The sequence below is a fragment of the Myxine glutinosa genome, chromosome 11 (genome assembly GCF_964187855.1).
Source record: "Myxine glutinosa chromosome 11, kmMyxGlut1.1, whole genome shotgun sequence".
NCBI lineage: Eukaryota > Metazoa > Chordata > Myxini > Myxiniformes > Myxinidae > Myxine > Myxine glutinosa.
This window is the reverse complement of record NC_136271.1, coordinates 3058771-3347128: the sequence shown is the minus strand read 5'-3', so window position 1 is coordinate 3347128 and position 288358 is coordinate 3058771. Positions and strand designations below refer to the sequence as shown.

General features: G+C 45.2%; 5 protein-coding genes across 19 annotated transcripts in view; 2 read left to right on the top strand and 3 right to left on the bottom strand.

Moving 5' to 3' along the window:
* The window catches only part of LOC137418169 (BTB/POZ domain-containing protein KCTD3-like), a 94087-nt gene extending 27984 nt beyond the window's left edge, over positions 1-66103 (top strand). For all 9 annotated transcript variants that reach the window (XM_078786345.1, XM_078786343.1, XM_078786344.1 and 6 more), the window contains 15 exons: positions 4056-4129; positions 9409-9467; positions 12976-13056; positions 15628-15795; positions 19380-19470; positions 20030-20220; positions 31243-31358; positions 31475-31562; positions 31781-31897; positions 32435-32605; positions 48214-48369; positions 48562-48658; positions 48823-49007; positions 52690-52828; positions 63364-66103. In XM_078786345.1, the coding sequence (XP_078642471.1) occupies positions 4056-4129; positions 9409-9467; positions 12976-13056; positions 15628-15795; positions 19380-19470; positions 20030-20220; positions 31243-31358; positions 31475-31562; positions 31781-31897; positions 32435-32605; positions 48214-48369; positions 48562-48658; positions 48823-49007; positions 52690-52828; positions 63364-64225 (2595 nt within the window). In that variant the 3' untranslated portion in view covers positions 64226-66103. The remainder of the gene's footprint in view (positions 1-4055; positions 4130-9408; positions 9468-12975; positions 13057-15627; positions 15796-19379; positions 19471-20029; positions 20221-31242; positions 31359-31474; positions 31563-31780; positions 31898-32434; positions 32606-48213; positions 48370-48561; positions 48659-48822; positions 49008-52689; positions 52829-63363) is intronic.
* Positions 66104-87873: 21770 nt separating this feature from the next.
* On the bottom strand, positions 87874-95286 carry LOC137418172 (protein c-Fos). Its single transcript, XM_068104185.2, has 5 exons — positions 95048-95286; positions 92901-93131; positions 91753-91860; positions 91386-91524; positions 87874-91120 (listed from the first exon to the last, which is right to left on the bottom strand). Exons 1-5 carry the CDS (start codon positions 95168-95170, stop codon positions 90930-90932), a joined length of 792 nt encoding a protein of 263 aa, XP_067960286.2. The 5' UTR covers positions 95171-95286; the 3' UTR covers positions 87874-90929.
* A 19285-nt stretch (positions 95287-114571) lies between these two features.
* On the bottom strand, positions 114572-237312 carry MRPL33 (mitochondrial ribosomal protein L33). 2 transcript variants are annotated; one of them, XM_068104184.2, is made up of 5 exons: positions 237189-237312; positions 135775-135859; positions 131512-131530; positions 128222-128328; positions 114572-114869 (listed from the first exon to the last, which is right to left on the bottom strand). In XM_068104184.2, exons 1-5 carry the CDS (start codon positions 237237-237239, stop codon positions 114820-114822), a joined length of 312 nt encoding a protein of 103 aa, XP_067960285.2. In that variant the 5' UTR covers positions 237240-237312; the 3' UTR covers positions 114572-114819. The 2 variants fall into 2 exon arrangements, with proteins under 2 accessions (XP_067960285.2, XP_078642461.1); XM_078786335.1 differs by lacking the exon at positions 237189-237312 and adding an exon at positions 135964-135990.
* Positions 237313-238032: 720 nt separating this feature from the next.
* On the top strand, positions 238033-265687 carry SLC51B (SLC51 subunit beta). The gene is made up of 4 exons (XM_068104183.2): positions 238033-238314; positions 253226-253363; positions 253485-253575; positions 265112-265687. The coding sequence occupies exons 1-4, from the start codon at positions 238248-238250 to the stop codon at positions 265461-265463; spliced, it is 648 nt and encodes a 215-aa protein (XP_067960284.2). The 5' UTR covers positions 238033-238247; the 3' UTR covers positions 265464-265687.
* Positions 265688-274686: 8999 nt separating this feature from the next.
* The window catches only part of TAF5 (TATA-box binding protein associated factor 5), a 543784-nt gene continuing 530112 nt past the window's right edge, over positions 274687-288358 (bottom strand). For all 6 annotated transcript variants that reach the window (XM_078786342.1, XM_078786341.1, XM_078786339.1 and 3 more), the window contains exons 7-14: positions 285229-285364; positions 284963-285083; positions 284729-284858; positions 283119-283283; positions 282424-282601; positions 275820-275936; positions 275641-275701; positions 274687-275547 (exon numbers count right to left, since the gene is read on the bottom strand). In XM_078786342.1, coding sequence (XP_078642468.1) covers positions 275336-275547; positions 275641-275701; positions 275820-275936; positions 282424-282601; positions 283119-283283; positions 284729-284858; positions 284963-285083; positions 285229-285364 — 1120 coding nt within the window. In that variant the 3' untranslated portion in view covers positions 274687-275335. The remainder of the gene's footprint in view (positions 275548-275640; positions 275702-275819; positions 275937-282423; positions 282602-283118; positions 283284-284728; positions 284859-284962; positions 285084-285228; positions 285365-288358) is intronic.

Below are 288358 nucleotides of genomic sequence, written 5' to 3'. Positions count from 1 at the left end.
CGCATTTCTTCTTCCACCATCTTTAGCCAAGTCTTTCTCGGTCTTCCCCATCCTCTACTTCCTTCAACATTCATTTCCATCACTCTTCTCAACCAGTCACTTTCATCCTTCCTCAACACATGACCAAACCATCTCAACCTGTTCCTCTTCACAACATCAATCACAGGCTCTATTCCCATCATCTTTCGCAATTCATCATTTGTCTTCCTCTCTCTCAACGATACTCTGCACATCCATCGAACCATTCGCATTTCCACCCTTTCCAGCCTTCGTTGCTGCTCTACATTCATGACCCATGTCTCGCTCCCATAAATCATAACACTTCTCACACATGCAGCATACACCTTTCCCTTCAGCTTCAATGACACTCTCCTCCTCATCAGCACGCCACTCAGTTCCCGAAACTTCTTCCATGCACATCTCACTCTAGCAACCGTTTCCGAATCTGATCCACCTTCTCCCTTCAGCATGTCTCCGAGGTAGCAAAATGTTTTCACACCTTCTAGCTTCACGCCGTCTCCAAGATCCAAGTCAACATTTCCTCCATCTGCAGCTCCCTCTGTGCACACCTTACATTTGAATGTAGCTGCCACACTGGTTAATGACCCTCTCAGACCACTACATTTTTGATGAACCCACTCAGCGCACATTGTACATTGAATGGAGTTCACTCCGACACCCTTCCTGCACACAGCACAGGGCCACTTCCCAGTTCTTTCCACCTCACCACATGCTTTACCACTTGCCATCACCTTCGTCTTTCCTATATTCACCTTCAGTCCATCCATACATTCCGCAATCAACACCAGATCATCTGCATACAACAACTCCCACGGTAAACCCTCCTTTACGTACTGAGCCAGCACCTCCATCACAGCTACAAATAGTAGTGGACTTAGTACCGACCCCTGATACACTCCCACCTTCACCTCAAACTCACCACTGTCCCCGTCCTTCGTCCTTACAGCTGTGCGCGCTCTTTTGTACATTGCCATCACTACTCTGATCAACCATTCCTCCACTCCTAACTTCCTCATTGCCCATGTCAATACTTCGCGTGGAACCCAATCGAATGCTTTCTCCAGATCAACAAACCCAAGAAACAACTTCTTCCTCTTCTCCATGTACTTCTCCTGCAACTGCCTCACAATAAAGAGCGCGTCTGTCGTTCCTCTTCCTGGCGTAAATCCAAACTGCATTTCATCGATATTCACTTTCTTCCTTATCCTCCTCTCCAACACCCTTTGCAATACCTTCATTCCATGCTCCAATAACTTTATCGCTCGGTACGAGCCACACTCCGGTGGGTCACCTTTCCCCTTGTATAGAGGGACGAGGGTACTCAGTTCCCAAGCCACCGGAATGCGGCCTTCTTTCACCACCAGATTACAGATCTCTGTCATTCTCTTCACACCCCAACTTCCTGCTGCCTTCAACATATCTCCCACAACTCCCGTCGGCCCTCCCGCTTTTCTACTCTTCATTGCTTCATCCAAATGACAGAGGACCCAAAAGCCCCCAAGGACTCTGAAGATCCAAAATACCCCGAAGACCGAAAAGACCCTGAAGACCCAATGGACCCCAAACACCCAAAATATCCCAAAGACCCAAAGACTCAGAAGACCCCCCCAAGGACTCTGAAGATCCAAAATACCCCAAAGACCGAAAAGACCCTGAAGACCCAATGGACCCCAAATACCCAAAATAACCATAAGACCCAAAACACCTTAAAGACTGTTAAAGACTCAAAAGACCATGAAGACCCAAAATATCCCAAGGACCCAAAAGACTGAAAACACCCTGAAGACCCAATGGGCCCCAAACACCCAAAAGATCTGGAAGACCCAAAATACCCCAAGGATCCAAAAGACCCAAACAATCCCAAGGACCCAAAATACCCCAAGGACCCCGAACACCAAAAATACCCCAAAGACACAAAAGACCCAATGGGCCCCAAACACCCAAAATACCCTGAAGACCCCAAAGATACTGAAGACTGTTAAAGACCCAAAATACTCCAAAAAAACCCAAAAGACCCAAAATGCCCTAAAAGACCATGAAGACTCCAAAGACCCAGAAGAGCCTTAAATACCCTGAAAACCCATGAACACCCCGAAGTCCCAAAATACCCCAAAGACCCAAAAATCCCAAAGACCCTTAAAGACCCTAAAGACCCCAAGGACCCAAATGACCCAGAGGACTTAAAACCGACAAGTCCTTGAAAACCTAAAATACCCCAAAGAGACCAAGACCCTTAAAGATCCAAAAGACCACAAAAACCCAAAAGACCCTGAAGAACCAAAATTCCCCAAAGACTCCAAATACTCAAAATACCCCAAGACCCATAAAGACCACAAAGACCCTGATGACCCAAAAGACTGAAGACTGTTAAAGACCCAAACGGCCACGAAGACCAAAAATACCCCAAAGACCTTTAAATACCCCGAAGACAGAAAAGATCAAAAATACCCTGAAGACCGAAAAGACCCCGAAGACCCAAAGGACCCAAAGAACCTTAAAGACGGAAAAAAGCCCGAAGACCCAAAATGTCCCGGTTACTGAAAGGATCGAAAAGACCCCAAAATACCCCAAGACCCAACATATCCAAAATACCCTTAAAGAGCAAGAAGACCCAAAAAACCCGAAGACCAAAAAGATCGAAAAGACCCCGATGACCAAAAATACCCCGTAGACCCTGAAAGACTCCAAAGACCCAAACAATCCAAAAGACACAAAATACCCTGAAGACCCTTAAATACCCCAAAGATCCAGATCGAGGATCCAAAATACTTGAATGACTCAAAAGACCTAGAGGACCCAAAATACTCAAATTACCCAAAAGACACCGATGAACCAGAAGACCCAAAAGACCCCAAGGACCCAAATTACCCCAAGGACCCAAATTACCCCAAGGAGCCAAATTACCCCAAGGACCAAAAAGACCCCAAGGACCAAAAAGACCCCAAGGACCAAAAAGACCCCAAGGACCAAAAAGACCCCAAGGACACAAAAGACCCCAAGGACACAAAAGACCCCAAGGACACAAAAGACCCCAAGGACACAAAAGACCCCAAGGACTCCAAAGACCCAAAAGAAGAGTAATTATGCCTCTTACATTGGAATTGTAGACGGTGGCTTGCAAACTGAGCCTCAAGGTCGGTGTACAGAAGCCGTATTTTTTTTAAAATCACAATAAATACAAGGCACAGGGAGGTAAAATTTGCTGCACGTGATGTGCAATGCATGCAGAGTAAAAGGAGTGTTCATTTACGTCTGTAGGATGTCTAACAAAAAAAACATGATATAAGCATTCCCGACACTAGGCCCAGACTTCAGACTTTGGCATGCTCACGTGGTTGTACCTTCAAAAACTGTTCCAGCCCGTCATTTTTGACGGGCTTTATACCAGTTACCCAATATTGGGAGAGGAGTAATGACAACGTTGAGGAAGGATTTGTCCGATGCAAGGAAGAGGTGTGTGAGGGTGACATGAGTAGAGGTGGAGAGCAGTAGGCCATCACATTGAGTAAAATTAGGTTACTTGTTGTCAAATGTGAGGCAATTTTGCTGATTCACTCAAATAGCCCATTAATTCATATGAAAAAACATTCCAACTTGAATTTGATTTTAGTGTATTATTACCTTGAGTACAGGGCAAGCACTTGAACGCACCATAGACTAGAAGAAGAGGTCATAGGTTAGTTTCAGTGTGATTTAAAGTAGAGATCTGATCATTTAGAAACCTAATTGCCCCAACCCTTTTTTATTTTCCTTTTTAAAATTCCTACATTTAGTTTTACTCTGTGTACACAATTGACCATTTGTATTTTGCTAAATGTAAACCAAGAACGGTGGTTTTGTAAGGTGAGGCGGTGATCATTATGATTGGCTGGACGAGTTGAGTTAGGGGCTAAAGAGGTTAAACTTTTTAGTCCCTGATTATGAATATGTCTGCCAATGAAATATTCTTTGTGTTTTAATAAAGGTTTGTTAATTTTGTTGATTTCACATTGGAATACGTTCTAATTTATTGGCTCGTCTTTCTGCATGAGCAGATTTTCATTGACAGAGACCCAACTGCATTTGTTCCCATCTTGAATTTTCTGCGAACAAAGGAGCTCGACTTGCGGTACGTGTTGAACGCATGAACAATTTAGGTTTCCCTGACCTTTCCTTCATATTTTTTATGGCCTTTGCACTCCAGCCCTTGTTTGAACACAAAAAACTTTACATCACAATGTCCTGGTCCCTTAACAAAGACGTGTACTGTATTTTCCCTACGATAATCACACCTTTTCACAATGATGTATTTGCAAGGATAAGCACAAATTCTAGTCAAGAGAGTCTAGGATTCTCGAGTCACTGTCTGTCCAATGTCGTCGCTTCACTGTTGAGCCACTCGACAGACTTACATCTATCTATTTGCGTAAGTGGAATTTTCATTGCATTTGTGATGAACAAGAGTATAATGGTAAATATCCTTCTGGCACACCTGACGCTTATCATACGGCCATGAAAACACAAGGAGATGAAAATGCATTTGGGACATCTATCTATCTATTTATTATGTATCCAAAAATGTTCGACTTTGCCATGCTTCCACACCCTCCCAAATTCCCTATATGTTCTCCTTCCCCCACCCTCATGCCTCGCATCTCCTCTCTCCTCCTAACATCGTTGCCTTTGTCTTCCCACAGACCCTTTCCCTGTTCTCTTTTCTCCATTGTCTCGCAATTTTTACCTCCCCTCCCTACCCCCTCCCAACGCATACATACATACTGTCCTGTCCGTAGCTAGTTAAGACCCGCCTTGGACGAATAGCCGAACCAGCTTTATTCCCGAGGCGACCTCCCAAATTTTTGGCGGTTATTGTGCGCGCGAGGTGGAGGCTGCGAGACTTTTATCTCATGAAACGAAAAGAAACACGGGTTTATTCCCGAACCCACAAAACATGCAAACACAGTAAATTCAACAAATAATTTAATGAAAGTAAAGCAAGGGGGTGAAAATGTCGAAATATATGTTGAGGTAAATTAAATTCCTCACTTAGGTAACTCCACACACGGACTCAAATACGATCACAGAGGGGAAAATGAAATAAAATAAAACCCATTCAGCTGGCACTTAGCTTTGGCCTCAATGAGTTATTTTGATGAGGTCAGCAGTGGCCGTTTAAGCTTGAAGCTCAAAGCCTCCCTCTGACGGGAAACTCAAAATGGCGGCAGCTCCTCACGTCGAAGGTCGCTCTGATGGCGAGCTCGTGAGGACCGCCTGCTTCTTTTCTCCACCGCTCTTTTATTGTTGCCACTGTGAGAAGGAAAGCGTGGCCCTCAGCGCCCCTGCAGAGCACCACCGCTAAAACCTCCTCACGCTGGTCCCCAAAGAAAAACCGCTCTCCTTTTCACATACAAAAACTGGCCAGCATCTTGTTTGATCAGAGAGAAAAAGTGCACTCCTCTTCTTTACTCCTCGGAGCCAATCGTATTGTTCGCCTCTTAGTTTGCCCCGCCCACATCCCACGGTCGAATCACGTCCCTCGGGGTGTGGCCTCACGGCTTTTCTTGACCGCCCATTTCTCCGCCTCTAGTGGGCGGGCTTTCGCTTATTAGGTCCGGGCGGGGCTTAGTCTGGGACCTTGCTTGCTTGCAGTTGGTGGTAAATGTTGTTTAAAGGTGGCTTTGCATGGCCGGCCTTGTCAGCAAAAACGTAATGGGAAAATTACAGAGGGAAAGTACGCACTGGAGAAAACTAGCCTTAGACCCGAGCGATAATTAGCACAATACTCCCCCCACACCCCTGTGTGGTGAACACATAAACTACCTTGAGCTACAGTTTCCCTACTTGTTGTACATCGAGATTTCTCCTACATGTCCACGGTCCATGCTACTTCCTATACAGTGCTACCTTTCCTATGGTATTCTTTCACCTACCCCCCATAAACGTAACAATACATGCATACATACACATATGACGCATATTAGACATGCATGTTCTCAACACTTCAGCTGAGTGTGCAAGACTTTATGAAAATCCCGTAGTGACATTAAAAGGATAAAGGGAGTCCTCACTGTTTCAAATGTTAACACTCATAGCAGTTTTCAAACTATCCAAGTTAAAACACGACTAGACTGACATCAAATGGCTTTTGTGTTCAAGCTTGCTTACAGGCAGAAGTACTATGACGTTGGTTATACAAGCGAAAGCGTTGATCATGAAGCACACAAGCGAAATTCTTTAGCATTTATTTTTAAACTCTAATCCCCATTGTTGCACCTGCTGGTACTCAAAACAGATCACCGAGTAACGAAATTTACGAGCTTTTGCACTCAGAGCATTTTATTTATTCGTATGCAGCCGATGCTTGCTTGGCTGCATCATTTTCTGGGGTCGTGGCTGTGCTGCTGGTGCAGTACCCCCTTACCAGGTAGCTGGTACTCATTTTGCCGACCTCGGAAGGATGACAGGCTGAGTTGACCTGTGTGGTGTTAATTCAACGGCATTGCAGGGGCTTGAACTCAAGACCCTAGGATCTTAAGCCAGCACTCAGAGCTTAGGCAGGCTGAATATTTCTTAGTGTGGATATAACTACAAGTGAATACTAAAAATGGTGTTAGGATCTGACGAGCTGTTCCAAATTTGTGGCCAAAACGAATCTTTTATTTTAACCTTTTGTACTTTTACGAGTTGGAAAACATAAAGTTTGATCAGAAAGGGACCTTGGACATTGCATTTTGTTTATTGAACATGTTTGCAGAGACTATATGTTCACACACTGAGTTTGTCAATTCAAATACCCCAATTGTCAGTCTGTTTTACCACAAGGCATGTGGGTTTCGTTACAAGCCTACCACTTTGGGCTGCATTACAATTCTACTGAGATATAAGGGGGGGGGGGGGGGGGGGGGTTATAGTTATGCTAAGCTAATGCCTAATAGGCAGAACCGATGCAACTGCTTAGCCAGAAGAGCCTTTTTAAAATTTAAATTGTTCTTGGCTACCCCCAGAACTGTTTTGGGCCCCACAGGTGGGTTAATGTGTGGCAGTCATTTGTGCGTGTGTTTGTGTTGTAACGGTCGACCATAGGGTGAACTTTCCCACTTTTGAAAGAATGAACCAGCTATGGCCATTCCATTTCTCATCATCAGCTCCACCAGCTCTTGAACCTCTCTATTCCTCATTCCCCAACCAAATTTACTAACACATTCCTCTTCACCTGGCTCCACTACTCCGTCATGTGCGTTAAAGTCTCCCACAATGCACAGCATCGCCTCCATCTCAACCATTCCCATCATCCTCTCCAATGCGTCCTTGAATTCCTGCTTCGGGACCTTCCTGTTTGTAGCCCATATACCGACATAGCACACACCATTTGCCTCTGTATCACCACCCATGCCATAACTATCCGTCCCTCTCACCTTTCCACTCTGAAATGACCACCTGCTTGCTGATGTCTTCCGATACCATTATTTTCCCACACTATTACTCCTTCCATCCCCACCTGCGTGCAACAGCTTTTATCCTCTTCCCAACCTCCTCACCCTATCTTCTTTCCACCTGGTCTTCTACACAGACAACACTTCCAACCTTCTTCTCTGCATCATGCCACCACCTAACCCCCCCCCCCCCCCCCCCCCCACAATAACAATTGATCCCACATTCAAACCACCTAGCCGAACTTCACTTCTGAGCCGCTGCCCGCCTGGCAGAACTAGTACCACCTTGATTAGTTTGGGACACTCAGGCCATCTATCAGCAGCGCTGGCCTGGCTGACCTGCTGGACCTCCTACACCAGACTTATCATAATCGTGTGTGCAAGCACACAAAGGCTCCCTTCCTCCCTCCCCACCCTCAAGGCACTCAAGGCACCCAAAGGAAAGGTAGAAAAGTTCAGCGAGATAGAGCAGGGTGAGGCTGGTCCGACCTCTTGCTCACCACACGAGGGATGACTAGGCCGGCACTTCCTTGCGCTGGGGGAAAGGTAATTGGAAAGAATACTGGTCGTGCTCTTTTGGTTATTGAATGGGGGTCGTTGGTGCTGATTGTCTGGCCTGCTCCGATGCTCCTTTCTTGCTCCCCCTAATTCCGTCTGCAGGTTGGTGCGTCAGTTCTGTCTGGTGTTGATACTCTTGTTCCTGTCTGATGCCAGGAACCATAACATAACATACCATACTGTAGTCTAGACCGATTTCTAATCCTACCTCTTATGCATCTGGAGGGGGGTGGAGTTCGGCGGGGGTCAAAGGTAACACCCCACCCTTTCCAGACGTGGTTGCCGGGAGCAAAGGTTACTCACCATCTTCTCTGGTTCTGGTGCAGTGCGTCCATTGGCCCAGAGCCTCTTTCTGATGTTATCCTCTCAGAGTCTCTTGATCCCGAATTGTCCCCATTGATCTCTAGGGTCGGGTCACGGTACTGAGCTCTCTATTTAACATTGGGCAGACTTTTATTACTCCGCATTTGTGAGCGAACGTCCAATCAGGATCTCAGATAGTTGACGATTTGAAATAATGGAAGATTTACCACACATTTGCGCCAGCAGGCAGCGAGGCCCATTGGTCGCTATGCAGTGAGCGCAAACGCCATGGTGTCATCTCACCGCGGAGAGGTTGGTTGCAGCAGCAAAGTTCAGGCAGGTGTTTGAAGTGTTGTGGTGATCGAGTGGTGGGAGGACTGTGGTTGAGGCGTAAGCGTGAGTGAATGTCGACCTAGTAAAGTGCGATGTTGGTCATTGGTCCTGTGGTGGAGGAAGGTGATTTTGGCGTTGTAGCATGGAGGTGGTTGTAGTCTGTTGGTGGGTAAATTGTGGTTGAGGTAGCCTGGTTGAGGTGGTGACAGATGATTTATGACGTGCAGACTTGAATGAGGTTTTGTCGCCATATGCTACTGAGGGTGCTTGTGCTGCATGCATGCTTGCAGCTGTTCCTCCAAGATAAGGGAGAGATCATTTAAATAAGATGGGGAAAACCATCGCTAATCCCACACAACACATATTCCCTTTGAAATGGACTCGGCATAACGTAGGGCTATCTGGAACATTTAATAAAGAAATAACTAACTCGGGAGCGTGTATGTTGTCTATTGCTGGGATGGTTATGGTTTCACAGAACCATTGAATGAATGATCGTTTTTAAGGCCATTTTCCCCCCTAGAGCAGGGGTTAGCCTTGCGGGCCCCATGACAATCATGGTTCCCTGTTTGAGGCAATGTTTTTATGGCCGGATGCCCTTCCTGGCGCCAACCCTTAGTCGCCTCTTACGATGCGCAGGGATACGGTGTACCTATTCTAAACCGGGGTACACACCGTGATCATTCATCCCAGCAAGCTGGTTCACAGAACCATTACAGTATATTATATAATGTGTACTATGAGAAGTTTTCTATTTCATCCCCATTTTGCTGCTCTGCAGGGGTGTGGGAATTGGAGTTCTGCGACATGAAGCCGAATTCTATGGCATCACACCACTTGGTACGTGTTGGGAGCATCTGAAGAACTGACCATGCAATCTTTTGCAGAATTGCCAGAGTTCAGCCATTTGATGAATTGGTTCCTTTCTTCTTCTTCTTTGCCTCGATTGTTCATTATTTTCACTGAAAAATAAATCATTCATACCCACTGGCACCACAACAATAGCAGCCTGTGTTATGTAGAGGTAGTTTTCAACTGTCTCGTGAGGTTTGAGCGAGATGAGGATGTATTTTCACTTGTGCGTAAAGTATTTGAGGTGGAAAATGGTGATTTGAAAGTAGTTGGTATTGTTTTTGTTTTTTTACTATGAATCAGCAATTCACATTTTAAGGCAAGATGGAGACACTTCCATCACTTCACCACTTTATGACCACAAAACCATGCTCTTTGGCATCGTACGTCAAGATTTGAAAATACCATGTGACGATATTTCCTTTAGACACCATGATGGCCGAGTTGTTGTCTCACCTCCTCGGAATGTACAAATAGGAAGCCATCACAAAGCACAACATAGCTCCTGCCAAGTCTTCTTACCTCTATCTTACCCCTTCTGTTTTCTTTTTCTAATCCCAGAAAAATCCTTATCTTCAGCCTGGCAGTCTTTTTCTTTTTTAGGCACTTATTCAGAACTTTGCATGTTTAAGCAAAGACAAATGAGCAAGGAACCGTAAGAAAAAAATAAAAACAAATGTTCGGAAATATTGTACATTAAATGTTGGGGAAGTATTTATTTTAGGAACTTGATACAGTCAAATAAAAAGCGTGTAAAACATCTTGGCCATCCACAAATTTCTCTGTAAGCACATTGACATCTCATTATATAATGGAGGAAAAGTTTGTTGTATGTATCTGGTATGTTTCAACTACTCCTTCCTTAGGATTTCACCTAGCAAGCTGAAACTTTCGGGGATTAAGGAGTGCAACCTGAAGTTGTCCATGTGCAAGTTTCGTTTGATTACATGAAGTTTTGAAAGAAAAAAAAAAATTTCACCCATCTTGGCATTTTTCCCTTTGGGTTGGGGGTTGGGGGGAGAAGTGCAATTGGAATTATCCGAGCTATGTAACCATGATGCGTTATACATGCACATACTCAGAATGCATGTTTTTGCTTCATATATGCAACCCGAGTTATTAGCCTTATGGGGGCTTATGGATTTGGTTTCACGCGTCTGCTTCTGCAACCATAGCTCGGAGATGTATGGATTGATTTTGTTCATACTTAGCACAAAGACTACACATGACGGTATACATAATATATGCACATCATTTTGTTTCGCGATGCGATCAAAGATGGCCGACTGGGGGCCATTTTAGTTGTAAAAAAAACAACCGGATGTTGAGCATGTCCATAACCATTTCTCGGACTTGCATTTGCCGATATTGTTCAAACTTTACACACAGATTATGGCTTACACGTGCACATCATTTTGTTTCAAGATCAGATCGAAGATGGCTGACTGGCGGTCATTTTGTTACTTAAACGTGTCTCCAACCATTTATTGAACGCACATAGTCCGATTTTGTTCAAACATGGCACAAGCACAGCACATGACGGCATATAGGTGCACTTCACTTCATTTTGCGATTGATCAAAGATGGTTGACTGGTAGTCTGGCGGCCATTTTAGTTGTAAACGATAACGGCACTCTTCGATGTCACGACGTCGACTGATATACCTCCACCCACATTATTACATCATTATAATACTTGTATCAAGTTTGATTTAAAGCCATTCAGCTGTGCCCAAGTTAGCACATTTTCACCTGACATGACCTCTGACCTTTGACCTCTTGACCCCAAAATTTAATCAGTTCATGTCTATATCATTATACATACCTGTACCAAGTTTTAATTTAAATCCCTTCAGCTGTTCACAAGTTCTCACATTTTTACATTACATGACCTCTGACCTTTGACCTCTTGACCCCACAATTTAATCAGTTCATGTTTACATCATTATACATACCTGTACCAAGTTTTAATTTGAATCCCTTCAGCTGTTCACGAGTTCTTACATTTTTACCTGCCATGACCTTTGGCCTTTGACCTCGGGACCCCCAAAATTTGATCAGTTCATCTTTACATCATTATGCATACCTGTACCAAGTTTGACTAAGATCCCTTTAGCCGTTCTCAAGTTATCGCGGTAACGAAAACCTATCACTGATGGGTGGACGGACGGACAGCCGGACGGACAACCTGAAAACATAATGCCTCCGGCGACTTCATCGGCGGAGGCATGAAATCCTGATATTGACCACGTCCTCAACCATTTCTCGAACATGCATTTCCTGATCTTGTTCAAATTTGGCACGAAGATTAATGAATGATGGGTTACATATGCACGTCATTTTTTTCGAGGTCAGATCCAAGATGGTCAACTGGTGGCCATTTTGTTACTTAAATATGTCCCCGTCCATTTCTCGGGCATGCCTTGTCCGATTTTGTTCAAACTAGGCTTAAAGACAATATATGAGTATACATATGCAGATTTTGTTTTGTCTTCCGACTAAAGATGGTCGACTGACAGCCTTCTTATTTTATTTTTTTATGTACAAGATCGAGGCTCGTGTAAGAGCTAACATTAATCACATAAAAACAAACTGACACACAAAACGTAAGATAAAGGAAGCGGGTGAAAAGATGGGGAGAGAGAGGGAAGCACACAGGTACAACAGCAGAAAACAGGGACATCGTGAGATCTGTGGGAAGGAGAGGGCTTGGGGGGAAGTGGCATGGGAAGGGGGGGAGAGGTAGAAAACACATGGACACTGCTATGATTTCCAGGAAAGAAGTCGGTATTTCAAAAAAGTGGATCTGGGGTGAATTATCAGGGGTAGAAAAGATCAAGGTTTTGGATGGGGGAAGATAAGAGATGGTGGTGAACAGCTGTTTCAAAGACCTGGAGGGAGGAGTGGGATTGAAGAGAGTGAGGGAGTTTGTTCCAGAGGTGGGAGTATAGAGGAATGAAAGAGTGAAGGTGAGCAGAGAGTCTTGATTTTGGCAATTTCACCAAAGAGGGTTGCTGGTATATCATGTGCGACCTGTAGGAATATTTGGGGGACAGAGCACAGATAGAGCTGGAGGAGCAAGGCCGGAGAGGAGTCGGTATAAGACAGAAAGACCACCAGCCTGCCTGCGGTGAATGAGTGAAAGACCTTCAGAGTTAGCTTCATCGCGGGAGATTCCAATAGCACATTTAACTCAGCACAGCAGAATTACTACAACCATGGTGGGGGTTATGACATTTTATGTCTTTTTCTTCTTGTAATTTTCGTGAGCGATCAAGGCAGCTGTCTGTTGCCTATACACTCACCAAATAAAAAGATGTGTCAGAAGAAGATGTTGCGCGCTTAGAACAAGATCACCCATGGGGCGGGTACTCTGCTCGTTTACATAATAATGTAGAATGGGATTCATGAAGCTGTCGGGTCAGATGAGCTCCATTACTCTAATACGAGTGTTCTCTCTTGATACCCAAATCTGCCATGGTATCTGTACTGTGCAGTGCGGCGTTTGCAGTTGTGCGAAGAGTTGGAGAGGTCATCTTGTGGAAATGTTCTCTTCCATGGCTACCTACCTCCTCCAGGTGAGACACTTGTTTTCTACCTGTTGATCCCATGCTTCTCTCTATCGTAGGAACATTTTTAATGAAGTCTCTGTGTCTCTCTCTGTGTCTCTCTGTCTATCTCTCTCTCTCTCTCTCTCTCTCTCTCTCTCTCTCTCTCTCTCTCTCTCTCTCTCTCTCGCTCTCGCTCTCTCGCTCTCTCGCTCTCCATATGTACATTGCCTTCAGAAAGTATTCACCCCCCTTGACTTTTTTCACATTTTGTTGTTACAGCCTGAATTAAAAATGGATTAAATTGAGATTTGTTGTCGCTGATCTACACATAATACCTCACAATGACAGTGCATTTTTGTCAAAATATTTGTACAAAATTATTAAAAATGAAAACCTGAACTGTGTTGAGTCAATAAGTATTGAACCCGAAAATGGAATGTTACGGAATGGAGGATGATCTTGGTGGTGTATTGCTCGGTGGTGAGGTGGTGTATTGCTTATTTGGAGTGTTGGAGGGCAGAGTGTTATTCAATAGACTAAGAAAGGGCATTCTACAACAGATAAAACAACACAACAATTGTGGGAGATAAAATACATCGATTGCAACAAGAAAGCATGGCAATCTTGAGGATCGTACATTCGTAGTCCAGTCTTATTGCTAATGGCAAACAATTTAACTTCCTTCTAATCTTTTATGATGCCTTCAGATCAAGTAAGCACATCATCATGGAGCGCAGAGAGCATGTCGTCTTCTTTCTCCTGTTATGTTCTATCCGTGTTTGCTCCATGTTCCAACATTTAATGTGCATGCACGATGTGTGAATTACTCCAACAATCTAGAATTCACGAGCAAACTTACCTGGCGTTGCCCGAGTACAAAAATCATTGAAAATAAGGATTAAGAATTTGTCTTGAAATAGCATATGGGAAAGTGAAATGTTTATTCAAATGAAAGTGTTGAGGATATTTTACAGTTTACAGTATTGTAGCTCTGTCTTCTTGATGTGATATTGTACAGTGGACTAGTTTACAGTATTGTAGCTCTGTCTTCTTGATGTGATATTGTACAGTGGACTAGTTTACAGTATTGTTGCACCTCTGTCTTCTTGATGTGATATTGTACAGTGGACTAGTTTACAGTATTGTAGCAGCTCTGTTTTCTTGATTTGATATTGTACAGTGGACTAGTTTACAGTGTTGTTGCAGCTCTGTTTTCTTGATTTGATATTGTACAGTGGACTAGTTTACAGTGTTGTTGCAGCTCTGTTTTCTTGATGTGATATTGTACAGTGGACTAGTTTACAGTGTTGTTGCAGCTCTGTTTTCTTGATGTGATATTGTACAGTGGACTAGTTTACAGTGTTGTTGCAGCTCTGTTTTCTTGATTTGATATTGTACAGTGGACTAGTTTACAGTGTTGTTGCAGCTCTGTTTTCTTGATGTGATATTGTACAGTGGACTAGTTTACAGTATTGTTGCAGCTCTGTTTTCTTGATGTGATATTGTACAGTGGACTAGTTTACAGTATTGTTGCAGCTCCGTCTTCTTGATGTGATATTGTACAGTGGACTAGTTTACAGTGTTGTTGCAGCTCTGTTTTCTTGATGTGATATTGTACAGTGGACTAGTTTACAGTGTTGTTGCAGCTCTGTTTTCTTGATGTGATATTGTACAGTGGAGTAGTTTACAGTGTTGTTGCAGCTCCGTCTTCTTGATGTGATATTGTACAGTGGACTAGTTTACAGTGTTGTTGCAGCTCTGTTTTCTTGATGTGATATTGTACAGTGGACTAGTTTACAGTGTTGTTGCAGCTCTGTTTTCTTGATGTGATATTGTACAGTGGACTAGTTTACAGTGTTGTTGCAGCTCTGTTTTCTTGATGTGATATTGTACAGTGGAGTAGTTTACAGTGTTGTTGCAGCTCCGTCTTCTTGATGTGATGTTCATTATTGCAGTGCCTCTGGATTTTCTACATTTTTAGGGTTTTTTTTACCACTTGCGGCTATTTGAATGTATTTGATTATTATGGAGCCTGTCCTTTAGGACGGTGGGAAGAGGAAGCAGGACTTGGAACTCGGCTGTAAAACACACGTGTAAACAAACACAAATAGACACTTTGATTTATGTATACAATGATTAATGCAGAAATATAAAATATATATAAAGCTATAATTTGCTGAACGGTCAAGATTTCACAGGAGGGACCGACACGGCACTGGGGGATGTTCAACACGTGATGTTGTTTATGACGAGATCACAAACTAACGGTTGCAATCATCCCCATTATTTTCTATCACTCTGTTTCTTTTACTTATCCCTGAACCCGATTTATCCCCAATCTTGCTTTATCTTTTACCCCTAGCTAATTACTTCACACTATCCCTGAGGGAAGACCTTGTTTGTTTGTGTGTTGCACAGCGGCGCTATAGTATAAACATACTCCAAGTCCTTCCTGCTGTTCGTCCCCTCGTTACGGACAGTCTTTTTGCTCGTTTGAATAAGGACACCACCCTATTTTGCTTGTTGCGTAGTGATTTTTATGGTAGTGTCTAAAGGAGACCAACGTTGCCCTTTCTTCCTTTTGAACTGTTCGTACAGCATTTCCCAGTCAAAGAATGGCGAGTCCTGTACGTCCATCTCAACCTCCGGCGGTTGTTATTCCGAGATCTTCAGGCTCCGGAGAGCGGATCAGCCGGGCTAGTCAAGGAGCTTCGACAACAGAAGATGGCGTTGCTGCAGAGCATGACATTGGAGACCAGGCTGCAGGTGGGATAAACTAGACAAGGTGGGAATATCATACAAATCTAATCTTGCACAACAAATGCGATGTTCATTCATACGGACTGCAATAATTACTCAATTTAGGCGGATGACAGCAATCGCTCGATGTGAAAAAGGTGCTCCGTAATCTCTGCACTCTGTGCAAGGCACAATTATTATTCAGGCACGAAAGACTTATGAAGGGCACACGAGACGTCTGACCTGAGGATATAGGACGGATTGGAAGTGTATGGTAAAATATAATGATGGATTCAATGGTGGAAAATCTATTTTGTGCAAGTGAAACCTTTTCTTTGAGCATGATGCTTATGGTGTTGCATTTCTCAAAGATAACGTATTAAATGTACAGGAAGGTCGCAGAGTTTCTGTACTGGACTTATTTACTAGCAATTTTAGTGCTTTGTTTTATTTGAAAATTTCACTCTTGAAAAGGCTCTCATTTGGATGTTGGTGTCTGCCCGAAGCACGCACACACACACACACACACACACACACACGAACCGGCGTATAAAGATACAAACAAAATGCTGACGGTTACAACAGATCATTTCTCCATTTAATCTTATTTCCCCGCACACACAAAGTGAAAAGTGGGGTTAAGCAATTGGTTCACTGCCTGTCTGTCTATCTGCCTGTCCACATACATGCAGTTTAGCAGTATTTTGGCTCTGAATTTGGCCCGATCCTGTATCGTGCACAGAGAGAAGTGATATATTTTTTTTCCTCTGTCTGTCTGTCTGGCAGTCAAACCAAACCAAACAGGAAACTTGCTCTTTTTAAGGACATCATAAAGGGCACAAACAACAGGCATGAAGAACTAATGCAACGTGTTAAATAAGGTTGTGTAAAAAACGGTGCATCAACGGCGGTAAACTTCCAGAAATGTATTTTCCACAACCTTAAAAAATCCCCCTTTTACTTCAGTTGAATATCATACAGTCACGTGAAAAAGTAAGTACACCCCATGTAAAGTTTTGACTTTTTCAACATATTTAAACATACAGCTATTTGATCTTCGTTTCAACAATATTGATAGATAAAGGTGATATAATATTACAAATATCATGAAACATTTACATTTTGTAGTCCATTGTATAATTTAAATAAACATAAATGCAAATTTCGCATGTGGAAAAAGTAAGTACACCCTTGGCTCTAATAGGTGGTATTGCCCCCTTTGGCCGAAACAACCTCAAGTAGGCGTTTCTTATAACTGTCTACCAGTCTCTGACATCGACTGGGAGAAATTTTTTCCCACTCCTCCATGCAGAATTTTTTCAGCTGTGCGATGTTTGAGGGGTTTCTTGCATGCACAGCTCGTTTAAAATCCCCCCACAACATCTCGATGGGATTTAGATCCGGGCTTTGACTTGGCCATTCCAGAACCCTCCATTTCTTTCTTTTCAGCCATTCCTTGGTGGATTTACTGGTATGTTTAGGGTCATTGTCATGTTGCAAAATCCACCTTCGGTTGAGCTTCAACTTTCCGACAGATGGCCTCACATTATCCTCAAGCACCCTCTGGTACAATGAAGAATTCATAGTGGATTCTATGATGGTGAGCTGCCCAGGCCCTGATGCAGCATAGCTGCCCCAAACCATAATATTTCCACCACCATGCTTTACAGTTGGTATCAGGTTCTTGTGGTCAAATGCTGTCTTTGGTTTTCGCCAAACATGTCTTCTGGTACTGTGGCCAAGTAGCGCTACCTTTGACTCATCTGTCCAGGGCACATTGTTCCAGAAGTGCTGGTCTTTGCCTAGGTGTTCATTGGCAAACTTTAGTCTTGCCCTGATGTTCTTTCTGGACAGCAAATGTTTCCTCCTGGCACACCTCCCATGTAGATCAAATTTGTGCAGCCTCTTTCTAATGGTAGACTCGTGCACTTTGACATCAACAGTGGCAAGAGCTACCTGTAGGTCCCGTGATGACGTTCTGGGGTTCTTAGAGACTTCTTTCAGCATCTTGCAGTCTGCTCTCGGCCTGAACTTGCTGGGGTGGCCTGGCCTGAACAAGTTGGCAGTTGTTTGGAATCTTCTCCACTTGTAGATGATCTTTCGGACAGTCGAATGATTGATTTCAAATTGTTTGGAGATCTTTTTAAATCGCTTTCCAGACTCGTAGGCATCTATAACCTTCTTTCTGAAGGCCTCAGAGAGCTCTTTTAATCTGGGCATGGTGACGCCGCAGACTTCAACAACAAAGAGCAAACCAAACTAAATGTCTGAGGTTTAAATAAGACAGGTTCCTCCAAGATCCTCTCCAACGATGTTCTAATCATTTGCACCCGAGCTGGTGCACCTGATTCTAATTTGAAGCATTTGAAGTAGTGATAAATGTAGGGGTGTACTTACTTTTTCCACATGTGAAATTTGCATTTATGTTTATGTACATTATACAATGTACTACAAAATGTAAATGTTTCATGATATTTGTTATACTAGGGCGTGCCCGTACATGGGTGCAAAAAAACATGCGTGCAAACAACAACAACAAAAAAAAACTTTGAAACCACGTGGCAGTAACGACCACAGAACCCCCCCCCCTCTATTTACATGAAATGGTTTGGTCCATTCGCAAAGCCAAAGCGAACGGCTTGCGAGTACGGTAGAACCCCCCCCCCCCCCCTCTATTTACATGAAATGGTTTGGTCCATTCGCAAAGCCAAAGCGAACGGCTTGCGAGTACGGTGACCATACCTTGGGAACCACTTGTCCGATTAATTTCAAACCTTGAAAAGGCACATCCTCAGGTCCCCAGCAATATATCTGGCAAGTTTCAATTAGATCGGACCCGTGGTTGTCGAGAAACAGCGGTCACAGACAAACACACACACACACACACACAGACACACACACACACACACACACACACACACAGACACACACACATACACACAGAGATTACTGGAATTATAGATAGATTATATCACCTTTATCAATATTGTTGAAATGAAGATCAAATAGCTGTATGTTCAAATATGTTGAAAAAGTCAAAACTTTACATGGGGTGTACTTACCTTTTCACGTGACTGTATACTTGTGCACTGTAGAACACAAATCACCTTGTTGACAATTTCAAAAACCTTCTGTTTAGCAGTACTTAAATAAAATATTATGCCATTTTACGTCATCTCGACCAATCAGATTTGCCGCTCGCTGACCCTGCCCCTGTACTTGTTTCTCAAGATAGTGTCGGGTTAATGTGTTCTGTGTGGGGAACTCTATTTTTTATTTTTTTTACTGTTTTATCATTATTTGAACATGTCGCCATCATGATACTAAACTGCTAAATAGATTGGGTATTATTTGTATGGGGGGTTTTTTTTTTTTTAAGTCGGAAAAAAATGCGAAGCATTGATATGGTCTCTCTCTCTCTCTCTCTCTCTCTCTCTCTCTCTCTGTCTCTCTGTCTCTCTGTCTCTCTGTCTCTCAACCTCTGATGCACTTCCTGCATTCGTTTGTAAATTTAGATAATCGTAGCACTGTTCCTAAAGATAGCCCTAGCCTTGACTGTTCTATCCATCCTTAAGTTTTATTCCGACCCTAACTCAGAACTTCTCGCACAGGTTGTGTGGTGGACCCTCGGAGGGTGTTGATTGTCACTGGTCACCACAACTGGATAGTCACTGCCTACGCACACTTTGTTGTTTGCTACAGGCAAGGAAACCTTGAGATTGCTTTTCAAGTTGAGAATTTATTTGAACTTCCTTGGATTTTCTGGGGTTTAAAAAAAATTCAACACATGCAGCATTAACAAACGATGTGTGTACAAAGACAAAGAAAAGGCAAAGAGATCGGCATGTGCGTTTCTATGGGCGCAGACCCTCAAAAAGCCAGCTTGATGGTTCTGCCACCACCATTCTTTGGCACATTGTATTATTTCCCAATTTTCTTCTGTGCTGTAAATACTTTCCCAATTTTTCCCAGTTGAAGCTAATTTTTGTACGTTTTCCTCCTCATAAACCCCTTGTGTTTGTCAAGAAAAATGTATGAGAAAACAATGCCCACGTTTAAATTTCACACCCCTACCCCTTCCCAAAAGCCACCATTGTGATGTGAAGACAGGATGAGCAGAAAGATTAACTTTCTCTCTGGCCAACTGTAGTCACACAAACCTCAAATTGCAGAATTGTTGACTTTGAGAGTTGGCTTGAAGTTCACCATCAGGAAACACAGTCAGGACTTTAATAATCTCATTGAAGTTTTACTTCCACAGAGTGAAAGAGTCAACTGGTTGGCAACAGGTGTTCACAAGCCCATATCTGGACTGGGACATAGAGCGTGTGGCTCTTAATGCAAAAGTGGTGGGTGCTGCTCTCGGTGACAAGGACAAGATGGTTGCTGTTGCCGGTGGAAGCCGTATCATACTATGGAGTATCCAGGACGGTGGCAGTGGCAACGAAATTGGTAAATCACATCTCCCCCTTGCACTATGTTTACATAGTCGTTGTTCATCTATTTCAACTTTTTCATCCTCATCACCTTTTGTTCAACCCTTACCTCTTTTGTTGGGCTCACAGGATGGCTTTGAGGTATGCACACTCGCTCTCATTTAATCTGACTCGCCTGGGTTTGTATCCCAACCTAGCTATAAAATGTCATCCCGGTGTTTCATAGGCAGGGTGATTCATTAGTGTGTGTGCTGTCCCTCGGATGGACGTTAAACGGGCGTTGCATCCAACAGAATTCGTTGGTGGATGTTAAAATCCCATGGTGTCCTTTGTGAAGAGTAGGCGAGCTATCGCCATCACCATAAACAAACAAGAAAGAGCAATCGGAGATTGCAGACCCCTGCCAGGACGTGTTTTTTAAGGCTTTTGTGTTAAAACAAATATGGCGGCCGAACCACGTGACCGATGACGTCATCTGTTTTTTATTTCTCCACCAATTTATCCATAGATGACGTTCAAGAAATTTCATCTTGATCGGATGAAGTTTGTACTTGTCAAATTATGACGTCATAATGGAGGCACTGATGGCATCATCATCAACATATGTTATTCCCCATGGAGAGTTCTTTACAATGAACCATGTCTCAATTTTTTCTATGCAGCACTTTCAGAGTTAGAGGTGCAAAGTTTTTCTGTTTTTACAAGATGGAGTCCGTACCACGTGACCTATGACGTCATAGTTGTCATTTAAAAATTCTACATGAGGAGGTGCACCTATGGTGAAAATTTCCTATCAATTGGCCCAACGGTTGCAGAGAAAATCATATTTATTTTGTGCGGACAGAGACAGACAGACAAATGAAACATCACTCATAGAACGACACTTGGCAAAACGCAACAAAGTATAATGGCACTCAGTAGAGCATCCTTTTTACCTCAAAGAGAATTAGTGGTTGAATTCAGTGACCTGATATGCAAATCGTCTTCAAAGTTTAAGTTAATCGGATGAAAATTGACAATTTTAGAAATTTGGTCTATGTTGACCTTTTGGCCTATGTTGACCTCAAAAATAGTTGATAGTTGGTTTCAGTAAGCTGATATGCAAATCATAATTCAGATTTCAAGACAATTGGATAAAAAGAGGATTTTAGAAATTTGGAAAAAAGTGGTTGACATTTGGCCTATGTTGACCTTGTGATCTATGTTGATAAAAAAAAGCAGTTGGTGGTTGAATTCAGTTAACCAATATGTAAATCCCATTCAAATTTCAAGTGGAGCAGATGAAAATTGAGGATTTTAGAAATATGAAATTGTTGACCTTTGGCCTATGCTGATCTCAAAAATAGTTGGTGCTTGAATTCAGTTAGCTGATATGAACATCCTCTTCAAATTTCAAGTCGATCGGATAAAAATTGAGGATTTTAGAAATTCGAAAAAAAAGTGGTTGACCTTTGGCCTGTGTTTACCTTTTGACCTAAAAAATATAGAAGATTTTGTCGGACCACGAACTCTACTATTTGGTGAAGTTTCGTGAAGATCGTTTTAAAATTGTGACCTGTAGGCAAGTATAAGTGAGTGGACAGACAAACACACACACACACACATAAACAAACGCACACAAATAAACCGGAGTGATCAACATGCTTTTTGCCAAGTAATAAACGGACTCAAATGCAATACCCTCTCTTCTGGCGAGGGTAATTACAAATTCCTGCCCGAACCAACAGAGAGGGCATTGCATCAGTGGCACAGCCCTGCCCTCAGCCAATGATGCTGCTCTGCAAGCTTGTACTGCATGCAAACGAGGAAGACCTGTTTTATATTGAAGGTTTTTTTTCTACCTTGCTGATTCCCTTTCTTTCTATTTTTATACAACTAGTGGGCCCGTTGGTCTGTTGTACCAAATTTCGTTAGTCTTCACTGCCTTGTAGCATACCTGCCCACTAGACTCAGGGGTATTTTTGGTCCTCGGAGTCTTTTGAATCTTCAGCGACGTTTGGGTCCTCGGGGACTTTTGGGTGCTCTGGATCTTTTTGGATCTTCTGAATCTTTTGGGTCTTCAGAGTATTTTTGCTCTTTGCAGTCTTTGTGTTTTCATGGTCTTGATGGATCTTTGCAGTATTTTGGGGTCTTGGTGGTCTTTTTGGGTCTTGGCAGTCTTTTTGGGTCTTTGCGGTCTTTTTGGGTCTTTTTTTTTTTTTTTTTTTTGTATACTGAATCGAGGCTCGTGAAAGAGCTAACATTTATTTCACAAACAAATCAACCAGACAAACAAGATATATAATTAAAGAGGGAGCGGAAGACAAGATGGGGAGAGAAGGGGAAGCACACAAACACAACATTTGAGAGCAGGGAGAAGTGTGGGAGGGAGAGGGCTTGGGGGGAGGAGGCGTGGGAAGGGGGTGGGGGGGTGGGGGAGAGGTATAAAACACAAGAAGACCAAGGACTTCCAGGACAGAAGTTGGTATTTCAAAAAAGTGTAGGATTTGGGGTGAAATTAGCGGAGGTAGAAAAGATCAAGGTTTTGGATGGGGGAAGATAAGAGATGGTGGTGAACAGCTGTTTTAAAGACCTGGAGGGTGGAGTGGGATTGAAGAGAGTGAGGGAGTTTGTTCCAGAGGCGGGAGAAAAGAGGAATGAAGGAGTGAAGGTGAGCAGAGAGTCTTGATTTTGGCAGTTTAACCATAAGAGGGTTGCAGGCAGATCTTGTGCGACCTGTAGGAATATTTGGGGGACAGAGCCCAGAGAGAGCTGGGGGGGCAAGGCCAGAGAGGAGTCGGTAGAAGACGGAAAGACCACCAACCTGCCTGCGGTGAGTGAGTGAAAGGCCCTTGGAGTTAGCTTCATCGCGGGAGATTCCAATGATTCTGAACGCTTTGGTTTCAACAGCGTGAAGACGAGCTAGGTGTGAGGCAGGAGCACCAGACCAGAGGGGAGAGCAGTATTCCATAGAGCTGCGGATGAAAGCCTTGTATGTGGTGAGGAGCTCAGGTGTGCCAAGGAAGGACTTCGCACGACGGAGGATGCCCAGTCGGCGACTGGCTTTGGAGGCCAGATTTTAAATGTGGTTTGGGTCTTTTGGGGGTCTTTGCGATCTTTTTTGGGGTCTTTGCGGTCTTTTCTCGGTCTTTGCGGTCTTTTTTGGGGGTCTTCGCGGTCTTTTTGGGTCTTCACGGTCTTTTTGGGTGTTTTCGGTCCTCTGGGACTTTTGGGTCCTCTGGGTCTTTTGGGTCATATACATCCATATATATATATATACTGTCGTGGCCAGAAATATTGGCACCATTGCACTTTTTTCAAATAATGCACCATTTCTTCCAGAGAATTGTTGAAATTAAAAAATATTTTGTTATCCACATATGTATTTCCTTGGTTTGCAGTGGAACAAAACAAAAAATCTGAAGCAATTACTAAATCTTAGCTTATTCCACACAGAAATCTGAAAATTGCCCGGACAATATTATTGGCATCTTTTAGAAGTTGTAAGAAATAATTAGATTTCAGGCAGGTATATCTCCTTTACTTTGGAATTTAACTCACCTATGGTGAGTTGCAGGTGCCTGCAATATGAAAATCACTCATTCAACCAGTTTGAATGGTGAAAAGGAGTCATTCTGCTGTTTTGTGTCACTGTGTGGAGCGCAATGAGTATGGAGAAAATAAAGAAAACCAGAGAATTGGCTGAGGAGGTCAGACACAGGATTGTAGCCAAGCATGGACAATCAAGGCCAGAAATCTATCTCCAGAGACCTTGATGTTCCTGTGTCCACCGTACGCAATATTATCAGGAAGTTTAAAGCCCAGGGCACTGTGGCCAACCTCCCTGGACGTGGCTGCAAGATAAAACTTGGTTGTAGGTTGCAGTGAAGGATTGTTTGAATGGTGGAGAAAGCACCTCGATAAACTGCGAAACAGATTCCAGCTGATCTTCAGACACAATGAGAGAGACATAAGAAAGCCCACCTGAACCTGGAACCTGGAGTTTGCCAAAACACACCTGAACAAGCCAAAATGCTTCTGGGAAAATGTCCTGTGGACAGATGAAACAAAATTAGAGCTTTTTGTAAAGCACATAATCTCTGTTTACAGAAAGCAAAATGAAGCCTTCAAAGTAAAGAACACCTTCCCTACAGTCAAACATGCGGGAGGCTCAGTGATGTTTTGGGGTTTCTGTGCTGCCTCTGGTACTGGGTGCCTTGAATGTGTGCATGGCATCATGAAATCAGGAGATTACCAAGGCATTTTGGAGCGCAATGTTCAACCCAGTGTCAGAAAACTGGGTCTCCGTCGAAGGTCATGGGTCTTGCAGCAGGAGAATGACCCCAAACACACTTCAAAAAGCACCCAGGAATGGTTCAAGACAAAACGCTGGACTGTTCTGAAGTGGCCAGCAACGAGTCCAGATCTAAATCCCATTGAACACCTGTGGGGAGATCTGAAAACAGTAGTTGGGAGAAGGCATCCTTCAAATCTGGGAGAACTGGAGCAGTTTGTACAAGAAGAGTGGGTCAAACTGCCAATCGAGAGGTGGAGGAAGCTCATTCATGGATATAGGAAGCGCTTCACTGCAGTTATTTTGTCCAAAGTCTGTGCTACCAAATATTAAGTCTGGGGTGTCAATAATTTTGTCAATGCCATTTATTTTTATTTTCTGATTTAAAGGAATATATTTAGTTCTGAATCAAAAACAAAGGTTTTGTAATATTAACAGTGAAATAAAGAATTGTGGAGACCAAATACTTTTGTCAATTATTACAACTTATTTTTAGAGAAGATTGTGAGTTATTTGAAAAGAGTGGAAGGGTGCCAATATTTTTGGCCATGACTATATATATATATATATATATATATATATATGATATATGTACACACACACACACACACACACACACACACACACACACACACACACACACACACACACAGTCGGACCCTGCTATTCGCGGTTGATAAATTGCGACCTACTTCTCTATTCGCGGTCATGTGTCCCACGAAATTGCGTTTTTTTGCGGGCGGAAAAAACAAACGTTTTTCACAAGCCGCAAGGATGGCACAGTTAAAAAAAAAAACCCATATTTTACCAGCCATGAAAAAGGCAGGTGGTCGTACGCAAAAAAACATGCTCTACGAGCCGCGAGCATGACCTGCTTCAATATCCGCGGTGCTGTGCTTCACATTATCACGGCTTTCGTGGCCGTATTGAAATACAGTACGTATTTTAACTGCAATATAAGCAAGCTTCGCTGGATGTCCCACCAGCTGTGTAACACATAATCAATCCCCTGCGAGTTACTATACAGAATGAAAACACTTCATCGTATCTACCACATGACCTGCGTTGACATTCACGGCTGTGTGCTTCGCGTTTTCATGGCTTTCGCGGCCGCAGATTTTAGCGACACTAAAAGCGAGCTTTGCGCGATATCCCACCAGCTGCCTAAGCAAGTCAACCCCGTGAATAATGGAATGAAAACGCTTCATTAAATCTATTATTGTAATTAGTAACTGCTCAATACAGCATCATCCGATAACATCACCCACAAACAATGTGCAGACTACTCACTCCTCCCACAGCTTCCCACAATGCCCGCATGCGTACATATACCGACTGTGTCTTGGGTCTCAATCATTCTCGTCCCGTTACTTTGACCTACGTTCTTGCCTCTCGCTCTGCTCATCGTTCAATCATGGCTCCCAAGCACAAGTCCAGTGCCGGAGATGCATCGACTACCAAGAGGCAGAAAAAAGTAATGACCCTGAGCAACAAATTGGAGCTGCTCGACCGGCTTTCTAAAGGAGAGAGTGCGGCCCCTGTCGGCAGGAAGTACTGCGTCAACGAATCCACCGTTCGCTACATCAAATCAAAATCAAGTTTATTTGTCACATGCAACAGATACAACAGGTGTGCCTCTTATATTGAAATGCTTACTTACAAGCCCAACCTACAGTGCAAAACGTTTAGAATTAAAAAGCAACAAAATTAAAAAAGAGCAATAATACACACTACTAATACACAGTAAAATAAAAAAATATATAGTGCATAAAGTACATGATGAATGTGCAAGAGTGGGTGTGAGTAGAGTCCATAAGATACGTAGAGTCAGTGCAGGGTAAGGATAGTGTAGACTATAGACAGTGTGGACTGCCATCTAGTTAGCTGTTTAACAATCTTATGGCTTGAAGGTAAAAGCTATCTAAAATAAAATAAAAGCTAGCCTGTTAGTCCGAGAGCCAATACTCCGGTACCGTTTACTTGATGGTAGCAGAGCAAACAGTCTGTGGGCTGGGTGACTGGGATCCTTGGTGATTTTCCGGGCCTTCCTCTGACTCCGCCTGGTATAGAGGTCCTGTATGGCAGGGAGCTCGGCCCCAGTGATGTGCTCGGCCGTCCGCACCACCCTCTGTAGCTCTTTGCGGTCGAACACTGTGCTGTTAGCATTACCAGGCGGTGCTGCACCCAGTCCAGATGCTCTCGGTGGTGCCGCTGTATAGTTCGTGGAGGATCTTGGGGCCCATACGAAATCGTTTGTCTCCTCAGTGGGAAGAGGCGCTTTCGTGCCCTCTTCATGACAGAGTCGGTGTGTGTGCTCCAAGTTAGGTTTTTGTTGAGGTGGACACAGAGGAACGTGAAGCTCTCGCCACGCTCCACTTCAGCCCCATCGATATAGATGGGGGTGTGCTTGCCCCCCTGCTTCCTGTAATCCACAATCAGCTCCTTGGTCTTGCTGATGTTGAGAGAAAGGTTATTGTCCTGGCACCATACTGCCAGGCCACTGACCTCCTCTCTGTAGGCTGCCTCCTCGTCGTCAGTGATTAGACCTACCACCGTTGTCCTCCGCAAACCTGATGATGGTATTGGTGCTGTGCGTGGCCACACAGGCATGTGAGAACAGGGAGTACAGGAGTGGGCTAATCACACATCCCCTGGGGTGCTCCCGTATTGAGGGTCATCGTATCGGAAACTTTGTTGCCTACCCTCACCACCTGGGGGTGGCCCGTCAAGAAGTCCAAGATCCAGTTACAGAGGGAGGTGTTCAATCCCAGTGACCCGAGCTTGGGTGGGTTTATTGTGTTGCATGCTGAGCGATAACACTGGTCAACAGCCAAATTGCTTCTGACTTATTTTCAACTGTTTCTAACTAATTTGGTGCCCACGAATCCGAATCTGACCTTAAAATTTCGCTATCATGTAACCTTGACGTAGTAAGTGTGGAAAAAAATATTTAGAGCATGCGAATTTCTTGATTAAGTCTCAATAAGTCTATTTATTGTCACAAAAAATAATATGAACTTAGAGTTTTTATTTACATCACATAAGAAAATGTAAATCTCCAAAAATAATATGAACTTTAAGTTTTTATTTACATCACATTAAAAGTGCTTCTGAACTTTACTTTTGCATTTGTAGGACCAATCACTTTCACGCTGTAAAGTCCAACAGTAGTCGCCCATCATGTTTGGATTGAATCGGCCTTGATATCGAGTCTCCATGATGGCAATTTCCTGGTGAAACCTTCCTCAATGTTCATCACTGACATCGCCAAGATTTTGTGGAAAGAGGTCCAGATGAGAATGGAAGAAATGTATCTTGAGTGACATTCGAGCACCGAGCACCTGGTAACTCTAACATCTTGCCCACAAGCTCTTCATAATTTGGTGCTCAAAAATTTCCAAGGTAATTGTTAGCAAGAGCCACAAAGCTATCCCAAGCAACGCTTTCCAGCTCAGATAGTCTCGTTACAAAGTCCTGATTAGTGAGTACAAGACAAATTTCGGCTGTGGCTGATATTCCTATGGTATACTGGTTCTCAAAAACTGGATGTGCTAGTGAAAATTGGATATCATAATCGAAATCTACAGGTTCATGTTGGTTAGAATCACCTCAAAATATACTAGAACCATAAAACTTTTAAAATTTTGTTGACCAGTGTAATCGATGAGCAGCATTCTCACATAGGTGTTTCCACTCTCGTCCAAGTGGGATAGAGCAGTGTGAAGCGCCATTGTGATGGCGTCAGTTGATCTATTGGGGCAGTATGCAAATTGGAGTGGTTCAAAAGTGTCCGGAATGATGGAGCAGATGTGGTGCATGACCAGCCTCTCGAAGCACTTCATGAGTATGGGTGTGAATGCAACGGGGTGATAGTCATTCAGGCAGGTTACCTTCTGGTTCTTAGGAACGGGGACAATGGTCATACAGAAGAACGAGAAGGCGATTCGTGAGTGTTTCAGCGAGCGCTGCATCGAGTACGAAGGTGGTCACTGATGTCTGGGACGTCCACATAGAAAGGATGGAGAAGACTCTCAGCATTTGGATCGAGGACAACACGTAGAAGAGTATGCCTTGAGTGGACCTCTCATTCACCCAAAGGGGGAAATGCATTTATGATCATCTATCTGTCGTTGGCGCGGGTGGTGCCAGCACGAGTGATGTGCCGAGCGATGATGGTACAAATCGCGTGAGTTCATTCACAGCAAGCAGGGGATGGTTCCATTGTTTCAAGGAGCGGTACTGCCTGGAAAATGTGAAGGTCATAAGGGAGGGTGCCTCCGCAGACCATGCCCAGCAAACGTTCCCTGCTCAACATGCGAGGCTGATCGAAGAGAAGGAATACGTCCCAGAACAGGTGGTCAATGCTGATGAAACCGGCCTCTTCTGGAAAAAGATGCCCACGAGAACTTACATCTCGAAGCATGAGGAGACAACATCGGGGATTCACGACTGCCAAGGACCTATAAAGCCAAGGAACTGCCAAGGACCAGGTATCTCTTCTCCTCTGTGCAAACGCAAAAGGGGACTTCATGCTGAAACCCATGATGCTGTACCGTTCCCTGAACCTGCTCACCGAGGAGTGGAGGCCATTACAAAGGTTTACGAGGACGAAGAGGTAGGCAGTGATGAGGAAGAGGTGCCGAGGTCCAACCTCAGTCCAGTTTCTGGGGTAGGTGCTGCAGGACATGCGGGCGATTGCAATCAGGGTGCAAGATGCTGATGCAGTCATAGAGCGGTACCTCAAGTTCCAGAGGGGCTTGGATGATGTGCTGCCCCCATACAAGGAGGTACATCAAAACCTGCAGCAATCTGCCAGGCAGCTCTCCATTACCCATTTATTCCTCACTGCTCCCTCCACCTCAAGACTGCATCAGCACCTTTTCCTACCTCTCCTGCCTCTCCTGCTTCTCCCTTGGTGCACTATTTTGCAGCACCATCATTTGGGTCGTCCGCAGAATTGGAGGAATTCATCTAATTTTTATTGATCACCATCATCATCATCATTTGAAAAGTTGCGTGTGTTTGTAAAATAATAATTTTAAACGGTACCTGATGGTGTTTTTTTTTAGTGATGACGCTTCGCATTCCAAACCCTTGATCGATCACTTTTCTATTGGACACCACAGGTGTTCAATGAGATTTAGATCTGGACTCATTACTGTCCACTTCAGAACAGTCCAGCCTTTTGTCTTGAACCATTCCTGGGTGCTTTTTGAAGTGTTTGGGGTCATTGTCCTGCTGCAAGACCCTTGACCTTCGACGGGCACCCAGCTTTCTGACACTGGGTTGAATATTGTGCTCTAAAATTCCTTGGTAATCTCCTGATTTCATAATGCCATGCACACATTCAAGGTACCCAGTGCCAGAGGCAGCACAGCAACCCCAAAATATTGCTTGACCTCCATGTTTGACTGTAGGGAAGGTGTTATTTTCTCTGAAGGCTTCATTTTGTTTTCTGTAAACATAGAAATGATGTACTTTTCCAAAAAGCTCTAATTTGGTCTCATCTGTCCACAGGACATTCTCACAGAGGATTTTGGCTTGTTCAGGTGTGTTTTGTTCAAACTCCAGTCGGACGTTCTTATGTCTCTTTCTCAACAGTGGGATCCTCCTGGGTCTCCTACCATAAAAAAAACCCCCTTTCATTGAGTTGGAGACGGATGGTCTGAGTTGCAACTGTCGTACCTTGTGTCTGAAGGTCAGTTTGAATCTGTTTGGCAGTTGATCGAGGTGCTTTCTTCACCATTCGAACAATCCTTCCTCGCAATCTTCGATCAAGTTTTCTCTTGCGGCCACGTCCAGGGAGGTTGGCTACAGTGCCATGGGTCTTAAACTTCCTGATAACATTGCGTACGGTGGACACAGGAACATCAAAGTCTCTGGCGATGGACTTGTAGCCTTGAGATTGTCCATGCTTGGCTCCAATCCTGTGTCTGACCTCCTCGGACAATTCTCTGGTTTTCTTTATTTTCTCCATGTTCATTGCGGTACACACAGCGACACAAAGCAGCAGAATGACTCCTTTTCTGTATTCAAACTGGTTGAATGAGTGATTTTTATATTGCAGACACCTGCAACTCACCATAGGTGAGTTCAATTCCAAAGTAAAGGAGATATACCTACCTGAAATCTAATTATTTCTAACAACTTCTAAAAGGTGCCAATAATATTATCCGGGCCATTTTAGGATTTATTTGTGGAATAAGCTAAGATTTAGTAATTTTTTCAGCGTTTTTGTTTTGTTCCACTGCAAATAAAGGAAATACAAATGTGGATACCAAAAGATTTTTTAATTTCAACAATTTTCTGGAAGAAATGGTGCATTATTTGAAAAATGTGCAAAGGTGTCAATATTTTTGGCCACGACAGTGTGTGTGTGTGTGTGTGTGTGTGTGTGTGTGTGTGTGTGTGTGTGTGTGTGTGTGTGTGTGTGTGTGTGTGTGTGTGTGTGTGTGTGTGTGTGTGTGTGTGTGTGTAAATATATGTGTGTGTGTGTATATATATATATGTATGTACTGTATATGCATACCCGACACTGCTTTGAAGAGGGTGGAGGCGCAAGTTACCAATTAATTTGCGAGCTAATAATCCTGCCATGACGTCTCTCGCTTCCTATCCCCTCGCTTCCTGGTTTGATGCCCTCAATGTCCAGCAACATGGCTTGTGCTTCCACTGTTTACCCTTCATTGCATTCTCAATCTCATTGCATCCTCCTCCTTTCATCTTCACTATTTTTTGCATCCCCACTCTCATTTGTTTCTTCAGGTGTGTTTGGTCTTGGAGTTTCTGTTGACTCCTTGTTTTTTATTGGAAATCAACTTGTGGCAACGAGTCACACAGGCAAAGTTGGAGTGTGGAATGCTGTGACTCAGCATTGGCAGGTATCGCCTTTTCCCTTTAGAATTCCTGGCTTTCTTTCAACACGTGGTTCTGCTATGGTGTTATTTTTGTTGTTTTGATTTTTTTTGACTCGATCCACCATGTTCCACTTTTGCAGGTTCAAGATGTGGTGCCGATTACAAGCTATGATACTGCCGGATCATTTTTGCTCCTTGGGTGCAACAATGGTTCCATCTACTATATCGGTTGGTAATTGATCTTGCTACCATTTAACAGCTTTCCCATTTGCTAGCTTCCGCCTTTTCACAAGTTTCCTTGATTTTTTTTTTTCTTCTCCCAACCAACTTTTTGTCTCTTCCACTCATTTTCAATCCTTGATTTGCTGTAAATGTCAAAGGTAGAAAAAGGACATTGAATCTTACCACCAGAGAACCAGATTCTGACTCGATCTCTTATTGCTTAGATATGCAGAAGTTTCCACTAAGGATGAAGGACAACGACCTACTTGTGACGGAGCTCTACCATGATCCCTCGAACGATGCGATTACAGCTTTGAGTGTTTACCTAACACCGAAAACGAGTATGTCAAATGATCTAATTGTTGGTTTCGTTCAGGTGTGATGCTTTTAGTATTTTGTGATGCGCTGTGAAGTCACTTGTGTCAACGGCAGAAAACTTATAACTTCAGATGAAAAGTTGTTTATTTATGCTTTCAAAAATTCAGTGCAGCATTTTGTAGAAACATTTAAATGTGATTTGGGGAAATAGGAGAAAAGATGTTCATCGATGAGGATGTTCTGCACACACACACACACACACACACACACACACACACACACACACACACACACACACACACACACACACACACACACACACACACACACACACACACACACACACACACACACACACACACACACACACCTACACACACACACACACCTACACACACACACACACCTACACACACACACACCTACACCTACACACACCTACACCTACACGCACACACCTACACGCACACACCTACACGCACACACCTACACACACACACACACACACACGCACACACACCTACACACACACACCTACACCTACCTACATGTCTGGACAGGTGTAAGCGGAAATTGGATTGAAATTGCGTATGGAACGAGTTCCGGAGCAGTGCGTGTGATTGTACAGCACCCAGAGACCGTGGGATCGGGCCCGCAGCTTTTCCAGACATTTACTGTACACCGGAGTCCCGTGATCAAGACTATGCTTTCTGAAAAGCATCTTGTATCAGGTGCGTCCTGTTCTACAATTTCTGATTATTATTCAACTCCCATTGCTGGAAAAATAAAAATGGGATGAACAACCGTGCCTTGAAGAATACTAGTATTTTTCACTAATACTGTATATCCAAAGTGCATTTGGTGCGAATAAGTTGTTCAAATTTATTAATGGTTTATGCCATGGGTATGGTCACTACTGTGGCCCGCAGGAATGATCAGAGGTGTCTGTCTCCACATTTAGTACTGCCTATTCTTAATCTGATGACAAACCATCACCTTGGTGCTTCACAAGCATGGTGTGGCATCAATCAATGGGCCATCCTTTGAAGGGACTTTAAGCTGGATGTCTTGTCTACCATTATCTGATGGATAATAAATATGCCACAATGTCTTGTGGAAGAGTTGTTGGTGTTGTTTTTGTTGTATAGCCCTGGACAGTTCTCTCAAATAAGCCCACGGCATGGAGACAGGCAGCCGATCGATTTCGCAGGAGTGACAGAGATCCCCACACCCAGGATGGTTTACCCCTGCCTTCACGAGAGACAGAGAGACAGAGACAGAGAGAGAGAGAGAGACAGACAGACAGACAGACAGACACACACAGAGAGAGAGAGAGAGAACGAGAGAGAGAGAACGAGAACGAGAACGGACATATATATCTATATAATATGTCTTTAATATTTTTTGCTTACTATTAGTCCCCTACCGGTGTACACCGGAGGGGACTATAGGTTTGCACGCCGTCCATCAGTCCGTCACGCAAAGAACATTTTCCGGACTTTTTTTTCTAAACGCTTAATGCTAATGATTTCAAACTTGGCACATGGTTTCCTTATGATAAGTTACAGGTCAAGTTCGAACTTCACGACGTTTCGATCATTTTTGACAAAGTTATGGCACTTTGAACTTTGGGAATTCTGAAAATTCTGATGATCCTTAACTCAGTGCCATTTTAAGTTTTAATTTCCTTTAAAAAAAGATTTTCTCTGCAATAATTGGACCGATTGAAATCAAATTTTCACCATAGGGGGGACTCGGTCTGTAGAATATTTTAATGATAATTATGACGTCACAGGTCACGTGATTCGGCCGCCATATTCTTTTTCGTGAAAACACGAAAACCCCTTTTTCTGTGCAACGGCTGAACAGATCGAGGCCAAACTTTGCAGGCAGAATCGCATACCCATGACGAACAAAAAAGTCAGTAAGCATGACGTCATGCGTCACATGGTTTCAGAGTTATGACGTTTTTAAGCATGAACCTTTAAAACGGAGCCCCTCCCTCATTTTTGATCCAATCGAGGGGAAACTTCACAGATCTGTTCAGCATGTCAATCTACTAAAATGTCCTTTTGGAATTTGCGATAGGGCGTGTGGTTTGGCAGATATCGTTAATTAAACGAAAATATTTTAAAAATGGACATCTCTTGTTTATTCTAGAGTTCTCCTCAAGCCGCACCGCGCGCCCTCAGCCTCGTCTCGCGAACGTCAACAGCACGACACAGCGCGCGCTTTCGGGAGGGGTGGAGCCAAGCCGAGCAACATATATATACACATCGATCATTGATCGTGAACCGGAAAATATAATAAATTACTGATATTTAGCGACTCGAAAGATTCTTTATCAACAACTTATTTTCTCGTGCTTCTGCTGACCTGTCTGCAAGGTGTATAAATCGAAGTCCCGAGTGCGAATCACAGGTAAGCCCGTCCTGAGGTAATTAGCGATTGGGAACGATTCAGAACCTGTGGATAAATAAGCCTTGGTAATTTCCCCAACAGTTTTCCGGATGACAATCTGCCGGTAGGGGACATGTATTGCAGCGCAATACTCAGAATGCTTGTTTTATTACATTCTTGGTCCTTGTTCCATTCTATCAGCTAAAATTTCCAATTCATGCTCGTTGTACCACCGAATTACTGCTCGGGATTGAAGGTGATATTATGAAAGCTCAACAGGGAAATGGGTTTAGGCATGTTTTGGGCCTACCGCCTGATGGAAGATCACCAATGTTTTTTTCCCATACTAACTGACCACCTCCAGGCACCTATCCCTCTCCACATTGTTTCTTCAGCTCCTGACCTTCCCCCTCTCTCTATATTCCCCACAGCTTTGCTTTCAGCAATTTACCACAGCATTTCATTCTGGTTTCCCATTGGATGATCCATAGATCAGTAGTTTGTTTCACTTTTCAACATCAGTTTAGTTTTGTCATTGCAACATGTGATGCGACGCAAATATTGTACAGAGAAGTTCATCAAAACCGATTTTGGGAGTAAATGTTTTTGAATTTTCTTAGGGGTCTAAAGTGTTATTAGGGTCATAAAGGGGATTAAAGTATTTAAATATTCAAGGCTCTTAAAAGGGCCAAATGGGGTCTGAAGGTGTCTATGGATGAAAGAGCAAAAGGGGACAAAAGTGTCCAAATGGTCTTACGTTGTCCAAGGTGTCTTAAAAAGTCAATCGGTCTTAAACGTGTCGAAGGTGTATATGTCTCAAAAAGGTCAAAATGGGTATGAAAGGGTCTAAAGGGTGTAATGATTCAAGAGGTGTAGAGGGTTTAAGGGGTCTAAGGGGTGTAAAGGATCAAAAGGGATCTAAGAGGTGTAAAGGGTCCACATGGATCAGAGGATTATAAAGGGTCAAAGGGATGTAAAGGGGCATATGGGGTCTAAGGGGTGTAAAGGGTCAAAAGGGGGTGTAAAGGATGTAAAGGAGTCAAGCTGTAGTAAAGAAATTACCTCGGGTTAGTAATTGAATTAACTCGTGAGTGCAACGCTGCAATAATGGGCCAAATGACCTCCTCATTACGGTATAAACCCCTATTAAGGTATATCGTGGTTAAAGTTTCGTTGTGATTAACCTTGGGAGCTCAAAGCATTATGATCACAAACAAACAGCAAAACAACAACTCACCTTGTCGTGATGTGATTGTTGGAGTTTACCTGTTGGCATGTGGCGGTTTGTAGATGGTGTCATGTGGGTCATTTTTTGTACAAACTATTTTTTCACCCCTGAGAGTTATGTTGTTAGATGAGCAGTAAAATTCCCTTTAAATCTCTGTATAGGTTGTCTTTGTACTATTTTCGGTTTTTGAATAATTGGTGAATTTCAGAGGTCACGTGACTCCTTCTTTGCCGAATTTACCGATCATGGTAACGTCTTAATTAAGAGTTGTTTTTTCACATCTGATAACATATTTGACGATCGGAGGTCACAATCTCATTAATTATATTGGTATCCATGGTGAAATCCGATAAAATTGGGCTTTTTATAAAGCTTTCTATATGTGGATCACCCCTTGGAGATCATGGTGACAGGTGGCGGCTCGGATGTCTATAAATTATGAACTGTGAGAAAATAACTGTTTTAAACCCCTATTTAGGTGCAGGGTGGTAAAAGATGTCATCCTATAAAGTTTTGTGGCGATTAACCTTGGGAGCTCAGAGGAGTAGGTTCACAAACAAACAAACGGACATTTCGCTTTTATATATACTAGTACACCCGCTCACAACGGGAGCAGCAGGAAGGGTCATTCCTCTTTGGGGTATATAGATTACAGTCCATCTCTGGTCAGGTTTCAAGAACATTGGGTGTGTGTTCATTTACCAAGTTTCTTGTGGAGATATCACCAAGTGGTTTAAGCATTCGGGCAAGCACTCCATTCAAAACTGTTAAGGAACCGCTGTCTTGGCAAGCGCTAGCTAGCTGCTTGGTAAATGAGCACACCTCGGGCTTCCTCCCTTTCAGTCATGTTAAAGAGCAGGAGCGAGTTTCAAAAGTTCGCTATGAAAAACGCCACGGTAGCAGCAGGAAGCGGCATGTTATTAGTCCCCTACCGGTGTACACCGGAGGGGACTATAGGTTTGCACTCCATCCCTCCGTCTGTCCGTCACGCAAAGAAAGGTTTTCTGGACTTTTTTTCTAAACTCTTAATGCTAATGATTTCAAACTTGGTACATGGTTTCCTCATGATAAGTGACAGATCAAGTTCGAACTTCACGACGTTTCGATCATTTTTGACAAAGTTGTGGCACTTGGAACTTTGGTAATTTCCCCAACAGTTTTCCGGACTATAATTTGGAGTGTGGTAAGTCAAAGCTGTTAATATTCCTTGTTTTAACTCCAATTTACATTCTGTTTCCCCTTTTAGTCGGAAGTAGGGGGTCTGTGCAACCATTCATGAACTTTATTTGGTGCAAATCGGATAATTTTTAGCCGAGTTACCTCAGACCGTGAGTTGGTAATTATATAATTCACACAGTGCAATACGTGCAGGCTGCTCCACGGAGCGTCCTTGTGAGCTTATTTTAACTCCAATTTACATTCTTTTTCCCCTTTTAGTGAGAAGTAGGGGTCTGTGCAACCATTCATCAACTTCATTTGGTGCAAATCGGATAATTCTTAGTCGAGTTACCTCTGACCGTGAGTTGGTAATTATATAATTCACACAGTGCCATACGTGCAGGCTGCTCCATGGAGCGACCATGCGGTTTTCCTGACGACAGACTGCCGGTAGGGGACATGTATTGCAGCGCAATACTCAGAATGCTTGTTAACCTAACCCTTGTGGGGTATATAGATTACAGTAGATCTTCGCTCAGTTCTGAAGTAAAACTTACCTCACAGATGTCGGGATTCCTCCAAATTCATTTAGTGTTATAAACAGAATTAGCGACTGTATAAAGCTAATCATACGTGTTTGTGGTTTATAATATTTTTTACTTCCGGTAGAGGCCTTGGAGTTGTTGCTCCCACGAAAACGCCATGATAAGCTATTTATAAACGTTTACTCGACGTTTGTTCAAGGAGGAAAAACACCTTGGCGAGGTGGGATATTAGTGACATCACTGTGGGACATCACTGCCTCCAGACTATTGTCTTGGGCTAGGCCGAGCTAAAACGATTAGAAGCTCCTATATTTCATTTCTGCATAAGAAACTCCTATATAATTTCAGGGACTTCTTGCAACTTCAGTTGTCTTTCCTACTTTTCGTTTTTATGAACTTAGAGTAACCAATCACAAATGGAGATAATTATAGAATGCTCTTATTAGAGATGTGCATGCAGTTTGTAAGAAGTTGATGATCATGTACTGATATTATAACATTGTACTCGGGCTGCTAATTTGTACAGTCTCATTATGTGGCTACACTACAGGAGTAATCAAGTACTGGTGTAACCAGTGGAGTGTTTGTAGAAGCTTGGAGCAATAACTGATGACGTGTAAATGAGGCAGTGATGTAGGGATTGTTATGTGAGGGCAATACTGTCAGCTACTCTCTAAACCAACATCATCCCTATCTTGTTTAGGACCTTTTTTAGACTGTAGTTTGTCATCCCTACATTTCCTTTTTAATTTAGCATAATTTTTAACTCAACCGTCCAGTTGAGTTCATCACATACTGAACCCTCCGGCGTCCGTTGTCTTGTCGTCGTCTGTCGTCTGTTAACTTTTTGACGTTAACACTCCAGCGTCCACAAATATCTACCGATTCTGATCAAACTTTACATGCAGCATCCTTACCCCAAGGACCAGGTTGGTATTACATTTCAGCCCGATCCGTTGAAAAATGGCGGACTTAGGCGACCATTTTGTTTTTGGTCATGAAAACGACGTTAACACTCTAGCGTCCACAAATATTAACAGATTTTGATCAAACTTAGAATGTTTAACCCTTACCACACAAGGTAGGTTGCTATTGCATTCCAACCCGATCCGTCACAAAATGGCCGCCATAGGCCGCCATATTGTTTTCAGCTCCAAAACGACGTTAAGACTTTAACGTCCACAAATGTTTATGGATTTTGATCAAACTTGGTGTGTGAGACTCTTACCACACAAGGTAGGTTGCTATCTTAAGTCAAATCTAGTACAGACAACTGACCTACTTTAAAGTTGTCCGGTCAGTTCAGTTGAGTTCTGCTTCCCTGGAAGCTCTAGTTTATTCACTTGTGGTCATGGCATTTTATAATGAAATTTGTTTGTATTCCTTGTCATTCCTCAGTGTGTGTAGACGTCCCTTATGGTCATGTTCTTTCATCATGAAATTTGTTTGTATTCCTTGTCATTCCTCGGTGTGTGTAGATGTCCCTTATGGTCATGTTCTTTCATCATGAAATTTGTTTGCATTCCTTGTCATTCCTCAGTGTGTGTAGACGTCCCTTATGGTCATGTTCTTTCATCATGAAATTTGTTTGCATTCCTTGTCATTCCTCAGTGTGTGTAGACGTCCCTTATGGTCATGTTCTTTCATCATGAAATTTGTTTGCATTCCTTGAAATTCCTCAGGATGTGTAGACATCAAACTGTTCAATGCTTCTTTTTTTAAATTGTTTACACTGTCACACATGTATATGGAGATGGTTTAGCCTTTTTGACTTGTAGTTTATCAAATCTGTTTGTGACTATGTCCGTCTTTTGTTATAATGTCCATTTTCAGCATGTTAACTAGTACGCAATTTATTTCTGTCTTCTTCTCTGTCTGAATGTTTATGATTGGTTGAATAGAACCATTTACCTATATATATATATATATGTGATATATATATATATATATATGTGATATATATATATATATATGTGATATATATATATATATGTGATATATATATATATATATATATATATATATATATATATATATATATATATATATATATATATATATATGTGATATATATATATATATATATATATATATATGTGATATATATATATATATATATATATATATGTGATATATATATATATATATATATATGTGATATATATAGATATATATATATATATATATATATGTGATATATATATATATATGTGATATATATATATATATATGTGATATATATATATATATATATATATGTGATATATATATATATATATATATATATATATATATATATATATATATATATATATATATGTGATATATATATATATGTGATATATATATATATATATATATATATATATATATATATATATATATATATATATATATATATATATATATATATATATATATATACAGTGGTACCTCGGCTTACGAGTTTAATCCGTTCCGTGACGGAGCTCGTAAGCCAAATCGCTCGTAAGTCAAAGCAAATTTTCCCATTCAAATGCATTGAAATGCTATTAATCCGTTCCAGCCTCAAAAAAAAAACACCAATTTTTTTTTGTTAGGTGCTTTTAAATAACAAAAATGTACTTTATAAATAACAAATAATGTATAAACAAGCACGACCTCGTATATACTGTACATAATACAAGAGAATGTAAAGAAATAAACTGGTTTTATTAAGCAGAGGAGAAGAGCATGCCAGGTGAGGTGTGCGTGTTGTCGACTTGGCGAGGCAGTACGATCGTACTCCTTCTACAATATGTACGATTTTGAAGCAGAAGGAGTCCATAAAGGCTATAACGCCAGCCAAGGGCGTTACGATTATTTCAAAGCTCCGGACCTCTATCCATGAAGATATGGAGAAGTTGTTGTTTGTGTGGTTGAAGGAGAAGCAGCTCGCAGGAGATACCGTGACCGAGAGCATCATGTGTTTGAAAAGATTGAAACTCGGATATCGAGCACGGACCACGAGGTGTTTTTTCTTTTTTCTTAATCTCGGTTTCAGTGAACTTTTGCTCTGTGCTCACGTGTACTGTACCTGTACCTGTAATGGTACGTCAGAGGATGGCACCTGTTGTCATCATATTAAGTGCAAGATGTTCTGCATCGTAAGTTGGTACACCGTGGTCTTTCGGCGGTGTTTAAGCCGGCCGTCTTGGCTTCTGTCACCATTGGCATTGAGTCTTTCGATGTAGGTAGGTCGTTGTGTGCCGGTGCCTTGGCCGAATTCCTTCATTGCTGCATTGTTAGCTCACCTGGTTTTTTATACCACATCTTTGGTTATCGGACCAGCGAATGACGTCATCTCCTCCAAAGTATGGCTTATTCTCACTTGTCTTGGACGATCTTCTACTTCTAGCCTTCCACCGTGCATTTGGTGTCCACTGTACTTACTGTACAGTGCCTGGTAAAATTGATGTAATGGGTTTTTGACCGTCAACGCCATGAACCGTCATGAACCGTCATGAACCGTCAACCGTCATGAACCGTCAACCGCCATGAACCGCCATGAACCGTCAACGCCATGAACCGCTAACACTCAAAAGCCCATTTATCGCGCCTTATAAAGCAAAACGCAAACCGAAAGCCATGCCTCTCAAGCGAGGCGTGCTTCCGTGGTCACGTGATCCACAGGTGTAGCTCATTATACCCGCACGCGCGACACGCTTTGGCGGTCACGTGACCAGCCACTCTGGAGGCGGGGATCCCCGCCGATGACGTCACCGGCTGGAGCAAGGAGATTCCTCGCTCATGTATTTCGACGATTGCGTGTTTTATATCCAAGCAGAGATGCTTTCACGGCAAGATAACCGCGTGACCGGAACCGGAAGCCACAACCGGAAAATTCAAAAAAATAAATTTTTTGAGCTCGTACATCGGATCTCGGCTCGTATCCCAAAGCAACAAACCGCCCGAGCGACGGCTCGTATCCCGAAAAACTCGTACGTTGGGGCACTCGTAAGCCGAGGTACCACTGTATATATATATATATATATATATATATATATATATATATATATATATATATATATATATATATATATATATATATATATATATATATATATATATATATATATATATGTGAAGTCACGAAAAATGGAACACTTGTATAAAAATCAGCAGTGGACAATTTTTCTACCTTTAAACAGTTTGTCTGTTGCTTTATTTTAGAGTATGAGGGTCCACGTGTACAAAAATAATGATTAGAAGATAACGGCTTGCCTTGCTTTTAAAATGGAGGCTTGTGAATTAGACAATTCAATATCTTATGTCACGTCCGTCACACTGATAAGATCATGTGCCTAGCAATGTTTACCTCTAATTAATATTATTTTCTTGGCATTTGAAGATGCAGAGGGGTGAAAACTATCAGAAAAAAATACTAAGTGTAAGTCTGTGATGGAAAAATGTAACATTGGTTTGCTGGTGTTGCCATATTGTGTCCCTCCACCACAATCTACCATGAAAAGTTTTCCTCTGGCAAATTTTAGGGGTCATGAGTACAAAATACTCTCAAAATCTATTGTATGCCTCATGTCTTTATACGATATACCCCTCTTAGTTCACCAAGTACAGTGTATTTTAACATTAAAGGCAATATCACCTCAGTGTGACGGACGTGACGTAAGCGACAATGTATGGAAATCATAAGATACTTGTTACTTTTCCATAATAAATGATAGTTTGCCATGACAGAAATTCTTTACACTAGGGCATGCCCGTACTATATATATATCTAAAATTATATCCCCCCCCCCTATTTACATGAAATGGTTTGGTCCAAAGCGAACGGCTTGCGAGTGGTGACAATCCCCCCCCCTCTATTTACATGCAATGGTTCGGTCCAAAGCGAACGGCTTCCGGAGTTTGGTAAAGAAATCGCCATCGCGTACACAAACGCGCAGGAAAGCGAATGAATCGCAAATTCGTTTTTATTAGTTGTAAAACATAATGCCCAATTATTCAATTAGCGCCAACGTATTTTGGCTGTTTGCAATTTAATCGCAAGGCAAAGTAGAAAGAGAAGAGGGAAAAAAAGAAAAGCCTTGCCTTGCTGCAAACAGCTGCTGCAAACAACAACAACAGGGAAGGCTGCACTGTCCGGAAGTTGGCATATCGCAGTTACGATTATTTTAGTGTTAATGGCCAATTATTCAATTAGCGCCAACGTATTTTGGCTGTTTGCAATTTAATCGCAAGGAAAAGTAGAAAGAGAAGAGGGAAAAAAAGAAAAGCCTTGCATTAACGCATTAACGCTTGCATTGCATTAACGGTTCGGCACACGTGATAGCTCGCTGCTCTCTGATTGGTTGAAGCGTTTTTTGGACATAGCTCGGTAGGTACTTGTCCGATTAATTTCAAACCTTGAAAAGGCACATCCTCGGGTCCCCAGCAATATACCTGGCAAGTTTCAAGTATATCGGACCCGTGGTTGTCGAGAAACAGCGGTCACAGACAAACACACAGACACACAGACACACAGACACACAGACACACAGACAGACACACAGAGATTACTGGAATTATAGATAGATGATACCAGTCTTTCTAAAATCTATGAAAGCTGAGAACAAATAACAGAAACACATCAAACATGTCAGTTGTAAACTGTAACAACCTGACAACATGAAATTACATCAAGGTAAGTGAAAATCTAATTTTGACACTCAACAAGGATAGTGTATCAACAATAAATGGCTATTTTCCACATTACTTGCATTATGCACCACCATGTCAAGCCAATTACAGGCCTATGTATCAGACATGAAAGATAAGTGAGCATGACCAGGAGGAATAATTTGCAACTTTGTGCTGAAAACTCAACAGACAGTGTGATCAACTCCTGATTTGGAGCAAGTCTGTTAGATGGTAGGCACAATCCTGTAGCAGTTCATTTCCTCTTTCCAAATTCAGTTTTGATCCTGTTGAGGGCTGGGACTTCCAGTGGGTCAACTCCAGTGAGGTCTAGCGGGTGACAGAAAATTGCAAGTGGGTGGACACAATCTATGTCATCATTTCTTGGCCACTGGAAGACTGTATTCTCATTTCTGGTGTTTTGCGAACAAGACCGTTTGTCATTTCTGGTACTTATGTCACATCCGTCACAGTGTGACGGATGTGACACTTCAGGGGATGGATTCATTATTTTCCCCTTCTACAAATTAACATGAAGGCACAAATTAATCATTTGATGTTTGAGAATAGCTAATGGTTGAAGCTGTCTCAGGCATATTTTTTCATATTTTTGTAACTCTTACTTTTTGAATAAATTAGGGTGTGACGGACGTGACATAAGGGGATGGAAATTTTTGGATGATTTTCTCATACAAAAATTTTTTATGATGTGATATGTTTATTGAATTTTACTTATAGACTTCAACAGAGAATGGTATCTACAACAGAAAAATGCAAAAGATATAGTTATTCTGTTACCATTTGTAAAGGAGTAAAGTAATAATTAGTACCACTCAAATTGAGCTCACTTTGAAAATAGCGCCATCTTCCCATCTCAATTACTCCGCAATGAAGAGGGGTAGAACGATAATTTTTTCACTGAAATAAACCTTAGCATTTAGATTTTACATAAAAAAATAAGGAGACACCTCAAAACCTTCCTGCTAATAATAGTTGATCAAAGAAATGTCATAGTCTAACTACTTTACATTTTAATGCCAAAAATACCCCCTTTTTTGGCCTTTAACCTGTCACGCAAGAACCAAAAATTGTTATATTGCACTGAAGTTGTCTCTGCAGGTAGAGGAGACCCCATTACACATCATACAAGTGTAAAATAGTGGATATTTTATTTGTAATAAGAAAATATCAAGCCCTGTATTGAGAAAAATGAAAGTGTTCCATTTTTCGTGACTTCACTTATTTATATATATATATATATATATATATATATATATATATATATATATATATGTATGTATGTATATGTATGTATGTATATGTATGTATGTATGTATATGTATGTATGTATGTATATGTATGTATGTATATATATATATATATATATATATATATATATATATATATATATATATATACACAGACTTGGCATTTAATATGGAATATATATTTTTTCTTGACTTGGGTTTCCTTTCTTAACTCAGTATATCAATCTGGTGAGTTTCTTTTACACTTTGGTGATTTATTTGTTAAAGAACCATGTCACTGATTGTCTGTCGCAGAAAGAGGTCAACAACAGGATTATATCACAGGTGGCGTGGCAAAATGTAAGGACAGGTGCATTTGATGATTGGCTTCACAGTCGGGTATACAAGGGTTGTTGCGTTCTGTATTAGTGGAAAACAACTGCTGCACGTCTACAAAAGTTATTGCCGCTTCCTCTGGAGATGGTCCGTCAACTCGACAATGCTGTTTGTCATGGAGTTGTGGCTTTACGAAATTACGGCATGAAACAGCGTGCTATTGCTCGGCAGTATGGCATCACTCAAGGTCAGGTGTCAAAGATCCTGAAACGAAATGCTCAGAGGGGTGTCCCTACACCAATTCCGAGGCCAGGACGTCCCGCAGAACCACAAGGAGGGATGATCGCCAGCTGCACCGGTTAGTCCGCAATGGCCGTACCAAGTCAGCTAATCGGCTTAGGGCTGAGTGGCAGCAACTGACAAGTGTGCCTGTATCCAGAAGGCTAGTCAACCAACGACTGGTTCAAGCAGCCTATCGTGCCAGGCGTCCCCTGAGAAAGCCACGCCTGACCAGACAACACCACCAGCGCCGATTGCAGTGGGCCAGAGAGCACCGTCAATGGCATCCAGGACACTGGAATCACGTGATCTTCAGTGACGAGTCTAGATTTCTGGTATATCGTCAAGATGGCCGTGTCCGAGTGCGCAGACAAGTGCATGAAGCCTACAACAAAGATTGTATAGTGCCAAGAGTCTAAGCTGGAGGTGGTGGGGTGACCGTTTGGGCTGCTTTTCATGCAGGGGGCAAAACTGACCTGGTTGTTCTGAATGGAAACCTGAACCAGTTCAAGTAAAGGGCCATTCTGGAAGAAACATTGCTTCCATTTGCTCGTGCAGCCTTTCGAGGAAACTTTGTCTTCCAAGATGACAATGCACGGCCTCATCGTGCTCGCATGATCCAACACTTTCTTGCTGACCGTGGTGTAGAGCATATGGAGTGGCCTGCCATGTCCCCGGATATGAATCCGATAGAGAACTTGTGGGCAGAATTGACGCGTCAAATCGACAACTTGGACCAGCAGCCTGCCTCTGTGTGTGAATTGCAGCAGGCTATTGTCACTGCATGGCAAGCGATTCCTGTCCAAACCTTGGCAAATCTCGTGAACAGCATGCCTCAACGTGTACGTGCTCTCCTGAATGCTCGTGGGGGTTACACGAAGTACTGAACTGTAATTTTACTGTCCGTAATCCCAGTCGTAATTTAACTTTTGTTTAAAAATTTTTTGGCGAATGTGCAAAATAAAGAGATACTTCTGGAAAACGTACAGAAGTTTAACACAGTACTGTCCATGAATTGAGTTCGATATCAGTTTACATCACTTTCAAGGATCAATTTATTTGTTTCGAAATGTCAAATGTGGTTTTTGTTTCTTTTAAAGGTCACATTAACAAAATCTAGAATAATTTCAACATAATTCCAATGAACTTTTGGTTCTAAGACATCTTGAAAAGTAAGTTCACCCCCACAAAAAAAATATTCCATATTAAATGCGAAGTCTGTATATGTGTGTATATATATATATATATATATATATATATATATATATATATATATATATATATATATATATATATATATATATATATATATATATATATATATGGCTAACCCCCACTCTAGCAGGGAAAATGGCCTTTAAAATGCATGTTGTTGTTGTTGTTGTGTATATACATACATACATACATACGTACATACACACACACACATAACATACATATAAATGTAACACAAATGCCAAATAGAACGGCACTCTTCGATGTCACGACGTCGACTGATATGCCTCCGCCCACATTATTACATCATTATAATACTTGTATCAAGTTCGATTTAAATCTATTCAGCTGTGCCCAAGTTCACATTTTCACCTGGCATGACCTTTGACCTATTGACCCCAAAATTTAATCGGTTGTGTGGTTTACATACCTGTACCAAGTTTTACATGTGTGTGTGGTTCATGTTTACATCATTATACATACCTGTACCAAGTTTTAATTTAAATCCCTTCAGCTGTTCACAAGTTCTCACATTTTTACCTGACATGACCTCTGCCCTTTGGCCATTGACCTCGGGACCCCCAAAATCTAATCGGTTAATATTTACATCATTATACATATCTGTACCAAGTTTGAATTAGAACCCTTTAGCCATTCTCAAGTTATCGATCTATTACAGACTTTGACCTTTAACATTTTACGTTTTGAACCCAAAATCGAATCAATTAATTTTTACTTCATTATACATACCTGTACCAAGTTTGAATTAGATCACTTCAGCCATTCTCGAGTTATAGACCTATTACGGACTTTGACCTTTGACCCCAAAATCTAATCACTTAATCCTTACAACATTATGCAAACCTGTACCTAGTTTGAATTGGATCACTTCAGCTGTTCTCAAGTTATAGACCTATTGCAGACATTGACCTTTGACCTATTGACCCCAAAATCTAATCAGTTCACCTTTACATCATTCTACATAAGTTTACCAAATTTGGTCAGAATCCCATTACTGGTTCACAAGTTATCGTGGTAAAAACAATTTTTTTTACCTAACATGACATTTGACCTTTGGCCTCATGACCATCATTTTACATACCTGCACCAAATTTGATTAAGATCCCTTTGGCCGTTCTCAAGTTATCACGGTAACGAAAACCTATCATGGACGGACAGACAGACAGACAGACAGATAGCCGGACGGACAACCTGAAAACGTAATGCCTCCGGCGACTTCGTTGGCGGAGGCATAAAAATCCACAATATATTTACAATTCACCATAATTAAGGAAGCATCCTTACTTACTAAAAATGCAATGTTTCTTTCTTGCCGAATATTTATCTGCAGGAGGTGATGTGAATATTATTCTTGTTCTCCACCATTATATCACTTTCCTAAAAAAAGGTTGTGCAGTTTCTAAGGCTCATTAAAGAGCAGTCACACACAAATCGTGCACTCACATAGACAGACAGCAAAGAACACAGTGGAACAAAGAACACAGAACACATCAGACAACACATCTGTTGACATTTGGGGAATTGACTTCCTGGAACACACTGGGTACCCGGCAATGCCATCCAATGGCGGCGCTTTTCTCTCCGCTGTGAGCAGAGTAATTTTAGAGAGAAATCTCCGTCCCCAAGGGATTGCAACTCGTCCTGCTGAAGGTGAACCAAGGAAGCAGTCCATACCAATTTATTTTTGATACCTTTGTTACGACTCGGCCAGGGATGGAATCAAACCGCTGACCTCCCAGACTCAGAGCAGATGCTCTAACCACAATACCACAGCCTGGTGAATTGTTCCTCCAGAGGAACACATTTTTATTTGGTGTCCTTGGTTTCTTCATGGATTATGTTTTGTCATGCCAGCAACTCGTACAGGTTTTTTCAATTTCAGGAATATAATAAAAGCTGTATAAATGTAAATTTTAATTGGTACTCTCCGTGACATTCTCTGCACCATCCAGATAGTCTTGAAAAAGATGGCTGGCTGACGTGTGTGTGTGTGTGTGTGTGTGTGTGTGTGTGTGTGTGTGTGTGTGTGTGTGTGTGTGTGTGTGTGTGTGTGTGTGTGTGTGTGTGTGTGTGTGTGTGTGTGTGTGTGTGTGTGTGTGTGTGTGTGTGTGTGTGTGTGTGTGTGTGTGCATATGCATATGCGCACGTTCGTTCCTGTTTTCTAATTGATGTTATTTCTGTCTTCTCTCTGTCCACCTGTGTTACCATGATCTCCACCTTGCGTGGACTACATGATCAATATATGGGGCATTTAGTCTGCGCTGACAACAACCACGTCCGTACTTGGACGGTGACCCGTTTTCGTGGCATGATCTCCACCCAGCCAGGGTCCACTCCACTTGCCTCGTTTAAGATCCTTGCATTGGAAGAGGGTGGCAGTACGGGAAGCTATTCTGCTGGCAATGACATTGGTGAGTAAATAACCCCTTAATTGCTCATTTTCCTATTGTGATGTTCGATTCTTCTGAATGTATCATGAACGTGTGGTCGTGGAATTGCCCCAATACTGGAAAGGATGGTCTTAAGAATTCTCAGTTTTTCAATGTCAAATACTAGCACAGGTACTCGCATGTAAGGTTAAGAAGACATCTTGCACTGTGTAGGCCCATTTGGTGAACGTGACGACCAGCAGGTGTTCATTCAAAAAGTGGTTCCTGTTACAGAGCAGCTCTTAGTGCGTCTCTCCTCCACAGGCCGTCGGTGAGCAAAGTCAAACATATCAACAGCATATCTTATTATGTCAAAGGGCTTTTGTATTGAAGTATTTTGATGAATTACAACTCATTTGGCCTTCTAATATACATTTTTCTACTTATTTTTGTATAACCACTCCATCTCTAAAACCTCACTCCTTACTGTTGCAGCATTTGTGAGATCCGCTCGGTGGACGGGACAACTATCAGCAGCTTTACAGTGCACGAGTGTGAGGGTTCGAGTCGCATGGGCTCACGGCCCCGTCGCTGCCTCTTTACAGGCCACGCCAATGGTTCGGTGCAGATGTGGGACCTCACCACAGCCATGGAACATGCGGGTCGTACTGAGGAAACAGGTGGGCCGTAGTTTTGGTGCTGCTGTGCAGCCTGGCATCAATTTATATTTGAGTCAAATAGAATGGTACTGTAGGTTAGGCCTAATGAGACTTTCACATCCCAATAACAAGATACGATTTATTAATGCCACAGTTTTGTAATTGTTAACATTTGCTCTTGGATTAAAACATTAGTCCATCCAAATGATACAGCCTGTATTTGATAGGTTGGTGGGTGGAGGTGGATTTCAATATTTAGTACAGACGACCTTTCGAAAATACTTTACCAATATATATTAAGGGTGGACCGTGAGGTGGACACGTGGTCAAATCATCCACTCAAACGATCACCATTCTCGCTATGGATTGTCCTCAGAGACTGGACGCTGTCTGCCGGAAAACCCAAACAGATCTTTGTTTCATTTTCAGACATACAGAACCTCCAACGAGATCTGCCACATGCGATGATTTCCCCATTTAGAAAAGAATTTGGGGCCAAGCAATTTACCGAGTGATGGGAAGCATACTGCAATTTTGACCCTGCTAACGAGGTTTACGCCAAATTTCCAATGGACGTGAGTGTACCTCACGCTGTGGTTAATTGCCAAATTGCAATCCATGCACCAGGCTGATACTCCAGCTGTAAGAAACAAGGTGGATAAATTATCAAAAGCAAGCTATGGACAACAAGAAGAGCTGGCACACATATCAATAATTATTTAACATTTTATATATGCCACGATATCTCGACAGCTTACTTGTTGACTTACATATTCACTCCACGAGGATTCAAACAGAACAAGATCATAAGACAAGGAATGAGAGAACCTGATATCCACACAATGCCTATGTGGGGTTGGCAGTGCTGGGACGAGGGGAGGGACGGTAAGTCCTTGGTGGGAAAGACTTGTCTGACCACGTGGCATCTGGGCTTCGTAGCCTCTCGGCGCACGAGCTTATCTGGCGTCGTTGAGTCCTGTATTCTCCCGGGTCTACCTCGTCCACTCGCTGAGCTTCATGGGACGTCTCTTGTTCAACTTTCCCACCTCTGAGTTGCTCTATGCTCACTCGGTGCCATTTCTGCCGAACTCTCCCAACAAACACGACTAACTACTTGGTGCCGACTGCTCGTTCTGTCCCCACCCCTCAACTTTTCTTACCTTGTGACTATGCGTTGATTGGTTCGCCGGCCAGCCTCTCGGAGCCTTTCGCCACGGCTGCAGTTGTGAGTGGTTCCGCGTGGGTCTGGTGGTTAGCAGTGTGGAAGCGAAACTTGTCCTCTGCTCAAGTTAGACGAAAAACAGCGTTTAGTGAAAACATTCATTTATTTATAAATTCACATTTGCAAACAGGTTGTTCACATTAGCTACGGAGGAATGCGTCACAGATTACAAACACATTCACTGTCGACTCTCCACTCTCCAGGCGGTCTGGTTTAATACTAATTCCAAGATGGGTGGGGGGAAGTACATGGGGATAGTTTCGCAAATCTCAAAAATAATCGACAGAAAACACATTTCAGATAAAGGAGTTCTGCAACCAATAGGGAGTCTGTTTCTTCAAACAGGGAGGCACCCGTGTGTAGTATTCACATCTTCTTTTGCTGGATTGGCATTCTTCCAGCTTGTAGAGAATACAAAACGACCTCTTTTGAAGATGAGGACCCAGATGTGGAGAGAGGGAGGGGGTGATCTATGGCGGTGCAATGCGACCTGCCTTTTATCTTCAATTCTTTCTTCACATGTGCTGTAGAACTCCAGATACTGGTGAGATGAGGTGTTGAGTAGGTCTCCAGAGTAGAGGTGCTTGTTTAAGCAATGTTCATAAACACCGTCGGGTTGGATAGAAATGTATTACTTATTGGAGAAGAAAACTAGGCTTGATAAGCACATAGACATACAAAGTTTAGCAGAGTTCCATAGAACAGTTCACTTTGGTTACAGGACAGAATTACACAGCATAACACAGAGCAGGCAAGTCTTCTTCTAAAGTTTCTCTTCCAGATCTCTCTCTTTTATAAGGGCAAAGTCCTTTGAAATTTTCTCAGGAGAGCAAGTGGGTTTTCCAGGCATTCTGGTCCCACATCTGGTTCTGCTTATGCACGCTATGAGAACCCATAAGTATGCCTTGAAATGTAAAGATAACAGATGTGTTTCAGAAAAGTCATCCCCTGAGCAACATTATTTCTTTAGAATATTTGGCAGTGATTTCACCGTCAAAGTTTGGATGAATGTACTTCTGATTTCACTTATAAAGGAAGATACATACATTGGATACATCTGATAAGTATTTGCTGAGAGCACAGTTTTTTTCATTGGCACAATCCAAGAGTGCATTCCCACATGTGTCTATTCAAACCGTGGTTCACAGTACAATCATTATTTCTGTGATTTAACTGAAGAAGAGAATACAACAGAATTGTAATTAACTAATTTGATTTAATTAAGTAGAAGCTATACTTCCACACATGCTTCAACTATCTTTCTTCACATGCAGCTTGCAAAAAAAACATTTTAAGACAAGTCCTTGGTGGGAAAGTTCCATGTAAATCCACTATGAAAACGTTAATTTGAACATTTTACCCTAGATGCTTTGCAACTAACATGGCTCAGCACATTGGATGGTAAATTTTCCCTCCATAGCAGCACAGCTGCAGTTCTTAGCTTCGCTCACTATCGCAAATCGTTTCTTTTGCCATCCTCGGAGGAGGGAGGGATTCGCTGGGTCTTACGCTACCGAGGAGACAAACATTTTGAATAGACATAAACATAAACAAACATAAACATTTTGTTACCTAGGAGGCATGCTGAATGGAGAAGGTGGATCAGACTCGGCAACGGTTGCTCGAGTGAGATGTGCATGGAAGACGTTTCTGGAACTGAGTGGCGTGCTGACGAGGAGGGGAGTGTCGTTGAAGCTGAAGGGAAAGGTGTATGCTGCATGTGTGAGAAGTGTTATGATTTATGGGAGCGAGACATGGGTAATGAACGTAGAGCAGCAACGAAGGTTGGAAAGGGTGGAAATGCGAATGGTTCGGTGGATGTGCGGAGTGTCGTTGAGAGAGAGGAAGACAAATGATGAATTGCGAAAGATGATGGGAATAGAGCCTGTGATTGATGCTGTGAAGAGGAACAGGTTGAGATGGTTTGGTCATGTGTTGAGGAAGGATGAAAGTGACTGGTTGAGAAGAGTGATGGAAATGAATGTAGAAGGATGGAGAGGACAGGGAAGACCGAGAAAGACTTAGCTATATATGGTCGAAGAAGAAATGCAGGCAAGGGGGTTAACAAGGGGAGATGCAGAAAATAGGGCAAAATGGAGAAGATTGTCATGGGGCCCACAAGGCTAACCCCCGCTCTTGCAGGGAAAATGGCCTTTAAATGCCTGTTGTGTCTGTTGTTACGGAGCTGGGTAAATGCAGTTCCCTTTAAACAAGCGTACAGGCAGATTACATCGGGAACAATTTCTAAGATTAATGAGAGGGAACGGTGGGGCGGCCTGGAGACACATTACCGTGGGTTAGGGTTAGAAACCACACACTTGTGCTAAACATGTATTAATGTGATAACTAGTCTAGTTTACACCTGTTACTCCCTATACACATTCCTGCAACAATATTTTGGTGTAACCTGGTTTGTCTAATGTAGCAATTTCAGAGATGTATATTTGGATGTGAGTATAGTTCAAGTTTTGTAATGTGCAGAGACCGGAAGCCCTACTGAGGTGGAGCTTTTGAGGCTGTTGGATCAGTGTGACCTGAGTGCATCTCGTTGTGTGACACCAAACATGAGTCCTGCATCATCACTGTTGCAAGCTGCACGGCTGCGTGCCTCAACAAACAGGTCCTTCACCCCCTCTTCTCATCAATTGTACTGTCTCTTCATGATCTTCACCTCTTCGCTTTATCTCGTACAATATGTTCATTTGAATAATCAGCTACTCAGTGGAGGACTTTGCGTGCATATCGATATGGAATGGCAGATTTCTATTCAAATATTGTACCAGGAAAATCACCCAACACTGGGGAAAAGTGAGAACCAAACTGACACAAGACCATTCCTTGATGGTTGAATGGAACATTTTGACTCTCCTTAGTTCTGTCATAGTGTAAATTTAATATACTTTTCTATGTAGACATCTTCAAGTAACATACCAAAGATAGCTGGTTCTTTTTTCCCAACAAAAACCAAAGATCCCTTTTCCCAACAATGCTTTTTTTACGAGTTACCTTCCATCTCTTCTCTTGCAAAAAAAGTCCCCCTTGCTCTTTTGATCAGAGCACCTACAATCACCCTAACATCTAACAGCTCGGTTAGAGAGAGAGAGAGAGAGGGTGTGTGTGTGTGTGTGTGTGTGTGTGTGTGTGTGTGTGTGTGTGTGTGTGTGTGTGTGTGTGTGTGTGTGTGTGTGTGTGTGTGTGTGTGTGTGTGTGTGTCCATTTTTCTCAGATGGCTGAATGAATCTTCATCAAACTTTGAGGTTCATCAGTGCTAGGGAGTGTTTTAGAAAAAAATATATATATTTAAAAGTTGCATTTTTGGGATATATTTTTCTTTTAAGTTTGTGGAAGTGTGTATGGACCTCATTCCTTTGTGGGTGTAAGAAAGTGTTTTAGGCCCCCTCAAAAAAATTAGACCAGGCCAACGCCGGGTACCCTTGCTTGTACCTGTAATGTCAGGTACAAGCAAGCAAGGGTTAAGGGGGGAGGGGGAAGAGGGGGGGATGGGGAGGGTGAGGGATGGGAGGGGGGAGGGAGGGAGGGGGAGGGGAAGGGGGGGGACCCGGCAGAAGTACCCGGCATTGCTGGGCGGGGGAGGGGAGGGGAAGGGGGAGGGGAGGGGAATGGGGGGGGGAGGGGAGGGGGAAAAGGGAGGGGGAGGGGGTAGGGCAGAGGGGGTGTGGGGGAGGGGAAAGGGAGGGGGAGGGGGGAGGGGGAAAGGGAGGGGGAGGGGGGAGGGGGAAAATTGAGGGGGAGGGGGGAAAAGGGAGGGGGAGGGGAAAAATGGGGGGGAGGGGGAGGGGGGAGGGGTAGGGTGGAGGGGGAAGGGAAGGGGGGATGGAGGGGGGAAGGGGGAGGGAAGGGGATGGCCAGTCAACAATGACGTTGCAGTTCTCATGGTCGGAGAGCAGCACAACAATCGGACATAGTCCTGCATATTCGCAACAGCACGAAGCGGATTTTGGAGACTCACCGATCCTGTGACGTCCTCCAGTACCGGCGTTGCCGGGCGGGGGAAGGGAGACCCGTACATTCCCAACCCGTACATTCGCCCTCTCGACTCAAGCTCACTCGGACAAAAGCCTCGCACAAATTACACCGTGAAGGCCCAATGGTCATGTCTATGCCACAAATCACGGGCGCACTGAATTGAAAATATATAGAACGCTCATACTCCGTGAAAAGTGAAGCCACCGTGTCGCCATCTTGGTCAGCACGACTCGACCAACTCGCTTCGCGGATCTCGTTTTGTGCGGCAATAAACTGCTCCAATCGGTTACGGAAGGGTTGTGGAAAGACATTTCACAGCTGTTTCAAAGACATTTAATTCATATCGCACAAAATCGATACAAAACACGATCGCATAAAAGGTGAAAAAACGTGTGGCGTGTGACGGGATGTAACATCACGTGATCGCTCTGAGCGAATCAGTCTGGCGGCGGGAATGGAACATCACGTGATCGCTCTGAGCGAATCAGCGAGCTGCTCTGGAACCGGCTGAGATTAGCGGGTACTTCGCTGAAATGCGCTGAGGTAAATATGAATAAAAAATATGGATCGTCAAATATTTTGAGTTCGGCCATGTTCGTCCCAGGCTCAATGGCCATGTCTATGTCAAATATCAAGCACGTAAGCCTCTCCGTTTAGGAGTCTATCGGTAACATTACACACACACACACACACACACACACACACACACACACACACACACAAACTGTGTTTTATATATATATATTTTACTATGTGTATTTAATTAATTCGAACACGTTACTGTTTACCAAGGAACTTCATTTGGGCCAAATTAATGGCGGCAAATGGACACGGGAGCAGATAGTTGAAATGCGTTTCTTACCTTTTAAGGGTTTATTTACAAAGTAAACAGGGAAGAGGGTAATAAGATGCTATAATAAGTAATAAGATGTAATAAGATGCTAAACAAAAACAGAACAAACCATGCGAGTCAAATGGGCTATTCAAACGATGGAGTATTCAAACTTATCTATATATTATGGAGCAAGTGTTTGTATGTATGTCTGCTCTTCACCCATTGGTTGGACTGCTGACCTGACTCCACGCACAAATGTAACCTGAAATACTTAATCTAAAGTACCCAGAGGACCCAAAAGACCACCCCCCTACTCAACACCCAGAGGACCTACAAGACAGCGAAGACCCAGAGGACCCAAAAGACCCCGAGGACCCTAAATAACCCATGGACCCTAAATACCCCCAAAAGACCCAAAGGACCCAGGGGAACTAAAATACCCCAAAGATTAAAAATACAGAAAAGACCCAATGGAACCCAAAGACCCCGAAGACCCTAAAGACCAAAAAGTCCCCGAAGACCTAAAATACCCCAAAGACTGAAAATATTCCGAAGACCCTAAAGACCCTGAATACCCAAAATACCCCAAAGACTGAAAAGACCCAATGGACCCCAAAGACCCAAAATACCATGAAGACCTAAAAGACCCCAAGACTGAAAATATTCCAAAGACCCTTCAACCCCTAAAGACCCTGAAGACACAAAATACCCCAAATACCTAAAAGACTGAAATAACCCAATGGACCCCAAAGACCCAAAATACCATGAAGACCTAAAAGACCCCGAAGACCTAAAAGACCCCAAGACTGAAAAAATCCCAAAGACCCTTAATACCCCAAAGACCTAAGAGAACCTGAAGACCAATGAGAACCAAAAGACCCTGAAGACCCCGAAGACCCTTAAAAACCCAAAAGGTCGAAAAGACCCAAAATACTCTGAAGACCCAAAATATCGCAAAGACTGAAAAGACCCAAAGATCCTTAGTCCCAAAACACTCCAAAGAATGAAAAGACCCCAAAGACTGAAAAGACTCTGAAGACCCAAAATACCATCAAGACCCAAAAGACCCTTAAAAGGGAACCCAAACACAATTTCTTTGTCTGAAAAACCATTGGCAATCATTTATCATGGTCTAATTTGAAGGGAATATTTTTTTATTTGCCAATCACAAAGTACCGAAAAAACCCGAGACTGTCGATTTTTGAGATTGCCAGTGACGTCACACTCACCATGATCCTGCCAGCGACGGTATATAGAGAAATGGTGCATTGCGAGCTTGGATTCTGATACTGATTGGGGATGATGGAAGAGGCGGGGGTGGGGGAGGGGCGTGTGGGGTTGTCATGGGGTGGGGTATTGTTAGCTCGGGTGACGGTTGACGGGGGGTTGTGAGGGGATGGTGGAGTGGGTAAGCGGTGTGGGGTGGTCATGGGTATTGTTAAGACCCTGAATGATGGTTGATGATGGTTGATGGGGGATTTTGAGGGGTGGTGGTGTGGGGTTATTATGGGTATTGTTAGGTAGGGTAACCTGAAATGAAATGAAATGAGGTAGGGTGATGCTTGATGGGGGATTGTGAGGGGAGGGGAAAGAGGGGGGTGTGGGTTGGTTGTGGGTATTGTTAGCTCGGGTGACATTTGATGGGTTTTTTTCTGGAAAATTGAGATGCCTCAAAAATCAAGGATACCGAATTTGAACAGAAATCATCAAGAGCAATATTACCAAAGGAAATCGGCAGGAAATCCAAGTCAAAGTAGTTGTGTCAGCAGAAAATATTCGATGGCAGAAAAATGTGTTTCACGCTTGGAACAAGATCGCCATAGGGCGGGTACTCTGCTATTACTTCCAATGAATAAATGAATATGAATGATCGTTTCAAGGCCATTTTCCCCGCTAGAGCAGGGGTTAGCCTTGCGGGTCCCATGACAATAATGGTTCCCTGTGTGAGGCAGTTTTTATGGCCGGATGCCCTGCCTGGCGCCAACCCTTAGTCGCCTCTTACGATGCGCAGGGATATGGTGTACCTATTCTAAACTGGGGCACACACCGGGATCATTCATCCCAGCAAGCTGGTACTCAATTTGCCGACCTCGGAAGGATGACAGGCTCAGTCAACCCCCCTGGTGTTAATTTAGCGATCGACCGGGATTCGAACCCAGGATCCTAGGATCCCAAGCCGGCACCTTGAACTATAATATAAATATAATAGGAAGAACTCTGCGCATGCGCAAGATTGGAGGTCTCGTCTCTTCAAAGCTGTCCATGCACGCTCTCTTTCGAAGTTAAGTAACTTTTCACAATTGTGTTTTTGTCGAAACTGGTCTTGTATGTACCTATTGGGGTGTCTTTAATAGTATTCTTGGCGTTGGTTTTTTGTACCTGTGTACAGAATCGTCGGTCTTTCTCATCGTGTATTCTGAGGCCTAAGTGTAGTACTAGGCTACTGTGTCCAACCTTGGCTTTAGGCTTTGTTTTTGTCTCAGCGGTTCTCCGATCACGCTGAAATTTTTTTCCGGTCTCTGTTTTCACGGTCTTTTCATCCCATACTTCCTTGTTTTAAAATCTCAAAAAAAAAAAAAAAAACCCAAAAACATTTCCTTCCGTTTTTATTCGTTTATTCGTTCTTAGTTGTTCGTTCGTTCATTCTTCGACCACGCTGTTTGTGATCACGTTGTTAAAAAATGTCTCATCTGAACCCTGAAGACCTGTATTCTGTCATTTTCTATAACACCTTTTTCTTCTTCTTCTATAAAAGGATGCCTTCGACTTGCTCACCAAATCCATTCATTCCAAAAAAAAATTCCATCTCTTATAGTGCATCTTTCATTCATTCCCTAAACTCTCCAGCACTCCATCCTCCCTCCAGCGTCCTCAAACGTATTTTTGACTCGAATGTCTCAAGAAACTCATTTTGCAATAAATGTTCGTTTCCCATTAATCGTACATTTTTCAAAATCCCATCACCCCAAAATCCCATTTCCCATCACCCCTCCCCTCTAAATCTACCCCCTTGCCCATCCCCTCCAAACCATCCCCATCACCCATCTCTTTCAAATCTTCCCCCTTGCCCCTCCCCTCCAAATCTTCCCAATCACCCATTCCTTTCAAATCTCCCCCCACACCCCTCCCCTCCGAGACTCTCCCTCGCTCCTCCCCTCCTAGACTCCCCTCTCACCCCTCCCCCTCAAAGCGTCCTCCCCGCTTCTTCCCCCTTCCAACTTTCACCTTCATCTCCCTCAACCTTCTGCCTCGCTCTTCCCCCTCGTCAAATAACACCTCACTGCGCCTCTCCCAATCACCATCAAACCTTTCGTCTGCCCCATCCTTCCCTTTCTCCGAGCTATTCTGTAATCTCTGACACACCTTCAACAGCTCTCCCTACTTCTTCCTCCTCTTCCACATCTTACCCTACCGCTCCCCCCCCCTGTTCTGTATCCGATGCTCCCCCTTCCTCTTCCTTAACAGTATGGACCTCAAACATCCGGGGCCTTCGCTCAAACATGTCTGATCTCTCCATACAGGTTGCTTCTGACAAACCAGACGTGATCTGCTTAACAGAAACTTTCCTCCTTCATGATGTCTCTGATTCCTTGGTATCTCTCCCAGGTTACTCCCTACTCCGGTATGATAGACCTGAGCCTCGTCCTGGAGGTGGGGTTGCTATCTTTATAAAAAACTCTCTTCCTCACTCGCCCTGCACTGCCCTCTCTCCACCTCACCCCCAGGAATACCTTTGGCTACGGCTTCCCCTTCGCTCCCACCTTTTGTTCATATGTGTGTTGTACCGTCCACCAAACAGTGATGACTCCATCTACATCTCGCTGTCTGAGAATATGGACCAACTTCTATCTACCCATCCCAACTCTCTCTTCCTCATATGTGGTGATTTCAACTGTCACCATGCCAGTTGGCTGGGTGTGGGTACCTCTCTCACCAGCCATGGCTCTTCAGCAAAGGACTTCTGTGACTCACTGGGACTGACACAAACTGTCAATTTCCCGACCCGGATTTCAGTCAACGGAGCATCTTCTCTTCTGGACTTGGTTATGACTAACTTCCCTGAAAATGTCTGCTGCTCTTCTTCTGCTCCAATCGGCTCTTCTGATCATGTGCTTGTTAAAGTGGACATCTCTCTGACCATTCTCAGAGAGCCTCCTCAGCGTCGACGAGTCTGGCATTTCACTAAGGCCAACTGGCACGGTCTTCAAGCAGCCATCAATCATCTGGACTGGTCTCCCATCTCTACTGCCTCTGACATAAATTCTTCCTGGGAATTCTTCCAAAGCAAACTGCTCTCTCTCATGCACAGATTTATCCCATCTCGTCTTCTGTTGTCATACCCTTCCTCCCGTCCATGGTACACGGAATCTTGTGGTGAGGCTATTGCCCAGAAACAACTTGCTTTCGTCTCCTGGAAAGCAAATCCAACGGAAGGAAATCTCATTTCCTTTCACAAAGCCCGAAACAAGTGTGTGTCCACCCTCAGGAGAGCCAGGAAACAATATCTCTCCGTTCTCAGGACCGAACTCTCTTATCTGTCTCCCTCTTCCAAATCCTGGTGGCGTCTGGTCAAATCTGTTTCTGGTGTTTGTTCCCCCACCATCCCCTCCCTCACCTCAAATGGCCACACGGCTGACTCCGCATGTGAAAAAGCTGAATGCCTCAACTCTGTGTTTGCCTCTAAATCTTGTGTCCCAAACCCATCCCTCTCTGTACCCACCATACCCAGTCGTACCCAGCTGCTCCTGGACTCTGTGTCCTTTCCTCCTGACAAGGTGGAAAAGTTTCTGTCAACCCTCGACTCGGATTCTGCAACTGGACCCGACGGCATCAGCCCACGGGTCCTAAAATCCTGTTCTTCCGCTCTTTCACTCCCTCTCTCTGTTCTCTTCACCCTCTCTTTTGCTCAAGGTCATCTTCCATCTGCTTGGAAATCTGCCAACATCACCGCTTTGCACAAACAAGGTGCAAAAACAGATCCCAGCAACTACAGACCAATCAGCCTTCTCCCAATTATCAGCAAAGTCATGGAATCCATCATTGCTTCAGATATGAAATCTTTCCTCTTCTCCAATGGCTTGATCTCTGATCATCAATTTGGTTTCAGACCTGGACGCTCTACTCTGGACATGCTGCTTCTGCTTTCTCAACAATGGATGGAGGTCCTCAATGCCAAACAGGAAATTAGAGCAGTCTCCCTTGACATATCACGTGCCTTCGATACGGTCTGGCACCCCGCTCTGCTCACCAAACTCTCCTCTTTTGGTATCCATGGAAATCTCCACGCATGGCTGGCGGACTTCCTCTCTAGTCGTAGTCAACGTGTGGCCCTGAATGGGTTTCTCTCATCTCCTCTTCCTGTTCAGGCTGGAGTTCCACAAGGCAGTGTTCTAGGCCCTGTCCTTTTTCTGGTCTTCATCAATGATCTCTCTGACTCTCTTGAAAATCCTCTGTATCTCTTTGCTGATGACTCTACTCTCTGTCGCTCCATTCTTCATCCCTCAGATCGGCAGTCTGCTGCCTCCTCACTCTCTGCAGACCTGGACAAAATCACAGACTGGGCAAACAAGTGGAACATGTCTTTCAATCCTGACAAATCTCACACTCTTACGATGTCTCTCCGAAAAGACCGACTGGACAACCCTCCCATCCACTTTCTGAATAATCCTCTCCAAGAAGTTCTGTCACTCAAGCTTTTGGGTCTCACTATCTGCCATGATCTTTCCTGGGAAAACCACATTTCAAATCTGGCCTCCAAAGCCAGTCGCCGACTGGGCATCCTCCGTCGTGCGAAGTCCTTCCTTGGCACACCTGAGCTCCTCACCACATACAAGGCTTTCATCCGCAGCTCAATGGAATACTGCTCTCCCCTCTGGGCTGGTGCTCCTGCCTCACACCTAGCTCGTCTTCACGCTGTTGAAACCAAAGCATTCAGAATCATTGGAATCTCCCGCGATGAAGCGAACTCCAAGGGCCTCTCACTCACTCACCGCAGGCAGGTTGGTGGTCTTTCCATCTTCTACCGACTCCTCTCTGGCCTTGCCCCCCCAGCTCTCTCTGGGCTCTGTCCCGCAAATATTCCTACAGGTCGCACAAGATCTGCCTGCAACCCTCTTATGGTCAAACTGCCAAAATCAAGACTCTCTGCTCACCTTCACTCCTTCATTCCTCTTTTCTCCCGCCTCTGGAACAAACTTCCTCACTCTCTTCAATCCCACTCCACCCTCCAGGTCTTTAAAACAGCTGTTCACCACCATCTCTTATCTTCCCCCATCCAAAACCTTGATCTTTTCTACCCCCGCTAATTTCACCCCAATTCCACTTTTTTGAAATACCAACTTCTGTCCTGGAAGTCATTGGTGTCCTTGTGTTTTATACTTCTCCCTCCACCCCCCACCCCCTTCCCATGCCTCCTCCCCCCAAGCCCTCTCCCTTCCACACATCTCCCTGCTCTCAAATGTTGTGTTTGTGTGCTTCACCTTCTCTCCCCATCTTGTTTTCCGCTCCCGCTTTTTATATATTTTGTTTGTCTGGTTGATTTGTTTGTGAAGTAAATGTTAGCTCTTTCACGAGCCTCGATTCAGTATACAAAAAAAACAAACAAAAAAAAAAAAACCCTAACCGCTAAGCCAACACCAGGCTAAGCCAACTTCCAATGATTGGTAATAAAACAATTCCTAACCCACTAGAAGCCACAGATCACACACATGCAACAAAACAATTATAGGCAAGACGTCTCTTATCTGGTGCGTAGGGTTAAACGCAAGGCTCAAAATAGATCACTTCAGGGACCAGGTGTGGGACGATTCCGAAGCCAACACGATCACAATGCAGATGGTGCTTGGTGTAGAATGCCAGCGATGATCCACCTCCTCCACCAGGCCACCTGACCTCTTTTTATTTTAAACGAGGCCTCCTGGGGGTGCCTTTGGTCCTTTTCCTCCACCAACACGAGGTGAACCCAGCTGGGGTCAATCAAAGCCAAAGCCAGACCTGGTCCACTCCAACAGTTTTTGCCTGTCCTTTCACACGAGTCTTTCTGCGATCAACCTCAACAACGAGGCCTCTTCTTCTTTGTCACTCGGTCTTTCCAGATACCCGCCCTTCCTCAAGCGAGGTCTCTCTCAATCTCCTTGTGTTGGGTGAAGTTCTCTGCTCCGGCCATCCCGCCCGCGGGGGCGGTGCCTATAAAAAATAACTTGAAGACTTGAGGATGGCACTTCTGTCTCCACGGCACATTATGCCACCATGCCTGACACACACTGGCCAGACAGATTGTGATGGCCAGACAGATGTGTGTGTCTCTCATGAGAGGTTCTCACCCATTAGTCCCACTTACCGCATGAGGTGTTCATGCCTACATACAGTATAATAAGGTCTACCCTGTCTAAAAATTACATACACTGCCTCCTTACCGTCACGTGTCACAAACGACTTAACCTGACAGTTCCCTGTTACATGTCAATCTTACAGCTACTCGAAACACACAGACCATACTACACTTACCACGGTCTAACTGGATTCCCCCTTCCATGTAACAGTATCTTTGGTGTACTGACTAGTCAACTAATCGATTAATTGTCTAATTTTTCGATTCATCACTCAATTAATTTTCAAAAAGTTACAGATTCGGATGAAACGGTGGTGGTTTAGGTATGTTCTTTGCCGATTGATTGAGAAATTAATTATTTTACAAAATCACTATTTATTTATTTTAATTACACAATTAATTGTACACCGCTCACTCCCAATTCCATCTCCATGTGCTTCACGGCGGCATCGCCAGGTGCAGAAGGCACCCCGGCAATGTCGCGCACTGGAGGATGTTATTTATTTATTTGGCAAGGCGGCGGTGTACTTTGAATGTAGTTCTACTTGTATTTTAATTAATTTACTCTGAAAATTATCCACTAAATTTTTTTTTGTCATGAACGTATTCTCCCCTTAATACATCGTCACTGGCATTTTGCGACGTGTGGTGAGGCACTCCCCCACGCTCCTCCTCTCTAACCCCTCCCCCTTCCTTGCTCCCACCCTCTTGCTCGCTCGCCCCCTCCTTCCTCACTTTTCCCCCTTCTCGCTCGCCCCTTCCTCGCTCCTCCATTCCCCCTCCCTCCTCCTCTCTCTCTTCTGCCATCTCTCTCCCTCCTCTTTCTTTCTCTCCCCCTCCCCCTCCTTCTCATCGTATTCCTTGCAGGGAAGCAGCGGGTGTTATTTGCTCGTATCTAAAATGTAGTACATGGTTCGTAATCGCATGATAAATTATTTTTCATTTAAAAGCATAATCATAAAGTACAGGTGTCTAAGCCTTGATTTCTGTCTCTTACTTACAGCCTGCAATTCCAGGTGACTGATGGTTCGCGTGAGCCTTGCTTTGCGGTTGTTGGTAATGGCAGTCCATCTTCTTCCGGGCTACGTGCGTATCGTGACAGTCCTCTGTCATCACGTGCACGCCGAGCTGAAAGCTTCCATGGCATACGTGACACAGAGCTTCCGCCACCATTGCCCCCTCCCATACAAATGGGCAGCACTGGTTCAGGTCAGAGCTGCCTTGGCCCTTGTGCACGGCAGAATCCTTGTTGTACTCTGATGCGGGATGGATCGACTCGGCACAGCTATGGTGAGCCCGGCTGCAGTAGTATCGGGGTTGGTAGCAGGGTGACGGCAGAAGCAGGAGTTGGTCCTGACTCTTCCTCATGGTCGATGCGATGTCCGGATGGTGGTGAAGCACCTCGTAGTAAAAGAGGAAAGTCCGCCAATGCTATTTCACAAGATGTACAGAGCCACTTGTCCAAGCAAGATGGACCACAAGGACATCGGCACGTGCATGGGGAAGTGGTGGACATTGGACCACGAGGAGCAGCAACTTGTGAGGAAAGCTTAGGGCGTGGTGTGGGTGAAGGACTTCGCCGGCGAGCAGATGTCGAGGATGCAGAATATAGATGTGAACATGGTGCACGACGAAAAGGCCCCTTTGACAGTGTGTTGTTGCGAAGGAAGATGGCGCCTCCCACCGCTGTGTCACCCCCACCTCCAACCTCCCCATCTATGCCAAGCACCTCATCTATTCCTCCACCGCTCCTGCCCATTGGTGTCATGTCAAGCCGTGCTATTGACTTAGGAACATTGCAAGGGTCTCTGCAGCAATCATTGCCACGTTCAAAAGAGCCAGCGTGTCATGAATACACCGTGTGACATGCTTTTTGCGGTCCATGAAGAGGGCTTCCTACTAGAGCGGATGCAGTAGTTTGGTTTCATATAATCTGATTGAGGGCTGCGGAATTGATGTAGCACAGAAGCAGTTTCATTTTCACTGCATTCCAGTTGCAAATGTCCCATGGGAGAATGAATGATTCAAAGGGTTTATATTCTGTCTTTGAAATCTATTTGAGTTTTTTTTTTTAAACGTCAAGTTTTGCATCATAGTCACCGTGGGTCTTTTTAACATTGAGGCAAGGAATGTATTTGCTGATTATTTTGTATGGTCAAGAAATGAAGAGCTTGGCTTTAAGCATAGTGAATTTATATTGATAAGTAATGTTGGCTATGAAAGGAAAGTTGGAAATATGGGGAAAAGGACATCCTTGTTTACACCCTTGCATATAGGTGTGCAATTATTGATATGAGTTGTCCATTTCCTGACTATTTTACCAGGTTCATCGGATAACATCCGAAGTTTTGGGTCCACAGATTGGGTACCTGCGTGTATGTTGATTATTTATGGATGATGACGTAAAATTGGAAGTGAATCGGTGTAGCTTGGCACTGGTCTCCAATACCATATTTGATTTTCCTTTTGTGAACTACTGCTCCAAGCTGTCTGCGCCGAGTGCTGCCTCGTATCGTGTGCATGTCGGTGTCAGCTCTGCAGCGATGATTTTAAAGCTTGTTGCGGTGAGATCTTAGTTTTTTGCTTTTGCTAGGTTTCCCTTGCAGCAAACTGTGCTTTGTAGCAATGCAGTATGTGTGCTGACTACTGTGTATCAGTTGGTGCTGTGCTCTTCTGAAGCCTGACCTCAAAAAGTGAAAATGCTTAGGAAAAAATAAATAAAATAACTGCTCAAGTTCTCTCAAAGGAAATACATGTTATCTACTGGGCAGCATTCCGTAAAGCAGTGTTTTATTACAAAGCAACGTGGATAAGGCACTATCAGTGGTAAGGCTACGTCATCCTTTGTCGATGCAACCGTCGAATTGCTATTTCATCAAGGTATCAAGTCTAAAATTAAAACATTACAACGCTGCAAATGTGCGGTACTCTAACCCACAAGATCTCAAAGCTTGTGCTTGGACGTCGATAAACATACAATTTTGCCCGATTAATTTTTTGGGCACAGCCACGCTTACTGATACTTGGAAATCCATCTGCTGTGGCTTTGACTTTGTAGAGCAGGCCATGTGTGGCCACGAGCAGACTGATGCAGACCATCCCAACCAACTTATTAGGACGGCATAACATCAATTATTGTTTGTGCATTGTAAAAATGGGAACCCTCAAATTTCCTACAAAGGGGGATGTTTGTGACTCGCTATCAACGGAGAGTTTAGGTAATTAATACAGGTCTGATGCTAGTTTATCACATAATGCTGCTCAATAAGTAAACTTTGCTACAGGTCTAAATTTTGGCCGAGTGACATAAATCTCGAATGTACTCGTATATTTCCAGCATTGCACTGTTATTTAAACTTCCCACTCCCTTGCCCCCACTCCCAAAAGCACCATTTCGAGCAACATCAATCGATGCATTGCTGCGTGCATTTCTCTGTCATTCTTTATCGTCACATCAGGTTCACATTTTTAAGCTGTATTATTTAGCAAGTTTCTCAACTCCAGTGAGCTTTTGCAATCGTGTTGGACCTACGGCACTATGGTGTGATCAAGGCATGCATACATCGTGGTCGTGCGGTTTTTGGGTTGGTGTAACTACATTCCACAAGCACTTTTTTCATAAAGCAATTTCACCATTTTATCGTGACGTTTTTGGTGTAATATAGCTGCCTCAAAATAATAAACAGTACGGACAGTCTGTTCATTTGTTAGCCATGGGCCGATAATAAAAAGAGTTGATGTTGTGTGTGTTCTCCATTTTATATATATATATATATATATATATATATATATATATATATATATATATATATATATATATTGTTACAGACGCGGTTTTGGATGTTAGTTTACCGAGCGGTTTGGTATGACCGCGTCTGCACAGTTTACCCGATTCCACTCGAACGTTGGCCAAATCGCGCTATGCTAAATCAATTAAGGAAAGGACACAACAGCTGGGTTAAATGACACGACACCAGGGGTACAGTTCTCAAGACCTCCGGAGGAGGTTATAATATGGGATATGCGGAACGTTTAGATTACAAGGACAAGAGGGACAGCATAGGAAGGTGGGCACTTAATCACGGTCTTATAGTAGCCCCGACAGACCACAGATAAACAGGACAAAACTGACTCACACAGGGATTGATGGCAAGGAAGGGCAGGTAGTCGATGGTCAGCACAAGGTGCACCTTGGCTCAGGGACAGGATAGCGCGGTCCAAAAGATGCAGGGAGGTCTCTCAGCGCTCGGAGGTGGCGACTTCTCTTTCCAAGCTGGGGGCGCATCTGACGTCACGTCGGGTAAGTGGCTGCGTATATCCAGCGGGGAGTGACACGCCCTCGGCTCGTTAGCTCCGCCCCAGATGGAATCGGCCCGTTGCTTCTTATTGGGTGCGGGGGGTTACCGGGCTCCGCCCTTGACGAGGGGCCGACAGTCAGCCCCTTCGTGGTAACCCCGTCGGCGCACATGGGCAATGGCGGCTAACCAAGCCGGAGTGAGGACGCACACTCCCCGCGCGCTGTTGTTGTAGTTGTTGTTGTTGTAGTTTCATGAGGGGATGGGAGGATGCGGAGATGAGGTTGTGGGGAGGTAATTGGGAGGTCCTAAACTCACTACTGGTGCCATACAATCATATTCTGGTGCAACGAAGAGTCAGAATTAATGGAAACGAGTCCTTAACTGACATAGACTAAGAATAACTAGCAAGATGTCCTATAGTTGTCTACGTGAGATGCGGTGAACCTGGGCACGACATTTAATGGGGGAAAAAGGGGAAGGTCGGTTCTACAGAGTGTTGTTTACAGACAATGGGACTAGGGAATGGGGGATTGGGGATAGTTGGGGAGTATTGGGGAAATAGGGGAATATTTACAAGCGGATATGGATGGAGGCCAAATCCCATATCCGCAACATTGCACCCTTCTCTACCCTCGGGGCGTCCCGACCCGATAAATTTTTACCTACGTTAGTGTGGCACTCAGATGTAGTTCCCTCTACTATTAACTCTACCCTGAGTGCGACAGTTTTACAGATGTTCACAAATGAGTAAATATGTCCCCCTGCGACGTTGCACCCTTCTCCTCACAGAAACACACCCACAGGATAACCGAATCGCGGAAAGAATTCTCAAACTAAATATACAGCCGGTAGGGAGCATTATTTACACAAGACTACGCTGATATTTACACTACGATCCAGGACCTGTTTTTGGAGGAACACATGCAGATGTTATGCATAGAGAGAGCACGCATGCCAGCATCGATACACCAACCCACGAGTGCTCTGTGGCCTTACGGCCTTTAATAATGTGCAGAGCACCCCTTCCAAGCACCAAAAGCACCACCCCATCATGTACAGTCAGCACCATCCGGTGCACCAATAAAGTGTTCAACAATCACCGGTGGTGTCGCAGCCGGCCGATGTTCTGCCGCTGGTATTGCCTTCGTGTGGTGCACTTGGCCTTCTGGCTTCTTTCAAAAATAAAGAAAGGCGCCAACCGCGTCCATTTCTTTATTGTGGCCGTCAGGGGGCCAACTAAAAGTGGTTCACCTGGATGGCATAGGTGCCACGTTGACCCAGAGGTCCATCCATGGGTGGTGCTTGCCCGCAAAAGAACTGCGGTCCATTGTGGGTGGCCACCAAAATTGCGGTCCATATGGTGTATCGATCCCGGCAGCAAGCAGCGAAAGTGCAGGCCCACAACTGCAGAGCCAGCACCTCTCTCTCCTCTCTCTCTGCCCCAAAGCCAGATCCTCGGAGGTGGGAGACAAAAGAAAAGACAAGTGAGTAAGGTGGTAAGGGCGCAAAAGTGCACGCAATGTAAGGTAATGCACACTGGGGGCACATGGGAACCAGGTGAGACAGGTACGTTCCTACCGTACGCCCCCCACCCCCCACCAGGTAACCTACATGGCCCCTCCCTTACCCCTTACTGTATCCACAAAACACAACACTACCCATAAACATCTACTTTACAAATCAACAAACGTCCCTACTGTCTTCCCCGTTCCTCCCATATACCAAATTCGTCTTCTCTCCCTCCTAACCAATCAAATTTGCCATTTTCAACTCTCATCAAAATTTGCCATCTCCAACTCAACATCATAATTTGCCATCACCAATTCATCATCAGTCCCTCCTATGGAGGGAGAGATGGAATCACCCCAATGTCTCATCCACGTCGTGATGCGTCTCACCAATCCACACAGCAATTCTCATTTCCTGCACACAGAACAAAGAAAACACAGGTGTGGAGTCATCATCATCACCTCAGGTAAGTGGCTGCGTATGGTGCGACAGGTTCATCAATCCTAACTATTTCCTAAATGACTTTAACAACTTTACATTACCCGGGGTCTTTCTCCTGCCAAACCATTGGCCCTCTTACACTATGGGTTCTAAAAACCAATTCCCATTGACCAAACTGTGGTGCTTTTCAATTTGGGGTCTCACTCCCCCGATTCTTCTCTCGGTGCCCTCGCACAATTTCTGGGCTGCGACGTGTAGCTCTCCCAGCAAGTCTACCCACCTGCACACCTCCACCACTGCAGTTGCCTCCGAGCTTACCTGCTCCTTACCCTAACCTATCTACCTGGGGAAGGCCCTCTGGCGCTCTCCCCACTCGGTGCCCTCTCTGGCACTGGGCTACCCGGGTCCATCCTCCGGATCCTCGGGCCCCACTGACACTAACGGCTCCCAGAGCCCACCTGCGGCCTCACCTGGCCGACATCCTCACAGTGGTGGAGTGCCCAACCAACTACACACACTAACAGGCTACACGCCCAGCCATTTCCACAACACTAATGCACCCATCCACTATACCATTCTGCAACCGCACCACAAATGCCAATATCCAACCACAATTTACCTATACCCTCTACCTAACACTTACACTACCCGCCCCGGGTACTCGTGAAAGGGGTCCACTCTTCCCCCATCCACACCTTCGCACCATGCACACCACTCCGTACCACTTACTCCAACTCTCTCCACACCACTCATTCTCTGCTCCATATATTCCACACACCTGTACTTGCACACCTGTGCTCTCACACCTGGTGCCACCTGCACCCTTCTCTCCCCAAGCGCATTCGCGCTGATCCACAACACTCACTACTCATACACTGCCCCACACACCTGTCCAGTTGCACACCTGTGTAATCACACCTGTTCAATTCTCAACCACACGGCATCATCTCAGCTAACTACCCCCCTCTGAAACTTGCGCTTCCCAGTCGTCCCTTTAAACTATTGCGCTCCCTCGTCATTATAATCCACACTAATCTACCTGCGTCCCCACTACAGGTATCAGTCACTAACTAACCTTAACGTTACCTAATGTCATCTTTGCTAGATCCCTACAATATAACCTAACCCACCCGGGCTAGTTTTCACTGCCATACACCCCATAAGCTATAGCTCCTTTGCCCCCCCATGGGAAGGGTGGCAGGGATGCCACCCTTACCCACTGGGCCCATCGCTCATCAATCCCCCAGTCCTCTGGCACTAATAAGCCCCCCTTATTCAGAGGTACTGGGTCCCGCCTCGGCATCTAAAGCCGAGGCAATCCACGGGGGCGCCTGCTCGCCGGTGTAAGGCCTTATCCGGTCGGCGTGGACGATCCGAGGGAGGGCTCGTGGCCCCATTTTGATCTTAATGACCACGTCACAGATTTGCGACAGGACGACTCCTGGGCCTTGCCAGGGGGAGGTGAGTTTTGGGCACCTTCCCTTCCGCCTCCGGGGATTAAAGAACCAAATCTTCATCCCCGGAGCGTATTGACTCCCCTGGCTCCGGTCGTCGTACCTGCGCTTCATCTTTTCCCCCGCCAGATGGAGTTGGCGGCGGGCGAAGGCATGGACTAGCTCCATGCCTTCCTCTAGGTGACGTGCGTACCCCTCCCTCGGCGGGTTAACCACTGTGTCTGGCACGGGACCGCATAGCAAGTCGGCGGGAGCCCGTAACTCCCGCCCATACATAAGCAACGCTGGACTGCATGCGGTGGCCCCGTGCTGGCTGGTTCGGTAGGCCATGAGCAAATAAGGGAGATGTTCGTCCCAGTCATCCTGACGGGTGGCGGTGAACAGTGCCAGTTGTTGGATTAAAGTTCGGTTGAATCTTTCCACCATCCCGTCAGATTGAGGTCTTAAAGGCGTTGTTCTGGTTTTCCGAATTGACAGGAGACTGCACACATCTTTTAGCAATTTGCTCTCAAAATTTCGTCCCTGGTCGGTGTGCAACTCCTGTGGAATCCCATGCCGGCACACAAATCCTTCCACGAAGGCCTGCGCTACCACCCCTGCTTCTTGGTTGGGGAGGGCGTAGGCCTCCGGCCACTTGGTGAAGTAGTCCATCACAACGAGGATGTACTTATTACCTAGGCGGGTGCGGGGTAGTGGGCCTAGGATATCCATGGCCACCCGCTCTAGGGGGGCCCCCACCTGGTGTAATTGAAGGGGGGCCCTCATCCTCCGTGCTGGTCCCTTTTTGGCAGTACAGGCGTCGCATCTCCGACACCAGTCCTGTATGTCGCGCCCCATATTCACCCAATAAAACCTCCGGCGTACCTGCGATGTCGTCTTTGTCCTGCCCAAATGGCCGCCGGGGCGGGTACCATGCACCTGTTGCAATATATCAGTCTTAAATTTATTTGGGACTACCACCAGCCAGGAAGTTTTATCAGAGGGAACCTCCACCCACTTGCGATACAAGATGTTATCCTTCAATTCCAGGGTCTGCCACTGAGCCCAATACGCCTTGGTCTGTGCCCCGAGGGGGGTGACCTCTTCCCCCTTAGGTCTTTGCCCCAATTTGACCCAATTGAACACTGGCCCCAGGACAGGATCCTCCTGCTGGGCCGTGCTCCATGCCAAAGTTCCGAATTCCTCATCTGCGGTTAGTGGCAAAATTGGCCCCGGGTTGCCCGGACAACGAGGGTCGGGTCCGAATCGCCCAATTGTTCCCTCTCCTCGTGTCTCGCACAAAATTTGCAGTTTTCCCCCAGACAAGGACGCCGAGAGAGTGCGTCCGCATTACCATGGGCCTTCCCGGCCCTATGGGCCACATCAAAATCGTACTGCTGCAACTTTTCCAACCACCTTGCAATTTGGCCCTCCGGTTCCTTGAACCGAAGGAGCCATTGCAAGGAGGAATGGTCAGTTCTAACCAAAAATTTCCGCCCGTACAAGTACGGGTGGAAATGGTTCATGGCAGCCAGCATAGCCAATAACTCTTTGCGAGTGACGCAATAATTTCTCTCGGGCCTACTTAAGGCCCGACTATAATAACCAATCACTCTCTCCACACCCTCCTGTGTCTGAGACAAAACTGCGCCCAATCCTTCCTGGCTCGCATCCGTGTCCAGGGTAAATGCCCCGTTGCTAGTGGGGTAAGCTAGAAGGGGTGCGGATGTTAGACACCCCTTCAATTTTTGGAAGGCCTCGTGGCACTCCCGTGTCCAATTAAATCGCGTCCCCTTCTCCGTAAGCCGGTGGAGGGGACGGGCCAACTCCGCAACTTTCGCCACAAAGCGCCGGTAGTAGGAGCAGAGTCCCAAAAATCCCCGCACCTCTTTGAGGGTACGTGGTGCGGGCCACTCCTCTACCGCTTTAATTTTGTCTGGGTCCGTTTTTACCCCCTCGCAACCGATGACGTGGCCTAAATAGGCCACCTCCTTGGCAAACAAGGTGCACTTACTCGGGTTCAGCTTCAACCCTGCCTGTCTGAGGCACCCGAACACCTGGTCCAAATTAGCTACTGCCTGGGGAACGTTTGGGCATGTACTAGGACGTCATCCAGGTACACCAGGCATGATTGCCATGGCATGCCGCCTAGTACATGCTCCATCAATCTTTCAAAGGTGGCGGGGGCGTTACACAAACCAAACGGCATCACAGTAAACTGATACAGTCCCTTACCTGTGGAAAATGCCGTTTTCTCCTTCCCTGCCCTATCCATCTCCACCTGCCAATACCCACTCTTGAGGTCCAAGGTCGAGAACCAATTTGAGCCCGCAACGGCATCGAGGGTGTCATCAATTCTTGGCAGGGGATATGAGTCCTTGAGTGTCACGTTGTTTAGCTGGCGATAGTCCACGCAGAACCGCGTGGTCCCATCCTTCTTTTTGACCAGCACAACAGGTGACATCCAAGGACTTCCCGAGGGCTCGATCACACCTGCGTCGAGCATTTTTTCAACCTGCTCGTCAGCTTCCGCCCTCTTGCTCCAAGGGAGCCGTCCGGCGGCCTGACGAATAGGCCGGGCCTCACCGGTGTGGATCTGATGTTTCACCAGGCCCGTACGTCCAATATCCTCGGTGGACAGGGAGAAGAGGTCCAAATGGGACCCAACCAGTTTGTGTAAGGCCTCCCTCTGGGTACCTCCCAACTCTACGCTACTACGATTTACCATCTCGCAAATGGGATCGGGCCAATTCCTACTTCCTATTGAAGGCTCCCCCCGGGGTCGGCTCGGCTGGACGTTCTCGCCCCTCACTGTCGCGACTTCCTCAACTGGGGTGCAGCCAGCTACCCTCGTGCCCCTTACTATAGTGCGTGGTTCTGTACTCATATTTATTACTCGGACGGCCACTACCGGTCCGTCCGTTTTTACAAGGGTGCGGCCCACGATTAAACCCGGTATGGACTGCGCTGCCACCGGTTCGACCAGGCCGCAGGACTCCTGCCACGTTGGGCGAACTGCCCACCGGGCCGGCACTATCGCCTCGGCCCTTGGGGGGATGGTCACGGCCTCGGAAGCCTCCAGCTCCGCTCTCTCGGCCGTGCTCACTCCCCCTAACGGCAGCTCTTCTACTCCCACCTGCAGGATCCCCCGGCACAAGTCGATTTTACAACCGCTGGCAGTCAACAAATCCAACCCTGTTAAACATGGGTCGCACACCTCCGCCACCCAAACATCTATCTCCCTCCTTACCGACCCTAACTTGAGGGCCACAGAACCACGCCCTATGATCGGGGCCGTTACCCCGGTAGCAAGTTGCAAACTATAATTTTGCAGGCGCTGGATCTTATCCCAGCCACCTGCGCTCGAATCAAGGACCACAGGGCTGATGATCGTGGCGCTAGCTCCTGTGTCCACTACGGCGTCTACCCCCACGCCGGCAATTTTGCATCTAATTGTCAGGCTACCGGTTCCAATTTGGCCACAATAAATGACCTGTCGCGTCAATGAGGGCTCTCCTCCATCCTCTTCTGCTGAACACCGCCCTACGTGCCCAACACCTTCTAGTTTCCCGGGGTCTGGCGGGGGGGTGTCTGGGGTCGGCTAACCCGCTCCCCCCTGGGCGGAGTTGAGGACCTCAACCGCCGGGGATCATCCCGGCGCGTGGCTCGACAGTGCCGCGCCAGGTGACCCAGACGGTTGCAAGTATAGCACCTCACCTGATAAGGTGCTTGCCTCCGGAATTCCAAATTTCCCCCCCTGTAGGTCCGAATTGGATTACCCGCTCGTGGTCCACCGCGGGCCACCTCCGGGGCCGCCTGCCATGGTCCAGGTCCCGCCAGGCGCTGGTCCACCAGCCTCCGGACCATGCCCGCCAGGTCAGGACTCACGTCGGGGGCGGGCCCCCTAAGGGGTCCGCCCTCCATCGGGGGTCCCACCTGGCGGACCGCCATTGCGAGACGCTCGCCCCCCCCGGGCCAGGGGCCTCGCTGCTTCCCAACGGGCCGCAGCATCAGCCGCCTGGCTCAGAGTCTGCGGGCGCCACATGGCGAGCTGTTGCCAGAGCTCAATATCCGGGAGGGCCTGGATAAAATGGTCCAGCGCCAGGCTTTCCCGGGAATCCGCTGCCATGCTAGCATGTGCGATCCCCACTGCGCGGCGAATGTCGTGGGCAAGTTCCCCGATGGCTTCCTGGGGCTTGCGTTTTCGCAGCGCGAGCTGAGCTTTAACAAGCTCGCTCTGCTGTTCAATGCCGAATCGATTAATTAGGGCGTCGCGGAGGGCTGGCAGGGTGAGAGCACCCGCTGGTAATGCCGTCAGCACCTCCGCCGCCGCGCCGCGCAATGCGGCCACCAGGTGTACTCCACCTTCGTCCTCACCCCAACCGTTGCCCTTACACACACAGTCAAACTGCGCCAGGTACACGCGTAGATCACTCTTGCCGTCATACGGCGCGAGTGGGACCTTGTGGGACCACCTCGTATGCGAGTCGTTGCCCGCCTGCCGGACCCCGTGCGTCGCCCCTTGTGGGGTCAGCGCGGGGCCGAACCGGCCGGGCCCCCACAGTACATTACCCCCAAGGGGCTCTCGTGCCTCCCCGGTCCCTCCAACAACTACCCCTGTTGGTGTCGATGCATGGGTCACACCTCCGCAACCCGCTACCCATTCCATACCACCACAACCTTGCTCACCCACACCTCGCACCTCTCGTTCCATACCCTCCGGACCAGCCATACACCTCACTCTTGGCCTCTCACGAACATCCGGGTCTATCTCGACCCCCAAGCTTATTAAATCACCTGGCGCATCATACGCACGACCATATTGGTCACCACTTACACCTGGTCCTCTTTCTCTTCGCTTCTCCTCCATCACCTGCGAATCCCTCATCCGGTTAATGAGCACATCATCACGATCCGAACACAGACTTTGGACCAAATCTTTTACCTCCTCTTTTATCTCTTTCTTATCCTCTCTCCGTCGCTTCTTAATTTCGCTCACCCCTTCTTCCACTTCTTCTAATTTCTGTTTCACCTCCTTCATCTCCTCGTGCGCCCCTTTAAGTTCTTCCTCTAACTCCACTTTATTTTTTTCTATGTGCTCCCGCACCTCCCGCTCTTTAACCTCCATCACCTCTACCACTTTGTTCATTTTCCTCGTCAGGTCCTCATGTACCGTCTGACACTCTTTTTTAATTACCCCTACGTCCTTTTTCATCTCCTTCTGTGTCGATTTTAAACCCTCTATTACCGCTGTGTTCTTCTTTACCTGGTCCCCCAACTCCTTTTGTCCCACTGTCAGTTGTTCTACTCCCAGCGTCAACTCCTCTATACCCCCTTGCAATTTTACAGTCCCCTTTCTCACCTCCTTCTCCATGCGCTCCTTACAGTGCCTCACCTCCTCGCGCACTCCTCCGACCTCCTCACTCACACCTCTTCTGATCTCTTCTCCCATCACTTGCATCTCCTGCCCAGATGCCACCCTCAACTGCTCCATTTCCTCCCTGTGAGCATCCAGTTTGGTTTCTACCCCCATTCTGACCCCCTCTATCTGCTGCCCCATTTGTTTAACTTCCCTTTCCGCTTGGTCCCTCATGTCCCTCAATTTGCCTTCCATCCTGTTTTCTAACCCCTCTAACCCCTTTTGCATCCCTTCCATTTGATTCTCTTGAGCGGCCATTCTGTTTTCTACCCCCATTAACCCCTCCTGTATTTCCCCTAATCTATTGTCTAATTTCCCAAATTTCTTGTCTAATCCCTTAAAATTATTGTCTAACCCCTCACTGGTACCCCTCGCTTCGTCCCTCATTACCCCCATTTGGCTTCCCATTACCCCCATTTGGTTTCCCATTACCCCCATTTGGCCCTCCAATCACTCACTCTGAGCATCCATCCAGTTCCCCATTACCCCCATCATTCTGCTTTCCATTTCTTCGCTATTCTTGTCCATAAGGGCCTTCATTTGTATAAAAAAAAGGTTCAAATCTACCACCGGCGCTACTACGGTCGCAGGCGTGGACGCCGTGGCCATGTGCGAGGCGCCGTTTTGCGCGCCCGTAACCTCGTGCGCGACGACGCTATTTTGCGACCCTGCTACCCTCACTGCTTCGCTCTCCTTATGTCCCTCATTTTGGTCCTGGATCGACCCTGCCTCACTCTCTTCTACCGGAACCCAGCCGTCTTGGTCTGCCATAGCGCGACTTTCAAAATTCGGGTTTTTATTTTTTTTTGTAAAACACAATTAAATTTCGCTGTTATAATTTCCAGCGCGTGAAACGCGCTCCGGATCGAATCCCACTTCCCGACACCAAATGTTACAGACGCGGTTTTGGATGTTAGTTTACCGAGCGGTTTGGTATGACCGCGTCTGCACAGTTTACCCGATTCCACTCGAACGTTGGCCAAATCGCGCTATGCTAAATCAATTAAGGAAAGGACACAACAGCTGGGTTAAATGACACGACACCAGGGGTACAGTTCTCAAGACCTCCGGAGGAGGTTATAATATGGGATATGCGGAACGTTTAGATTACAAGGACAAGAGGGACAGCATAGGAAGGTGGGCACTTAATCACGGTCTTATAGTAGCCCCGACAGACCACAGATAAACAGGACAAAACTGGCTCACACAGGGATTGATGGCAAGGAAGGGCAGGTAGTCGATGGTCAGCACAAGGTGCACCTTGGCTCAGGGACAGGATAGCGCGGTCCAAAAGATGCAGGGAGGTCTCTCAGCGCTCGGAGGTGGCGACTTCTCTTTCCAAGCTGGGGGCGCATCTGACGTCACGTCCGGTAAGTGGCTACGTATATCCAGCGGGGAGTGACACGCCCTCGGCTCGTTAGCTCCGCCCCAGATGGAATCGGCCCGTTGCTTCTTATTGGGTGCGGGGGGTTACCGGGCTCCGCCCTTGACGAGGGGCCGACAGTCAGCCCCTTCGTGGTAACCCCGTCGGCGCACATGGGCAATGGCGGCTAACCAAGCCGGAGTGAGGACGCACACTCCCCGCGCGCTGTTGTTGTAGTTGTTGTTGTTGTAGTTTCATGAGGAAGATGGGAGGATGCGGAGATGAGGTTGTGGGGAGGTAATTGGGAGGTCCTAAACTCACTACTGGTGCCATACAATCACATTCTGGTGCAACGAAGAGTCAGAATTAATGGAAACGAGTCCTTAACTGACATAGACTAAGAATAACTAGCAAGATGTCCTATAGTTGTCTACGTGAGATGCGGTGAACCTGGGCACGACATTTAATGGGGGAAAAAGGGGAAGGTCGGTTCTACAGAGTGTTGTTTACAGACAATGGGACTAGGGAATGGGGGATTGGGGATAGTTGGGGAGTATTGGGGAAATAGGGGAATATTTACAAGCGGATATGGATGGAGGCCAAATCCCATATCCGCAACAATATATACATATATACATATATATATATATATATATATATATATATATATATATATATATATATATATATATAATAGGTTTGGTATACAGAAATTTAGGCTGATGGAGGAGCTGAATGACAATGGGCAGCATGTTCACAGATGGGATAAAAGCAGAGCAATGACATTGACATTGCACATGAGTGGCAGAAACGAAAGGACTGGGTCAGCGAAAGAAGAGATCAGGGGTGGTCAGTATGGCAGAAAGCATGACATGATGGGCTACAGTGGAAGCAGGGCCATGCTCAACAGACACAGGAAGTCTGTTCCCAGAGATGAAGGGATGTCGCTGAACATTCTGCTTTGAATTGAGGAGGATAATCAATTGTGGGATTCTGAAACAAAATGTGTATGACCTGCACAGACTGGAGGAGGATGGAATTACGAGAGGGCTCCAGAAGAGGGGCCTCCTCCCTTTGTGAAATGGGTCAGAAGCAGACCTTGCTACATAGCCTATTGCCTAGATATATGAATAACATAGAGCATCAATGTAATTTGATGGTCCCCAAGGGAGCAGGGTGGGAATAGCAGGTATACCAGCCGGGAGTGGGGGACCCACACTCCATGATGCTTCAGATGAAAACCTTATACATTGTAATGATCTCTGAGTGGCTTAGAATGAGCACAGCAATAGAGATGTCGGTCCGTTTTAGAAATCAGATTGGTGATGTAGTCCAGCCAAGATGGACTGTGAGGCCTAACGAGTAGGGGGAAAATGGGGGTTCTGGGACACTCCTGCTACAACTCCCCCATCTCCCATCCCCGAGCCTCCCCCACAGGCCCTCCCCCATCACCCCTAGCCACGCTGACACATTATATTCTTCCCCTCTACAATCTTAGCATATTCGCACCTCCCATTATTGCTTTTAATATCGTGATACTGACATACTAAACTCATATAAAGCAAAACAATGAATATCTGTTTATGTTCTATTTTAGGGAATAACGTAATTTTGTTAAAACACTCATCATCATCGAGTATATTAACAAATAATATGTTGTAATTTGGTTCTTGGTTTAAATATTGTTGTTGAGCAGAGATGAAATTAAAAACCTCTCAATGTTCTGCTCTGGGAACCTCCTGACCCACATACCATTTTGAGATTGTAATAAATTATTTTTCCATTGATTTCTTGACATCCATTAAATCTTTTTAAACCCCTCAGTCTGTATGCTTTATTTAACCTCGTCTTGGTTATCTCTTTGATAAGACTCTTTTGATATTGATCACATTCTTTGTTTTTCCATTTAAATACCAAGGCTGTGATTTTCTCCACTCTTTGGTTTGGTTATTGCTTGGTTTTATCATTAGCAAAAAAAAGGTGGCGGTAGCCCATTAAACCCCTCCCTACCCCCCCCCCCCCTCCCTCCACGAACCCATTTTTAAAATTAATTCTTATGTATGTCATCTTTAAGTTCTATATAATCTTAACTCTTAAATATTGTTATGTCAGTGGGGTAGAGCAATATCTAGAGTCAGGTAGATCTGAATAGATAACATGCTTCGTCTGTCGCGATAAGGAATCTGCCCTGTAATAAGTTCTGTGTGTTTAGTCTGGTTTGTCGGTTAAGGAGTATACCTGTGAACATACCAGGATGTTCGTGTGCTAGGTAGTTGTAGGGATTAAAGATAACAGCCCTTGTGTGTCACACCTGGTAATCAAACCTTTGTCCCTCATGGCAATGCATACCCATATAAACACTTAGATAGGCCCTTTAGCGCACACAGTAATTAAATCCCCTTCCCTGACAACGACTTTGGAAGAAGCCAGTTCGGGGCACTGCCGGGTGGCCGCCGTCAGCTACACCACGAGCTTATGACCACGCCACAGAGAACGTGTGATTGGAGGGAAGGAGCTGGAAGGTTCGGTGGAAGGCACTGGTTGGTGGTGTGCCAGGGCTGACGTCACCGCCCAGGTTATAAAAGTGGGCTGCTCGACATTTCAGCAGCTCTGGCAGCTCTAGCCCTTGCATTCTCTGCCTCTTGCGCTGCATGTCTCTGGCTGTCTTGCGCTGCACGATATCTCTCTGTGCTTGAAGCTCTTGCGCTTCTTCTTGGTCTTGAGAGGTCCTGGTGGTCGTTGGTTCACCATATGCGTGGTGCAGGAGCGAGGCTCAGTGCTGTGAATGGGCGGGACCGTGTGCAAATGGCGAGGGCGTTGGCTCAGGCCTAGTGAAGCGTGCGAGGCGGACGGAGGATTTCTCTGCACCGGAGTTTGGAGCCATGTTACAATGCGACCGACGGACAGATAAAACCGCACACCACATCACCATTACACGACGATTAATTTTGTTCATTCATTCCTGTGTCCTGTTGTTGAGTCAGGTGTGTGGGATCCCAAATTTAGGACCTGTAGTTATCATCGCGTTTCCCTGTCCCGACCTTTATTTAAAATAAACCCTTATATTATTTCTGTATATATATCTGAACGCAGTTTCCGTGTGGTTGATTTAATAGGTAAGACTGCAGGGCTCTTGCGCCGACCCCCCTCCATCCCGCACACTTTGGTGTCGTTTTTTGTTTCCGGAGTCCGCCATTGAGTTTTCACCTCGAGGGCTAAGGCCTTCGCAATCGGCTTCCGTGACTGTCTGATTTTAATCAAAGGCGGCCACACGACAATATCTTGTATGTATGAATATTTTCGTTCTTATGTATTGTAGTAGGTCTTATATCTCTGCTCATAAGATGACTGAGACAGAGAATATACCACGTTCTTGAGGGCAATTTATTTAATACTTGCTAAAAACAGAACACCCCACATACACTTCATGAACACAACACACTGTGGACGTCCACAGGTTCTCTCTTCACTCCGAGAGTTCTGTCTCTATTATAGTCGTGTGGTTTCTTTGAAGACAGTGAAGAGAAGCAGATGGGTCTTAAAAGGTCATCATAGTTCATTTTATCCCAGACAAGTAGGCGCCGCCGTCCAGACCTTTCATAAGTTGTTGACTGGAAAAATGTGCAGTCCGAGATAAGAGGACGAGTTTGCACTTTAGCCAGGAAACTGCTCAGAGCAGGTCAAAAAATGTCACCACACGAGCTTCTTTCTGCTCTAAGCTCCAGCACCGTTTTATATAATCGTTAAAAATATGAAATGATTTTCCCAAAGCTCATCTTCATTATTATTAGAATCAGCACATTAATAATTGTAATATCTTGCTATTGTCAGAGTTTTAGACCCAAGCAATTTGGATGTAAGTGAAAACTCACTTAGATGGACATATTCAGATAGTCAATCATACTGAAGTCTTGAAAGACTTCTACAATCCCTCATTTTTCTCTCTTCTTCTAGGACAACTAAAAGGGTCTTCAATTTACCAATTTGGATGTCCACTCTCCCATTACCTACCTAAGGCATACACCGTCCTCCCGTGAAAAAAAACATTCCCTCGTTCATCAAATCTCTCCGTTATTGATAGTTCAATTCATTGCAATTGCATCTTAAGTATTTCTGCAAACAAACCACCTTTTGCAAAATGCAGTTTTCGTGCAGTTTGCAGTGCAGTTTTCTATTACCCAAGGCAGTGTTCTGGGCCCTGTGCTTTTTCTGGTCTTCATCAATGATCTCTCTGACTCTCTTGAAAATCCTCTCTATCTCTTTGCTGATGACTCCACTCTCTGCCGCTCCATTCCTCATCCCTCAGATCGGCAGTCTGCAGCCTCCTCACTCTCTGCAGACCTGGACAAAATCACAGACTGGGCAAACAAGTGGAACATGTCTTTCAATCCTGACAAATCTCACACTCTTACGATGTCTCTCCGAAAAGACCGACTGGACAACCCTCACATCTACTTTCTGAATAATCCTCTCCTAGAAGTTCTGTCACTCAAGCTTTTGGGTCTCACTATCTGCCATGATCTTTCCTGGGAAAACCACATTTCCAAGCTGGCCTCCAAAGCCAGTCGCCGACTGGGCATCCTCCGTCGTGCGAAGTCCTTCCTTGGCACACCTGAGCTCCTCACCACATACAAGGCTTTCATCCACAGCTCAATGGAATACTGCTCTCCCCTCTGAGCTGGTGCTCCTGCCTCACACCTAGCTCGTCTTCACGCTGTTGAAACCAAAGCGTTCAGAATCATTGGAATCTCCCGCGATGACACTATCTCCGAGGGCCTTTCACTTACTCACCGCAGGCAGGTTGGTGGTCTTTCCGTCTTCTACCGACTCCTCTCCAGCCTTGCTCCCCCAGCTCTCTCTGGGCTCTGTCCCCCAAATATTCCTACAGGTCGCACAAGATCTGCCTGCAACCCTCTTATGGTTAAACTGCCAAAATCAAGACTCTCTGCTCACCTTCACTCCTTCGTTCCTCTTTTCTCCCGCCTCTGGAACAAACTCCCTCACTCTCTTCAATCCCACTTCTCCCTCCAGGTCTTTAAAACGGCTGTTCACCACCATCTCTTATCTTCCCCAATCCAAAACCTTGATCTTTTCTACCCCCGCTAATTTCACCCCAATTCCACTTTTTTGAGGTGACTTTTGTCTTCTTTCCTGGAAGTCCTTGGTGTCCTTGCGTTTTATACCTATCCTGCCTCCCCCCAGGCCCTCTCCCTCCCACATCTCCCGATGTCCCTGCTCTCAAATGTTGTGTTTGTGTGCACTTCCTCCCCTTCTCTCCCCATCTTGTCGACCGCTCCCCTTTTTATATACTTTGTTTGCTTGATTTGTTTCTTTGATAAATGTTAGCTCTTTCACGAGCCTCGACTCTGTATACAAAAAAAAAAAAAATCAGAGGGAACTTAAACTCAAGGAGCTGGAATTACTGGGAGAACGGAGAGAAGTAGTATCCATGCCGGCTAGTTCGACAACGAGTCAGAACACTTGGGATGTTGGTAGGCATGTGAGGCTGGTTCCAACCTTCAATGAAAAGGAGGTAGCCAAGTTTTTTTTTTTACACTTTTAGAAGGTGGCTCAAATGCTAAAATGGCCTGTGGGGTCCTGGACTATGTTAGTGCAAAGTGTTCTGGTGGGTAAAGCTCAAGATATCTATTCAGCTTTACCGATTGACCAATATGCAGATTATGAGATAGTGAAGAAAGCCATTCTCAAAGCCTATGAATTGGTCCCTGAAGCTTACCGACAAAAATTCAGGAATGCCAGGAAGAGGGAGAGTGAGACCTATGTAGAGTTTGCCAGAATGAAGGAAACCATGTTTGATCGGTGGTGTGACTCGAAAGGGATTGGGAAAGACTTCAACCTTTTGCGACAATTGATCTTGGTGGAGGAATTCAAACAGTGTGTCCACGTGGACATTAAAGTACATCTGGATGAAAAAAAAGTAACGGTGTTTTATGAGGCAGCAAACGTGGCAGATGACTATGCCTTGACACACAGGATGGGGTTCCACAAACCTAAATTCCCGCCTAGAGTTAGCCAGGGGAGTTATGGTAAATCAGGTTCGGAGAACAGATTTTCATGGAGGCGGCCTAGAGAGGACTATGGGGACAAATCTGATACCGCGACTTTTAGGGATCAGAAGACTGCAGTTCCAAGACATACCTATCTTCCGGGGGTCCGAGGCAGACCAAGAGTTTTGCCTCCGGACCGACTTGCGCTTTTTGCAAGAAACCTGGGCATTTGATGTCCTAATGTTATGCCCTGACAAAGGAAAAATCAGGAGCGGAGTCAGACTAGTGCAACTCCGAATGCGTTGGCCAATGCGAGAAATCGTCCTTGGAGGACAGTGCCTTGTGAAGGTTCCCGTGCCAAAGTTACGGCATCACAGAACGACCTTGTCCAGGAGGGTTACAAACCTTTTATTTCCGAGGGGTTTGTGTCACTTGATGGTGACTTAACTAACAAGAGACCTGTTAGGGTATTGAGGGACACAGGAGCACATCAATCTTTGATGCTTGAGGGCATTTTGCCATTGTCGGAGAAGATGGCAACGGGGGTTAGTGTCCTTTTACAGGGGGTTGGTGGCTATGTTAAAGCTCCTCTTCATGTCATCCATTTAAAGTCTGATTTGGTGTCAGGACCGGTCACTGTGGGGTTACAAGCCACTCTTCCTGTAGAGGGAATCTCTTTTATTATCGCGAATGATTTGGCCGGGGGGGTCGAGTTTCTGGTAATCCGATGTTGGTTGAAAACCCAGTAGGGAAAATAACACAGCACAGTTAGAGCAGGAGATTCTGGGTATCTTTCCATCCTGTGCCGTGACTCGTGCTATGGGTAGGAAGTGCTCTGAAGAGAAGGAGAAGGAAGGCGATGTGGATTTGGGTTCCATAGAGATATTAGAGGAAAAGTCTGGAAGAGGTAATAGGAAAGGGAGTGACATCAAGGAACCTAAGGAAAAGGTGGCATCTGGACCAAAAGAGGAAATGGAGTGTCTGTTGGAGACATCTGGGGACGAGGCTGAACAAACGGTGCTGGTCCGAAAGAGACTTGTTGAAGAACAACACAGAGATTCGAAGCTCCGGAGTTTGATTGATAAAGCCATTACAGAGGAAGAGGCTATGAAGATACCTGTTGGTTACTTCATAAAAGGGGAAATACTCCTGAGAAAATGGAGACCACCGGAGGTGCCAGCAAACGATGAGTGGAAAGTTCATCACCAAATTGTGGTGCCACCGACGTACCGGAAGGAGATATTGAGTTTGGCACATGAGACACCTTTGGCCGGGCACCTTGAAGTGAACAAGACATGTGACAGAATATTGGTACATTTTTTCTGGCCAGGATTGCAACGTGATGTAGTGGATTTCTGTAAATCTTGCCATTCTTGCCAGCTGGTGGGAAATCCTAATCAGAAAGTCCCATCCGCACCTTTAAAACCAATTCCAGCTTTTGAAGAGCCATTCAGCCGAGTCATTATTGACTGTGTAGGCCCTTTACCTAAAACTAAGGCTGGACATCAGTATTTGCTGACCATCATGTGCACTTCCACAAGGTTCCCAGAGGCAGTGCCTCTTAGAAAAATTACTGCGGCAGTTATTGCGAAGGCCTTGATTAAATTTTTCACTTTGGTTGGCCAACCTAAGGTCATCCAGTCTGATCAGGGTTCCAATTTCATGTCAACGCTTTTTCAGCAAGTGGTACACCTGTTGGGAGTGGAGCAAGTAAGATCAAGTACTTACCATCCTGAGAGCCAAGGGGCCTTGGAAAGGTTTCATCAGACATTGAAGAATATGATCAGAACGTATTGTTTTGAATGTGACAAGGATTGGGATGAAGGAATACCCTTATTGTTGTTTGCTACGAGGGAATCTGTTCAGGAGTCATTGGGATTCAGTCCTTTTGAACTTGTGTTTGGACACGCAGTGCGAGGACCGTTGAAATTGGTGAAAGAACAGTGGCTACAGTAGGAGTCACAGTCAACAGTGGTGGAGTATGTGTCAACGGTTAGGCACAGATTGGCAAAGGCTTGTGAAGTTGCGAGAAGATACTTGAAAGTGACACAGGATAAAATGAAAGTGAGACATGACAAGAAATCTCAGATAAGAAATTTCAGTCCTGAGGACCGAGTGTTCGTGTTGCTTCCTGTTCCAGGTCAGCCACTACAGGCTAGGTATTTTGGTCCCTATGCAATCGAAAGGAGGGTTAATGAAACAGATTACGTGGTGACAACTCCCGACCGACGGAAAAAGCAGCAGCTGTGTCATGTCAACCGACTGAAGAAATATCATGAGAGGAAGCCTGTGGAAAAAATGGTTCCTGTCTCACCTGTCGTGCCTGTAGTCGGGGTGCAAGAGAATCCAGAGGTTGAGGCCGGTGTGAAGTTTGATAACATTGATGACCAGGTTTGTCCCAGATTGACGAACACAGAAGTGTTGAGCAATTTAGATGAAAAATTAGGTCATTTGACGAGGGAACAACAAGGACAACTGAGGAAAGAGACCAAGTTTGTTTGGAATGACAAATGCCAGGCTGCCTTTGCCCACGTCAAAGCGATATTAATGAGCTCTCCTGTCCTAGCAGCCCTGGATTTTCAAGCACCTTTCAAGTTGGCCATTGATGCAAGTGATGTGGGGGCTGGGGCAGTTCTATTACAGGAAGATGAGGATGGAGTGGATCAGTGTGCTATTATTCCAAAAAGTTTAACAAACATCAGGCAAATTATGCCACTGTGGAAAAAGAGACCCTTGCTCTCCTGCTTGCGCTTCAGCATTATGAGGTGTATCTGGGAACTACTGCCTTTCCTATAAAAGTCTTCACTGATCACAACCCCTTAACCTTCATTCAAAAAATGAAAAATAAAAACCAGAGGTTGATGAGATGGAGTTTGGCTTTGCAGGAGTTCAACTTGGAAATTGAGCATGTAAAGGGCAGGGACAATGTCGTTGCTGATGCTTTATCCAGAGTGAACTAACTTTGGAAATTCCTGTAGGTTGTTTGGAAGTTTCGTTGCTTTCTTCTGGGGAATATTAATTATTGTTGCTCACGCGAATTGATCATTTGGGGGTGAGTTTTACTTGTTTGTTAAAAAGGGTTTTTGCATGCAAAGTTTTCACTATGTTCCAACTTTCTTTCTTGAGGGTGGGGAGTGTTATGGATTCGTCACTTCCGTCGTTGTGGTTTTCATCCACTGTAAGCATTTTTGGTTCCATGTGCTATTATTGTTATCGTTGAAGTGAAATGGAGATAAATGTTTTCAAAAGGTAAAAAATTAGTGTTTTAAAAGAAACCGGAAACCGGATTGGGAGGAACTGGAAGAAGAAGAAGAGCAAGAAAAAAGCGGAGCAAGTGAGGTCGGGAAGAAAAGCCGAGCTGCTTTGAGGTCTCGAGGAGACACTGGCGAACGGGGGTCATGAGCGAAGTTTGGGTTTCCTGGGAAAGGGATTCCTGCGACAGAGTTGTGATCGTTGTGACAGATAAACCTGCGTGACAGGTTTTGCTGTTGATTCCGAAGAGAATCGTTGTTGGAGTGCAGGTACGCCTCCAGTATGGGCCCGTCAGCGATTTTGCCTCGCTCCCGCCATTTTGCATCGCCCCAGCCTTTTCACCTCGCTCCAGCCATTTCACCGCACCCAGCCGTTAGCCTGGTTTGCGTGTGTAACGTGGATTTCGATTGAGAATTTGTGGTTCTCCATTTGGGAGCAGTTGAACGTTCATACCCGAAGGTGTGATTTCCCAGTCGCCTTTTGAGGGCACCTTTGTGCGTCTTTGGCAGCGTGACTGTCAGCCGAACTGGATTCTGGTCTCGATACGACATTTTTCTTCTGATCACCGGAGCGTGGATCGACTTTGGCTTGGTGCCGGGACAGACTTTGGGAATGTTATTTTTGCTCACTTGGAGCACAGTGAGTTATATTGTAAGAAACTGATGGTACCATCATAGGAATGATATAATATTGGTTGTACAATTGATTAATATTGTTATTGTGCTGTTATTCTTGTGTGACATTAATACAATACTTGTTTTTTGGTAACAATTGGTGTGGTTTCACCATTGGTCATTGACACACAGAATAACACATCTTTCTGCCGTGACTCCTTTCGGGGCTCAGAGGTACACCGTGACCGGGGTTTGGGGAGGAGCATGTAATACTTGTAAATAAAAGCCTGTACATTTTGTTATTTTCAAACCTGTTTCTATCATCCTTTTCTCCATTGGCCTAGCATAGCCCGAACCGAATTTGACTTGAATCAGGCCCATAAATCATGCAATGTAATGCCGCGACCCACACCGGGTGATACGCTCAGCACACCATAAGGTGCGGGAACGCGAGGGTTCAATACCCGGTCTTTCTGGCTGCATGTCTCGAAGGTATTTGGGTTTAGTGACCAGCAACCCTTCGGCACGTGGCTGGGAGACCGGCGATTGAAGTTGCTTTGCAACCCACCGGGCACGAGCTTCATTGCCGCCGACGGCCCAGTGGACTCAAGTCTGAGGGGAAACGGGGTCATAACCCCTCCCCCCCCCTTAGTACGTTGACAGACCCGGGATCCGCAACAATATCAAGCATGGAATTCTGGGCTGGGAGGATAGGCGAGAATCACCTTTAAGCTGTCTAGGCCAGGTTCAAATGTTGACCCAGCTATAAACTGTCATCCTGGCGTTTCACATGTGCCATGATGTATCAAGCTAACGATGGGGGAATTGGCATGTTAAACATCCCAGTCTTTCATGGAACGTAGGTGAGTTATCTCCGGCAGCCCAGACTAATTCCAAAATTATGCCACCAGTCGAACACCAGGTCTCAGCAGACCTGGGTCAAAAAAAAGGCACGGTTTAACGTCCATCCGAGGGGCCGCGCATTCATCTATGCGTCACCCTGCCTGTGAAACACCAGTATGGCAGTTTGTAGCTGGATTGGGATTTAACCCCAGATTAGACATTGCAGAGAGAGGTGAGTGCACATACAGTTGTGGCCAAAAATATTGGCACCCTTGCACTTTTTTCAAATAACTCACAATTTTCTCTGAAAATAAGTTGAAATTGACAAAAGTATTTGGTCTCCACAATTCATTATTTCACTGTTAATATTACAAAACCTTTGTTTTTTATTCAGAACTTAATATATCCTTTTAAATCAGAAAATAAAAATAAATCACTGACAAAATTAAACTAAGTGATAACATTGCGTATGGTGGACACAGGAGCATCAAGGTCCCTGGAGATTAACTTGTAGCCTTGAGATTGTCCATGCTTGGCTACAATCTTGTGTCTGACCTCCTCAGACAATTCTCTGGATTTCTTTCTTTTCTTCATGCTCATTGTTGTACACACAGTGACACAAAACAGCAGAATGACTTCTTTTCTCTGTTCAAACTGGTTGAATGAGTGATTTTTATATTGCAGGCACCTGCAACTCACAACAGGTGAGTTCAATTCCAAAGTAAAGTAGAATCACCTGCTTGAAATGTAATTATTCCTAACAACTTCTGAAAGGTGCCAATAATAATGTCCGGCCCATTTTAGGATTTCTGTGTGGAATAAGCTAAGATTTAGTAATTTCTTCACCTTTTTTTGTTTTGTTCCACTGCAAACCAAAGAAATACAAATGTGGAAACCAAAAGAGTTTTTAATTTCAACAATTTTCTGGAAGAAATGGTGCATTATTTGAAAAAAGTGCAAGGGTGCCAATATTTTTGGCCACGACTGTACCTTGGAGTCTCGGTTATCCTGAAAGCCCACACTTAAACTTTGAAATAAATAAATATCACTACTGTGGTAGAGTTCACTTTGCATGAAGCAAATGGCAGTTTCTTCCCTACATTTTTTCAAATACGTATAAAAAAAAACAAATTGCACAGTTTACACTTTTACTTTGGAAATATAGGAAGGCCAATTCACAAACATTGCACGGCATCATAATATCGGCACAAAAGTACGAGGGTCAAAGGCAAACGGTAGAAGGCAAAGCGTACACATCGTCACCATCAGCAGATCGAAGCACGTGTGCAGGCCAACCGACATACTAACGTCATGTGGAACCCAACCGACATACTAACGTCATGGAGAGCCAAGTAACAATAGATTAATCGATGAAGAAGGAAATCTTCATTTTGCACGTTCTAACGTGTAAGGCGTGAAAGGAAGCTTCGTTATCACAAGAGTAGCAACAGCAACGACGTAGTCTGAAGAATATTTTTCTAGTATCAATCAGGCTTCTGCGATCAGCACCAATAATGAATGATTTATACTCTTATCTAGAAACTAAAAGGACATAAAAATTGTCATAAGATTGACAAAAATAAAATCCCATCCCAAACAACCAAACCACAATCATCCTCCGAGTGCTACAGAAAACAAAGCTACGGAGGTCAAGCGTACACCTGTTTTGAAAAATGAAGAACGCGGTGCCACACACAGCATCCAATCATGAAGAACGCGGTGCCACGCAAAGCATCCAATCATGAAGAACGCGGTGCCACGCAAAGCATCCAATCATGAAGAACGCGGTGCCATGCACATCATCCAATCATGAAGAACGCGGTGCCACACAAAGCATCCAATCATGAAGAATGCGGTGCCACATACATCATCCAATCATGAAGAATGCGGTGCCACGTACATCATCCAATCATGAAGAACGCGGTGCCACATACATCATCCAATCATGAAGAATGCGGTGCCACGTACATCATCCAATCATGAAGAACGCGGTGCCACACAGCATCCAATCATGAAGAACGCGGTGCCACGCAAAGCATCCAATCATGAAGAATGCGGTGCCACATACATCATCCAATCATGAAGAATGCGGTGCCACGTACATCATCCAATCATGAAGAATGCGGTGCCACGTACATCATCCAATCATGAAGAACGCGGTGCCACATACATCATCCAATCATGAAGAACGCGGTGCCACGCAAAGCATCCAATCATGAAGAACGCGGTGCCACACACAGCATCCAATCATGAAGAACGCGGTGCCACATACATCATCCAATCATGAAGAACGCGGTGCCACATACATCATCCAATCATGAAGAACGCGGTGCCACACACAGCATCCAATCATGAAGAACGCGGTGCCACATACATCATCCAATCATGAAGAACGCGGTGCCACGGAAAGCATCCAATCATGAAGAACGCGGTGCCACACACAGCATCCAATCATGAAGAACGCGGTGCCACGCAAAGCATCCAATCATGAAGAACGCGGTGCCACACACAGCATCCAATCATGAAGAACGCGGTGCCACATACATCATCCAATCATGAAGAACGCGGTGCCACATACATCATCCAATCATGAAGAACGCGGTGCCACGCAAAGCATCCAATCATGAAGAACGCGGTGCCACACACAGCATCCAATCATGAAGAACGCGGTGCCACATACATCATCCAATCATGAAGAACGCGGTGCCACGCAAAGCATCCAATCATGAAGAACGCGGTGCCACATACATCATCCAATCATGAAGAACGCGGTGCCACATACATCATCCAATCATGAAGAACGCGGTGCCACGTACATCATCCAATCATGAAGAACGCGGTGCCACACACAGCATCCAATCAGAGATATTCATGGTCCACCAAGAGGGCGGTTGGCTCTGATATTTTGGTCCGGTTGCTGCGTTCAGCCGTCATGCCACCAACAAACTTGTGGTCTGACTCGGATGAAATGGCGGCTCATCTACCTACGAGACGTTCTTACCACTGCAAGTCACACATGAAATGATGGAACTAGAGTCCAACTATCACGCATCAAATGGCTGTGAGGTCAGGCAACAATGCCAGAGGAGGGCAAACATTCGACGAGCATGCGCCACCACGATTACCTGTCGAATCGACTAGCCAGGACATCGTGCTCCTCTCCTGCACGAGAGATTGAAGTAAATTTGCACAACTGCTGAATGTTAGAAAGTCAGAGGGCGAGGAGGGAAGGTGATGCGAGCCTTGCTGCAGTCGATACCTCCATAATATTCCTGCTCCGCGGAACTTCGTCCATAAGCAATGAACCTTCGAACATGTCCGCGCTCATAAAGTAAGAGCTGCGCGTAGCAGCCTCGATCTCATCTGCTGCTTCGTGCCATGGAGTGTCGTCAGGAGGTCCTTCGGCCGAGACACAAAATTCCGACGGCGGCTCCTCCGATCCGGGCATCAGCGACTCTGGAAAGGCTTCGCAAACGGCTTGATGTGTGGCGAGGATGAACTGGAAGCGTTCCTTCTCGGCTTTTATTTGGTCCAACTCCACCCGAAGTCCTGCACCCGCTTCTTCCAACCGCTCTGCCTCCTGTTGGTACATTCCAAGCAAACCATGCATGCGAGTAGGTTCGGGTTCCCTTCGACATCGTTATCACAAGACACTCTTGGCCCTTCCGGTGCAAGCGCTGCACGTGCAATATCGTTTGATGCATCTTATTCAACTCAAGCATCTCTGTGCAGATCATATGGGATCACTCCATCTGCACAAAATTAAGTGCCAGGTTGTATCGACTTAAATGAGCATTTAAGAAAATTAAACGAGTGCAGCAGCCCTACGGTATACTTGCATATACCTGGCAGCTGCCGGCGCGTCCCGGGCGATGCGGACATCATTCGGACGGCCTTCTGCAGGCTGCCAGCACACAGCAGGGTCTCACCCGGAGTGGCCAAAGAGAACAAAGAACAAAATAAGCCATTGACTCGTACATTGCTCTGGTGAGCAAACGACGTTCGGCGCATGCGTGGCTCATTGTGGCGAGATGTTGACGATGCAGGAAGGGACGAGGACAATGTGAGTGGGCCCATGGAGGATAACAAATGAAGGATTGCAAGAATGGATAACCATGTATGAAGGAAACAGTGAATGAGCACAGTCATTTAATGGATTGCAGATGGTGATGTTCGTAATGTTTCATGAATCAAATAAGGAGCAGAACATACGCCTTGAAGGTGTTCCATGAGCTGCTGCCTCCGGTTCCGACAACGTGCTGCTGCCTGCTTGTTGCGCTCCCGGCGCATGCACCGTTTCTCTGCTTCGTCCGGGGAGAGCTGTTGGGATACACAGGATGGCAATGAGTTAACACATGGTATTGCCCGAGTGGGTAGGGGATCGCGGGGGTGGGGACGGAGAAGCGAGAAGGCGCGATTTATCAGGGAGGGGCATAAACGTAGCAGATTGGACAAGACGGGGCAGAGCAGGGAGGGATGGAGGTACGAGGCCCGATGAGGCAAATTGCCTTCTCCTGTACTAACCAAGTTACTTGGGTAACAACGTGGGGTGGGGGGGACTTCAATGCAGGAGGAGGCTATTTGACGCAGCAAAGTCTGCGCTATTATTGCCAACTTATGGTTGTTTGTCCGTGTTCTACCTTTTAAATGCCGAGCAGCGAGCAAGTACCGTTGTTACCCTGCGCATGCGAAAGCGGTGTTAACCAATTGGTTCATGTCCGTTTGTTAATTAGTCTTATCTGGCCATCCATTAAGGACGTTGACAAAGGACACAAACACCAGGCACAAATAACTAATGTAAAGCGTTAAATAAGGTGGTGTAAAAGCGACTGCGTCAACGTCGAATTAAATTATTTATACGGCTTTAAACGTCTTTTTAAATTGAATTATATAGTTGAAGACGAGAACACAAATCACCTTCATCATACTTCCAAGAAGCATGCTGCATGTCGACGTATAGCATGAGAGGCCATGCCATATGAGAGGGTGCGGTTTTGAGGTGAAGAAGACTCCGCCAGTGTGGCTACGAAAGTACGAGGAGGCCGCTCAACGCAACGTTCAATCAAAGAAAGCCTCAATCTCCTAAACTGCAGCTGAATGTGGTCTTATTATAGTCTAAATGTGTGATCTATAAGACTGCTTCAGGAGTTCTAAACTTCTGAATGCTTTTTAACGACCTTTAAAACCATTCGATTATTAGAATTGGAGTATATACTTGAACACTGTGCGGGGTGTCGTGCTCTATGAACTCTCTAGTTAAAGTCTTGGTTTGACTCGGCCGGGATTTGAACCACCGACGTCCCACACTTAGAGTACATCCTCTAACCATTACGTCACAGAGTCTGCCAAGTAAGACTCACCTTTAGGTCGTCGTTCCGACGCCTCCTTCCCCCAGCGGGCCGAGGTGTACGAATCCCGTGCAGGACCCCTGGAGGAGATACGGTCATGACTCGTCCAGGTTCCGCGGGTGGTTCCGCGGACGCCACCGAGCAGGCTTCGACGATCCATTGGAGTTCGTCATTCGAAGCGATGTCCGTGATGGTAGGTGCGGATTCCAAGCCCTGCGAGATGCGACCGTCCGACCCGAAACTCTGCAACAGACACGCGATCTCATTGAGTCATCGGACGTTCTTCGTTAACGGTTTCATTCAATGTTTACACTCTTTAATAGTCGTCACAGGACGATTGCACACTTGCCATTTGGGTTGTTGTTCCTCCAGTGACATCTGATGCACAAGAGATAAACGAGGAATTCCAAACGAGGGAGTTTCTTCATTTGTAACTGCAGAGGCAATTGATTCATTGGTACCTCCGCCACAGAACGTGGGCAGAGGTTATGTTTTCACCCCGTCTGTCTGTTTGTCTGTTTCTGGTTGTTTGTTTCTGTTTGTCTTTCTGTTTCTGTTTGTTTGTTTGTTTGTCTGTTTCTGTTTGTTTGTTTGTCTGTCTGTTTCTATTTGTTTGTTTCTGTTTGATTGTTTGTTTCTGTTTGATTGTCTGTTTGTTTCTGTTTGTCTGTTTATGTGTCTGTTTGTTTTGTTTCTGTTTGTTTGTCTGTCTGTTTGTTTGTCTGTCTGTTTCTGTTTGTTTGTTTCTGTTTGTCTGTCTGTGAACACTGAACAGAATATCTCAAAACGTTGTGGACGGCTTCGGACGAAATTTGGCAGACAGATTAGATGTGTGACAAAGACGAAATGATTCGATTTTGGTGAAGATCCGGATCCAATAATTTTAAGTGATTTTTCACCACTGGGAGACAGGTAGGGCCAACAACGATATATTAATATCACGATATCTCAAAACGTTGTGGACGGATTTGGACGAAACCTGGTGGATGAGATGGTTAATCGACAAGAACAAGCCGAATCCATTCTGGTTCAGGTCCGAATCCAGATCCGGCCTCTCAATGGATACAAAACGTAAAGTGTTCACCTGGCGGAGGTATGCGCTCCACCGAATCCCGTTCTAGTTTTGCTTCGGTTTCTCATTCACCAGGAATGCCATCCTGGGATTGTAGGACGCGTACGTTAGTCGTTCGTTTATTCATTCATTAACCCGACTCCAGTCACAAATGTCACGTGACATAGTGACGCGCGAAAGGGACGTAACGGGACACAAGGGACAGCATGGTACAAAGGTAGCGCACTCACCTTCAAGATGGAGACGTCAACGTCTAATGGATGCAATGGACAGGACGTTCATCAAGGTATGCTATGCGCTATGCTCGCTGTCGGAGGAGGTAAGGACAAGGTTACGTTTCAGACGTTAAACCAACTAATTAGCTAAAGATCCTCCTTGTCACCTGCGCACGTGCTTCGTGACCCCTGGCCCTGCCGTGACGTACTCTCAGGTGCACCCACGTCCCACCGGATCATCCCATCTCACGATTTTGCTCCGATCACAGGTTTAAACCCGGAACGTCACCTGCTGCTTGCTTCTAACAACGGTTAGCACACCTGGATCAACGGCCACCTGTTCATTCCATTCATCGCTCATACTCTGGCTGCCTAAATTACCTGTTCCTGCAGGTATCGGCTACTAGAAAGTGGTCCGCTCTTCTGGAAGGTTCCTTGGTGACACCAGGTTTATAATAGACCGTTTGCAATCTGTGCTTGGTCTGCGCAGCATCTCCACAACTACAAACAAGTTCACCTGTCCAGGTGACACCAGGTTTGTAATAGACCGTTTGCAATCTGTGCTTGGTCTGCGCAGCATCTCCACAACTACAATCAAATTCACCTGTCCAGGTGTTTGCATGCCATACGTGTACGCCACCTTCATCACCTCCGTAAAGAACAACCATTACCTGCCATAACGCAGACGTGTAATGACGGTTCAGTTTGTGACGAAACGTTTCATCCAATCACTGGCTCTCGGTAATAACACCTTTTATAGGTAACACCGGCACGTCGGACGTCATCGTGGCCACATCGCTCACACAGGTAACGTTTAGACGTCGAAGTATGAAAAGACCCGCGGGTCCGACGTCACCTCCAAAATCACTCACTCGGCATGACGTCATCGCTCCCAGCGGGGTCCGCGGCTCCAAGAATCCCCCCTCGGGACACGACGTCTGGAAGGGCGCGAGGTCGCTCGTAAAATCGTGGAACATGGCGGACACGAGATCCATCGCCCGTTAAGTCCCGCACAAGGTGCGCGTCGCCGGAGACGTTTCCACAAGGGAAGCGAAAGGGAAACTCGAACGAAGCGACGATCATGGCTGCACATTTATAGAGCAGAGCGGGGGAAGAGGAGACCCGGAATACGATTGACGTCACACGCTCTGACGCTCCGGACCGAACCAAGTCGTGAGTGAGGAGGAGGAGGGGGGGGGGGGTTTAATACGTACAAGTCTGATAATTAACATTACATACAATCACCGATTAAATAAATGTATTAATTATAATATAATAATAATACATAGTTTATTTATAATGGATGTTTATTAAATGTTACACGTTGTTTCCTTTTATTGCGAAGCGATTCTTCCACAACACCCACTTGACTTAGTCCAGCTCGGCCATTGACGTCATATCGCTTGACCATATATGGTGTTGTTCACTTCCACCTGCTGTGTTCGGGGATATCCCGTTTTTTTTGTCGAGCAGTTCATGTAACATTTGAATAATTAAGGTAATTTATTTATTTCTTTATCAATATAATGTTTTTATTTCTCTTCCCAAACGTAACTATCGTTTCTCTCTGTTTCGTACACCTGGACAAATGCGGTGAACGGTTACCTTTGGAATATATTTGCATTCCCACTCAAGGAATTCCCTCATTTAATATGAATATAAAATAAGCCATGACTAATGCATGAACCCTGAGTTATTTGGCTCCAGAGATCAAACTCCATGTTTTATCGGTTTCCTGTGATATTCCATTATTTTATTGATCAAACTCCATGTTTTATCGGTTTCCTGTAATATTCCATTATCTTATTGATCAAACTCCATGCTTTATGGGTTTCCTGTAATATTCCATTATCTTATTGATCAAACTCCATGTTTTATTCCATGTTTTATCGGTTTCCTGTAATATTCCATTATCTTATTTATCAAACTCCATGTTTTATCGGTTTCCTGTAATATTCCATTATCTTATTGATCAAACTCCATGTTTTACCGGTTTCCTGTAATATTCCATTATTTCATTGATCAAACTCCATGTTTTATCAGTTTCCTGTAATATTCCATTATCTTATTGATCAAACTCCATGTTTTATCGGTTTCCTGTGATATTCCATTATCTTATTGATCAAACTCCATGTTTTATTCCATGTTTTATCGGTTTCCTGTAATATTCCATTATCTTATTTATCAAACTCCATGTTTTATCGGTTTCCTGTAATATTCCATTATCTTATTGATCAAACTCCATGTTTTATCGGTTTCCTGTAATATTCCATTATTTCATTGATCAAACTCCATGTTTTATCAGTTTCCTGTAATATTCCATTATCTTATTGATCAAACTCCATGTTTTATCGGTTTCCTGTGATATTCCATTATCTTATTGATCAAACTCCATGTTTTATCGGTTTCCTGTAATATTCCATTATCTTATTGATCAAACTCCATGTTTTATCGGTTTCCTGTAATATGCCATTATTTCGTTGATCAAACTCCATGTTTTATCGGTTTCCTGTGATATTCCATTATCTTATTGATCAAACTCCATGTTTTATCGGTTTCCTGTAATATTCCATTATCTTAATGATCAAACTCCATGTTTTATCGGTTTCCTGTAATATTCCATTATCTTATTGATCAAACTCCATGTTTTATCGGTTTCCTGTAATATTCCATTATTTCTTTGATCAAACTCCATGTTTTATCAGTTTCCTGTGATATTCCATTATTTTATTGATCAAGCTCCATGTTTTATCGGTTTCCTGTGATACTCCATTATTTTATTGATCAAACTCCATGTTTTATCGGTTTCCTGTGATATTCCATTATTTTATTGATCAAACTCCATGTTTTATCGGTTTCCTATAATATTCCATTACCTTATTGATCAAACTCCATGTTTTATCGGTTTCCGATAATTTTCCATTATCTTATTGATCAAACTCCATGTTTTATCGGTTTCCTGTGATATTCCATTATCTTATTGATCAAACTCCATGTTTTATCGGTTTCCTGAGATATTCCATTATTTTATTGATCAAACTCCATGTTTTATCGGTTTCCTGTGATATTCCATTATTTTATTGATCAAACCCCATGTTTTATCGGTTTCCTATAATATTCCATTATTGTATCGATCAAACTCCATGTTTTATTGGTTTCCTGTGATATTCCATTATCTTATTGATCAAACTCCATGTTTTATCGGTTTCCTGTGATATTCCATTACTGTATTGATCAAACTCCATGTTTTATCGGTTTCCTGTGATATTCCATTATTTTATTGATCAAACTCCATGTTTTATCGATGTCCTGTGATATTACATTATTGTATTGATCAAACTCCATGTTTTATCGGTTTCCTGTGATACTCCATTATTTTATTGATCAAACTCCATGTTTTATCGGTTTCCTGTGATATTCCATTATTTTATTGATCACTCCATGTTTTATTGGTTTCCTGTGATATTCCATTATTTTATTGATCAAACTCCATGTTTTATCAGTGTCCTGTGATATTCCATTATTTCATTGATCAAACTCCATGTTTTATCGGTTTCCTGTGATATTCCATTATTGTATTGATCAAACTCCATGTTTTATCGGTTTCCTGTGATATTCCATTATTGTATTGATCAAACTCCACGTTTTATCGGTTTCCTGTGATACTCCATTATTTTATTGATCAAACTCCATGTTTTATCGGTTTCCTGTGATATTCCATTATTTTATTGATCACTCCATGTTTTATTGGTTTCCTGTGATATTCCATTATTGTATTGATCAAACTTCATGTTTTATCGGTTTCCTGTAATATTCCATTATTTCATTGATCAAACCCCATGTTTTATCGGTTTCTTGTGATATTCCATTATTTTATTGATCAAACTCCATGTTTTAACGGTTTCCTGTGATATTCCATTATTTTATTGATCAAACTCCATGTTTTATCGGTGTCCTGTGATATTCCATTATTTCATTGATCAAACTCCATGTTTTAACGGTTTCCAGTGATATTCCATTATTTCATTGATCAAACTCCATGTTTTATCGGTTTCCTGTGATATTCCATTATTGTATTAATAAACTTCATGTTTTATCGGTTTCCTGTAATATTCCATTATTTCATTGATCAAACTCCATGTTTTATCGGTTTCCTGTGATATTCCATTATTGTATTGATCAAACTCCATGTTTTATCAGTTTCCTGTAATATTCCATTATTTCATTGATCAAACTCCATGTTTTATCGGTTTCCTGTGATATTCCATTATTTTATTGATCAAACTCCATGTTTTATCGGTTTCCTGTAATATTCCATTATTTCATTGATCAAACTCCATGTTTTATCGGTTTCCTGTGATATTCCATTGTTGTATTGATCAAACTCCATGTTTTATCGGTTTCCTGTAATATTCCATTATTTCATGGATCAAACTCCATGTTTTATCGGTTTCCTGTGATATTCCATTATTTCATTGATCAAACTCCATGTTTTATCGGTTTCCTGTAATATTCCATTATTTTATTGATCAAACTCCATGTTTTATCGGTTTCCTGTAATATTCCATTATTTCATTGATCAAACTCCATGTTTTATCGGTTTCCTGTAATATTCCATTATTTCATTGACCAAACTCCATGTTTTATCGGTTTCCTGTGATATTCCATTATTTTATTGATCAAACTCCATGTTTTATCGGTTTCCTGTAATATTCCATTATTTCATTGATGAAACTCCATGTTTTATCGGTTTCCTGTGATATTCCATTATTGTATTGATCAAACTCCATGTTTTATCGGTTTCCTGTAATATTCCATTATTTCATTGATCAAACTCCATGTTTTATCGGTTTCCTGTGATATTCCATTATTTTATTGATCAAACTCCATGTTTTATCAGTGTCCTGTGATATTCCATTATTTTATTGATCAAACTCCATGTTTTATCGGTGTCCTGTGATATTCCATTATTTCATTGATCAAACTCCATGTTTTATCGGTTTCCTGTGATATTCCATTATTTTATTGATCAAACTCCATGTTTTATCGGTTTCCTGTAATATTCCATTATTTCATTGATCAAACTCCATGTTTTATCGGTTTCCTGTAATATTCCATTATTTCATTGATCAAACTCCATGTTTTATCGGTTTCCTGTGATATTCCATTATTTTATTGATCAAACTCCATGTTTTATCGGTTTCCTGTAATATTCCATTATTTCATTGATCAAACTCCATGTTTTATCGGTTTCCTGTGATATTCCATTATTGTATTGATCAAACTCCATGTTTTATCGGTTTCCTGTAATATTCCATTATTACATTGATCAAACTCCATGTTTTATCGGTTTCCTGTGATATTCCATTATTTTATTGATCAAACTCCATGTTTTATCGGTGTCCTGTGATATTCCATTATTTTATTGATCAAACTCCATGTTTTATCAGTGTCCTGTGATATTCCATTATTTCATTGATCAAACTCCATGTTTTATCGGTTTCCTGTGATATTCCATTATTGTATTGATCAAACTCCATGTTTTATCGGTTTCCTGTGATATTCCATTGTTGTATTGATCAAACTCCATGTTTTATCGGTTTCCTGTAATATTCCATTATTTTATTGATCAAACTCCATGTTTTATCGGTTTCCTGTAATATTCCATTATTTCATTGATCAAACTCCATGTTTTATCCGTTTCCTGTAATATTCCATTATTTCATTGATCAAACTCCATGTTTTATCGGTTTCCTGTGATATTCCATTATTTTATTGATCAAACCATGTTTTATCGGTTTCCTGTAATATTCCATTATTTCATTGATCAAACTCCATGTTTTATCGGTTTCCTGTGATATTCCATTATTTCATTGATCAAACTCCATGTTTTATCGGTTTCCTGTGATATTCCATTATTTTATTGATCAAACTCCATGTTTTATCGGTGTCCTGTGATATTCCATTATTTCATTGATCAAACTCCATGTTTTATCGGTTTCCTGTGATATTCCATTATTGTATTGATCAAACTCCATGTTTTATCGGTTTCCTGTGATATTCCATTATTTTATTGATCAAACTCCATGTTTTATCGGTGTCCTGTGATATTCCATTATTTTATTGATCAAACTCCATGTTTTATCGGTTTCCTGTAATATTCCATTATTTAATTGATCAAACTCCATGTTTTATCGGTTTCCTGTGATATTCCATTATTGTATTGATCAAACTCCATGTTTTATCGGTTTCCTGTAATATTCCATTATTTCATTGATCAAACTCCATGTCTTATCGGTTTCCTGTGATATTCCATTATTTTATTGATCAAACTCCATGTTTTATCGGTGTCCTGTGATATTCCATTATTTTATTGATCAAACTCCATGTTTTATCGGTTTCCTGTAATATTCCATTATTTCATTGATCAAACTCCATGTTTTATCGGTTTCCTGTGATATTCCATTATTGTATTGATCAAACTCCATGTTTTATCGGTTTCCTGTAATATTCCATTATTTTATTGATCAAACTCCATGTTTTATCGGTGTCCTGTGATATTCCATTATTTCATTGATCAAACTCCATGTTTTATCGGTTTCCTGTGATATTCCATTATTTTATTGATCAAACTCCATGTTTTATCGGTTTCCTGTAATATTCCATTATTTCATTGATCAAACACCATGTTTTATCGGTTTCCTGTGATATTCCATTATTTCATTGATCAAACTGCATGTTTTATCGGTTTCCTGTGATATTCCATTATTGTATTGATCAAACTCCATGTTTTATCGGTTTCCTGTGATATCCCATTATTTTATTGATCAAACTCCATGTTTTATCGGTGTCCTGTGATATTCCATTATTTCATTGATCAAACCATGTTTTATCGGTTTCCTGTGATATTCCATTATTTCATTGATCAAACTCCATGTTTTATCGGTTTCCTGTGATATTCCATTATTTTATTGATCAAACTCCATGTTTTATCGGTGTCCTGTGATATTCCATTATTTTATTGATCAAACTGCATGTTTTATCGGTGTCCTGTGATATTCCATTATTTCATTGATCAAACCATGTTTTATCGGTTTCCTGTGATATTCCATTATTTAATTGATCAAACTCCATGTTTTATCGGTTTCCAGTGATATTCCATTATTTTATTGATCAAACTCCATGTTTTATCGGTGTCCTGTGATATTCCATTATTTCATTGATCAAACTCCATGTTTTATCGGTTTCCTGTGATATTCCATTATTTTATTGATCAAACTCCATGTTTTATCGGTTTCCTGTAATATTCCATTATTTTATTGATCAAACTCCATGTTTTATCAGTGTCCTGTGATATTCCATTATTTCATTGATCAAACTCCATGTTTTATCGGTTTCCTGTGATATTCCATTATTGTATTGATCAAACTCCATGTTTTATCGGTTTCCTGTGATATTCCATTGTTGTATTGATCAAACTCCATGTTTTATCGGTTTCCTGTAATATTCCATTATTTTATTGATCAAACTCCATGTTTTATCGGTTTCCTGTAATATTCCATTATTTCATTGATCAAACTCCATGTTTTATCCGTTTCCTGTAATATTCCATTATTTCATTGATCAAACTCCATGTTTTATCGGTTTCCTGTGATATTCCATTATTTTATTGATCAAACCATGTTTTATCGGTTTCCTGTAATATTCCATTATTTCATTGATCAAACTCCATGTTTTATCGGTTTCCTGTGATATTCCATTATTTCATTGATCAAACTCCATGTTTTATCGGTTTCCTGTGATATTCCATTATTTTATTGATCAAACTCCATGTTTTATCGGTGTCCTGTGATATTCCATTATTTCATTGATCAAACTCCATGTTTTATCGGTTTCCTGTGATATTCCATTATTGTATTGATCAAACTCCATGTTTTATCGGTTTCCTGTGATATTCCATTATTTTATTGATCAAACTCCATGTTTTATCGGTGTCCTGTGATATTCCATTATTTTATTGATCAAACTCCATGTTTTATCGGTTTCCTGTAATATTCCATTATTTAATTGATCAAACTCCATGTTTTATCGGTTTCCTGTGATATTCCATTATTGTATTGATCAAACTCCATGTTTTATCGGTTTCCTGTAATATTCCATTATTTCATTGATCAAACTCCATGTCTTATCGGTTTCCTGTGATATTCCATTATTTTATTGATCAAACTCCATGTTTTATCGGTGTCCTGTGATATTCCATTATTTTATTGATCAAACTCCATGTTTTATCGGTTTCCTGTAATATTCCATTATTTCATTGATCAAACTCCATGTTTTATCGGTTTCCTGTGATATTCCATTATTGTATTGATCAAACTCCATGTTTTATCGGTTTCCTGTAATATTCCATTATTTTATTGATCAAACTCCATGTTTTATCGGTGTCCTGTGATATTCCATTATTTCATTGATCAAACTCCATGTTTTATCGGTTTCCTGTGATATTCCATTATTTTATTGATCAAACTCCATGTTTTATCGGTTTCCTGTAATATTCCATTATTTCATTGATCAAACACCATGTTTTATCGGTTTCCTGTGATATTCCATTATTTCATTGATCAAACTGCATGTTTTATCGGTTTCCTGTGATATTCCATTATTGTATTGATCAAACTCCATGTTTTATCGGTTTCCTGTGATATCCCATTATTTTATTGATCAAACTCCATGTTTTATCGGTGTCCTGTGATATTCCATTATTTCATTGATCAAACCATGTTTTATCGGTTTCCTGTGATATTCCATTATTTCATTGATCAAACTCCATGTTTTATCGGTTTCCTGTGATATTCCATTATTTTATTGATCAAACTCCATGTTTTATCGGTGTCCTGTGATATTCCATTATTTTATTGATCAAACTGCATGTTTTATCGGTGTCCTGTGATATTCCATTATTTCATTGATCAAACCATGTTTTATCGGTTTCCTGTGATATTCCATTATTTAATTGATCAAACTCCATGTTTTATCGGTTTCCAGTGATATTCCATTATTTTATTGATCAAACTCCATGTTTTATCGGTGTCCTGTGATATTCCATTATTTCATTGATCAAACTCCATGTTTTATCGGTTTCCTGTGATATTCCATTATTTTATTGATCAAACTCCATGTTTTATCGGTTTCCTGTAATATTCCATTATTTCATTGATCAAACTCCATGTTTTATCGGTTTCCTGTAATATTCCATTATTTCATTGATCAAACTCCATGTTTTATCGGTTTCCTGTGATATTCCATTATTTTATTGATCAAACTCCATGTTTTATCGGTTTCCTGTAATATTCCATTATTTCATTGATCAAACTCCATGTTTTATCGGTTTCCTGTGATATTCCATTATTGTATTGATCAAACTCCATGTTTTATCGGTTTCCTGTAATATTCCATTATTACATTGATCAAACTCCATGTTTTATCGGTTTCCTGTGATATTCCATTATTTTATTGATCAAACTCCATGTTTTATCGGTTTCCTGTAATATTCCATTATTACATTGATCAAACTCCATGTTTTATCGGTGTCCTGTGATATTCCATTATTACATTGATCAAACTCCATGTTTTATCAGTGTCCTGTGATATTCCATTATTTCATTGATCAAACTCCATGTTTTATCGGTTTCCTGTGATATTCCATTATTGTATTGATCAAACTCCATGTTTTATCGGTTTCCTGTGATATTCCATTATTTTATTGATCAAACTCCATGTTTTATCGGTGTCCTGTGATATTCCATTATTTTATTGATCAAACTCCATGTTTTATCGGTTTCCTGTAATATTCCATTATTTCATTGATCAAACTCCATGTTTTATCGGTTTCCTGTGATATTCCATTATTGTATTGATCAAACTCCATGTTTTATCGGTTTCCTGTAATATTCCATTATTTCATTGATCAAACTCCATGTCTTATCGGTTTCCTGTAATATTCCATTATTTCATTGATCAAACTCCATGTCTTATCGGTTTCCTGTGATATTCCATTATTTTATTGATCAAACTCCATGTTTTATCGGTTTCCTGTAATATTCCATTATTTCATTGATCAAACTCCATGTTTTATCGGTTTCCTGTGATATTCCATTATTTCATTGATCAAACTCCATGTTTTATCGGTTTCCTGTAATATTCCATTATTTCATTGATCAAACTCCATGTTTTATCGGTGTCCTGTGATATTCCATTATTTTATTGATCAAACTCCATGTTTTATCGGTGTCCTGTGATATTCCATTATTTCATTGATCAAACTCCATGTTTTATCGGTTTCCTGTGATATTCCATTATTTTATTGATCAAACTCCATGTTTTATCGGTTTCCTGTAATATTCCATTATTTCATTGATCAAACACCATGTTTTATCGGTTTCCTGTGATATTCCATTATTTCATTGATCAAACTGCATGTTTTATCGGTTTCCTGTGATATTCCATTATTTCATTGATCAAACTCCATGTTTTATCGGTTTCCTGTGATATCCCATTATTTTATTGATCAAACTCCATGTTTTATCGGTGTCCTTTGATATTCCATTATTTCATTGATCAAACCATGTTTTATCGGTTTCCTGTGATATTCCATTATTTTATTGATCAAACTCCATGTTTTATCGGTGTCCTGTGATATTCCATTATTTTATTGATCAAACTGCATGTTTTATCGGTGTCCTGTGATATTCCATTATTTCATTGATCAAACCATGTTTTATCGGTTTCCTGTGATATTCCATTATTTAATTGATCAAACTCCATGTTTTATCGGTTTCCTGTGATATTCCATTATTTAATTGATCAAACTCCATGTTTTATCAGTTTCCTGTGATATTCCATTCTTTTATTGATCAAACTCCATGTTTTATCGGTTTCCTGTGATATTCCATTATTTTATTGATCAAACTCCATGTTTTATCGGTTTCCTGTGATATTCCATTATTTTATTGATCAAACTCCATGTTTTATCGGTTTCCTGTGATATTCCATTATTTTATTGATCAAACTCCATGTTTTATCAGTTTCCTGTGATATTCCATTATTTTATTGATCAAACTCCATGTTTTATCGGTGGCCTGTGATATTCCATTATTTTATTGATCATACTCCATGTTTTATCGGTTTCCTGTGATATTCGATTTTTTTTATTGATAAAGTCGAGAAATCTTTGTATAAATAATTGGAAAGATGCAAACAGGCGGTTTATTTATTTATTTATTCAATGTTACCATGATGAGTGAAATGACGTTGAGTGTGTGGGTGTGACGTCGAGTGTGTGAGTGTGACCTGGAGTGTGTGAGTGTGACGTCGTCTGTGTGAGTGTGACGTCGCGTGTGTGTGACGTCGTGTGTGAGTGTGACGTCGTGTGTGTGTGTGACGTCGTGTGTGAGTGTGACGTCGTGTGTGTGATTGTGACCTCGAGTGTGAGTGTGACGTCGAGTGTGTGTGTGACGTCGAGTGTGTGTGTGACGTCGTGTGTGTGAGTGTGACGTCGAGTGTGACGTCGTGTGTGTGGGTGTGACGTCGAGTGTGAGTGTGACGTCGTGTGTGTGATTGTGACCTCGAGTGTGTGTGACGTCGAGTGTGTGTGTGACGTCGTGTGTGTGTGTGTGACGTCGATTGTCAGTGTGACGTCGTGTGTGTGATTGTGACCTCGTGTGTGAGTGTGACCTCGTGTGTGAGTGTGACGTCGAGTGTGTGTGTGACGTCGTGTTTGTGTTTGAAGTCGTAATTACGAAGTGATAGTTTGACCTATTAATTATGCGTAATCCAAAAAGAGAATGATCGGGATATTTGTGCCATGGCCGGGTGTTTCTGGAGCAATGGAAGAGCGAGAGCTGCACGTGTCTGCACGTCTGCGGTCCGCTATCCATGTTGTGTTTGTGAGGGACAAGGTAGATGCTCGAACAAGGAATAAGATCCATGTTGTGTTTGTGAGGGAAACGATAAAGTGGATCACGTGGTTCCAGGGGACGTCCAAAGCCAAAGGATGACGCCTCTCTGGCGCGATGACGTCAAGCGGCGCGCGATCGCTCTGCCTGTGCCTGGAGTCCCTGTATAGAGAGAGTTAGAAGCCATTTTGTTTCCATTGTTTGCGCCCCGCCCGCTCGTGTGTACACATTGTGCGTAACCCAGTACAACATGTGAGTGCCTACATTGTGTAATTTGTGATTTGCACCGTGCCCCTCGCTTTTGATATGATTTTCTCTTTGTCCAAGATAAAAATCGGATTTTGTTTATTACAATAATCTTTGTTCAGAAATGTAGTTTTATGTGGGGAGGAGAGGGAGGAGAAGGAGGAGAGGGGGGAGAGGGAGGAGAGGGGGGAGAGGGGGGAGAGGGAGGAGAGGAGGAAAAGGATTAAAAGGGAAAGAGGGGACAGGAGGTGCCCATCATTTTCTGGACTACCTTGCTCTCCTGCGTCTTACTCTCTTGACTTGACTCGCATGCACACAAAGCCCACAATGTGAACATTGTCAAATCTCTGTTAAAGACTCGTTTATTTGAAAATGCCGACATCTGATTACATCTTAGGTTTTCTTGTATAATTTGTATATTCATCTCGTTGGCTTTCTTCTCTTTTCTAAGCGCTTAGAGGCTCCTGCAACTTACGCCATATAAAATCCTATTATTATAACAAGATTGCCTTAAAACCATCTTGACAAATGACACAAATGTTGATTTTAAATATGAAAATCAAAAAGTAATTTAACTTTTCATGTCGGCGCACCGGGAGAAATACACATGCACAATTAAATTGTAATTATATAAAAGGCCCAGAAATTGTAATCCAGACTCGCAATGGAAGAGTAGGCCCTATGCATGTAAAACATACCCGTGTTTCATAGCAATGTACAATTAGTTGTATGGTGTACATCTAAACTATTCCAAATTACATACATGTACATAATAATAATAACAATAATAACAGTATTTATACAGCGCCTTAGCATGAAATGAACGAAGCGCTTCACCACATATCCTGAAGACTACAACTTACATTACACAATCTTAGAGAATACGACTTTAGGCTACTTTTCGAAAAATACAATTAAGTTACTTTGGAAATAAATGTGTTTTGAGTTTTGATTTGAACGTTTTTATGTTGTGTGAGGTCCGAGTAGTTATAGGTACTTTGTTCCAGAGCGCAGGTACTGAGTTGCAAAAGGCCTTGTCCCCGCATGGCAATGAGTTCCATTACAGACAAGGAGAGTCTTACCAGCGTGTGATCTTAAGTATTTGGCGTCGTTAGAATGAGTGCGAGTATTAAAGACAATACTCACATTATTAAGTGTTATTAAAGACAACAAACAAAGCCAGACAATAAAATAGAGCGTTCCTCCTATGTATTCAACGCAAGGCCGGAAACACGCTAAGATCGGACAGGAAACAACATGGCGTCCACAGACCACGTGACCAATTTTTTTCGGACTCTTCATGTCGCAACTCTCTCTATACAGGGACTCTACCTGTGCCTGCCCCCCCGCCCCCCCCCCCCCCACACGTGGACATACGCGTAAGACGCCCCCGCCGTGAACATGTTAACGCGTCGCTCCCCATTGATATCAGGTGGGCAAAGAACCCCTGGATAGCGAGTGTCACGTGGGTCCGTTTGTTGGTCACCTGTTCATCGTTTGTCCGTTCGTTCGTCTTGTACCTTTTGGAGACATCGCTGCTTTCGTGTTTTTTGCTGTAATATTCCAAGTGTTTGTAACAAAACAAAATTCATCTTTATCAACCTGGGACCAAGTTGTGAAAATGTTCGATAAACGGGATGATCATAATGACGATAATCATGATGATGTTGATGATCATAATAATGATAATCATGCTGATGTTGATGATCATAATGACGATAATCATAATAATGATCATGATGACGATAAGCATGCTGATGTTGATGATCGTAATGACGATGATGACAATAATCATGATGTTGATGAGCATGATGATGATGATGATAATCATGATCATAATAATGATCATGATGGCGATAATCATGCTCATGTTCATGATAATCATAATGACGATGACCATGCTGATGTTGATGATCATGATGATTATGACAATAATCATGCTGATGTTGATCATCATCATGGCGATGATGACGATAATCATAATAATTATGACAATAATCATGCCGATGTTGATGATCACCATAATGACGATGATGATAATCATGATGTTGATCATAATAATGATGACGATAATCATGCTGATGATGAGCAATAAGATGTTGATGATCAATATAATACAACAGCAACAACATGCATTTTAAGGCCATTTTCCCTGCTATGCTAGAGCGGGAAAACTTGCCAAAGCCAAACTTGCCAAAATATCTTCAACTTGCCCGCATGCCTTGCGGTCCCCATGACAATCTTCTCCATTTTGCCCTATTTTCTGCATCTCTCCTTGTTAACCCCCTTGCCCGCATGTCTTCTTCCACCGTCTTTAGCCAAGTCTTCCCCGTCCTCCACTTCATTCTACATTAATTTCCATCACTCTTCTCAACCAGTTACTTTCATCCTTCCTCAACACATGACCAAACCATCTCAACCTGTTCCTCTTCACAGCATCAATCACAGGCTCTATTCCCATCATCTTTCGCAATTCATCATTTGTCTTCCTCTCTCTCAACGATACTCCGCACATCCATCGAAGCATTCGCATTTCCACCCTTTCCAGCCTTCGTTGCTGCTCTACGTTCATTACCCATGTCTCGCTCCCATAAATCATAACACTTCTCACACATGCAGCATACACCTTTCCCTTCAGCTTCAGCGACACACTCATCAGCACGCCACTCAGTTCCCGAAACGTCTTCCATGCACATCTCACTCGAGCAACCGTTGCCGAGTCTGATCCACCTTCTCCATTCAGCATGTCTCCGAGGTAGCAAAATGTTTTCACACCTTCCAGCTTCACGCCGTCTCCAAGATCCAACTCAACATTTCCCCCATCTGCAGCTCCCTCTGTGCACACCTTACATTTGAATGTAGCTGCCACACTGGTTAATGACCCTCTCAGACCACTACATTTTTGATGAACCCACTCAGCGCACATTGTACACTGAATGGAGTTCACTCCGACACCCTTCCTGCACACAGCACACGGCCACTTCCCAGTTCTTTCCACCTCACCACATGCTTTACCACTTGCCATCACCTTCGTCTTTCCGATATTCACCTTCAGACCTTTTGTCTCCATACATTCCTTCCACTTGTTCATCTTTTCCTTCAGTCCATCCATACTTTCTGCAATCAACACCAGATCATAATAATGATGACGATAATCATGCTGATGTTGATGATCTTGATCATAATGATGTTGATGATGATGATGATGATGACGTTGTTGTTGTGACTACTACGACCACCGCCCTTGCTAGAGAAGAGGGTCTTGCATTTAGGTCTGTGTGTTTGTCCACACAGAACGTGAGTATTGTTACGTTTGTGGGAGTAGGGATGATATACCGTAGTGGAGATAGGAATGTATAGCCTAAGTCACACATAGGCGGATTTGTCGGCGACTACTGGCGACTGGAAAAATCGCCACCACCCGCCGACAATCGTAATGAAACCGTAATGGACGGTCTTCTGTAGTCGTGGTTATCCTCCCCAGGTCGGCTGCAGTCGGCAAGAGCCGCAAAGGGGCCAAATATATTTTTAAATGTTTAAAAACGGCGCGCTCAGTCGTCCTCAAAAAAGATCCACCATGCTGTCGTGATGGAACCACCATTCTGTCGTCGGTATCCGTAATAAGACCGTAAAGCGGCCGCAACCCAGTCGCTCATAGTCTTCCGCAATCGCCCCACCAGCTAGCACGGCAGAGATGCGAATGCCATACGGCCTTCCTGCGGCATCTTCCCGACTACGGGCCGACACTGTTGCGGCTGCATATCGACTACAGAAGAACTGCCACGTCTCCCCTGCGGCTATGGGAGACTGACGACCAGAGCAGTAGGACTAGTGGCGGCCGAGTTACAGCCATTGGCGACAGAGATACGACTGCCTGGCGACTGCATTACGACATACCACGATTCCATGGCAAGACGGGATGGTGTGAGGGTCTCCGTGGAGTGAGGTCCTGTGGTGCCGACAAGTATATGGCTTTATTGTTTGGACTTGGGACTTTTGGGAACTTTATTTATGGGACTTGGGACCAGTGGAAATTATTTGTTGGACTTTATTTCCATTCTCTCTCCCTGCAGAAAAGTTTGATTATTACATTACAATGACATCTTTATTAACTTTCTTATTGTACATCAAACATCTTTATGCTTCATGTCATACATCATTGAAATGAATAAAGTGAAATGTAAAATAGAGAAATAAAGATTTAAAAAGTTGTGTGAATCGTCTCCAATCGCCGGCGGTCTTATTGCAGTCTTGCGGACGTCGGAGTAAACCGCCACCCGGCCCCAATGCAGTGGCCGTAATCCGCCATCGGTCGTAATCGAGCCGCCAGACTGTCGCCACGCTGCCGCCGTGCATCCGCAATGCAGTCGTCGTCGATCTTCAACAGTCGCCATCCCACTCGGGGCGTCGTCGCAATGCAGTCACAATGTGGCCGCCTGCAGTCGCCATACTGCCGCCTGACCATATTTGACCGCCCGAAATCGCCAGTAGTCGCCGAAAAATCTTGATCGCCGGCAGTCGCCAAAATATCCGCCTATGTGTGACTTAGGCTTATAGTTTAGCATGGACCGTGTGACGTGAAGCAGAAGACCCTCGATGTACTAAGTAGGGAATCTGTTGAGCATAAGATCGTATATGCGTCTCCATTTGAGGGGTGGAGCTATGCTAATTAGGTAGGGCCTATGGATAATCCCCAGTGTGTAATTGCCCCCTGTTATTTTCCCAATGTTTTTATTTAATCTAAAACGGGCTGCCATTACAACAACAACCATAATCGCCAAGCAGGGTGTCAAACAGGCCATGAGGCAACGCCCCGAAGGGGATGGTTGTAGAGATGGGATGATGCAATGGGATATCAGGATTGGTCGAGTGTGACATCAGCGAGGGAAAAAGGAGGATGCGTCCCTCCCTCTCGCCCTCTCTGGTTCTGGTGATCGGATCGGACGGTTGCAGAATTTATCGCTCTCTTGTTCTGGCCTGGGTGGAGGACGCCTGCGCTTTGTGCCGTGTTTGCCTGAGAGACTTATCGGAGCTTTGTGGAGTGTGGAACGACCGGAGGAGGATGGTGTTCCCGAGCAGTGGTGCTCTCCAGACACGCTGTGGCTGTGCGGTGCGGAATTAGGAGGAGGAGGATGTTTTGCCGCTGCTTTGTGGCTCAGTGTGCCATGTGGTAATTCGTGCCATCTTGTGCGCTCCCGCGCAGAGACTCAAGGACCGTTCACGCTCGTCCTCGTCGGAGTTTGGTTTGGGGCAGCTTTGCTGCAAAAGGGCCTGGGCAGCTCACCATCATATAATCCACAATGAATTCTTCATTGTACCAGAGGGTGCTTGAGGATAATGTGAGGCCATCTGTCAGAGAGTTGAAGCTCAACCGAGGGTGGACCTTGCAACATGACAATGACCCTAAACATACCAGTAAATCCATCAAGGAATGGCTGAAAAGAAAGAAATGGAGGGTTCTGGAATGGCCAAGTCAAAGCCTGGATCTAAATCCCATCGAGATGTTGTGGGGGGATTTTAAACGAGCTGTGCATGCAAGAAACCCCTCAAACATTGCACAGCTGAAAGAATTCTGCATGGAGGAGTGGGCACGAATTTCTCCCAGTCGATGTCAGAGACTGGTAGACAGTTACAAGAAACGCCTACTTGAGGTTGTTTCTGCCAAAGGGGGCAATACCACGTATTAGAGCCAAGGGTGTACTTACTTTTTCCACATGCAAAATTTGCATTTATGTTTATTTAAATTATACAATGGACTACAAAATGTAAATGTTTCATGATATTTGTTATATTATATCACCTTTATCTATCAAGTCTTTATCTTTATAAAAGTAAGTACACCCAATGTAAAGTTTTGACTTTTTTTTTTTTGTATACAAGATCGAGGCTCGTGAAAGAGCGAACATTAATCACACAGAAAGACAAACCGACACATAAAACATATAACATCGGGAGCGGTAGACAAGATGGGGAGAGAGGGGGAAGGACACAAACACAACATTTGAGAGCAGGGACCGAGAGACATGGAGACATCGAGAGATCTGAGAGAGGGCGAGGGCTTTGGGGGCGGGGGGGGGGGCATGGGAAGGGGGCGGTGGGAGAGGTATAAAACATATGGACACTGCCAGGACTTCCAGGAAAGAAGTTGGAATTTCAAACAAGGTGGATCTGGGGTGAATTAGCGGGGGTAGAAAAGATCAAGGTTTTGGATGAGGGAAGATAAGAGATGGTGGTGAACAGCTGTTTTAAAGACCTGGAGGGAGGAGTGGGATTGAAGGGAGTGAGGGAGTTTGTTCCAGAGGCGGGAGAAAAGAGGAATGAAAGAGTGAAGGTGAGCAGAGAGCCGAGATTTCGGCAGTTTAACCATCAGAGGGTTGCTGGCAGATTCTGTGCGACCTGCAGGAATATTTGGGGGACAGAGCACAGAGAGAGCTGGGGGTGCAAGGCCGGAGAGGAGTCGGTAGAAGACAGAAAGACCACCTACCTGCCTGCGGTGAGTGAGTGAAAGGCCCTCAGAGATAGCTTCATCGCGGGAGATTCCAATAATTCTGAAAGCTTTGGTTTCAACAGCGTGAAGCCGAGCTAGGTGTGAGGCAGGAGCACCGGCCCATAGGGGAGAACAGTATTCCATTGAGCTGCGGATGAAAGCCTTGTATGTGGTGAGGAGCTCAGGTGTGCCGAGGAAGGACTTCGCACGACGGAGGATGCCCAGTCGGCGACTGGCTTTGGAGGCCAGCTTGGAAATGTGGTTTTCCCAAGAAAGATCATGGCAGATAGTGAGACCCAAAAGCTTGCGCGACAGAACTTCTTGGAGAGGATTGTTGAGAAAGTAGATGGGAGGGTTGTCCAGTCGATCTTTTCGGAGAGACATAGTAAGATGTGTGAGATTTGTCAGGATTGAAAGACATGTTCCACTTGTTTGACCAGTCTGTGATTTTGTCCAAGTCTTCAGAGAGTGAGGAGGCTGCAGACTGCCGATCTGAGGGAAGAGGAATGGAGCGGCAGAGAGTGGAGTCATCAGCAAAGAGATAGAGAGGATTTTCAAGAGAGTCAGAGAGATCATTGATGAAGACCAGAAAAAGCACGGGGCCCAGAACACTGCCTTGGGGAACTCCAGCCTGAACAGGAAGAGGAGATGAGCGAAACCCATTCAGGGCCACACGTTGACGACGACTAGAGAGGAAGTCCGCCAGCCATGCGTGGAGATTTCCATGGATACCAAAGGAGGGGAGTTTGGTGAGCAGAGCGGGGTGCCAGACCGTGTCGAAGGCACGTGATATGTCGAGGGAGACAGCTCTAATTTCCTGTTTGGCATTGAGGACCTCCATCCATTGTTGAGACAGCAGAAGCAGCATGTCCAGAGTAGAGTGACCTGGTCTGAAACCAAATTGATGATCAGAGATCAAGCCATTGGAGAAGAGGAAAGATTTCATATCCGAAGCAATGATGGATTCCATGACTTTGCTGATAATTGGGAGAAGGCTGATTGGTCTGTAGTTGCTAGGATCTGTTTTTGCACCTTTTTTGTGCAAAGCGGTGATGTTGGCTGATTTCCAAGCAGATGGCAGTTGACCTTGAGCAAAAGAGAGGGTGAAGAGAACAGAGAGAGGGTGAGATAGAGCGGCAGAGCAGGATTTTAGGACCCGTGGGCTGATGCCGTAGGGTCCAGTTGCAGAATCAGAGTCGAGGGTTGACAGAAACTTTTCCACCTTGTCAGGAGGAAAGGACACGGAGTCCAGGAGCAGCAGGGTACGACTGGGTATGGTGGGTACAGAGAGGGATGGATATATACATATTTATATATATCACCTTTATCTATCAATATTGCTGAAATGAAGATCAAATAGCTGTATGTTGAAATATGTTGAAAAAGTCAAAACTTTACATTGGGTGAACTTACTTTTTCACGTGGCTGTATATATATAGAAGATATGTCCTATTTACTCCAAGTTTCAAGCCCTGATAATAAACAAGAATTATTTTTCCTCCAAGTTTAATGTCCTGATAAAAAAAAAACCAGAATTATATTTACTTCAAGTCCTGATTAAAAGCGAGAATTAAAAACAATCAGTTAATTCCACTCAAATAAAGACTTGTTAGCATGCGTTTTGAAATGCCTTCAAATTAAACCCAACACCAGCATAATGTGGAATGGTTTTTGGAGATCACGTTCACAAAAAACGAAACCACATCAACTTCAGATAGAGAACATCTTTATTCAAACAATAATTTTGAATAAAACCATGGCAAAATAATTATCAGAAAATACCAAAATCATCCTCCAAATGCCAAAGTGAAAATGTGGTTTGCAGTTGCGGATATCACTGTGGTTCTACGGGAAGAAACTTCAAGGTGAGAGAAACCAAATAAATTGTCAGCATCGAGGTGACGTCGGTCCAAATTCTTCCCTCAGAGGATTGTGAAGAAGTGGTGAAAAACGAAGCTTATATTGAACGAACCTTCTTCTTTTCATGAAACAGAACATGCCTGTTCACTGCATGGCAGAGAGGGAGGTGATCAGACAGGAACTGAAGATTGAGACAGGTACACGTTGCCTTATTATACCATAAAATAATGCGAAGACTGGTAAAAAATGGTAAAAGTACATTTACCGTATGTCAAAATGTTTAGTGTGTTGCAACTTCTTTACAACAAAATGTATGTTATTTTAATGAAACGTTTAAAAAAAAAAACACACACACACACACACACACACACACACACACACACACACACACACACACACACACACACACACACACACACACACACACACACACACACACACACACACACACACACACACACACACACACACACACACACACACACACACACACACACACACACACACACACACACACACACACACGAGTATCCGGCGCCCGGTGCAACCCGGGGCGGGGGGGGGGGGTGAGGTAGGGTGAGGGAGGGGAAAGATATACTACATATACATCTTGAGGGGGGATAAGCTTTGACAGGCCCCTCCGTTTTGTGGGAGGGGAAAGGAAGGAGGTAAAAAAGGAAATTGTAATACCCTCTGCCACCAGCACCAGGTGGTGCCACACGGGTACACATTTACAAAGATAATTTACGCCCCTCTTCCGGTCCCCCACACCTCCGCATAAGGCCGCGGCCACATAGCCTACGTTATCCCCGAGACAAAGTTGTATTTGTATTTGTACCCCGAGTAAAATATAAAAGCGTTTATAGCTGGAGTACCCGGCGTTGCTCAAGCAAAAAAGAAATATTAACATATTTGAAATGAGGGCAAATATAATGGAAAAACAATTACATCTAAATCAGAATCAATCACAAGTCAAATCATCTTTTACCTTTTAGTTGAATATATGCTGCTGAATGTGCCATTTATCACGTTTCTGAGTTGAGTATGATGACGTTTAGGAAGAAGAAGAAGCTTTACCACCAACTTCGACCGCTTCCAGAAGTTTTTTTATTTTTGTTCAAATGTCTGGTGGTTGTTTTGTATTTATTTATGTGAATGTGTACTTGTATATAACTGTCATGAATGAAAAAGGCTTAGGCACTATGGAGCGATTTTTTTTTAAATCCCCAAAAAACACTTCTTTTTTTTCCAAAAAGGGTTCCCCCCCCCTAAAACACACCCAGGCACTCACTGATGAACCTCAGAAAGCTTATATATATACTAGCTTGGCTCGGCTCGCGTACTGAGGAACGGGCTTATTTTAGCTGAGGCTAATGACTGTACCTGAGTTGCTGTGTTGTCATGATTTTCACCAATCATAATACAAACAAATACTTTGCACAAATGTATTTGTTGTGTTTGTGATATTACATTTTTATAGGCAATTTAGGTTGAATGTTTAGGTTGAATGTTTTTTTTTCAAGAAAGAACCCCTCAGCACATACATAGGGGAGGGGTAGGTGCAGACTGGAAGTTTGGGACGATTACACCTCACCACCAAGTAATTCAAAACACCTCACCACCACGTAATTCAAAACACCTCACCACCACGAAATTAAAAACACCTCAGCCATAAAACACGTAATAAAAACACCACACAGCCATAAAACACGTAATAAAAACACCTCACCACCACGAAATTAAAAACACCTCACCACCACGTCATTTAAAAACACCTCACCACCACATAATTCAAAATACCTCACCACCACGTGATTCAAAACCACAACGTTATTAAAAACACTTCACAACCACGGAAACAAAAGTTTGAGGGAGTCGTTAAGTGACAACACAGACATTGCCCAGATGTGTCGATATATAGATAAATGACTGGACCCGAGTTGCCGTTTTGTCATGGTTTAAACAAATCATAATTCAAACAATTATTTTGCACAAATGTATTTGTAATATACGTGATATCACATTTTATAAACAATTGAAGTTGAAAAAAAAAAAATTCCCCAAAAGAACAAAAAACAAATTGGAAATTTAAAAAAAACAAATACCCTTAGGACATACCGACAGGAGAGATATGTGCATTCCAGAAGTTTGGTACGATTTCACAAAAGTTTGAAAAAGTAGTTCAGTGACAACACAGGACAACACAACACAACACAGGACAGATGCTGCACAGATATATATATATAGATATATACATACATATACATCAGAGAGTACGGTAGTACTCTCTATGTAGGGATGGCGCGGAAAAAAACGTCGCTCCCATCTGCTACATGCAAAACTAAACGGATCATCTTTAAAAACTCGCTTTGGCTACATATGAGAGCCCACCTGGTCTGTTCACCTCATTGTCGAGGTAGGGATCCCTTTTCAGTTCTCCAGACAAAGGCAAAAGCAAAATAAGCGCAAAAACTGGATCGCTCAAACCCGGGATTTCATCTTCTTGTTAATAATAATAATAATAATAATCTTCAGACGGCATATTTCCGAGCTGCCTCTATCAATGGCAATGATTCTGCTACCATTCGATAGAGTTTTACTTCCTGCAACATCCTTTGGTATTATAATTCTCGTAGCTTGAAAGGATTCCATGAAAAGTCCGCAAAACGACATTCCTATGTAAAAGATAGGACTGGGCTAGGCGTCGCTATGACCGTCAATCAGCTTGATGGGGGCGGAGCCGCTAGACACATTTGCCTCCGTGTCGGCGTTATGGGTGATAATGTGAATGTGGAATCAAATAATATCAGCAGAAACTGAAGGCTACTTTATCTAAAGATAAAGAAACTAAAGAAAATAAACTAAAGAAACTTTATCCAACTGAAGGCAATCTCAGTTCCTTCCACCAAGCTCGGAACAAGTGTGTGTCTACCCTCAGGAGTGCCAGGAAGCACTATCTCTCCACACTCAAGAATGAACTCTCAAACCTGTCTCCTTCCTCTAAATCCTGGTGCCATCTGGTCAAATCCGTTTCTGGTGTTTGTTCCCCCTCCATCCCCTCCCTTACCTCAAATGGCTACACAGTTGACACTGCAAGTGACAAAGCCGAATGCCTCAACTCTGTGTTTGCCTCAAAATCTTGTGTCCCAAACCCATCTCTCTCTGTTCCCACCTTACCCAGTCGAACCCAACTGCTCCTGGACTCTGTGTCCTTCTCTCCTGACAAGGTGGATAAGTTTTTGTCAAACCTCAACTCTCATTCTGCAACTGGACCAGACGGCATCAGCCCACGGGTCCAAAAATCCTGCTCTGCCGCTCTATTTATTTTTTTAAATATTTTTTTATATACTGAATCGAGGCTCGTGAAAGAGCTAACATATACTTCACAAACAAATCAACCAGACAAACAAAATATATAAAAAGAGGGAGCGGAGAGACAAGATGGGGAGAGAAGGGGAAGCACACAAACACAACATTTGAGAGCAGGGAGATGTGTGGAAGGGAGAGGGCTTGGGGGGAGGAGGCGTGGGAAGGGGGGGGGGGGGGTGGGAGGGAGAAGTATAAAACACAAGGACACCAAGGACTTCCAGGACAGAAGTTGGTATTTCCAAAAAGTGGAATTGGGGTGAAATTAGCGGGGGTAGAAAAGATCAAGGTTTTGGATGGGGGAAGATAAGAGATGGTGGTGAACAGCTGTTTTAAAGACCTGGAGGGTGGAGTGGGATTGAAGAGTGAGGGAGTTTGTACCAGAGGCGGGAGAAAAGAGGAATGAAGGAGTGAAGGTGAGCAGAGAGTCTTGATTTTGGCAGTTTAACCACAAGAGGGTTGCAGGCAGATCTTGTGCGACCTGTAGGAATATTTGCGGGACAGAGCCCAGAGAGAGCTGGGGGGGCAAGGCCAGAGAGGAGTCGGTAGAAGACGGAAAGACCACCAACCTGCCTGCGGTGAGTGAGTGAGAGGCCCTTGGAGTTAGCTTCATCGCGGGAGATTCCAAATGGTGGTATCTCACCCTCTCTGTTCTTTTCACCCTCTTTTGCTCAAGGTCATCTGCCAGCATCTTGGAAATCAGCAAACATTACCGCTTTACACAAAAAAGGTGCAAAAACAGATCCTTGCAACTACAGACCAATCAGCCTGCTCCCAATTATCAGCAAAGTCATGGATTCCATCATTACTTCGGATATCAAATCCTTCCTCTTCTCCAATGGCTTGATCTCCAATCAGCAATTTGGACTCAGACCAGGTCATTCTACTCTGGACATGTTGCTTCTGCTGTCTCAACAATGGATGGTGGTCCTCAATGCCAAACAGGAAATCAGAGCTGTCTCCCTTGACATATCACGTGCCTTCGATACGGTCTGGCACCCAGCTCTGCTCACCAAACTCTCCTCCTTTGGTATCCATGGAAATCTCCACGCATGGCTGGCGGACTTCCTCTCTAGTCGTAGTCAACGTGTGGCCCTGAATGGATTTCTCTCATCTCCCCTTCCTGTTCTGGCTGGAGTTCCCCCAAGGTAGTGTTCTGGGCCCTGTGCTTTTTCTGGTCTTCATAAATGAACTCTCCGACTCTCTGGAAAATCCTCTCTATCTCTTTGCTGATGACTCCACTCTCTGCCGCTCCATTCCTCATTCCTCAGATCGGCAGTCTGCAGCCTCCTCACTCTCTGTAGAACCACCTTTAGAGGCCATTTTTCCCTGCAAAGCAGGGGTTGGCCTTTTTCGGGTACCATGGTCCCCTTTTTGAAGCAATGTTTTACGGCCGGATGCCCTTCCTGCCACCAACCCTGTTAGTCGACTCTTGCGACACACAGGGAATTACCAGTGAACTGGTACTCAATTTGCCGACCTCGGAAGGATGACAGGCTGAGTCAACCCCGCTGGCGTTAATTCAGTGATCGACTAGGATTCGAACCCAGGATCCTAGGACTCTGTAGACCTGGACAAAATCACAGACTGGTCAAACAAGTGGAACATGTCTTTCAATCCTGACAAATGTCACACTCTTACTAGATGTCTCTCCGAAAAGACCGACTGGAAAACCCTCCCATCTACTTTCTCAACAATCCTTTCCAAGAAGTTCTGTCGCTCAAGTTTTTGGGTCTCACTATCTGCTATGATCTTTCTTGGGAAAACCACATTTCCAAGCTGGCCTCCAAAGCCAGTAGCCGACTAGGCATCCTCCGTCGTGCTAAGTCCTTCCTTGGCACACCTGAGCTCCTCACCACATACAAGGCTTTCATCCGCAGCTCAATGGAATACTGTTTCCCCCCTCTGGGCCGGTGCTCCTGCCTCGCACCCAGCTCAGCTTCATGCTGTTGAAACCAAAGCTTTCAGAATCATTGGAATCTCCTGCGATGAAGCTAACTCCGAGGGCCTTTCACTCACTCACCGCAGGCAGGTTGGTGGTCTTTCTGTCTTCTACCGACTCCTCTCCGGCCTTGCTCCCCTAGCTCTCTCTGTGCTCTGTCCCCCAAATATTCCTACAGGTCGCACAAGATCTGCCAGCAACCCTCTTATGGATAAACTGCCAAAATCTTGGCTCTCTGCTCACCTTCACTCTTTCTTTCCCCTTTTCTCCCACCTCTGGAACAAACTCCCCCACTCCCTTCAATCCCACTCCTCCCTCCAGGTCTTTAAAACAGCTGTTCACCTCCATCTCTTATCTTCCCCCATCCAAAACCTTGATCTTTTCTACCCCCGCGAATTCACTCCAGATCCACTTTTTTGAAATTCCAACTTCTTTCCTTGAAGTCCTTGCAGTGTCCATATGTTTTATACCTTTCCCACCTCTCCCCAAGCCCTCTCCCTCCCACAGTTCTCTCGATGTCCCTGCTCTCAAATGTTGTGTTTGTGTCCTTCCCCATCTCTCCCCATCTTGTCTGCCGCTCCCCTTATTTTGTGTTTTATGTGTCGGTTTGACTTTTTGTGCGATTAATGTTAGCTCTTTCACGAGCCTCGATCTTGTATGCAAAAAACAAACAAACAAAAAAAAATCCGTAACCCTTTCCCATTGTAATGTAACTTCAAGATTCCCAACTGTCCTGCCTCATTAACCCTCTGGTTCCCAACCGTTCCCTCCTCATTAATCCTTCAGTTTCCAGACTGTCCCCCCTCATTAATCCTCTCAATTGTTACCCTCGCCAGAGGGTACTTCATCCGATCAAGATGAAATTTATTGAGCATAATCTAGGGATAAATTGGTGGAGAAAGAACAATAATGATGGTGTCATCGGTCATGTGGTTCGGACGCCATATTTATTTTAACACAAAAGCCTTAAAAGTCACCGAAAACACATTCTGGCGATTGTCTCCAATCTCTGATTGCTCTTTCTTGTTCTTTATGTAATTTGTCTGTGTTTCTTTAAAGCGAACAGCATATAACCAGCTCCGCAAGCTCCAGCAAATCCGACCCCCTTCCCACCTCCTCCTCCAAACCCCTCCCCCGAGGACGGCAAAATGAACGCCTTGTGACTGTGTGAAGGAAAGAATTGCAGCCATGTTGATAACTGCCGGACCAATCTGCGCACGGTTGAGAGGTAAGAAAATCCAAGCAGCTGGAACAGAACAGGCAGTCTGCACCAACAATGATTTGGGACAGGGCAGTTGAGTGGGGAGGAGATCAAGAGATAGAGAGCCACTCAGATTGCAAGACAGTGATGAGACGTCCTGTGGGGTCCAGCGAGCGGACGCGGCAGACCCTGACAGAGGCGGGACTCAACAACCGAGAGGCTGTGGATGGCAACTGTGGAAGATGCAGCTGTGGAAGATGCAGCTGTGGAAGGCTGCAACCGACAGACTCAAAAACCGAGACGTCTCTCCCACCGAGGATTCGCCATCTCGCCCTCCCACACTCTGGCCACCATCGACCTCTCATGGGCATCGCTTGAGGGTCAGGTTACCTCTTTCCTAGTCTCCTACCCCACCCTGTCCCCGCCTCAATCTTCGTGGTGATGTTAATGGTTTATGTTAACGTGTAAGCCATCAAGTGGATTGGGAACTGAGTACCCTCGTCCCTCTATACAAGGGGAAAGGTGACCCTCTGGAGTGTGGCTCGTACCGAGCGATAAAGTTATTGGAGCATGGAATGAAGGTATTGGAAAGGGTGTTGGAGAGGAGGATAAGGAAGAAAGTGAAGATCGACGAAATGCAGTTTGGATTCATGCCAGGAAGAGGAACGACAGACGTGCTTTTCATTGTGAGGCAGTTGCAGGAGAAGTACATGGAGAAGAGGAAGAAGTTGTTTCTTGGGTTTGTTGATCTGGAGAAAGCATTCGATTGGGTTCCACGCAAAGTATTGACATGGGCATTGAGGAAGTTAGGAGTGGAGGAATGGTTGATCAGAGTAGTGATGGCAATGTACAAAAGAGCGCGCACAGCTGTAAGGACGAAGGACGGGAACAGTGGTAAGTTTGAGGTGAAGGTGGGAGTGCATCAGGGGTCGGTACTAAGTCCACTACTATTTGTAGCTGTGATGGAGGTGCTGGCTCAGAACGTAAAGGAGGGTTTACCGTGGGAGTTGTTGTATGCAGATGATCTGGTGTTGATTGCGGAAAGTATGGATGGACTGAAGGAAAAGGTGAACACGTGGAAGGAATGTATGGAGACAAAAGGTCTGAAGGTGAATATAGGAAAGACGAAGGTGATGGCAAGTGGTAAAGCATGTGGTGAGGTGGAAAGAACTGGGAAGTGGCCCTGTGCTGTGTGTAGGAAGGGTGTCGGAGTGAACTCCATTCAGTGTACAATGTGCGCTGAGTGGGTTCATCAAAAATGTAGTGGTCTGAGAGGGTCATTAACCAGTGTGGCAGCTACATTCAAATGCAAGGTGTGCACAGAGGGAGCTGCAGATGGAGGAAATGTTGAGTTGGATCTTGGAGACGGCGTGAAGCTGGAAGGTGTGAAAACATTTTGCTACCTCGGAGACATGCTGAATGGAGAAGGTGGATCAGACTCGGCAACGGTTGCTCGAGTGAGATGTGCATGGAAGAAGTTTCGGGAACTGAGTGGCGTGCTGATGATGAGGGGAGTGTCGTTGAGGCTGAAGGGAAAGGTGTATGCTGCATGTGTGAGAAGTGTTATGATTTATGGGAGCGAGACATGGGTAATGAACGTAGAGCAGCAACGAAGGTTGGAAAGGGTGGAAATGCGAATGGTTCGACGGATGTGCGGAGTATCGTTGAGAGAGAGGAAGACAAATGATGAATTGCGAAAGATGATGGGAATAGAGCCTGTGATTGATGCTGTGAAGAGGAACAGGTTGAGATGGTTTGGTCATGTGTTGAGGAAGGATGAAAGTGACTGGTTGAGAAGAGTGATGGAAATGAATGTAGAAGGAAGTAGAAGACGGGGAAGACCGAGAAAGACTTGGCTAAAGATGGTGGAAGAAGAAATGCGGGCAAGGGGGTTAACAAGGAGAGATGCAGAAAATAGGGCAAAATGGAGAAGATTGTCATGGGGACCGCAAGGCTAACCCCCACTCTAGCAGGGAAAATGGCCTTTAAAATGCATGTTGTTGTTGTTGTTGTTGTTGTAAGCCATCAGGGTATTGTGGGCATATGGGATTTCTCACCACCAGTGTGTTGCTTGGCACAGAGGGAGGTGATCAGACAGGAATTACACAATGAGACAGGTAGATGTTGCCCTTTTCTGCTATAAAACAATGCGTAGAATGTGGTAAAAATAAATTTATCCGAGCGCGTAGTTTGCATTTGGCAATTATAACTGTGGCGCGAGTTAAACTTTTGGTAGGGTGTTGTAAATTTGCAGTGCGTTTCGCCAGAGTATCTCACTCAGCTCCCAATTCCTTTTCTAAACTGGAAAACTACCGTGAGTGACAGATCTCGTTAGAGGTTCTCACACCAGAAATCAAATCAAATACCTGTTCAGCTTTAAAGGCGTTTGTTCTCCGACGACAATTCGTCATCAAATTGGTGATCATCCGGGTGGAAGATTTGACTACTACCTGCCTACCCCATGGTCCACCTTCACAATATATATATATATATATATTGGTTGGAAGTGGGGATCCCGATGGGATGTACCATCTCCCCTATTTTGTTTGTGCTGGTTATGGAGTTGTTGATGCATGCGGTGAGTGGACATGGGAAAGAAGTGGAGCTAGCCCCTGGTCAGAGGTTGCCAGCAATGTTTGCTTTCATGGATGACCTGACAGTTGTCCAACAGTCCGCTGATGCAGCAGTAGAGGTACTGGGACGACTGGAAAGGTTGATGCGGTGGGCAAGAATGGGATTTAAAGCAAGAAAGTCGAGGAGTGTGGTAGTGAGACGAGGAGTGGTGGATAACATGCACAGGTTTGAGCTGGGAGGGGAGGTGGTTCCATCATTGGTGGAGGCCCCTGTGAAGAGTTTGGGAAGATGGTATACAGTGGAGTTGAATGATGTGGGAAGAGTGGAGGAGGTTAGAAACAAGCTCTTGAGAGGTTTGAAGAGGATTGATGGATGTGGTTTGCCAGGTAAGTGGTAGGTATGGTGTTTGAAGTTTGGATTGATGCCATGAGTATTGTGGCCATTGATGATGTATGATATTGCGATTGGGCATGCAGAGAGGATGGAGGTTGTGGTGAGCAGGTTTGTGAGGTGGTTGGGAGTGCCACGCTGTTTGACGAACATTGCCTTTCATGGTCAGGGTGGAAAACTCCAGTTTCCCTTGACATCATTAACCGAGGAGTTTAAGGTGGTGAGGATGCGGGAGTTCATGATGTTGCGGGATTCAAGTGATGCAGTGGTAAAGAATGCTCTCCCAGAGAAGAAGGGAAATCGGAAGTGGAATGCAAGAGCAGAGGTGGACGAGATGGAGGCGCGGTTGCAACAGGAGGAGGTCATGGGGATGGTACAGCACGGGAAGCATGGCTTGGGGTGGATGAAGCATGAGCGATGGGGAAAGGCATGTGTGAAAGAGAGGAGGAAGATGGTTGAGAGGGAGGTGAGAAGAAAGGAAGAGGAGGGGAGATATGTGAAAGCAGTCGGTCAGGCACAGCAAGGTGCTTGGACTAGGTTGGAAGGTGTGCGGGTGAGGATATTGAAGTGGCAAGAGATTTGGATGATGGAGCCAATATTGTTGAATTTCCTGTTGCAGGCAACGTATGATGTGCTTCCGTCACCAGTAAACTTGAGATTGTGGGAGTTGTTGCAGGAGATGTTATTTGTGTGGAGGTGTGGGAACGGTGCAGCATGCACTGAGTGCATGTTCAGTAGCATTGGCAGCAGGACAATACAGGTGGTGCCATGATCAGGTGCTGGTGGTGGTGGTGCAGATGGTGCAACAAGAGGTGCTGAGGTCGAGAGAGAGAGATGAGTGGAGAAGGAGACTGATGGGGGAGAGGTGTGGTTTGTCAAAGAGGGCCAAGTGGTAAGAGGTGGAAAGAGGAGGAGGTGGAAAGCAAAAGGGCTGTCAGATGCTTGTGATTGGCAGGTGGTGGCAGACCTAAAGCCACAATTGGTATTCCCAGAGGAGATCTGTGTGACAAGGTTGCGGCCTGACATTGTCATTTGGTCAGGTGCAACAAGACAGGTCATCTTAGGGGAATTGTCTGTACCGTGGGAAGAGAACATGGAGGAGGTGCACGAGAGGAAGAGAGGAAAGTACAGTGAGCTGGAGACAGAGTGCCGGGAGAAGGGTTGGCGAGTTTCGTGTCAGCCATTTGAGGTGGGGTGTAGAGGGTATTTTGGCAGTCCCTTTTCTGCATTTCTTGCTCGGCTTGGAGTGTGTGGGACAGAAAGAAGGAGGATGTGTGACAAGGTGGCCCAGTTTGCCTTGAAAGGCTCATTTTGGATATGGAGGAAGTTTATGGAGGCACGTCGAACGGTGTAGGTTGGTTGTGTGTGTGTGTTTTTTTTTTGTTAGTATTATTAGTCCCCTACCGGTGTACACCGGAGGGGACTATAGGTTTGCACGCCGTCCCTCCGTCCGTCCGTCAGTCCGTCCGTCCGTCACGCAAAGAACAGTTTTCTGGACTTTGTTTTCTAAACTCTTCATGCTATTGATTTCAAACTTGGCACATGGTTTCCTCATGATAAGTTACAGATCGAGTTCGAACTTCACGACGTTTCGATCATTTTTGACAAAGTTATGGCACTTTGAACTTTGGGAATTCTGATAATTCTGATGATCCTTAACTCAGTGCGATTTTAAGTTTTAATTTCCTTTAAAAAAGATTTTCTCTGCAATAATTGGACCGATTGAGATCAAATTTTCACCGTAGGGGGGAATCGGTCTGTACAATATTTTATGGGTAATTATGACATCACAGGTCACGTGGTTCGGCCGCCATATTGTTTTTCGTGAAAACACGAAAACCCCTTTTTCTCTGCAACGGCTGAACATAGAGGCCAAACTTTGCAGGTAGAATTGCATACCCATGACGAACAAAAAAGTCAGCGAGCATGACATCATGCGTCACATGGTTTCAGAATTATGACGTTTTTAAGCATGAACCTTTAAAACCGAGCTCCTCCCTCATTTTCGATCCAATCGAGGGGAAACTTCACAGATCTGTTCAGCATGGCAGTCTACTAAAATGTCCTTTTGGAATTTGCGATCAGGCGCGTGGTTTCACAGATATCGTTAATTAAACGAAAATATTTTAAAAATGGATATCTCGTTTATTCTAGAGTTCTCCTCAAGCCGCACCGCGCGCCCTCAGCCTCGTCTGCGAACATCAAAAGCGCGACACAGCTGCTGCTTCGGGAGGGGCGGAGCCAAGCCGAGCAACATATATATATACACACATCGATCATTGATCGTGAACCGGAAAATATAATAAATTACTGATATTTAGCGACTCTAAAGGTTTTTTATCAACAACTTATTTTGTCGTGCTTCTGCTGACCTGTCTGCAAGGTGTATAAATCGAAGTCCCGAGGGCGAATCACAGGTGAGCCCGTCCTGAGGTAATTAGCGATTGGGAACGATTCAGAACCTGTGGGTAAATAACCCTTGGTAATTTCCTCAACAGTTTTCCGGACGACAAACTGCCGTTAGGGGACATGTATTGCAGCGCAATACTCAGAATGCTTGTTTTTTCTTATTTTGTGTATGTGAGTGAGTGAATGAGTGGGTGAGGGTGTGTGTTTTTGTATGTCAAGTAGTGTATGTTGTAAGGGTAGGTGGTTGGTTGGTTTTGTGTGTGTATGTGTGTGTATGAATGATCTGGTGTGTTTTGGTGGTGAGTGGTGAAGGGTATAAAGGTGGGTGTTTGAGTGTTCCACCATGTTTGTTTCATGTTGTGGATTCTGGATGTGGAGGTGTTGTTGTTGTAGTCTGCGTTCGCACTGGCTGGGGGTATGTACGCATCCAGGTGTAGTTGCTGCATGTGGATGTGTATGTGCCCCTGCTGGCCCACCTTAGCTGACCGTATCGAGGTTGAAGGGCCGAAACGGGATGATGCCGAGGACCTCGACTGAGGACCCAGTCAGTGCGGCACACTTGTGACCAGGTGTGTTTTGAACTATATATATATTTCTCTCTCACACACACACACACACACACACACACACACACACACACACACACACACACACACACACACACACACACACACACACACACACACACACACACACACACACACACACACACACACACACACACACACACACACACACACACACACACACACACCGGTGTACTGAAAAGTAATGTCTCTTGTTATTTTTCTCTAAAGCAGGTAAAGATAGTCGCTTGAAACAAAGCACAATCCACACATTAGTTCTTCCTACCACTGGGTGCGAAGTTTAGTGTTTCTGACACTAGAAACCACATCTCAGTGCTATATCAGTCAAGATGGCAGAAGACAGCATGACATTTAGTGCTGTGAAGCATGAAGCGTTGGAGATGAGAGTCGGGATGACTGACTGCAGATGAAAGCTGGGTGCAACATTACGATCCTGAGAGTAAAAGACGGTAAATGGAGTAACGCCACAAAGGCCTTTTTCTCAAGACTGCGCAGGGTTAGGTGTTCTATGAACTCTCTAGTTTGTGCACAAGATCTAGACTCATTGAAGAGTCAGGTGACAGCAAAAAAAGGCAACAAAAAGTGATGGATGCAACAAGCAACGGAATAAACCAATAGGAAAGGAGAAAACACAGTAACTTGCAAGTAAGATGTTTGGGATAAGTATGGTTAATCAGGGTAGATAAGAACACGAGTAGTGATGAAAATTGTCGGTGATGTACCATCATGTTTAAACCCTGAAATGGGATAGACCCTGAAGGCAGTTCCATAACTTTAGTATTTATATGGCTCAGAATCGGAGCAACTTCATACATTTTATTTATTTAAATCTTTTTTTTTCACTCGTGGTGACAAAGCCCTTAGATGAATTATGATTATCACAGCCATTTTTTAAATTTGGACTGTTATAAAGTGTAATTGTAAAGTGTCAGCTGCTGTGCAAGGAAGAGGATAGGGCAAATTGGGGCAAATTGGAGTGGGGAGGGGGGGGGGGGATGAGGGAGGAAAGGATTGAGAGAAAGGATCTCACCAAAGGGGTCATGTTTACGAATCACCAACTTGTCACGTAAGCGGGAGCGTCTCACATTGAAGGAGTGACCAGTTCCTGCCCCGCTTACCATCTGCACCAAAATTGCCCTGAGGAAAACCAACAACATTTCAAACAAAAGGGTGCCTGCTGTACTTGACAGGAGACATTCTAACACAGTCCACGAACCTCGAGCAGAACGGAAATGAAAAAAAAAAATCCTCATCCCATCTTGCCTTGAGAGAAACAGACGTTGGCATTGAATATGAAACATGAGATTTGATGGAATCGCTTTTGAAATGAAATACATCAAAGCCTGAACCTTTGGGACTTGGAATATCTTTAAATCTAAAATCCTTAACAGATCCATTTTTAGTAAAAAGGCCTCATAGGATTGCACCAGTAGTACAAGTGCAAGCGAGAAGCATGACAAATATACACGAAAGGCTGAAAAATCCTGGATTAGATCCAGGAGTGGCACCAAGATTTTCCTGGGGGTGTGGCAATGCGGAGGGCAGAGGGGTGGGGGGGCGTGGGGGGTTCTACGACCTGGGGAGTAATATTAGAAGTTGCAACGAGCAACGACCATCAGGTATAGTAACTTTGTTAAACCTTATCAGAGCAATGTAATGGGAGTTGTGCTGGGCTGAGCAGGCCGATTCTGTCCAAAGTTACAATCGCAGGACTTAAACTAGAACGCCACTCAGTAGAGCGCATACTCCCGCCGTGGGTTTAGTTGGAATAATACGTTTTGTTTAACATCCTCTCTCCCCAAAACAATAAATGAAAAATAAAGTAGGCCCGAACTGTCACAGAATTTATTTTGATATATCTCGGAATTAGAGGAGAAAAACATCATTTAAGAATAAGAATAAAAGCTTTAATGCAGTAAAACAGAAAAAATCTTTCCCAAAAAAATTTCCAAAAAAAATTCCTGGATCCGGAATAATATCCTGAGCTTCACCAAAAACTAATCAATTCTTCCTTATCCCAAGGGCAATCCTCCCACCAACTTTCATCCAAATCCGTTCAGAACTTTTCCAGATATCTTGTTCACAAACATACGAACACACACACACACACACGGACGGACACGATTGAATGCGTTACTCCCTGGCGGGAGTAATAAACCTGAAAATCGCAGAGCCAGAACCAGAATTATTTATTTGGTCTGGGAAGCCCATGCAAGGTTTCTTCTTCTTCAGCCTCACAACCCTGGGTGAATATGCGATCTTTTAAAAAAAAAGTTGGAATTTTGCCAAATCTGTTTTATTCGTTTGTTAATATATCTCAGCCATTGACAAATCTGGAACTAAGTCTTTACTAGAGTCCCTGTATAAAGAGAGTTGCGCCATGCGCTGACCCGAGATTTCTGGTCACGTGATTTCGTGGCGCCATTTTGTGTCTAACTTCACCGTGCGTGAACGTCAGCTTGGTACGGGAATGTTGTTTATTGCCAAACAAAATGACTGGTTGTTCTGCTTTTGGTTGTTCAAACCAATCTGGGAAATACAAGATGTATAGATTTCCAAGTGACAAAGACAGAACGGAGTAGTGATGAGTTTCACTTGTCGGAGTAGTGATGAGTTTCACTTGTGAGGAGTGAACGGAGTAGTGATGAGTCTCACTTGTGAGGAGTGAACGTAGTGGGATGAAGTGTTGGTCTGGTCAGAGTGTTGTATTACGGGCAGAGTTTTCTTACGGTCTGAATGTATGAATCATGTTCTGTACTGAATGTATGAACCAAGTTTTGTACTGAATGTTTACTGTGTTGGCCTCATCGTGTTCCTGGTGAAATTAAACAAGTTATGGTGAATACGACGTCTTATCTGTGCTTTTCCATATCTGTTCGACTAGACGAACCGTGCACACTGCAGGTATTTTTAAAAGTTTTTTCTCTGTTTAATTACGGCTTGGCGCAGTCGAAAATTAAGTGTTAATTAAGTCGCCAGCTATGAAACATATTAATCGATCAGGCAATATCCATCAGAGTTCTGGGCAAGGGTGTAGTAATAAATGAACGTTTCAATCTTACTAGATGCCGATGACGTTTTCCTTATGTCAGAGACAGAAGCTGACTTGCAGCTTGTTAAATCATTACAATGGAAATTGAATATAAATGTCGATAAAACTAAAGTTGTACACTATAGAAATATGGCAATACCACGTACAGAATTTGTTTTAAGTGTGTTAGACTATATGTCGGCTGGAAGTCCTACACCGGAATTGCTCTCGGCACCCTTTAAAAAATATTGGATATGCCCACACTCCTTTCTAAAAGTTATTAAAATTCAGAGAACGACAGCATTGGTTTGTCTTACTTATAATGTTAGCTCTTATATGCAGTGTTGGCTTGTAATATGCATTGCCATACCACTTTTAATATCACCACACAGCTCTTTTTCACGGCAATAGCTGAGTTTTTGACAAAACAAATATCACCTGTATGTAATAATAAGACTAAATATGTGCAGCAAAATTTTTTTTAGCAGGTTTAGAATATATCACCCCATATCGCGAATGTACATGTATATCTAATCCGACACACTTAGACACAAAATGGCGTCCAAATTTGAGTTGACACAACTCTCTATATACAGGGACTCTAGTCTTTACAAGTTCATCAAATACTGACACCGCGAATGACATTCGCTGAGCTAAATGTTGATATTTCTTCTGAGGTAAAAAAAAAAAAAAAAAAAAAAGTTTTAAAGCATTATACCTATCAAACGATACATTTTATTAAACGGGGAAACCTAATACACACTTTGGTGGTTTTAAAATGACAGAATATGTCTTTATTAGATAAAAAAAAAAAGAAGAACATTGAAGATGACGCTGCGAAAAAAATACACCGCTCTAACACATAACCACGAGTTTAAACTACATTTACAACAAATATGAAAACTATTTTCATATCACAATGTTAAATATAGAATATATAGAAGATAATGTTTAAAAAAAATGAGCCCTATCTTCCAATGGTAAACAATCCTTCAAAAAATTCCTGGATCGGGAATAATATCCTGAGCTTCACCAAACACTAATCAATTCTTCCTCATCCCAAGGGCAATCATCCCACCAACTTTCATCCAAATCCGTTCAGAACTTTTCCAGATATCTTGTACACACACACACACACACACACACACACACACACACACACACACACACACACACACACACACACACACACACACACACACACACACACACACACACACACACACACACCTCCCTGGCGGGAGTAAATATGTCAAAAAGCGAAATAAATATAATTAAATCATACTTACTTGGATTTACTCTTTGCCACTGGAAAAGGAAAGAGAATGACATCTTAGAACGCAAAACAGAGCTGTCAAAACGTAAAGCACACATCGTGAAATACAAGATAATTCTCACAAATGCAAGGTCACATATTGAGACAGATCGATCATACAGGACATTGGATTGAAATCCCGACTTCTAAGATCATTTTCCGACGTATGTAAGCCGGATATAAATATCTGTGGGGTCAATGAAGCTATCGGGGCGTGGGCTCTTCCCAAAAACACACTTGTGAAAACACAATCTATTTTCATGATAAAAATTACATCATCGATAATTATGGAGTAATAAAACTTCTTCCAGCACAAGGTGGCAAGGTAGCATAATTGACTGAGTGTGTGGATGTGCTACTAATATAACTTGGCACTTGGCATCGCGGCACTTGGCATCGCGGCGCTTGGCATCGCGGCACTTGGCATCGCGGCACTTGGCATCGCGGCACTTGGCATAAGTTGAGAACCAGCTAAGTAAATATTCAATGTTCATTTACTCATGATAGTGTGTCCTCTGTTACGTATTTGTTTTATTTGTTTTCTAGGTATGGCTTCAGTATGACAGACACCGGTGAGTACACGATAGAAGAGAGACCGATTACTTGTGTTTGGGTTCATGACCGCGCGCGAGAAGGAGCAAGTTTTGAAGACATAAGGACGAGATTTTCGCAGAGGTTCGATAAAGCCGGAGTTGTGCTTCTGCGAAGATTCACGTAAACGTCACTGCGTAGCTATGCAGAGAAGGGTTTATGGGTAACCGTAGCCCGCAGAGGCTCGCCGAGGGGTCGACGCGCACACCTCCAAAATCTCAACAACGCATCGCGTATAGCTATGGTCATGTGCGTCAAACAAACGCCGATTGCTTGAGCAGGGAAGTATATCCGGTAGCATCGGGGGTTGGGCCCAGACCGAAAACGGAACAACAAAGAACCAATATATTCAAACGGAATGTTTACACTTTTACCGGAGGTGGAAACGGCTTTCCGTTTTTGGGTTCTTCGTTTTCTGTACATTCTTTAGTTTTAGTAAATGCGACACTGCCCCGTATTGCACGTGTTAATGTTACGTGCAAGTATGTTGGCAAACACCCATGCGGACGACACCCGCGGGTACCCGTGCATGTTCGCAGACTCCAGGACGCAAAACATAAATCAGCCTTAAGCCAGCTCCGACACACGGCACGATGCGGGCATGGGAGAAGAAGGCTTTCTCAAGAAGGTCCTTGGTCCTTGATCAAGAAGAAGGTCCTTGATTTGACTCCATTTAGAGCAAGGCTCTTCTGCAGCGATTCCCCACCATTAAATCAAGACGAAGCGTATTTTTTTCAGATGAGTGTGCTATGTACCTCGGCAATCGATCCAGGAATGTTTATTTTTGATGGAAAGAAAATCCTCATTTTTATGAGGAAATTGAACAGCATCCTCCATGTCATGCATGATGTGGGCAGCAATTTCAGAAGATCACTTCATAGGGCGATATTTTTTCGATACAAGTGTCAATCACATTACATCCTTCATTTGAAAATGCTTCAGACGTGGTTTGTTCCATAACTGCGTGAGAGGGGTCTCGAGGAAACGGCTATCCTGCAACAAGATGGTGCACCAGCACATTACGCTCTCGCAGTTAGAGAATATCTCGACGACAAATTCAGTGGACGATGGATTGGATGTGTATCTGAGATTGTGCGGCCTCCTCGAAGTCCGAACTTAACAACATGCGACAACTCGCTTTGGGGCATTGTGAAAGAGGAAATCACTCATCTCCACCACCAACAGTTGAAGACCTCAAAACAGCTTTTATGACCTCCAACCCTCAACATGGAAGAAAATGTCCAGAAGAACATGGAGAAAAATTCAAATTTGTGCATAGAATGGAGGGGAGAATACAAATAAATTCTAACTAAATTCTAACTGCATGCACAGGGACTTTGTGGCCACTCTGTACATGTCTTCAAAAAAAGGGGAAATGTTGTGTCTTGTTTATATTACATTGGTGATGTAAATGTTCATGAATCAGAATGTGATCTTCAACAAGGAGAGGGCGGTCATGAAGGGGGCGGAGAAAATAGCTGGGGAGAGAAGATATGGTGGTGAAGGGGTGAAGAAAGGAGCAGGAGAGAGAAGATATGGTGGTGAAGGGGTGTAGAAAGGAGCAGAGAGAGAAGATATGGTGGTGAAGGGGTGAAGAAAGGAGCAGGAGAGAGAAGATATGGTGGTGAAGGGGTGAAGAAAGGAGCAGGAGAGAGAAGATATGGTGGTGAAGGGGTGAAGAAAGGAGCAGGAGAGAGAGGATATGGTGGTGAAGGGGTGGAGAAAGGAGCAGGGGAGAGAAGATATGGTGGTGAAGGGGTGAAGAAAGGAGCAGGGCAGAGAAGATATGGTGGTGAAGGGGTGGAGAAAGGAGCAGGAGAGAGAAGATATGGTGGTGAAGGGATGAAGAAAGGAATATTGCCGTGAAGTGGTGGAGAAAGGAGCTGGGGAAAGAGGATATGGTGGTGAAGGGGCGGACAAAAGGAGTTGGGGAAAGGCAAGATGGTGGTGAAGGGGCGGAGAAAGGAGCTGGGGAGAGGGAAGATGGCGGTGAAGGGGCGAAGAAAGGAGCTGGGGACAGGAAAGATGGCGGTGAAGGGGCAGAGAAAGGAGCTGGGGACAGGAAAGATAGCGGTGAAGGGGCAGAGTAAGGAGCTGGGGAAAGGCAAGATGGTGGTGAAGGGGCGGAGAAAGGAGCTGGGGAGAGGGAAGATGGCAGTGAAGGGGCGAAGAAAGGAGCTGGGGACAGGAAAGATGGCGGTGAAGGGGCAGAGAAATGAGCTGAGGAAAGGCAAGATGGTGGTGAAGGGACAGTGAAAGGAGCTGGGGAGAAGGAAAGTGGCGGTGAAGGGGCGGAGAAAGGAGCTGTGGAGAGGGAAGATGGCGGTGATTGAGAGTAAAGCCCGGTCTGTAAATGAAATTAACTTTAAGTTGCTTGGAATTTTATATCGCATCTCCTTGTATTCAGGCTTTTAGTAACAGCATTTGTGATCAAGTTTGAAAGAGGATATTGAGAGCAACAAATAAATAAATAACCCAACAAGGCACCTTCCTTACCCATGCATGCTCAGTTTGGGGAATTTATGGGTCAAAGGAGGCAATATAACGAGGATATAGAGCTGTGCGTTCCATTGAACGATAGCGGATAAATATAAGAGGCGATAATTAGGAGACTGTAGGCGGTAATGGAACTATAGGAAGTTATGTGATAAGGGGCTTCGAGGGGTGAAAGTCCAAAGGGGACGATGGAGCTAATGTGAGGGTGGGGGATACTGTAAGGGAGGATAAGGAGGTATCCATACAAGGGGAGAAGGGGGTCCATACAAGGGGAGAAAGGCAATATAAAGGGTGCTGGAAGGATATATCACAAGATTGTCGGAGTGTAGGGGGCTATGGAGCTTTCAGGGGGCTATGGAGCTTTCAGGGGGCTGTGAAGCTTTCAGGGGGCTGGGGAGCTTTCAGGGGGCTGGGGAGCTTTCAGGGGGCTGGGGAGCTTTCAGGGGGCTGGGGAGCTTTCAGGGGGCTATGGAGATTTAGAGGGGTATGGAGCTTAAGGGGGCTATGGAAATTTAGGGGCTATTGAGATTTAGGGGGGGGGGGGGTATGGAGATTTTGGGGTTATGGAGATTTTGGGGTTATGGAGCTTCAGGAGGCTGTGGAGATTTATGAGGGTATGGAAATGTAGGATGCTATGGAGATTTAGGGGGCTATGGAGATTTAGGGGGGTATGGAGATTTAGGGGGGTATGGAGATTTAGGGGGGTATGGAGATTTAGGGGGGTATGGAGATTTAGGGGGGTATGGAGATTTAGGGGGGTATGGAGCTTTAGGGGTTATGGAGATTTTGGGGTCATGGAGCTTCAGGGGGTTATGGAGATTTATGGGGGTATGGAGATTTAGGGGGCTATGGATATTTAGGGGGCTATGGATATTTAGGGGGCTATGGATATTTAGGGGGCTATGGATATTTAGGGGGCTATGGATATTTAGGGGGCTATGGATATTTAGGGGGCTTTGGAGCTTTCAGGGGCTATGGAGATTTAGGGATTATGGACACAATGTTCTCAATGCAGTGAGGGTATCAAACTGTTAAAATGAAGAACTTAAGTTTGAAACAATCAGAAACTAGTGCTACATTCAAATAATGATGTCCCCTTCAAAAGAGGACAAGCACAAGGTTCCGATGAGGTAAACACAGGTGTACCCACGATTGACTGCCGTGAGCAGCATGGTCCGCTGAGCGTCGACTGGAACACAAGGAACTGGAAACTGCAGGTTTCTTGGGAATCCGATCTGTAGGAATAAAACCGCTTCCCTTCAGTCTCGGTCCAAACTAAACGGCTTTTGTACAGTTCATTTACTCTCACTGTACAAGCAAAACAACATTCATCAAGCACCTTCCACCATTCATTTAATTAAACGGTGCTTCTCGATTCTGTCAAACAAATACATATGAGGCCATAAAGTCTTTTGTCTCAAAATGTAAATTGTTATTAGCTACTGAATCCATTTAGAGGTGCAAATAGTCTGAGCGGGATGAAATCACCATCCCATCTAAAACATACATTTGTATACACCGCCAACAACACCGCCGTTCCATTTACCGCATGGATGCTCTTCGAAGATAAACTTTTCTCCATTCTCACTGAATTATACAGAGAACGGATAATAATGACATAAAAACCCAAGGTATCTTGCTTTTCCAGTTTTTTATTATTTAAGCTGCAAAACGATGGCGCGTTTCTTTGGCTGGTTAAAAAAAAAATCCTGTTTGTCATCGCCGCGACGCCGCCCGCCCCATAAAAGTCGTCCGCCCCTAAAAAAAATCTTCTTTTTATTTTTATTTTTAAAAATTTTTTATTTTTTATTTTATTTATTTTTTCCTCGCGAAGTCAGTAAAATCCGTTCCCGCTCAGTGGAACAGGTTCGAATTTTGCATATGCTCGCGTACTGTCTGAGCCAAGTTACATGTGCGCGACAGAAAATGCCGTTCGTTGTTTGTCAAATTCGGCGAACGTCCAGTGTTCTATAGGCCTGGGTTGGTGTCAAAGTGCCAGAAAATATCACTCTAGTCGAACTGTATTATGAGCTCGTGTCGGGAACGCTTGATGGTAAGAAATATAACCGTTTTAATGTACGTTGTTGTTGTTGTTGAATATTTAGTGTGTTGTGGCGGACACAATGCCAGTGGGCAATAATTCCGCGCACCAGTGGGTGGCGCGAGCGCCCGGGCGTGGAAGCGCGGCTCAGGCCACGCCCGGAGCAAAGGTGTCACGAGGCGCAGAGTGGAACTGAGATACATGCCCCGCCTTACGGCCGACCGGCCACGCCCTGGGGCAAGGCGTGGCCTCGGGACATATATGCGGGCTCGAAAGTCGAGCCCGCCCAGTGCTTACGTGCGAACTGTTAATAAAGTGTTTCAGTTTGTACAACGTGTTGTGGCCTACCTTCTTGGCAAACGAGTTGTGTGGCACAGCACCACACTGGTGACCTCGACTGGTTCAGCCGCAGCTGACCCCTGAACGCGCCATGGCTACCAACGCTGTCGCCGCTAAACTCCCAGAGTTCTGGGAAGCACAAGCCGACGTTTGGTTTGTGCAGGCCGAAGCCCAATTCCAGCTCCGGGGCATCACGGCGGACGACACCATGTACTTTCACGTGGTCGCCACCCTCGGGCCCGGCACTGCCGCCCGCGTCGTGTCCATCCTTCGGCGCCTGCCGGGCGACCACAAGTACGCGGCACTCAAACGTCTTCTCCTCGCCACGTTCGGGCTCACGGAGGCCGACCGCGCCGACCGCCTCCTGGACCTTCCCGCCCTCGGCGACACACGACCGTCCGTTCGGATGGATTACATGTTGTCCCTTCTTGGAGACCAGCGCCCGGATTTCGTTTTCCGCACGCTTTTCCTCCGCCAGCTACCTGCGCAGGTGCGGCTCGCGCTGGCCGGTTCGAACATAAAGGAACCCCGCGCCCTGGCCGGAGAGGCAGACAAATTTTTCGCGGTCTGCGACACGCGTCCGATGTACGGCGCTGCCGTAGTGGATCCCGGTGCGGAGGTTTCAGCGCCGCACACGCGGCTGATGCATGGCGCTGCCGTACTGGATCCCGGTGCGGAGGCTTCAGCGCCGCGCCCCCTCGTGGCCGCTGCTGCACCCCGTCCACCGCCGCCGTCACGACCGACGCGGCAGCCACCACCGGGCAAACCTGGTGTTACTATCATGCCAGGTTCAGCCGCAAGGCTAGGGCATGCCGCCCGCTGTGTTCTTTCGACAGGTCGGGAAACGACCGGGCCGGCGCACACTTGCGGCCATGAGCGTCGGCCATTCCGGCAGCCTCCTGTTCATCACAGACACCTCATCTGGTCGCCGTTTTCTGTGCGACACTGGAGCACAGGTAAGCATACTCCCTGCCTCCGCGTCCGACAAGCAAGCCACGGGCCGGGGCCCCGCTTTGCTCACTGCCAACGGAACTCCCATCCGCACATTCGGGAAGCGTTGCCTCTCGCTGCGTTTCGGAGGACAGCGCTTCCGATGGTCTTTCGTCACTGCCAGCGTGCCAATGGCCCTGCTCGGTGCGGACTTCCTTTGTGCGCATGGGCTGTTGGTGGACGTTAAGCGTCGACGTCTCGTCCAGGCCGAAACCTTCAGCTCGCTCGCTTGTTCGCTGAGCGGCTCATTGAGCAGCTCGCTGAGCGGCTCACCAAGCGGCTTACCAAGCGGCTTGCTGAGCGGTTCCGTCCCGGCAAGGTTAGTCTGTACGCTTCCGGCAGCGGACGAGTTTACCCGCCTCCTCGCCAGTTTCCCGGCACTCACACGGCCCACCTTTTCAGCGGTGGCCGTCAAACACGGGGTGGAACACCATATTCCCACCGTCGGACCACCGGTCTATGCCCGGGCGCGCCGCCTCGACCCCACGAAGCTCGCTGTGGCGAAAGCGGAGTTCGCCACGCTGGAGCGGCTGGGCATCGTACGGCGCTCCAACAGCGCATGGGCCTCTCCTCTGCACATTGTGCCCAAGCCCGGCGGCGGATGGCGGCCGTGCGGTAACTACCGCCGGCTCAACGATGCCACCACCCCCGACCGCTACCCGGTCCCGCATATTCAGGACTTTTCTGCCCGGTTGGCGAAAACGACCATTTTATCCAAGGTGGACCTCATCCGGGGCTACCACCAGGTCCCCGTACAACCGGACGATGTACTGAAGACTGCCGTCATCACACCTTTCGGCCTCTTCGTGTTCTTGCGGATGCCTTTTGGGTTGAAAAATGTGGCCCAGGCGTTCCAGCGGCTCATGGACAGCGTCTTGCACAACTTGTCCTTCATCTACGTCTACCTGGACAACATCCTAGTCGCGAGCGCGTCCCGGGAGGAGCACCTGCTCCATCTCCGCACGCTCTTCGAACGCCTGGGCCAGCATGGCCTGATAATCAACCCCGCGAACTGCCGTTTCGGCGTCACTGCCATCGACGTCTTGGGGCACCGCATCACCAGGCACGGGGCCATCCCTTTACCGGCCAAGGTGGAGGCGGTCAGGAGTTTCCCGCACCCCCGCACGATCAAGGGGCTCCAGGAATTCCTGGGCATGGTGAATTTTTATCACCGCTTCGTGCCCCGCGTCGCCCAGCTCCTGCGCCCCCTGCACGAGGCCCTCCGGGGGAAGCCGGGCAAAGGTGACATCGCCTGGACGGAGCCGATGGCCGCGGCGTTTGTGGGTGCAAAGCTGGCCTTGGCCAACGCCACCATGCTGGCGCACCCTGTGCCCGATGCACCAATCGCCCTCACCACCGACGCGTCGGACTACGCGGTGGGCACGGTGCACGAGCAGTGGGTGAGTGGTGCTTGGCAGCCACTCGCGTTTTTTAGCCGGCAGCTCCACCCGCACGAACGTCGGTACAGCACCTTCGACCGCGAGCTGCTCGGGCTCCACCTGGCGGTCCGACACTTCCGCCATCTTCTCGAGGGCCGCCCGTTCACGGCCTTCGTCAATCACAAGCCCCTTGTTTTCGCGATGGCCAAGGTCACCGAGCCGTGGTCGGCCCAGCAGCAACGTCACCTCTCTGCCGTGTCCGAGTACACGACGGACATCCGCCACGTCGTGGGTAAGGACAACCCGGTGGCGGATTGCCTTTCGCGGTCCGTCACACACGCGGTCCACCTCCGGATCGACTATGCCCGGATGGCGGAGGACCAGACCGCCGACCCCGACGTCCAGGCCTTGCGGACCGCCGTCACGGGCCTCCGCATCACCGAGGTGCCGTTCGACATCGCGGGCACTGCCCTCTTGTGCGACATCTCCCTCGGCCGGCCTCGCCCCATCATGCCCGCTGGCTGGCAGCGCCCGGTTTTTGACGCCATCCACGGCCTTTCCCACCCGGTAACGAAGGCCTCCCAGAAGCTGGTCGCGGTGAAGTTCGTCTGGCACAGCCTCTGGAAGAACGTCCGCGACTGGGCCAGGATGTGCCTCGCGTGCCAGCGCGCGAAAGTCCACCGGCACACCCAAGCCCCGTTGGCCCCGTTTACGGTGCCCGAACGTCGGTTCGACCATGTCCAGTGTCCACGTCGACTTGGTGGGGCCTCTGCCCACCTCGCAAGGTTTCACCCACCTCCTCACCATGGTGGACCACACCACCCGGTGGCCGGAGACCGTGCCATTGGTGGTGATGGCAGCGGCTGACGTCGCGCAAGCTTTCATCGCCACTTGGGTTGCCCGGTTCGGCGCCCCCTCGGACATCTCGTCCGACCGCGGCCCCCAGTTCACCTTGGAGCTCTGGGGAGCAGTGGCGCAAGGGCTCGGCGTCAAGCTGCACTGCACCACGGCTTACCACCCCCAGGCCAACGACCTGTGCGAGCGCTTCCATCACTCAATGAAGGCCGCGCTCCGGGCCAGCCTCTGCGATGGCAGCTGGGCCGACAGGCTCCCCTGGGTCCTGCTGGGCCTCAGGACGGCGCCCAAGGACGACCTGCGCGTGTCCTCGGCGGAGTTGGTTTTCGGACAACCACTGCGGGTACCGGGCGAATTTATCCCCGACTCCACGGCACATTGGTCCGCGGCGCAACAGCGCTCCACCCTTCAGGAGACCGCCAGGAGGTTCGCTCCGGTGCTGACGGCACACCACGGTTGCCCGTCCTCCCACGTCGCCCCAGAGCTTCGCACGGCGGAGTACGTTTTTGTCAGGCACGACGCCCACCGGGCACCACTGCGGCCCCCGTATGACGAGCCCTTCTGCGTGCTGGAGACCGGGGACAACCATTTCACCGTGGACATCGGCGGTACTCCGGATCGTATATCTGTGGACCGCCTCAAGCCGGCCCACCTCGACCTGGACCACCCCCCGCAAGCAGCTCTGCCTCCGCGTCGAGGCCGCCCCCCGGCGGGCAGATCCCCGGCACCCCCCATCCCCGCCGTCCCGCTACCCCCCAGCCCTGCACGCATTGCCACAGGGCGTTTCGGCCGGGTCATCCGGCTTACCCGCAAGCTCACCCTTCAGGTGCGCGGAAATTCTGGGGGGGGGGCGCATGTGGCGGACACAATGCCAGTGGGCAATAATTCCGCGCACCAGTGGGTGGCGCGAGCGGCCGGGCGTGGAAGCGCGGCTCAGGCCACGCCCGGAGCAAAGGCTTCACGAGGCGCAGGGTGGAACTGAGATACATGCCCCGCCTTTCGGCCGACCGGCCACGCCCGGGGGCAAGGCGTGGCCTCGGGACATATATGCGGGCTCGAAATTCGAGCCCGCCCAGTGCTTACGTGCGAGCTGATAATAAAGTGTTTTGGTTTGTACAACGCGTTGTGGCCTACCTTCTTGGCAAACGAGTTGTGTGTGTACAGCACCATAGTTTGCAGGTTTTCCCCCTCACTCGCCACTTTTATTCATAAAGAATGGTGAGAAATGTTGGACTCCAGTTCTGTGCTAAACTAAAATCTGTCGGTATATGTTTAACACAAGTGAGAGTGTTGAAAACCACATTTCCACATAAACCACAAAACCACATAAGTGTTGAAAACCACATTTTGCAATTGGGTTCGTGCTGTAAAACCACTTATCGCACTTGTGCTCGTGTTGAAAACCACTTTCCACACCCGTGTTAGTGTAGCAAACCACTTTCCGCACTCGTGCTAGCATAGTAAACCATTATTCGCACTTGTGTTAGTGTTGCAAAACCACTTTTCGCACTTGTGTTAGTGTTGCAAAACCACTGTCCACACTTGTGCTGGCATTGAAAACCACTTTTCACACATGTGCTCGTATTGCAAAACAACTTTCGGCACTTGTGCTGGCGTTGAAAACCACTTGTCTCACTTGTGATAGTGTTGCAAAACCACTTTTCGCACTTGCGCTGGCGTTGAAAACCACTCTCCGCACTTGAGCTGGTGCTGCAAAACCACTTTCCACACTTGTGCTGGCATTTAAAACCACATTTCACACATGTGCTGGCATTGAAAACAACTTTATGCACTTCTGCTAGTGTTGAAAACCACTTTTCGCGCTCCTGTTAGTGTTCAAAACCACTTTTTGCACTTGTGTTAGTGTTGCAAAACGACTTTTCGCACTTGTGTTAGTGTTGCAAAACGACTTTTCGCACTTGTGTTAGTGTTGCAAAACCATGTTCCTCACTTGTGCTGGTGTTGAAAACCACTCTCCGCACTTGAGCTAGTGTTGCAAAACCACTTTCCACCCTTGCGCTCGTGTTGAAAACCACTTTCTGCACTTGTGCCTGTGTTGCAAAACCACTTTTCACACTTGTGCCAGTGTTGAAAACCACTTTTTGCAATTGTGTTAGTGTTGAAAACCATTTCGCACTTGTGTTAGTGTTGCAACACCACTTTTCACACTTATGCTGGCATTGAAAACCACTTTCCGCAATCGTGCTCGTGTTGAAAACGAATTTTCGCAATTGGGTTGGTGTTGCAAAACCACTTATCGCACTTGTGCTCATGTTGAAAACCACTTTCCACATTCTGTTGGTGTTGCAAAACCACTTTCCACACTTGTCCTGGCATTTAAAACCACTTTTCACACATGTGCTTGTATTGCAAAACCAGTTTTTGCACTTGTGCTGGTGTTGAAAACCACTTTCCACCCTTGAGCTGGTGTTGCAGAACTACTTTCTGCACTTGTGCTGGCATTGAAAACCACTTTCTGCACTTGAGCCAGTGTTGCAGAACCACTTTTCGCACTTGTGCTGGCATTGAAAACCACTTTTTGCACTTGTGTTAGTGTTGCAAAACCACTGTCCACACTTCTGCTGGCATTGAAAACCACTTTTCACACATGTGCTCGTATTGAAAAACAACTTTCGGCACTTGTGCTGGCATTGAAAACCACTTTTTGCACTTCTGCTAGTGTTGAAAACCACTTTTCGCACTTGTGTTAGTATTGCAAAACCACTTGTCTCACTTGTCTTAGTGTTGCAAAACCACTTTTCGCACTTGTGCTGGCGTTGAAAACCACTCTCCGCCCTTGAGCTGGTGTTGCAAAACCACTTTCCACACTTGCGCTCGTGTTGAAAACCACGTTCTGCACTTGTGCCTGTGTTGCAAAACCACTTTTCACATTTATGGTGGCGTTGAAAACCACTTTCCGCAATCGTGCTCGTGTTGAAGACGACTTTTCGCAATTAGGTTTGGTGTTGAAAAACCACTTTCCACACTTGTGATGGCATTTAAAACCACTTTTCACACTTGTGCTAGTATTGCAAAACCACTTTTCGCACTTGTGCTGGCATTGAAAACAACTTTATGCACTTCTGCTGGTGTTGAAAACCACTTTTCGCGCTCCTGTTAGTGTTCAAAACCACTTTTTGCACTTGTGTTAGTGTTACAAAACCATTTGTCTCACTTGTGTTAGTGTTGCAAGTCCACTTTCACATTTGTGTTAGTGTTGCAAAACCACTTTTCGCACTTGTGTTAGTGTTGCAAAATGACTTTTCGCACCTGTTAGTGTTGCCTTTTTCGCACCTGTTAGTGTTGCAAAACCATTTTCCAAACTTGTGCTGGTGTTGAAAACCACTCTCCGCACTTGAGCTAGTGTTGCAAAACCACTTTCTACACTTGCGCTCATGTTGAAAACCATGTTCTGCACTTGTGCCAGTGTTGAAAACCACTTTTTGCAATTGTGTTAATGTTGAAAACCACTTCTCGCCCTTGTGTTAGTGTTGCAAAACCACTTTTCACACTTATGCTGGCATTGAAAACCACTTTCCGCAATCGTGTTCATGTTGAAAACGAATTTCCGCAATTGGGTTGGTATTGCAAAACCACTTATCCCACCTGTGCTCGTGTTGAAAACCACTTTCCACACTTCTGTTAGTGTTTCAAAACCACTTTCCACACTTGTCCTGGCATTTAAAACCACTTTTCACACATGTGCTAGTATTGCAAAACCACTTTTTGCACTTGTGCTGGTGTTGAAAACCACTTTACACCCTTGAGCTAGTGTTGCAGAACTACTTTCTGCACTTGTGGTGGCATTGAAAACCACTTTCTGCACTTGAGCTCGTGTTGCAGAACCACTTTTCGCACTTGTGCTGGCATTGAAAACCACTTTTTTCACTTGTGTTAGTGTTGCAAAACCACTATCCACACTTGTGCTGGCATTGAAAACCACTTTTCACACATGTGCTCGTATTGCAAAACCACTTTTCGCACTTGTGTTAGTGTTGCAAAACCACTTTTCGCACTTGTGTTAGTGTTGCAAAACCACTTTTCGCACTTGTGTTAGTGTTGCAAAACCACTTTTCGCACTTGTGGCATTTCGCACTTTTCGCAATTGGGTTGGTGTTTCGCACTTGTGCACTTGTGCGTGTGTTGAAAACCACTTTTTGCAATTGTGTTAGTGTTGAAAACCACTTTTCGCACTTGTGTTAGTGTGGCAAAACAACTTGACTCACTTGTGTTAGTGTTGCAAAACCACTCTCGGCACTTGAGCTAGTGTTGCAAAACCACTTTCCACACTTGTGCTCATGTTGAAAACCACGTTCTGCACTTGTGCCTGTGTTGCAAACCACTTTTCGCACTTGTGCCAGTGTTGAAAACCACTTTTTACAATTGTGTTGGTGTTGAAAACCATTTCGCACTTGTGTTAGTGTTGCAAAACCACTTTTCGCACTTATGCTGGCGTTGAAAACGAATTTTCGCAATTGGGTTGCAAAAGCATTTTCCGCACTCATGCTGGCATTGAAAACCACTTTTTGCACTTTTGTTTAGATTTGCAAAACCACTGCCCACACTTGTGCTGACATTGAAAACCACTTTTCACACATGTGCTCGTATTGCAAAACAACTTTCGGCACTTGTGCTGGCGTTGAAAACCACTTTTTGCACTTCTGCTAGGGTTGAAAACCACTTTTCACACTCCTGTTAGTGTTCAAAACCACTTTTTGCACTTGTGTTGGTGTTGCAAAACCACTTGTCTCACATGTGTTACTGTTGCAATGCCACTTTTCGCACTTGTGCTGACGTTGAAAACCACTCTCCGCACTTGAGCTAGTGTTGCAAAACCACTTTCCACACTTGCGCTCGTGTTGAAAACCACGTTCTGCACTTGTGCCTGTGTTGCAAAACCACTTTTCGCACTTGTGCCAGTGTTGAAAACCACTTTTTGCAATTGTGTTAGTGTTGAAAACCATTTCGCACTTGTGTTAGTGTTGCAAAACCATTTTTCACACTTATGCTGGCGTTGAAAACCACTTCCCGCAATTGTGCTCGTGTTGAAAACCACGTTCTGCACTTGTGCCTGTGTTGCAAAACCACTTTTCGCACTTGTGCCAGTGTTGAAAACCACTTTTTGCAATTGTGTTAGTGTTGAAAACCATTTCGCACTTGTGTTAGTGTTGCAAAACCATTTTTCACACTTATGCTGGCGTTGAAAACCACTTTCTGCAATTGTGCTCGTGTTGAAAACGAATTTTCGCAATTGGGTTGGTGTTGCAAAACCACTTACTGCACTTGTGCTCGTGTTGAAAACCACTTTCCACATTCTGTTGGTGTTGCAAAACCACTTTCCACACTTGTCCTGGCATTTAAAACCACTTTTCGCACTTGTGTTAGTGTTGCAAAACCACTTTTCGCACTTGTGTTAGTGTTGCAAAACCACTTTTCGCACTTGTGTTAGTGTTGCAAAAGCATTTTCTGCACTTGTGCTGGCATTGAAAACCACTTTCTGCTCTTGAGCTAGTGTTGCAGAACCACTTTTCACACTCATGCTGGCATTGAAAACCACTTTTTGCACTTTTGTTAGTTTTGCAAAACCATTGTCCACACTTCTGCTGGCATTGAAAACCACTTTTCACACATGTGCTCGTATTGAAAAACAACTTTCGGCACTTGTGCTGGCATTGAAAACCACTTTTTGCACTTCTGCTAGTGTTGAAAACCACTTTTCGCACTTGTGTTAGTGTGGCAAAGCAACTTGACTCACTTGTGTTAGTGTTGCAAAACCACTCTCCGCACTTGAGCTAGTGTTGCAAAACCACTTTCCACACTTGTGCTCGTGTTGAAAACCACGTTCTGCACTTGTGCCTATGTTGCAAAACCACTTTTCGCACTTGTGCCAGTGTTGAAAACCACTTTTTGCAATTGTGTTCGTGTTGAAAACAATTTCGCACTTGTGTTAGTGTTGCAAAACAACTTGACTCACTTATGCTGGCGTTGAAAACCACTTTCCGCAATCGTGCTCGTGTTGAAAACGAATTTTCGCAATTGGGTTGGTGTTGCAAAACCACTTATCGACTTATGCTCGTGTTGAAAACCACTTTCCACATTCTGTTGGTGTTGCAAAACCACTTTCCACACTTGTCCTGGCATTTAAAACCACTTTTCACACATGTGCTCGTATTGCAAAACCACTTTTCGCACTTGTGCTGGTGTTGAAAACCACTTTCCACCCATGAGCTAGTGTTGCAGAACTACTTTCTGCACTTGTGCTGGCATTGAAAACCACTTTTTGCACTTGTGTTAGGGTTGCAAAACCACTCTCCCCACTTGTGCTGGCATTGAAAACCACTTTTCACACATGTGCTCGTATTGCAAAACCACTTTTCGCACTTGTGTTAGTGTTGCAAAACCACTTTTTGCACTTGTGTTGGTGTTGCAAAAGCATTTTCCACACTTGTGCTGGTGTTGAAAACCACTTTCCACACTTGAGCTAGTGTTGCAGAACTACTTTCTGCACTTGTGCTGGCATTGAAAACCACTTTCTGCTCTTGAGCTAGTGTTGCAGAACCACTTTTCGCACTCATGCTGGCATTGAAAACCACTTTTTGCACTTTTGTTCGTTTTGCAAAACCACTGTCCACACTTCTGCTGGCATTGAAAACCACTTTTCACACATGTGCTCGTATTGAAAAACAACTTTCGGCACTTGTGCTGGCATTGAAAACCACTTTTTGCACTTCTGCTGGTGTTGAAAACCACTTTTCGCACTTGTGTTAGTGTTGCAAAACCACTTGTCTCACTTGTATTAATGTTGCAAAACCACTTTTCGCACTTGTGCTGGCGTTGAACACCACTCTCCGCACACGAGCTGGTGTTGTAAAACCACTTTCCACACTTGCGCTCATGTTGAAAACCACGTTCTGCACTTGTGCCTGTGTTGCAAAACCACTTTTCACACTTATGCTGGCATTGAAAACCACTTTCCGCAATCGTGCTCGTGTTGAAAACGACTTTTCGCAATTGGGTTGGTGTTGCAAAACCACTTTCCACACTCGTGCTGGCATTGAAAACCACTTTTCACACATGTGCTAGTATTGCAAAACCGCTTTTCGCATGTGCGCTGGCATTGAAAACAACTTTATGCACTTCTGCTAGTGTTGAAAACCACTTTTCGCGCTCCTGTTAGTGTTCAAAACCACTTTTTGCACTTGTGTTAGTGTTGCAAAACGACTTTTCGCACTTGTGCCAGTGTTGAAAACCACTTTTTGCAATTGTGTTTGTGTTGAAAACCACTTCGCCCTTGTGTTAGTTTTGCAAAACCACTTTTCACACTTATGCTGGCGTTGAAAACCACTTTCCGTAATCGTGCTCATGTTGAAAACGAATTTTCGCAATTGGGTTGGTATTGCAAAACCACTTATCGCACCTGCGCTCGTGTTGAAAACCACTTTGCACACTTGTCCTGGCATTTAAAACCACTTTTCACACATGTGCTAGTATTGCAAACCCACTTTTTGCACTTGTGCTGGTGTTGAAAACCACTTTTCGCACTTGTGTTAGTGTTGCAAAACCACTTTTCGCACTTGTGTTGGTGTTGCAAAACCACTTTTCGCACTTGTGTTAGTGTTGCAAAACCACTTTTCGCACTTGTGTAGGTGTTGCAAAAGCATTTTTCGCACTTGTGCTGGTGTTGAAAACCACCTTCCACACTTGAGCTAGTGTTGCAGAACTACTTTCTGCCCTTGTGCTGGCATTGAAAACCACTTTCTTCTCTTGAGCTAGTGTTGCAGAACCACTTTTCACACTCATGCTGGCATTGAAAACCACTTTTTGCACTTTTGTTAGTTTTGCAAAACCAATGTCCACACTTCTGCTGGCATTGAAAACCACTTTTCACACATGTGCTCGTATTGAAAAACAACTTTCGGCACTTGTGCTGGCATTGAAAACCACTTTTTGCACTTCTGCTAGTGTTGAAAACCACTTTTCGCACTTGTGTTAGTGTTTCAAAACCACTCTCCGCACTTGAGCTAGTGTTGCAAAACCACTTTCCACACTTGTGCTCGTGTTGAAAACCACGTTCTGCACTTGTGCCTGTGTTGCAAAACCACTTTTCGCACTTGTGCCAGTGTTGAAAACCACGTTTTGCAATTGTGTTCGTGTTGAAAACCATTTCGCACTTGTGTTAATGTTGCAAAACCACTTTTCACACTTATGCTCGTGTTGAAAACCACCTTCCACACTTCTTTTAGTGTTGCAAAACCACTTTCCACACTTGTTCTGGCATTTAAAACCACTTTCTACCCTTGAGCTAGTGTTGCAGAACTACTTGCCGCACTTGTGCTGGCATTGAAAACCACCTTCTGCACTTGAGCCAGTGTTGCAGAACCACTTTCCGCACTTGTGCTGGCATTGAAAACCACTTTTTGCACTTATGTTAGTGTTGCAAAACCACTGTCCTCACTTGTGCTGGCATTGAAAACCACTTTTCACACATGTGCTCGTATTGCAAAACCACTTTTCGCACTTGTGTTAGTGTTGCAAAACCACTTTTCGCACTTGTGTTAGTGTTGCAAAACCACTTTTCGCACTCATGCTGGCATTGAAAACCACTTTTTGCACTTTTGTTAGTTTTGCAAAAACCACTGTCCACACTTGTGCTGGCATTGAAAACCACATTTCACACATGTGCTCGTATTGCAAAACAACTTTCGGCACTTGTGCTGGCGTTGAAAACCACTTTTTGCACTTCTGCTAGTGTTCAAAACCACTTTTTGCACTTGTGTTGGTGTTGCAAAACCACTTTTCGCACTTGTGCTGGTGTTGAAAACCACTCTCCGCACTTGAGCTAGTGTTGCAAAACCACTTTCCACACTTGCGCTCATGTTGAAAACCACGTTTTGCACTTGTGCCTGTGTTGCAAAACCACTTTTCGCACTTGTGCCAGTGTTGAAAACCACTTTTTGCAATTGTATTAGTGTTGAAAACCATTTCGCACTTGTGTTAGTGTTGCAAAACCACTTTTCACACTTATGCTGGCGTTGAAAACTACTTTCCGCAATCGTGCTCGTGTTGAAAACAAATTTTCGCAATTGGGTTGGTGTTGCAAAACCACTTTCCACACTTGTGCTGGCATTGAAAACCACTTTCTGCACTTGTGTTAGTGTTGCAAAACCACTGTCCACACTTGTGCTGGCATTGAAAACCACTTTTCACACATGTGCTCGGATTGCAAAACCACTTTTCGCACTTGTGTTAGTGTTGCAAAACCACTTTTCGCACTTGTGTTCGTGTTGCAAAACCACTTTTCGCACTTGTGTTAGTGTTGCAAAAGCATTTTCTGCACTTGTGCTGGTGTTGAAAACCAATTTCCACACTTGAGCTCGTGTTGCAGACTACTTTCTGCACTTGTGCTGGCATTAAAAACCACTTTCTGCTCTTGAGCTAGTGTTGCAGAACCACTTTTCGCACTCATGCTGGCATTGAAAACCACTTTTTGCACTTTTGTGAGTTTTGCAAAACCACTGTCCACACTTGTGCTGGCATTGAAAACCACTTTTCACACATGTGCTCGTATTGCAAAACCACTTTTCGCACTTGTGTTAGTGTTGCAAAACCACTTTTCGCACTTGTGTTAGTGTTGCAAAACCACTTTTCGCACTTGTGTTAGTGTTGCAAAACCACTTTTCGCACTTGTGTTAGTGTTGCAAAACCACTTTTCGCACTTGTGTTAGTGTTGCAAAACCACTTTTCGCACTTGTGTTAGTGTTGCAAAAGCATTTTCCGCACTCATGCTGGCATTGAAAACCACTTTTTGCACTTTTGTTAGTTTTGCAAAACCACTGTCCACACTTCTGCTGGCATTGAAAACCACTTTTCACACACGTGCTCATATTGAAAAACAACTTTCGGCACTTGTGCTGGCATTGAAAACCACTTTTTGCACTTATGCTAGTGTTGAAAACCACTTTTTGCACTTGTGTTAGTGTTGCAAAACCACTTTCACATTTGTGTTCGTGTTGCAAAACCACTTTTCGCACTTGTGTTAGTGTTGCAAAATGACTTTTCGCACTTGTGTTAGTGTTGCAAAACCATTTTCCACACTTGTGCTGGTGTTGAAAACCACTCTCCGCACTTGTGCCTGTGTTGCAAAGCCACTTTTCGCACTTTGTGCCAGTGTTGAAAACCACTTTTTGCAATTGTGTTAGTGTTGAGAACCATTTCGCACTTGTGTTAGTGTTGCAAAACCACTTTTCACACTTATGCTGGCGTTGAAAACCACTTTCCGCAATCGTGCTTGTGTTGAAAACGAATTTTCGCAAATGGGTTGGTGTTGCAAAACCACTTATTGCACTTGTGCTCGTGTGGAAAACCACTTTCCACATTCTGTGGGTGTTGCAAAACCACATTCAACACTTGTCCTGGCATTTAAAACCACTTTCCACCCTTGAGCTAGTGTTGCAAAACCAGTTTTCGCACTTGTGCTGGTGTTGAAAACCACTTTCCACCCATGAGCTAGTGTTGCAAAACCAGTTTTCGCACTTGTGCTGGTGTTGAAAACCACTTTCCACCCATGAGCTAGTGTTGCAGAACTACTTTCTGCACTTGTGCTGGCATTGAAAACCACTTTTTGCACTTGTGTTAGGGTTGCAAAACCACTCTCCCCACTTGTGCTGGCATTGAAAACCACTTTTCACACATGTGCTCGTATTGCAAAACCACTTTTCGCACTTGTGTTAGTGTTGCAAAACCACTTTTTGCACTTGTGTTGGTGTTGCAAAAGCATTTTCCACACTTGTGCTGGTGTTGAAAACCACTTTCCACACTTGAGCTAGTGTTGCAGAACTACTTTCTGCACTTGTGCTGGCATTGAAAACCACTTTCTGCTCTTGAGCTAGTGTTGCAGAACCACTTTTCGCACTCATGCTGGCATTGAAAACCACTTTTTGCACTTTTGTTCGTTTTGCAAAACCACTGTCCACACTTCTGCTGGCATTGAAAACCACTTTTCACACATGTGCTCGTATTGAAAAACAACTTTCGGCACTTGTGCTGGCATTGAAAACCACTTTTTGCACTTCTGCTGGTGTTGAAAACCACTTTTCGCACTTGTGTTAGTGTTGCAAAACCACTTGTCTCACTTGTATTAATGTTGCAAAACCACTTTTCGCACTTGTGCTGGCGTTGAACACCACTCTCCGCACATGAGCTGGTGTTGTAAAACCACTTTCCACACTTGCGCTCATGTTGAAAACCACGTTCTGCACTTGTGCCTGTGTTGCAAAACCACTTTTCACACTTATGCTGGCATTGAAAACCACTTTCCGCAATCGTGCTCGTGTTGAAAACGACTTTTCGCAATTGGGTTGGTGTTGCAAAACCACTTTCCACACTCGTGCTGGCATTTAAAACCACTTTTCACACATGTGCTAGTATTGCAAAACCGCTTTTCGCATGTGCGCTGGCATTGAAAACAACTTTATGCACTTCTGCTAGTGTTGAAAACCACTTTTCGCGCTCCTGTTAGTGTTCAAAACCACTTTTTGCACTTGTGTTAGTGTTGCAAAACGACTTTTCGCACTTGTGCCAGTGTTGAAAACCACTTTTTGCAATTGTGTTTGTGTTGAAAACCACTTCGCCCTTGTGTTAGTTTTGCAAAACCACTTTTCACACTTATGCTGGCGTTGAAAACCACTTTCCGTAATCGTGCTCATGTTGAAAACGAATTTTCGCAATTGGGTTGGTATTGCAAAACCACTTATCGCACCTGCGCTCGTGTTGAAAACCACTTTGCACACTTGTCCTGGCATTTAAAACCACTTTTCACACATGTGCTAGTATTGCAAACCCACTTTTTGCACTTGTGCTGGTGTTGAAAACCACTTTTCGCACTTGTGTTGGTGTTGCAAAACCACTTTTCGCACTTGTGTTAGTGTTACAAAACCACTTTTCGCACTTGTGTCGGTGTTGCAAAAGCATTTTTCGCACTTGTGCTGGTGTTGAAAACCACCTTCCACACTTGAGCTAGTGTTGCAGAACTACTTTCTGCCCTTGTGCTGGCATTGAAAACCACTTTCTTCTCTTGAGCTAGTGTTGCAGAACCACTTTTCACACTTCTGCTGGCATTGAAAACCACTTTTCACACATGTGCTCGTATTGAAAAACAACTTTCGGCACTTGTGCTGGCATTGAAAACCACTTTTTGCACTTCTGCTAGTGTTGAAAACCACTTTTCACACATGTGCTCGTATTGAAAAACAACTTTCGGCACTTGTGCTGGCATTGAAAACCACTTTTTGCACTTCTGCTAGTGTTGAAAACCACTCTCCGCACTTGAGCTAGTGTTGCAAAACCACTTTCCACACTTGTGCTCGTGTTGAAAACCACGTTCTGCACTTGTGCCTGTGTTGCAAAACCACTTTTCGCACTTGTGCCAGTGTTGAAAACCACTTTTTGCAATTGTGTTCGTGTTGAAAACCATTTCGCACTTGTGTTAATGTTGCAAAACCACTTTTCACACTTATGCTCGTGTTGAAAACCACCTTCCACACTTCTTTTAGTGTTGCAAAACCACTTTCCACACTTGTTCTGGCATTTAAAACCACTTTCCACCCTTGAGCTAGTGTTGCAGAACTACTTGCCGCACTTGTGCTGGCATTGAAAACCACCTTCTGCACATGAGCCAGTGTTGCAGAACCACTTTCCGCACTTGTGCTGGCATTGAAAACCACTTTTTGCACTTATGTTAGTGTTGCAAAACCACTGTCCTCACTTGCGCTGGCATTGAAAACCACTTTTCACACATGTGCTCGTATTGCAAAACCACTTTTCGTACTTGTGTTAGTGTTGCAAAACCACTTTTCGCACTTGTGTTAGTGTTGCAAAACCACTTTTCGCACTTGTGTTAGTGTTGCAAAACCACTTTTCGCACTCATGCTGGCATTGAAAACCACTTTTTGCACTTTTGTTAGTTTTGCAAAAACCACTGTCCACACTTGTGCTGGCATTGAAAACCACATTTCACACATGTGCTCGTATTGCAAAACAACTTTCGGCACTTGTGCTGGCGTTGAAAACCACTTTTTTCACTTCTGCTAGTGTTCAAAACCACTTTTTGCACTTGTGTTGGTGTTGCAAAACCACTTTTCGCACTTGTGCTGGTGTTGAAAACCACTCTCCGCACTTGAGCTAGTGTTGCAAAACCACTTTCCACACTTGCGCTCATGTTGAAAACCACGTTTTGCACTTGTGCCTGTGTTGCAAAACCACTTTTCGCACTTGTGCCAGTGTTGAAAACCACTTTTTGCAATTGTATTAGTGTTGAAAACCATTTCGCACTTGTGTTAGTGTTGCAAAACCACTTTTCACACTTATGCTGGCGTTGAAAACTACTTTCCGCAATCGTGCTCGTGTTGAAAACAAATTTTCGCAATTGGGTTGGTGTTGCAAAACCACTTTCCACACTTGTGCTGGCATTGAAAACCACTTTTCCCACATGTGCTAGTATTGCAAAACCAGTTTTTGCACTTGTGCTGGCATTGAAAACCACTTTCTGCACTTGTGTTAGTGTTGCAAAACCACTGTCCACACTTGTGCTGGCATTGAAAACCACTTTTCACACATGTGCTCGGATTGCAAAACCACTTTTCGCACTTGTGTTAGTGTTGCAAAACCACTTTTCGCACTTGTGTTCGTGTTGCAAAACCACTTTTCGCACTTGTGTTAGTGTTGCAAAAGCATTTTCTGCACTTGTGCTGGTGTTGAAAACCAATTTCCACACTTGAGCTCGTGTTGCAGACTACTTTCTGCACTTGTGCTGGCATTAAAAACCACTTTCTGCTCTTGAGCTAGTGTTGCAGAACCACTTTTCGCACTCATGCTGGCATTGAAAACCACTTTTTGCGCTTTTGTGAGTTTTGCAAAACCACTGTCCACACTTGTGCTGGCATTGAAAACCACTTTTCACACATGTGCTCGTATTGCAAAACCACTTTTCGCACTTGTGTTAGTGTTGCAAAACCACTTTTCGCACTTGTGTTAGTGTTGCAAAACCACTTTTCGCACTTGTGTTAGTGTTGCAAAACCACTTTTCGCACTTGTGTTAGTGTTGCAAAACCACTTTTCGCACTTGTGTTAGTGTTGCAAAACCACTTTTCGCACTTGTGTTAGTGTTGCAAAAGCATTTTCCGCACTCATGCTGGCATTGAAATCCACTTTTTGCACTTTTGTTAGTTTTGCAAAACCACTGTCCACACTTCTGCTGGCATTGAAAACCACTTTTCACACACGTGCTCATATTGAAAAACAACTTTCGGCACTTGTGCTGGCATTGAAAACCACTTTTTGCACTTATGCTAGTGTTGAAAACCACTTTTTGCACTTGTGTTAGTGTTGCAAAACCACTTTCACATTTGTGTTCGTGTTGCAAAACCACTTTTCGCACTTGTGTTAGTGTTGCAAAATGACTTTTCGCACTTGTGTTAGTGTTGCAAAACCATTTTCCACACTTGTGCTGGTGTTGAAAACCACTCTCCGCACTTGTGCCTGTGTTGCAAAGCCACTTTTCGCACTTTGTGCCAGTGTTGAAAACCACTTTTTGCAATTGTGTTAGTGTTGAGAACCATTTCGCACTTCTGTTAGTGTTGCAAAACCACTTTTCACACTTATGCTGGCGTTGAAAACCACTTTCCGCAATCGTGCTTGTGTTGAAAACGAATTTTCGCAAATGGGTTGGTGTTGCAAAACCACTTATTGCACTTGTGCTCGTGTGGAAAACCACTTTCCACATTCTGTGGGTGTTGAAAAACCACATTCCACACTTGTCCTGGCATTTAAAACCACTTTCCACCCTTGAGCTAGTGTTGCAAAACCAGTTTTCGCACTTGTGCTGGTGTTGAAAACCACTTTCCACCCATGAGCTAGTGTTGCAATACCAGTTTTCGCACTTGTGCTGGTGTTGAAAACCACTTTCCACCCATGAGCTAGTGTTGCAGAACTACTTTCTGCACTTGTGCTGGCATTGAAAACCACTTTTTGCACTTGTGTTAGGGTTGCAAAACCACTCTCCCCACTTGTGCTGGCATTGAAAACCACTTTTCACACATGTGCTCGTATTGCAAAACCACTTTTCGCACTTGTGTTAGTGTTGCAAAACCACTTTTTGCACTTGTGTTGGTGTTGCAAAAGCATTTTCCACACTTGTGCTGGTGTTGAAAACCACTTTCCACACTTGAGCTAGTGTTGCAGAACTACTTTCTGCACTTGTGCTGGCATTGAAAACCACTTTCTGCTCTTGAGCTAGTGTTGCAGAACCACTTTTCGCACTCATGCTGGCATTGAAAACCACTTTTTGCACTTTTGTTCGTTTTGCAAAACCACTGTCCACACTTCTGCTGGCATTGAAAACCACTTTTCACACATGTGCTCGTATTGAAAAACAACTTTCGGCACTTGTGCTGGCATTGAAAACCACTTTTTGCACTTCTGCTGGTGTTGAAAACCACTTTTCGCACTTGTGTTAGTGTTGCAAAACCACTTGTCTCACTTGTATTAATGTTGCAAAACCACTTTTCGCACTTGTGCTGGCGTTGAACACCACCCTCCGCACATGAGCTGGTGTTGTAAAACCACTTTCCACACTTGCGCTCATGTTGAAAACCACGTTCTGCACTTGTGCCTGTGTTGCAAAACCACTTTTCACACTTATGCTGGCATTGAAAACCACTTTCCGCAATCGTGCTCGTGTTGAAAACGACTTTTCGCAATTGGGTTGGTGTTGCAAAACCACTTTCCACACTCGTGCTGGCATTTAAAACCACTTTTCACACATGTGCTAGTATTGCAAAACCGCTTTTCGCATGTGCGCTGGCATTGAAAACAACTTTATGCACTTCTGCTAGTGTTGAAAACCACTTTTCGCGCTCCTGTTAGTGTTCAAAACCACTTTTTGCACTTGTGTTAGTGTTGCAAAACGACTTTTCGCACTTGTGCCAGTGTTGAAAACCACTTTTTGCAATTGTGTTTGTGTTGAAAACCACTTCGCCCTTGTGTTAGTTTTGCAAAACCACTTTTCACACTTATGCTGGCGTTGAAAACCACTTTCCGTAATCGTGCTCATGTTGAAAACGAATTTTCGCAATTGGGTTGGTATTGCAAAACCACTTATCGCACCTGCGCTCGTGTTGAAAACCACTTTGCACACTTGTCCTGGCATTTAAAACCACTTTTCACACATGTGCTAGTATTGCAAACCCACTTTTTGCACTTGTGCTGGTGTTGAAAACCACTTTTCGCACTTGTGTTAGTGTTGCAAAACCACTTTTCGCACTTGTGTTGGTGTTGCAAAACCACTTTTCGCACTTGTGTTAGTGTTGCAAAACCACTTTTCGCACTTGTGTAGGTGTTGCAAAAGCATTTTTCGCACTTGTGCTGGTGTTGAAAACCACCTTCCACACTTGAGCTAGTGTTGCAGAATTACTTTCTGCCCTTGTGCTGGCATTGAAAACCACTTTCTTCTCTTGAGCTAGTGTTGCAGAACCACTTTTCACACTCATGCTGGCATTGAAAACCACTTTTTGCACTTTTGTTAGTTTTGCAAAACCAATGTCCACACTTCTGCTGGCATTGAAAACCACTTTTCACACATGTGCTCGTATTGAAAAACAACTTTCGGCACTTGTGCTGGCATTGAAAACCACTTTTTGCACTTCTGCTAGTGTTGAAAACCACTTTTCACACATGTGCTCGTATTGAAAAACAACTTTCGGCACTTGTGCTGGCATTGAAAACCACTTTTTGCACTTCTGCTAGTGTTGAAAACCACTCTCCGCACTTGAGCTAGTGTTGCAAAACCACTTTCCACACTTGTGCTCGTGTTGAAAACCACGTTCTGCACTTGTGCCTGTGTTGCAAAACCACTTTTCGCACTTGTGCCAGTGTTGAAAACCACTTTTTGCAATTGTGTTCGTGTTGAAAACCATTTCGCACTTGTGTTAATGTTGCAAAACCACTTTTCACACTTATGCTCGTGTTGAAAACCACCTTCCACACTTCTTTTAGTGTTGCAAAACCACTTTCCACACTTGTTCTGGCATTTAAAACCACTTTCCACCCTTGAGCTAGTGTTGCAGAACTACTTGCCGCACTTGTGCTGGCATTGAAAACCACCTTCTGCACTTGAGCCAGTGTTGCAGAACCACTTTCCGCACTTGTGCTGGCATTGAAAACCACTTTTTGCACTTATGTTAGTGTTGCAAAACCACTGTCCTCACTTGTGCTGGCATTGAAAACCACTTTTCACACATGTGCTCGTATTGCAAAACCACTTTTCGTACTTGTGTTAGTGTTGCAAAACCACTTTTCGCACTTGTGTTAGTGTTGCAATACCACTTTTCGCACTTGTGTTAGTGTTGCAAAACCACTTTTCGCACTCATGCTGGCATTGAAAACCACTTTTTGCACTTTTGTTAGTTTTGCAAAAACCACTGTCCACACTTGTGCTGGCATTGAAAACCACATTTCACACATGTGCTCGTATTGCAAAACAACTTTCGGCACTTGTGCTGGCATTGAAAACCACTTTTTGCACTTCTGCTAGTGTTCAAAACCACTTTTTACACTTGTGTTGGTGTTGCAAAACCACTTTTCGCACTTGTGCTGGTGTTGAAAACCACTCTCCGCACTTGAGCTAGTGTTGCAAAACCACTTTCCACACTTGCGCTCATGTTGAAAACCACGTTTTGCACTTGTGCCTGTGTTGCAAAACCACTTTTCGCACTTGTGCCAGTGTTGAAAACCACTTTTTGCAATTGTATTAGTGTTGAAAACCATTTCGCACTTGTGTTAGTGTTGCAAAACCACTTTTCACACTTATGCTGGCGTTGAAAACTACTTTCCGCAATCGTGCTCGTGTTGAAAACAAATTTTCGCAATTGGGTTGGTGTTGCAAAACCACTTTCCACACTTGTGCTGGCATTGAAAACCACTTTTCCCACATGTGCTAGTATTGCAAAACCAGTTTTTGCACTTGTGCTGGCATTGAAAACCACTTTTCACACATGTGCTCGTATTGCAAAACCACTTTTCGCACTTGTGTTAGTGTTGCAAAACCACTTTTCGCACTTGTGTTCGTGTTGCAAAACCACTTTTCGCACTTGTGTTAGTGTTGCAAAAGCATTTTCTGCACTTGTGCTGGTGTTGAAAACCAATTTCCACACTTGAGCTCGTGTTGCAGACTACTTTCTGCACTTGTGCTGGCATTAAAAACCACTTTCTGCTCTTGAGCTAGTGTTGCAGAACCACTTTTCGCACTCATGCTGGCATTGAAAACCACTTTTTGCACTTTTGTGAGTTTTGCAAAACCACTGTCCACACTTGTGCTGGCATTGAAAACCACTTTTCACACATGTGCTCGTATTGCAAAACCACTTTTCGCACTTGTGTTAGTGTTGCAAAACCACTTTTCGCACTTGTGTTAGTGTTGCAAAACCACTTTTCGCACTTGTGTTAGTGTTGCAAAACCACTTTTCGCAATTGTGTTAGTGTTGCAAAACCACTTTTCGCACTTGTGTTAGTGTTGCAAATCCACTTTTCGCACTTGTGTTAGTGTTGCAAAACCACTTTTCGCACTTGTGTTAGTGTTGCAAAAGCATTTTCCGCACTCATGCTGGCATTGAAAACCACTTTTTGCACTTTTGTTAGTTTTGCAAAACCACTGTCCACACTTCTGCTGGCATTGAAAACCACTTTTCACACACGTGCTCATATTGAAAAACAACTTTCGGCACTTGTGCTGGCATTGAAAACCACTTTTTGCACTTATGCTAGTGTTGAAAATCACTTTTTGCACTTGTGTTAGTGTTGCAAAACCACTTTCACATTTGTGTTCGTGTTGCAAAACCACTTTTTGCACTTGTGTTAGTGTTGCAAAATGACTTTTCGCACTTGTGTTAGTGTTGCAAAACCATTTTCCACACTTGTGCTGGTGTTGAAAACCACTTTTTGCAATTGTGTTTGTGTTGAAAACCACTTCGCCCTTGTGTTAGTTTTGCAAAACCACTTTTCACACTTATGCTGGCGTTGAAAACCACTTTCCGTAATCGTGCTCATGTTGAAAACGAATTTTCGCAATTGGGTTGGTATTGCAAAACCACTTATCGCACCTGCGCTCGTGTTGAAAACCACTTTGCACACTTGTCCTGGCATTTAAAACCACTTTTCACACATGTGCTAGTATTGCAAACCCACTTTTTGCACCTGTGCTTGTGTTGAAAACCACTTTTCGCACTTGTGTTAGTGTTGCAAAACCACTTTTCGCACTTGTGTAGGTGTTGCAAAAGCATTTTTCGCACTTGTGCTGGTGTTGAAAACCACCTTCCACACTTGAGCTAGTGTTGCAGAACTACTTTCTGCCCTTGTGCTGGCATTGAAAACCACTTTCTTCTCTTGAGCTAGTGTTGCAGAACCACTTTTCACACTCATGCTGGCATTGAAAACCACTTTTTGCACTTTTGTTAGTTTTGCAAAACCAATGTCCACACTTCTGCTGGCATTGAAAACCACTTTTCACACATGTGCTCGTATTGAAAAACAACTTTCGGCACTTGTGCTGGCATTGAAAACCACTTTTTGCACTTCTGCTAGTGTTGAAAACCACTTTTCACACATGTGCTCGTATTGAAAAACAACTTTCGGCACTTGTGCTGGCATTGAAAACCACTTTTTGCACTTCTGCTAGTGTTGAAAACCACTCTCCGCACTTGTGCTCGTGTTGAAAACCACGTTCTGCACTTGTGCCTGTGTTGCAAAACCACTTTTCGCACTTGTGCCAGTGTTGAAAACCACTTTTTGCAATTGTGTTCGTGTTGAAAACCATTTCGCACTTGTGTTAATGTTGCAAAACCACTTTTCACACTTATGCTCGTGTTGAAAACCACCTTCCACACTTCTTTTAGTGTTGCAAAACCACTTTCCACACTTGTTCTGGCATTTAAAACCACTTTCCACCCTTGAGCTAATGTTGCAGAACTACTTGCCGCACTTGTGCTGGCATTGAAAACCACCTTCTGCACTTGAGCCAGTGTTGCAGAACCACTTTCCGCACTTGTGCTGGCATTGAAAACCACTTTTTGCACTTATGTTAGTGTTGCAAAACCACTGTCCTCACTTGTGCTGGCATTGAAAACCACTTTTCACACATGTGCTCGTATTGCAAAACCACTTTTCGTACTTGTGTTAGTGTTGCAAAACCACTTTTCGCACTTGTGTTAGTGTTGCAAAACCACTTTTCGCACTTGTGTTAGTGTTGCAAAACCACTTTTCGCACTCATGCTGGCATTGAAAACCACTTTTTGCACTTTTGTTAGTTTTGCAAAAACCACTGTCCACACTTGTGCTGGCATTGAAAACCACATTTCACACATGTGCTCGTATTGCAAAACAACTTTCGGCACTTGTGCTGGCGTTGAAAACCACTTTTTTCACTTCTGCTAGTGTTCAAAACCACTTTTTGCACTTGTGTTGGTGTTGCAAAACCACTTTTCGCACTTGTGCTGGTGTTGAAAACCACTCTCCGCACTTGAGCTAGTGTTGCAAAACCACTTTCCACACTTGCGCTCATGTTGAAAACCACGTTTTGCACTTGTGCCTGTGTTGCAAAACCACTTTTCGCACTTGTGCCAGTGTTGAAAACCACTTTTTGCAATTGTATTAGTGTTGAAAACCATTTCGCACTTGTGTTAGTGTTGCAAAACCACTTTTCACACTTATGCTGGCGTTGAAAACTACTTTCCGCAATCGTGCTCGTGTTGAAAACAAATTTTCGCAATTGGGTTGGTGTTGCAAAACCACTTTCCACACTTGTGCTGGCATTGAAAACCACTTTTCCCACATGTGCTAGTATTGCAAAACCAGTTTTTGCACTTGTGCTGGCATTGAAAACCACTTTCTGCACTTGTGTTAGTGTTGCAAAACCACTGTCCACACTTGTGCTTGCATTGAAAACCACTTTTCACACATGTGCTCGTATTGCAAAACCACTTTTCGCACTTGTGTTAGTGTTGCAAAACCACTTTTCGCACTTGTGTTAGTGTTGCAAAACCACTTTTCGCACTTGTGTTCGTGTTGCAAAACCACTTTTCGCACTTGTGTTAGTGTTGCAAAAGCATTTTCTGCACTTGTGCTGGTGTTGAAAACCAATTTCCACACTTGAGCTCGTGTTGCAGACTACTTTCTGCACTTGTGCTGGCATTAAAAACCACTTTCTGCTCTTGAGCTAGTGTTGCAGAACCACTTTTCGCACTCATGCTGGCATTGAAAACCACTTTTTGCACTTTTGTGAGTTTTGCAAAACCACTGTCCACACTTGTGCTGGCATTGAAAACCACTTTTCACACATGTGCTCGTATTGCAAAACCACTTTTCGCACTTGTGTTAGTGTTGCAAAACCACTTTTCGCACTTGTGTTAGTGTTGCAAAACCACTTTTCGCACTTGTGTTAGTGTTGCAAAACCACTTTTCGCACTTGTGTTAGTGTTGCAAAACCACTTTTCGCACTTGTGTTAGTGTTGCAAAACCACTTTTCGCACTTGTGTTAGTGTTGCAAAACCACTTTTCGCACTTGTGTTAGTGTTGCAAAAGCATTTTCCGCACTCATGCTGGCATTGAAAACCACTTTTTGCACTTTTGTTAGTTTTGCAAAACCACTGTCCACACTTCTGCTGGCATTGAAAACCACTTTTCACACACGTGCTCATATTGAAAAACAACTTTCGGCACTTGTGCTGGCATTGAAAACCACTTTTTGCACTTATGCTAGTGTTGAAAACCACTTTTTGCACTTGTGTTAGTGTTGCAAAACCACTTTCACATTTGTGTTCGTGTTGCAAAACCACTTTTCGCACTTGTGTTAGTGTTGCAAAATGACTTTTCGCACTTGTGTTAGTGTTGCAAAACCATTTTCCACACTTGTGCTGGTGTTGAAAACCACTCTCCGCACTTGTGCCTGTGTTGCAAAGCCACTTTTCGCACTTTGTGCCAGTGTTGAAAACCACTTTTTGCAATTGTGTTAGTGTTGAGAACCATTTCGCACTTGTGTTAGTGTTGCAAAACCACTTTTCACACTTATGCTGGCGTTGAAAACCACTTTCCGCAATCGTGCTTGTGTTGAAAACGAATTTTCGCAAATGGGTTGGTGTTGCAAAACCACTTATTGCACTTGTGCTCGTGTGGAAAACCACTTTCCACATTCTGTTGGTGTTGCAAAACCACATTCCACACTTGTCCTGGCATTTAAAACCACTTTCCACCCTTGAGCTAGTATTGCAAAACCAGTTTTTGCACTTGTGCTGGTGTTGAAAACCACTTTCTGCACTTGAGCTAGTTTTTGCAGAACCACTTTTCGTACTTGTGCTGGCATTGAAAACCACTTTTCACACATGTGCTCGTATTGCAAAACCACTTTTCGCACTTGTGTTAGTGTTGCAAAACCACTTTTCACACTTGTGTTAGTGTTGCAAAACCACTTTTCGCACTTATGTTAGTGTTGCAAAAGCATTTTCCGCACTTGTGCTGGTGTTGAAAACCACTTTCCACACTTGAGCTACTGTTGCAGAACTACTTTCTGCAATTGTGCTGGCATTGAAAACCACTTTCTGCTCTTGAGCTAGTGTTGCAGAACCACTTTTCGCACTCATGCTGGCATTGAAAACCACCTTTCGCACTTGTGTTAGTGTTGCAAAACCACTTTTCGCACTTGTGTTAGTGTTGCAAAACCACTTTTCGCACTTGTGTTAGTGTTGCAAAACCACTTTTCGCACTTGTGTTAGTGTTGCAAAACCACTTTTCGCACTTGTGTTAGTGTTGCAAAAGCATTTTCCGCACTCATGCTGGCATTGAAAACCACTTTTTGCACTTTTGTTAGTTTTGCAAAACCACTGTCCACACTTCTGCTGGCATTGAAAACCACTTTTCACACACGTGCTCATATTGAAAAACAACTTTCGGCACTTGTGCTGGCATTGAAAACCACTTTTTGCACTTATGCTAGTGTTGAAAACCACTTTTTGCACTTGTGTTAGTGTTGCAAAACCACTTTCACATTTGTGTTCGTGTTGCAAAACCACTTTTTGCACTTGTGTTAGTGTTGCAAAATGACTTTTCGCACTTGTGTTAGTGTTGCAAAACCATTTTCCACACTTGTGCTGGTGTTGAAAACCACTTTTTGCAATTGTGTTTGTGTTGAAAACCACTTCGCCCTTGTGTTAGTTTTGCAAAACCACTTTTCACACTTATGCTGGCGTTGAAAACCACTTTCCGTAATCGTGCTCATGTTGAAAACGAATTTTCGCAATTGGGTTGGTATTGCAAAACCACTTATCGCACCTGCGCTCGTGTTGAAAACCACTTTGCACACTTGTCCTGGCATTTAAAACCACTTTTCACACATGTGCTAGTATTGCAAACCCACTTTTTGCACTTGTGCTTGTGTTGAAAACCACTTTTCGCACTTGTGTTAGTGTTGCAAAACCACTTTTCGCACTTGTGTAGGTGTTGCAAAAGCATTTTTCGCACTTGTGCTGGTGTTGAAAACCACCTTCCACACTTGAGCTAGTGTTGCAGAACTACTTTCTGCCCTTGTGCTGGCATTGAAAACCACTTTCTTCTCTTGAGCTAGTGTTGCAGAACCACTTTTCACACTCATGCTGGCATTGAAAACCACTTTTTGCACTTTTGTTAGTTTTGCAAAACCAATGTCCACACTTCTGCTGGCATTGAAAACCACTTTTCACACATGTGCTCGTATTGAAAAACAACTTTCGGCACTTGTGCTGGCATTGAAAACCACTTTTTGCACTTCTGCTAGTGTTGAAAACCACTTTTCACACATGTGCTCGTATTGAAAAACAACTTTCGGCACTTGTGCTGGCATTGAAAACCACTTTTTGCACTTCTGCTAGTGTTGAAAACCACTCTCCGCACTTGAGCTAGTGTTGCAAAACCACTTTCCACACTTGTGCTCGTGTTGAAAACCACGTTCTGCACTTGTGCCTGTGTTGCAAAACCACTTTTCGCACTTGTGCCAGTGTTGAAAACCACTTTTTGCAATTGTGTTCGTGTTGAAAACCATTTCGCACTTGTGTTAATGTTGCAAAACCACTTTTCACACTTATGCTCGTGTTGAAAACCACCTTCCACACTTCTTTTAGTGTTGCAAAACCACTTTCCACACTTGTTCTGGCATTTAAAACCACTTTCCACCCTTGAGCTAGTGTTGCAGAACTACTTGCCGCACTTGTGCTGGCATTGAAAACCACCTTCTGCACTTGAGCCAGTGTTGCAGAACCACTTTCCGCACTTGTGCTGGCATTGAAAACCACTTTTTGCACTTATGTTAGTGTTGCAAAACCACTGTCCTCACTTGTGCTGGCATTGAAAACCACTTTTCACACATGTGCTCGTATTGCAAAACCACTTTTCGTACTTGTGTTAGTGTTGCAAAACCACTTTTCGCACTTGTGTTAGTGTAGCAAAACCACTTTTCGCACTTGTGTTAGTGTTGCAAAACCACTTTTCGCACTCATGCTGGCATTGAAAACCACTTTTTGCACTTTTGTTAGTTTTGCAAAAACCACTGTCCACACTTGTGCTGGCATTGAAAACCACATTTCACACATGTGCTCGTATTGCAAAACAACTTTCGGCACTTGTGCTGGCGTTGAAAACCACTTTTTGCACTTCTGCTAGTGTTCAAAACCACTTTTTGCACTTGTGTTGGTGTTGCAAAACCACTTTTCGCACTTGTGCTGGTGTTGAAAACCACTCTCCGCACTTGAGCTAGTGTTGCAAAACCACTTTCCACACTTGCGCTCATGTTGAAAACCACGTTTTGCACTTGTGCCTGTGTTGCAAAACCACTTTTCGCACTTGTGCCAGTGTTGAAAACCACTTTTTGCAATTGTATTAGTGTTGAAAACCATTTCGCACTTGTGTTAGTGTTGCAAAACCACTTTTCACACTTATGCTGGCGTTGAAAACTACTTTCCGCAATCGTGCTCGTGTTGAAAACAAATTTTCGCAATTGGGTTGGTGTTGCAAAACCACTTTCCACACTTGTGCTGGCATTGAAAACCACTTTTCCCACATGTGCTAGTATTGCAAAACCAGTTTTTGCACTTGTGCTGGCATTGAAAACCACTTTTCACACATGTGCTCGTATTGCAAAACCACTTTTCGCACTTGTGTTAGTGTTGCAAAACCACTTTTCGCACTTGTGTTCGTGTTGCAAAACCACTTTTCGCACTTGTGTTAGTGTTGCAAAAGCATTTTCTGCACTTGTGCTGGTGTTGAAAACCAATTTCCACACTTGAGCTCGTGTTGCAGACTACTTTCTGCACTTGTGCTGGCATTAAAAACCACTTTCTGCTCTTGAGCTAGTGTTGCAGAACCACTTTTCGCACTCATGCTGGCATTGAAAACCACTTTTTGCACTTTTGTGAGTTTTGCAAAACCACTGTCCACACTTGTGCTGGCATTGAAAACCACTTTTCACACATGTGCTCGTATTGCAAAACCACTTTTCGCACTTGTGTTAGTGTTGCAAAACCACTTTTCGCACTTGTGTTAGTGTTGCAAAACCACTTTTCGCACTTGTGTTAGTGTTGCAAAACCACTTTTCGCAATTGTGTTAGTGTTGCAAAACCACTTTTCGCACTTGTGTTAGTGTTGCAAATCCACTTTTCGCACTTGTGTTAGTGTTGCAAAACCACTTTTCGCACTTGTGTTAGTGTTGCAAAAGCATTTTCCGCACTCATGCTGGCATTGAAAACCACTTTTTGCACTTTTGTTAGTTTTGCAAAACCACTGTCCACACTTCTGCTGGCATTGAAAACCACTTTTCACACACGTGCTCATATTGAAAAACAACTTTCGGCACTTGTGCTGGCATTGAAAACCACTTTTTGCACTTATGCTAGTGTTGAAAATCACTTTTTGCACTTGTGTTAGTGTTGCAAAACCACTTTCACATTTGTGTTCGTGTTGCAAAACCACTTTTTGCACTTGTGTTAGTGTTGCAAAATGACTTTTCGCACTTGTGTTAGTGTTGCAAAACCATTTTCCACACTTGTGCTGGTGTTGAAAACCACTTTTTGCAATTGTGTTTGTGTTGAAAACGACTTCGCCCTTGTGTTAGTTTTGCAAAACCACTTTTCACACTTATGCTGGCGTTGAAAACCACTTTCCGTAATCGTGCTCATGTTGAAAACGAATTTTCGCAATTGGGTTGGTATTGCAAAACCACTTATCGCACCTGCGCTCGTGTTGAAAACCACTTTGCACACTTGTCCTGGCATTTAAAACCACTTTTCACACATGTGCTAGTATTGCAAACCCACTTTTTGCACCTGTGCTTGTGTTGAAAACCACTTTTCGCACTTGTGTTAGTGTTGCAAAACCACTTTTCGCACTTGTGTAGCTGTTGCAAAAGCATTTTTCGCACTTGTGCTGGTGTTGAAAACCACCTTCCACACTTGAGCTAGTGTTGCAGAACTACTTTCTGCCCTTGTGCTGGCATTGAAAACCACTTTCTTCTCTTGAGCTAGTGTTGCAGAACCACTTTTCACACTCATGCTGGCATTGAAAACCACTTTTTGCACTTTTGTTAGTTTTGCAAAACCAATGTCCACACTTCTGCTGGCATTGAAAACCACTTTTCACACATGTGCTCGTATTGAAAAACAACTTTCGGCACTTGTGCTGGCATTGAAAACCACTTTTTGCACTTCTGCTAGTGTTGAAAACCACTTTTCACACATGTGCTCGTATTGAAAAACAACTTTCGGCACTTGTGCTGGCATTGAAAACCACTTTTTGCACTTCTGCTAGTGTTGAAAACCACTCTCCGCACTTGTGCTCGTGTTGAAAACCACGTTCTGCACTTGTGCCTGTGTTGCAAAACCACTTTTCGCACTTGTGCCAGTGTTGAAAACCACTTTTTGCAATTGTGTTCGTGTTGAAAACCATTTCGCACTTGTGTTAATGTTGCAAAACCACTTTTCACACTTATGCTCGTGTTGAAAACCACCTTCCACACTTCTTTTAGTGTTGCAAAACCACTTTCCACACTTGTTCTGGCATTTAAAACCACTTTCCACCCTTGAGCTAGTGTTGCAGAACTACTTGCCGCACTTGTGCTGCCATTGAAAACCACCTTCTGCACTTGAGCCAGTGTTGCAGAACCACTTTCCGCACTTGTGCTGGCATTGAAAACCACTTTTTGCACTTATGTTAGTGTTGCAAAACCACTGTCCTCACTTGTGCTGGCATTGAAAACCACTTTTCACACATGTGCTCGTATTGCAAAACCACTTTTCGTACTTGTGTTAGTGTTGCAAAACCACTTTTCGCACTTGTGTTAGTGTTGCAAAACCACTTTTCGCACTTGTGTTAGTGTTGCAAAACCACTTTTCGCACTCATGCTGGCATTGAAAACCACTTTTTGCACTTTTGTTAGTTTTGCAAAAACCACTGTCCACACTTGTGCTGGCATTGAAAACCACATTTCACACATGTGCTCGTATTGCAAAACAACTTTCGGCACTTGTGCTGGCGTTGAAAACCACTTTTTGCACTTCTGCTAGTGTTCAAAACCACTTTTTGCACTTGTGTTGGTGTTGCAAAACCACTTTTCGCACTTGTGCTGGTGTTGAAAACCACTCTCCGCACTTGAGCTAGTGTTGCAAAACCACTTTCCACACTTGCGCTCATGTTGAAAACCACGTTTTGCACTTGTGCCTGTGTTGCAAAACCACTTTTCGCACTTGTGCCAGTGTTGAAAACCACTTTTTGCAATTGTATTAGTGTTGAAAACCATTTCGCACTTGTGTTAGTGTTGCAAAACCACTTTTCACACTTATGCTGGCGTTGAAAACTACTTTCCGCAATCGTGCTCGTGTTGAAAACAAATTTTCGCAATTGGGTTGGTGTTGCAAAACCACTTTCCACACTTGTGCTGGCATTGAAAACCACTTTTCCCACATGTGCTAGTATTGCAAAACCAGTTTTTGCACTTGTGCTGGCATTGAAAACCACTTTCTGCACTTGTGTTAGTGTTGCAAAACCACTGTCCACACTTGTGCTTGCATTGAAAACCACTTTTCACACATGTGCTCGTATTGCAAAACCACTTTTCGCACTTGTGTTAGTGTTGCAAAACCACTTTTCGCACTTGTGTTAGTGTTGCAAAACCACTTTTCGCACTTGTGTTCGTGTTGCAAAACCACTTTTCGCACTTGTGTTAGTGTTGCAAAAGCATTTTCTGCACTTGTGCTGGTGTTGAAAACCAATTTCCACACTTGAGCTCGTGTTGCAGACTACTTTCTGCCCTTGTGCTGGCATTAAAAACCACTTTCTGCTCTTGAGCTAGTGTTGCAGAACCACTTTTCGCACTCATGCTGGCATTGAAAACCACTTTTTGCACTTTTGTGAGTTTTGCAAAACCACTGTCCACACTTGTGCTGGCATTGAAAACCACTTTTCACACATGTGCTCGTATTGCAAAACCACTTTTCGCACTTGTGTTAGTGTTGCAAAACCACTTTTCGCACTTGTGTTAGTGTTGCAAAACCACTTTTCGCACTTGTGTTAGTGTTGCAAAACCACTTTTCGCACTTGTGTTAGTGTTGCAAAACCACTTTTCGCACTTGTGTTAGTGTTGCAAAACCACTTTTCGCACTTGTGTTAGTGTTGCAAAAGCATTTTCCGCACTCATGCTGGCATTGAAAACCACTTTTTGCACTTTTGTTAGTTTTGCAAAACCACTGTCCACACTTCTGCTGGCATTGAAAACCACTTTTCACACACGTGCTCATATTGAAAAACAACTTTCGGCACTTGTGCTGGCATTGAAAACCACTTTTTGCACTTATGCTAGTGTTGAAAACCACTTTTTGCACTTGTGTTAGTGTTGCAAAACCACTTTCACATTTGTGTTCGTGTTGCAAAACCACTTTTCGCACTTGTGTTAGTGTTGCAAAATGACTTTTCGCACTTGTGTTAGTGTTGCAAAACCATTTTCCACACTTGTGCTGGTGTTGAAAACCACTCTCCGCACTTGTGCCTGTGTTGCAAAGCCACTTTTCGCACTTTGTGCCAGTGTTGAAAACCACTTTTTGCAATTGTGTTAGTGTTGAGAACCATTTCGCACTTGTGTTAGTGTTGCAAAACCACTTTTCACACTTATGCTGGCGTTGAAAACCACTTTCCGCAATCGTGCTTGTGTTGAAAACGAATTTTCGCAAATGGGTTGGTGTTGCAAAACCACTTATTGCACTTGTGCTCGTGTGGAAAACCACTTTCCACATTCTGTTGGTGTTGCAAAACCACATTCCACACTTGTCCTGGCATTTAAAACCACTTTCCACCCTTGAGCTAGTATTGCAAAACCAGTTTTTGCACTTGTGCTGGTGTTGAAAACCACTTTCTGCACTTGAGCTAGTTTTTGCAGAACCACTTTTCGTACTTGTGCTGGCATTGAAAACCACTTTTCACACATGTGCTCGTATTGCAAAACCACTTTTCGCACTTGTGTTAGTGTTGCAAAACCACTTTTCACACTTGTGTTAGTGTTGCAAAACCACTTTTTGCACTTATGTTAGTGTTGCAAAAGCATTTTCCGCACTTGTGCTGGTGTTGAAAACCACTTTCCACACTTGAGCTACTGTTGCAGAACTACTTTCTGCAATTGTGCTGGCATTGAAAACCACTTTCTGCTCTTGAGCTGGTGTTGCAGAACCACTTTTCGCACTCATGCTGGCATTGAAAACCACCTTTCGCACTTGTGTTAGTGTTGCAAAACCACTTTTCGCACTTGTGTTAGTGTTGCAAAACCACTTTTCGCACTTGTGTTAGTGTTGCAAAACCACTTTTCGCACTTGTGTTAGTGTTGCAAAACCACTTTTCGCACTTGTGTTAGTGTTGCAAAAGCATTTTCCGCACTCATGCTGGCATTGAAAACCACTTTTTGCACTTTTGTTAGTTTTGCAAAACCACTGTCCACACTTCTGCTGGCATTGAAAACCACTTTTCACACACGTGCTCATATTGAAAAACAACTTTCGGCACTTGTGCTGGCATTGAAAACCACTTTTTGCACTTATGCTAGTGTTGAAAACCACTTTTTGCACTTGTGTTAGTGTTGCAAAACCACTTTCACATTTGTGTTCGTGTTGCAAAACCACTTTTTGCACTTGTGTTAGTGTTGCAAAATGACTTTTCGCACTTGTGTTAGTGTTGCAAAACCATTTTCCACACTTGTGCTGGTGTTGAAAACCACTTTTTGCAATTGTGTTTGTGTTGAAAACCACTTCGCCCTTGTGTTAGTTTTGCAAAACCACTTTTCACACTTATGCTGGCGTTGAAAACCACTTTCCGTAATCGTGCTCATGTTGAAAACGAATTTTCGCAATTGGGTTGGTATTGCAAAACCACTTATCGCACCTGCGCTCGTGTTGAAAACCACTTTGCACACTTGTCCTGGCATTTAAAACCACTTTTCACACATGTGCTAGTATTGCAAACCCACTTTTTGCACTTGTGCTTGTGTTGAAAACCACTTTTCGCACTTGTGTTAGTGTTGCAAAACCACTTTTCGCACTTGTGTAGGTGTTGCAAAAGCATTTTTCGCACTTGTGCTGGTGTTGAAAACCACCTTCCACACTTGAGCTAGTGTTGCAGAACTACTTTCTGCCCTTGTGCTGGCATTGAAAACCACTTTCTTCTCTTGAGCTAGTGTTGCAGAACCACTTTTCACACTCATGCTGGCATTGAAAACCACTTTTTGCACTTTTGTTAGTTTTGCAAAACCAATGTCCACACTTCTGCTGGCATTGAAAACCACTTTTCACACATGTGCTCGTATTGAAAAACAACTTTCGGCACTTGTGCTGGCATTGAAAACCACTTTTTGCACTTCTGCTAGTGTTGAAAACCACTTTTCACACATGTGCTCGTATTGAAAAACAACTTTCGGCACTTGTGCTGGCATTGAAAACCACTTTTTGCACTTCTGCTAGTGTTGAAAACCACTCTCCGCACTTGAGCTAGTGTTGCAAAACCACTTTCCACACTTGTGCTCGTGTTGAAAACCACGTTCTGCACTTGTGCCTGTGTTGCAAAACCACTTTTCGCACTTGTGCCAGTGTTGAAAACCACTTTTTGCAATTGTGTTCGTGTTGAAAACCATTTCGCACTTGTGTTAATGTTGCAAAACCACTTTTCACACTTATGCTCGTGTTGAAAACCACCTTCCACACTTCTTTTAGTGTTGCAAAACCACTTTCCACACTTGTTCTGGCATTTAAAACCACTTTCCACCCTTGAGCTAGTGTTGCAGAACTACTTGCCGCACTTGTGCTGGCATTGAAAACCACCTTCTGCACTTGAGCCAGTGTTGCAGAACCACTTTCCGCACTTGTGCTGGCATTGAAAACCACTTTTTGCACTTATGTTAGTGTTGCAAAACCACTGTCCTCACTTGTGCTGGCATTGAAAACCACTTTTCACACATGTGCTCGTATTGCAAAACCACTTTTCGTACTTGTGTTAGTGTTGCAAAACCACTTTTCGCACTTGTGTTAGTGTAGCAAAACCACTTTTCGCACTTGTGTTAGTGTTGCAAAACCACTTTTCGCACTCATGCTGGCATTGAAAACCACTTTTTGCACTTTTGTTAGTTTTGCAAAAACCACTGTCCACACTTGTGCTGGCATTGAAAACCACATTTCACACATGTGCTCGTATTGCAAAACAACTTTCGGCACTTGTGCTGGCGTTGAAAACCACTTTTTGCACTTCTGCTAGTGTTCAAAACCACTTTTTGCACTTGTGTTGGTGTTGCAAAACCACTTTTCGCACTTGTGCTGGTGTTGAAAACCACTCTCCGCACTTGAGCTAGTGTTGCAAAACCACTTTCCACACTTGCGCTCATGTTGAAAACCACGTTTTGCACTTGTGCCTGTGTTGCAAAACCACTTTTCGCACTTGTGCCAGTGTTGAAAACCACTTTTTGCAATTGTATTAGTGTTGAAAACCATTTCGCACTTGTGTTAGTGTTGCAAAACCACTTTTCACACTTATGCTGGCGTTGAAAACTACTTTCCGCAATCGTGCTCGTGTTGAAAACAAATTTTCGCAATTGGGTTGGTGTTGCAAAACCACTTTCCACACTTGTGCTGGCATTGAAAACCACTTTTCCCACATGTGCTAGTATTGCAAAACCAGTTTTTGCACTTGTGCTGGCATTGAAAACCACTTTTCACACATGTGCTCGTATTGCAAAACCACTTTTCGCACTTGTGTTAGTGTTGCAAAACCACTTTTCGCACTTGTGTTCGTGTTGCAAAACCACTTTTCGCACTTGTGTTAGTGTTGCAAAAGCATTTTCTGCACTTGTGCTGGTGTTGAAAACCAATTTCCACACTTGAGCTCGTGTTGCAGACTACTTTCTGCACTTGTGCTGGCATTAAAAACCACTTTCTGCTCTTGAGCTAGTGTTGCAGAACCACTTTTCGCACTCATGCTGGCATTGAAAACCACTTTTTGCACTTTTGTGAGTTTTGCAAAACCACTGTCCACACTTGTGCTGGCATTGAAAACCACTTTTCACACATGTGCTCGTATTGCAAAACCACTTTTCGCACTTGTGTTAGTGTTGCAAAACCACTTTTCGCACTTGTGTTAGTGTTGCAAAACCACTTTTCGCACTTGTGTTAGTGTTGCAAAACCACTTTTCGCAATTGTGTTAGTGTTGCAAAACCACTTTTCGCACTTGTGTTAGTGTTGCAAAACCACTTTTCGCACTTGTGTTAGTGTTGCAAAACCACTTTTCGCACTTGTGTTAGTGTTGCAAAAGCATTTTCCGCACTCATGCTGGCATTGAAAACCACTTTTTGCACTTTTGTTAGTTTTGCAAAACCACTGTCCACACTTCTGCTGGCATTGAAAACCACTTTTCACACACGTGCTCATATTGAAAAACAACTTTCGGCACTTGTGCTGGCATTGAAAACCACTTTTTGCACTTATGCTAGTGTTGAAAATCACTTTTTGCACTTGTGTTAGTGTTGCAAAACCACTTTCACATTTGTGTTCGTGTTGCAAAACCACTTTTTGCACTTGTGTTAGTGTTGCAAAATGACTTTTCGCACTTGTGTTAGTGTTGCAAAACCATTTTCCACACTTGTGCTGGTGTTGAAAACCACTTTTTGCAATTGTGTTTGTGTTGAAAACCACTTCGCCCTTGTGTTAGTTTTGCAAAACCACTTTTCACACTTATGCTGGCGTTGAAAACCACTTTCCGTAATCGTGCTCATGTTGAAAACGAATTTTCGCAATTGGGTTGGTATTGCAAAACCACTTATCGCACCTGCGCTCGTGTTGAAAACCACTTTGCACACTTGTCCTGGCATTTAAAACCACTTTTCACACATGTGCTAGTATTGCAAACCCACTTTTTGCACCTGTGCTTGTGTTGAAAACCACTTTTCGCACTTGTGTTAGTGTTGCAAAACCACTTTTCGCACTTGTGTAGGTGTTGCAAAAGCATTTTTCGCACTTGTGCTGGTGTTGAAAACCACCTTCCACACTTGAGCTAGTGTTGCAGAACTACTTTCTGCCCTTGTGCTGGCATTGAAAACCACTTTCTTCTCTTGAGCTAGTGTTGCAGAACCACTTTTCACACTCATGCTGGCATTGAAAACCACTTTTTGCACTTTTGTTAGTTTTGCAAAACCAATGTCCACACTTCTGCTGGCATTGAAAACCACTTTTCACACATGTGCTCGTATTGAAAAACAACTTTCGGCACTTGTGCTGGCATTGAAAACCACTTTTTGCACTTCTGCTAGTGTTGAAAACCACTTTTCACACATGTGCTCGTATTGAAAAACAACTTTCGGCACTTGTGCTGGCATTGAAAACCACTTTTTGCACTTCTGCTAGTGTTGAAAACCACTCTCCGCACTTGTGCTCGTGTTGAAAACCACGTTCTGCACTTGTGCCTGTGTTGCAAAACCACTTTTCGCACTTGTGCCAGTGTTGAAAACCACTTTTTGCAATTGTGTTCGTGTTGAAAACCATTTCGCACTTGTGTTAATGTTGCAAAACCACTTTTCACACTTATGCTCGTGTTGAAAACCACCTTCCACACTTCTTTTAGTGTTGCAAAACCACTTTCCACACTTGTTCTGGCATTTAAAACCACTTTCCACCCTTGAGCTAGTGTTGCAGAACTACTTGCCGCACTTGTGCTGGCATTGAAAACCACCTTCTGCACTTGAGCCAGTGTTGCAGAACCACTTTCCGCACTTGTGCTGGCATTGAAAACCACTTTTTGCACTTATGTTAGTGTTGCAAAACCACTGTCCTCACTTGTGCTGGCATTGAAAACCACTTTTCACACATGTGCTCGTATTGCAAAACCACTTTTCGTACTTGTGTTAGTGTTGCAAAACCACTTTTCGCACTTGTGTTAGTGTTGCAAAACCACTTTTCGCACTTGTGTTAGTGTTGCAAAACCACTTTTCGCACTCATGCTGGCATTGAAAACCACTTTTTGCACTTTTGTTAGTTTTGCAAAAACCACTGTCCACACTTGTGCTGGCATTGAAAACCACATTTCACACATGTGCTCGTATTGCAAAACAACTTTCGGCACTTGTGCTGGCGTTGAAAACCACTTTTTGCACTTCTGCTAGTGTTCAAAACCACTTTTTGCACTTGTGTTGGTGTTGCAAAACCACTTTTCGCACTTGTGCTGGTGTTGAAAACCACTCTCCGCACTTGAGCTAGTGTTGCAAAACCACTTTCCACACTTGCGCTCATGTTGAAAACCACGTTTTGCACTTGTGCCTGTGTTGCAAAACCACTTTTCGCACTTGTGCCAGTGTTGAAAACCACTTTTTGCAATTGTATTAGTGTTGAAAACCATTTCGCACTTGTGTTAGTGTTGCAAAACCACTTTTCACACTTATGCTGGCGTTGAAAACTACTTTCCGCAATCGTGCTCGTGTTGAAAACAAATTTTCGCAATTGGGTTGGTGTTGCAAAACCACTTTCCACACTTGTGCTGGCATTGAAAACCACTTTTCCCACATGTGCTAGTATTGCAAAACCAGTTTTTGCACTTGTGCTGGCATTGAAAACCACTTTCTGCACTTGTGTTAGTGTTGCAAAACCACTGTCCACACTTGTGCTTGCATTGAAAACCACTTTTCACACATGTGCTCGTATTGCAAAACCACTTTTCGCACTTGTGTTAGTGTTGCAAAACCACTTTTCGCACTTGTGTTAGTGTTGCAAAACCACTTTTCGCACTTGTGTTCGTGTTGCAAAACCACTTTTCGCACTTGTGTTAGTGTTGCAAAAGCATTTTCTGCACTTGTGCTGGTGTTGAAAACCAATTTCCACACTTGAGCTCGTGTTGCAGACTACTTTCTGCACTTGTGCTGGCATTAAAAACCACTTTCTGCTCTTGAGCTAGTGTTGCAGAACCACTTTTCGCACTCATGCTGGCATTGAAAACCACTTTTTGCACTTTTGTGAGTTTTGCAAAACCACTGTCCACACTTGTGCTGGCATTGAAAACCACTTTTCACACATGTGCTCGTATTGCAAAACCACTTTTCGCACTTGTGTTAGTGTTGCAAAACCACTTTTCGCACTTGTGTTAGTGTTGCAAAACCACTTTTCGCACTTGTGTTAGTGTTGCAAAACCACTTTTCGCACTTGTGTTAGTGTTGCAAAACCACTTTTCGCACTTGTGTTAGTGTTGCAAAACCACTTTTCGCACTTGTGTTAGTGTTGCAAAACCACTTTTCGCACTTGTGTTAGTGTTGCAAAAGCATTTTCCGCACTCATGCTGGCATTGAAAACCACTTTTTGCACTTTTGTTAGTTTTGCAAAACCACTGTCCACACTTCTGCTGGCATTGAAAACCACTTTTCACACACGTGCTCATATTGAAAAACAACTTTCGGCACTTGTGCTGGCATTGAAAACCACTTTTTGCACTTATGCTAGTGTTGAAAACCACTTTTTGCACTTGTGTTAGTGTTGCAAAACCACTTTCACATTTGTGTTCGTGTTGCAAAACCACTTTTCGCACTTGTGTTAGTGTTGCAAAATGACTTTTCGCACTTGTGTTAGTGTTGCAAAACCATTTTCCACACTTGTGCTGGTGTTGAAAACCACTCTCCGCACTTGTGCCTGTGTTGCAAAGCCACTTTTCGCACTTTGTGCCAGTGTTGAAAACCACTTTTTGCAATTGTGTTAGTGTTGAGAACCATTTCGCACTTGTGTTAGTGTTGCAAAACCACTTTTCACACTTATGCTGGCGTTGAAAACCACTTTCCGCAATCGTGCTTGTGTTGAAAACGAATTTTCGCAAATGGGTTGGTGTTGCAAAACCACTTATTGCACTTGTGCTCGTGTGGAAAACCACTTTCCACATTCTGTTGGTGTTGCAAAACCACATTCCACACTTGTCCTGGCATTTAAAACCACTTTCCACCCTTGAGCTAGTATTGCAAAACCAGTTTTTGCACTTGTGCTGGTGTTGAAAACCACTTTCTGCACTTGAGCTAGTTTTTGCAGAACCACTTTTCGTACTTGTGCTGGCATTGAAAACCACTTTTCACACATGTGCTCGTATTGCAAAACCACTTTTCGCACTTGTGTTAGTGTTGCAAAACCACTTTTCACACTTGTGTTAGTGTTGCAAAACCACTTTTCGCACTTATGTTAGTGTTGCAAAAGCATTTTCCGCACTTGTGCTGGTGTTGAAAACCACTTTCCACACTTGAGCTACTGTTGCAGAACTACTTTCTGCAATTGTGCTGGCATTGAAAACCACTTTCTGCTCTTGAGCTAGTGTTGCAGAACCACTTTTCGCACTCATGCTGGCATTGAAAACCACCTTTCGCACTTGTGTTAGTGTTGCAAAACCACTTTTCGCACTTGTGTTAGTGTTGCAAAACCACTTTTCGCACTTGTGTTAGTGTTGCAAAACCACTTTTCGCACTTGTGTTAGTGTTGCAAAACCACTTTTCGCACTTGTGTTAGTGTTGCAAAAGCATTTTCCGCACTCATGCTGGCATTGAAAACCACTTTTTGCACTTTTGTTAGTTTTGCAAAACCACTGTCCACACTTCTGCTGGCATTGAAAACCACTTTTCACACACGTGCTCATATTGAAAAACAACTTTCGGCACTTGTGCTGGCATTGAAAACCACTTTTTGCACTTATGCTAGTGTTGAAAACCACTTTTTGCACTTGTGTTAGTGTTGCAAAACCACTTTCACATTTGTGTTCGTGTTGCAAAACCACTTTTTGCACTTGTGTTAGTGTTGCAAAATGACTTTTCGCACTTGTGTTAGTGTTGCAAAACCATTTTCCACACTTGTGCTGGTGTTGAAAACCACTTTTTGCAATTGTGTTTGTGTTGAAAACCACTTCGCCCTTGTGTTAGTTTTGCAAAACCACTTTTCACACTTATGCTGGCGTTGAAAACCACTTTCCGTAATCGTGCTCATGTTGAAAACGAATTTTCGCAATTGGGTTGGTATTGCAAAACCACTTATCGCACCTGCGCTCGTGTTGAAAACCACTTTGCACACTTGTCCTGGCATTTAAAACCACTTTTCACACATGTGCTAGTATTGCAAACCCACTTTTTGCACTTGTGCTTGTGTTGAAAACCACTTTTCGCACTTGTGTTAGTGTTGCAAAACCACTTTTCGCACTTGTGTAGGTGTTGCAAAAGCATTTTTCGCACTTGTGCTGGTGTTGAAAACCACCTTCCACACTTGAGCTAGTGTTGCAGAACTACTTTCTGCCCTTGTGCTGGCATTGAAAACCACTTTCTTCTCTTGAGCTAGTGTTGCAGAACCACTTTTCACACTCATGCTGGCATTGAAAACCACTTTTTGCACTTTTGTTAGTTTTGCAAAACCAATGTCCACACTTCTGCTGGCATTGAAAACCACTTTTCACACATGTGCTCGTATTGAAAAACAACTTTCGGCACTTGTGCTGGCATTGAAAACCACTTTTTGCACTTCTGCTAGTGTTGAAAACCACTTTTCACACATGTGCTCGTATTGAAAAACAACTTTCGGCACTTGTGCTGGCATTGAAAACCACTTTTTGCACTTCTGCTAGTGTTGAAAACCACTCTCCGCACTTGAGCTAGTGTTGCAAAACCACTTTCCACACTTGTGCTCGTGTTGAAAACCACGTTCTGCACTTGTGCCTGTGTTGCAAAACCACTTTTCGCACTTGTGCCAGTGTTGAAAACCACTTTTTGCAATTGTGTTCGTGTTGAAAACCATTTCGCACTTGTGTTAATGTTGCAAAACCACTTTTCACACTTATGCTCGTGTTGAAAACCACCTTCCACACTTCTTTTAGTGTTGCAAAACCACTTTCCACACTTGTTCTGGCATTTAAAACCACTTTCCACCCTTGAGCTAGTGTTGCAGAACTACTTGCCGCACTTGTGCTGGCATTGAAAACCACCTTCTGCACTTGAGCCAGTGTTGCAGAACCACTTTCCGCACTTGTGCTGGCATTGAAAACCACTTTTTGCACTTATGTTAGTGTTGCAAAACCACTGTCCTCACTTGTGCTGGCATTGAAAACCACTTTTCACACATGTGCTCGTATTGCAAAACCACTTTTCGTACTTGTGTTAGTGTTGCAAAACCACTTTTCGCACTTGTGTTAGTGTAGCAAAACCACTTTTCGCACTTGTGTTAGTGTTGCAAAACCACTTTGCGCACTCATGCTGGCATTGAAAACCACTTTTTGCACTTTTGTTAGTTTTGCAAAAACCACTGTCCACACTTGTGCTGGCATTGAAAACCACATTTCACACATGTGCTCGTATTGCAAAACAACTTTCGGCACTTGTGCTGGCGTTGAAAACCACTTTTTGCACTTCTGCTAGTGTTCAAAACCACTTTTTGCACTTGTGTTGGTGTTGCAAAACCACTTTTCGCACTTGTGCTGGTGTTGAAAACCACTCTCCGCACTTGAGCTAGTGTTGCAAAACCACTTTCCACACTTGCGCTCATGTTGAAAACCACGTTTTGCACTTGTGCCTGTGTTGCAAAACCACTTTTCGCACTTGTGCCAGTGTTGAAAACCACTTTTTGCAATTGTATTAGTGTTGAAAACCATTTCGCACTTGTGTTAGTGTTGCAAAACCACTTTTCACACTTATGCTGGCGTTGAAAACTACTTTCCGCAATCGTGCTCGTGTTGAAAACAAATTTTCGCAATTGGGTTGGTGTTGCAAAACCACTTTCCACACTTGTGCTGGCATTGAAAACCACTTTTCCCACATGTGCTAGTATTGCAAAACCAATTTTTGCACTTGTGCTGGCATTGAAAACCACTTTTCACACATGTGCTCGTATTGCAAAACCACTTTTCGCACTTGTGTTAGTGTTGCAAAACCACTTTTCGCACTTGTGTTCGTGTTGCAAAACCACTTTTCGCACTTGTGTTAGTGTTGCAAAAGCATTTTCTGCACTTGTGCTGGTGTTGAAAACCAATTTCCACACTTGAGCTCGTGTTGCAGACTACTTTCTGCACTTGTGCTGGCATTAAAAACCACTTTCTGCTCTTGAGCTAGTGTTGCAGAACCACTTTTCGCACTCATGCTGGCATTGAAAACCACTTTTTGCACTTTTGTGAGTTTTGCAAAACCACTGTCCACACTTGTGCTGGCATTGAAAACCACTTTTCACACATGTGCTCGTATTGCAAAACCACTTTTCGCACTTGTGTTAGTGTTGCAAAACCACTTTTCGCACTTGTGTTAGTGTTGCAAAACCACTTTTCGCACTTGTGTTAGTGTTGCAAAACCACTTTTCGCAATTGTGTTAGTGTTGCAAAACCACTTTTCGCACTTGTGTTAGTGTTGCAAATCCACTTTTCGCACTTGTGTTAGTGTTGCAAAACCACTTTTCGCACTTGTGTTAGTGTTGCAAAAGCATTTTCCGCACTCATGCTGGCATTGAAAACCACTTTTTGCACTTTTGTTAGTTTTGCAAAACCACTGTCCACACTTCTGCTGGCATTGAAAACCACTTTTCACACACGTGCTCATATTGAAAAACAACTTTCGGCACTTGTGCTGGCATTGAAAACCACTTTTTGCACTTATGCTAGTGTTGAAAATCACTTTTTGCACTTGTGTTAGTGTTGCAAAACCACTTTCACATTTGTGTTCGTGTTGCAAAACCACTTTTTGCACTTGTGTTAGTGTTGCAAAATGACTTTTCGCACTTGTGTTAGTGTTGCAAAACCATTTTCCACACTTGTGCTGGTGTTGAAAACCACTTTTTGCAATTGTGTTTGTGTTGAAAACCACTTCGCCCTTGTGTTAGTTTTGCAAAACCACTTTTCACACTTATGCTGGCGTTGAAAACCACTTTCCGTAATCGTGCTCATGTTGAAAACGAATTTTCGCAATTGGGTTGGTATTGCAAAACCACTTATCGCACCTGCGCTCGTGTTGAAAACCACTTTGCACACTTGTCCTGGCATTTAAAACCACTTTTCACACATGTGCTAGTATTGCAAACCCACTTTTTGCACCTGTGCTTGTGTTGAAAACCACTTTTCGCACTTGTGTTAGTGTTGCAAAACCACTTTTCGCACTTGTGTAGGTGTTGCAAAAGCATTTTTCGCACTTGTGCTGGTGTTGAAAACCACCTTCCACACTTGAGCTAGTGTTGCAGAACTACTTTCTGCCCTTGTGCTGGCATTGAAAACCACTTTCTTCTCTTGAGCTAGTGTTGCAGAACCACTTTTCACACTCATGCTGGCATTGAAAACCACTTTTTGCACTTTTGTTAGTTTTGCAAAACCAATGTCCACACTTCTGCTGGCATTGAAAACCACTTTTCACACATGTGCTCGTATTGAAAAACAACTTTCGGCACTTGTGCTGGCATTGAAAACCACTTTTTGCACTTCTGCTAGTGTTGAAAACCACTTTTCACACATGTGCTCGTATTGAAAAACAACTTTCGGCACTTGTGCTGGCATTGAAAACCACTTTTTGCACTTCTGCTAGTGTTGAAAACCACTCTCCGCACTTGTGCTCGTGTTGAAAACCACGTTCTGAACTTGTGCCTGTGTTGCAAAACCACTTTTCGCACTTGTGCCAGTGTTGAAAACCACTTTTTGCAATTGTGTTCGTGTTGAAAACCATTTCGCACTTGTGTTAATGTTGCAAAACCACTTTTCACACTTATGCTCGTGTTGAAAACCACCTTCCACACTTCTTTTAGTGTTGCAAAACCACTTTCCACACTTGTTCTGGCATTTAAAACCACTTTCCACCCTTGAGCTAGTGTTGCAGAACTACTTGCCGCACTTGTGCTGGCATTGAAAACCACCTTCTGCACTTGAGCCAGTGTTGCAGAACCACTTTCCGCACTTGTGCTGGCATTGAAAACCACTTTTTGCACTTATGTTAGTGTTGCAAAACCACTGTCCTCACTTGTGCTGGCATTGAAAACCACTTTTCACACATGTGCTCGTATTGCAAAACCACTTTTCGTACTTGTGTTAGTGTTGCAAAACCACTTTTCGCACTTGTGTTAGTGTTGCAAAACCACTTTTCGCACTTGTGTTAGTGTTGCAAAACCACTTTTCGCACTCATGCTGGCATTGAAAACCACTTTTTGCACTTTTGTTAGTTTTGCAAAAACCACTGTCCACACTTGTGCTGGCATTGAAAACCACATTTCACACATGTGCTCGTATTGCAAAACAACTTTCGGCACTTGTGCTGGCGTTGAAAACCACTTTTTGCACTTCTGCTAGTGTTCAAAACCACTTTTTGCACTTGTGTTGGTGTTGCAAAACCACTTTTCGCACTTGTGCTGGTGTTGAAAACCACTCTCCGCACTTGAGCTAGTGTTGCAAAACCACTTTCCACACTTGCGCTCATGTTGAAAACCACGTTTTGCACTTGTGCCTGTGTTGCAAAACCACTTTTCGCACTTGTGCCAGTGTTGAAAACCACTTTTTGCAATTGTATTAGTGTTGAAAACCATTTCGCACTTGTGTTAGTGTTGCAAAACCACTTTTCACACTTATGCTGGCGTTGAAAACTACTTTCCGCAATCGTGCTCGTGTTGAAAACAAATTTTCGCAATTGGGTTGGTGTTGCAAAACCACTTTCCACACTTGTGCTGGCATTGAAAACCACTTTTCCCACATGTGCTAGTATTGCAAAACCAGTTTTTGCACTTGTGCTGGCATTGAAAACCACTTTCTGCACTTGTGTTAGTGTTGCAAAACCACTGTCCACACTTGTGCTTGCATTGAAAACCACTTTTCACACATGTGCTCGTATTGCAAAACCACTTTTCGCACTTGTGTTAGTGTTGCAAAACCACTTTTCGCACTTGTGTTAGTGTTGCAAAACCACTTTTCGCACTTGTGTTCGTGTTGCAAAACCACTTTTCGCACTTGTGTTAGTGTTGCAAAAGCATTTTCTGCACTTGTGCTGGTGTTGAAAACCAATTTCCACACTTGAGCTCGTGTTGCAGACTACTTTCTGCACTTGTGCTGGCATTAAAAACCACTTTCTGCACTTGAGCTAGTGTTGCAGAACCACTTTTCACACTCATGCTGGCATTGAAAACCACTTTTTGCACTTTTGTGAGTTTTGCAAAACCACTGTCCACACTTGTGCTGGCATTGAAAACCACTTTTCACACATGTGCTCGTATTGCAAAACCACTTTTCGCACTTGTGTTAGTGTTGCAAAACCACTTTTCGCACTTGTGTTAGTGTTGCAAAACCACTTTTCGCACTTGTGTTAGTGTTGCAAAACCACTTTTCGCACTTGTGTTAGTGTTGCAAAACCACTTTTCGCACTTGTGTTAGTGTTGCAAAACCACTTTTCGCACTTGTGTTAGTGTTGCAAAACCACTTTTCGCACTTGTGTTAGTGTTGCAAAAGCATTTTCCGCACTCATGCTGGCATTGAAAACCACTTTTTGCACTTTTGTTAGTTTTGCAAAACCACTGTCCACACTTCTGCTGGCATTGAAAACCACTTTTCACACACGTGCTCATATTGAAAAACAACTTTCGGCACTTGTGCTGGCATTGAAAACCACTTTTTGCACTTATGCTAGTGTTGAAAACCACTTTTTGCACTTGTGTTAGTGTTGCAAAACCACTTTCACATTTGTGTTCGTGTTGCAAAACCACTTTTCGCACTTGTGTTAGTGTTGCAAAATGACTTTTCGCACTTGTGTTAGTGTTGCAAAACCATTTTCCACACTTGTGCTGGTGTTGAAAACCACTCTCCGCACTTGTGCCTGTGTTGCAAAGCCACTTTTCGCACTTTGTGCCAGTGTTGAAAACCACTTTTTGCAATTGTGTTAGTGTTGAGAACCATTTCGCACTTGTGTTAGTGTTGCAAAACCACTTTTCACACTTATGCTGGCGTTGAAAACCACTTTCCGCAATCGTGCTTGTGTTGAAAACGAATTTTCGCAAATGGGTTGGTGTTGCAAAACCACTTATTGCACTTGTGCTCGTGTGGAAAACCACTTTCCACATTCTGTTGGTGTTGCAAAACCACATTCCACACTTGTCCTGGCATTTAAAACCACTTTCCACCCTTGAGCTAGTATTGCAAAACCAGTTTTTGCACTTGTGCTGGTGTTGAAAACCACTTTCTGCACTTGAGCTAGTTTTTGCAGAACCACTTTTCGTACTTGTGCTGGCATTGAAAACCACTTTTCACACATGTGCTCGTATTGCAAAACCACTTTTCGCACTTGTGTTAGTGTTGCAAAACCACTTTTCACACTTGTGTTAGTGTTGCAAAACCACTTTTCGCACTTATGTTAGTGTTGCAAAAGCATTTTCCGCACTTGTGCTGGTGTTGAAAACCACTTTCCACACTTGAGCTACTGTTGCAGAACTACTTTCTGCAATTGTGCTGGCATTGAAAACCACTTTCTGCTCTTGAGCTAGTGTTGCAGAACCACTTTTCGCACTCATGCTGGCATTGAAAACCACCTTTCGCACTTGTGTTAGTGTTGCAAAACCACTTTTCGCACTTGTGTTAGTGTTGCAAAACCACTTTTCGCACTTGTGTTAGTGTTGCAAAACCACTTTTCGCACTTGTGTTAGTGTTGCAAAACCACTTTTCGCACTTGTGTTAGTGTTGCAAAAGCATTTTCCGCACTCATGCTGGCATTGAAAACCACTTTTTGCACTTTTGTTAGTTTTGCAAAACCACTGTCCACACTTCTGCTGGCATTGAAAACCACTTTTCACACACGTGCTCATATTGAAAAACAACTTTCGGCACTTGTGCTGGCATTGAAAACCACTTTTTGCACTTATGCTAGTGTTGAAAACCACTTTTTGCACTTGTGTTAGTGTTGCAAAACCACTTTCACATTTGTGTTCGTGTTGCAAAACCACTTTTTGCACTTGTGTTAGTGTTGCAAAATGACTTTTCGCACTTGTGTTAGTGTTGCAAAACCATTTTCCACACTTGTGCTGGTGTTGAAAACCACTTTTTGCAATTGTGTTTGTGTTGAAAACCACTTCGCCCTTGTGTTAGTTTTGCAAAACCACTTTTCACACTTATGCTGGCGTTGAAAACCACTTTCCGTAATCGTGCTCATGTTGAAAACGAATTTTCGCAATTGGGTTGGTATTGCAAAACCACTTATCGCACCTGCGCTCGTGTTGAAAACCACTTTGCACACTTGTCCTGGCATTTAAAACCACTTTTCACACATGTGCTAGTATTGCAAACCCACTTTTTGCACTTGTGCTTGTGTTGAAAACCACTTTTCGCACTTGTGTTAGTGTTGCAAAACCACTTTTCGCACTTGTGTAGGTGTTGCAAAAGCATTTTTCGCACTTGTGCTGGTGTTGAAAACCACCTTCCACACTTGAGCTAGTGTTGCAGAACTACTTTCTGCCCTTGTGCTGGCATTGAAAACCACTTTCTTCTCTTGAGCTAGTGTTGCAGAACCACTTTTCACACTCATGCTGGCATTGAAAACCACTTTTTGCACTTTTGTTAGTTTTGCAAAACCAATGTCCACACTTCTGCTGGCATTGAAAACCACTTTTCACACATGTGCTCGTATTGAAAAACAACTTTCGGCACTTGTGCTGGCATTGAAAACCACTTTTTGCACTTCTGCTAGTGTTGAAAACCACTTTTCACACATGTGCTCGTATTGAAAAACAACTTTCGGCACTTGTGCTGGCATTGAAAACCACTTTTTGCACTTCTGCTAGTGTTGAAAACCACTCTCCGCACTTGAGCTAGTGTTGCAAAACCACTTTCCACACTTGTGCTCGTGTTGAAAACCACGTTCTGCACTTGTGCCTGTGTTGCAAAACCACTTTTCGCACTTGTGCCAGTGTTGAAAACCACTTTTTGCAATTGTGTTCGTGTTGAAAACCATTTCGCACTTGTGTTAATGTTGCAAAACCACTTTTCACACTTATGCTCGTGTTGAAAACCACCTTCCACACTTCTTTTAGTGTTGCAAAACCACTTTCCACACTTGTTCTGGCATTTAAAACCACTTTCCACCCTTGAGCTAGTGTTGCAGAACTACTTGCCGCACTTGTGCTGGCATTGAAAACCACCTTCTGCACTTGAGCCAGTGTTGCAGAACCACTTTCCGCACTTGTGCTGGCATTGAAAACCACTTTTTGCACTTATGTTAGTGTTGCAAAACCACTGTCCTCACTTGTGCTGGCATTGAAAACCACTTTTCACACATGTGCTCGTATTGCAAAACCACTTTTCGTACTTGTGTTAGTGTTGCAAAACCACTTTTCGCACTTGTGTTAGTGTAGCAAAACCACTTTTCGCACTTGTGTTAGTGTTGCAAAACCACTTTTCGCACTCATGCTGGCATTGAAAACCACTTTTTGCACTTTTGTTAGTTTTGCAAAAACCACTGTCCACATTTGTGCTGGCATTGAAAACCACATTTCACACATGTGCTCGTATTGCAAAACAACTTTCGGCACTTGTGCTGGCGTTGAAAACCACTTTTTGCACTTCTGCTAGTGTTCAAAACCACTTTTTGCACTTGTGTTGGTGTTGCAAAACCACTTTTCGCACTTGTGCTGGTGTTGAAAACCACTCTCCGCACTTGAGCTAGTGTTGCAAAACCACTTTCCACACTTGCGCTCATGTTGAAAACCACGTTTTGCACTTGTGCCTGTGTTGCAAAACCACTTTTCGCACTTGTGCCAGTGTTGAAAACCACTTTTTGCAATTGTATTAGTGTTGAAAACCATTTCGCACTTGTGTTAGTGTTGCAAAACCACTTTTCACACTTATGCTGGCGTTGAAAACTACTTTCCGCAATCGTGCTCGTGTTGAAAACAAATTTTCGCAATTGGGTTGGTGTTGCAAAACCACTTTCCACACTTGTGCTGGCATTGAAAACCACTTTTCCCACATGTGCTAGTATTGCAAAACCAGTTTTTGCACTTGTGCTGGCATTGAAAACCACTTTTCACACATGTGCTCGTATTGCAAAACCACTTTTCGCACTTGTGTTAGTGTTGCAAAACCACTTTTCGCACTTGTGTTCGTGTTGCAAAACCACTTTTCGCACTTGTGTTAGTGTTGCAAAAGCATTTTCTGCACTTGTGCTGGTGTTGAAAACCAATTTCCACACTTGAGCTCGTGTTGCAGACTACTTTCTGCACTTGTGCTGGCATTAAAAACCACTTTCTGCTCTTGAGCTAGTGTTGCAGAACCACTTTTCGCACTCATGCTGGCATTGAAAACCACTTTTTGCACTTTTGTGAGTTTTGCAAAACCACTGTCCACACTTGTGCTGGCATTGAAAACCACTTTTCACACATGTGCTCGTATTGCAAAACCACTTTTCGCACTTGTGTTAGTGTTGCAAAACCACTTTTCGCACTTGTGTTAGTGTTGCAAAACCACTTTTCGCACTTGTGTTAGTGTTGCAAAACCACTTTTCGCAATTGTGTTAGTGTTGCAAAACCACTTTTCGCACTTGTGTTAGTGTTGCAAAACCACTTTTCGCACTTGTGTTAGTGTTGCAAAACCACTTTTCACACTTGTGTTAGTGTTGCAAAAGCATTTTCCGCACTCATGCTGGCATTGAAAACCACTTTTTGCACTTTTGTTAGTTTTGCAAAACCACTGTCCACACTTCTGCTGGCATTGAAAACCACTTTTCACACACGTGCTCATATTGAAAAACAACTTTCGGCACTTGTGCTGGCATTGAAAACCACTTTTTGCACTTATGCTAGTGTTGAAAATCACTTTTTGCACTTGTGTTAGTGTTGCAAAACCACTTTCACATTTGTGTTCGTGTTGCAAAACCACTTTTTGCACTTGTGTTAGTGTTGCAAAATGACTTTTCGCACTTGTGTTAGTGTTGCAAAACCATTTTCCACACTTGTGCTGGTGTTGAAAACCACTTTTTGCAATTGTGTTTGTGTTGAAAACCACTTCGCCCTTGTGTTAGTTTTGCAAAACCACTTTTCACACTTATGCTGGCGTTGAAAACCACTTTCCGTAATCGTGCTCATGTTGAAAACGAATTTTCGCAATTGGGTTGGTATTGCAAAACCACTTATCGCACCTGCGCTCGTGTTGAAAACCACTTTGCACACTTGTCCTGGCATTTAAAACCACTTTTCACACATGTGCTAGTATTGCAAACCCACTTTTTGCACCTGTGCTTGTGTTGAAAACCACTTTTCGCACTTGTGTTAGTGTTGCAAAACCACTTTTCGCACTTGTGTAGGTGTTGCAAAAGCATTTTTCGCACTTGTGCTGGTGTTGAAAACCACCTTCCACACTTGAGCTAGTGTTGCAGAACTACTTTCTGCCCTTGTGCTGGCATTGAAAACCACTTTCTTCTCTTGAGCTAGTGTTGCAGAACCACTTTTCACACTCATGCTGGCATTGAAAACCACTTTTTGCACTTTTGTTAGTTTTGCAAAACCAATGTCCACACTTCTGCTGGCATTGAAAACCACTTTTCACACATGTGCTCGTATTGAAAAACAACTTTCGGCACTTGTGCTGGCATTGAAAACCACTTTTTGCACTTCTGCTAGTGTTGAAAACCACTTTTCACACATGTGCTCGTATTGAAAAACAACTTTCGGCACTTGTGCTGGCATTGAAAACCACTTTTTGCACTTCTGCTAGTGTTGAAAACCACTCTCCGCACTTGGGCTCGTGTTGAAAACCACGTTCTGCACTTGTGCCTGTGTTGCAAAACCACTTTTCGCACTTGTGCCAGTGTTGAAAACCACTTTTTGCAATTGTGTTCGTGTTGAAAACCATTTCGCACTTGTGTTAATGTTGCAAAACCACTTTTCACACTTATGCTCGTGTTGAAAACCACCTTCCACACTTCTTTTAGTGTTGCAAAACCACTTTCCACACTTGTTCTGGCATTTAAAACCACTTTCCACCCTTGAGCTAGTGTTGCAGAACTACTTGCCGCACTTGTGCTGGCATTGAAAAACCACCTTCTGCACTTGAGCCAGTGTTGCAGAACCACTTTCCGCACTTGTGCTGGCATTGAAAACCACTTTTTGCACTTATGTTAGTGTTGCAAAACCACTGTCCTCACTTGTGCTGGCATTGAAAACCACTTTTCACACATGTGCTCGTATTGCAAAACCACTTTTCGTACTTGTGTTAGTGTTGCAAAACCACTTTTCGCACTTGTGTTAGTGTTGCAAAACCACTTTTCGCACTTGTGTTAGTGTTGCAAAACCACTTTTCGCACTCATGCTGGCATTGAAAACCACTTTTTGCACTTTTGTTAGTTTTGCAAAAACCACTGTCCACACTTGTGCTGGCATTGAAAACCACATTTCACACATGTGCTCGTATTGCAAAACAACTTTCGGCACTTGTGCTGGCGTTGAAAACCACTTTTTGCACTTCTGCTAGTGTTCAAAACCACTTTTTGCACTTGTGTTGGTGTTGCAAAACCACTTTTCGCACTTGTGCTGGTGTTGAAAACCACTCTCCGCACTTGAGCTAGTGTTGCAAAACCACTTTCCACACTTGCGCTCATGTTGAAAACCACGTTTTGCACTTGTGCCTGTGTTGCAAAACCACTTTTCGCACTTGTGCCAGTGTTGAAAACCACTTTTTGCAATTGTATTAGTGTTGAAAACCATTTCGCACTTGTGTTAGTGTTGCAAAACCACTTTTCACATTTATGCTGGCGTTGAAAACTACTTTCCGCAATCGTGCTCGTGTTGAAAACAAATTTTCGCAATTGGGTTGGTGTTGCAAAACCACTTTCCACACTTGTGCTGGCATTGAAAACCACTTTTCCCACATGTGCTAGTATTGCAAAACCAGTTTTTGCACTTGTGCTGGCATTGAAAACCACTTTCTGCACTTGTGTTAGTGTTGCAAAACCACTGTCCACACTTGTGCTTGCATTGAAAACCACTTTTCACACATGTGCTCGTATTGCAAAACCACTTTTCGCACTTGTGTTAGTGTTGCAAAACCACTTTTCGCACTTGTGTTAGTGTTGCAAAACCACTTTTCGCACTTGTGTTCGTGTTGCAAAACCACTTTTCGCACTAGTGTTAGTGTTGCAAAAGCATTTTCTGCACTTGTGCTGGTGTTGAAAACCAATTTCCACACTTGAGCTCGTGTTGCAGACTACTTTCTGCACTTGTGCTGGCATTAAAAACCACTTTCTGCTCTTGAGCTAGTGTTGCAGAACCACTTTTCGCACTCATGCTGGCATTGAAAACCACTTTTTGCACTTTTGTGAGTTTTGCAAAACCACTGTCCACACTTGTGCTGGCATTGAAAACCACTTTTCACACATGTGCTCGTATTGCAAAACCACTTTTCGCACTTGTGTTAGTGTTGCAAAACCACTTTTCGCACTTGTGTTAGTGTTGCAAAACCACTTTTCGCACTTGTGTTAGTGTTGCAAAACCACTTTTCGCACTTGTGTTAGTGTTGCAAAACCACTTTTCGCACTTGTGTTAGTGTTGCAAAACCACTTTTCGCACTTGTGTTAGTGTTGCAAAACCACTTTTCGCACTTGTGTTAGTGTTGCAAAAGCATTTTCCGCACTCATGCTGGCATTGAAAACCACTTTTTGCACTTTTGTTAGTTTTGCAAAACCACTGTCCACACTTCTGCTGGCATTGAAAACCACTTTTCACACACGTGCTCATATTGAAAAACAACTTTCGGCACTTGTGCTGGCATTGAAAACCACTTTTTGCACTTATGCTAGTGTTGAAAACCACTTTTTGCACTTGTGTTAGTGTTGCAAAACCACTTTCACATTTGTGTTCGTGTTGCAAAACCACTTTTCGCACTTGTGTTAGTGTTGCAAAATGACTTTTCGCACTTGTGTTAGTGTTGCAAAACCATTTTCCACACTTGTGCTGGTGTTGAAAACCACTCTCCGCACTTGTGCCTGTGTTGCAAAGCCACTTTTCGCACTTTGTGCCAGTGTTGAAAACCACTTTTTGCAATTGTGTTAGTGTTGAGAACCATTTCGCACTTGTGTTAGTGTTGCAAAACCACTTTTCACACTTATGCTGGCGTTGAAAACCACTTTCCGCAATCGTGCTTGTGTTGAAAACGAATTTTCGCAAATGGGTTGGTGTTGCAAAACCACTTATTGCACTTGTGCTCGTGTGGAAAACCACTTTCCACATTCTGTTGGTGTTGCAAAACCACATTCCACACTTGTCCTGGCATTTAAAACCACTTTCCACCCTTGAGCTAGTATTGCAAAACCAGTTTTTGCACTTGTGCTGGTGTTGAAAACCACTTTCTGCACTTGAGCTAGTTTTTGCAGAACCACTTTTCGTACTTGTGCTGGCATTGAAAACCACTTTTCACACATGTGCTCGTATTGCAAAACCACTTTTCGCACTTGTGTTAGTGTTGCAAAACCACTTTTCACACTTGTGTTAGTGTTGCAAAACCACTTTTCGCACTTATGTTAGTGTTGCAAAAGCATTTTCCGCACTTGTGCTGGTGTTGAAAACCACTTTCCACACTTGAGCTACTGTTGCAGAACTACTTTCTGCAATTGTGCTGGCATTGAAAACCACTTTCTGCTCTTGAGCTAGTGTTGCAGAACCACTTTTCGCACTCATGCTGGCATTGAAAACCACCTTTCGCACTTGTGTTAGTGTTGCAAAACCACTTTTCGCACTTGTGTTAGTGTTGCAAAACCACTTTTCGCACTTGTGTTAGTGTTGCAAAACCACTTTTCGCACTTGTGTTAGTGTTGCAAAACCACTTTTCGCACTTGTGTTAGTGTTGCAAAAGCATTTTCCGCACTCATGCTGGCATTGAAAACCACTTTTTGCACTTTTGTTAGTTTTGCAAAACCACTGTCCACACTTCTGCTGGCATTGAAAACCACTTTTCACACACGTGCTCATATTGAAAAACAACTTTCGGCACTTGTGCTGGCATTGAAAACCACTTTTTGCACTTATGCTAGTGTTGAAAACCACTTTTTGCACTTGTGTTAGTGTTGCAAAACCACTTTCACATTTGTGTTCGTGTTGCAAAACCACTTTTTGCACTTGTGTTAGTGTTGCAAAATGACTTTTCGCACTTGTGTTAGTGTTGCAAAACCATTTTCCACACTTGTGCTGGTGTTGAAAACCACTTTTTGCAATTGTGTTTGTGTTGAAAACCACTTCGCCCTTGTGTTAGTTTTGCAAAACCACTTTTCACACTTATGCTGGCGTTGAAAACCACTTTCCGTAATCGTGCTCATGTTGAAAACGAATTTTCGCAATTGGGTTGGTATTGCAAAACCACTTATCGCACCTGCGCTCGTGTTGAAAACCACTTTGCACACTTGTCCTGGCATTTAAAACCACTTTTCACACATGTGCTAGTATTGCAAACCCACTTTTTGCACTTGTGCTTGTGTTGAAAACCACTTTTCGCACTTGTGTTAGTGTTGCAAAACCACTTTTCGCACTTGTGTAGGTGTTGCAAAAGCATTTTTCGCACTTGTGCTGGTGTTGAAAACCACCTTCCACACTTGAGCTAGTGTTGCAGAACTACTTTCTGCCCTTGTGCTGGCATTGAAAACCACTTTCTTCTCTTGAGCTAGTGTTGCAGAACCACTTTTCACACTCATGCTGGCATTGAAAACCACTTTTTGCACTTTTGTTAGTTTTGCAAAACCAATGTCCACACTTCTGCTGGCATTGAAAACCACTTTTCACACATGTGCTCGTATTGAAAAACAACTTTCGGCACTTGTGCTGGCATTGAAAACCACTTTTTGCACTTCTGCTAGTGTTGAAAACCACTTTTCACACATGTGCTCGTATTGAAAAACAACTTTCGGCACTTGTGCTGGCATTGAAAACCACTTTTTGCACTTCTGCTAGTGTTGAAAACCACTCTCCGCACTTGAGCTAGTGTTGCAAAACCACTTTCCACACTTGTGCTCGTGTTGAAAACCACGTTCTGCACTTGTGCCTGTGTTGCAAAACCACTTTTCGCACTTGTGCCAGTGTTGAAAACCACTTTTTGCAATTGTGTTCGTGTTGAAAACCATTTCGCACTTGTGTTAATGTTGCAAAACCACTTTTCACACTTATGCTCGTGTTGAAAACCACCTTCCACACTTCTTTTAGTGTTGCAAAACCACTTTCCACACTTGTTCTGGCATTTAAAACCACTTTCCACCCTTGAGCTAGTGTTGCAGAACTACTTGCCGCACTTGTGCTGGCATTGAAAACCACCTTCTGCACTTGAGCCAGTGTTGCAGAACCACTTTCCGCACTTGTGCTGGCATTGAAAACCACTTTTTGCACTTATGTTAGTGTTGCAAAACCACTGTCCTCACTTGTGCTGGCATTGAAAACCACTTTTCACACATGTGCTCGTATTGCAAAACCACTTTTCGTACTTGTGTTAGTGTTGCAAAACCACTTTTCGCACTTGTGTTAGTGTAGCAAAACCACTTTTCGCACTTGTGTTAGTGTTGCAAAACCACTTTTCGCACTCATGCTGGCATTGAAAACCACTTTTTGCACTTTTGTTAGTTTTGCAAAAACCACTGTCCACACTTGTGCTGGCATTGAAAACCACATTTCACACATGTGCTCGTATTGCAAAACAACTTTCGGCACTTGTGCTGGCGTTGAAAACCACTTTTTGCACTTCTGCTAGTGTTCAAAACCACTTTTTGCACTTGTGTTGGTGTTGCAAAACCACTTTTCGCACTTGTGCTGGTGTTGAAAACCACTCTCCGCACTTGAGCTAGTGTTGCAAAACCACTTTCCACACTTGCGCTCATGTTGAAAACCACGTTTTGCACTTGTGCCTGTGTTGCAAAACCACTTTTCGCACTTGTGCCAGTGTTGAAAACCACTTTTTGCAATTGTATTAGTGTTGAAAACCATTTCGCACTTGTGTTAGTGTTGCAAAACCACTTTTCACACTTATGCTGGCGTTGAAAACTACTTTCCGCAATCGTGCTCGTGTTGAAAACAAATTTTCGCAATTGGGTTGGTGTTGCAAAACCACTTTCCACACTTGTGCTGGCATTGAAAACCACTTTTCCCACATGTGCTAGTATTGCAAAACCAGTTTTTGCACTTGTGCTGGCATTGAAAACCACTTTCTGCACTTGTGTCAGTGTTGCAAAACCACTGTCCACACTTGTGCTTGCATTGAAAACCACTTTTCACACATGTGCTCGTATTGCAAAACCACTTTTCGCACTTGTGTTAGTGTTGCAAAACCACTTTTCGCACTTGTGTTCGTGTTGCAAAACCACTTTTCGCACTTGTGTTAGTGTTGCAAAAGCATTTTCTGCACCTGTGCTGGTGTTGAAAACCAATTTCCACACTTGAGCTCGTGTTGCAGACTACTTTCTGCACTTGTGCTGGCATTAAAAACCACTTTCTGCTCTTGAGCTAGTGTTGCAGAACCACTTTTCGCACTCATGCTGGCATTGAAAACCACTTTTTGCACTTTTGTGAGTTTTGCAAAACCACTGTCCACACTTGTGCTGGCATTGAAAACCACTTTTCACACATGTGCTCGTATTGCAAAACCACTTTTCGCACTTGTGTTAGTGTTGCAAAACCACTTTTCGCACTTGTGTTAGTGTTGCAAAACCACTTTTCGCACTTGTGTTAGTGTTGCAAAACCACTTTTCGCACTTGTGTTAGTGTTGCAAAACCACTTTTCGCACTTGTGTTAGTGTTGCAAAACCACTTTTCGCACTTGTGTTAGTGTTGCAAAACCACTTTTCGCACTTGTGTTAGTGTTGCAAAAGCATTTTCCGCACTCATGCTGGCATTGAAAACCACTTTTTGCACTTTTGTTAGTTTTGCAAAACCACTGTCCACACTTCTGCTGGCATTGAAAACCACTTTTCACACACGTGCTCATATTGAAAAACAACTTTCGGCACTTGTGCTGGCATTGAAAACCACTTTTTGCACTTATGCTAGTGTTGAAAACCACTTTTTGCACTTGTGTTAGTGTTGCAAAACCACTTTCACATTTGTGTTCGTGTTGCAAAACCACTTTTCGCACTTGTGTTAGTGTTGCAAAATGACTTTTCGCACTTTGTGCCAGTGTTGAAAACCACTTTTTGCAATTGTGTTAGTGTTGAGAACCATTTCGCACTTGTGTTAGTGTTGCAAAACCACTTTTCACACTTATGCTGGCGTTGAAAACCACTTTCCGCAATCGTGCTTGTGTTGAAAACGAATTTTCGCAAATGGGTTGGTGTTGCAAAACCACTTATTGCACTTGTGCTCGTGTGGAAAACCACTTTCCACATTCTGTTGGTGTTGCAAAACCACATTCCACACTTGTCCTGGCATTTAAAACCACTTTCCACCCTTGAGCTAGTATTGCAAAACCAGTTTTTGCACTTGTGCTGGTGTTGAAAACCACTTTCTGCACTTGAGCTAGTTTTTGCAGAACCACTTTTCGTACTTGTGCTGGCATTGAAAACCACTTTTCACACATGTGCTCGTATTGCAAAACCACTTTTCGCACTTGTGTTAGTGTTGCAAAACCACTTTTCACACTTGTGTTAGTGTTGCAAAACCACTTTTCGCACTTATGTTAGTGTTGCAAAAGCATTTTCCGCACTTGTGCTGGTGTTGAAAACCACTTTCCACACTTGAGCTAGTGTTGCAGAACTACTTTCTGCAATTGTGCTGGCATTGAAAACCACTTTCTGCTCTTGAGCTAGTGTTGCAGAACCACTTTTCGCACTCATGCTGGCATTGAAAACCACCTTTCGCACTTGTGTTAGTGTTGCAAAATCACTTTTCGCACTTGTGTTAGTGTTGCAAAACCACTTTTCGCACTTATGTTAGTGTTGCAAAACCACTGTCCTCACTTGTGCTGGCATTGAAAACCACTTTTCACACATGTGCTCGTATTGCAAAACCACTTTTCGTACTTGTGTTAGTGTTGCAAAACCACTTTTCGCACTTGTGTTAGTGTTGCAAAACCACTTTTCGCACTTGTGTTAGTGTTGCAAAACCACTTTTCGCACTCATGCTGGCATTGAAAACCACTTTTTGCACTTTTGTTAGTTTTGCAAAAACCACTGGCCACACTTGTGCTGGCATTGAAAACCACATTTCACACATGTGCTCGTATTGCAAAACAACTTTCGGCACTTGTGCTGGCGTTGAAAACCACTTTTTGCACTTCTGCTAGTGTTCAAAACCACTTTTTGCACTTGTGTTGGTGTTGCAAAACCACTTTTCGCACTTGTGCTGGTGTTGAAAACCACTCTCCGCACTTGAGCTAGTGTTGCGAAACCACTTCCCGCAATCGTGCTCATGTTGAAAACCACGTTTTGCACTTGTGCCTGTGTTGCAAAACCGCTTTTCGCACTTGTGCCAGTGTTGAAAACCACTTTTTGCAATTGTATTAGTGTTGAAAACCATTTCGCACTTGTGTTAGTGTTGCAAAACCACTTTTCACACTTATGCTGGCGTTGAAAACTACTTTCCGCAATCGTGCTCGTGTTGAAAACAAATTTTCGCAATTGAGTTGGTGTTGCAAAACCACTTTCCACACTTGTGCTGGCATTGAAAACCACTTTTCCCACATGTGCTAGTATTGCAAAACCAGTTTTTGCACTTGTGCTGGCATTGAAAACCACTTTCTGCACTTGTGTTAGTGTTGCAAAACCAATGTCCACACTTGTGCTGGCATTGAAAACCACTTTTCACACATGTGCTCGTATTGCAAAACCACTTTTCGCACTTGTGTTAGTGTTGCAAAACCACTTTTCGCACTTGTGTTCGTGTTGCAAAACCACTTTTCGCACTTGTGTTAGTGTTGCAAAAGCATTTTCTGCACTTGTGCTGGTGTTGAAAACCAATTTCCACACTTGAGCTCGTGTTGCAGACTACTTTCTGCACTTGTGCTGGCATTAAAAACCACTTTATGCTCTTGAGCTAGTGTTGCAGAACCACTTTTCGCACTCATGCTGGCATTGAAAACCACTTTTTGCACTTTTGTGAGTTTTGCAAAACCACTGTCCACACTTGTGCTGGCATTGAAAACCACTTTTCACACATGTGCTCGTATTGCAAAACCACTTTTCGCACTTGTGTTAGTGTTGCAAAACCACTTTTCGCACTTGTGTTAGTGTTGCAAAACCACTTTTCGCACTTGTGTTAGTGTTGCAAAACCACTTTTCGCACTTGTGTTAGTGTTGCAAAACCACTTTTCGCACTTGTGCCAGTGTTGAAAACCACTTTTTGCAATTGTGTTTGTGTTGAAAACCACTTCGCCCTTGTGTTAGTTTTGCAAAACCACTTTTCACACTTATGCTGGCGTTGAAAACCACTTTCCGTAATCGTGCTCATGTTGAAAACGAATTTTCGCAATTGGGTTGGTATTGCAAAACCACTTATCGCACCTGCGCTCGTGTTGAAAACCACTTTGCACACTTGTCCTGGCATTTAAAACCACTTTTCACACATGTGCTAGTATTGCAAACCCACTTTTTGCACTTGTGCTGGTGTTGAAAACCACTTTTCGCACTTGTGTTAGTGTTGCAAAACCACTTTTCGCACTTGTGTTGGTGTTGCAAAACCACTTTTCGCACTTGTGTTAGTGTTGCAAAACCACTTTTCGCACTTGTGTAGGTGTTGCAAAAGCATTTTTCGCACTTGTGCTGGTGTTGAAAACCACCTTCCACACTTGAGCTAGTGTTGCAGAACTACTTTCTGCCCTTGTGCTGGCATTGAAAACCACTTTCTTCTCTTGAGCTAGTGTTGCAGAACCACTTTTCACACTCATGCTGGCATTGAAAACCACTTTTTGCACTTTTGTTAGTTTTGCAAAACCAATGTCCACACTTCTGCTGGCATTGAAAACCACTTTTCACACATGTGCTCGTATTGAAAAACAACTTTCGGCACTTGTGCTGGCATTGAAAACCACTTTTTGCACTTCTGCTAGTGTTGAAAACCACTTTTCACACATGTGCTCGTATTGAAAAACAACTTTCGGCACTTGTGCTGGCATTGAAAACCACTTTTTGCACTTCTGCTAGTGTTGAAAACCACTCTCCGCACTTGAGCTAGTGTTGCAAAACCACTTTCCACACTTGTGCTCGTGTTGAAAACCACGTTCTGCACTTGTGCCTGTGTTGCAAAACCACTTTTCGCACTTGTGCCAGTGTTGAAAACCACTTTTTGCAATTGTGTTCGTGTTGAAAACCACCTTCCACACTTCTTTTAGTGTTGCAAAACCACTTTCCACACTTGTTCTGGCATTTAAAACCACTTTCCACCCTTGAGCTAGTGTTGCAGAACTACTTGCCGCACTTGTGCTGGCATTGAAAACCACCTTCTGCACTTGAGCCAGTGTTGCAGAACCACTTTCCGCACTTGTGCTGGCATTGAAAACCACTTTTTGCACTTATGTTAGTGTTGCAAAACCACTGTCCTCACTTGTGCTGGCATTGAAAACCACTTTTCACACATGTGCTCGTATTGCAAAACCACTTTTCGTACTTGTGTTAGTGTTGCAAAACCACTTTTCGCACTTGTGTTAGTGTTGCAAAACCACTTTTCGCACTTGTGTTAGTGTTGCAAAACCACTTTTCGCACTCATGCTGGCATTGAAAACCACTTTTTGCACTTTTGTTAGTTTTGCAAAAACCACTGTCCACACTTGTGCTGGCATTGAAAACCACATTTCACACATGTGCTCGTATTGCAAAACAACTTTCGGCACTTGTGCTGGCGTTGAAAACCACTTTTTGCACTTCTGCTAGTGTTCAAAACCACTTTTTACACTTGTGTTGGTGTTGCAAAACCACTTTTCGCACTTGTGCTGGTGTTGAAAACCACTCTCCGCACTTGAGCTAGTGTTGCAAAACCACTTTCCACACTTGCGCTCATGTTGAAAACCACGTTTTGCACTTGTGCCTGTGTTGCAAAACCACTTTTCGCACTTGTGCCAGTGTTGAAAACCACTTTTTGCAATTGTATTAGTGTTGAAAACCATTTCGCACTTGTGTTAGTGTTGCAAAACCACTTTTCACACTTATGCTGGCGTTGAAAACTACTTTCCGCAATCGTGCTCATGTTGAAAACAAATTTTCGCAATTGGGTTGGTGTTGCAAAACCACTTTCCACACTTGTGCTGGCATTGAAAACCACTTTTCCCACATGTGCTAGTATTGCAAAACCAGTTTTTGCACTTGTGCTGGCATTGAAAACCACTTTCTGCACTTGTGTTAGTGTTGCAAAACCACTGTCCACACTTGTGCTTGCATTGAAAACCACTTTTCACACATGTGCTCGTATTGCAAAACCACTTTTCGCACTTGTGTTAGTGTTGCAAAACCACTTTTCGCACTTGTGTTCGTGTTGCAAAACCACTTTTCGCACTTGTGTTAGTGTTGCAAAAGCATTTTCTGCACTTGTGCTGGTGTTGAAAACCAATTTCCACACTTGAGCTCGTGTTGCAGACTACTTTCTGCACTTGTGCTGGCATTAAAAACCACTTTCTGCTCTTGAGCTAGTGTTGCAGAACCACTTTTCGCACTCATGCTGGCATTGAAAACCACTTTTTGCACTTTTGTGAGTTTTGCAAAACCACTGTCCACACTTGTGCTGGCATTGAAAACCACTTTTCACACATGTGCTCGTATTGCAAAACCACTTTTCGCACTTGTGTTAGTGTTGCAAAACCACTTTTCGCACTTGTGTTAGTGTTGCAAAACCACTTTTCGCACTTGTGTTAGTGTTGCAAAACCACTTTTCGCACTTGTGTTAGTGTTGCAAAACCACTTTTCGCACTTGTGTTAGTGTTGCAAAACCACTTTTCGCACTTGTGTTAGTGTTGCAAAACCACTTTTCGCACTTGTGTTAGTGTTGCAAAAGCATTTTCCGCACTCATGCTGGCATTGAAAACCACTTTTTGCACTTTTGTTAGTTTTGCAAAACCACTGTCCACACTTCTGCTGGCATTGAAAACCACTTTTCACACACGTGCTCATATTGAAAAACAACTTTCGGCACTTGTGCTGGCATTGAAAACCACTTTTTGCACTTATGCTAGTGTTGAAAACCACTTTTTGCACTTGTGTTAGTGTTGCAAAACCACTTTCACATTTGTGTTCGTGTTGCAAAACCACTTTTTGCACTTGTGTTAGTGTTGCAAAATGACTTTTCGCACTTGTGTTAGTGTTGCAAAACCATTTTCCACACTTGTGCTGGTGTTGAAAACCACTTTTTGCAATTGTGTTTGTGTTGAAAACCACTTCGCCCTTGTGTTAGTTTTGCAAAACCACTTTTCACACTTATGCTGGCGTTGAAAACCACTTTCCGTAATCGTGCTCATGTTGAAAACGAATTTTCGCAATTGGGTTGGTATTGCAAAACCACTTATCGCACCTGCGCTCGTGTTGAAAACCACTTTGCACACTTGTCCTGGCATTTAAAACCACTTTTCACACATGTGCTAGTATTGCAAACCCACTTTTTGCACTTGTGCTTGTGTTGAAAACCACTTTTCGCACTTGTGTTAGTGTTGCAAAACCACTTTTCGCACTTGTGTAGGTGTTGCAAAAGCATTTTTCGCACTTGTGCTGGTGTTGAAAACCACCTTCCACACTTGAGCTAGTGTTGCAGAACTACTTTCTGCCCTTGTGCTGGCATTGAAAACCACTTTCTTCTCTTGAGCTAGTGTTGCAGAACCACTTTTCACACTCATGCTGGCATTGAAAACCACTTTTTGCACTTTTGTTAGTTTTGCAAAACCAATGTCCACACTTCTGCTGGCATTGAAAACCACTTTTCACACATGTGCTCGTATTGAAAAACAACTTTCGGCACTTGTGCTGGCATTGAAAACCACTTTTTGCACTTCTGCTAGTGTTGAAAACCACTTTTCACACATGTGCTCGTATTGAAAAACAACTTTCGGCACTTGTGCTGGCATTGAAAACCACTTTTTGCACTTCTGCTAGTGTTGAAAACCACTCTCCGCACTTGAGCTAGTGTTGCAAAACCACTTGCCACACTTGTGCTCGTGTTGAAAACCACGTTCTGCACTTGTGCCTGTGTTGCAAAACCACTTTTCGCACTTGTGCCAGTGTTGAAAACCACTTTTTGCAATTGTGTTCGTGTTGAAAACCATTTCGCACTTGTGTTAATGTTGCAAAACCACTTTTCACACTTATGCTCGTGTTGAAAACCACCTTCCACACTTCTTTTAGTGTTGCAAAACCACTTTCCACACTTGTTCTGGCATTTAAAACCACTTTCCACCCTTGAGCTAGTGTTGCAGAACTACTTGCCGCACTTGTGCTGGCATTGAAAACCACCTTCTGCACTTGAGCCAGTGTTGCAGAACCACTTTCCGCACTTGTGCTGGCATTGAAAACCACTTTTTGCACTTATGTTAGTGTTGCAAAACCACTGTCCTCACTTGTGCTGGCATTGAAAACCACTTTTCACACATGTGCTCGTATTGCAAAACCACTTTTCGTACTTGTGTTAGTGTTGCAAAACCACTTTTCGCACTTGTGTTAGTGTTGCAAAACCACTTTTCGCACTTGTGTTAGTGTTGCAAAACCACTTTTCGCACTCATGCTGGCATTGAAAACCACTTTTTGCACTTTTGTTAGTTTTGCAAAAACCACTGTCCACACTTGTGCTGGCATTGAAAACCACATTTCACACATGTGCTCGTATTGCAAAACAACTTTCGGCACTTGTGCTGGCGTTGAAAACCACTTTTTGCACTTCTGCTAGTGTTCAAAACCACTTTTTGCACTTGTGTTGGTGTTGCAAAACCACTTTTCGCACTTGTGCTGGTGTTGAAAACCACTCTCCGCACTTGAGCTAGTGTTGCAAAACCACTTTCCACACTTGCGCTCATGTTGAAAACCACGTTTTGCACTTGTGCCTGTGTTGCAAAACCACTTTTCGCACTTGTGCCAGTGTTGAAAACCACTTTTTGCAATTGTATTAGTGTTGAAAACCATTTCGCACTTGTGTTAGTGTTGCAAAACCACTTTTCACACTTATGCTGGCGTTGAAAACTACTTTCCGCAATCGTGCTCGTGTTGAAAACAAATTTTCGCAATTGGGTTGGTGTTGCAAAACCACTTTCCACACTTGTGCTGGCATTGAAAACCACTTTTCCCACATGTGCTAGTATTGCAAAACCAGTTTTTGTACTTGTGCTGGCATTGAAAACCACTTTCTGCACTTGTGTTAGTGTTGCAAAACCACTGTCCACACTTGTGCTTGCATTGAAAACCACTTTTCACACATGTGCTCGTATTGCAAAACCACTTTTCGCACTTGTGTTAGTGTTGCAAAACCACTTTTCGCACTTGTGTTCGTGTTGCAAAACCACTTTTCGCACTTGTGTTAGTGTTGCAAAAGCATTTTCTGCACTTGTGCTGGTGTTGAAAACCAATTTCCACACTTGAGCTCGTGTTGCAGACTACTTTCTGCACTTGTGCTGGCATTAAAAACCACTTTCTGCTCTTGAGCTAGTGTTGCAGAACCACTTTTCGCACTCATGCTGGCATTGAAAACCACTTTTTGCACTTTTGTGAGTTTTGCAAAACCACTGTCCACACTTGTGCTGGCATTGAAAACCACTTTTCACACATGTGCTCGTATTGCAAAACCACTTTTCGCACTTGTGTTAGTGTTGCAAAACCACTTTTCGCACTTGTGTTAGTGTTGCAAAACCACTTTTCGCACTTGTGTTAGTGTTGCAAAACCACTTTTCGCACTTGTGTTAGTGTTGCAAAACCACTTTTCGCACTTGTGTTAGTGTTGCAAAACCATTTTTCGCACTTGTGTTAGTGTTGCAAAACCACTTTTCGCACTTGTGTTAGTGTTGCAAAAGCATTTTCCGCACTCATGCTGGCATTGAAAACCACTTTTTGCACTTTTGTTAGTTTTGCAAAACCACTGTCCACACTTCTGCTGGCATTGAAAACCACTTTTCACACACGTGCTCATATTGAAAAACAACTTTCGGCACTTGTGCTGGCATTGAAAACCACTTTTTGCACTTATGCTAGTGTTGAAAACCACTTTTTGCACTTGTGTTAGTGTTGCAAAACCACTTTCACATTTGTGTTCGTGTTGCAAAACCACTTTTCGCACTTGTGTTAGTGTTGTAAAATGACTTTTCGCACTTGTGTTAGTGTTGCAAAACCATTTTCCACACTTGTGCTGGTGTTGAAAACCACTCTCCGCACTTGTGCCTGTGTTGCAAAGCCACTTTTCGCACTTTGTGCCAGTGTTGAAAACCACTTTTTGCAATTGTGTTAGTGTTGAGAACCATTTCGCACTTGTGTTAGTGTTGCAAAACCACTTTTCACACTTATGCTGGCGTTGAAAACCACTTTCCGCAATCGTGCTTGTGTTGAAAACGAATTTTCGCAAATGGGTTGGTGTTGCAAAACCACTTATTGCACTTGTGCTCGTGTGGAAAACCACTTTCCACATTCTGTTGGTGTTGCAAAACCACATTCCACACTTGTCCTGGCATTTAAAACCACTTTCCACCCTTGAGCTAGTATTGCAAAACCAGTTTTTGCACTTGTGCTGGTGTTGAAAACCACTTTCTGCACTTGAGCTAGTTTTTGCAGAACCACTTTTCGTACTTGTGCTGGCATTGAAAACCACTTTTCACACATGTGCTCGTATTGCAAAACCACTTTTCGCACTTGTGTTAGTGTTGCAAAACCACTTTTCACACTTGTGTTAGTGTTGCAAAACCACTTTTCGCACTTATGTTAGTGTTGCAAAAGCATTTTCCGCACTTGTGCTGGTGTTGAAAACCACTTTCCACACTTGAGCTAGTGTTGCAGAACTACTTTCTGCAATTGTGCTGGCATTGAAAACCACTTTCTGCACTTGAGCTAGTGTTGCAGAACCACTTTTCGCACTCATGCTGGCATTGAAAACCACCTTTCGCACTTGTGTTAGTGTTGCAAAACCACTTTTCGCACTTGTGTTAGTGTTGCAAAACCACTTTTCGCACTTATGTTAGTGTTGCAAAACCACTGTCCTCACTTGTGCTGGCATTGAAAACCACTTTTCACACATGTGCTCGTATTGCAAAACCACTTTTCGTACTTGTGTTAGTGTTGCAAAACCACTTTTCGCACTTGTGTTAGTGTTGCAAAACCACTTTTCGCACTTGTGTTAGTGTTGCAAAACCACTTTTCGCACTCATGCTGGCATTGAAAACCACTTTTTGCACTTTTGTTAGTTTTGCAAAAACCACTGTCCACACTTGTGCTGGCATTGAAAACCACATTTCACACATGTGCTCGTATTGCAAAACAACTTTCGGCACTTGTGCTGGCGTTGAAAACCACTTTTTGCACTTCTGCTAGTGTTCAAAACCACTTTTTGCACTTGTGTTGGTGTTGCAAAACCACTTTTCGCACTTGTGCTGGTGTTGAAAACCACTCTCCGCACTTGAGCTAGTGTTGCGAAACCACTTCCCGCAATCGTGCTCATGTTGAAAACCACGTTTTGCACTTGTGCCTGTGTTGCAAAACCACTTTTCGCACTTGTGCCAGTGTTGAAAACCACTTTTTGCAATTGTATTAGTGTTGAAAACCATTTCGCACTTGTGTTAGTGTTGCAAAACCACTTTTCACACTTATGCTGGCGTTGAAAACTACTTTCCGCAATCGTGCTCGTGTTGAAAACAAATTTTCGCAATTGAGTTGGTGTTGCAAAACCACTTTCCACACTTGTGCTGGCATTGAAAACCACTTTTCCCACATGTGCTAGTATTGCAAAACCAGTTTTTGCACTTGTGCTGGCATTGAAAACCACTTTCTGCACTTGTGTTAGTGTTGCAAAACCACTGTCCACACTTGTGCTGGCATTGAAAACCACTTTTCACACATGTGCTCGTATTGCAAAACCACTTTTCGCACTTGTGTTAGTGTTGCAAAACCACTTTTCGCACTTGTGTTCGTGTTGCAAAACCACTTTTCGCACTTGTGTTAGTGTTGCAAAAGCATTTTCTGCACTTGTGCTGGTGTTGAAAACCAATTTCCACACTTGAGCTCGTGTTGCAGACTACTTTCTGCACTTGTGCTGGCATTAAAAACCACTTTCTGCTCTTGAGCTAGTGTTGCAGAACCACTTTTCGCACTCATGCTGGCATTGAAAACCACTTTTTGCACTTTTGTGAGTTTTGCAAAACCACTGTCCACACTTGTGCTGGCATTGAAAACCACTTTTCACACATGTGCTCGTATTGCAAAACCACTTTTCGCACTTGTGTTAGTGTTGCAAAACCACTTTTCGCACTTGTGTTAGTGTTGCAAAACCACTTTTCGCACTTGTGTTAGTGTTGCAAAACCACTTTTCGCACTTGTGTTAGTGTTGCAAAACCACTTTTCGCACTTGTGTTAGTGTTGCAAAACCACTTTTCGCACTTGTGTTAGTGTTGCAAAACCACTTTTCGCACTTGTGTTAGTGTTGCAAAAGCATTTTCCGCACTCATGCTGGCATTGAAAACCACTTTTTGCACTTTTGTTAGTTTTGCAAAACCACTGTCCACACTTCTGCTGGCATTGAAAACCACTTTTCACACACGTGCTCATATTGAAAAACAACTTTCGGCACTTGTGCTGGCATTGAAAACCACTTTTTGCACTTATGCTAGTGTTGAAAACCACTTTTTGCACTTGTGTTAGTGTTGCAAAACCACTTTCACATTTGTGTTCGTGTTGCAAAACCACTTTTCGCACTTGTGTTAGTGTTGTAAAATGACTTTTCGCACTTGTGTTAGTGTTGCAAAACCATTTTCCACACTTGTGCTGGTGTTGAAAACCACTCTCCGCACTTGTGCCTGTGTTGCAAAGCCACTTTTCGCACTTTGTGCCAGTGTTGAAAACCACTTTTTGCAATTGTGTTAGTGTTGAGAACCATTTCGCACTTGTGTTAGTGTTGCAAAACCACTTTTCACACTTATGCTGGCGTTGAAAACCACTTTCCGCAATCGTGCTTGTGTTGAAAACGAATTTTCGCAAATGGGTTGGTGTTGCAAAACCACTTATTGCACTTGTGCTCGTGTGGAAAACCACTTTCCACATTCTGTTGGTGTTGCAAAACCACATTCCACACTTGTCCTGGCATTTAAAACCACTTTCCACCCTTGAGCTAGTATTGCAAAACCAGTTTTTGCACTTGTGCTGGTGTTGAAAACCACTTTCTGCACTTGAGCTAGTTTTTGCAGAACCACTTTTCGTACTTGTGCTGGCATTGAAAACCACTTTTCACACATGTGCTCGTATTGCAAAACCACTTTTCGCACTTGTGTTAGTGTTGCAAAACCACTTTTCACACTTGTGTTAGTGTTGCAAAACCACTTTTCGCACTTATGTTAGTGTTGCAAAAGCATTTTCCGCACTTGTGCTGGTGTTGAAAACCACTTTCCACACTTGAGCTAGTGTTGCAGAACTACTTTCTGCAATTGTGCTGGCATTGAAAACCACTTTCTGCTCTTGAGCTAGTGTTGCAGAACCACTTTTCGCACTCATGCTGGCATTGAAAACCACCTTTCGCACTTGTGTTAGTGTTGCAAAACCACTTTTCGCACTTGTGTTAGTGTTGCAAAACCACTTTTCGCACTTATGTTAGTGTTGCAAAACCACTGTCCTCACTTGTGCTGGCATTGAAAACCACTTTTCACACATGTGCTCGTATTGCAAAACCACTTTTCGTACTTGTGTTAGTGTTGCAAAACCACTTTTCGCACTTGTGTTAGTGTTGCAAAACCACTTTTCGCACTTGTGTTAGTGTTGCAAAACCACTTTTCGCACTCATGCTGGCATTGAAAACCACTTTTTGCACTTTTGTTAGTTTTGCAAAAACCACTGTCCACACTTGTGCTGGCATTGAAAACCACATTTCACACATGTGCTCGTATTGCAAAACAACTTTCGGCACTTGTGCTGGCGTTGAAAACCACTTTTTGCACTTCTGCTAGTGTTCAAAACCACTTTTTGCACTTGTGCCTGTGTTGCAAAACCACTTTTCGCACTTGTGCCAGTGTTGAAAACCACTTTTTGCAATTGTATTAGTGTTGAAAACCATTTCGCACTTGTGTTAGTGTTGCAAAACCACTTTTCACACTTATGCTGGCGTTGAAAACTACTTTCCGCAATCGTGCTCGTGTTGAAAACAAATTTTCGCAATTGAGTTGGTGTTGCAAAACCACTTTCCACACTTGTGCTGGCATTGAAAACCACTTTTCCCACATGTGCTAGTATTGCAAAACCAGTTTTTGCACTTGTGCTGGCATTGAAAACCACTTTCTGCACTTGTGTTAGTGTTGCAAAACCACTGTCCACACTTGTGCTGGCATTGAAAACCACTTTTCACACATGTGCTCGTATTGCAAAACCACTTTTCGCACTTGTGTTAGTGTTGCAAAACCACTTTTCGCACTTGTGTTCGTGTTGCAAAACCACTTTTCGCACTTGTGTTAGTGTTGCAAAAGCATTTTCTGCACTTGTGCTGGTGTTGAAAACCAATTTCCACACTTGAGCTCGTGTTGCAGACTACTTTCTGCACTTGTGCTGGCATTAAAAACCACTTTATGCTCTTGAGCTAGTGTTGCAGAACCACTTTTCGCACTCATGCTGGCATTGAAAACCACTTTTTGCACTTTTGTGAGTTTTGCAAAACCACTGTCCACACTTGTGCTGGCATTGAAAACCACTTTTCACACATGTGCTCGTATTGCAAAACCACTTTTCGCACTTGTGTTAGTGTTGCAAAACCACTTTTCGCACTTGTGTTAGTGTTGCAAAACCACTTTTCGCACTTGTGTTAGTGTTGCAAAACCACTTTTCGCACTTGTGTTAGTGTTGCAAAACCACTTTTCGCACTTGTGTTAGTGTTGCAAAACCACTTTTCGCACTTGTGTTAGTGTTGCAAAAGCATTTTCCGCACTCATGCTGGCATTGAAAACCACTTTTTGCACTTTTGTTAGTTTTGCAAAACCACTGTCCACACTTCTGCTGGCATTGAAAACCACTTTTCACACACGTGCTCATATTGAAAAACAACTTTCGGCACTTGTGCTGGCATTGAAAACCACTTTTTGCACTTATGCTAGTGTTGAAAACCACTTTTTGCACTTGTGTTAGTGTTGCAAAACCACTTTCACATTTGTGTTCGTGTTGCAAAACCACTTTTCGCACTTGTGTTAGTGTTGCAAAATGACTTTTCGCACTTGTGTTAGTGTTGCAAAACCATTTTCCACACTTGTGCTGGTGTTGAAAACCACTCTCCGCACTTGTGCCTGTGTTGCAAAGCCACTTTTCGCACTTTGTGCCAGTGTTGAAAACCACTTTTTGCAATTGTGTTAGTGTTGAGAACCATTTCGCACTTGTGTTAGTGTTGCAAAACCACTTTTCACACTTATGCTGGCGTTGAAAACCACTTTCCGCAATCGTGCTTGTGTTGAAAACTAATTTTCGCAAATGGGTTGGTGTTGCAAAACCACTTATTGCACTTGTGCTCGTGTGGAAAACCACTTTCCACATTCTGTTGGTGTTGCAAAACCACATTCCACACTTGTCCTGGCATTTAAAACCACTTTCCACCCTTGAGCTAGTATTGCAAAACCAGGTTTTGCACTTGTGCTTGTGTTGAAAACCACTTTCTGCACTTGAGCTGGTGTTGCAGAACCACTTTTCGCACTTGTGTTAGTGTTGCAAAACCACTTTTCACACTTGTGTTAGCGTTGCAAAACCACTTTTCGCACTTATGTTAGTGTTGCAAAAGCATTTTCCGCACTTGTGCTGGTGTTGAAAACCACTTTCCACACTTGAGCTAGTGTTGCAGAACTACTTTCTGCAATTGTGCTGGCATTGAAAACCACTTTCTGCTCTTGAGCTAGTGTTGCAGAACCACTTTTCGCACTCATGCTGGCATTGAAAACCACTTTTCGCACTTGTGTTAGTGTTGCAAAACCACTTTTCGCACTTGTGTTAGTGTTGCAAAACCACTTTTCGCACTTGTGTTAGTGTTGCAAAACCACTTTTTGCACTTATGTTAGTGTTGCAAAACCACTGTCCTCACTTGTGCTGGCATTGAAAACCACTTTTCACACATGTGCTCGTATTGCAAAACCACTTTTCGTACTTGTGTTAGTGTTGCAAAACCACTTTTCGCACTTCTGCTAGTGTTGAAAACCACTTTTCGCACTTGTGTTAGTGTTGCAAAAACCACTTGTCTCACTTGTTTTAGTGTTGCAAAACCACTCTCCGCACTTGAGCTAGTGTTGCAAAACCACTTTCCACACTTGCGCTCGTGTTGAAAACCACGTCCTGCACTTGTGCCAGTGTTGAAAACCACTTTTTGCAATTGTGTTCGTGTTGAAAACCATTTCGCACTTGTGTTAATGTTGCAAAACCACTTTTCACACTTATGCTGGCGTTGAAAACCACTTCCCGCAATCGTGCTCGTGTTGAAACCGAATTTTCGCAATTGGGTTGGTGTTGCAAAACCACTTATCACACTTGTGCTCATGTTGAAAACCACTTTCCACATTCTGTTGGTGTTGCAAAACCACTTTCCACACTTGTCCTGGCATTTAAAACCACTTTTCACACATGTTCTCGTATTGCAAAACCACTTTTCGCACTTGTGTTAGTGTTGCAAAACCTCTTTTCGCACTTGTGTTAGTGTTGCAAAATCACTTTTCGCACTTGTGTTAGTGTTGCAAAACCACTTTTCGCACTTGTGTTAGTGTTGAAAACTACTTTTCACACTCCTGTTAGTGTTCAAAACCACTTTTTGCACTTGTGTTAGTGTTGCAAAACCACTTTTCGCACTTGTGTTAGTGTTGAAAACTACTTTTCACACTCCTGTTAGTGTTCAAAATCACTTTTCGCACTTGTGTTAGTGTTGCAAAACCACTTTTCGCACTTGTGTTAGTGTTGAAAACTACTTTTCACACTCCTGTTAGTGTTCAAAACCACTTTTTGCACTTGTGTTACTGTTGCAAAGCCACTTTTCGCACTTGTGCTCGTGTTGAAAACCACCTTCCACACTTCTGTTCCAGTGTTGAAAAGTAAGTACACCGCTTAATACGAAGAGTATACACACATTAATACGAGCGGCACTTAATACGAAGAGTGTTTGCACTGTGCAAATTTAAGCAGGAGCACTTTGCTGCCATATCATGTTTTATTTAACTTTTATTTTTAAAATTTAAATTTTATTATTTTATTTAATTTAAATTTTATTTTATTTAATTTAATATAAAGGAATTTATATTCCCCCTCCGCCATTATCAGAAGAACACCTAATGTTTTGTATGAATGTTGAGTATGTTCTGTAAAGCTTTACTAAAACTGCCATGTATCTGTTAATTACAAAATGTATAAATAGATGGGTAGAAATAGATAATAAAACATTTAAAAATCATCTCTGTTAAATTCCTACCACATGTAATTCCAATGACTGTGTACCTGATTGAAGAGCACCATTCTGTCAACACATTCCTTCAAGGTGAACAACACATCCGCAGATGGCGCAGACCCATCGGCCGATGGGACCGATCCACAGATGGGTTCCAACAATATAATATAACAAATATCATGAAACATATACATTTTGTAGTCCATTGTATAATGTAAATAAACATAAATGCAAATTTCGCATGTGGAAAAAGTAAGTACACCCCGACATTTATCACTACTTCAAATACCTAAAATTAGAATCAGGTGCACCAGCTCAGGTGCAAATGATTAGAACATCGTTAGAGAGGATGTTGGAGGAACCTGTCTTATTTAAACCTCAGACATTTCGTTTGGTTTGCTCTTTGTTGTTGAAGTGTGCGCCGTCACCATGCCTAGATCAAAGAGCTCTCTGAGGCCTTCAGAAAGAAGGTTATATATGTCGACGAGTCTGGGAAGGGATTTAAAACGATCTCCAAATATTTTGAAATCAATCATTCGACTGTCCGGAAGATCATCTACATGTGGAGAAGATTCCAAACAACTGCCAACTTGTTCAGGCCAGGCCGCCCCAGCAAGTTCGGCCCGAGAGCAGACCGCAGATGCTGAAAGAAGTCTCTAAGAACCCCATAATGTCATCACGGGACCTACAGGTAGCTCTTGCCACTGTTGATGTCAAAGTGCACGAGTGTACCATTCGAAAGAGGCCTCACAAATTTGATCTACATGGGACGTGTGCCAGGAGGAAATCTTTGCTGTCCAGAAAGAACATCAGGGCAAGACTAAAGTTTGCCAATGAACACTTCGGCAAAGACCAGCACTTCTGGAACAATGTGCTCTGGACAGATGAGTCAAAGGTAGAGCTATTTGGCCACAGTACCAGAAGACATGTTTGGCGAAAACCAAAGACAGCATTTGACCACAAGAACCTGATACCAACTGTAAAGCATGGTGGTGGAAATATTATAGTTTGGGGCAGCTTTGCTGCATCAGGGCCTGGGCAGCTCACCATCATAGAATCCACTATGAATTCTTCATTGTACCAGAGGGTGCTTGAGGATAATATTAGGCCATCTGTCGGAAAGTTGAAGCTCAATCGAAGGTGGACCTTGCAACATGACAATGACCCTAAACATACCAGTAAATCCACCAAGGAATGGCTGAAAAGAAAGAAATGGAGGGTTCTGGAATGGCCAAGTCAAAGCCCTGATCGAAATCCCATCGAGATGTTGTGGGGGGATTTTAAACGAGCTGTGCATGCAAGAAAACCCTCAAACATCGCACAGCTGAAAAAATTCTGCATGGAGGAGTGGGAAAAAATTTCTCCCAGTCGATGTCAGAGACTGGTAGACAGTTATAAGAAACGCCTACTTGAGGTTGTTTCTGCCAAAGGGGGCAATACCACCTATTAGAGCCAAGGGTGTACTTACTTTTTCCACATGTGAAATTTGCATTTATGTTTATTTAAATTATACAATGGACTACAAAATGTAAATGTTTCATGATATTTGTTATATTATATCACCTTCATCTATCAATATTGTTGAAATGAAGATCAAATAGCTGTATGTTGAAATATGTTGAAAAAGTCAAAACTTTACATGGGGTGTACTTACTTTTTCACGTGACTGTAAGTGTAAATAATAATTAAAATGTGTTATTCCTTTTATTGGACCGTCTTGTGTTTTCCATCATTGACTAAGCGTGGTACGAATAGAACCGCTCGAATCGGGTTCTAATACGAGAAAACTGCATGGACCACGTGGTATGCAATCCGCTTGGTGTACTCAATTTACACGTGGCTTGTGCGAGGCTTGGTTCCCCGCTTCCGTGGCGGCGCAGGTATTTAGGTACGTGCGAGACTTGGTCCCAAAACCCTACCTTGCGTTTGCCCGGAAGAGGCATTTCAAGTCTCGGTTATGCCGGCCCAGAAAGAACAAGGGGCTTAATCTCCCCTTGGTAAGGGTAGGAAGGGCGGCAGAAAACCGTAACAATACCTTCACCCTTATAGTATGGTGAAAGGAACATGCCTGCGCCTGTAATTATGTTATATTTTCCCAACTCGTGTTTCCTCACAATAACCATTATTTATTTATTTAAAAATTTCACGTAGGTGAATTCTGATGGATATAATTTCTTCATTAAAGGATATCATACGATTATCTTGATCGGTTATCCTAAAATTTACTCTGTATATGGTTTTTCCTGACACAGGTAAATAGACAAGATTTTTTGGTTGATGATATTGATATTTGGACAAGTTGTCCACAAATAGATAAGCATAGATAATTAATCGGTGATCGGATGCATATGCTAATTATGACGTCGAAGGTCAGGAATCGTTGGTTATCCACACAAAGAGAAACTGCAAACACACACGAGAATCATTGGTTATCCACACCTAGAGAAACTGCAAACACACACGAGAATCATTGGTTATCCACACCTAGAGAAACTGCAAACACACACGAGAATCGTTGGTTATCCACACATCGAGAATGCAAAGAATCCGTGGTTGTCCACACATCGAGAATGCAAAGAATCCGTGGTTGTCCACACATCGAGAATGCGAAGAATCCGTGGTTGTCCACACATCGAGAATGCGAAGAATCCGTGGTTGTCCACACATCGAGAATGCAAAGAATCCGTGGTTGTCCACACATCGAGAATGCAAAGAATCCGTGGTTGTCCACACATCGAGAATGCAAAAAATCCGTGGTTGTCCACACATCGAGAATGCGAAGAATCCGTGGTTGTCCACAAATCGATAAACATAGATAATTAATCGGTGATCGGATGCATATGCTAATTATGACGTCGAAGGTCACGAATCGTTGGTTATCCACACAAAGAGAAACTGCAAACACACACGGGAATCGTTGGTTATCCGAACATCGATAAAATGCAACCGCTCACGAGAATCGTTGGTTATCCACACATAGAGATGTCACGTGACATGGCGGGATGGAGCTCTCTGGTCCCCGGATCATCACTGCCCGCAGGTAAATAGATGACACAGGTAAATAGACAAGATATTTGAATGACATTATCACTGTAAAACGTCCCGTTAGTTTCAATCTTTTTTGAAGAGAAACCCAATAGCTCTCTGAACGAATTTTCAATCGTGAAATCAACTTTATAATTATTTTTAAGTTTAATAGTTGATTTTGAAGTATGTTTTTGAATATCTATTACAATATTTTTTGGTTCATCACCTTGTTCTTTCATAAGGCGAGAGACTTCAGAAGATATTTGAGAAATCTCGTAAGCTCCGGATGAAACGGTTATAGTTTTGTATCCACTTCCTGGATTATAACTAATGAAGGAACTGCGCTCCAACGCGAGTCGAAAGAATTGACGCGACCAAAGACGGAATTCGTCCGAGTTGCTTTATTGAAACAAAACAGCTCAGGTATTCTGACAAGCCCGTTTATCGGGCAGCAATATATATTGTCGCGATCCCGTCTGTGGAATGTATCCCAGCACGGAATACGGACGTAAATGTCCGGGCTTCAAGTAATCCACGTAGTGAACCAAAAGAGACGCAATAAACACAATTGTGTTTTAATCGGCCTTCTAGGGGTAAGGCACGATTATTTATTGGCTCGATCACAAAAACCATGAAAGGTAACAAAAGGTAATATGCTGCACAAGCCGGCAGGAACTGTCGGCAACAGACGCTCCAACAGGACGCAGGTAAGATCACTCGCGGCTCCAATCGACGGGCTCCGGGACTCGGAGGATACCAGGATGGAATACCGCACAAGGCCGCCAGGAACGGTCGGCCAGTAGCTCCAACACGAAGCCGGGAATCACTCGTTCTCGTCTGGAGTCACTCGCTCGTAAAATACAGAACGGTATTCGACCAGCCCAACTCGGCTGTCCGGAGGCTTCAAGGAAAACCCTTTTATGATATTTCCCACTCGGAGCCTTCGAGCCGTGTGCGTCGCATAAGATGGCGACCGCGCTCTCTCTGACCCTCCACCAATCGCGTGAGGCTCAAAGGAGGTCACGTCACGTGGTGGGCGGGGCACCAAATCTGGGTGAGAACAGGTGGTTTCACCGGTGGTTTCTCACAGTCCTCCCCCCCTAAGTAAAAACCCCGTCGAATAGACGGCGTTTTTAAAACCAGTATTTGTAGTAGGTGCAAATCACATGGCAAGATGATGGCGGTAATCGCTAACAGGCAATTAACGCAATTATCAATTATTAACACTTATTAACAACAATAACGCAACAACGCAACAATACAACGCAACGCAATAGCGCAACAATAACGCAATTATTAACGCACAGGCAATTAACAGGCATTAACAGGTTAACAATGAACCAGTTTGGTTTTTTTTTTTTTTTTTCACACACAAATTTTAACACCATACACCACATTAATATCTACCCTACAAGAGTTACACTTCACACAAAGCACAATAGAGAGGCAAGGGGGCCAAACTCAAGTGGGGGGAAGCGTTGACAGGAAGGAAACGGGCCGAGACCTAGAGCGGCGGGTACTCCTCCGGTGTCGAGAACAACAGTCATATGCGTAATGACCCCTTTCACCGCACTGGTAACATCGATCGTTCGGGTCGAAAGGCCTGCGGACCAAAGGGCGTCTGAAACGAGGCCGCCGCGACATGCCATTCGACATCTCGACGCACACACGCGATCCGCAAATTAACCTTCCATCAAGGGCTCTGACCGAATCTTCAGCATCTCGTGGCTCTTCAAACTCAACAACTGCAAATCCAGGTGGGTTTCGAGCAACCCATACGTTGCGGAGTGGTCCGTAATGTTCGAAGACCCTCCCTAGCTCGGCTTTCGCTGCTCCATTGCCCAGGTTTCCCACATATACCTTAGCATTAGCGTTCCTGCTGAATCGCGCCATGGCGGGAGCGGTCCCTGAGGAGCACGGCACCTGAGGGTGGCTTGACGGGAGGCTCGGGTGGTCTTCAGCTGACGCAACGTCACCGTCGGGAACTGGAGTCGAGGCGCTAGGCTCCTCGGGCCAGAGTGAAGATATGTCTGACTCCGCCACTCTCTCCGCCTGTTTACTCTGGGATCTAGTGACCCCCCCACAGGTCAGAGTCAATGACTCCTCCCTGGCCATGGCATCATTGCCAATCAGCAAGGAGACCCCGGGTATCGGGTAGTAGGGTACCACCACACAGGTCACTGGACCCTTAAAAATGTCACTCCGGACCTCGAGGAGGGCAAGGGGATACCGGCCAAGAACCCGGTCAATGCCCCGAAGGAGGGTATACTCGCCGGTATAACGCATCTGAGAGGCCGGAACTACCCCCGCCCGGAGAACACACCGTGTCGCCCCAGTATCCCGAAGGTATTGGGCCTCAAACTTCAGCCTCGAATCAGGGCCACCCACTAAGGCTGTCCCTGAATAATCCTGGTACAGTGGATGAATGGAATTAGCCTCGGTGGCAGTGACCTCGGTCACCGATGCCACCGTCGTGTGCGAGGGCCCGGCGGATGAGCTCCACTGATCTCCCTCCGACTTAACAGGAGGGTTGCCTCGGTAGGCCGGACTAGCGGGATTAGAGAAGCAGCGGTTTTCACCGTGCCCCACGCGTTTGCAGAAATCGCACCAGGGCCCTGCCCTGGTCTGCGGCTCGCGACCGCCACCAGTGGAGGGCATCGGAGAACCCCTCCCCTCGATCCAGCCGCCGGGCAGACGGGGGGCGGTCTTGATCGCAGACTCCTCCGTCTTACGACGCGACTGCGTGACTTGCAGCATTTTGCACGCCAAAACATGTTTATCAATAAGGTTGACGCAGTCTGCCAAGGAAACAGTGTCTTTGTCGACAAGAAACAATGCTAAGTCAGGCGGAAGCTGTTGATCGATACGGTAACGCACCAGGAGTTCCGCAACCGCTTGAGGTAACTCAACCTTGCTCCCCTTGAACCATCTCTGCAGCTGTTCCAACAAGGCCCGCGAATGTTCCTCATAGGTTTGACTGGACTCACGAGTCCAGCTGAAAAAATTTCTCCTATAAATACATGCGGACACCGCATAGGCGTTCAAAATCTCGGCCTTCAATGCCCTGTATTTGTTTGCGTCCTCAGTTGCCATCCTCGCATATACCTCCCTCGCCTTCTCAGATAGATGGCTCACAAGATGGCCGACCCACAAGCTCTCATCAATGCCACCGGCAGCCAACAACTTCTCCGCCATCTCCAGATACTCTTCTGGCTTCGTGTCTCCCGTCCAGTCCGGCAAACGAACATGAACAGTTTCCGGGACTCTTGCAGCAGACCCCTCTGCCCGCAGTCGTTCAGTCAACATTCGCAACTCATGCTCTCTGACGCGTTCAGCTTCTGCTGCCGCATGCTCTCTCTCTGCTGCCGCCGCACGCTCTCTCTCTGCTGCCGCATGCTCTCTCGCTGCTGCCGCACGCTCTCCCTCTGCTGCTGCCGCACGCTCTCTCTCTCTCTGCTGCCGCATGCTCTCTCTCTGCTGCCGCACGCTCTCCCTCTGCTGCTGCACGCTCTCTCTCTGCTGCTGCCGCACGCTCTCCCTCTGCTGCCGCATGCTCTCTCTCTGCTGCTGCACGCTCTCTCTCTGCTGCTGCCGCACGCTCTGCCTCTGCCCTGTCATTCTCCCTGTTATACATGTCAAGTTGTTGAACCGGAGTCAGCCCGGTCCAGAAGGGCGAACGCATGCATTTAGTCATGATGGGATCGCTTCCTAACATCTCGGGTTGAGTGACCGGGTCAAGGCTGCTTGCGTCGCTCACCTCGCCACCCACGTGACTGTCAACATGATCAGGTTGAACTCTCACTTCCCTGGTCGACATAGCTTGGCTACGAGTTATCATACGACCAGGCACAAAACACAACCTCAAACACAACGCTCAAACACAACGCTCTGTTGGGGAAATACGACACAACTACGCAATATCACCCGCACATCAAATTGCCAATGAGAAAAATACCACGTACAAATACTCACGTTTTTTTTTTTTTTTCGGTTGTTTGGAGGGATCCGAGGCTATTCGCTTATTCTTTGTCGGTTGTTTGGAGGGATCCGAGGCTATTCACTTCTCTGCCCAAGACAGCGTCCTACGGCGAGAAGGTTCCTCCAAGACGGCGTCCGCTGGTGAGAAGGCGATGAACAGATGCCAGAAGATGTCGTCCACTGCAGAATTCCCGTCTCAATCGAATGGCTCTTACTTGAATGATCCTAGGACGAGCAACCCATTTGTCGCGATCCCGTCTGTGGAATGTATCCCAGCACGGAATACGGACGTAAATGTCCGGGCTTCAAGTAATCCACGTAGTGAACCAAAAGAGACGCAATAAACACAATTGTGTTTTAATCGGCCTTCTAGGGGTAAGGCACGATTATTTATTGGCTCGATCACAAAAACCATGAAAGGTAACAAAAGGTAATATGCTGCACAAGCCGGCAGGAACTGTCGGCAACAGACGCTCCAACAGGACGCAGGTAAGATCACTCGCGGCTCCAATCGACGGGCTCCGGGACTCGGAGGATACCAGGATGGAATACCGCACAAGGCCGCCAGGAACGGTCGGCCAGTAGCTCCAACACGAAGCCGGGAATCACTCGTTCTCGTCTGGAGTCACTCGCTCGTAAAATACAGAACGGTATTCGACCAGCCCAACTCGGCTGTCCGGAGGCTTCAAGGAAAACCCTTTTATGATATTTCCCACTCGGAGCCTTCGAGCCGTGTGCGTCGCATAAGATGGCGACCGCGCTCTCTCTGACCCTCCACCAATCGCGTGAGGCTCAAAGGAGGTCACGTCACGTGGTGGGCGGGGCACCAAATCTGGGTGAGAACAGGTGGTTTCACCGGTGGTTTCTCACAATATACACATTTATGTCGGGAAGTTTGCCCGGCAAAAGCTATACCGGGCATGCCCGGGTGTCAAGGGCGAGCCTTGGAAAGGCGAGTCTGGACCTGCCCGGGCGTGTTTGGCTGCGGCCTGGCAAGTCGAGGCTGGGCGTGCCCGGGCGCTCTGGGCGAGCCCTGGAAAGGCGATAGCGGGCATGCCCGGACGCTCTGGGCGAGCCCTGGAAAGGCGATAGCGGGCATGCCCGGACGCTCTGGGCGAGCCCTGAAAAGGCGATAGCGGGCATGCCCGGACGCTCTGGGCGAGCCCTGGAAAGGCGAGAGCGGGCATGCCCGGGAAAGACGAGACCGGGCGTGCCCGGGAGGTTCGGGCGTGACCGGGAACAGTGAGTCCGGGCATGCCCGGGAGAGGCGCGTCTGGCCGTGTTCTGGCCGGTGCAAGGCGATTGTGTGCATCCAGCGGTAACCGCTACACACGCCCCTCCAGAATCGACCTGCACCGGCAGGGTCAATTTAAGGGGGGTCCGGATGACCCGGCCGAAGCGACCCCTGGAGGGTCGTGGGGAGGGGTCCGACGTGGTGGTGGGTTGTCGAGCGGGGGGAACTGTGGACGGGGGGCGGCCTCGCCGCGGAGGAAGGGCCAACCGTGGTGGTCGGTCGACGTCCATGTGCGTCGGTTTGAGGCGGTCCACAGAAATCCGGTCCGGCCGGCCGCCGAAGTCGACGATGAAAGACTTGTCGCCCCGTCGCAGGACCCGGAAGGGCCCTTCGTACGGCGGCCGGAGTGGCCCCCGGTGCGCGTCATGACGCACAAAGACGTACTCCGCTGTGCGAAGCGCCGGGGGGACGTAGGACTGGGGGCCACCGTGGCGGGACGTCGGCACGGGGGCAAATCGTCGGGCGGCCTCCTGGAGGTCCGAGCGCTGGCGAGCGGCGGACCAGGGACTGGTAGCGTCGGGCACGAATTCGCCCGGGACGCGGAGCGGCTGGCCGTAGACGAGCTCAGCGGCGGATGCCTGGAGGTCTTCCTTGGGGGCCGTGCGAAGGCCCAAAAGGACCCACGGCAGCCGGTCGGCCCAACCGTCGTCCTGAAGGCCGGCCATGAGTGCGGCCTTCATGGAGCGGTGAAACCACTCGCACAACCCGTTGGCTTGGGGGTGGTAGGCCGTGGTGCGGTGCAGCGTGACCCCCAACGAACGGGTGACCGCGCCCCAAAGCTCAGACGTGAACTGTGGGCCGCGGTCGGACGAGATGTCCGCTGGTGCGCCGAAGCGCGCGACCCAGGTGGCGATGAACGCCTGCGCCACGTCGGCGGTGGTGGTGGAGGCGAGGGGCATGGCCTCCGGCCACCTGGTGGTCCTGTCCACCATGGAGAGCAGGTGGGTGAACCCCCGCGAGGGGGGCAGGGGACCCACCAGGTCCACGTGGACATGGTCGAAACGCCGTTCAGGCACGGCGAAAGGTGCCAGCGGGGCCTGGGTGTGGCGGTGGACCTTGACCCGCTGGCAGGCCGTGCAGGCGTTGGCCCAGTCGCGGATGTTTCGTCGAAGGCCGTGCCAGACGAAACGCGCCGACACCAGCTTCTGAGAAGCTTTCCGGCCCGGGTGAGAAAGGCCGTGGATGGAGGCGAAGATGCGGCGCTGCCAGGAAACGGGCACGATGGGGCGAGGCTGGCCCTGGGAGACGTCGCAGAGCAGGACGGTGCCCGCGAAGGGAATGTCGGCCAGGCGGAGGCCCGTGTCCGCCGCACGGAGTGCCTGCACCGTGGCGTCGGTGGTCTGGTCGGCCGCCATGAGCGCGAAGTCCACGCCGAGGTGGACCGCGTTCGCGCTGGCCCGAGAAAGACAGTCGGCCATGGCGTTGTCTTTGCCGGCGACGTGCCGGATGTCCGTGGTGAACTCCGACACGGCGCAGAGGTGGCGCTGCTGGCGGGCCGACCACGGCTCCGTGACCTTAGCCATTGCATAGACCAACGGCTTGTGGTCGACGAAAGCCGTGAACGGGCGGCCCTCCAGGAGGTGTCGGAAATGGCGAACGGCCAGGAATAGCCTGAGCAGCTCGCGGTCGAACGTGTGGCTGCCAAACGAACTGTCGAACTGTCGAACGCGGTCGAACTGTCGAACGAACTCGTTCGGCCGGAGTTGCCGGCTGAAAAAAGCGAGTGGCTGCCAAACCCCGTCCACCCATTGCTCATGGACGGCGCCCACCGCGTAGTTGGAGGCGTCCGTAGTGAGGGCAATGGGCGCGTTGAGCACCGGGTGAGCCAGCAGCGTTGCGTCGGCGAGGGCCCGTTTGGCGCTGGCGAAGGCCGCGTCCATGGCCGCGGACCAAACAATGTCATGCTTGGCCGGCTTGCCCCGGAGGGCCTCGTAAAGGGGCCGCATGAGCTGAGCAGCGCGGGGCACGAATCGGTGATAAAAATTCACCATGCCGAGGAACTCTTGGAGGGCCTTGATGGAACGGGGACGCGGGAACGTGGTGATGGCCTCGACCTTGGTCGGCAGCGGCACGGCCCCGGTCTTGGTGATGCGGTGGCCCAAAAAGTCAACGGTCGTCGCGCCGAAGTGGCAATTGACCGGGTTGACAATTAAGCCGTGCTCGCTGAGGCGACCGAACAGTGTTCGGAGGTGGATGAGGTGCTCGGCGCGGGACGTGCTGGCGACGAGGATATCGTCCAGATAGACGAAAAGAAACGGCAGGTCGCGCAGCACGCCGTCCATCAAGCGCTGGAACGCCTGGGCCGCGTTCTTGAGGCCAAACGGCATCCGCAAAAATTCGAACAGGCCGAACGGCGTGATGACGGCTGTCTTCGGGACGTCGGCCGCCCGGACAGGTACCTGGTGGTAGCCCCGTATCAGGTCAATTTTCGAAAAGATGACCCGTCCCGCCAAACGGGCGGAAAAGTCCTGAATATGCGGGATCGGGTACCTGTCGGGGGTGGTAGCGTCGTTGAGACGGCGGTAGTCACCACACGGGCGCCATCCACCCCCCGGCTTTGGCACGATGTGCAGTGGCGAGGCCCACGCGCTATCGGAGCGCCGCACGATGCCGAGGTGCTCCAACGCGTCGAACTCGGCTTTCGCCACGGCGAGCTTGGCCGGGTCGAGGCGGCGGGCCCTGGCGTAGACCGGCGGGCCCGTAGTGGGTATGTGGTGCTCGATCCCATGCCGCACCGCGACGGCCGAAAACGTCGGCCGCGTGAGGGCCGGGAATTCCGCGAGCAGGCGAGCGAACTCGTTCGCTGCCGGGAGGGCGCACGCCAGTTCGGTCGGCGCGGAGCTGCTCATCGTGCACGCCAGGGAGCTGAAGGTCTCGGCGTTGACAAGGCGACGACGTTTGACGTCGACCAGCAGCCCGTGCGTGCAGAGGAAGTCGGCGCCCAGCAAAGCCATGGGGATGCAGGCGGTCACAAAAGTCCATTGAAAACGCTGGCTGCCGAAGCAGAGGGTGACGACGCGTGGGCCGAAAGTGCGTATGGCCGAGCCATTAGCAGCGACCAAAGAGGGGCCGCAAACGGCGTCCCGCCTGTCCTGCTCGGAGGCGGGTATGACGCTCAGTTGGGCGCCGGTGTCACACAGGAAACGCCGCGCAGACGCTTTGTCCCGAATAAACAGCAAGTTGCCCGAGTGGCCGGCGCTCATGGCTGGGAATGAACGCTGGCCCGGCCGTTTCCCGACCTGCCGAAAGTGCACGGGGGCCGGCACGTCCGAGCCTTGTGTCCGAACCTGGCGTAGTAATAACACCACGCATGGTCAGGTGGAGGCCCCGGCCGTCGTGTCGGAAGCGGGCGGTGCGGCGTGGCGGCCGCCAGTTGCACCGGCAGTTCGGCCTCCAACCGCGCAGGGCGCTCGGGCGTCGTGGGCGTCGCCTCGGACGGCGGCGGGCTCCAGGTAACCGCGCCGATGTGCTGGCCCGCCGAGGAGATCTTATCAGCTACCCTGGCGAGGACGCGGGAATCCGTGATCAACGTGCCAGCCAGGGCGAGGCGTACCGGGTGAGGCAGCTGGCGAAGGAACAGCTCGCGGAACAGAAAATCCGGAGAGTGCTCACCGAGCAATGAGAGCATATAGTCCATGCGCTCTGACGGGCGCGTGTCGCCGAGCTCGGGCAGAGCGAGCAGGCGCCGTGCGCGTGCTGCCGGTGAGAGGGCGAAAGCGTCGAGGAGGAGTGTCTTCAGCGCGTCGTATTTGTCAGCAGCCGGCGGGTGCTCGAGGAGGCTCAAGGCACGGGCCGCGGTGGCGGAACCGAGCGCCGCCACAACATGGTGGAAGCGGGTGTCGTCCGCGGTGATGCCTCGCAGGGCGAACTGAGAGTCCGCCTGAGCGAACCAAACAGCCGCGTGAGCCTCCCAGAAGGTAGGCAGTTTAAGCGTCACTGCCGTATCCATGTCGGTAGGTCACCAATGAAGGAACTGCGCTCCAACGCGAGTCGAAAGAATTGACGCGACCAAAGACGGAATTCGTCCGAGTTGCTTTATTGAAACAAAACAGCTCAGGTATTCTGACATGCCCGTTTATCGGGCAGCAATATATATACACATTTATGTCGGGAAGTTTGCCCGGCCAAAAGCTATACCGGGCATGCCCGGGTGTCAAGGGCGAGCCTTGGAAAGGCGAGTCTGGACCTGCCCGGGCGTGTTTGGCTGCGGCCTGGCAAGTCGAGGCTGGGCGTGCCCGGGCGCTCTGGGCGAGCCCTGGAAAGGCGATAGCGGGCATGCCCGGATGCTCTGGGCGAGCCCTGGAAAGGCGATAGCGGGCATGCCCGGACGCTCTGGGCGAGCCCTGAAAAGGCGATAGCGGGCATGCCCGGACGCTCTGGGCGAGCCCTGGAAAGGTGAGAGCGGGCATGCCCGGGAAAGACAAGACCGGGCGTGCCCGGGAGAGGCGCGTCTGGCCGTGTTCTGGCCGGTGCAAGGCGATTGTGTGCATCCAGCGGTAACCGCTACACTAAACTTGTTGTTTTTCTCTGTGATATTAAACAAGGTATTATAAGTTTCCATCGACAATAAAGATGCCTCATATTCTTTTGTGGGGTCATGTTGTAGTGGGTAAGGGAGTGAAGCAGTGTAATCACTCGTTGTGAAATTAAAACTAAGAATTGTGCTTCTCATCTTATTTAATATCCAATAAAATATCTTTGTATTGACATTTATTAATTATTTTCATGTTCATCAACTGATCTAAAATGGCTGAGGCTTCATTAAAACAATTGTTGTTTCCAGCCTTCTTACTACCCAACAGCAATAATAGCCTATTAACTAATTGTGATGGGTCATTTGGAAGAAAGCTAACACCCGAACCCGAGGCTAAACCAAGCTTGCGTAAAGCATCAATAATATGTTTCTCCTTCTCATTCTTCTTACTTTTACCAGCAACAGAAACTCCATAATCAAGTGAGTTTAGTAAATCAATATATACTCTATCATCTTCATTTTTCATGTTCAAAGGCGCATCATAATATTAAAGCGCGGCGTTACGCGCGCTGCTTGTGAGCAAGGAGGAAGCAGACAAGCGGTAACTTATAAGCGTCTTTATTTCAGGAGCTTACTGTAACACTGGCGCGCTCCGGGCTGCGCGCCCGGTGTATATCATGAGGCCACGTCTACCCCTCGGGCGTGGCCACCGCCCACTTGGTGCGCGGAATGATGTCACCACGCCAGTGGGCTTTTGTGTCCGCCACACGCGCCCCCCCAGAATTCCCGCCCACCTGGAGGGCCAGTTTGCGGGGCATACAAATGACCCGGCCGAAGCGCCCCCTGGCGATCGGCGGCGTCCGGGGTGCAGGGATGCCAGGTGGGATGCCCCTGGCTGCCCCTGGGATGGGTGCAGGACCGGGGGGCGGCGTGGCGGCGGGGCTGGGCGGTGCCGGGGGTCTGCCCGCAGGGGGGCGGCCCCGACGTGGGGGTCGGGCCACTGGCGGTGGATGGTCCACGTCGAGGTGGGCCGGCTTGAGGCGGTCTACCGAAACGCGGTCAGGAGTACCGCCGATGTCCAGGGTGAAGTGCTTCGCCCCGGTCTCCAGCACGCGGAAAGGCCCGTCGTACGGGGGCCGCAGTGGTGTCCGGTGGGCATCGTGGCGGACGAAGACGTACTCCGCCGTGCGAAGCTCCGGGGCGACGTGCGTCGGTGGGTGCCCGTGGCATGCCGTTGGCACCGGGGCGAACCTCTGGGCGGTCTCTTGCAGAGCGGAGCGGAGGAACTCGCCCGGCATCCGCAGCGGTTGCCCGAAGACCAACTCCGCCGCGGATGCGCGCAGGTCCTCCTTGGGCGCCGTCCGGAGGCCCAGCAGGACCCAGGGGAGCCTGTCGACCCAGCCGCCGTCGCGGAGGGTGGCCCGGAGCGCGGCCTTCAATGAGCGGTGAAATCGCTCACACAGGCCGTTAGTCTGGGGGTGGTAGGCCATGGTTCGGTGCAGCCGGACCCCGAGCCCCTGCGCGACCGCCCCCCAGAGCTCCGAGGTGAACTGGGGGCCGCGGTCAGACGAGATGTCTGAGGGGGCGCCGAACCGGACGACCCAGGTGGCGATGAAAGCCTGCGCGACATCGGCCGCCGTTGTCGACGCCAAGGGCACGGCCTCCGGCCACCGGGTGGTGCGGTCCACCATGGTGAGGACGTAGGTGAAACCCCGCGAGGGGGGCAGAGGTCCCACCAGGTCCACGTGGACGTGGTCAAACCGGCGTTCCGGCACCGTGAACGGGGCCAACGGGGCCTGGGTGTGCCGGTGCACCTTGGCGCGCTGGCACGCGAGGCACGTCCTGGCCCAGCCGCGGACGGCCTTCCGGAGGCCATGCCAGACGAACTTGTCGGCGATCAGCCTTTGGGAGGCCCTCGCGCCCGGGTGGGACAGGCCGTGGATGGCGTCAAACACCTGGCGCTGCCAGCCCGCGGGCACGATGGGGCGAGGACGCCCAAGGGAGACATCGCACAAGAGGGCCGCGCCCGCGCCGTCGAACGGCACCTCGGTGACGCGGAGGCCCGTGATGGCGGTCCGCAAGGCCTGGACGTCGGGGTCAGCGGCCTGGTCCGCTGCCATCCGGGCATAGTCGATGCCGAGGTGGACTGCGTGGGCGACGGCCCGGGAAAGGCAATCCGCCACCGGGTTGTCCTTCCCCGCGACGTGCTGGATGTCCGTCGTGTACTCGGACACGGCCGAGAGGTGACGCTGCTGCCGGGCCGACCACGGCTCGGTGACCTTGCCCATCGCGAAGATCAGCGGCTTGTGGTCGACGAAGGCAGTGAACGCACGGCCCTCGAGCAGATGGTGGAAGTGCCTGACCGCCAAGTGAAGCCCGAGCAACTCGCGGTCGAAGGTACTGTAACGGCGTCTGGAGAAGGTGTCCGTTATGAACAGCAGGCTGCTCGAACGGCCGGCGCTCATCGCCACTATTGAGCGCCGGCCCGGGCGTTTCCCGACCTGTTGAAGGAGCATGGCGGATGACACTGCCGAGCTTCGTGGCTGAACTTGGCGTGGAACCAGCACCAGGTGGTGGAGCTGGAGGAGCGCGGCTGGCTCCGCCAGGCCGGTGGAGTTGGCGGGTTTCCCCGCGGTGGCGGTTTTTGCCGCGGCGGTGGGCGGGGCGTGGCGGCGGTCACGAGGTGCGTATCAGCATGCTGCGTATGCTGTATAAGCTGATGCTGTGGAACAGCAGCATCAGCAGCATCAGCCTCGAGGGCCGTGACGGCCACGCCGACTCTCGCCCGCGTGTCCGAAGCGGCGAAGTACCTGTCCGCCTCGGCTGCCAATGCTCGGGGTTCCGTTAGCCCGGTCCCGGCCAACGCGAGGCGAACCTGCACTGGAAGTTGGCGAAGGAAAAGCGCCCGGAATAGAGAACCGGGGGCTTCGTCGCCCAACAGTGACAGCATATGGTCCATTCGGACCGACGGGCGCGTGTCACCGAGCTCGGGGAGATCCAGGAGGCGGTCGGCCCGTGCGTCGTCCGTGAGGCCGAACATGGCTAGGAGTAGCCGCTTGAGTGCCTCGTACTTGTGGCCGTCCGGTGGGTGGCGAAGGACGGACACAACTCGAGCGGCCGTGCCGGGCCCGAGGGAGGCGACGACGTGGCAATAGCGCGTGTCATCGCCGGTGAGGCGCCGAAGCTGAAATTGGGCTTCGGCCTGGACGAACCAGACTTCGGCCTGAGCCTCCCAAAATTCGGGAAGTTTGATGAAGTTGGCCATGGCAATGGCGTCGCGTGTGGAAGGATCGCTCCGGCAGATCCAACGTCGAGGGGGTCACCAGTAAAGCGCGGCGTTACGCGCGCTGCTTGCGAGCAAGGAGGAAGCGGACAAGCGGTAACTTATAAGCGTCTTTATTTCAGGAGCTCACTGTAACACTGGCGCGCTCCAGGCTGCGCGCCCGGTGTATATCATGAGGCCACGCCTACCCCTCGGGCGTGGCCACCGCCCACTTGGTGCGCGGAATGATGTCACCACGCCAGTGGGCTTTTGTGTCCGCCACAATATGATGATTTTGATCGGAGAAATTTGTATTCTCAGTGAGATTTTGGTCGTCGGAGATTTTGGTCGGAGATTTTGGTCGTCTTTTGTTAGAAGAAACATTAATCTTGGAGTTAATTCAACATTTGGTTGAGCAGAACTTAAGAACACCAATTTATCATTAAATATCAATAACCTTTCTTTCACAAGATGGAACTGTGCTGGTTCTTCTGTTGGAATGAGACCTGCTCTGGTTTTTGAATCCGCCGAATATTCATTGTTTTGAAGAGCTTCCACAATATAATTGGGGGGTTGATTTACCTCCTCAAGTTGTCGGAATAATCCTTCATCATCATATTCTAATTCTCCTATATCTCCAAGTTCTTGCTCCGTCATTTGACTAAAATCTTCGAGCATCCGAAGTTTTTTTGGAGTATATACTATCACAGGAACTGTAGATGAAATCATTTTTTGTTGGGAAGTTTTTAATAGCGGTTTAAACATTTCTCGTGTTTTCTTTCAAACGCTTCTTCACCCGTTAGTTTCTGTCTGCGTTTCTTCTTTATCTCTTCCTGTTGCTTTACAACTTTTGAAACCAACTCTTGGTGTTCCTTAAATCTTCTTGATCTTTCTTCGGCATTCATTTTCTGTATTTATTTATTGAAAAATATCAGTTAGTATCTCATCTTGTTTCACAACAATATATTTTTATTTTCCAATCGTGTGTTTCGTGTGAGCCTCAAATTCTTTTTTTACTACATAATGTAGAACAATTGTCTCTCCAAAAATTATTTACATCTGTTGAATTTAACTTAAATAAAATAAAAGTATTGGCATTGTTTCTTATTGAGCGACGAGGGAGTTGAAAATATGACTGACTAAGATAAATACAATTACAAGAAGAATGTCTCCCTCTTGTATAGTAGCTATCCATTACTGTTTGGTTTCTCTCATTAACACAATCATCAAAGATGACGAGATTCTTTTTTGATTTATCTAAATCTTGGGGTGAAGGTATATCATCTGTATTATCACTGAGAATACAAGTTATGGGTTTTGGTTTTGATTTCTGTCTATCACAAAATAGTTGTATTACATCTTCAATGTTGAACTCATTTAGTTCGTGTTGAAGTTTAAATAACCCGATTATATCTTCTTTTTGAAGGCCTGCATTAAAACCTTGTGATAGTAGCTGACACTCGGGTTGAAAACTTGACTTTGTGAAAATTATTAAATTATTATAATCTAAAAAGTTGGGGGTAAGGAGCATCTTTAAAAGCAAACAGGTTTTTCCACATCTGCTTGAACCAACTATTGGACATCTTAATGAATTTGGAATGTTTTTATGGTTATTAAATTTTATCTTGTTTTCCCAAACGGGTAAAAAATCATTCATTTATATATTTGGAAAACAGGTCATCCAACTTTTTATGAGCTTTTTTAGAAACTCTATATTTTATCCTGAGTTCAGGTTTAATTTCAAAATAATCCATTATTTTATTAGTCCCCTACCGGTGTACACCGGAGGGGACAATAAGTTTGCACGCCGTCCCTCCGTCTGTCCGTCCCTCCGTCCGTCAGTCCGTCACGCAAAGAACATTTTTCTGGACTTTTTTTCTAAACGCTTAATGCTAATGATTTCAAACTTAGTACATGGTTTCGTCATGGTAAGTTACAGATCAAGTTCGAACTTCACGACGTTTCGATCATTTTTGACAAAGTTTTGGCACTTTGTTTATTCTCAAGTTCTCCTCAAGCCGCACCACGCCCCTCAGCCTCGTCTCACGAACGTCAACAGCGCGACACAGCGCACACTTTCCGGAGGGGCGGAGCCAAGCCGAGCAACATATATATATATATATACACATCGATCATTGATCGTGAACCGTCAACCCTCGACTCTGATTCTGCAACTGGACCCGATGGCATCAGCCCACGGGTCCTAAAATCCTGCTCTGCCGCTCTATCTCACCCTCTCTCTGTTCTCTTCACCCTCTCTTTTGCTCAAGGTCAACTGCCATCTGCTTGGAAATCAGCCAACATCACCGCTTTGCACAAAAAAGGTGCAAAAACAGATCCTAGCAACTACAGACCAATCAGCCTTCTCCCAATTATCAGCAAAGTCATGGAATCCATCATTGCTTCGGATATGAAATCTTTCCTCTTCTCCAATGGCTTGATCTCTGATCATCAATTTGGTTTCAGACCAGGTCACTCTACTCTGGACATGCTGCTTCTGCTGTCTCAACAGTGGATGGAGGTCCTCAATGCCAAACAGGAAATTAGAGCCGTCTCCCTCGACATATCACGTGCCTTCGACACGGTCTGGCATCCCGCTCTGCTCACCAAACTCTCCTCCTTTGGTATCCATGGAAATCTCCACGCATGGCTGGCGGACTTCCTCTCTAGTCATCGTCAACGTGTGGCCCTGAATGGGTTTCTCTCATCTCCTCTTCCTGTTCAGGCTGGAGTTCCCCAAGGCAGTGTTCTGGGCCCCGTGCTTTTTCTGGTCTTCATCAATGATCTCTCTGACTCTCTTGAAAATCCTCTCTATCTCTTTGCTGATGACTCCACTCTCTGCCGCTCCATTACTCTTCCCTCAGATCGGCAGTCTGCAGCCTCCTCACTCTCTGAAGACTTGGACAAAATCACAGACTGGTCAAACAAGTGGAACATGTCTTTCAATCCTGACAAATCTCACACTCTTACTATGTCTCTCCGAAAAGATCGACTGGACAACCCTCCCATCTACTTTCTCAACAATCCTCTCCAAGAAGTTCTGTCGCTCAAGCTTTTGGGTCTCACTATCTGCCATGATCTTTCTTGGGAAAACCACATTTCCAAGCTGGCCTCCAAAGCCAGTCGCCGACTGGGCATCCTCCGGCATGCGAAGTCCTTCCTCGGCACACCTGAGCTCCTCACCACATACAAGGCTTTCATCCGCAGCTCAATGGAATACTGTTCTCCCCTATGGGCCGGTGCTCCTGCCTCACACCTAGCTCGGCTTCACGCTGTTGAAACCAAAGCTTTCAGAATTATTGGAATCTCCCGCGATGAAGCTATCTCTGAGGGCCTTTCACTCACTCACCGCAGGCAGGTAGGTGGTCTTTCTGTCTTCTACCGACTCCTCTCCGGCCTTGCACCCCCAGCTCTCTCTGTGCTCTGTCCCCCAAATATTCCTACAGGTCGCACAAGATCTGCCAGCAACCCTCTGATGGTTAAACTGCCGAAATCTCGGCTCTCTGCTCACCTTCACTCTTTCATTCCTCTCGCCTCTGGAACAAACTCCCTCACTCCCTTCAATCCCACTCCTCCCTCCAGGTCTTTAAAACAGCTGTTCACCACCATCTCTTATCTTCCCCCATCCAAAACCTTGAACTTTTCTACCCCCGCTAATTCACCCCAGATCCACCTTGTTTGAAATTCCAACTTCTTTCCTGGAAGTCCTGGCAGTGTCCATATGTTTTATACCTCTCCCACCGCCCCCTTCCCATGCCCCCCCCAAAGCCCTCGCCCTCTCTCAGATCTCTCGATGTCTCCATGTCTCTCGGTCCCTGCTCTCAAATGTTGTGTTTGTGTCCTTCCCCCTCTCTCCCCATCTTGTCTACCGCTCCCGATGTTATTTGTTTTGTGTGTCTGTTTGTCTTTCTGTGTGATTAATGTTCGCTCTTTCACGAGCCTCGATCTTGTATACAAAACAAACAAAAAAAAAAACAAAAAAAAAAACGGAAAATATAATAAATTACTGATATTTAGCGACTCAAAAGGTTCTTTATCAAAAACGTATTTTATCGTGCTTCTGCTGACCTGTCTGCAAGGTGTATAAATCGAAGTCCCGATGGCGAATCACAGGTGAGCCCATCCTGAGGTAATTAGCGATTGGGAACGATTCAGATCCTGTGGGTGAATAACCCTTTTTAAATGAGGAGATTGATTGAAATTTGTCTTTTGTGTTTTGAAACATTGTATTTATTAGACAAAAAAGTGATTGTCAAGAGATTGAGGGGAAAATAATTTACTACAATCTCAAAATGATATGTGGCTCGGGAGGTGCTCAAACAATAACATTAAGAGATGTTTATCATTTCATATCAGCTTAACGGCGATACCTAAACCGAGAGTTAAATTCTAATATAACATTTGTCAATATTCCAGATGGTGATTGTTCTTCAAAGAGAATTAAGTTATTACCTGTTACGTGCTCCTCCCCAAACCCCGGTCACGGTGTACCTCCAAGCCTCGAGAGGAGTCACGGCAGAAAGATGTGTTATTCTGTATGTCAAAGATCAATGGTGAAACCACACCAATTGTTACCAACAAACAAGTATTGTATTAAGGTCACACAAGAATAACAGTACAATAACAATATTAATCAATTGTACAACCAATATATCATTCCTATGATGGTACCATCAGTTCCGTACAATATAACTCACTGTGCTCCAAGTGAGCGAAAATAACATTCCCAATGTCTCTGTCCCAGCTTCAAACCAAAGTCGATCCACGCTCCATTGATCGTCAGAACGATGTTGTATCGAGACCAGAATCCCACTCGGTTGACAGTCACACTGCCAAAGATAGGCAAAAGTGTCCTCAAGAGGCGGCTGGGAAATCACACCTTCGGGTATGGACGTTCAACGGCTCCCAATCGGCGAACCGCAATTTCCCACTCAAAATCCACGTTATACACACACACACCAACGGCTGGATGCGTTGAAATGGTTGAAGCGAGGGGAAAAACCTGGAGCGATGCGAAATCAGGCGTGAGGTAAAATGGCCAACAGTCCGTTCTCGAGACGTAACGGCACTCTAATGATTCTCTTCGGAATCAACCGCAAAACCTGTCACGCAGGTTTATCTGTCACAGCGATAACAACTCTGTCGCAGGAATCCCTTTCCCAGGAAACCCCAAAGTTCGCTAGTGACCTCCGTTCGCCAGCGTTTGCTCCAGACCTCCAAACAGCTCCGCTCCATCTCCGACCTCACTCGCTCCGCCTCCTTTTCCTCTCCTTCTTTTTCTTCTTCTTCCTCCGGTTCCCGATCCGGTTTCCGGTTTCTTTTTAAAACATTAACTTTTTTTACCTTTTGAAAACAGTTATCTCTATTTCACCGAAATGATAACAATAATAGTACATGCAACCAAAAATGTTTACAGTGGATGAGAACCACAATAACGGAAGTGACGAATCCGTAACATTACCTAAAAATGAAACACAAATATTTGTTGGGTCTCTGTATGAATATAATGAAAAATGGGGGGAGTTAATAAGTTAAATGCAGGGAGAAAAAGAGTGTAATTTTTCAAGCCTGGCATGCCTGGCATTTCAAGCCATGGGCAAGGTTTAGGGAAAGTGGGCGGGGCTTAGTAAAAAGTGGGCGGGGCTTAGGAGGGAGAAAAGGGGCGCAATTTTTTGAGAGAAGGGGGTGTAATTTCAGTGGTTTTTAAGGCTTTTGTGTTAAAACATAAAATGGCGGGCAAACCACGTGGCCGATGACGTCATAATTATCATTTAAAAAATTCTACAGGTGGAGTTGCACCAAAAGGGGTGCAATTTTTGAGTGAAAATTTACTGTCAATCGGACCAACGGTTGCAGAGAAAATCATATTTATTCTGTGCGGACAAACAGACAAATGGACTCAAATGCAATACCCTCTCCTCAAGCGAGGGTAAAAAGGGGCGCAATTTTTAGGAGTAAAAGGGGTGTAATTTTATGAGAGAATGAGTGTGAGTCAATAAGTTTTTCCTTTTTTCCCCGTTGACTTCAATGCTAAATTCAATGTGCCCCAGAACCCCCATTATTCCCCTACTTATACAGGTTTAAAAACTATTCTTCTGGTTTATAAATGACTTTGAGTTGAGTAATATAAGATCTCTTTGAATGTTCTAAGGTGAGAGCAAGGAACGTCACAGGCGTGGCATCGTTGAATCAAAGTTCGATTTTGAAAAACTTTCTATATCCACTGGAATTTCGAAATAAATAAAGCAACGTGTCTGCTCCCGCACCACACTGGTGACCTCCGACTGGTTCAACCGTAGTTGAACCCCCGAACGCGCAATGGCCATCAACGTGGTCGCGATCAAGCTACCGGAGTTCTGGGAAGCGCAGACCGACACCTGGTTTCTTCAAGCCGAGGCCCAATTCCAGCTCCGGGGCGTCACGGCGGACGACACGAGGTACTTCTACGTGGTCGCTGCCCTTGGCTCCGGCACGGCCGCGCGCGTCGTGTCCTTCCTCCGGCACTCGCCGGACGAGGGCAAGTACGCGGCGCTCAAGGAGCTGCTCCTCGATACGTTTGGCCTCCCAGAGGCTGACCGCGCCGACTGTCTTTTGGACCTTCCCGCCCTCGGCGACACACGCCCTTCCGCCCGCATGGATTACATGCTATCCCTGATCGGCGACGGCCGCGTGGATTTCCTGTTCCGTGCTCTCTTCCTCCGCGCGCTGCCTGTACAGGTACGGCTCGCATTGGCCGGGTCGACCATTACGGAACCGCGGGCCCTGGCCAGGGAGGCGGACAAGTACTTCGCAGCCCACGACGCGCGGCTGGCATAAAGCACGGCCGTCGTGGGTCCCGGCGCCGCGCACGGCGCGTGTGGTTCGGATCCTTCCGAGCACGGCGTAGGTTTGGCGGATCCATGCATGGCCACCGCCACGCCCCGCCCACCACTGTCGTCGCAACCGGCGCGGCGACCACCACCGGGCCAGACCTGGTGCCATTTCCATGCCAGGTTCGGCCACAAGGCCAGGTCCTGTCGCCCGCCTTGTACTTTTGGCAGGTCGGGAAACGACCAGGCCGGCGCTCGCTTCCTGCCAAGAGCGTCGGCCATACTGGCAGCCTTTTGTTCATAACGGACACCTCCTCGGGTCGTCGCTTCCTGTGCGACACGGGAGCGCAGGTGAGCGTCCTCCCTGCTTCCGAGTCCGACCGGCAAGCTGCGGGCCGAGGCCCCGCTTTGCTTGCCGCCAGCGGCACGCCCATCCGCACGTTCGGGAAGCGTTGCCTCTCGCTGCGGTTCGGGGGGCAGCGCTTTCAGTGGTCGTTCGTTACCGCTAGTGTCCCCATGGGCCTACTCGGAGCGGACTTCCTCTGTGCGCATGGGCTGCTGGTGGACGTGAGGCACAGACGCCTTGTCCAGGCCGAAACCTTCAGCTCGCTCGCTTGCGCGCTGAGCAGTTCGTTGAGCTGCTCCCTGGGTGGCTCACCGAGTGGCTCGCCAAGCGGCTTGCTGAGCGGTTCGGTTCCGGCAAGGTTGGTCTGCACGCTTCCGGCAGCGGACGAGTTCACCCGCCTCCTCGCCAGTTTCCCGGCCCTCACGCGGCCCACTTTCTCGGCGGTGGCCGTCAAGCACGGGGTGGAGCATCACATCCCCACCGTCGGGCCACCGGTCTACGCCCGGGCGCGCCGCCTCGACCCGGCGAAGCTCGCCGTGGCGCAGGGGGAGTTCGCCACGCTGGAGCGACTGGGCATCGTCCGGCGCTCCAACAGCGCGTGGGCATCGCCGCTGCACATCGTGCCCAAGCCCGGCGGTGGGTGGCGGCCGTGCGGCGACTACTGCCGCCTCAACGATGCTACCACCCCCGACCGCTACCCGGTCCCTCACATCCAATAACTTTCCGCCCGGTTGGCGAACATGTCCCTCTTCTCCAAGGTGGACCTCATCCGCGGATACCACCAGGTCCCCGTCAGGCCGGAGGACATACCGAAGACGGCCGTCATTACACCATTCAGCCTCTTCGAGTTTCTGCGGATGCCCTTCGGGTTGAAGAATGCGGCCCAGGCGTTCCAGCGGCTGATGGACAGCGTCTTGCGCGACTTGGATTTCGTTTACGTCAACCTGGACGACATCCTCGTCGCAAGCGCGTCCCGTGAGGAGCACCTCCGCCATCTCCGCACGCTCTTCAAACGCCTGGACCGGCATGGCCTGATCGTCAACCCCGCCAAGTGCCGGTTCGGCGTCACCGAGATCGACTTTTTGGGGCACCGCGTCACCAGGCACGGGGCCATCCCCTTGCCGGCCAAGGTGGAGGCAGTCAGGGGTTTTCCGCACCCCCGCACCATCAAGGGGCTCCAGGAGTTCCTGGGCATGGTGAACTTCTATCACCGTTTCCTGCCCCGCATCGCCCAGCTCCTGCGCCCCCTGCACGAGGCCCTCCGGGGGAGCCGGGCAAAGGCGACGTTGCCTGGACTGAGCCGATGGACGCGGCGTTTGCGGGCGCGAAGCTCGCCTTGGCTAACGCCACCATGCTCGTGCACCCGGCGCCCGATGCACCGATCGCCCTCACCACCGACGCGTCGGACTACGCCGTGGGCGCGGTGCATGAGCAATGGGTGAAGGGGGCTTGGCAGCCGCTGGCGTTCTTTAGCCGGCAGCTCCGCCCGAACGAACGGCGGTACAGTACCTTCGACCGCGAGCTGCTCGGGCTCCACCTGGCGGTCCGGCACTTCCGCCATCTGCTCGAGGGCCGCCCGTTCGCGGCCTTCGTCGACCATAAGCCCCTGGTTTTCGCGATGGCCAAGGTCGCCGAGCCGTGGTCGGCCCGGCAGCAGCGTCACCTCTCGGCCGTGTCCGAGTACACGACGGACATCCGGCACGTCGCGGGGAAGGACAACCCAGTGGCGGATTGCCTTTCCCGGGCCCTCGCCGACGCGGTCCACCTCGGGATCGACTATGCCCGGATGGCGGCGGACCAGTCCGCCGACCCCGCCGTCCAGGCTTTTTGGACCGCCGTCACGGGCCTCCGCGTCACCGAGGTACCGTTCGACAATGCGGGCGCGGCCCTCTTGTGCGACGTCTCCCTCGGCCGGCCTCGCCCCATCGTGCCCGCTGGCTGGCAGCGCCGGGTTTTTGCTGGTCGCCGACAAGTTCGTCTGGCATGGCCTCCGGAAGGCCGTCCGCGATTGGGCCAGGACGTGCCTCGCGTGCCAGCGCGCGAAGGTCCACCGCCACAACCGGGTCCCGCTGGCCCCGTTTACGGTGCCCGAACGTCGGTTCGACCACGTTCACGTGGACTTGGTGGGACCTCTGCCCCCCTCGCGGGGTTTCACCCACATCCTCACCATGGTGGACCGCGCCACCCGGTGGCCGGAGGCCGTGCCTTTGGCAGCAACGACGGCGGCGGACGTCGCACAGGCGTTCATCGCCACTTGGGTTGCCCGTTTCGGCACCCCCTCGGACATCTCGTCCGACCGCGGCCCCCAGTTCACCTCGGAGCTCTGGGGGGCGGTGGCGCGGGGGCTCGGCGTCCAGCTGCATCGCACCACGGCCTACTACCCACAGGTCAACGGCCTGTGCGAGCGTTTCCATCGCTCCATGAAGGCCGCGCTCCGGGCCAGCCTCCGCGACGGCGGCTGGGTCGACAGGCTCCCCTGGGTCCTGCTTGGCCTCAGGACGGCGCCCAAGGATGACCTGCGCGCATCCGCGGCGGAGCTGGTCTTCGGACAACCGCTGCGGGTGCCGGGCGAGTTCCTCCCCGACTCCACAGCACCATGGTCTGCGGCGCAGCAGCGCTCCGCCCTGCAGGAGACCGCCCGGAGGTTCGCCCCGGTGCCGACGGCGCACCACGGTTGCCCGCCAACGCACGTCGCCCCGGAGCTTCGCACGGCGGAGTTCGTTTTCGTCCGCCACGATGCCCACCGGACACCGCTGCGGCCCCCGTACGACGGGCCCTTCCGCGTGCTGGAGACCGGGGCGAAGCATTTCACCCTGGACATCGGCGGTGCTCCGGACCGCGTCTCCGTGGACCGCATCAAGCCGGCCCACCTCGACTTGGACCACCCCCCGCCAGCGGCTCTACCCCCGCGTCGGGGTCGCCCCCCGGCGGGCGGACCCCCGGCTCCGCCCAACCCCGCCGTCACGCCATCCCCCTGTCCTGCACCCATCCCAGATGCCGCCGGAGGCATCCCCGATGGCATCCCAGCATCCCAGAAGCCGCCAGCCGCCCGTGGGCGCTTCGGCCGGGTCATCCGGTTGCCCCGCAAGCTGACTCTTCAGGTGCGCGGGAATTCTGGGGGGGCGCGTGTGGCGGACACGATGGCTCGCTGGCGCAGAGACATCATTCCGCGCACCAGCGGGTGGCGGCCACGCCCCAGGTAGGGCGTGGCCTGGAGATATATACGTGGGCTCGCTGCCGCGCGCACGTTAGTGCGGACTGCGGATGAGTGAGCAATGAATAAAGAGCTCGATAATAACCAAAGCTTTGTGGTCTACCTTTGTTCAAGGTGTGTGCTCCCGCACCACAGTCGTCTGTTTACGGTTTATCGACGCACAAGGTGCCATTTTACTGTCGAATCATGCAAACACATCAGAACTTGTGCGTCGTGTGCGCGTTGTATGGGGGCTTCAAGATGGCGGACGGTGATGTCATCCTCGAGGCCAGACCGGCTTCCGCCACTACTCAGTCAGTTTATTAGCGATCAGTGGATGCAATGCAAGCATGCAACTACAGAGCTAACTTCGTCCAAAAGATGTTTGTTTTCTCAAAGATCGTTTCAAAATCGTCATAGTCTCCGAAAAGAGTTGGCAGAAGGTTCAGCACTGAACTGTTCCGTTTAAGGCATCAAATTGATAAGGACGCCATTGCACTTGTTATTCGAAGTTCACGAACCATGCTCGGAAACGCAGACGAAGAGTTGAATCTTGAATGGATCCTTCCCATGTCCTTCCTTTTTCTCAAGACCGCGCGGGTAAAGTGTGATTCTTCGGGCTTACTCTCCAGTTTAACGTGATGTTGGTGTGGTGCAGCCATGATGGCCCGAATGGCCTCTTCATGCGTCAATTTCCTTGTGCCGTTGGAGACGTCGGGGACGGAACTTGGAGTCTTGGACGATGAAACGGATTCGTGGGACGTTTGAGGAGAGAGCAGTGTTTGAGGGCGTAGTCTAGTCTATGAGGAAAGGATTACGTCAGCAGAGTTTGAGGGCGGAGTCTATGAGGAAAGGGTACGTCAGCAGAGTTTGAGGGCGGAGTCTGTGGGGATAGAGTTACGTCAGCAGAGTTTGAGGGCGGAGTCTGTGGTGATAGTTACGTCAGCAGAGTTTGAGGGCGGAGTCTGTGGTGATAGTTACGTCAGCAGTTTGAGGGCGGAGTCTGTGGGGATAGAGTTACGTCAGCAGAGTTTGAGGGCGGAGTCTGAGGATAGGGTAACGTCAGCAGAGTTTGGGGGCGGGGTCTATGGGGGATAGGCGTCAGCAGGGTTTGGGGGCGGGGTCTATGGGGGATAGGCGTCAGCAGAGTTTGGGGGCGGGGTCTGTGGGGATAGGCGTCAGCAGAGTTTGGGGGCGGGGTCTGTGGGGATAGGCGTCAGCAGAGTTTGGGGGCGGGGTCTGTGGGGATAGGCGTCAGCAGAGTTTGGGGGCGGGGTCTGTGGGGATAGGCGTGAGCAGAGTTTGGGGGCGGGGTCTATGGGGGATAGGCGTGAGCAGAGTTTGGGGGCGGGGTCTATCGGGGATAGGCGTCAGCAGAGTTTGGGGGCGGGGTCTGTGGGGATAGGCGTTACGTGTTGTGAATGTAAAGTTCCCGCCGCACAGAGCTCGCGTCGTTTCGTGACTGCAGCTATCACAGAGCATCCTCGGCCCTGTTTAACTTGGTGTGCGAGGATCACAGCGAGTGAAGATCTCTGGATTCTTTCTCCCTGCACATCTTCCTTTCCCCCACTGTCGATCGCATGGATCCACGGACTGACACGAGATTCGTACTCGCGCTGCTGCTGATAGTGATTGTATCCCGACCAGGTATGTGCCGAGACTTCACCTGTTTAGTTTCGAGTGGTTGTAACTCTGGGGAAAACTTTGTGTCGTCGTCAGACAAGTCAAGTCCACCATGAACCCATTGAGAGCGACCGGCCGACCGACCCTACGTATGTGTCACGTGATCTGATCGTCCTGAATTAAGGAACATTGATCCAAACTGGGGAAATGGACAACGTTGATGGATCGAGGGATTTCACCTTTTAAACTAAAGAGCAGATGTAAATCGCACCTTCCATGGATGTAAATCGCACCTTCCATGGATGTAAATCGCACCTTCCATGGATGTAAATCGCACCTTCCATGGATGTAAATCGCACCTTCCATGGATGTAAATCGCACCTTCCATGGATGTAAATCGCACCTTCCATGGATGTAAATCGCACCTTCCATGGATGTAAATCGCACCTTCCATGGATGTAAATCGCACCTTCCATGGATGTAAATCGCACCTTCCATGGATGTAAATCGCACCTTCCATGGATGTAAATCGCACCTTCCATGGATGTAAATCGCACCTTCCATGGATGTAAATCGCACCTTCCATGGATGTAAATCGCACCTTCCATGGATGTAAATCGCACCTTCCATGGATGTAAATCGCACCTTCCATGGATGTAAATCGCACCTTCCATGGATGTAAATCGCACCTTCCATGGATGTAAATCGCACCTTCCATGGATGTAAATCGCACCTTCCATGGATGTAAATCGCACCTTCCATGGATGTAAATCGCACCTTCCATGGATGTAAATCGCACCTTCCATGGATGTAAATCGCACCTTCCATGGATGTAAATCGCACCTTCCATGGATGTAAATCGCACCTTCCATGGATGTAAATCGCACCTTCCATGGATGTAAATCGCACCTTCCATGGATGTAAATCGCACCTTCCATGTATGTAAATCGTACCTTCCTTGGATGTAACTCGTACTTTCCAAGAATGTAAATCGTACCTTCCATGGATGTAAATCGCACCTTCCATGGATGTAAATCGTACCTTCCATGGATGTAAATCGCACCTTCCATGGATGTAAACCGCACCTTCCATGGATGTAAACCGCACCTTCCATGGATGTAAATCTCACCTTCCATGGATGTAAATCACACCTTCCATGGATGTAAATCGCACCTTCCACGGATGTAAATCGCACCTTCCACGGATGTAAATCGCATCTTCCACGGATGTAAATCGCACCGTCCATGGATGTAAATCGCACCGTCCATGGATGTAAATCGCACCTTCCATGGATGTAAATCGCACCGTCCATGGATGTAAATCGCACCGTCCATGGATGTAAATCGCACCGTCCATGGATGTAAATCGCATCTTCCACGGATGTAAATCGCACCGTCCATGGATGTAAATCGCACCTTCCATGGATGTAAATCGCACCTTCCATGGATGTAAATCGCACCGTCCATGGATGTAAACCGCACCGTCCATGGATGTAAATCGCACCGTCCATGGATGTAAATCGCACCTTCCATGGATGTAAATCGCACCTTCCATGGATGTAAATCGCACCTTCCATGGATGTAAATCGCACCTTCCATGGATGTAAATCGCACCTTCCATGGATGTAAATCGCCCCTTCCATGGATGTAAATCGCACCTTCCATGGATGTAAATCGCACCATCCATGGATGTAAATCGCACCTTCCATGGATGTAAATCGCACCTTCCATGGATGTAAATCGTACCTTCCATGGATGTCAATCGCACCTTCCATGGATGTAAATCGCACCTTCCATGGATGTAAATCGCACCTTCCATGGATGTAAATCGCACCTTCCATGGATGTAAATCGCACCTTCCATGGATGTAAATCGCACCTTCCATGGATGTAAATCGCACCTTCCATGGATGTAAATCGCACCTTCCATGGATGTAAATCGCACCTTCCATGGATGTAAATCGCACCTTCCATGGATGTAAATCGCACCTTCCATGGATGTAAATCGCACCTTCCATGGATGTAAATCGCACCTTCCATGGATGTAAATCGCACCTTCCATGGATGTAAATCGCACCTTCCATGGATGTAAATCGTACCTTCCATGGATGTAACTCGTACTTTCCAAGGATGTAAATCGTACCTTCCATGGATGTAAATGGTACCTTCCATGGATGTAAATCGCACCTTCCATTGATGTAAATCGCACCTTCCATGGATGTAAATCGCACCTTCTATGGATGTAAATCGCACCTTCCATGGATGTAAATCGCACCTTCCATGGATGTAAATCGCACCTTTTATGGATGTAAATCGCACCTTCCATGGATGTAAATCGCACCTTCCATGGATGTAAATCGCACCTTCCATGGATGTAAATCGCACCTTCCATGGATGTAAATCGTACCTTCCAAGGATGTAAATCGTACCTTCCATGGATGTAAATGGTACCTTCCATGGATGTAAATCGTACCTTCCATGGATGTAAATCGCACCTTCCATGGATGTAAATCGCACCTTCCATGGATGTAAATCGCACCTTCCATGGATGTAAATCGCACCTTCCATGGATGTAAATCGCACCTTCCATGGATGTAAATCGCACCTTCCATGGATGTAAATCGCACCTTCCATGGATGTAAATCGCACCTTCCATGGATGTAAATCGCACCTTCCATGGATGTAAATCGCACCTTCCATGGATGCAAATCGTACCTTCCATGGATGTAAATCGCACCTTCCATGGATGTAAATCGCACCTTCCATGGATGTAAATCGCACCTTCCATGGATGTAAATCGCACCTTCCATGGATGTAAATCGCACCTTCCATGGATGTAAATCGCACCTTCCATGGATGTAAATCGCACCTTCCATGGATGTAAATCCCACTTTCCATGGATGTAAATCGCACCTTCCATGGATGTAAATCGCACCTTCCATGGATGTAAATCGCACCTTCCATGGATGTAACTCGTACTTTCCAAGGATGTAAATCGTACCATTGCAAGCTGTCCTGCCAATTATATCGATTCGGTCCGGCACTGCTAGGTAGTTACCTGGGTTAATAGTTACCTGGGTGTATTTGTTACAGGTAATGCTTTTGATGTGTATGCAGATGTCGAAGCCAATGGAAGAGTTGAAATGTTACAAGGGCAGTGTGGATTCCATAGCAGGTCACACCAGGTGGTGACCTGGCGGAACTTTAGACATGGTGTAGACGAGGGTAGAAGAAGAGAACGTGAGATAGTCCACCACACCACAGGGGAACCTTTGCACACCTGTGGAAGAAATCACCAAACTTGGCCCAGGTGATCTTTCATGTGTCCTCTTCGACATCTGATCCAGGGAGGACACTTTTGACTTTGTTAACACTTAATTAGCATAAATTCAAGATGGCCACCACAAATTATGCTGCAACTGGAATTCTATACATCTGATAAGCAGTTACTGCTCCAAATTAAACGTGTTTGGAATATGGATTGATAGTTCTGGTGATCAGCAATCAAATTAACTATGTTTCGTGACCATACGTGGTCAAGGTCACACAAAGGTCAAGGTCACTGGCATTTTTACCGAAAATAACAACAAATGGTATATATCAGGAACCACTGCACCAAGTTGGATATACCTGATATGTCGAATGATGCTTCTGGGCGTAGGAGATCAGATGCCAAATGGTTCATGACCTTGGGAGGTCAAGGTCATGAGAAAAAGTCAAGGTCAAATGTTGATATCTGCAATATATTGTTGCGGATATGAGGACTGTATTTTTTTTATTGTGTGTATTATTATTATTGTTATTCTGCGCCTCCTGCCTCCGGAGCTGTGTAAAGGTCAAAGGGCGTCCCATAATTAGTCCATAAAGCATCCACACCACAGTAGTGTAGCAGCATAGCAAACCTGTTGTGCATTTTGTGATACAAGCACCAAATTTGGCACACTAGTAGACTATCATATTATGAAAAGATCTGGATATTGGGCCATCTCAGATTCAGAGATTTGATTTTTGCAAGATTTCGATTCGATTGGGATTGAAGAGAACACCTTCTTCGTCTTCTGTACAGTGAAGTTGCCAGCCCTGAATTCTCTGGCTACATCTGGGTGCTTCATTGGGAGTGCAACCGTGTCCCTCAGGTGAACAGGGACCCACCTGGCATAGTGTGTGTGGTCTAAGGCATGGAACCATGGGACCAGTTCCGTCAGGGCATCAAGGTACGTCGTGAATGAAGCCTGCCGCAGAGAACGCACGTAGACCAGTACCAACATCTCTAGTTCCAGCACAGTTGCCCAGTACTGAAAGTTGGGAATGTCTTCTCCTCTCTGGTGACACCAGTCTTCAAACTCAGGCAGGTCTTCTGCATCATCAGCATATGTCATACAGTGGCGTTCATACGCACGGTGTTGCAGGATGTGCAGTGCCGCTGCAGTGATTTGATGAGCTCTTCTTGTGCGGGTGACGTGGGCAGCTCGTAGGAAGGAGTCGGCCGTCCCTGGCGTTGCAATCTCAGCTTGCAAAATCTGCAAATCTTGCAAAAATCAAATCTCTGAATCTGAGATGGCCCAATATCCAGATCTTTTCATAATATGATAGTCTACTAGTGTGCCAAATTTGGTGCTTGTATCACAAAATGCACAATTCTTTTGAATATTTGGGCTAAGCCGCCCCACTACAGCTAATCATAGAATACCCCTGTTTGATAGCTTATATCTTATTATGTGTTTTAGGGTAAGGCTGTGTCTCCCATTAATTGAAATACTCCATTGCACCAGTGAAAGAGATAGATTCCCTTCATTCCCACTCCCAAAACTTCCATTCCCCCTTTTCGTCAATTGCCATTCGCATTGCCAACTGCATTTTGGGCGGTTTTCTCTTCATCCGCCATTGACCACGAGGCAGGGTTGGGGAAGAAAGGCGGGTCCCCACCTCGTCATAGAGGGGAGGAGTGAGTCAGCCCCACTCAACCAACCATGAACAAGGGGTTGGACTTGGAGAGGGTGTGGAAAGAAAGATCGAGGAGGTTCGCGAAGGTTGAGGGGCGGGGTCTATATAACCCGCAGGCAGGGCGTTTCCCAAGCGGCAGACAGGAGATGAGCTTTGGAGCTGAGACGAGAAGAAGTCCAGGGTTGAACTGCAGCTCGAGCCACCGAAACTGCACTCACTGCAGCTCGAGCCACCGGAACTGCACTTGCTGCAGCTCGAGCCACTGAAACTGCATTTGCTGCAGCTGGAGCCACCGAAACTGCAGCCACAGCAGCGTGAGGCCTGGACGGCAGTTTGGAGCAGGGCCGCGAAGGAGCGGCGGCTGCCCACGAGTCGATCAGCTGCAGAACTAGTTGGACCTCCCTATCCCGCCAGCCATCCACCAGCCACCCACCTGCCATCCCTATCATCATTCCCCGTGTAAGTGTGCTCGTAGTCTGTCTTTTGTCTTGTCCCTGGGTTAATTAAGACTGTAGGTAAGCTAGCGTTGCACTGTGTATCTAATCTCGTCTGTAAATAAACGTGACTGCTTTCTTCTTGATTATATGTGTAAATAATAAATCCAATTACCCTTTTTTTCGTCTTATTCCTTTTCCTCTTTGCATTCGGTCGCTTTAGAGTTTTCCCGATTGAATAGCGGTGGCGCGATCCGGCCAAAGTTTGGGGCAAATCGGGTATTAATCAAGGAAGCACTGTTCGGTCGCGGTAATACCAACCGCTCGGTCAAAATAACATCTTTAACCGCGTCCGTAACAATATTTATATATGTATATGTCAATTACCGGAAGGTGTTACCATAGATTAAAACCAACATTTGACTCATACAGACACGTTTATTTTGGGGAAATATTCAAACACGACAACAACATCACGGAATGAATTAATCATTGCAAATTCTCATATTCCAATCAATGTTACGTCTTCATGAATAAGATTAATTCCACCAACTAGTCAATATGCAAGATACACAAAGGTCTGAACACAGAGTGGACTTGCAGGATGATACGAACGATACACCCTCGATATGGTTTATTTTAAAAGAGAGTACCACACATGACACATGATGAAATGTCGACACACACGTGGTGCTTAGGGAGTGGTGGTGGTGGTGGTGGTGGTGGACCAGGATGGTAATTTGGCGTGCCGACTGACATCGAAGCCAGTACACCGGGAAAAAGATCACAGGAACATCGGAAAGTGTCAGTAAATGAAAATTTACATTAAAAAAAAACCATAAACACGTCCGTAAAAAAAACAAAAAAAACAACATTTAAACCCCTATTGATATCCAGCATTTGAAAATTGTAATTTATATAAATGTGAACCTTGAAATAAACATGACGATGGCCGTAAATGAAAAACATAAAAAAACATCCGTAAATGACAATTTACATTTAAAAAAATCGTAAACGCGTCTGTAAAAAACCAAAAACCAAAAAACAGACAACCCCAATTGATATCTCACATTTGAAAATTGTAACATACGTTACAATTGTATAAATGTGAACTGTGAAATAAAAACCTCAATTAAAAGTTGTGTAAAAAAACAAACAAACCCGTAAACGCGTCCATTAAATAAATAAACCTAAATTGATATCCAGCAGCAGGTCAGTGATGCAGGTACATAACAAAGAGAAGCTTTATGATTATAGTTAAAGGGAACTTTAAATATAATCATAAAGCTTCTCTTTATTATGTACCTGCGTACAAAGCACGGTTTGTTATTGCTTACAATCTGTAAGCATACCCCGCTCAGCAACATGTGTTGTCTCTTCTTCAACAACAGGGTCCTGGAAACATGTTTACGCAGCTCCAGGAATCATGTTTACGCAGGTCCAGTAATCATGTTTACGCAGGTCCAGTAATCATGTTTACGCAGCTCCAGGAATCATGTTTACGCAGCTCAAGGAATCATGTTTACACAGCTCCAGGAATCATGTTTACGCAGCTCCAGGAATCCAGTTTATGCAGCTCCAGGAATCATGTTTATGCAGCTCCAGGAATCATTTTTACGCAGCTCCAGGAATCGTGTTTACGCGGGTCCAGGAATCATGTTTACGCAGCTCCAGAAATCGTGTTTACGCAGCTCCAGGAATCGTGTTTACGCGGGTCCAGGAATCATGTTTACGCGGGTCCAGGAATCATGTTTACGCGGGTCCAGGAATCGTGTTTACGCGGGTCCAGGAATCGTGTTTACGCGGGTCCAGGAATCGTGTTTACGCAGCTCCAGGAATCGTGTTTACGTGGGTCCAGGAATCATGTTTATGCAGCTCCAGGAATCGTGTTTACGCAGCTCCAGGAATCGTGTTTACGCGGGTCCAGGAATCACGTTTACGCAGCTCCAGGAATCAAGTTTACACAGCTCCAGGAATCATATGTTTACACAGCTCCAGGAATCATGTTTACGCAGCTCCAGGAATCATGTTTACACAGCTCCAGGAATCATGTTTACGCAGCTCCAGGAACCATGTTTACGCAGCTCCAGGAATCGTGTTTACGCGGGTCCAGGAATCATGTTTATGCAGCTCCAGGAATCGTGTTTACGCAGCTCCAGGAATCGTATTTACGCGGGTCCAGGAATCACGTTTACGCGGGTCCAGGAATCGTGTTTACGCGGGTCCAGGAATCGTGTTTACGTAGCTCCAGGAATCGTGTTTACGCAGGTCCAGGAATCATGTTTACGCAGCTCCAGGAATCGTGTTTACGTAGCTCCAGGAATCGTGTTTACGCGGGTCCAGGAATCGTGTTTATGTGGGTCCAGGAATCGTGTTTACGCAGGTCCAGGAATCATGTTTACGCTGCTCCAGGAATCAAGTTTACGCAGCTCCAGGAATCATGTTTACGCAGCTCCAGGAATCGTGTTTACGCGGGTCCAGGAATCATGTTTACGCAGCTCCAGGAATCGTGTTTACACAGCTCCAGGAATCGTGTTTACGCGGGTCCAGGAATCATGTTTACGCGGGTCCAGGAATCATGTTTACGCAGGTCCAGGAATCATGTTTCCGCAGCTCCAGGAATGGTGTTTACGCAGCTCCAGGAATCATGGATGATCGTTTTAAGGCCATTTTTCCCTGCTAGAGCGGGGGTTAGCCTTGCGGGCCCCATGACAATCATGGTTCCCTGTTTGAGGCAATGTTTTAATGGTCGGATGCCCTTCCTGACGTGAACCCTTAGTCGCATCTTACGATGCGCAGGGATACGGTGTATCTATTCTAAGTCGGGGTACACACCGGGATCATTCATCCCAGCAAGCTGGTACTTGATTTGCCGAACTCGGAAGGATGACAGGCTGAGTCAACACCCCTGGCGTTAATTCAGCGATCGACCGGGATTCAAACCCAGGATCCTAGGATCCCAAGCCGGCACCCTAACCGCTAAGCCAACACCAGGCTTCTGGGTATATGACATATACTTCTGGGTATGTGCCTCCTGCTAGAGCAGGGTTTAGCCTTGCGGTCCCCATGACGATCTTCTCCATTTTGCCCTATTTTCTGCATCTCTCCTTGTTAACACCCTTGCCCGCATTTCTTCTTTCACCACCTTTAGCCAAGTCTTTCTCGGTCTTCCCCGTCCTCTACTTCCTTCCACATTCATTTCCATCACTCTTGTCAACCAGTCACATTCATCCTTCCTCAACACATGACCAAACCATCTCAACCTGTTTCTCTTCACAGCATCCATCACAGGCTCTATTCCCATCATCTTTCGCAATTCATCATTTGGCTTCCTCTCTCTCTCAACGATACTCCACACATCCACCAAACCCTTCGCATTTACACCCTTTCCAGCCTTTGTTTCTCCTCGACGTTCATTACCCATGTCTCGCTCCCATAAATCATAACACTTCTTGCACATGCAGCAAACACCTTTCCCTTCAGCTTCAACGACACTCCCCTCCTCGTCAGCACGCCACTTAGTTCCCGAAACTTCTTCCATGCACATCTCACCTCGGAACCGTTGCCGAGTCTGATCCACCTTCTCCAATCAGCATGTCTCCTAGCTGGCAAAATGGTTCCACACCTTCCAGCTTCACGCCATCTCCAATATCCAACTCAACATTTCCTCCATCTGCAGCTCCCTCTGTTTGCTCAGACCTTTTGCCTCCATACATTCCTTCCACTTGTTCATCTTCTCCTTCAGTCCATCCATACTCTCCCCAATCAACCCCAGATCATCTGCATACAACTCCCGCGGTAAACCCTCCTTTACATTCCGAGCCAGCACCTCCATCACAGCTACAAATAGTAGTGGACTTAGTACCGACCCCTGATGCACTCCCACCTTCACCTCAAACTCACCACTGTTCCCGTCCTTCGTCCTTACAGCTGTGCGCGCTCTTTCATACATTGCCATCACTACTCTGATCAACCATTCCTCCACTCCTAACTTTCTCAATGCCCATGTCAATACTTCGCGTGGAACCCTATCGAATGCTTTCTCCAGATCAACAAACCCAAGAAACAACTTCTTCCTCTTCTCCATGTACTTCTCCTGCAACTGCCTTACAATAAAAAGCACGTCTGTCGTTCCTGGCATAAATCCAAACTGCATTTTGTCGATCTTCACCTTCTTCCTTGTCCTCCTCTCCAACACCCTTTCCAATATCTTCATTCCATGCTCCAATAACTTTATCGCTTCATACGAGCCACAGTCCAGAGGGTCACCTTTCCCCTTGTATCGAGGGACGAGGGTACTCAGTTCCCAATCCACTGGAATGCGGCCTTCTTTCACCGCCAGATTACAGATCTCTGTCATTCTCTTCACACCCCAACTTCCTGCTGCCTTCAACATATCTCCCACAACTCCCGTCGGCCCTCCCGCTTTTCTACTCTTCATTGCTTTTGTCGCTTCCTCAACTTCCTTTTCAGTTGTCTTCTCTGCCGGTCCTAAACTGGGTTACTCTCTATGTTGCCATCCCATTCATTCTCTGTATTCAACAGCATTTCCATATATCTCTTCCATCTTCCTTTAATTCCATCTGGGTCCACAACGATTTGTCCCACTTCATCCTTCAAGCAACTCACCCCCATCACATCACACACCTCTCTTTCACTATCTGCTTTGCAATCCTGAATACCGCTCTCTAACCCTCTTTCGAATCCAAGCGTTCTCCGAACATTTTCCTTCATGCCTCCTGCGCCTTTGCTACCTCTTTCTTTGCAGCCTTCTTGCCTGCCTTATAACTTTCATGCTCTGCCTCTTCTTCCCCCGTACCCTTTGCTTTCTGTCACTCCTTCCTCTTCTCGTCAATCCTCTTTCCAACTTCGTCATCCCACCACCATGTTTCCGAGTGCCTCGATGGTCCTTTTGTCCATCCACATACCTCACCAACGGCTCCGAACAGACTATCTTTCATTGACATCCAACCACTTTCAAGCTCAACCACATCATCCTCTGCCATACTCAACCTCTCTTTTAATGCCTCCCTCACCATTGCCTCTTTCAACCTCCACACCTTCATTCTCAGTTGGTACTTCACCCGCCGAGCTCTGCTCGCACCTTTCACCCTTATGTCGCAGACAACCAAGTGGTGCTGTGAAACAGCCTCCTCCCCCGGGATCACCTTTGTGTCCCGGAGGTGCCCCGTATCTCGCCTACGCACCATCAGGTAGTCAACGGTTGTCGTCGACCCACCTGAAGTGTATGTAACAAGCTTATTGTCCTCTTTCTGGAACTGAGTATTACAAATCAACAAATCAGCTCCATCAGCAAACTCCAAAATCCTTTCATCTTATCCATTCATCATGACATATCCGTAACCCCCATGAACTCCCTCAAAACCGTCTACACTCCTTCCCACATATCCATTTAGGTCTCCTCCTTCCACAACAACTTCCTCATATTTCACGTTTTCCATAAGCTTCTCAATCGCACACCAGAACTTGTCCTTCTCTTCATCGCTCCGACCGACCCGTGGAGCATATCCCGAGATGACGTTCACCAACAGCTTTCCAATCATCATTTTCTCCATCATCAACCTTTCACTCACTCCAGTCACACTCACCACACTGTCTACAAACTCCTCAGAAAACAGTACACCAACACCATGTACGCCTTCCGGGCACCCTTGCCACACAAACTTGTGTTTCTGTCCCTGCCTAACCTTCACCATTCTCACACCACTTCCCTTCCATTTCGTCTCCTGCACAAAACATATGTCCACTCTTCTTCTGACCAATACTTCCACCACTTCTCCTGATCTCCCTGTCATTGTCCCTACATTCCATGTCCCAAACCTCAGAAACCGATCTCCACATGGGGCATCAGACGTTTGTCGTCATAAATGGAGTGATTTCCACCCTTGCTTCGATCGGGTTCCCCACCTTGAGTTTTGAGAGGGAGTGAGGTCTTATACGGGGTACTTCGGGCTGTACCCTGCCCATATGTAGTTGTAATTGTCACAAGCGGTAACCCGTGAAAATCACGGGCATAAATAGTGTTTATGTTCATACAAACTAACTTGCCCTTCGTCTTCCTTTCCACTTACTTTCAAAATAATTGTGTCAGTTGGCACCAACATTTATTCTGGCGGATCTCCTGAATATCGCTTTGTATTCAACTGCAGTATTGTCTCTTATAGTGTGGTTACTGGTAAGTATCCCCTTTACATTTCTGATCGCATTTATATTTATATTAAAAGGCGTAGCATGCCTCTCGAGGCGCTGCGCGTCCGGCACACATCGGGACATCTTCTTCTTCTCCTCGGTATCAAGTGCAGCGTCTGTGCGTAAAACAAAATGGCATGGGTTATTCAAAACTTTTCACTGATTTTCAGCTTTTATTCCACATTTATAGACATTTGGAGACATAGGTATGCTTATATGGAAGGGTTAATCATAACTACATAGTATCACACATATCTTAGGGCGACAGGAGCAATAGCTGGAGAGAAGTTCCGATTACAAACTTCAGAAATAAGCGTTTTAATGATATACAGTCACGTGAAAAAGTAAGTACGCCCCATATAAAGTTTTGACTTTTTCAACATATTTCAACATACAGCTATTTGTTCTTCATTTCAACAATATTGAGAGATAAAGGTGATAAATACAACAAATATCATGAAACATTTACATTCTGTAGTCCATTGTATAATTTAAATAAACATAAATGCAAATTTCGCATGTGGAAAAAGTAAGTACACCCCCACATTTATCACTACTTCAAATACCTAAAATTAGAATCAGGTGCACCAGCTCAGGTGCAAATGATTAGAACATCGTTAGAGAGGATCTTGGAGGAACCTGTCTTATTTAAACCTCAGACATTTAATTTGGTTTGCTCTTTGTTGTTGAAGTGTGTGGCGTCACCATGCCTATATCAAAAGAGCTCTCTGAGGCCTTCAGAAAGAATGTTATAGACGCCTACGAGTCTGGGAAGGGATTTAAAAAGATCTCCAAACAATTTGAAATCAATCATTCGACTGTCCGGAAGATCATCTTCAAGTGGAGAAGATTCCAAACAACTGCCAACTTGTTCAGGCCAGGCCGCCCCAGCAAGTCCAGCCGGAGAGCAGACCGCAAGATGCTGAAAGAAGTCTCTAAGAACCCCAGAATGTCATCACGGGACCTACAGGTAGCTCTTGCCACTGTTGATGTCAAAGTACACGAGTCTACCATTAGAAAGAGGCTGCACAAATTTGATCAACATGGGAGGTGTGCCAGGAGGAAACCTTTGCTGTCCAGAAAGAACATCAGGGCAAGACTAAAGTTTGCCAATGAACACCTAGGCGAAGACCAGCACTTCTGGAACAATGTGCTCTGGACAGATGAGTCAAAGGTAGAGCTATTTGGCCACAGTACCAGAAGATATGTTTGGCGAAAACCAAAGACAGCATTTGACCACAATAACCTGATACCAACTGTAAAGCATGGTGGTGGAAATATTATGGTTTGGGGCAGCTTTGCTGCATCAGGACCTGGGCAGCTCACCATCATAGAATCCACTATGAATTCTTCATTGTACCAGAGGGTGCTTGAGGATAATGTGAGGCCATCTGTCGGAAAATTGAAGCTCAACCGAAGGTGGGCCTTGCAACATGACAATGATCCTAAACATACCAGTAAATCCACCAAGGAATGGCTGAAAATAAAGAAATGGAGGGTTCTGGAATGGCCAAGTCAAAGCCCGGATCTAAATCCCATCGAGATGTTGTGGGGGATTTGAAACGAGCTGTGCATGCAAGAAACCCCTCAAACATCGCACAGCTGAAATAATTCTGCATGGAGGAGTGGGCCAAAATTTCTCCCAGTCGATGTCAGAGACTGGTAGACAGTTATAAGAAATGCCTACTTGAGGTTGTTTCTGCCAAAGGGGGCGATACCACCTATTAGAGCCATGCGTGTACTTACTTTTTCCACATGCGAAATTTGCATTTATGTTTATTTAAATTATACAATGGACAACAAAATGTAAATGTTTCATGATATTTGTTATATTATATCACCTTTATCTGTCAATATCGTTGAAATGAAGATCAAATACCTGTATGTTGAAATATGTTGAAAAAGGTCAAAACTTTACATGGGGTGTACTTACTTTTTCACGTGACTGTAGATGGTTCCATTTTTGAGGCAATGTTTTTATGGCCGGATGCCCTTCCTGACGCCAACCCTTTCAGTCGCCTCTTACGACACGGAGGGATACGGTGTACCTATTCTAAACCGGGGTACACACCGGGCAGGATAACCTTGCATTATCCACTTGCCTTCACTAATGTTAGTGTGGGATAATGTTCACTGTTATTGTTGGCAGGATAACCTTGTGTTATCCACTTGCCTTCACTAATGTTAGTGTGGGATAATGTTCACTGTTTTTGTTGGCAGGATAACCTTGTGTTATCCACTTGCCTTCACTAATGTTAGTGTGGGATAATGTTCACTGTTATTGTTGGCAGGATAACCTTGTGTTATCCACTTGCCTTCACTAATGTTAGTGTGGGATAATGTTCACTGTTATTGTTGGCAGGATAACCTTGTGTTATCCACTTGCCTTCACTAATGTTAGTGTGGGATAATGTTCACTGTTTTTGTTGGCAGGATAACCTTGTTATCCACTTGCCTTCACTAATGTTAGGGTGGGATAATATTAACTGTTATTGTTGGCAGGATAACCTTTTGTTATCCACTTGCCTTCACTGACGACCTTCATCTCAAAACCCATTTCCAAAACGTACAAAACGCTCTCTTGAAATAATCAATAATTGTATTTCATCTCTACTCTCCAACCTTTTGGGTTACCTACACTTAACTGTTGATAGTTGCACTGGTTGGTTGAATTTTTTCCCCCAAGATAAATGACCTCGTCTGTTACGGAGGAGGTTCCATCAGCTCCAGATTTCCACTTAAACCACCGTACGTTAGTGTTGTTTACGTCATCCCTCATGGCTGTTCAAGGTTGCGGTTACTGGTCAAAGTCTGCACGAGTGTTAACTCATACGCGGCTGCTGGGTTAACGAGCTGGAATGGTGTTTGGCAGAATGTAGAGTCGGTAACACATTACAAATGGGTGAGTGGGTGAACACGTGGACACAATAAAAGATGAACAAACACGAGGAGGAGGAGGAGAGAAAGCAAGTAGATATTGGAGGTTTAATGAGGATGGAAAAGATCATGGGAAGGGACAGAGGATGATGTGAGATGATGTGCGCTTTCACTTGAAGCCCGAGAGAGAAAAGTAAAATTGAAGTCAGAAAGGAGGTTCCACAACCACATATATTAAGGCAAGAAGCTCATGGAAGAGCTAAGAGGGTGGGACTCCCCCAAACCGTCAGACATTGAGGGGAACAAGGACACGAGAGACAAATGGACAATATCGGTGATTGCATGAGCTGCAGGTACCACATCGATCTCAAATTTGCTGAGTTATTGAAAGTGTTTGTAACCCAAACAAAACCATTCAAAGTATTGACAGACATTTTTCTTGTTGTTGTGTAACCCACCCTGATGTACTCAGACTCGTCCCGGGCAGATGAAGGTCAAAGCTCAAGGGCCTCTCCTGGACCTCAGAATTCTGAAAGAACACCTTTGGTAGAAAATGGCATCTCTCACGAGGATGTGGAAAAGCTGAAGTGGTATTACCGCACTGGGGATGGTATGGTGACAGTTAATGTACACAAAGTCTAAATATCTACCAATTAATTGTATTTGTTTTAGGAGTTGTTTCGGAGCAAGAGCAAGTACAGAGGACCCAGGTGTGTGATCCTGTGTTGCAGACCTGGTATGGAAATACACCATCTTGGCATTGGCAGTGCTCGCTTGCATCATCGGTGTCCTGCTCTTTAGCAACGGCATTCTTGCCCAACGGTGAGTCAGTGTCCAGGTTGATTTTGTGGTATTGCTGTGTTATTCGAGGTTCGATAATCTCCGTGGAATGGAGCAAGTGTTCGCATTCGGCCTGTGCACGTCTGTGTATTTTGCGAAAAGTGTACACGGTCCGTTTGTTGATCGTGCAAACATTAAAATCTACCGTCACGAAAAAAACATTTGGTCAAACGCAAATTAAATTTCTCCAAGATTAATTACTTTACGTTAAACAACAACAACAACAACACCAACAGGTAAATGTAGTAATTACATTCCATTTATTTTGCAGCTTTAAGTGACTAATTAATTAATCTGTTATGAGAGAGGAAATAATAACTTGCAAAGAGAGTAAAGACAAACAGAAAAATGTAAACCGATGTATTTTAAAAAGCGGCACAGCAGATGTGTGATTATTATTATTATTATTAGCACTTATTTTGCTAGAACGGTACACCGGGCGGCTCCTTATTAGCAGATGTGTGCTTATTATTATTATTATTATTATTATGCAGCGCTTATTTTGCTAGAACGGCACACCGGACGGCTCCTTATTAGCAGATGTGTGCTTATTATTATTATGCAGCGCTTATTTTGCTAGAACGGCACACCGGACGGCTCCTTATTAGCAGATGTGTGCTTATTATTATTATACAGCGCTTATTTTGCTAGAACGGCACACCGGACGGCTCCTTATTAGCAGATGTGTGCTTATTATTATTATACAGCGCTTATTTTGCTAGAACGGCACACCGGACGGCTCCTTATTAGCAGATGTGTGATTCTTATTATTATACAGCGCTTATTTTGCTAGAACGGCACACCAGACGGCTCCTTATTAGCAGATGTGTGCTTATTATTATTATACAGCGCTTATTTTGCTAGAACGGCACACTGGACGGCTCCTTATTAACAGATGTGTGCTTATTATTATTATACAGCGCTTATTTTGCTAGAACGGCACACCGGATGGCTCCTTATTAGCAGATGTGTGATTCTTATTATTATACAGCGCTTATTTTGCTAGAACGGCACACCGGACGGCTCCTTATTAGCAGATGTGTGCTTATTATTATTATTATTATTATTATACAGCGCTTATTTTGCTAGAACGGCACACCGGACGGCTCCTTATTAGCAGATGTGTGATTCTTATTATTATACAGCGCTTATTTTGCTAGAACGGCACACCAGACGGCTCCTTATTAACAGATGAGTGCTTATTATTATTGTTATGTTGGTGGGGTAGGGGCATATATAGATTTAGGTGGATCTGCATAGGTAGGTGCTCCGGTGTCGTGAAGAAGAAGAAGAACCATCTCGATGTAAGTAAGTCAGGGACCTGTCTAGCCCGGTTTGTCGGAGTCAGCTGCGTATCTGTGTCCCTGCCATGAGGAGGCGAGGCTTGGTAACTAGAATTGGGGCATAAGGATAAGATTCCACTGTATGTCGTTCCCTCTGTGATCATTCCGGTGTCCCTTATGGCAATACATCACATACATTAGTTAGTCCCATTAGCGCACACATTAATAAATACTCCCCTCTCACAATGACTGACCGGAAGAACCAACAGGAAGCAACCACGCACTACGGCGCCATGGCAAACACACATCGACCAGGCAGGCAATAGCCACGCCCAGGACTCGTGATTGACAGGGGGGAGGGGCGAGCAACAACCCGAGCACCGATTGGAGAGGAAGGGAGGTGAAGGATGTGCCACACTGATTGGCCACCGACCGATGACACCAACGCAAAGACGCGAGACGCTCGGCCAATCAGTGCGGAGGGCGCAAAACACTACCAACAAGCGACGCGCTCATTGGAGGAGAAGCACCGGTGACGTGAAACACTACCAACGAGCTACGCGCGGATTGAGGGGAAGAGAGCTGACGTCACGGGCCGGGCAGTAAAACCACTCGCTGGCCGACATTTCTTGCTTTTCGTTGTTAGATTCCATCCTGCCCGGACCTCTCTCCCCTTCTCTCCCGTTTGGACCTCTTCCCTTCTTGCCTTTTCGTTCCCGTTTGGACTTTCGCTTGGTGGACGTTGGAAAGACGGTGGGGCGCCGACGATCATCCTCCCTGTTGTTCGTGCTCCTGGTGCCTGCGTGCGAGTGCTGTGTGGCGTGTGACAAACCGTGCAGCGAGGCTGCTGTTCGCGCCAAGGACCGAGCGGTTCGCGCCGACCAGAGCCGCGTCGGACGGAGCCTGACCGACCCGACATCCAGACTGAGATAAGCTCGCACACACTAACACAACGTTTTATTTTATTCACTCTTCATGTGTCCGTTGCAGTCGAAGTCCGTGTGGGAGCACTCCATTATAGGGGTTTAGTTTTTACCGTCGCGTTCTTTGTTCTCGGGTTCCGTTTAATCAATATTCCTGTTGTACATTTTACATCTGTCTCGGGTTGAATTGATTTGCAGGTTGAAGACGCCTGCGTGCGGGGCCGTGAGTATACAAAAAAAAAAAGGTAAGTCGGCATCCTCCCCGAATCCCCCTGCTCGCGTATTGTCTGCCATCAATTGGAAACACCTCAAAGTAAGCTCGATTAGCTGTCCGTGGACGCTCTGTCTTGATAGAGTCGTCCACAGGACTATTATTATTATAACGCAGCGCTTATTTTGCTACAGAACAAATTTTGGACCCAGATGGAATTAAAGGAAGATGGAAGAGATTTATGGAAATGCTTTCAGCTCTTTCATGAGCCTCGATCTTGGGGGGGAAAAAATAAAATAAAATAAATGCTGTTGAATGCAGAGAATGAAAGTGATGCAACATTGAGAGTAACCCAGTTTAGGACTGGCAGAGAAGATAACCGAGAAGGAAGTTGAGGAAGCAATTAAAGCAATGAAGAGTAGAAAAGCGGGAGGGCCGACGGGAGTTGTGGGAGATATGTTGAAGGAAGTGGAAGGTTGGGGTGTGAAGAGAATGACAGAGATCTGTAATCTGGCGGTGAAAGAAGGCCGCATTCCAGTGGATTGGGAACTGAGTACCCTCGTCCCTCTATACAAGGGGAATAGGTGACCCTCTGGACTGTGGCTCGTATCGAGCGATAAAGTTATTGGAGCATGGAATTAAGGTATTGGAAAGGGTGTTGTAGAAGAGGATAAGGAAGAAAGTGAAGATCAACAAAATGCAGTTTGGATTTATGGCAGGAAGAGGAACGATACACCCTTTTTATTGTAAGGCAGTTGCAGTAGAAGTCCATGGAGAAGAGGAAGAAGTTGTTTCTTGGGTTTGTTGATCTGGAGAAAGCATTTGATAGGGTTCCACGTGAAGTAGTGACATGGGCACTTAGGAAGTTAGGAGTAGAGGAATGGTTGATCAGAGTATTGATGGCAATGTACGAGAGAGAGCGCACAGCTGTCAGGACGAAGGACGGGAACAGTGGTGAGTTTGAGATGAAGGTGGGAGTGCATCAGGGGTCTGTACTAAGTCCACTACTATTTGTAGCTGTGATGGAGGCGCTAGCTCGGAACGTAAAGGAGGGTTTACCGTGGGAGTTGTTGTATGCAGATGATCTGGTGTTGATTGGGGAGAGTATGGATGGACTGAAGGAGAAGATGAACAAGTGGAAGGAATGCATGGAGGCAAAAGGTCTGAAGGTGAATATCGGAAAGACGAAGGTGATGGCAAGTGGTAAAGCATGTGGTGAGGTGGAAAGAACTGGGAAGTGGCCATGTTTTGTGTGCAGGAAGGGTGTCAGAGTGAACTCAATTCAATGTACAATGTGCGCTGAGTGGGTTCATCAAAAATGTAGTGGCCTGAAATGGGCATTAACCAATGTGGCAGCTACATTCAAGTGTAAGGTGTGCACAGAGGGAGCTGCAGATGGCGGAAATGTTGAGTTGGATCTTGGAGACGGCGTGAAGCTGGAAGGTGTGAAAACATTTTGCTACCTTGGAGACATGCTGAATGGAGAAGGTGGATCAGACTCGGCAACGGTTGCTCGAGTGAGATGTGCATGGAAGAAATTTCGGGAACTGAGTGGCGTGCTGATGAGGAGGAGAGTGTCGCTGAAGCTGAAGGGAAAGGTGTATGCTGCATGTGTGAGAAGTGTTATGATTTATGGGAGCGAGACATGGGTAATGAACGTAGAGCAGCAACGAAGGCTGGAAAGGGTGGAAATGCGAATGGTTCGATGGATGTGCAGAGTATCGTTGAGAGAGAGGAAGACAAATGATGAATTGCGAAAGATGATGGGAATATAGCCTGTGATTGATGCTGTGAAGAGGAACAGGCTGAGATGGTTTGGTCATGTGTTGAGGAAGGATGAAAGTGACTGGTTGAGAAGAGTGATGGAAATTGATGTAGAAGGAAGTAGAGGACGGGGAAGACCGAAAAGACTTGGCTAAAGATGGTGGAAGAAGAAATGCGGGCAAGGGGGTTAACAAGGAGAGATGCAGAAAATAGGGCAAAATGGAGAAGATTGTCATGGGGACCGCAAGGCTAACCCCCGCTCTAGCAGGGAAAATGGCCTTAAAATGCATGTTGTTTCATTAAATATTTCCATCTTTAAATAAAGGGTACCTGGAGGAAAGTTATCATTGATTGATTAATTAGCGTTACGTAACAGCACTGGAATCACACACCCCTTGTAACACTCCGTACAACATTGACATAGATGCACAGAATCACACACAGGATAGCGTCGGCTTTTAATCGCTTCAATTAATCCATCCCAAATTGAATACAAGCCGGTGTCGTACGAAGCATCTTCAAAATGGCCGCTGCAAAAGATTTTCGTTCAATCAATAATAACCGCCAAACCATGTGATGTATGAATTATTCAAGGGCAGCATAGTATAGGCAAGGTATGGGAAACATATGTGTGAAGTTTCTGTTCGATCTGCTCAGCCGTTCCGGAGGAATGGCTTTTTAAAGTTTTATTCTTCAAAATATCATCATCGCCAAACCATGTGACCTATGATGTCATGGTCATGGAACTTTTTTTCGTCTTGGGTATGAGATCATGCATGTAATGTTTTACCTCGATCTGTTCAGCCGTTTCGGAGAAAAAGGGTTTTTAGTGGTTTGTCAGGCTTTGGTGTTAAAACAAATATGGCGGCTGAATCACGTGACCAATGACGTCATTATTTTATTTTCGCCGCCAATTTATCCCTCTGATGCTCAACAAATTTCATCTTGATCGGATGAAGTTTGTACTTGTCGAATTATGACGTATGACATCATTAAGATATGTTATTCCACATTGGAGAGTTCTTTACAATGAGCCATGTCTCAATTTTGTCTATGCAGCGCTTTCGGCGATATCGAAGTGCAAAGTTTTTCGGTTTTTCCAAGATGGCACCCGTTCCACGTGACCTATGACGTCATAATTATAATTAAGATATTCTGCAGGAGGAGGTGCACCCATGGTGAAAGTTTCCTGTCAGTTGGACCAACAGTTGCAGAGAAAAGTATATTTATTCTGTGCGGACAGAGGCAGACAAACTGACTCAAATGCAATGCCCTCTCGTCTGGTGAGGGTAAATATGAAACAGCACCAATGCACATATGAAAAAATGTCCATAAACATGGCGGCGACAAAAATTATTTGCAGGTCCCGCCTCTTCACCCGGCGCCAGGGGAAACAGATTTAATAAGCTGGTGGCATAAACCCCGCCCTGAACGGACTGATAGATGGAAGACAGGATTCGGAGGCCGGCTCCTTTTGTAGTATAGATTGGGAACAGAACATGTACATTGTACACATTCACAGATTTTTGTGAAAGTTTATAAAAAACATTTCCGTGTACACGGTCACAGCCTTAGTTTGTATGCGTGTCCGCTCTATACACATTGGTTGGAGAGCAGACGTGAAGCCACCCACAATTGTAACCTGAAAAAAAAATCATGCGTCCACCATTTTGGCCGAAGACATCTTGGGAAGTGTTATATTCACAATTGCCATGCTCTCCATACAAGTTTCCTGTGTAAAACAACTTAAGCGACGTTAAAATGACAATGAAATATCAAAACGGAGTCGATAAGAATCGTGGCCATTGTGAAGGCCTCAGCTATGTATAGGCCTCAGGCTTCAGGTATCGGCCAATGGATAGATCAGTAAAACCTGGGTTATTTTTATTTTAGGAGCGATCAAGGCAGTGGTCTGTTGCCTATACACCGCCTGAATAAAGACGTGTCAAAAGAACGTTTTGCGCACCGAGAACATGATTGCCCGTGCTAAGAGTGGGTACTCTGATCCTAGATTTAATCATCCAAAGGTTTATTCTCCCAAGAGCAAATTTCCCACCATGGGAAACAAGGCATCATTAGAACATTAGTCCTTTGTCAGAGCACGAAGGAAATGTGGGTAAAAGGGCGATGCCGATAGTGTTGGGCAGGGGTCAAAGATCACGGTGTCAAAGATAAAGGGTTAAATGTGAGGTGGAGGGCGGATTTGCTGATTATTTGACGAGGGCCAAAGATTTTATTAACCAATCAAAAAGAGCAAAGGGACTGTATGATGAAGGATCAAAATAGTGATCTTGAACCAATGCCCAACACTATGTAAACCTTCCCTCCACACACATTCGACACAATCTTCGACTGATCGTTTCAATGGCGCGGACAAACACTGCAGACTCTCCCCCTCTGCTGACGTTTCCCTCTCGCTCTGATGAAAGGCAAAGCTCGTAGCATCAGCACTTTGTTTGCCATTAGCGATGAATATAATCTTATCAGCACCTGGTTAATAAAACACAAAATCTCATCCACTGATGCAGGCAAACATTGGCTTTCACACACTCTGTTGTTTTATAGACTGTGTGTTGCGAGGGTAAATAAAGAGGTGCAATGTACCAACCTTTGCCCTTCCTCCTAATTGCAATGAGGAATGAAAGGTTGGCCGTTTTATCACGAGGTCATAACTTGATAATTATTAACATACACCGTAAGGCATGAAGACAGCACCCTGTCCAAGATTATCAACATTTTTCATTGCTGAGAACCTGGCCAGGTTACAACTCCATAAAAAGGGAGGGATTACTCCATAAAAAGGGAGAGGTAAAAAACGCATGGACACAGCTAAGACTTCCAGGAAAGAAGTCTATTTCAAAAAAGTGGATCTGGGGTGAATTAACGGGGGTAGAAAAGATCAAGGTTTTGGATGGAGTAAGATAAGAGATGGTGGTGAACAGCTGTTTTAAAGACCTGGAGGGTGGAGTGGGATTGAAGGGAGTGAGGGAGTTTGTTCCAGAGGCGGAAGAAAAGAGGAATGAAGGAGTGAAGGTGAGCAGAGAGTCTTGATTTTGGCAGTTTCACCACAAGAGGGTTGCAGGCAGATCTTGTGCGACCTGTAGGAATATTTGGGGGACAGAGCCCAGAGAGCCGGGGGGGGGGGCGACTAGGCCGGAGAGGAGTAGGTAGGACACAAAGACCACCTACCTGCTTGCGGTGAGTCAATGAAAGGCCCTCAGAGTTAGCTTCATCGTGGGAGATTCCAATGATTCTGAATGCTTTGGTTTCAACAGCGTGAAGCCGAGCGAGGTGTGAGGCAGGAGCACCAGCCCAGAGAGGAGACCAGTATTCCATTGAGCTGAAAATGAAAGCTTTGTAGATGGTGAACTACTCAGGTGTGCCAAGGAAAGACGTCGCACGACGGAGGATGCCCAATCGGCCACTGGCTTTGGAGGCCAGCTTGGAAATGTGGTTTTCCCAGGAAAGATCATGGCAGATAGTGAGACCCAAGAGCTTGAGTGACAGAACTTCTTCAAGAGGATTGTTCAGAAAGTGGATGGGAGGGTTGTCCAGTCGGTCTTTTCGGAGAGACATAGTAAGAGTGTGAGATTTGTCAGGATTGAAAGACATGCTCCACTTGTTTGCCCAGTCTGATTTTGTCCAGGTCTGCAGAGAGTGAGGAGGCTGCAGACTGCCGATCTGAGGGATGAGGAATGGAGCGGCAGAGAGTGGAGTCATCAGCAAAGAGATAGAGAGGATTTTCCAGAGAGTCGGAGAGATCATTGATGAATACCAGAAAAAGCATAGGGCCCAGAACACTGCCTTGGGGCACTCCAGCCTGACCAGGAAGAGGAGAAGAGAGAAACACATTCAGGGCCACACTTTGACTATGAGGAGAGACGACGTCCGCAAGCCATGCGTGGAGATTTCCATGGATACCATAAGAGGAGAGTTTTGTGAGCAGAGCGGGGTGCCAGACCTTATCAAAGGCACGAGATATGTCAAGGGGGAGAACTCTGATTTCCTATACAGACAACTCCATAAAAAGGGAGGGATTATACAGACAACTCCATAAAAAGGGAGGGATTATACAGACAACTCCATAAAAAGGGAGGGATTATACAGACAACTCCATAAAAAGGGAGGGATTATACAGACAACTCCATAAAAAGGGAGGGATTATATAGACAACTCCATAAAAAGGGAGGGATTATACAGACAACTCCATAAAAAGGGAGGGATTATACAGACAACTCCATAAAAAGGGAGGGATTATACAGACAACTCCATAAAAAGGGAGGGATTATACAGACAACTCCATAAAAAGGGAGGGATTATACAGACAACTCCATAAAAAGGGAGGGATTATACAGACAACTCCATAAAAAGGGAGGGATTATACAGAGAACTCCATAAAAAAGAAGGGGTTATACAGACAACTCCATAAAAAGGGAGGGGTTATACAGACAACTCCATAAAAAGGGAGGGATTATACAGACAACTCCATAAAAAGGAAGGGATTATACAGACAACTCCATAAAAAGGAAGGGGTTATACAGACAACTCCATAAAAAGGAAGGGATTATCCAGACAACTCCATAAAAAGGGAGGCGTTATACAGACAACTCCATAAAAAGGAAGGGATTATACAGACAACTCCATAAAAAGGAAGGGGTTATACAGACAACTACATAAAAAGGAAGGGGTTATACAGACAACTCCATAAAAAGGAAGGGATTATACAGACAACTCCATAAAAAGGAAGGGGTTATACAGACAACTCCATAAAAAGGAAGGGATTATACAGACAACTCCATAAAAAGGAAGGGGTTATACAGACAACTCCATAAAAAGGAAGGGATTATACAGACAACTCCATAAAAAGGAAGGGATTATACAGACAACTCCATAAAAAGGAAGGGATTATACAGACAACTCCATAAAAAGGAAGGGGTTATACAGACAACTCCATAAAAAGGAAGGGGTTATACAGACAACTCCATAAAAATGAAGGGGTTATACAGACAACTCCATAAAAAGGAAGGGGTTATACAGACAACTCCATAAAAAGGAAGGGGTTATACAGACAACTCCATAAAAAGGGAGGGGTTATACAGACAACTCCATAAAAAGGGAGGGGTTATACAGACAACTCCATAAAAATGAAGGGGTTATACAGACAACTCCATAAAAAGGAAGGGGTTATACAGACAACTCCATAAAAAGGAAGGGGTTATACAGACAACTCCATAAAAAGGGAGGGGTTATACAGACAACTCCATAAAAAGGAAGGGGTTATACAGACAACTCCATAAAAAGGAAGGGGTTATACAGACAACTCCATAAAAAGGGAGGGATTATACAGACAACTCCATAAAAAGGGAGGGATTATACAGACAACTCCATAAAAAGGGAGGGATTATACAGACAACTCCATAAAAAGGGAGGGATTATACAGACAACTCCATAAAAAGGAAGGGATTATACAGACAACTCCATAAAAAGGAAGGGATTATACAGACAACTCCATAAAAAGGAAGGGGTTATACAGACAACTCCATAAAAAGGAAGGGGTTATACAGACAACTCCATAAAAATGAAGGGGTTATACAGACAACTCCATAAAAAGGAAGGGGTTATACAGACAACTCCATAAAAAGGAAGGGGTTATACAGACAACTCCATAAAAAGGGAGGGGTTATACAGACAACTCCATAAAAAGGGAGGGGTTATACAGACAACTCCATAAAAATGAAGGGGTTATACAGACAACTCCATAAAAAGGAAGGGGTTATACAGACAACTCCATAAAAAGGAAGGGGTTATACAGACAACTCCATAAAAAGGAAGGGATTATACAGACAACTCCATAAAAAGGGAGGGATTATACAGACAACTCCATAAAAAGGGAGGGATTATACAGACAACTCCATAAAAATGGAGGGGTTATACAGACAACTCCATAAAAAGGGAGGGGTTATACAGACAACTCCATAAAAAGGGAGGGATTATACAGACAACTCCATAAAAAGGGAGGGGTTATACAGATAACTCCATAAAAAGGGAGGGGTTATACAGACAACTCCATAAAAAGGGAGGGATTATACAGACAACTCCATAAAAAGGAAGGGGTTATACAGATAACTCCATAAAAAGGGAGGGGTTATACAGACAACTCCATAAAAAGGGAGGGATTATACAGACAACTCCATAAAAAGGGAGGGATTATACAGACAACTCCATAAAAAGGAAGGGATTATACAGACAACTCCATAAAAAGGAAGGGGTTATACAGACAACTCCATAAAAAGGAAGGGGTTATACAGACAACTCCATAAAAAGGGAGGGGTTATACAGACAACTCCATAAAAAGGGAGGGATTATACAGACAACTCCATAAAAAGGAAGGGGTTATACAGACAACTCCATAAAAAGGAAGGGGTTATACAGACAACTCCATAAAAAGGAAGGGGTTATACAGACAACTCCATAAAAAGGGAGGGGTTATACAGACAACTCCATAAAAAGGGAGGGGTTATACAGACAACTCCATAAAAATGAAGGGGTTATACAGACAACTCCATAAAAAGGAAGGGGTTATACAGACAACTCCATAAAAAGGAAGGGGTTATACAGACAACTCCATAAAAAGGAAGGGATTATACAGACAACTCCATAAAAAGGGAGGGATTATACAGACAACTCCATAAAAAGGGAGGGATTATACAGACAACTCCATAAAAATGGAGGGGTTATACAGACAACTCCATAAAAAGGGAGGGGTTATACAGACAACTCCATAAAAAGGGAGGGATTATACAGACAACTCCATAAAAAGGAAGGGGTTATACAGACAACTCCATAAAAAGGAAGGGGTTATACAGACAACTCCATAAAAAGGGAGGGGTTATACAGACAACTCCATAAAAAGGGAGGGATTATACAGACAACTCCATAAAAAGGGAGGGGTTATACAGACAACTCCCAGTTTGAGAACGTGTTAGGTTCCTGGATCCTGTTCTCGAAGCGAATTTAGTAGAATTTGATTGAAAGCAAAATATTATGCAAAATAATGTAAGTATTCACGAAAGAGAATTAAAAACCATTGAGAGTTCAGTGAAGTTATTAAAGTAAATATAAAGTACCGCACAATAATACATACATAGACACACGACACAATACCAAGACACTCAAATGAATCAAAATGTACATCATTCAGTCATACGGACAGAAAGATCATTTGAGGCGGCCGTTCTCAAACCGAGAGTTGTCTGTACTACAGCAATGACTTTGGAAGGTAAAATTGTATGATTCTTGATGAGATATCAGTAATGTGCTTTGGCTGTCTCCTTCAGGAAGGAAAAGCAATCGCCACCAACTCCGAATTCTCAGGCTGAAAGGACGATCATGGTGGATCGGTCAAAAGATCACCCTGATCGTCAGCTTCCCCCCGCACCCGTCTTGGAGGATGCCGAAATCCCAGTTTCTTATGAACATTCCGACACCCAACGTTCTCCGGACGTCGGTGCCCGCTCTCCATCTACGAACGTCAGCCGATCACCACGGGCGTCCGGAGGCACGTCTTCAACCCCCCACGCCCCCCCGAGGGTCCCGGCGGACCAAGGGTCTCCCCGGCTTCGGCCTGGAGAGGTCCTGGTGAGTTGGAAAGACGGCACCGTTTCATCACTGTATGGCACCAACGTGTGACTGTTCTGACTCGAGTGATCTCACACGTCAGTCATCAGTACTCGATGTAAGCAGACTATAATCGATTAGAAATTTCCAGTTAATGCTTCGTCTTTTTTAAAAATAACTTGCAGCTTCAAGAGAATATATTGAGTACTAAAAGTCATTTTTTACACTTATGAGGAAAAGTTTTGTTACATTTACACCTTTGAGCAAAAATAAAGATCTTACAAATGATGCTAAAAGCTTTGGGTGATGAGATCACATAGTCGGTGCTGTTCTTTCAGTAATTCAGCAAACGAGGTATAAAAGTACACACGGTATACAAAAAGGTGATTTTACAGTCATAATGTAATGTTAAATTTACAATTTTAGCCTGGTGTTGGCTCAGCGGTTAGGGTGCCGGTGTTTGATAACGCCTGGTGTTGGCTTAGCGGTTAGGGTGCCGGCTTGGGATCCTCGCATCCTGGGTTCGAATCCCGGTCGATCGCTGAATTAACGCCAGGGGGGGTTGACTCAGCCTGTCATCCTTCCGAGGTCGGCAAATTGAGTACCAGCTTGCTGGGATGAATGATCACGGTGTGTACCCCGATTTAGAATAGGTACACCGTATCCCTGCGCATCGTAAGAGGCGACTAAGGGTTGGCGTCAGGAAGGGCATTCGGCCATAAAAACATTGCCTCAAACAGGGAACCATGATTGTCATGGGGCCCGCAAGGCAAACCCCCGCTCCAGCGGGGAAAATGGCCTTAAAACGATCATTCATTCATTCCTTCAATGTAATGTTAAATTTAAAGCTTATCTGCATTTAAAAACACTCATTTGTAAGAGAATGTACGGTATCAAGCAATGATTGGTACATCATTTTCAAACAGGTCACAAACTTTATTTTACATACATTACAAACCATGGTGCGTGTCCGTGCGTTCGTCTGTCTCCCGTTTACGGAGGCCACTTCCCGCACTGCCGTTCAAGAGCTGCTGATTGGTTATTTTGCATTTTCATTTCACTTTTCTTTATGTAATATAATTATTGCCCCTTCCAGTAATCTTTAACATCAACATCAGGATTAAAGTCGATTTAATACATATCTTCATGGAGTAAAAGTTTAAAATAGCTATATTGTGCCCTCTTTTGAGACGAATCCAAATCTCCGCGGCCCGATGTTGCACCACCATTTTGCGGTTGGCGTTGTAAGCAGCTCGGAGCTTTGGCTCTGAGTGAAACCAAGAGTGCAACACAATGAACCTTTTCAAACTGCATGAAATAATTTAAACTTTTTTCGTCACTCCGGACAGGTATTCTTACGACTATTCCATATAATCAATAGTGGGACAATAAGGAAATGTAGGATATCGATTCTCAAATTTTTATTCAATTTGGTAGGAAATTATCAGGTGTAAATAATATTGAACCAACCTTCGGTTTGCTAAACTCTCGAGTCCTTGGGCAGTTTTTTAAAATTAATTTACTTTTGTATATAGGAGAAAGGATCATGGAAGAGCCAGGTCGATCTAACAGTGGGACAAAGGTCGTGGGAATGAACGAACATGGCAAGTAAGATGGTTGGGTTCAGAAAGGATAATGGGGTAATAAAGATTTATCACGGGACAGAATTGGGGACAGCAGATGGCAGAGCATTACTTGCTTGAAGCCCTGCGGGGAAGGGCGAGACGGAACGGCTTCTGGAAAATGGTTCCATGGACTGGAGAAGTGCGGAATAAATGAGTTGATGTGTGAGACCAGCCTGGATTTTGGAAATTTAACCAGGAGGTGATTGGGAGAATGGGGCATCCGGGAGTAAATAGTGAAGGTTGGAGAAATGAGAGCAGAGGCAACAACATTGAAGAAGAGACTTTAAAATGAGGGAGATCACCGACCTGTCTGATGCAAGACACCGGACCTTGTGCCTCGGCCTCATCATGGGAGATTCCAATAATTTTCAGACCTTTTAGATTGTACAGAAATGAGACAGATGTAACACTGGAGCACCAGCCCATAATGAAGAGTAGTGCTCCATTGAACTATGGACAAAGAAAGGCCTTGTGGACTGAATAGCTGATTTTCCAATGAAATATTTGGATGGATGGAGGACGCGCAGTCTACGGCTGGCTTTGGAGGCCAGCTTTGCTAAGCGTTCGGGCCAGGAAAGGTCATGGTTGATGGTAAAGCATAAAGTACGAGACTGCACCTCTTGGTGGAGATGGGTTATTTTGATGATCTAGCTGGAGTGATCGGTTGAAAGTGTGAGATTTTTTTTCCCGGATTAAAGTTCCATTGATCAGACCAGCAAGTTCCAAGACAAACCCAATCAAACCTGTCGGACATGTCAGGGTTCTGATTTGGTCTGTGCAGATTTTCCACCTTGGAGTCCTTAACAAATCCAACATTATGGAAAAGTGTATTATCTTGCTGCTATGGAAGTAATCCGGCTGTGCAGTGCTGACAAAACCGACACAATAACCAGGGCCGGATTTAGGGGCAGGTGACTCGTGCGACCACCTGGGGCGCTTGGCTTGGGATAAACCTGTCATGAAGATACAAGGAATAACTAGAACAGCACTCAGTCGAGCACATACAGACGCACGTGCACACACACGATAAGGGGATGGGATAACGAGAACGGCACTCAGTCGAGCACATACATCCACCCAGACACGAACAGACGCACGCACACACACACACACACAATAAGGGGACGGGATAACGAGAACGGCACTCGGTAGGGCGCATAACTCTGCCAGGCTTAAATTTACGTTTTGGAGCCCACCGATAGGCTCGATCTGCTGACATAAACCAAAATCTAATTGACTTTTTCTCGTCATCCAACCAACTCAAAGTTTTGTCATAAACCATCCACAACTTTTTGAGATATCTTGCTATATATCGATTGGGCCCCATTTCCCAATGGTGAAGAATCACCGAAGTTATAGTATCCAGATCTTCACCAAAATCTCAACATTATATCCTTACCACACACTCAACCTGTCCACCAAATGTCGTCTGAATCCATCCACGTTTTGAGATGTCCTGTTTACAATCAGACAGGGATGAAAGTATGACCTCCGTCCACCTTGGGTGGCAGAGGTAACAAGTAAATTTGGCACGGGAGGCGGCTCCATTCGGATTCAGCCCATCATTCCTGTGCTACACCAACACCAACAACAACAACAACAACAACATGCATTTTAAAGGCCATTTTCCCTGCAAGAGCGGGGGTTAGCCTTGCGGTCCCCATGACAATCTTCTCCATTTTGCCCTATTTTCTGCATCTCTCCTTGTTAACCCCCTTGCCCGCATTTCTTCTTCCACCATCTTTAGCCAAGTCTTTCTCGGTCTTCCCCGTCCTCTACTTCCTTCTACATTAACTTCCATCACTCTTCTCAACCAGTCACTTTCATCCTTCCTCAATACATGACCAAACCATCTCAACCTGTTCCTCTTCACAGCATCAATCACAGGCAATATTCCCATCATCTTTCGCAATTCATCATTTGTCTTCCTCTCTCTCAACGATACTCCGCACATCCATCGAACCATTCGCATTTCCACCCTTTCCAGACTTCGTTGCTGCTCTACGTTCATTACCCATGTCTCGCTCCCATAAATCATAACACTTCTCACACATGCAGCATACACCTTTCCCTTCAGCTTCAGCGACACTCTCCTCCTCATCAGCACGCCACTCAGTTCCCGAAACTTCTTCCATGCACATCTCACTCGAGCAACCGTTGCCGAGTCTGATCCACCTTCTCCATTCAGCATGTCTCCGAGGTAGCAAAATGTTTTCAAACCTTCCACCTTCACGCCGCCTCCAAGATCCAACTCAACATTTCCTCCATCTGCAGCTCCCTCTGCGCACACCTTACATTTGAATGTAGCTGCCACACTGGTAAATGACCCTCTCAGACCACTACATTTTTGATGAACCCACTCAGCACACATTGTACATTGAATGGAGTTCACTCCGACACCCTTCCTGCACACAGCACACGGCCACTTCCCAGTTCTTTCCACCTCACCACATGCTTTACCACTTGCCATCACCTTTGTCTTTCCGATATTCACCTTCAGACCTTTTGTCTCCATACATTCCTTCCACTTGTTCATCTTTTCCTTCAGTCCATCCATACTTTCCGCAATCAACACCAGATCATCTGCATACAACAACTCCCACGGTAAACCCTCCTTTACGTTCTGAGCCAGCACCTCCATCACAGCTACAAATAGTAGTGGACTTAGTACCGACCCCTGATGCACTCCCACCTTCACCTCAAACTCACCACTGTTCCCGTCCTTCGTCCTTACAGCTGTGCGTGCTCTTTTGTACATTGCCATCACTACTCTGATCAACCATTCCTCCACTCCTAACTTCCTCACTCACTTTGCTACACCAACACCATCAGCTTAAATAAATCCATCAAGCTAATGACTCCATTTCATTAGGGGAATGGGGGGGGGGGGGGAAGAGGGGTAAAAGTGGGGCAGGTACAATGATCAGTGTTAAAATAAAAATGAACTTTTCTTGGGGAGGGTGAAGGCAGTCATTGGGTGAAATATACACATCAAGCACATACACACACTATCCCTTGACAAGACCCTCGCTACCCCTTCACCACTGCCTGCCCACACTACCCCCTCATTACTGCTTGCCCTCACTATTCCCCTAGCGCTGCCTAATCTGATAACAGGTCAAAAGGACCAGCAGAGAAGGGAGGGGCGAGGGAACCAACAGCAGAGCTGAAGGCCAAGAGAGGGGGAGGTGGACAAACCATAGGGGTGGGAAGAATGGGGGGCAGGATGGGATGCATGAGGTGAGCAAGATGGATACAGAAAGGAAACTCTCAGGAGGGAAAACCAGAAATTTGGAAGGAGGGACTGGGGTGGGTAAGAGGGGAGGTGGGTTAACGAGGGTAGAGAAGATCATCGGTTTGAATCAGGGACGATCTGAGATGGTGACGAACAGGTTTTTTTTGTTTGTTTTTTTGTATACAGAGTCGAGGCTCGTGAAAGACCTAACATTTATCAAACAAACAAATCAAGCAAACAAAGTATATAAAAAGGGGAGCGGTCGACAACATGGGGAGAGAAGGGGAGGAAGAGCACACAAACACAACATTTGAGAGCAGGGACATCAGGAGATGTTTTTGGAGGGAGAGGGCCTGGGGGGAGGCAGGATAGGTATAAAACGCAAGGACACCAAGGACTTCCAGGAAATAAATCAAAAGTCACCTCAAAAAAGTGGATTTGGGGTGAAATTAGCAGGGGTAGAAAAGATCAAGGTTTTGGATTGGGGAAGATAAGAGATGGTGGTGAACAGCCGTTTTAAAGACCTGGAGGGAGGAGTGGGATTGAAGAGAGTGAGGGAGTTTGTTCCAGAGGCGGGAGAAAAGAGGAATGAAGGAGTGGAGGTGAGCAGAGAGTCTTGATTTTGGTGGCAGTTTAACCATAAGAGGGTTGCAGGCAGATCTTGTGCGACCTGTAGGAATATTTGGGGGACAGAGCCCAGAGAGAGCTGGGGGAGCAAGGCCGGAGAGGAGTCGGTAGAAGACGGAAAGACCACCAACCTGCCTGCGGTGATTAAGTGAAAGGCCCTCGGAGATAGCGTCATCGCGGGAGATTCCAATGATTCTGAACGCTTTGGTTTCAACAGCGTGAAGACGAGTTAGGTGTGAGGCAGGAGCACCAGCCCAGAGGGGAGAGCAGTACTCCATTGAGCTGTGGATGAAAGCAGAAAGCAGGAAAAAAAAAAGAAAAAAAAAAGCTGGCCTCCAAAGCCAGCCGTAGACTGCGCGTTTGGGTGGTCCAAAAATGCAAAAAAATCACTTTATCTGGATTTTGATGCTCTATTGGATTATTGTTAAAACCACCGTTGAGGCCATTTTTCCCCGCAAAGCGGGGGTTGGCCTTTTCGGGGACCGTGGTAGTTGTTTTTTGGTCCCCTTTTTGAAGCAATGTTTTATGGCCGGATGCCCTTCCTGATGCCAACCCTTTTTGCCGGGATTATTGTTATAAATGGTCTAAATCATTCACCCAAAAAATATTTTGCATCTGAGTCATCTATAAACTCATACACACTCAACATATAAATTTGTCATTTTGGTCAATTTTAATGATTTACAAAGACTTCAGAAATATTTTTTTCCTAAATAATGTCATTGATGGTACATACCCCTGTGAAGTCCTCATGGTCGAAACATGAGTCAGACATGTATGAACATGTTTCAAACATGTTTCAAGCATTGTCAAACATGTTTCGACCATGATGATTTCACAGGCGCAAGCGCATGCAAAAAGTCATGAACCACAAAATGGCTTAGTACAATAGTGCATGTACCTTTTCCACCTCGGTTGCTATTGGATTGTTCTCATTTAGCCAAATTTGGTGAAAAACGCCATATTTCAATTGAAGTGTGTATGAGTTTCCAGATGGAATTGAGCAAAAATATTTGGTGGGTGAATGTTTTAGACCATTTCTAACAATAATCCAGTAGAGCATCAAAATCGGAGAGATCGATGTTTTTTGGACCACCCTACTGCACGTCCTCCATCCATCCAAATATTTCATTGGAAAATCAGAGCTATTCAGTCCACAAGGCCTTTTTGTCCATAGTTCAATGGAGCACTACTCTTCATTATGGGCTGGTGCTCCAGTGTTACATCTGTCTCCTCATTTCTGTACAATCTAAAAGGTCTGAAAATTATTGGAATCTCCCATGATGAGGCCGAGGCACAAGGTCCGGTGTCTTGCATCAGACAGGTCGGTGATCTACCTCATTTTAAAGTCTTCTTCAATGTTGTTGCCTCTGCTCTCATTTCTCCAACCTTCACTATTTACTCCCGGATGCCCCATTCTCCCAATCACCTCCTGGTTAAATTTCCAAAATCCAGGCTGGTCTCACACATCAACTCATTTATTCCGCACTTCTCCAGTCCATGGAACCATTTTCCAGAAGCCGTTCCGTCTCGCCCTTCCCCGCAGGGCTTCAAGCAAGTAATGCTCTGCCATCTGCTGTCCCCAATTCTGTCCCGTGATAAATCTTTATTACCCCATTATCCTTTCTGAACCCAACCATCTTACTTGCCATGTTCGTTCATTCCCACGACGTTTGTCCCACTGTTAGATCGAACTGGCTCTTCCATGATCCTTTCTCCTGTATACAAAATTAAATTAAGCAAAAGTAAATTAAAAGCAGTCTTGAAGACCTGGAGGGAAGAACGAGATTGAAGAGATTGTGGAAGTTGGTTCCACAGGTGGGGGAAAAAGGTGGAGGTGAGCAGTGATGCTGGATCAAGGTAGTTTCACCAGAAGGGGGGGACACCTGAGGAGGGGGATAAAGCACAGAAAGAACCTTCTCAGGTGCAACGAACAGAGTCCAGGTGCAGTTGGGAATGATAGGGGATGGGTAGCGAGAGAGGAGATGGGGACAACATTTGGAAACAAACACAAAATTGAGACATTCGACATTCTCACGAGTGGAGTCTGCTGTGGTGCCATTTTATGAGATGGAAGAGGAACATACTCTAAAGACAGACTTAACAAGGTGTCACCAGGTATTAGAAGAGGGAGACAACTTTGAAAGTTCATTCTTTAGGTTGGACAGATATTGTCTAGCTTTCTTGAGTGGACACACACTTGTTGCTGACTTTTTGGAATGCAGGGATTGTCTTTAGTCGGATTTGCCTTGCAGGAAGAGAAGGCAAGTTGTTTCAGAGTAAATGCTCACCATAGGATTCAGTGTACCATGAGCGGGAAGAAGGGTAGGATTATTGAAGACGAGATTTGATGAATCTGTGTCCGAGAGACAGCAGGTTTATGTGGAAGAATTCCCAGGCAGATGAGTTAACATCAGGGGCCGTAGATATGGATGACCCGTCCTGTAGAGATGGCCGAGTCACCGCCAATGACAGCAATCAGCCATCTCTCGAGTGAAATTCCAGAGTTGCCAACATTGAGGCAGCTCAGAATAGCCTCAGATGTTGACTCACAAGCACCAATTGGAGCAGAGGAAGAGGAAGAGCAGGAGACATTTGTGGGAAAGTTAGTAGAGACCAGAAGGGGGAATTTTTGCCATTGGGAGAAATATGAGTGGGAAAGTTCAGATTGTTAGACCGATGGAGTCACAGAAGGGGTGTGTGGAATGCAGGGGAATGTTTGACTTTAAAGGTGATGGCATGCGAGATGCGAGAGAGAAAAGAGGGAAAAGAGAAAACAAAAGATGCTTCTAACTCGTTATATACAAAATGATTTTCAAAAGGAACTTGACCTTTGACCTGTTGAACCCAAAATTGAAGCAGTTCATCTTTGTATTGCAGTCACAGTCCATACATGGTCGAAGCTTGATTGAAATCCCTTCTGTGGTTCACAAGTTATTGTGGCAACACAGATTTCAACCAGAACAGTATTGGTTGGAGCGCATACCTCCGCTAGGCTGAACAGGTTATGTTTTGTATCCCGTTAATAGGCCGGATCTGCGTCCGATTTTAACCACAATCTAATCGGCTTGTTCGTGTCTCCTACCCAACTCATTCACCAAGTTTCGTCCAAATCCGTCCATAACATTTTTGAGACATCGTGTTGTATCGTTTGGCGTTTCTCTCAATGATGAAGAATCACTTCAAATTAATTATTGTAACTGGATCCGGATCTTCATCAAAATCAAATAATTTTGTCCTTATCATATACCCAGAAGCCTGGTGTTGGCTTAGCGGTTAGGGTGCCGGCTTGGGATCCTAGGATCCTGGGTTTGAATCCCGGTCGATCGCTGAATTAATGCCAAGGGGGTTGACTCAGCCTGTCATCCTTCTGAGGTCGCCAAATTGAGTACCAGTTCACTGGTAATTCCCAGTGTGTCGCAAGAGGTGACTGACAGGGTTGGCGGCAGGAAGAGCATATACCCAACCTGTCCACCAAATTTCATCCAAATTCATCCACAACTTTGAGATATCCTGCTCACAGACAAACATGGGTGAAAACATAACATCTGTCCACCTTTGACAGGGGTAATTCATGGTCACTTAACCCTAGGCCTTTTGAACCCAAAATCGAATCGGTTCACCTTTGTATCATAATCCACCTTTGTACCAAGTTTGTTGAAAATGCTCAGTGGTTCACAAGTTATCGGGAACAAAAGTTGATCACCGATGGACAACCCGGAAACATCCCTGCAGCACCTTCGGCACAAATATCACTGTTGAATTTAAACTAACCTCAAATACAATAGAAGGGACATTCAAAAGGTCATCCAAGGTTGGCCTACCAGCACAAGGTAGGCCAACAACATTTTAATTTTTCAGCTGGAAAGAAAAAAAATAAAAATCTTAATTATACAAATACCTGCATATTGAAAATAAATAAATAAAAAAGATGATGCAACTTGGACATTTGTATAACCAAACGCCCCTGGTATTTTCACATTGTGTGTTTATGACAAATCCTCAAGATACAAAGGCCACGTCTTCTGCTGCACGGCCAGGAAGTGGGAAAGATTACACAGTTTAAAGTAATTGCCTTTAATCCCATCAGGGCCCAAAGGTGCACAGCTCTCTACTATTGTGCTGTACGTTGTCAATCGTAGCAAGAGATTCATTCTAATCAAATGTACATCACCGTTTCCTGTGCTGAAAAACACGTACAATTTAGACGTCGATTTATTCCAGGACATCCTGGAGGTACGGGGTTAATTATATATATAACAAAATAAATACATCGCAGGAACAAGGCAGGACCAAACTGCCCAAACCGCCCAAACCGCCCAAACTTCCCAAACTGGCAGCGCCATTGTAAAAATCATGGGTTAACATTTGAAAATAATTCGTCAAGTTGGATACACCTTATCAAGGCTTTCCACAAGATTCATGCCAGGTGAGCTAAAGTTGGGCTCGGAGTTTTGTCAAGAAGTGTACGCGCCGCAAGCAAGCAGCAGGTTTCTGCGAGTGAAGTGCAGGTGAACCACAGGTGAGCACTTTGTGGCATATGAACCTAGGGAAAGTCCTGTGAGTGGATCCGGCGGGGCAGCCAGCGATGGAGGAGGAAAGTCCTCGCTCTCCACTTCCTCAAAAGCATGTGCCACGTCCCAGACGCGCACCGTGCAGTCAGCAGCCCCTGTTGATCACACCACATGACATCAATAACTAACATCCTCACATGCATGACCTGATGAGTTGCTCAAACCTCACATTTAGGCCTTCGACTCACCTGAAGCCAAAACCTCAGCATCACGGCTGAAACGCAGAGCGTACACGGTGTCCGTGTGGCCCTGCAAAGCACGTGTAATCATTCCAGCGTGTACCAACGTCTCCGTACATCTTATTCATATCATCTCCGTGTGACATCCGTAACAATGTTTGCGTGTGTCGGTGCTGCTTGGAGGTTACCGTAAGCTCTGCAATCAGTGTGCCGTGGTTTAGGTCCCAAAGCAAGACAAGGCCATCGGCCCCGCCGGTCGCCAAGTACTTTCCATTCGGGGAGAAACAAAGCGAGTGTATTGGGCCCTGGAATGCCGTACATTGGAAAAAGACCGTTAGATCAGACGTTAGAATACAAACAGAATGGTGTTATATCATGTAGTACATTTGGGGTGACAGGATGGTCTAGAGGTACGCACACATCCTGAGCAGTCCAGCCTGGGTTACAATCCCGACCCAGCTATAAACATGTCACCCGGTGTTTCACAGGTAGGGCGATTCATCAATGTGTGTGCCGTCTCTCGGACGGACATTAAACGGGCATCCCATCTGGCAGCATTAGTTGATGGACGTTATACATCCCACGGTGTCCTTCGGAACGAGTAGGTGAGCTCATCGCTGGCACACTGAATAAATTAAAAATTCCTGCCCTAACCTCCATAGGGCACTGCATCAGAGGCACAGCTGCACCCTCAGCCGACGGCACCACCCCTCAGCCGACGGCGCCACCCCTCAGCCGACGGCGCCACCCCTCAGCCGACGGCGCCACCCCTCAGCCGACGGCGCCACCCCTCAGCCGACGGCGCCACCCCTCAGCCGACGGCGCCACCCCTCAGCCGACGGCGCCACCCCTCAGCCGACGGCGCCACCCCTCAGCCGACGGCGCCACCCCTCAGCCGACGACGCCACCCCTCAGCCGACGACGCCACCCCTCAGCCGACGACGCCACCCCTCAGCCGACGACGCCACCCCTCAGCCGACGACGCCACCCCTCAGCCGACGACGCCACCCCTCAGCCGACGACGCCACCCCTCAGCCGACGACGCCACCCCTCAGCCGACGACGCCACCCCTCAGCCGACGACGCCACCCCTCAGCCGACGACGCCACCCCTCAGCCGACGACGCCACCCCTCAGCCGACGACGCCACCCCTCAGCCGACGACGCCACCCCTCAGCCGACGACGCCACCCCTCAGCCGACGACGCCACCCCTCAGCCGACGACGCCACCCCTCAGCCGACGACGCCACCCCACAGCCGACGACGCCACCCCACAGCCTTGTGCTGCATACAAAATGCTGACGCTGTGATCGTTAGCCAACAACGATTCCAACATCCTGTTCCCGCCACCAGGGCAAGGGAAAACCAAGCTTCTACTGTATGACACTTGTCATATATCAGATACTCAGTACTACAATACCGAATATATTTGTTAGGTATAACATGCAAAAACTGCAAAGAAATCAGGAAGAACAAGCATTCGGAGTATTGCGCTGCAATACATGTCCCCTACCGGCAGTCTGTCGTCCGGAAAACTGTTGGGGAAATTACCAAGGGTTATTTACCCACAGGTTCTGAATCGTTCCCAATCGCTAATTACCTCAGGACGGGCGCACCTGTGATTCGCACTCGGGACTTCGATTTATACACCTTGCAGACAGGTCAGCAGAAGCACGAGAAAATAGGTTGTTGATAAAGAACCTTTCGAGTCGCTAAATATCAGTAATTTATTATATTTTCCGGTTCACGATCAATGATCGATGTGTGTATATATATATGTTGCTCGGCTTGGCTCCGCCCCTCCCAAAAGCGCGCGGTGTCACGCTTTGGACGTTCGCGAGACGAGGCTAAGGGCGCGCGCTGCGGCTTGAGGAGAACTCTAGAATAAACAAAGTGCCATAACTTTGTCAAAAATGATCGAAACGTCGTGAAGTTCTAACTTCATCTGTAACTTATCATGAGGAAACCATGTACCAAGTTTGAAATCATTAGCATTAAGCGTTTAGAAAAAAAGTCCGGAAAACTGTTCTTTGCGTGACGGACTGACGGACTGAAGGAGTGCAAACCTATAGTCCCCTCCGGTGTACACCGGTAGGGGACTAATAACCTCAAATTATGGAGCTACTTACTTTGTGGCCTCGGCCTGTGTCAACAAATAATAATAATAATAAAGGAGTCTTACATAGCCCCATCAAGCAGAGTAAACGACCCTCATGGCGCTTGACATTATCATGCGAACACACACACACACCTTCACTCTTGCCCTATTCCTCTCCCTCCCCATTCAAAACCCACAGATGTGTACTCCCCCTCCTCCTCCCCTCCCTCCCCTGCACATGTACACAGACATACTCTCGATCTCTGTCCCACCTCAAACCAAAGGGAAAACAGGACTTAGACTTTGAAAGACTTGTGAAACAGATAGGTTTTGAGGGAGGTTTTAAAGGCAGGAAGAGAGTCGACATGTCGAACAGAGGAAGGCAAGTCATTCCAGAGCAGAGGTGCAGCAAAGGAAAAGGATTTCTCGCCAAACGACTTGGTGCTGGTGCGCGGCGGCTCTAAGGTCATAGAGTCGTCGCTTGAACGAAGCCGTCGCCGAGGTTCATAGAGAGTGAGCAAATCGGAGAGATAGTGAGGTCACGCTCCACACAATGATTTATAACATAGTGTGCAAATTTTGTATTGCACACGAGCAGAGACAGGCAGCCAGTGTAAAGATTCAAGAAGCGGAGTAACATGGTCAGACTTCAAGAAGTGTAAAGATTCAAGAAGCGGAGTAACATGGTCAGACTTCTTCGCCTCACAGACAAGACGAGCGGTAGAGTTTTGAACCTTTTGTAACTTATCCAAGAGAAACTGAGGGCAGCCAGCACACAAAGAATTACAATAGTCTAGCCTTGAGAGGACAAGGGCACAGACCAGAGTTAGAGCAGCTTGAGGAGTAAGAAAGTGGCGAATGGATGCGATCTTTCGCAGCTGAAAGTATGCTGATTTGCAAGTTTGAAGTACTTGCTTGGAAAATGTCATGTTACAGTCGAAAACCACACCAAGGTTCTTGGCCGACGAAACAAAGTTTACATCGGTTTCACCAACATGAATAGTGGGAGGAAGTGAACATTGTAGAGGACATCTGTGCGATCTTACAATCATAGACTCTGTTTTAGCATCGTTCAGCTGAAGTTTGTTTTGGGTCATCCACGCCTTCACGTCGGCAATACAGCCTTCTAACACTTCAACAGTGGGCACGATTTGTTGAATCGTGCTTCCTTTGTACAGCTGATTGTCATCCGCAAAGGCGTGGTGATCAACTGAATGTCTGGCAACAAGATCAAATAGAGGCTGAGTGTACAAAAGAAAGAGGATAGGTCCCAGGACTGAGCCCTGGGGAACGCCAAAGGAAAGCGGAGAAGGAGCTGATTTCTGGCCATTGACAACAACTGTTTGCACTCTATCAGTAAGATAGGACATCAGCCAAGAAAGGGGAGTACCAGTTATACCAAATTTGATTTCAAGACGACGAATTAAGACACTATGGTCAATCGTGTCAAAGGCGGCAGACAAGTCCAAAAGAGCAAGAACGGAAACCTTACCACAGTCGAGAGGTCAGAAGATCATTGGTTATTCTTAGGAGAGTGGTCTCGGTGCTATGGCCTGGTCTATAATATGCTGACTGGCGAGAATTGAAAAGATTATCTGAAACTAGATGGTCATTCATCTGTGATAGCACAATTCTTTCTGTGATCTTTGACAGGAAAGACAGGTTGGAGATAGGATGGTAATTTTTCATGTCGTTAAGGTCAAGGGTGGTCTTTTTAAGAAGTGGTTTAACAAGAGCTTGTTTAAAGAGAAGTGGAAATGAACCCGTAGTCAGAGAATCATTGATAACTGCAGTAATAAATGGGAGGAGGGTGTCCAAACACTCAATAAACAAATCGGTGGGAAGGGGGTCAAGATCACATGTTTTTGTGTTTGACTTGAGGATTGTACATTTGACAATTTAATCAGTAACAGGAGTAAACGAACTAAGAGGTCGTCCGTGAAAGCAGTGTTCAGCATCATCGTAGAAAAGGAGTGACTGCTTGTCAAGATTGTTTCTTATTGACTGAATTTTATTGTGAAAGAAATGCAGGAAGCGTTGGGGTAGTTCGTTTTGAGGAAACACAGTGGGAAGAACGGATTTATTTTTGGTGGCAAACAGGCGGTTGGTAATGCTGAACAGTTGCTTGCAGGAGGAGCTCCTCGTAATCCAATCAGAAATATATGACGTTTTTGCTTTCAGAATGATTTTTATGACGAGTCTTTTAGCTATGTTATACAACTGTTTATGGACTGTGAGGCCAGTCTTCAGCCAATGTCTCTCGGCACGTCGTCGTTCCTTTTTGGCAGCCCTGACTTCGTCGCTGACTGCGCTGAACCACGAAGTACTCCTGCGTCTGGGAACGGCGCGCCGTGTCGCTGGAGCATGACAGTCCAACACTGTGCGGAGGCAACAGTCGAGGTCTTCTGCAGTGACATAGGAACGGCCAGAGAGACGGGTGTGAAGGTCCTCTTTAAAGGCGGAACGGTCGATGGCACGAATGTTGTGGGCAGTGATGAAGGTGGGCTGAAGACGAGGAACAGCAATACTCAGGTGGCTGGTGACACAGAAGTGGTCCGAGGTGATAGCACAGGTCACTGACGTGGACTGCACCAACTGATCATCGCATCTGTGCACTAACCAATCCAGGATGTGTCCTTTAACGTGTGTAGGTTGGGAGACAGACTGAGACAGACTAAAAGTAGAAGAGGTCAATGATCTTTGAAGTGTGAGGACGTTGTGGTTGGTCGTAGTGGACGTTGAAATCTCCAAGAATCAAGACGAAACCAGGAAGAGCATTGCAGTGGTCGAGCAGATTAGGAAGCTGGGTCACGAACATAGAGTCAGTAAGCTTGTTTTTCCGGTTAGGTGGAGGTCGGTAGAGGCAGAAGAAATGAAGAGTGTTTTCTGACATAGTGAAGGTGACATGGGCTAGCTCGTAGGATGAATGGTCAAACGAAAAAGTCGTGGTGAAGGAGACAAAGGGAGAGAAGTTGTCTCTGTAAATAACAGCCACGCCCCCACCCCTAGAGGAGCGAGGAAATGACTGCAGGGTGTATCCAAGTGGGGTGAGATCAGCACATCTTGCTTCGTCGCCACTGGGTCGGAGCCAAGTTTCGGTCAGAAAAAACACGTCGATATCGTTATCTTGAATAAAAGAGGTAATTTCGGTTCGCTTGTCAGGACTACTTACAGATTGGCATTGAATAAGGCGAGATACAGGTCAGAACGGTGTTGTTTTGGTGCTGTGTATGTTCTACACGGATAGATGAGGTTATTGAAGTTGACAGGGGACACTTTTTCACAGGAATTATTAAAATGTGGGCCGGGCCGTCACCAGTCGCGAAGAGAAATCGCAATCGGTATTTTTCTCTGCTTTCTCCTCCCGCCTCGCTTTGTGCGTTTTCTCGGGAGACCAACGCCGATTTCAAGTTCTCTGAGGCCTGACACGAGTCCAGGAGTCAATCGAGTGGTGTTGTTTAAAGACAAAAGTTTTTGCCGAGTGTAGCGAATAGGCCTCGGGATAGAGGAGTTAGAGCGGATAGTCGACCTCGGTACATGCAGCGGGGCGAGCGGTGGGACGGGCGATGGGACGGGCGGTGGGGCGAGCGGTGGGACGGGCGATGGGGCGGGCGATGGGGCGGGCGGTGGGACGAGCGGCGGGACGAGCGATGGGGCGAGCGATGGAGCGAGACGGGGAAAAGAACTGTCTTGTTGAGAGGCGCACACCGAGGCTGCGTGAGGCTCAACGAAAAAACATGGCGGGTACTTACAGTTCGAAATTTTCAACTTGGTGGCGAGTAAAAACCAAAGTACTGCAAATCTCACGGGCAGACACACCGCCATAAGCCAGGAAACGAAACAGGGATCCATCACAATCATTCACACAAAGCACAACACGACAGCACACGCCAAATCCAACGGAATCGATCAAATACACAGGACGACCGACTCAGCTCAGCCTACTAGGCGAATGACCCGGAAGTTAATCCATTAGTTGTGGTGTTATTCACAGGCAGCAGCATGCACAGTGCTGCTGCGATGTTTGAAGGACATGGGGTATTGGAAGGCAGAGAATGTTGCTGTTTCTATAAATATCTAGCTTAATTTATCAACTTTTGAATATTTAAGCCGAATTCGACATTAAAAATGATATATTTTTTCCCCCACATGGCCTCACGCATCCCTTGCACCTGCCTCATGTCTCCCTCCCCTAAGGGAGCCCCCCCCCCCCCCCCTCCAGTGTCAAAGTCTGGGAACCAATGACCTAGAGGTATGCACACTCGCTTCCAAGTTTTTTCCTATTTTCAACAGTGTTATTACTTTTGTTGAGAAGCGGTCTTGGAAAAACGCCACGATAAGCTATCTTAACACAGATATACACCTTAACATGGATTTTTCCCAAAGCGGAAAACCCTTTGGGGAGAGGAAGTAGCATTGAAGTAGGGGGAAAACACCAACAGCAGAGCTGAAGGCCAAGACAAGAAGGCCAAGATTAAATTCCGAGTTGGCAATACCGCGAACAATCGGCGATCTCCGACCGCAGTCCTCCAGAGTTTGCTATTTATGATTAGTCACCGGGAATTGCTCCACAATGCACCAAAAGTTTGTCGCAATATTTGTTCTCACAGGACTCCATCGTCTCGTACGTAAATGTACACTTTCTGCAACAAAACGTGTTGATGGACCATCTCATTCCAAATGCCCAACCACATGCCTTATGGCCAGTGAGTGTGCGAACGGCCGCTCCATTCAACACGTCCCACAGCCGCACCGTGCGGTCTGCAGATCCAGTGCCCACGTAGTTGGAGTTGGGGTGGAAGCGTGCCACGTTGACGTCTGCGAGGTGTCCAGCCAGCAAGCGCAGCGGCTGTGGATGATCTGTGGCCCAAATGCTGCCAGGAGAAAATGCAGTATCCTCAACACTAGTTCAAATTCATGACCCACTATCGCTTACCATACTTCTTGTCTTCCGCTCCCTCTTTTTGTATATTTTGTTTGTCTGGTTGATTTGTTTGTGAAATAAATGTTAGCTCTTTCACGAACCTCGATTCAGTATACAAAAAAAAAAAAAAATACATCCATACTGTCGCTTACACAGCATCAGTACCCAAATCACCATACATGACTGCTATACAGGTACGACCCAATCGAGACAATCTGGTGCAAAATGACAAAACTGACCGTTTAACTTCGGGGGGTTTAAATATGGCCCAAATGAGAGGCTTCACCAGGAAACGGGATATCGGGACTGACCAGTCTTATTAGTTAAAATCTAAGGAAAGGTAAAGTAAAAAAAACAAAAACAAAACTTTTTTAAAAACAAATAATAATAAAAGTCCAAATTGAAGCCCCAAATTGCTATGAAACATGAACACCCCCTTCTGTGCTTCTCAATGCCCGAGTTCATACCGAGCAAGGCGGTCACAACCAGCTGATACGAAGTAGTAGCCATGAGGCGAGAAGGCAACGTCCCAGACAGGACGTGCATGCCCCCTGAAGGCAACAAGGCACGAAAACGTATGCAGGCTCCACAAGCGCACAGAACCATCCTCGGAGCACGATAGCAGGTTCGCCCTAACGGAGCACATGGGAAATCGGCTGAAAGGAAGTGACAATCAAGCTTTTCCATTTGTCAAAGTCTGTGTCGACTGAATGACGAGGAGAATCGGCATCTTCACCGAGCACAAGGTTGTGCCGTGTGATCCGATTGGCTGAAGCCATTCAATAGGCAGAATGTTCATCAACCTCTTGCATGCAGCACACGGTCAGCAGCAAAATGTGGAAATCCAATTTTTTCTCACACATGATTTGAAGATCAGTTTGACACAGACACACCAAACTAGAGAGTTCATAGAACGCAACACCCCGTAGTGTTACGCAATGTCAGTGTGCGCAATTTTAACAAATAATCGTTTCAATCAATTCCATCAATAACAAGATTGAAGATCAACTTATTTAAATTGAATGTTATAACTGCATTTGAACACAAACTAGAGAAAGGAAGACATAATTACCCAACGCACACACGTAGCAAAAAGCGGGGTTAAGCGATTGGCTCACTTTGTCTGTACGTCTGCGTCTACGTCAGTTTAGCCTTCGAGGAACAACGTAATTACAATTGAATGTTTTATTTTGAACACAAATCGGAAAACGAACCTGTAGTGTAGCAGTACTTTGGCCCTGAAATTCACAAATTGTGAATCCCGTCCCGATCACACATGTGCAGACAGGAGCCAGATAATTTACTCTGTCTGCCTGTTCGGTTGTCAAACAAAATCGAAAATCATTCCAAACAGGAAATTTAGCTTTTAGCATCATAAAGGACACAAACAGGCAAACAGAATGAATGAAACACGTTAGACAAGGTGTAAAAGATGGCGCATCAACGGCAGTAAACTTCCGAATTTGTTTTTTCTACAGCTTTTAAAACCTTTATTTTACGAGTCCCCTACTGGTTACACCAGAGGGGACTATAGGATTGCTCTCCATCCGTCCATCCATCCATCCGTCCGTCCGTCCATCCGTCCGTCCATCCCACCTGTGGTTTATCAAACCATTTCCCCACACCCTTTAACATATTCAACTGAAACCTGGTACGTGGCTTTATGGAACCTGGTACGTGGACCTGGAGGTATGCCTGGTGGAGGTATGCGCTCTACCGAGTGCCGTTCCAGTTATTGTTGCTGTCACACTTATTATTGTGCAATACACACAAGTCTGGACTTCAGTCATCATCACAACTTGGGCTTGCACTAATGTGACAGCTAAATTATGGCTGTGCTGAACAAATTCATACAATTTTTAAAAAGTCATTAAAATACAGAAAAAGGTAAGAGAGTAATTAATTAATTAATAAGCTAAGTCTCCCTGGAAAGTCAATGGCAGCAAAAAGCGTTTAAACTTTAATTCAATAGCTACCAGGAAACATTCAGGATAGGGGAACATGGACATTGGCAGGTAACCATTCTGCAACAACTGCTGCTGTTAATAATGGCAACAGTTATAAAATATGGTGTCACCTATCAGGGCTGAAAGCTGTGGCGTAGACTGGACCACCATGACCGAGCAGCAGTTTGAATTCCGAAGACGTACGATCATCCCAGACACGTTCCAGCACATCATCTGCAGCCTTCTCAACAAGGGCAAGCTCTGTCACATGACACAAACAGCACCCACAAAAGCAGACTCGGTAATTGCATCACTCCTGCAAACTTGGCAAAACGTCGGTTACTTTTCCTGCCATTTCTACACACCATGAGCTTGCTTCACATGACGCAAGCGTCGAGGGGTGAGGGACCATACTCGCATTGAAGAGTCGGCAAAGCCGGCAGCGAGCAACCCTGCGTCGTCCGATATATCACAAGCAGTCAAACCCTGCATGCAAAGCACACAGAACGCGGAATCAAATCTCGTGATACGGCTGCAATGTGTGAAGCGTACAACAGGTCACACGCGAAGCATGCTCCCCTTGGTCGAGGTAAACATACACTTTATGCATCGTTACAATTGTGTGGGATACCTGGTAAGCATTGAGCAAGGTGTAGAAGCAAATTGAAGGTGGGGTGTTGGGGCCGAGCCGCAGGCGACGGTTTGACTCCCGGAGTGCTAACACCTTGTCCAAGCGCTCCCCATCCTTCAGTTCAGGGAGGGGTATTCTGAAACATGATTTGAAGCTCTGACGTACTGAACAACATCATGATGCAAGTTAAACGAGAGTGACGTCGATGGCACACCATCACAAATCCTCACGCTTCCCAAGTAAAGTAATGTTGGAAGATGGAAAAACATTCCAGCAGACGACCCAATATCAAATTTCAAGTTAAAAAAAAAAATCGTTATGACCTCTGTGACCTCAAAGTCCAGGAGTCGGGGCCAAAATAATACTGCTCTCGCACCTTCTTGCCACGTGATCATAACTACAGTATTTTGAGAATTTCTGCACAACCGTTCAGGAAGAGATAGCATGACGGATGGACAGATAGACAGACGGAGCCGATTACAATATCTCCCATTTGTTTTTTGTTTTTCAGAAAGCATGGAGATAACATGTTCAACACATTTTCCTGGAACTGCAAACGACCTGTCAGACACTTTTCAGCTGTTTTGTAGAATGTAGTCTGATCTTTGCATTTCATGAAGACAAAGTACAGCTGATTGCATCCAGAATAATTTCAATGTCTTAAAGTGATGGAGCGTTGACATTTGGATTGAAGAAAACAAGAAGTGTGATAAAAAAATTGCTTTAAGCAAGGAACTGCAAACAACTAGAACGGCACTTTGACGTCGCGACTGATATGCCTCCACCCACATTATTACGCCATTATAGCACTTGTATCAATTTTGATTTAAATTCCTTCAGCTGTTCTCAAGTATCACATTTTTACCTGACATGACCTCTGACGCCAAAATCTAAGTTCACTTTGCATCATAATATATTGTCACGTGAAAAAGTAAGTACACCCCATGTAAAGTTTTGACTTTTTCAACATATTTCAACATACACCTATTTGATCTTCATTTCAACAATATTGATAGATAAAGGTGATATAATATAACAAATATCATGAAACATTTACATTCTGTAGTCCATTGTATAATTTAAATAAACATAAATGCAAATTTCACATGTGGAAAAAGTAAGTACACCCCTACATTTATCACTACTTCAAATACCTAAAATTAGAATCAGGTGCACCAGCTCAGGTGCAAATGATTTGAACATCGTTAGAGAGGATCTTGGAGGAACCTGTCTTATTTAAACCTCAGACATTTAGTTTGGTTTGCTCTTTGTTGTTGAAGTGTGTGGCATCACCATGCCTAGATCAAAAGAGCTCTCTGAGGCCTTAAGAAAGAAGGTTATGGATGCCTACGAGTCTGGGAAGGGATTTATAAAGATGATCAAACAATTTGAAATCAATCATTCGACTGTCCGGAAGATCGTCTACAAGTGGAGAAGATTCCAAACAACTGCCAAATTGTTCAGGCCAGGCCGCCCCAGCAAGTTCAGCCCGAGAGCAGACCGCAAGATGCTGAAAGAAGTCTCTAAGAACCCCAGAATGTCATCACGAGACCAACAGGTAGCTCTTGCCACTGTTGATGGCAAAGTGCACGAGTCTACCATTAGAACGAGGCTGCACAAATTTGATCTGCATGGGAGGTGTGCCAGGAGGAAACCTTTGCTGTCCAGAAAAAACATCAGGGCAAGACTAAAGTTTGCCAATGAACACCTAGGCAAAGACCAGCACTTCTGGAACAATGTGCTCTGGACAGATGAGTCAAAGGTAGAGCTATTTGGCCACAGTACCAGAAGACATGTTTGGCGAAAACCAAAGACAGCATTTGACCACAAGAACCTGATACCAACTGTAAAGCATGGTGGTGGAAATATTATGGTTTGGGGCAGCTTTGCTGCATCAGGGCCTGGGCAGCTCACCATCATAGAATCCACTATGAATTCTTCATTGTACGAGAGGGTGCTTGAGGATAATGTGAGGCCATCTGTCGGAAAGTTGAAGCGCAACCGAAGGTGGACCTTGCAACATGACAATGACCCTAAACATACCAGTAAATCCACCAAGGCATGGCTGAAAAGAACGAAATGGAGGGTTCTGGAATGGCCAAGTCAAAGCCCTGATCGAAATCCCATCGAGATGTTGTGAGGGGATTTGAAACGAGCTGTGCGTGCAAGAAACCCCTCAAGCATCGCAGAGCTGAAAGAATTCTGCATGGAGGAGTGGGCAAAAGTTTCTCCCAGTCGATGTCAGACACTGGTAGACAGTTATAAGAAACGCCTACTTGAGGTTGTTTCTGCCAAAGGGGGCATTACCACCTATTAGAGCCAAGGGTTGTTCAGAATCATTGGAATCGAATCCAATCAGAATCATCGCTGGCGTTCAGAATCATTGGAATCTCCCGCGATGAAGCTAACTCCAAGGGCCTTTCACTCACTCACCGCAAGCAGGTTGGTGGTCTTTCCGTCTTCGACCGACTCCTCTCTGGCCTTGCCCCCCCAGCTCTCTCTGGGCTCTGTCCCCCAAATATTCCTACAGGTCGCACAAGATCTGCCTGCAACCCTCTTATGGTTAAACTGCCAAAATCAAGACTTTCTGCTCACCTTCACTCCTTCATTCCTCTTTTCTCCCACCTCTGGAACAAACTCTCTCACTCTCTTCAATCCCACTCCACCCTCCAGGTCTTTAAAACAGCTGTTCACCACCATCTCTTATCTTCCCCCATCCAAAACCTTGATCTTTTCTACCCCCGCTAATTTCACCCCAAATCCTACACTTTTTTGAAATACCAACTTCTGTCCTGAAAGTGCTTGGTCTCCTTGTGTTTTATACCTCTCCCCCCCCCCCCCCCCCCCTTCCCACACCTCCTCCCCCCAGGCCCTCTCCCTCCCACGCTTCTCCCTGCTCTCAGGTGTTGTGTTTGTGTACTCCCCTCCTCTCCCCATCTTGTCTTCCGCTCCCTCTTTTTGTATGTTTTGTTTGTCTGGTTGATTTGTTTGTGAAATAAATGTTAGCTCTTTCACGAGCCTCGATTCAGCATACAAAAAAAAAAAAAAAAGGGTGTACTTACTTTTTCCACATGCGAAATTTGTATTTATGTTTATTTAAATTATACAATGGACTACAAAATGTAAATGT

Excerpts from the sequence above, each read along its gene's own strand:
- LOC137418172 (XM_068104185.2), bottom strand. The coding sequence starts at position 95,170 with ATGGATCTCGTGTCCGCCATGTTCCACGATTTTACGAGCGACCTCGCG. Across the intron at positions 93,132-95,047 it reads GAGCGATGACGTCATGCCGA|AGTTTCGGGTCGGACGGTCG; the intron begins GTGAGTGATTTT and ends TGTCTGTTGCAG. Across the intron at positions 91,121-91,385 it reads GACGCGCCGGCAGCTGCCAG|GAGGCAGAGCGGTTGGAAGA; the intron begins GTATATGCAAGT and ends ATGTACCAACAG.
- MRPL33 (XM_068104184.2), bottom strand. The coding sequence starts at position 237,239 with ATGGGAAGGATCCATTCAAGATTCAACTCTTCGTCTGCGTTTCCGAGC. Across the intron at positions 135,860-237,188 it reads CGTCTGCGTTTCCGAGCATG|ATCGGATTCCCAAGAAACCT; the intron begins GTTCGTGAACTT and ends TTATTCCTACAG. Across the intron at positions 114,870-128,221 it reads TCGTAAACATGACCCCTTTG|TGAACAGGCATGTTCTGTTT; the intron begins GTGAGATCCTTT and ends TCTGCCATGCAG.
- SLC51B (XM_068104183.2), top strand. The coding sequence starts at position 238,248 with ATGGATCCACGGACTGACACGAGATTCGTACTCGCGCTGCTGCTGATA. Across the intron at positions 238,315-253,225 it reads AGTGATTGTATCCCGACCAG|ACTCGTCCCGGGCAGATGAA; the intron begins GTATGTGCCGAG and ends TGATGTACTCAG. Across the intron at positions 253,364-253,484 it reads GTATTACCGCACTGGGGATG|ACCTGGTATGGAAATACACC; the intron begins GTATGGTGACAG and ends CCTGTGTTGCAG.